Consider the following 265,609-nt stretch of genomic DNA (forward strand, 5'->3'; position numbering starts at 1 on the left):
TGGCAGAGAAGCAGCCCCAAAAAATGATGTTTCCTCCTCCATGTTTCACGGTTGGGATGGTGTTCTTGGGGTGGTACTCATCCTTCTTTTTCCTCCAAACACGACGAGCCGAGTTTAGGTAAAAAAGTTCCATTTTGGTCCCATCCGACCACATGACCTTCTCCCATTGCTCCTCTGGATCATCCAGATGGTCAGTGGCATGTGTCTGGACATGCACTGGCTTCAGCAGCGGGACCTTGCGTGCGCTGTAGGATTTTAATCCATGACGGCGTAATGTGTTTCCGATGGTTTTCTTCGAGACTGTGGTTCCAGCTCTCTTCAGGTAGGTCATTGACCAGGTCCTGCCGTGTAGTTCTGGGCTGATCCCTCACCTTCCTCATGATCAGTGATGCCCCTCGAGGTGAGATCTTGCATGGAGCCCCAGAACGATTGACCGTCAAGTTGAACTTCTTCCATTTTCTAATAATCGCTCCAACAGTTGTTACCTTCTCACCAAACTGCTTGCTTATTTTCCTGTCATCCCAGCCTTGTGCAGGTCTATTATTTTATCTCTGATGTCCTTCCACAGCTCTTTGGTCTTGGCCATTGTAGAGAGGTTGGAGTTTGTTTGTTTGAGCATGGGAACAGGTGTCTTTTATACAGGTAACAAGTTCAAACAGGTGCAGTTACTTCCGGTAATGAGTGGAGAACAGGAGGGGTTCTTAAAAAAGAACTAAGAACCGAAATATTTACTAGTTGGTAATGTATCAAATACTTATTTCATGCAGTTAAATACACATTTATTATTTAAAAATTATATAATGTGATTTTCTGGATTTTTGTATTCGATTCCGTCCCTCACAGTTGAAGAGAACTTATGATACAAATTACAGACCTCTACTTGGCTTGCAAGTGGGCAAACCAGCAAAATCGGCAGTGTATCAAATACTTGTTCTCCCCACTGTATATATAAATACATATATATATATACACAACACAAGATAAAACAATATAAAATGCATCAGAGAGGAGTCAATGACTTGTCATAGTGATACTCTTGTGGTAAGGGTAAAGAGATATTGCGATTAAACTACGATTTCTAATGTCGGGAGCTCTTAACTATCATCGTCTATGACACCGATTGTTGGTTGTGGATGAGTTAAGAAAAGATTAAAATAGTGAACAATTCAGCGATTAATCAATTAACTAATTAGTCGCTGAATTTGATTAATCCGTCGAATCATTTCGCGATAATTGATTCATTTGATGATTAAATTCCAAAATGATTTGCCAGATTAATCAAATTTTGTCGTTCGAATGTCCAAATGGATTTGGACGTCTATCGTTGTCAGTGAGTTAACTCTTTCAGTGATAGACGTCCAATCGTGTGGGGTCCAATCATCCTTTGGGACTGTGAATTTCAGTTAGTTTATCAATAGCAGACATCCTAACCACTTGAAGCAGGGAGGAATGGCAGCGAATGAACTAGTAATATACTAGTGCTTAAACTTCCAATGTCACCAAAGGTTACCCACGAAAAAGTGTCACACCCGAAATTCCCGACGTAAAGAATGCTAGGCGGCGACGCGACGCGACGGGACGCTCCATCGCCAGACAGTCGGCCTCCTGCGCGCCTCAGGAGGACTCGTTTCAAGCGACTTGAAAGGCGGCGGACGGATAATACTTTGGGCAGCTGTCGGACAAGCGCCTTTTTACCTCTGCGGCCCGCTTCAGTTGTTTGTTTGGCCAGGGAAGCCGCGTGACGGAACGGGAGGAAAGAGGAAACATAACAGACTACCTGACAACCGCGTTCCCGAGGCCTGACCTTGCACTGGAACGCCGCCAGCCGGCAATCAGCCTGCAAAACTAGAAAAAAAACAAGTAAGAGGAGGCTCTCTTGTTTGTTCAGCCTGCGCCGAATACGCTACAGATTTGATTGCGATATCGTGACCTCTTAATGAGAACAGCTCAATTTCGGAAGGTCATCGGATTCCACCGGGCATCCCCAGGTTGTTATTTATACATCGCTGACGTACAAATTGATGGCCAGCTGTTAGTGAGAGAGCTTTATTGGAGAGAGTTAGGAACTGAATTGCGGTGTCCCACAAGGCTCAATTTTAGGTCCGCTTTTTCAGTTCAACATGCTCTCAATTGACTACAGGTAGTCCACGAGTTACGAAGTACTCAATTTACGCGATTTTGACTTTATGACACCGTAGTATCGTCCGCCATTATGTCTCTAGGCCTTTTTTTTTTTTTTTTTTTTTTTTTTTTTTGTTAGTCACATACAGTGTATCACAAAAATTAGTACACCCCTCACATTTGTGCAGATATTTAAGTATATCTTTTCACGGGACAACACTGACAAAATGACACTTTGACACAATGAAAAGTAGACTGTGTGCAGCTTATATAATAAATTTATTTTCCCCTCAAAATATAGCCATTAATATCTAAATCCCTGGCAACAAGTTCAAACTCGTTCGTAACCAGGGGACTACCTGTACAAGTTTTTGTTCATTGTTGTATTTTAAAAAGGCTAGACGAGTTAACCCAGAGTTTACTCACATTAATTAACACCGTAAATTATTTTAATTGTTTCAGTGTGAGTTAATATTGAATAATATTTCATTAATATATTTTGTGTTGGAGGTTTTGAACCTTTGGAGGTTTGGTTCTTTCTTTTCTAATGATTTTTATTATTATTAAATAATTACATTGATCATACCTTGCATTTATTTTAGGGCTGTCAAACGATTAAAATTTTTAATCGAGTTCATTACAGCTTAAAAATGAATTAATCGTAATTAATTGCAATTCAAACCTTCTATAAAATATGCCATATTTTTCTGTAAATTATTGTTTGAATGGAAAGATTAGACACAAGATGGATATATACATTCAACATACGGTACATAAGTACTGTATTTGTTTATTATAACAATAAATCGATAAGATGGCATTAACATTGTTAACATTCTGTTAAAGCGATCCATGGATAGAAAGACTTGTAGTTCTTAAAAGATAAATGTTAGTACAAGTTATAGAAATTTCATATTAAAACCCCTCTTAATGTTTTCGTTCTAATAAAATTTGTAAAATTTTCAATCAAAAAATAAACTAATAGCTCGCCATTGTTGATGTCAATAATTATACAATGCTCATGTGGTGCTGAAACCCATAAAATCAGTCGCTGTCAAGCGACAGCAGAGGGCGACAAAACACCGAAAAACACAAGTAACAAGTGGACGTTACACTGTGTTCTCATTTTAATCTGTTTGAGCGGGGCATGTGCGTTAAATGCGTCAAATATTTAAACGTGATTAATTTAAAAAATTAATTATAGCCCGTTAACGCGATAATTTTGACAGCCCTAATTTATTTTAATACTCTTTTTTTTTTTACTTCTGTCAGTAAAATATGATCCTTATTAGGGTTGTTCCGATAATGTTTTTTTGCTCCCGATCCGATCCCGATCGTCTTAGTTTGAGTGTCTGCCAATCCCTTTATTTCCCGATCCGATTGCTTTTTTTTGTTCCCAATTCAATTCCAATCATTCCCGATAATTCATATCATATACATTTTGGCAATGCATTAAGAAAAAAATGAATAAAATATATATACATTCAACATACAGTACATCAGTACTGTATTTGTTTATTCTGACAATAAATCCTCAAGATGGCATTTACATTATTAACATTCTTTCTGTGAGAAGGATCCACGGATAGAAAGACTTGTGACTTTGTATATTGTGACTAAATATTGCCATCTAGTGTATTTGTTGAGCTTTCAGTAAATGATACCGTAGCCATGCCCAAATGCATGATGGGAAGTGGAACCATGACTGTGCGTACTGCTACCAATTGATATATCTTCTCTGCGTTGGGATATAAAATAAGGTGTTAAGAAAAAGATCAATTGCTACCTTGCTTCCGCACATTGCTTCCCATGATATTTCTAATCGGAGAGGGATTGTAAGGCTTTAGCCATTTAAAACAAGGCTCCAAAGACTGCCAAAATACACACTACTCATTTTACGCTGCCTTTTAGCTCGCCACATAGGTAAAACCGCGCCGTTACAGATTGAGCGCAACAATGCGTGAGTGTGTCGTGCAGCGCATTCATTAATTGCGTTAAATATTGTGATGAATGTAAAAAATATTAACTCCCGCCATTAACGTGATAAATTTGATAACCTTACCTTAAGTTTAAACTAAAGACTCTGGAAGAGTGTAACACATTATGCTTGTAACGTTAAATACAATTAGAAAACGATTTAATTAAAAAAAAAAAAAAAATTAAAAAGGCATGTCCAATATTTTTTTGCCGATTCCGATACTTTGAAAATGACGTGACATCTCTAATACTTATGATTTAAGTTTTTCTATATTGTAAAAACAAAAACCTAGCAATGGCTCGTATCTGGGGCAAATCTGCTAATTTAGGCCGCTCGTATCTCAAGACAGAAAGTTATGAATACAAAGTCAAAGCGGAGTCTTTGGAAAGTTAACATTGATGACTTTGAGAGTGACTTGATTGCCATATCCGTCACTAAGTGAGCGTCGCTGGAGTGGAGCGCCGTAAGAAGCCGTTTACAAATTGTACTTGGAGCTAAAGCGGGCCGAAAGGAGGATACGACACACGCGAGGGATTACGGGTGCCATTCTTCATCTCATTGTGGCTCAACAACGGGCGTCTTGGAAGAATGGAGCAGACTCGTCGAGGGACGGATGCCATGTGGCGGCGGATGTGGCCGGGGGGGTGGGGGCGTGCAGATGGGGACCCCTTTGGACAAGTTGGGGGAGCGCACCGGCGGCCAAGGGGCTCCCGGCCGGAGGTACCTGCGCCGTCGACGCCGCACCTGTTCCGAGCAGATACGGCGGGAACGCCTGGCTGCCAGAGAAAGATGGACCGAGCGAAGATTGACCATTTATCCTTCAGCATGACAAAAATTTGCTTGTGGTTTTATGAGGGGTGAAAAAAATGTCTTACTATACATGGTCATTTTTTGAGACGGAAAACAGCTTACTATACATTGCTGTTTTTTTGAGTGGGAAAAAAAGCCTTACTATACATGGTCGTTTTTTGAGGGAAAAAAAGCCTTACAATACATGGTCGTTTTTTGAGGAAAAAAAGCCTACTGTATGTGGTCGTTTTCTGAGACAAAAAAGTCTTACTATACATGGTTGTTTTTTGAGGAAAAAAAAGCCTTACTATATGTGGTCATTTTCTGAGAAAAAAAGCCTTACTATCCATGGTCGTTTTTTGAGAAAAAAATAACCTTACTATACATGGTCATTTTTTGAGGAAAAAAAAAAGCCTTACTATACATGGTCGTTTTTTTTTTAGGAAAAAAATAGCCTTACTATACATGGTCGTTTTTTAAAGGAAAAACACCTGACTCTATTTGGTCTTTTTTTTTTTGGGGGGGGGGGGGGCCTTACTATACATGGTCTTTTTCTGAAAAAAAAAACAAAAAGCCTTACTATACATGGTCATTTTTTTTCAGTGTAAAAAAAGAAACCTTACCATGGTTATTTAAAAAATGTCTTACTGTACATGGTTGTTTTTTTTTACAGAAAAAAAACCTTACTATACATGGTCGTTTTTTAAGAAAAATGCCTTACTATACATGTTTTTTTTTTGTTTTTTTTTGTAAAAAAATACCTTACCGTGGTCAACTTTTTTTATGGAATAAAACGTCTTACTATACATGGTTGTTGTTTTTTTTTAGGGACAAAAATCCTTACTATACATGGTCGTTTTTTTCAGTGAAAGAAAAACACCTCACCATGGTCATTTTTAAAGACAAACACATTGCTGTTCTTGAGAGGCAAAAAGCCTTACTATACATAGTCGTTTTTAGAGAAAAAAAAAGCCTTACTATACATGGTTGTTTTTTGAGGGGAAAAAAAAGTCTTACTACACATAGTCGTTTTTTGAGAATAAAAGGCTTACTATATGTGGTCGTTTTCTGAGGGAAAAAAAAGCCTTACTATACATGGTCGTTTTTTGAGGGGAAAAAAAGCCTTACTACACATAGTCGTTTTTTGAGGAAAAAAAGCCTTACTATATGTGGTCGTTTTCTGAGAAAAAAAAGCCTTACTGTATGTGGTCGTTTTCTGAGAAAAAAAAAAATACTATACATGGTTGTTTTTTGAGGAAAAAAAGCCTTACTATATGTGGTCGTTTTCTGAGAAAAAAAAGCCTTACTATACATGGTCGTTTTTTTGAGGAAAAAAATAGCCTTACTATATATACATGGTCGTTTTCTAAGGAAAAAGAACCTTACTCTATATGGTCGTTTTTTTCAGTGAAATAAAAACGCCTCACCATGGTCATTTTTAAAGAAAAAAAAATTCTTACGCTCCATTGTCATTTTTTGAGGGAAAAAAAATCTTACAACACATTGCTGTTTTTTAGAGGGAAAAAGCCTTACTTTACAGAGTCGTTTTTTGAGAAAAAAAGCCTTACTATATGTGGTTGTTTTCTGAGAAGAAAAAAAGCCTTACTATACATGGTCGTTTTTTGAGGGGAAAAAAAAAAGCCTTACTACACAGTCATTTTTTGAGGAAAAAAAGCCTTACTATACATGGTCGTTTTTTGAGAAAAACGCTTTACTATACATGTTTTTTTGTTTTTTTTTTTTTTGTAAAAAAAAAACACCTTACTATACATTGCCGTTTTTTTCAGTGAAAAAAAAAAAAAACTCCTCACCATGGTAATTTTTTCAATGAAAAAACATCCCACAATTCATGGTTCTTTTAGAGAAAAAAATCCTTATTATACATGGTCTTTTGAGAAAAATCGATTCGATTTTTTTTCTCAATCCACAACCAACTTGACCAAATCACTGACTAAATCCTGCGCGTAAGTGAGCAAGCATCTGCAGCTTTATTTGTACGTCAGCGATGACACACGGCACGTCCGCCGCCTTGATGTGCGCTTCAAACATACTCCTCATCTTTTCCATGGCGTTATAGCGGCAATATGTTGCTCATGAAGGAATCCCTTTTCCTGCCGGCGAAATACGGACGGACGGAAGTGACTCACGATTCCGTCGCTGCCGTTTCTGCCGGCGCGTCCGAAGCTTGAAAACAGGATACGAGCCCGAGTCGTCGTCTGTGTGTTTATTGCAGATGGCCGAGCACTTAAGAGCAGACGGGTCTGACGCCTGTGATAAGCAAAAACAGCAAAGCTGCTCACGTACGCGTGTACATTCAACACATATAGAACGTGTTGGTAAACAATAAGGGGGACTTCCAGCAGACGGAAAAGTGACTTTAGATAAAAAACATGACAATCTTTACCACATATGCCCCAAATTTAAGGCAGGTGGAGGCCCTCAAGGGTCAATCTTAGGTCCACTTGATTTTAATCTTGACACACTGATGCTTGGTGACCTCATTAGGAGGAGGAGACGTGTTATAAATTTCTATTTTACATGACAGAGAAATGTATGACTTTTTACAACGGTTTTGACTTGCATACGTTTACTGCGACAACAAATAGTACTGTATGTGTTTACCTTCACAGTAAACATTTTAACATCACAATAGTATTGAAAAAATTATTTCATTTGTTGTATTACAATGATTTGCTCCACATAATGCTACTTTCTGCTAATATTACAGTCCTGTTTTTGCCCTATATTAAATATTATATAAAATGTATTATATGCAATTTTCTGTGTCCTATACTACAACTACTTTAATGTACAACATTTTATTTTAGCTTTTTTACACCATAGCATTAGTGCACAAGGTTGCATTAAACAAGGTTTCAATGTATCTATCGCCCTCTCCTGGCTGACAGATTTATATTTTTAAGGATTTGATCAACACTCGTATGTCAGGATGGCCGAGCGGTCTAAGGCGCTACGTTCAGGTCGTAGTCTACTCTGTAGGCGTGGGTTCGAATCCCACTTCTGACATCTCTTTTGCTAGCTTGTCGTAATGAAGCAATTAAATTCTGTTACAACTGGAGGTTTCTAATTTTTTCGGACTATACATGATTGGTTTGGGAATAAATAAAAGCCTTATTGTAGTGTTTTTTGAGTAAGAGAATGTCTTGCAAAACAATGTTGTTTTTAGAGAAAATGAATTTACCTGACTTTACTTGGTCTTTTTTTAGTCTTACAAAAATGGTTGTGCTAAGACAATGGACTAACTAGGGCTGGAATAAACATTCATTCATTCACTGCCATCTCTCCTGCCACAAACAAAATTTAAGGTGTTCGTTGGCTGTCACTCAGTAGCATTTGCGATCGCTACACAAAACTAACTAAATTACCTCCAAGAACGGTCAGAGACATAGGACAACCAGAGGATATAATATGTAAGAAAGACAGGGCTTGTGGTAAAGGATAGCTTGTTGAAACAGGAGAATGTCATTGTCAGTCTTTACAGTGGTATCTCTACTTACGAAATTAATTGGTTCTGGAAGTAGTTTCGTAACTTGAAAATTCTGTATGTAGAGACGCATTTTCTATGTGTATGCCCAACTCCGTTCCAAGCACCCCATAATTCAGACATAAATCTTTGATAATGCATAAATTTGCATCAAAAAAATTTGACAAATACATGTTACAATTACATTATTGCACACTTAAAATAAAATGGGCGTTGTGCATAATGTAAAAAAACAAGAATAAAGAATAAAACAATACACTCATGTAAAGCTGTCGGAACACGAGGGGTGAATGAAGAGGACACTGGGATACACACATACACATGCAGTAGAGGTCCCTCAGCCAATTGGATGCCAGGAATGCTAGGCAACAGCCAATGGCAGAGCATCTATAAGTATGTTAGGTTCCGTAAACTCTGGGAGCTGCTTTTCGTATCCTGAAATTTCTTTCGTAACAAGAGGCAATATTTTCCTGTTGAAGCGTGTCTGAACCTGAAAATTCTGTATGTAGAGACGGTTGTAAGTAGAGGTACCACTGTATTCCCCTAGTGGATACGTAATAAACAGTTTAATTTCTTTTATTGCGACAGCTCCAGTTTGCTTAGAAGTTTTTTAGCGCTAACACAAGGATAATAGTCTTTTTTTTTTAATGCAGAATGAACTTGAATACTGGCATGACGGTGAGAAAATGCAACCATCTACCTTGTTGGCGAACATCCATGCACGAGCTTTGGACTGATTTCATTATCTGCTGCCATGCCAATCTCATTACTGTGGGATTAACGCTGCAGGTTCTCGCATATACTGTAAACTGTAGGGGGCCTGGGGGGAAAAAAATATGAGTGGATTTTGGTTGTATACATTGAATTTTTACTACATCAATCAATTTTGTATGCTTTAGTTCCGTTGACAGCGATAAACGTCCAATCCGTTTGAACTAGGAGGGGCTCGCAGCAATCGTTTGATCGCTGCCGTCCCCTTCAAATTCAAACGGATTGGACGTTTATCGCCGTCAATGGCAGACAGGCACAGCAGGAATCAAGGTGCAAAGCTTAACCACTCGGAGACGTTAACTACTTGTGATGTTTGAATTGAGGCCAGCAGGCATGGCGGGATAAGCCGAACCACACACGGATGCTCATGTTTGTCCTGTGTTGTCATAGCCACAAAACAGGTGAAACTGCTGCAATTTTACCCCGGCAACAATAAACTTGGCTGCACTTTTCGAGATTTTTTTTTAAATATTGAAGATATTTAGATTTTTTTTCTTCTCTTTTCGGAAGTGTATTTGCAACAAACATCAACCATGACGAGCTTAAAATGTGTGGAAGTGACAACTTTTTAATGAACATTTGTTCATTCGCTGCCAGACCTAACATTTGTGCTCATGCTAGTACTTAAATTCCACATAAGCTAATGCTAATTTTTACATTTTAACGTTCAATTACATGCCAAACCTCCCACTTCAAACGGATTGGACGTCTATTGCCGTTAAAGGCAGCCAATGTGTTAAAATCATGGAATTTATCATGCTAAAGCAAGAGTATTAGCTTGCGTAAAATGTCAAAATTCGCATTAGCACAAATGTTGAAAATATTTGTGGTAAAACATGGATTTGATTGATTAATCCGTCAACATTTTTTTATTATACTGTATGTAATCTAAGTTTGCGATTAATATATGATTTTTGGCGCCAGCAGCTAACGGCAACTAAAACAGTTTATCGCTAGTAGTTTATGGCTTGTAGACGTCCAATCCATTTGAAATGGGAGGGATGGCAGCGAATGAACGTTGGACGTCTAGTGCCGTCAATTAACAAACATAAACGTTTATTTCTTTAAAATGTAAAAATTAGCATTAGCTTGCGTAAAATGAAAAAAATGAGCATAAATTTGAACAAATGTCTTTTCGGCTTTTTTTAAATTTGGATTTCTATGTAAAGAGGATTTAAGATTGAGCCTTGTGGAACACCACTTGCTTTCTGACAGCAAATGTTTGCAACATACATCCAGAATGACTCAATATAGTTGGCTTCACTTTTCGAGATTTTTTTTTTTTTAAATATTGAAAATGTTTGATTTTTTTTTTTTTTTAATATTGAAGATATTTGTTTGATTTTTTTTTTTTTTCCACTTTTGGAATTGTATTTGCGACAAACGTCAACCGTGATGGGCTTCAAAATGTGTGGAAGTGGCAACTTTTTAATGAAAATTTGTTCATTGGCTGCCAACCCTCCCACTTCAAATGCATTGACCGTCTAGCACCGTTAAAATGTAAACATAAACTGTAAAAACATTGCGTAAAACGGAAAAAATGAGCATAAATCCTGAACAAATGTCTTTTCCGCTACTTATCAATTTGGACTTCTATGTAAAGGGGATTTAAGATTGAGCCTTGTGGAACACCACTTGCTTTCTAACAGCAAATGTTTGCAACATACATTCAGAATGACTCAAATGAAGTCAAAACATATCTAAAGAATGATTTAAAGGGTGCCGCCATGTAACAATGACTCAGGCAAGCCCAACATTGACGTGACAAAATTAGCAGCATTAAACCGTTTGCTAAAAACGTCGCAGTCTTTATCCAAGGCGGGAGGTCCAAGTAAGTCGTGTCCAGCAGATTTCAGTGCCATCTTGCCAGTGATTAGCCTTAAGGCTTTCCAGGCTATCCTTAGTGTCCTCGTGCTGGTGATTAGCGGCGAGGTGCGCTGCAGGACGGACGCAGACGCTCACGACGGACACTCAAACGTCTTGTGGAAGTTTTGGGCTCATATTGCATCGCTCATTTCGGGATTAGCGGCATGGAGCAAGTAAGTTGATACACACTATTGTATGATTTGACAAAATATGGAACATTGACTATGTCAGTCATGCAATATTGTTTAGAATGTTTCATTGTTTTGAGCTTAATTCTATTTACAATATTTGTTATTGGGCAATTTTATTTAAACATATTGTAATGCTATAAAAGAGTAATGTATGTTATTTTTCATCTTATTTTTCAATGACATAGATCATTACAAAGATAAAAATTTTCAAAATAATGCAATATAAAATGATTGCATTTTGAATGCACGCTTATAAAGATAAATGAGCACTGATAACAATTTGCAAATAACATTTTGATGTTTTTAGAATGTGAAAGAAATGATTAAAAAATGAAAATAATTTTTAAAAATACATACAAAAAAAACTAACAGTAATAATTCAATTAATAAAAAAAACATCTAAAAAAAATGATTAAAAACCTGAAAAATCTGAATTGTTTTATTTTTTAATTTAACACAAAAAAGGACCCTGTTTTGAATGTAAAAAAGATAGGGAAAAAAGGAAAAATTGACGAAAGATTTCAACGAGAGATTGTGCTGATGGTGGATAAAGAACTTCAACTGACATCCAAACAAGTTCAAGCTGTCCCACAGTCCAAGGGTAAAACGGTGTCAACCCGTACTATCCGTCGGCGTCTGAATGAAAAGGGACTCTATACCCAGGAAGACCCCACTTCTGACCCAGAGACATACAAAAGCCAGGTTGGAATTTGCCAAAAATTACCAAAGAAAGCCAAATACGTTTTGGTAGAATGTTCTCTGGTCAGATGAGACAATAGTATAGCTTTTTGGGGAAAAGGATCATAATAGGGTTTACAGGAAAAAAAACTAGGCCTTCAAAGAAAGAACATGGTCCCCATAGCATAACATGGTGGAGGTTTCCTGATGTTTTGGGGTTGCTTTGCTGCCTCTGGCACTGGACTGCATGACCTAGTGCATGGCATTATGAAGTCTGAAGACTACTAACAAATTTTGCAGCATAATTTAGGGCCCAGTGTGAGAAAGCTGGGTCTCCCTCAGAGGTCATGGGTCTTCCAGCAGGACAATGACCCAAAACACACTTCAAAAGCACTAGAAAAATGGTTTGAAAGGAAGCACTGGAGATTTCTAAAGTGGCCAGCAATGAGTCCTGACCTGAATCCCATAGAACACCTGTGGAGAGATCTGAAAATGGCACCCTTCAAATCTCAGACCTGGAGCAGTTGGCCAAAGAAGAATGGTCTAAAATTCCAGCAGAGTATTGTAGGAAACTCATTGATGGATACCAGAAGTGGTTTTTCACAGTTACTTTGTCTAAAGGTTATGCTACCAAGTATTAGGATGAGGGTGCCAATACTTTTGTCCGACCCATTTCTGGAGTTTTGTGTAAAATGTAGGGCTGTCAAACGATTAAAATTTTTAATCGAGTTAATTACAGCTCAAAAATGAATTAATCGTAATTAATCGCAATTCAAACCATCTATAAAATATGCCATATTTTTCTGTAAATTATTGTTGGAATGGAAAGATAAGATACAAGATGGATATATACATTCAACATACGGTACATAAGGACTGTATTTGTTTATTATAACAATAAATCAACAAGATGGCATTAACATTATTAACATTCTGTTAAAGCGATCCATGGATAGAAAGACTTGTAATTCTTAAAAGAAAAATGTTAGTACAAGTTATAGAAATTTTATATTAAAACCCCTCTTAATGTTTTCGTTTTAATAAAATTTGTAAAATTTTCAATCAAAAAATAAACTAGTAGCCCACCATTCTTTATGTCAATAATTACTTACACAATGCTCATGGGTGCTGAAGCCTATAAAATCAGTCGCACCCAAGCGCCAGCAGAGGGCGGCAAAACTCCATAAAACACAACAAGTGAGCGTTTTACTGTACTGTCATTTAAATCTGTCTGAGCGGGGCATCTGCGTTAATTGCGTCAAATATTTTAACGTGATTAAGTTAAAAAATTAATTAACGTTAACACGATAGTTTTGACAGCCCTAGTAAAATGATAATGATTTTTTTTTTTTCATTCTCTTTTGTGTTTTTTCATAGCAAGCAAAATAAATGAAGATATTACTACCAAAGCATTAGAAATTGCAATCATTTTCTGGGAGAAATTCAGTATTATCTGACAGAATTGAAGGGCTGCCAATACTTTTGACCAGTAGTGTACACCTAGGAGGGGACAAAAGTTCATTAGTGTTACTTCTGTTGGAAATCTTGTACCATTCAAATGATTTTGTCTGATAGTACTTGACAACATGAATACTCAGGCACCGCATGGTGTTGGCACCAAGGGAATCCTCGCGTTTGCAAGTATTTTAAGCACGGAAAACACGCTAATACAATTCAAGGAACAACAGCCAAAGCCGTTCTTTAAAAGTGTCAGTCAAGCTTGGCCTATTTTGAACGTCTCCAGGATCGGCCGCCATCCATAAAAACCTCCCGCGGTCCGCCATTCTTTCCCATTTCCCGATATTCACGCCTTTTAGCGTTAATCTTCCGCTTTTTGTTTTTTGACCTGTTATTTAAAGGAACGCGAAGGATTTCGTTATCGTTGTCTTCATTTACACCTTCGTCGGCGTGGGACAGTCACGCTCGCCTGTCGGTTATGCTTACGTTGTTTTTTTGTGTTGTCAACAATAATGTAATAATCCTGTAAATAAAGGCCAGAGAGTGGAGAGTAAAACCCTGTGATGAAAATTTACCATGTAAAAAAAACATTTTTTTTTTTTTTTTTTTTTTTTTAGCTCATTGGCTGCCATTGATGGCACTCGACGTCCACTCCATTTGGACCGCCCCCTCCCAGACTAAATTGATTGGACATCGAGGGCCGTCAATGGCACAGAATGATGATCATGAGCAAAGAATTAGTTAAAGATAGAATAATCTAGCGGAAAATATCGCCATTTATTTATGAGTACGATAGTGCTGTACGATCGGGGACGCCGGCGCCCCCTGGGCCATAACGTCTGTTGTACTCATCAAAGCAACGTCATTTTTTGACCAGCATAAAAACGAATAGTAGCTTTTTCATTAAACACCAGATGGCAGCACTTCCACATCATATTTAAAATGAGCTTTCTCGAAGCGACTGGGAAATCCAATCGAAGTTCGTGTTGGTGGCCGCCATCTTGCATCCGCGAGGTTTCATATCACATTTTTGCTTTAATAATCCATTTTTCTCACAATTACATCGACAAAATGGCATCACGACGACAAGGCAGGAGTAGAAGAGGTGTAGAACACCAGTTGAAGAGCATCAGGCGAGTAGAAACAGTGAATTATGTCCAGTTTGAAGATGAGTCCCCAGAAAGACAGCAGGGCCGAGAACCAAAAGTGGTATTTGCCATGTGGCAAAATGGATTTTGCCATGAGGCTTTTTTTTTTTTTTTGCAATGTGGAAAAATTGATTTTACCATGTGGCATTTTTTTTGCCATGGAGCAAAACTGATTTTGCCATGTGGCATTTTTTTTCCCCAAGTGGCAACATTGATTTTGCCGCGTGGCATTTTTATGCTATGTGGCAAAATTGATTTTGGCATTTGGCATTTTTTTGCCATGTGGCAAAATTGATTTTGCCATGTGGCATTTTTTGGTATGCGGCAAAATGGATGTGCTGTCGTGTAAAGTGTAAGGTCTAAAACAGAGGTGGGCAAACCGGTCCTCAAGGGCCGCAGTGGGTCCTGGTCTTTGTTCCAACTGACCCAGCACAGATAGTTTAACCAATGCTGTTTCAGCAGAAATGCGAAGCACCTGACAGCAATCGACTGATTGCACTTGTAAAACAGCAGATTGGTGAAAAGGTGTCCTCTTAATGGGTTGCAACAAAAAACCACACCCACTGCGGCCCTTTGTGGAATAGTTTGCCCACCCCTGGTCTAAAATCACAACTACACGTTTTTCTGCCATTCAAAATGAATAGAAAATTTGGACGTGCACAGCCGTCAATGGCATAGCCTGACTTGGGTGCCATTTGAATGTCAATGCACTGTAATGGTAAGTGTATGGTCAAAAATCACAGCCACACGTTTTTTTTCTGCCATTTAATATGAATGGAAAATTTGGACGTGCATAGCCGTCAATGGCATGGCCGCGCACGGCCTGCAAAATTCCATATACCCTGAAAAATGCCAAATACCAAAAAGAAAATATGCCACAAACCAAAATCCATTTTGCCACATACCAATTAAAAAATGCCACGTCAAAATACATTTTGCCACATCGCAAAAAAAAATGCCGCATGTAAAAAAAAATGCTTCATGGCAAAATCAACTTTGCCACACGGCAAAAAAAAAAAAAAAAAAAAAAGCCACATGGAAAATTCCATTTTGCCACATGGCAAAAAAAAAAAAAGCCAAATGGCAAAATCCATTTTGCCAAATGGTAAAAAAATGCCACATGGCAAAATCAATTTTGCCACATGGCAAAAAAATGCCATATGGCAAAGAAAAAATGCCACATGGCAAATACCACTTTTGGTTCTCGCTGTCTCTCCAGAAAGAGGGGACATGGATTTGGAGGAATAGAGTTTGATCAACAATGACATTGATCCCCTCCAAAAAAGTAGAAAAATGAAAAAATTGCCATTTATCATGAACGCACCCCTCCCAGATGTAAAAGATGAAGTTTCATTTCATTGAAATGAATAGAAAATGTTATTTTTCATGTTTCATGACAAACTTGTCATGGTCCTGAAAGATAATCATTCACGACGAATGAGTAAATGATAGAATAATCTGCCAAAGGTTTTTGTGGCTAATTCATGATTTTTGATAGTTTGTTCTGTTGATTTTTTTTTAGATTATTGCAATTTTGCGATTAATCCATAATTTCTACAACCCCCACAAAAACGAAATAACCAGATTTGTAGAACACCCAGATCATGAAAAATCCAAGTCCAAATGGATTGGACTTCTATTGCTGTCAATGGCACTGACTGACTATGAATGTGTAAACAATAGATTAATACATGAATTTGACGTCGACTGCTGTCAATGACATTATGAATGCGAAAGTGACAGATTAATCTGTCAAAGGTTTTTGAAGTTAATTCATGAATTTGATAATCTTTAGAAGAAAAAAAATGAGATCAATTGCAATTTTGCGATTAATCCATAATTTCTATAACGCCCTCCAAACCAAAAATGAAAAACCCAGATTGTAGAACACCCAGTTAATGAAAATTCCAATTTCAAATGAATTGGACGTCTATTGCTGTCAATGGCACTGACTCACTATGAATGTTTAAATGATAAATTCCTGAATTTGACATCAAGTGCTGTCATTGGCACAATGAATGCGAAAAGAATATATTAATCTGTCAAAGGTTTTTGAAGTAAATAAATGAATTTGATAGATTAATTTGTTGAATTTTTTTAGATTAATGCAATTTTGCAATTAATCCATAATTTCTATGGGTAGGGATAAGGGTTTACCTGACCTAAACCCTAACCAAATCCTAACCTAAACCCTAACCCCCTAAACCCTAACCCCCTAAACCAAAAATGAAATACTCAGATTGTTGAACACCCATATCATGGAAATTGGAAAAAAATTGAAGAAAATTGGACATCTATTGCTGTCAATGGCACTATGAATTCGAAAATGATAGATTAATCTGTCAAAGGTTTTTGAGGTCAACTCATGAATTTGATCATCTGTTTAAATATTTTGTGATTAATGCAATTTTGTAATTAATCCTTAATCCCCCCCCCCCAAAAAAAAATTCTGAAAATTCTTAATCCAAATGGATAGGACGTCAATTGGTGTCAATGGCACTATGAATGCGAAAATGATGACAAAAATTTTGCAATTAAATAATTAATTCGCTACATTAATCTATCTAATTTTTAAGATTAATCTAAATTTGAGATTAACTCATTGGCTGATAGACGTCCAATTCAACATTCGTTCATTGGCCCCTCCCAGTCAAATTAGATTGGACGTATATCGCCGTCAATGGCAGTGAAACATGAGCATTCACCACAAGCCTCCCACTTTGTCTTCCAGTCTAGGATGATTCAAGGGCTGTGCGACCTCTACAGAAGAGCCCGTCGACGCTCGAAGATGTCGGTCAACTGATCCGCGAGGAAGGCCGACGATCAGCCATGTCCTCCCACAAACGCAGCTTTCAATGCTTTAACGCCGTCCCGGCTTCCCGCAAGCACGGCGCCTGCAGGCTCCCTCGCATCCCCCGCCCGGACGCCGGCGACTCGGCGGACCACTACCTGTGCTCCGAGTGTCGACACGCGCGGGTCTTGGAAGCGCTGCGCTCGCAGGTGTCTCCGCCGTGTCCCTACGAGCACCTCCTTCACCACTGCCACCGGCGGCCGAGCAGGCCCGACGAGCCCCCGCCTCGCGCCAAACGGCTGGTCTTGGTCAAGAACAGCGAGCCGTCCTTCAGGAAAAGCGTCGCACTTCAGCGGAAGGGCCTGAGGAGCTTTGGTCTGTTCCTCGAGGAGGTCTCGGAGCTCATGGGCTACCACGTCAGGAAGTTGTATACCCTGGACGGACACAAGGTGAGGTGAAAATTGGGACTTTTCCTGATTTTTTAATTAGATGCTCAACCTTTTTGTGACTGCATTACTTTGAGAGGACGGGAGAAGATTAGGAATGTTGCGAAAATGAGATTAGGGTGGCAGCCATCCTGAACTGAAAATTCCGTAAGGAGGGATGCGTTTTCCATGTAAATGCCCTAATCAGTTCCAAGCCCGTCTAATTCAGACATATATCTTTAATAGAGCACAAAAATGCATCAAAACATGTAACAAATACATGTTACAATTAGATTATTGCACAATACTGGTTTCGTCGTACATGACTGACACTCAAAGGGCTTTACATTGCATTATTCTTTCACTCCGCACTCAATGGCGGTAAGCCACTACTGTAGCCACAGCTGCCCCGGGGCAGTCCGACAGAAGCGAGGCAGCCAATCCGCGCCATTGGCCCATCCGACCACCATCAGACTAACTCGTTCTCACATACGTTTGTAAGTAGAATTACCACTATATTGTGGTAGCTAGTAAAAGAGGGAAATTGATATTGAAAACACCTATTGACGGAAATGGACGTCATATCCATATCAACTATGACGGGCTACATTCGCCCCCCCGGTCAGTGTTGTCACTAATGCGTTAATAATGCGTTATTGAAATCTGATTACTTTCTTTCAGTAACGAGCAATCTAACGTGTTCATTTTTCCAAATCAGTAATCTTGATTTAGTTTCCTTAATGTCTGTGCATTATTATGTCGTTATTGCCTCATATTGTATATAAAATGAAGAATATTGTAGTCATGTACGACGAGCATTTTGAACAGAAAATGTTAGAAACGTCCCCAATACGCGTTCGTTTCCATGGTAACCGCTCATGGTTACTTCCCATTGTGGTCTCGGGTCACATTCGCTAAGTGTTTTGGGACATGTGAGGATCACGGGTCCACATTCGAGCTGGGTGCAGCCACCTGTTGAGATGTGCGAGGTAACGTTGATCTGTGTGCGTCCATGAATGTACGTATTTTTCCTTCATTCTGGAGGGTTCCAGCGATAGGTTGGAGCCGCTACATGCGCGGCCATTTCGTAGCTTTGCCGTTGCAACGGCGGGTAGTCATCGGCGAGCATTGTTTACATGTGTTGCACATTTATGCCGTGAGGTGACAGAATAGAATAGAATAGAATAGAATAGAATAGAATAGAATAGAATAGAATAGAATAGAATAGAATACAATAGCCCTGACATGCCTCTACAAGATCACGTGGACAATGGGTCCGCCTTTTTAAGAAGGGGGACCGAAGGGTGTGTTCCAATTATAGAGGGATCACACTCCTCAGCCTCCCCGGTAAAGTATATTCAGGGGTGCTGGAGAGCAGTGTTCGTGGGGAAGTCGAATCTCGGATTCAGGAGGAGCAGTGTGGTTTTCATCCCGGCTGTGGAACAGTGGACCAGCTCTACACCCTCGGCAGGGTCCTCGAGGGTGCATGGGAGTTCGCCCGACCAGTCTACATGTGTTTTGTGGATCTGGAGAAGGCGTTTGACCGTGTGCCTCGGAGAGTCCTGTGGGGGGTGCTCCGGAGTACAGGGTAGCGAGCCCCTTGGTAAGGGCTGTTTGGTCCCTGTACGACCGGTGCCAGAGTTTGGTCCGCATTGCCGGCAGTAAGTAAAATTTGTTCCCAGTGAGGGTTGGACTCCGCCAAGGCTGCCCTTTGTCACAGATTCTGCACATCATTTTATGGACAGAATTTCTTGGCGCAGCCGAAGCATTGGGGCATCCGGTCTGGAGACCTCAGCATTGCATCTCTGCTTTTTGCAGATGATGTGGTGCTGTTGACTTTATCAAGCCGTGAACTCCAACTCTCACTGGAGCGGTTCGCATTCAAGTGTGAAGCGGTCAGGATGAAGATACGCACCTCCATATCCGAGACCATGGTTCTCAGTCGGAAAAGGGTGAAGTGGCCTCTCCGGGTCGGATGGGGTCCAAGTGAAGGAGTTCAAGTATTGTGGGTTCTTGTTCACGAGTGAGGGTAGGAGAGAGCGGGAGATTGACAGACGGATCGGTGCAGTGTCTGCAGTACTGTGGACTCTACACCGGTCCGTAATGGTGAAGAAGGAGCTGAGCCGAAAGACAAAGCTCTCTATTTACTGGTTGATCTACGTTCCTACCCTCACCTATGGTCACGAGCTGTGGGTCGTGACCGAAAGAACAAGATCCCGGATACAAGCGTCCGAAATTAGTTACCATTGCAGGGCGTCCGGGCTCTCCCTTAGAGGTAGGGAGAGAAGCTCGGTCATCCGGGAGGGACTCCGTGTCGAGCCACTACTTCTCCGCGTTGAGAGAAGCCAGCTGAGGTGGCTCGGGCATCTGGTTCGAATGCCTCCTGGACACCTCCCTGGAGAGGTGTTCCGGGCATGTCCCACCGGCGGGAGGCCCCGGGGACGAACCAGGACACGCTGGAGAGACTATGTCTCTCGGCTGGCCTGGGAACGCCCTCGGGATCCCGCCGGAGGAGCTGGTTGAAGTGGCTGGGGAAAGGGAAGTCTGGGCTTCACTGTTAAAGCTGCTGCCCCAGCGACCCGATCCAGGGGCAAGCAGAATATGATGGATGGATGGATGGATGGATGGATGGATGGATGGATGGATGGATGGATGGATGGATGGATGGATGGATGGATGGATGGATGGATGGATGGATGGATGGATGGATGGAGAATAGCTTTTTTTTGTTATTATACAGTTGTACAATGATATTAAGGAGCATCTCCTTTTACAGTGCAGAACAAGTAAAATTCCCAAAAGTGACTTGCAAGAATAAAAGTATAAAATCTAAATAAATATAAAATGTGTATGAGGTCGTCCTATGTTCAGGCAGTGCAAATAATTGAAGTGAGGTAGCAACAGTTGACAGTGAAGGCATTGAATATTGCACATTAATATTGCACGTAGATAAGTATTGCACATACAATATGTGTGCATAGAAGTTGAGTAGCAGCAGTTGACAGTGAGGCATTGAATATTGCAGATCGTAAGTATAGGCACATAGTATATTGCATGTAAATGAGCATTAGCATCTTTGGGTTGTGTTGTAAGTCCGACTGAGTGTAGTGCTTAGTTGCTGCCACGTCTTGTGGCCAAATTGAACGCGTGTGTGTCCAGCATATTTCCAGGTTGTGCGTGCGCTAAGGTTGCCACCTTTCAGAAATATAAACAAGGGACGCCCCCCTCGCACCCAAAGCTGTACAGGCGAAAAAAACAGGGACATCACCAAAACTCCTAAAATAGATAGAAACATATCTATTTATACTGTACATATTTTGTATTGGTTCAATATGGAATGCACCTTTGTGTTTATTGCATTGTGTAATTCATTCTTGCGTTGTTGATTATTGTGTAGTCAATTTGCGTGGTTTTACATTGGCACTGATATGCTGTTAACGCCTAAACCCTAACCCGAAATTCAGAGTTTTTGACATTAGGCTTAATCTTCCAAGTTAGCTGGGGTCTAATTATTCAGTGGGGTTGATTTCAGCTAATTCCATGCAGTTTGTCAGTCTTTTTTTTTTAGTTTCAGGATCGGAGTGGCTAAGCTAGCGCGAGTCAACGGTGTTGAAATCAACTCCATCGACTAATTAAACCCCCGCTACTTCGAAGATTAAGGTTTATGTGAAAAATTCAGATCTTCCCCTTCAAAATAATTATCGGAAAGTACATGCAATTACATTTTTCTGTTGTCATTCTTATGTTGAGGCAGCAAAGGGAGACAAATTTTACTTTGACAATAAAGTAATCAGTAAAGCAACTAGATTACTTTTTTGAGGCGTACTCAGTAATCAGTAATTAAATTACTTTTCTATGTAACTGTGACAACACTGCTCCCGGGCAAAATGGATTGGACGTCCAGCACTGGCATTAGCACTTAACCATGAGCATTCACAGCTAATCCTCCCAGTTTAAATGAATTTGACATCTATTGTTGTCAATGGCAGGCACTGAATTTTAATTTGTCTTCAGCCTTTTGCCTTGTGCAACACAGACCAATATTCAAACGCTCTCAGTTTATCACAAAAGGGGCAATTAATTATGTTCACTGTGCTTGCGTATCGCGATTAATCTACAGTCACTGCAGCGAGCATTTCAGGTCTAAAAAAAATGCTTTGCCATCAGAACGCAACCATTTTTTAAAACATATATTGTCAGTGGGTTTCCAAACCGTATTTATAAAAAGTAGCTCATTACAGCCAATGCAAGAGCCGACACACTCAGTGAGCTATTTATTGGTGTGGTCTGTTTAATTAGGCCAGACAAAACAAAGTCATTGTGTTCACTTGCGCCATCAAATCAGGTTAATCTGCTGTCAAACAGAGGGATTATATTTGAAATCGCATTGTTGTGACATTGACGTAATGCCTTACCCTTCCATGTATCTTTAATATAATAATTCAAGGATATCGTAAGAATTTATTACATGGTGAGATAATGCAAAACCCCTAAAAATACTTAGATTGTCTCCCTTTCAACACCAAAACAAATGCAAACATCCATCTCTTGTCACGATGGCACCCATAGGACGCGCATGACAAAGCTTGCCGTTGTGCTGACTAAGGTTGGCTCGCTGGACCGCACCGTCATCTGCAAGGGTTCCTCGGATTATCCTGGATTAAGACATTTATCTTTGGCAGGGATGAGAGGGACTCAGCGGCACGAGGAGCCAAAGCATGAACTGTTCTCTTATAGGCAAACATATCTCAAAGTAAGCCTTGTTGGCCAACAACCGGGACTAGCAACACGTTGCAGGACATCGTGTTCTTAAAAATAATGATTTGCGTTGGTGTTGCAGGTGGAAAATGTTCAAAGCGTCATCCACTGCCCCAATGTTCTGGTCTGCGTGGGACGAGAACCTACCCATCCCTCCATTTTGGAGAGATTTCGTAAAACCGACGACGAGAAGCTGCCAAAGCTGAACGCCAAGGCAGGATCGACTGTTGACAACGGTAAGAAAATGACTTAAAACTTTAAGAAAAGTACTTTTTAAAACTTATTGTTTGTTTTCTTTCCAAACCTAGGAAATGGAGTTCAAACAAAACTAACATCCTCCAACAAATCCATGAGGAATTCAGTGTCTTCTGATAAATCACTTCCGGATGGAAACGAATCTCCGGATGATGTCGGTTCTGCACCGCCTACCGCTGAAGGAACGCCTGAGGATGATGTCGAAAAACTAGTCCGCGTCAACAAAGACGGAAGCTTGTCCATGAAGATGAAAGTCCGCTTCCGGCTAGACAACGACGAAACCTTACTTTGGTCCACCGAATTGAGAAAATCTTCCAATAAAGCCATCGAGCACTCCGAGGAGCTAGCTAGCAACCGAAACTGCTCCGAGAACTTTTCCAGCCACCAGCCGGTGGAAGCGTATGTGACGAGGCGCCACCAGAGGAACTCACAGTGCTCTCGCTATGCTCACGCCTACGATATCTGGACGAACACAGGAGGCACGCAGGGAGATAGTTGCGGCGTTCCGACCTCCAGCTCGAGTGCCTCCTCGTACACGGTGGTCTCCAGGAAGACCCTGGTTCAGAGATCGAGCGAAGAACAAGTGGTGGAGCAAGAAACATGTGTTGAAGCCTCTGAAAGCATGGAGTACTGCACCATCCGTGCTAATTCCGAGCAAAAAGAAGACCCTGGAGCTGCTAGTAATAGTGACAACGCATCACCGAGTGTGACAAGACCACATTCACAAAGTGAGAAACCCGATCAGGAGGAACCCACAGAGGGTGCTGGACCAGATTTGTCAAGAAAATCGTCATCAGCATCCGGTGACACAAAGTGTTCTGGCAAGATTAGAAAATCTAAAAAGTCCTACGCCTGTTACTGTGCAACATCCAAGGATGATCGAGAAATGAATCCAGAGGAATCGGAGAAAGTGGAAAGACAACAGAGTGCCACGTCGGAGAACTCAAAAGATGAAGAAGGGAAACGATCCAAAAGTGCCATGTCAGCTCAATCAAATGCCTCAATTAAAAACGAACCAGATGTCTTAGAAGGTGACGAAAGACCATCGACTCAAACGTCAGTCCAGTCTGAGGTACAAAGTGAACAGTGTCAATCAGAAAAGCAAACTGCTGAAGAAAGACCAGCAACGGGTCAATCTTCTAAATCCAAGACATCAGCCACATCACGAAGTTCAGCTCATATGGATGAGGAAGAACATGCCACAGAAATAGATGAAGAACCAAGTGAGAGCGGGATTGGACAAAGAACACAAAGCCAAACGTCTGGATCGAAAACACCCGAACAAGGTGAATCCATGATAACCGAAGAGGTACAAGACAGACCGTCAAGTGTCCGGTCCTCTGTGTCAAACGTTAGTGAAGTTACTCAAGAAAGATCCGCAAGTGCCGTGTCAGCAACATCTGGAAAGTCAAAAACCTCTGAACTTGATGGAGATGTGAACTCGGTTGTATCCTCGACATTAAACGTGAGGTCCAGACAATCGAAAACCCCCGATGCTGATTACGTGTCAGATACCACAGAGGCAGCTGAAGATAGACCGCAAAGTGCAATCCCATCTGTAAAATTGGCAAGTTCTGGCCAATCAAAATCATCTGAACAGCCAGATGGAGGAGTCGACAACGAGGGCGGTATTGACGCAGAAGTCGAGGAGGAAACACCCGGTTCTGATGAAGTCAAGGAACATTCTAGCAACCAGAGTGACTCTGAAGCAAGGCCTCAAAGTGCCGTGTCAGGAAAAACAACAAAATCGGAATCTTCTGCAATATCCATCAAGTCTAAAGCTTCTGAACAACAAAACTGCAGCAATGTCGAAACAGCAGACAGGGCAGAAAGTGTCATTTCTGCTAAATCAGATTTATCTAAAAGATCTTCAAAAGCCGAAGTATCTCAGGAGGAAGATACCTGCGAAGAAGAAAACTTGAGATCGCCAAGCATCCTGTCAATTAAATCTGCTAAATCGAGCGTCTGTTCAAAGTCGAACGAGGACGAGCGGGAACCCAGTGTGAAATCTGAGCGATCAGCTACGTCGGCCAAATCGAAGCGTTCTGCTAAATCAAGTGCATCCAAAGCCAGTGAGGTTCCAGCTGTGGAGTCTCCACTGAACGGTCCTTCAAGAGCGACAAGTGCCATGTCAGCAAAATCCCACATATCAGTAAAGTCAAGCAAATCTGGAGGTTCTACTAAGGTTCCTGCAGAAGACCAATCGCACTGCTCTGAGGACAAAGAACCCGAACAAACAGAAGAAAGACCATTAAGCTGCACATCTGCTCAATCGATACAGTCCCACATTTCAGCTGAGAGATCGGCCAGTGCTTTGTCGGCAAAATCTGCAAGAAAATCTGCTAAATCAAACGCCTCAGAAATTAGCGTTCCCGACGAAAATGTGGGAGAGGAACGTGACCAAAGAGGTCAGAGTGCAATGTCAACCAAAACTGCCAACTCAACCCATTCTCTGGATCCCGATGCAGAAGACAATGAAGAGAGGGCACTAAGCAGCAAGTCAGTTCAGTCAGGAAGATCTGCAAAGTCAGATGTTTCAGCAGCAGCCGCCTGCGTGAATGATAGGATTTCTAATCACGGAGCTGATTCTCCACTTGAGGAACCAAGTGAGCGCATATCAATAAGCTCATTATCCGTTAAATCAAGTAAATCAGATCGATCCGGAAGGTCAAAACACTTATCTGAAGTGCCAAGACCAAAGTCACATGCTTCAGAGACATCCAGTGTGTCAAAGGCTGTAACTGAAGAAGTCCAAAGTGTGATTTCTGACCATCGAGCTGATTCTCCACTTGAGGAACCAAGTGAGAGCATATCAATAAGCTCATTATCCGTTCAATCAAGTAAATCAGCTCGATCCGGAAGGTCAAAACACTTACCTGAAGTGCCAAGACCAAAGTCACATGCTTCAAAGACATCCAATGTGTCAAAGGCTGTAACTGAAGAAGTCCAAAGTGTGATTTCTGATCATGGAGCTGATTCTCCACTTGAGGAACCAAGTGAGAGCATATCAATAAGCTCATTATCCGCTCAATCAAGTAAATCAGCTCGATCCGGAAGGTCAAAACACTTACCTGAAGAGCCAAGACCAAAGTCACATGCTTCAGAGACGTCCAATGTGTCAAAGGCTGTAACTGAAGAAGTCCAAAGTGTGATTTCTGATCATGGAGCTGATTCTCCACTTGAGGAACCAAGTGAGAGCATATCAATAAGCTCATTATCCGTTCAATCGAGTATATCGGCTCGATCTGGAAGGTCAAAACACTTACCTGAAGAGCCAAGACCAAAGTCACATGCTTCAGAGACGTCCAATGTGTCAAAGGCTGTAACTGAAGAAGTCCAAAGTGTGATTTCTGATCATGGAGAAGAATCTCCACTGGAGGACCCAAGCGAGAGCATATCAATAAGCTCACTGTCCGTTCAATCAAGTAAATCGGCTCGATCCAGTAGGTCGAAACGCTCAGCTGAAGTGCCTAGGCCTAAGTCACATGCTTCAGAGATAACTGAAGAAGTCTCCAGCAGAACAGCGAGTAAACTATCTGCCAAATCTGCAAAGTCTATCCATTCCAAAGTCTCAGCGGAAGAAAACACGTCAGATCACAATCAAGCAGAGAGAGCGTCAAGCAATGTATCAATCAGATCGGCAAAATCTGAAGTTGTATCTGAAACATCTAGAGACATTTCTGAGGTCGTGAGTGAACAGAGCGTGGAAATTTCCGAAGTTACGAATGAAGAACGAGTGACTTCAGGGCAATCGGTTGCGTCAGATCGATCAAAAGAGTCCAAACCAGCTGAAGAAATCTCTGAATGCACTGAAAGTGATTTGGTCCAATCACAGGCTTCAGGAGTCACTGAAGAAGTGTCTGACTGTCTTGTGACTTCAGAAAGAGTTGCTAGCTCCTTGTCTGCAAAGTCAGTTACGTCCGAGCACTCTGCAAAGTCAAAGACATCCGCGATTTCTTCATCACCTAAAGCCAATGAAACGGAATCAGAGAATAACGGGGAACCTGAAGAGAGAGCAGCAAGCAAAGCATCTGCAAAGTCAGACAGAACAAATGTATCTGAATTACTGAGTGCATCTGCTTGTGAGATTCCTTCAGAAGAAAATGCTGAGAATGAAGAGGAAATAACACAGAGGCCTCGGAGCGCTGTATCAGCTAAATCGTCCAGATCTGCCAAATCAGCAAAGTCAAAATCCTCACTTACAGAGCATGAAAACGATGACAACATGGAGAGAGCACCAAGCAATACCTCTGGAAAATCAACTAAATCCAGGAAGTCAAATTCTTCAGCCGTATCAAAAAAGTCTAAAACCATTGAAGATGTTTCTAATGTTGATGACTCTGAAGGAAGAGCAAAGTCTGCTGTCTCATTGTTGTCTGGCGCCTCCAAATCATCTTTACAACCTCCAACTGAATGTGAAGGAGAAAGTGAAGAAGTAAGAACACACAGTGCGATGACGGGCAGGTCAAAGACATCAAATGTATCGGACAGGACCCGCGTTGAAGAAAAGCAGGAGACGTCAGGTGCGTTGTCAGTCAAATCAAATCGGTCTTCAAGAAGCAGAAACTCCGGAAAAGCCTCGAGTGAACCTCGTGACGCATCTGATACAAGAACTAAAAGCGTAATGTCAAATGTGTCAGCCAAATCCAAAAAGTCAGATGTTCCTGTCGTGGCAGTTGAGGAATCTGAACACAGAGCATCCACGGCCATGTCATCCAAGTCTAAAACATCAGCAACATCTGAAGTTCTGGAAATGAAAAGCAAAGGATCAGCAAAATCTGTCAAATCCAAGAAAACGGATGCTTTAGAGAATGAAGAGGATGAAAACCAAGCAAAATCTATCCCTGATATTTGCGAGACTCAAGCCAACGGAGATGAGAGCGCTGAGCAAGAACCGAATGGTCCTAAAGACGCTGTAGACAAGCCAACGGAAACTGACGAGGATGCTCTTGTTCCGTCGAGCCTGCCAAACGCTTCCCTAACGGAAGTCGTCAACGAGTGGCTGAATAAAATACCGCCGGATGGAGAGCTGTTTGATATGGAGGAGCTCAATAGCAACGTGGTAGAAGAAATCAACGGCGACTCTACAGCTGAGAATAACATAAACGGACTGAATGACGAGAGTGGCGTTTCTGACAATGAATGTCAGAAAACATCAGCGGAATCAAAAGCTGAAAATCGTGGGGACGTTGACGCAAAGATATTTCACTCTACAGTTCAGGTGATGAAAGTCCTACTCAACCCAAAGCTCGACAGATGCAACAGTCTACCAGAGGTTTCTCCTGCGTACGGACGAAAACTAAGCACTTCGGCCACAGGTCTCTTTGATTGCCTCGCGAAGTTGCAGTTAATAGACAGCGACCCTAAAAACGCAGATGAAAAATGTGAGCGATACAAAGCGCTCATGGACATTCTTCGGTCTCTGTGGCTTTGCGGCACGATAGAAAACGAAGTTGTGTTAGAAGAAAAAGCCGACCGGCACTCTGACAAGGATTTTAATCACGGATCGTCCTCTGGCGTGGATGTTAACAGCGGCTCCACAGGTTCTGGAAAGAGCAGCGATGGTAGAAACCAACCAAAAAACCTTGCAGGTACACAAGACAAAGCACAGGAAGTCCACCAGAATGAAGAAGCAGGTGGAGCAGAAGAAGAACAAACACAAGAAGGCACCCCAAAGGAAGATCCATCAACCAATGAGACTATTAGAAGCAACGACAGTCCACGAGAACTCTGTGACAGCCCATCATCTACTAACAAGTGCTCAGAAACTGGTCAGAGGCTTGAAACAGACGCCGTTTCTGAGAGTCCAGTACTGTCGAATAAACAGCCATCGCAAGACCCCGATCCTGTGTGGGTCCTCAGTTTACTAACCAAAATAGAAAAGCAGTTCATGACTCATTACGTCAATGCGATGAGCGAGTTCAAAGACCAGTGGAACATCGATGATAACGAGCAGTTTGATGTGATGATAAGCGAACTTAGAGATGAAATTCACAGGCGCATTCAAACGAGTATAAACAGAGAACTGGGTAAGATTAAAGGTCGGGCAGGCCTGCCGAGACCACCCAAAGAAGCAAAGTCCAGACCTTCGACCACCCAGACTGATGAGAGGAGACGAAGGCTTAGGATGAAAACCAGACGGTCGGGCAGGAGTGATGATTCGGCGACGAGCAGCATTTTTAGCGACCTGCGTGGTGAAAACGAGGACGAAAACTGCCCATGCGACTCATGCATTAATAAGAAACTGTCACGGGGGACTCGACTTCCGGCAGAAATACTGAATACTGCCCCAGTTCTCATGGACTTTGATTTAAAGAAGATTCTTCAGATGAGAAATGATGATCCTTCTGAGGAATTTCTAGCCAACAGTCAAGCAAAAGCAGCAGCAGCATCACTTGTTGGACAGATCCTCGATCACGCTGTTAAAGAAGCAGTGGAAGATGATGTAAATGAGACGGACGATATGTTTGCAGAACCAGAAAAAGAAACTGAAGTCGAAGATAAAGATGAAGAGGCCATTTCTGAAAATGATCCATCAAAAGATAGTGAGTGCGCAGTCTCGTGTGCAGCTGAAGATGAAGATCAAGCAAAGGAACTGGCTGTTGAAGACATGTTACAAGAACTTGAAGAAGATGGAGATGATAAGGCCAATGAAACTCCTACTTGCAGTGGGGATGAAAGTGATGATGCATCCACCATGAAGGGCTCAAATACTGAGGATGAGGTACAGGCTGAAAATGTGATGACTGAGGAAGCTGGAGATGATGAAGATCCAGCGCAAGAAGATGCAGAGGCCGCTGTATCTATGGAAGATGAAGAAAGAGGAATTGAAGCTGAAAAGGAGGAACCTCCTGGTCCAAGTGCTGATGAGAATGATGACCCAGCTACCACGAATGAATCAAATGAAGACGACGAGCCGGACAAGGATGAAGATGCACCACAAGAGGCCACTATCACAGCTTCAGAGGAAGAAAAGACACAAGAAGATGAAGACGGGGCAGAAGATGTCAAGAACTCAAATGAAGATGCAAATACAGACGATGAGGTTTCTGCGGCTGAAGATGGAGAAGATGAAGTTGTAGAACTAGAGGTCGCCACGGAATCTACAGGTGTAAAACAATCTGAGGCTGACGAAGAAGAGGAAAAAAAGTCTCCTGTTACGAATGGAGATGATAATGATGCTGAGGTTCCACAAACCACCGAAGATGATGATGCAGCAGCCGCATGTGAACAGGAAGAAGCAGGAGAAGAGGACGATGGTCAAGAGGAGACTCTTGCTACAAGTGGAGCTGAAGATGAAGATGCTGTAGCAGATGAAATAACGGATGAAGAGGTTCCCGAAACCGCCGAAGATGAAGATGTAGCACCAGAGACGGCTTCCATTAAAGGTGAATCTGACGAAGGAGAAGTGAGTGGTGAAGAAGAGCCTTCTGCCACAAGCGGTGCAGAAAATGATGATCAGAGTGCGGCAGAAGACGGGGTGATGACTGAAGAGGTATCTGAAACAGCCAAAGATGAAGATGCTGAAGAGGGAGCTACGAGCGAGCCTGAATCTGAGGTGGACAAAGAACCAAGAGCCAGTGGTGAAGAGGAGACTCCTGTCACTAGCGGAGATGAAAATGATGGTGCTACTTCAAAAGAAGATGACACAGCCATGGAGGTTGACGACGTTTCTGCGGAAGCTGAAGATGACAATTCATCCTTAGTGGACACCAAGACAGCCACGAGTGAGGATGAAGCAAAGGAAGTTGAAGAAGGGACAGTCAACGAAGATCAGAATATTTCTTGTACCAGTGGAAATGAAAACGAAGATGCTGACGATGAGAATACTACAGAGAAGGACTTGTCAGCCACGAGCCAAGACGACGCCAAGGACGAGACTGCTGGAGACGAGGCAACTCTACCTGATGGAGAAGAGGAGGATGCCGAAGAAGCAGATGAGACATCCACCTATAATCAAACCTCTGATCAAGCAGAGGATGAGGAGGGAGGGACACTCACTGCAGATGAGGGAGGAGATGACGAGGTTGTCGAAAAGTCCGTGGATGAAGAAGATCCAGATGAAGAGCCAGGTGAAGAGACTGTAGGAGTAGAACATGCCACTGAAAGTCAAGAAGACTGTGAAAAATCAGAAGATAACGATCTGGATGACACCACGGCAAACGCAAGCGAACATGAAGAAGACGAGGTTGCGGACAGAACTGAGGATGATGGTGGTGAAGACGATGCTGAAGAAGATCTGGATGCTAATGAAGGTGCCGATGAAGAGTCGGCATTGTCTGAAAAAGAATCTGAGAACACCTCTAAAGACGAAGATGCAATTACTAATGAATCGGCGTCTGAAGAGCCAGAAGCAGAAGAATCAGGAGGAACTGATGATGAAGAAGCATCAGGTGGTGGTTCCACAGAGGCTGCTGTAGAAGAGGAGGGAGGAAACAACGAAGAACAGGAAGATGAAGTTGGAGGAGAAGAACAAAATGACACGGGAAAGGACGATCAAGATGAGAACAATGACGAAACGAATATCGATACTTTGGAAGCATCTGAAAAGGAGGAGGAAGAGCCCGAAGTCACCAATGTTGAAAGTCAAGAAGATATAAGCGATCTGGGGGCAGAAAATCAAGAACCCAATGAACCAAGTGAAGAGGGAGAAAATGAAGATGACGATGAAAAAGAGGAGGAACCCGAGGTGACCACTGAAGACGTTCAGGATGATGTGACGGATCAGGAAGCTGAAAATGAGGAAAACAATGACGCAAGTGAAGGAGATCAAGATGAAGAAGAAACAAACAAAGACACTTTGGAAGCATCTGAAAATGAGGACGAAAAACAGATCAAGGATGAAAGTAACGAAGATGGAAGTGAACTGGAATCAGAAAACCAAGACGGCAACGAAGCAAGTGAAGGAGACAATGAAGATGGCGATGAAAAAGAGGAGGAACCCGAGGTGACCACTGAAGACGTTCAAGATGATGTGACAGACCAGGAAGCTGAAAATGAGGAAAACAATGACGCAAGTGAAGGAGATCAATCAAATACAAATGACGATCAAGATGAAGAAGACACAAACAAAGACACTTTGGAAGCATCTGAAAATGAGGACGAAGAACAGACCAAGGACGAAAGTAATGAAGATGGAAGTGAACTGGAATCAGAAAATCAAGACAGCAACGAAGCAAGTCAAGAAGGAGACAATGAACTAGACGAAGATCAAGAAGAAGAGGAAGAACCCCAGGTCTCCAACAACAACGATCCAGATGGTGTTACCGATCTGGGAGATGAGAATCCGGAAACCAACGAAGCAAGCGAAGAAGACCCCCCGAATGATGATGACAACCAAAATGAAGAAGAACCAAATGGGGAAACTTTGGAAGCATCTGAAAAAGAGAAAGAAGAACCCGACGTGACCAATGAGGAAGACAATGAAAAAGACGCTGATCAAGAAGATGAAGAACCCGAAGCGAGTCCAGAAAACAACGATGATCCAGATGAGGCAGCTGATCTGGGAACTGAAAACGAGGAAGCCGATGAAGCATGTGAAGAAGACCAACCCAATGATGATGCCCTCCAAGATGAAGAAGCAAATGGAGACACTTTGGAAGCATCTGAAAATGAGATGGAAGAACCTGAAGTGCCCAACGAGGAAGATCCAAATGAGGAAAACGACGAAATAAATGATGATCAAGAAGAGGAAGAAACTGAAGTGAATCCAGATAACGAAGATCTGGATGAGGTAGCTGAACTGGGAACTGAAAACGAGGAAAACGATGAAGCACGTGAAGTAGACCAAACAAATGATGAAGACCACCAAGATGAAGAAGAAGCAAATGAGGAGACTTTGGAAGCGTCTGAAAAAGAGATGGAAGACCCTGAAGTGGCCAATGAGGATGAACCAAATGATGAAAACGAAATAAACGACAAAGCTGAAGAAGACGAAGAACCTGAAGTGAATCTAGATCAGAACGAAGAGCTGGATGAGGTGGTCGAGTTGGGAACTGAAAACGAAGCTGGCAAAGAAGGACTACCGGAAGATCGAGACGGCAAGGAAACAAACGAAGGAACCTTCGACGCCTCTGAAAAAGACGCACAAGAACGCAATTCCGCCGATCAGGGCGATTCGGCGGATGGCGAGGACGAAGCGGAATCCGATGACGGTGAAGACGAAGCGGACGATGAGCGTGACTTCATCCCTGGCAAACCGGCCAATCAGGTGTCTGCTAACACTGGCGTCGAGGAAATGTCAACGTTAAAAGTAAACGCTGCTTTGAAAAAAGCCAAAGCTGAATCCGAGGATGGCGTCTACGCGGACGGCGAAGACTCCGACGCGTGAACTTTAACGGCAAGTGGGACATGGGATGCAGTCTTGGGGTGGTCCTTGGTGGACCCCTTCACTGTGTATACCTCCACTATATTCAAGCAGCACAACCCAAGACCTCCATGATGAGGCAGCTACATATTACATCAGCTCGTTGAGGCAACAGACTCAATCAAAAAACTAAAAAAAAAAAAAAAACATGTTTGAGAACTGTACTCAGAGTTAAGCTGAAACTGTTTAGATTGTTTTAATGAATCCGATTTGATGGCCAATGAGTATATATTTTTTGCACATATGTAATCAGTAACTTCATTTTTCCGTCCTTTTAAAGTTTCGGTTCCAATTTTGAGAATATAATACTGTATATGTTCTAGTTAACTTGATATTTTTAAAAAGTTAACATCAGGCTGATATCGTAGCCAAGTATGTATGAAAACTATGAAAGAGGTAGGTGGTACCTCAAGTTGATGTAAAAAGCACAGTTTGTCTGGAAATAAAAAGCATATGCACTTTAAAATACTTAACTGCAGTCATTATTTTAACAAAAAAGTAAATTGAAGAAGTGTGCATTGAATTCTCGGGAGTCATTTAAAGGAACACTTTATAACTTTTCAGTTTTGGTTGACTTTAGCGATGCCGGCGGACAAAAGCGGTAGTGTTTCACCTTAAAGTGCCTGTGACAGCATAAAAAAAATCTTAAATATATATACTGATACTGTACAATAAACACATTAAGCTGAATAAATACAAAAAAAAATCCTTAAATTCCGGCGAGAGAGAAAAAAAAAAAGACAGAAATGAAGCATTATTTGTCCAAAGAGCATGAGTGCCCTCTTGTGGAGAAAATAGTTCCTAGTTTGAATAGTGAATAGTTATTTTGTATATACTATAATTAAAAGAATCACGTCTCCGGTTTTCCGTGGTCAATCGGAGACAAATAACAACTGGGAGAGAGGTTAAAATCCACGCTTTCGAGTAATGTTGAGGGCAGCGCTCTATATCAAATACTTCATTTTTTACAGTGCTTTAAAGACACCACATGATTGAATAGGTTGGCATGAAGATAGAACGGCAAGCTTGCTTCTGGTTGGGTGTAATGGAGTCATGTGATTATTGTTGCGACGTCTCGGTGAAATCGAGTGAGCTTCTCTTAGCATTGCTGGCTAAAAAAAGAATAAATCTAATATGTACTGTAGAAGCGGAAAAATGTAAGAGTTTTTTTCTTCACAAATCTACTCAAGTAAAAGTAAAAAGTAGGGCTGTCAAACGATTAAAATGTTTAATCAAGTTAATTACAGCTTAAAAATTAATTAATCGTAATTAATCGCAATTCAAACCATCTATAAAATATGCCATATTTTTTTGTTGGAATGGAAAGATAAGACAAGACGGATATATACATTTAACATACGGTACATAAGTACTGTATTTGTTTACAATAAATCAAGATAGCATTAACATTATTAACATTCTCTTAAAGTGATCCATGGATAGAAAGACTTGTCGTTCTTAAAAGATAAATGTTAGTACAAGTTATATAATTTTATATTAAAACCCCTCTTAATGTTTTCCTTTTATTAAAATTTGTAAAATTTTCAATCTAAAAATAAAAAAGTAGCTCACCATTGTTGATGTCAATAATTACACAATGCTCACTCATGGTAGTAACCCATAAAATCAGTTGGACCAAAGCGCCAGCGGAGGACGCCAAACACCAAAAAACAAGTAACAAACGGACATTACACTGTACTGTCATTTTAATCTGTTTGAGCGGGACATGTGCGTTAATTGCGTCAAATATTTTAACGTGATCAATTTAAAAAATTAATTACCGCCCGTTAACGCGATATATTTGACAGCCCTAGTAAAAAGTATAGCTTAGTAAAACTACTTTTAGAAGTACATTTTTATCAAAAAGTTACTCATGTAACGGAGTACATGTAACACATTACTAACCACCTGTGGTGTTGCTTTAAATCGATAGTTAACATTCTTGGACCCACAATGAACTACATGCTGGCTCCAATTAACATTGAACAATAACCTACAAACCCCATTGGGTCCGACTTACATTAAACCTGGACCCACAAAATACTACAGTACTAGTACAGTATATTCTATTCTAATTACATCATATTACTAGAAAAATGTTCACCCCTTTTGACCTAATATTTGACCAAAAACTTCGCATGAAATCCCTTTTACAAATGTATACAAGGTTCTTTTCATATACACATCATTCACATTTAAATGGACTATTTGTGAATTTTAGAGTTAATTTAAAATCATTTTCTACCATTCGATCACTGCCAGCCCCCCAGTCAAATTGGATTGGACGCCTATCGCCGTCAAGGGCAGTGAAACATGATCAGTTCATGAGTTCAAGACTCGCGGTGGTTTCGCGGTGCCCGCCTGCTTCTCAACTCGGGGACTTTGGCCTCGACGCAGGTCGCCGGCTGAGTGCCGGTGGGTTGGGGTTTGCGGAGGTGGTTGGTGGGCCGGGTGGGGGTGGGGGGGGTCGTGGGGGCCAGTGGCACGTCCCCTCCTCCCTTCCCTGAAGGTCAGTTAATGGGGGCACAGACGGTTCATGGGACCACCCTGGGTCCCGGGTGGATTGCGGTGGCCCCCTTGCCAGAGGTGCGGGAGGAAAATGGGCCACGCTGGCTCATCTCCCGATTGGCTAGGACAGGCCGTGGCCCTGGGGCGGACCCTGCGCAGCATTTCCACTTGTCTGCAGGACAACCACACATCTGATGGGCTTCACGCATGACTGAGTGCAATTTGACACACTCAAGTAGAGAAACTGTCAGCGCCAGGATTAGCGATCAGGCAGCATAGAATAGGATATCAACATATCCACACTTACAAGTGATTCATACGGTGATTAACATAATATTTTAACTGACTGCGGCAGCAACGCTGTTTCACCGAGCCTCCGCCTAGTCTCCACTTGGCAAAATTTACTTTTCTAACCCACTTAAGACTTGCAAGTCACTGTTTTAATATTTATGGTCCTGATTGGGATGGGCCAAAAGCTCGTGGTGTTATGTTCGTGAGCTTACAAGCATGCATACCATGCATGAACTGCAGGTGGCAGTCGCGAGTAAAAGAATGCAGCGAAAGACCTTCAATTAATTGCTTTTGCTGTCCTGCTCATCACTTTTCCACTCGGGTTCAAATTAGAAGGGCAGAACCGACAACATGTTTAAGTAGCTGAAGAGTGACACTGTTTTTGTTGTGTTTGTTTGACACTGCGGTAGCCTGGAAGCGCCGCCCAGAGTGCATTGCCTCGTCAACAGCAAAGTTAACTCATTTGCTCCCAAAAACGTATGAATACATTCTATTTTTAATTGTTTCAGTGTCCCAAAGACGTATTTATACGTCTTTTACGTTTTTTTTCCCATAAAAGACATCTCTGGGTCCTGATTCAACTGAGCTCCAAAGCACAAAGCTGAAAATCCATTTTAAAGCAATAAAACTGGTCACTGCAGGGCAGTAGCGCATTTGGAAAGACCCACAACCCGATTCAATGGCGATGAACGGCCGGGCCGCACGGTCGGCGCGCCGGCGGAAGGATGCCAGGCGGCGGACGACCTAGCAGAACAACCGGGACCACCAGTGCAGCGGAAGATACCGTTAGACTCAAAAAAAAAAAAAAATCCATCTTTATGAGACAGGCAGCTATGAGGGAAAAGTTTACCCGGCTGTCGCGGCAACAACAGCGTCATCTCTCAGTTAGTTATGTGTAAATAAATTGTTACTTTGCTATCAAAAGCTGTATTTGTCTTGTTCTTTATGATATTTTGTAAAAGGAAAACATTATTCAGATATCCGGAATGTCACTAAAGCAAAAAATTGCTGTGTTAAAGTCAAAGTTATATTTGAAATGTATGCAATCGCAAAAAGCTCAATTTCTCAGTTTTTTTCATCAGAAATTGGAAAATTGCTCAAACTAAGCCATTTTCTAATGCTGATTTCTAAAGAATGGAAAAAGATATGAACTTACTTTTTTTCCTGCCGAAAGAAGAGAGTCTAATCTTTCTTTTGGTGGATGTTTATATAGCAATAGAACAGAATTTTCTTTGGGCTTTGCAAAATCAGTCAAAATCCAGTAAAATGGCCGGGAGCGAAGGGCCTTGCTCTGGTGAAAATGGCTGGGAGTGAATGAGTTAAGTAAAACTAATTTTAAAAATGTTATTAAAACGAAAACATTAGGGGGGTTTTAATATCAAATTATTATCGCTCATACTCACGTTTATCTTTTAGGAATTACATGTCTCTCTATCCGTGGTACCCTTTAACATATTACAACAAAAATGACTACATTTCTCATTCCCACATCTGACCAAACAGTCTTTTTTTATCAAAAACCTCCCATGAAAGCCTATTTTAAAAAAATCAAAAACAAAGTTCACATCTTTGCCCATTCATATTTTAACATTGCAGTACAAAAATGGACACTTTTTACATTTTTTGACCAAATGGTCACTGTTTTTGACCAAAAAGTCACCATTAGACTGAAAGCATTGCCATGGAATTTCCACAGAAATTGGAGAAATAAGTTTCGTGAGTCCAGCACAGAGCAACTGCAACCGCTGTCGTCGCCGTGGGGCTAATGGCGAAACCTTTCGCGGGGCCCAATTCACCTCTGTGTTTGATGAAAAGCATCTCCTAAATTGAGACTTGCCGGTGCCTGTGCAGCAAATCCCAGAACCCTATTAAGACAGAACTGATGGATGTGCCTTAGTCACACTTTCCCATGGCGCTCTCCTTTGGGCACATGACACCCATAATTGGTGTCACCCTGATTGACTGCGTGAGTCCGCGGTGAGCCGTCACGTGACCTTGGAGCTTCTCCCTAACTGCAGGTAAGACCCAAATGACCTAAACAAGAAGGAGAACTTGAGCGCTAGTAGAAAGAAAAAGAAAAAAAAAGTTGCTGAGGAAGCACCTGCTAGTTGGCACATTAGCGCATTTCACAACAAACGCTGGAAGAGCGAAGCTCGTCATCCGGGAGCACAATCGCGGAATCGCCAAAGACGGACGAGGGGGTTCCCCTCGGAGGTGTTTACTTCAACAGCTGTCAAGCACTTTCTCCAAGGTCTTGGTTCAACTTGGGTACGTTTTGGGGGAATTGCTGGTGAGTGACAAGCGACGTCCCGGAGGGCCGTGAGGGACGCCTGCTGAATACATCATTATGAGGGGAGGGGTACTACTTATTGTTCCTTATTGACAAGCACTTTGTCTTTTTAAGGTTCAGGCATGAGCTTCTCATCACTTCCGTGTGTGACAGAGGCCACAGAAGGTTCCCACACAGACGGGAAGTCCAAGGGGGAAGTCCACGTATACAGTATATTGGTGTGTGACTGTGACATTAAGTTAGAAACAGGGTAAGCAATCGGGCAAAAAAATAAAAGGTAACACTTTATTTGGCAGTGGGATCATAAGACTGTCATAATTATGGCGTGACACTGTCACGAGCATGAATGAATGAATGCTTATGTCATTAAGTGTCATACGTCAAGTTGTCACTCTATAATGGAAATACAGTGAGGTGCAGTTAGCTGCAGTTCTTTGGTCCTCTTTCTTTTCTCCATGCCCAATGTGGTGCACACAAGTACACAGGTTGAGTCAACTTTAATCCATTTTAACTGGCTGCTAGTGTGATTTAGTTATTGCCACCACCTGTTATGTGCCACAGGTAAGTAACAGGTGCTGTTAATTACACAAATTAGAGAAGCATCACGTGATTTTTCAAAGGGTGCCAATACTTTTGTACGGCCCATTTTTGTGGAGTTTTGTGGAAAATGATATTGATTTAATTTTTTTTTTCACATTCTCTTTTGTGTTTTTTCATTGCAAGCAAAATAATAAAGATATTACTATCAAATCATTTGTTATTGCAATCATTTTCTGGGAGAAATTGAGCATTATCTGACAGAACTGCAGGGGTACCAATACTTTTGGCCAGCAATGTACATGTCCAATCCATTTAAACTGGGAACAGCGATCGTATAGTATTTTTTTCCCCTTCATTTCCAACAATTACCCTTTCTTTCCCACCGTTAAGGTTATCCTCCCAGCAGGATGCGGCGTCTGGGGACCCCTGAGCGCCATCTGTCAAGTCTTGGGAAGAAAACAAGACAGCACAGCCTAAAAAGTGAAGAGGAAAATGAGTTAGTATAACACTGTGCACCTGCAGCGTGAGAATGTGTGAAGTAGAGTACAATACTACCCCCTACCCCACCCCAGCTACCACACACAGGTGGTCCAAAGCAAAATCTGTGAAGTGTTGCCCAGTGGAGCAATATCCCCCTACTTTGCGTGTTGGATAAATCCCCCCGCCACTACCACATAGGAAGCAAACATTTCCTCCACTGTTGTAAGATTGATTGTTCCCTCCGCTTTTAACACTGTCATCTTCATTCATAAAGCATAACAGGTTTATGATTGTGATATCATGTATTATAAATACGCTGAACAGAGCAATAAGAGGAAGATTCCGGGTGTAGGAGTTGTAAATCATAGGGTTTTACTCCCTCTAGTGGCCAATTATTCAAAAGGAACAAGTATTGCGTATTACATGATGGATGATAATACAGTAATCTGAAGTTTATGTTGTGTTCATAAATCACTTTAAATAGAGGCAGGTGACATGACCTTGAATATGATTGGTTCATTCTGAAAACTCACAGTCCCACTTATAAGAGGATGTACACACTTGTGCAACCAAATGATCTTGGGTGTTGTTTTAGAGTCAAATTAATGGTGAAAAAGGCTTTTGAAATCGGACATCTTGGTCTTGTTGTCTCATTGGCTGCCATTACAGCGATAGACATCTCACTGGCTCCTCTTAAAACCGTACGTGAGTAATGCATGGAAGACAACTGAAAATAGCAACATGTAACTCAATCAGATAACAAAACGTGTTCCAATTTCAATAGAAATGAATTAATCTCATGATAAACGTAACTATATATATAGCAGAAGGATGAAAACTGACACAATTGGACATCTAGCACCGTCAATGGCAGCCAATAACTTAATATCATTGTTCTTACATCTAATCAGTATATGTTTAAAAGATAAGGTTTATAATCTGTAACTTTGTCATACCAAATGTGTCTTAAAAAAAAAATGTGACTAACAAAATTTAGTGAACTGCCAAAACGAGAAATATTTAAAAGAAAGAGAAATAAATAAAAATATTTCTTCAAAATTATAAATAATAAAATAGTGCTGCAACAATTAATCGATTCCCTCGAGTAACTTGATTACAAAAAAGCTTCAAATCAAATATTGCTGACAAGAATAAAATATAAGTTAAATAATGACCCTTTCAATTTGGAAAAATTTGAAATAACAATAAAAAAAGAAGAAAAAAAATTAATTTACTAGTATTACCTACTATCAAGAACAGACACAGCCACTTGTGTACTTTGAAGAAACCAATTCCAGAACAAAAATACATATATTTACACAAGATGTTATAAAAATCCCCCCCCCCCCCCCAAAAAAAAAAAAAAGCAAAGTCCTACTATAGACTTCATAATATATTGACGGGACTCGGGGGCAATAAATAGGGGGCCTGCATTGTTGGCGAGGCCATCAAAGCTGACCGAGTGGAATCAAAGACAAAGGGGTTGTTTCATTGAAAATTCTTGTGACTAAATGCTTAAATCCCAGAATTTGGACGTAAAACAGTCTCTATTTTTGTTTAAAAGCAAAAACAAAAAAACAAAACAAAACGCAGTTAGCATTTATTTTATGTAAATATGTCGACGTACAATGCTAGTCTGCTAGTGAATGTAGCTAGCGGCCACCTGATGTAAACAGAGCTTTTCCGGTGGAAATTCTTGTGAGTAAATGCTTAAATCCCTCAATTCTTTATAGATATGGACGTAAAACAGTCTCGATTCTTGGTTAAAAGAAGTAAAAACTGTGCAGCTAGCATTTATTTTACGTAAATATGTCGAAGTACAATGCTAGTCTGTTAGTGAATGTAGTTAGCGGCCGCCTGATGTAAACAGAGCTTTTCCGGGGAAAATTCTTGTGAATAAATGCTCAAATCCCCAAATTCTTTATAGATATGGACGTAAAACAGTCTCGATTCTTGGTTAAAAGCAAAAAAAAACAAAAAAAAACGTGTAGTTAACATTTATTTTACTAAATATTACGAACTATGATGCCAATACAGTAGCAGCTAGTTTCTCCCATTGATTTTTTTTTTCACGTTTCAAAATGCATGCATGGTACACATAACACCTACAATGAGATAAACTCACTGAAAAAAATGTAATATCAGTAAGATATTATTGGGAGATAATTTTTAAAACTAGTTATAATCAAAAGTAACCCATTTCAAAGAAATCTTTACTCATTTTTGATGTGCTATTTTTTGCTAGTGCGACGGGTATGAATATAATTCAAATAATACGATGTAGCAGCAGCCCAAGTAACTTGGACTTTCTCAAATTCCGTATATCTGATGAAGATTTTCTAATAGCTCTGGTACTGCGTCGGATGACGTTTCAAGTGTTGGCGAGGCGAGGCTAGCCCAAGCATTGCAAACTTTAATGAGGCCCATCGCCGCCCAAGAGAGATGATAGTCTTCATCATGATAGCGAGAAGAAGACTTTGAGAGGCAAACCGACTGGGACTCTTCACAACAAGGACCATAAAACGCGACCTTGGACAAGCTCAAGTCAAGTATTTATGCTCACATTTCTTTTTTTCCTGTAACTAGTAAGATATAATATGAATAAGAGGATGCTATTTATTCAGGATGGGCTGCACATGCAGTGGCCAAGTGGTCAATGACAACTTATACACGAAAAAACGAAGCTCTCTGGACTCCTTGGCGTCGAATCACTCAGTAAGTACAGTAGTAGACTTTAATTACAGCTGATCCGGGTGTGTAAAGATTTTTTTTTTCTGTTTTCTAGATTTGGCGAGGAAACAACTACTGTGGAAATGGTAATCTCGTAATCAGTATACTATATACTCTGAACTGACTGTTATACTGTTACAGTCATACTATAAAAGTATAAAGTAATATGATGCGTTAATTTAGTGACTGCTTAAGCATGTGTAGCCGCCAGCTGCTGTTTATGTAGACTTGGTCAGCAAGGGAAGGAAACATTTATCTGAAATCTGTCGGGAATTCCTTCGCTGTACTTCCGTTTTAAAAGATTACTCCAGAGAGACGACATCTGCTTGAAGATTAGTCAAAATGTTCTAAAACAACCTGCGATATGAGGGAAAATCAAACAATTTGATCATCTTTGTCCTTTTTAGATGATGTCGTGTTTGTGGCTCAACACGACTTCAAGCCCAACAACAACAGCGAACTTTCCTTCGAAAAGGGTGATCAGTTCAAGGTGCTGCAGGAGTAAGTAGAACGTATTCGCGCTTAAATGGTATTGAAAGAGTTAGGCCTTGTTCAGACTGTCAGCCAAATCGGATTTTTAGCCTATTCAGATTGAAATTGGATGGCTCTTTTATAGTCTGAATGGTCCCAAAGCACGGAAATCAGATTGATGTGAAACTGATCAAAATCACATAAGGAAGTTACACTGCTGGCCAAAAGTGTTGGCACCCGTGCAATTCTGTCACATAATGCTCAATTTCTCCCAGAAAATGATTGCAATTACGTATGCTTTGGTAGTAATATCTTCATTTATATTGCTTGCAATGAAAAAAGACAAAAGAGATTGGAAGAAAAAAATTCATCGTTATCATTTTACACAAAACTTCAAAAATGGGCCAGACAAAACTATTGGCGCCCTTCGAAAAATCATGTGATGCTTCTCTAATTTGTGTAATTAACAGCACCTGTTACTTACCTGTGGCACATAACAGGTGGTGGCAATGACTAAATCACACGTGCAGCCAGTTAAAATGAATTAAAGTTGACTCAACCTCTGTCCTGTGTCCTTGTGTGTACCACATTGAGCATGGAGAAAAGAAAGAAGACCAAAGAACTGCCTGAGGACTTAAGAAGCACAATCTCAAGGCTACAATTCCACCTCCAAAGACCAGAAGGTTCCTGTGTCTACCGTGAACAGTGTCATCAATAGGTGTAAAGCCCACGGCACTGTGGCTAACCTCCCTATATGTGAACGGAAAATAAAAATTGACGTGAGATTTCAACAAAAGATTGTGCGGATGGTGGATAACGAACCTCGACAAACATCCAGACAAGTTCAAGCTGGCCCGCAGTCCGAGGATACAACAGTGTCAACCCGTACTGTCCGTCGGCGTCTGAATAAAAAAGGACTCTATGGTAGGATACTCAGGAAGACCCCACTTCTGACCTAGAGACATAAAAAAGCCAAGCTGGAGTTTGCCAAAACTTACCTGATAAAGCCAAAAATATTTCGGAAGAATGTTCTCTGGTAGGCGGCACGGTGGCTGAGTGGTTAGCACGTCTGCCTCACAGTTCTAAGATCAAGGGTTCAATCCCGGGCTTCGGCCTTCCTGTGTGGAGTTTGCATGTTCTCCCCGTGCCTGCGTGGGTTTCCTCCGGGAACTCCGGTTTCCTCCCACATCCCAAAAACATGCATGGTAGGCTGATTGAACACTCTAAATTGTCCGTAGGTATGAGTGTGTGCGTGAATGGTTGTATGTCTCCTTGTGCCCTGCAATTGGCTGGCAACCAGTTCAGGGTGTCCCCTGCCTACTGCCCCGAGTTAGCTGGGATAGGCTCCAGCACCTCCGCGACCCTCGTGAGGAAAAGCGGCATGGAAAATGAATGAATGAATGAATGAATGTTCTCTGGTCAGATGAGACAAAAGTAGAGCTTTTTGGGAAAAGACATCAACACAAAATTTACAGGAAAAAACAAGGCCTTCAAAGGAAAGAACACGGTCCCCACAGTAAAACATAGCTGAAGTTCTCTCATGTTTTGGGGTTGCTTTGCTATCTCTGGCACTGGACTGCTTGACCGTGTGCATAGCATTATGAAGTCTGAAGGCCACCAACAAATTTTGCAGCATGATGTAGGGCCCAGTGTGAGAAAGCTGGGTCTCCCTCAGAAGTCACGGGTCTTCCAGCAGGACAATGACCCAAAACACACGTCAAAAAGCACTACAAAATGGTTTGAGAGAAAGCACCGGAGACTTCTAAAGTGGCCAGCAATGAGTCCAGACCTGAATCTCATGGAACACCTGTGGAGAGATCTAAAAATGGTAGTTTGGAGAAGGCACCCTTCAAATCTCAGAGACCTGGAGCAGTTGGCCAAAGAAGAATGGTATAAAATTCCAGCAGAGCATTGTAAGAATCTCATTGATGGATACCGGAAGCGGTTGTTCGCAGTTATTTTGTCTAAAGGTTGTGGTACCAAGTATTAAGGTGAGGGTGCCAATATTTTTGTCTGGCCCATTTTTGGAGTTTTGTGTAAAATGATAATGATTTAATTGTTTTTTTCATTCTCTTTTGGGTTTTTTCATTGCAAGCAATATAGATGAAGATATTACTACCAAAGCATTTGAAATTGCAATCATTTTCTGGGAGAAATTGAGCATTATCTGACAGAATTGCAGGGGTGCCAATACTTTTAGCCAGCAGTGTATGTGTAAAACCTGTTGTGTTTTAATGGGTGTTATAGGCATACAGTAACTGCCAAAAGCGGTTTTCTTTGCATTTCTTTGGTTTTAGGAGGTTTGACCCCCCCCCCCCCCCCCCCAAAAAAAAAAAAAAAAAAAAAGTCTCCTTGGTGACCTTTATGTAACTTTCACCCCTGGATATGGACAAGGTGCTTCTCATTCAGAACAGTTCCATGACGTCACTCTGAATGACGTCTTCGTTGCCACAGCAACCCGCCAGATGGGTCAGTCTGAATAGGCTCAGATCCGATTTGGACACTTGCCAAAGATAGTGTGAACAGTCACGCCTAAAAATCAGATTTTGGAATCAGATATCCCTGCAGTCTGAACTTAGCCTTGCTTAGACCTTTCTGTCTTCTTTATCAGAAACGGAGATTGGTGGTTGGTTCGGTCGCTAGTCACGGGTTACGAAGGTTTCATTCCGTCGAACTACGTTGTTCGGGCGGACACTCTTGAGGTGGAGAAGTAAGTTCTGTGCTTCAACCTAAATGGTGACAAACTACTAATACTCTAATGCATTGTTTTTCCAACCTTTTCTGAGTCACGGCATATGTTTACATTGGAAAAAAACCTGTGGCAGATCACAAACTAAAAATGTTCCCAAACGACTTTCTGTACAGTATATTTAAAGTTTGGGAAGGTCAAAAGCCGCCAGAAATCTGCTATGGCTTCCTACTAGCTGGTTGTAGTACACGGCAAAAAAGTCGAGCTGGAGGGCTGTCCACAATTCTTTGCAGACCTCGGACAAAACGCTGGACACAGTGCTCGACGTTACTTTGAAGGACAGCTCGCTGGCTTCCAACCGAAGCTAGAAGTCTATGCGCGGCATCAACAGTCGGACAGACCACCTCCGAAACCATCTTCTGCGCCTCAACATTTGTATGATCAACATTTGTTGTTCAATGTTGATGAGCTGAAGATCCACATTCAAGCGTTCCGTCTCCCTTGGCATTGTTTTTTTTTTCTCCATTAGCATTGTGTAATGCTCATTGACGGCGTACTCGCTTCGAAGCATAATTTAGGCTTAAGGCTACTGCAGAGCTTGCTGATGAGCTGATCATTTGTTTCAAGTGTGTTAAAGGAGGGAGACATGGAAAACAAGCTGGATAGGGGCTCTCGAGGACCAGATTTGGGCACCCCTGCTTTACATAGTTAACTCACACAGGTCATGAATTCCCTACTCTCTAAAGTCAGGATTGTCAGTCGGAAGGTGTACTCACAAGTGTTTGCGTCATACACAGGCGCAATGATTTGTGAGTGAACCTTTTGAGTGGCAACCGTGACTTTACCTAGTTGATTAGGTTAAACTCCCTGTCTTTTCTGTGGAAACTGGGTCAAAACTGCTCTTTGAGTGTTAAAGGTTGCCGACCCATTCTAGATGGTTCTTCAAGGACCTGAGCAGGCGAGAGACGGAACGGTTGCTCCTGGCGCCAGGAAACAAACCCGGAGCTTTTCTCATTAGGGAAAGCGAAACGTTTCAAGGTAACTTTGAACATTGAGACAATAGCGTCCTACTGTCGGGTCAAAAATTGTGCTTCTATCTCTTTGGAATTAGGCTCCTTCTCGCTGTCCGTCAGAGATTTCACCCCGGAAACCGCCGATGTGGTGAAACACTACAAGATCCGGTCTCTTGATAAAGGAGGCTACTACATCTCCCCATCCAGCACTTTCCCATCTTTGCAGGAGCTGGTCAAGTACTATACATGTGAGTGGGTTCAATGCCTCGGCTCTAGGTCCTCCATGAGCACTCTGACGCCCACACCAAAGTTCTCCGCGGCATTCTTTTAGGTACCGCCGACGGTTTGTGCCAGCGTCTGTACGCTCCTTGCAAAAAGAAGCCCCCTCAGCAGCCGTGGGCTCCGGATGAGTGGGAGATTCCACGAGAGACCCTAACACTAGTGAAGAAACTCGGAGCCGGGCAGTTCGGAGAAGTTTGGATGGGTGAGTGAAAAGTTAGATATGGAGTCGCAGAAGTTAAGGTAGATAGGGAATAGTTTGATTTCTGAACTTAGGGTATTATAAGAATACGCTGAAGGTTGCCATCAAGACGCTGAAGGAGGGCACCATGGAACCCCACGCGTTTCTGCAAGAAGCCAACTTGATGAAGCAGTTGCAGCACGAACGGCTAGTGCGACTTCACGCAGTAGTCACACGGGAGCCCATTCTCATCATCACGGAGTTTATGATCAATGGTAGGACATTAGCAATGTTTATATTTTAAAATCAGGTTAACAAAACCCCTAATACAGGTAGTCCCCGGGTTACGACGTATGTGACCATGTGATTCTGACTTTACGACGCGGGAGTCTCATCCGCCATACTGTCTCCAGTCCTTTTTTTAGTACCTAGTTCTTGCCATGTCAGGATCCCCTCCTCCTCCAGCAGCGTCGGCGCCGTCCTGCAGTTCCTGACGGCATCATGTCCCTCTTCCTTGCTCTTATGCTGCTGCTGCTGCTGCTCACCCCTGGCTCCTCTTGCTAGTCCCGATCCATTTTTTTGAGTTTGGATGTCGGGCTTGCGTTAAGAGAGGGGACGCTGAGGACCTGAGCGGCCATGATATCCCCCTCCTGTTGCCTCCCTACTCTTTCCACAGCGCCTTTTTCTCTCAGCAAGGCGACTCACTCGCAAGTAAAGCCTGAATAGTCATTGAAATTAACAGCATTTAACACAATGTATCTACCAGTATCTTATTTTCTACTTTATCTCATTATTATGACGTATAATACATGTTTTTGGACAGTTATTTTGAGGTTCAGAGGGTAACTTAGGGTACTTACAAGGTTTATTCTGACTTACGCAAAAATTCGAGTTGCATCGCCAGCCTGTGAACGGAACTCGTTCGTAACCCGGGGACTCCCTGTAAGCTAATATTCAGTTTAAAAATAAATAAATAAACGATGATTACCTCTGGGTTATCCTATTTCTAAAGCGTACCCTGATAGCAAGATTTAGCAAAACAAAAAAGCTAAAATGACGCCATTGTGATAACGTTGCCATGTGAAAAGAATGTGCTGATGCAACCTTGTACGCTCATGTGGGTAAACAATAATTCTGAATTTCTAAAAACAGAAATAAAAAAAGGAATATTGACCTTAACCCAAATATTGGCGGCATGTGATCATAGCTGATGAGAGGCCTTGTTTACATACAAAAAAATGCTAATCGATAACCAAGTAGCTGAATCGAATAGAAGGATAAAAGATTAATGCTGCCCCAAATGGGCTGGGAGCTGAAAACATGGAGTCATTTTCTTATCGTCATTTTGTTTGTGATTGAAATTGGACTTCTCTGTAGCAATTTAACAAAAATACCCTTACAAATAATACATCGTGACGAAAATACTACTTTTTAAATGCATAATTAATGCTACACTACAATACTTATAACATTTACAAAATACATTATAAAAGCAAGGAATTTTTGTGGCTAATGTTAGCATTTAGCACCTTCATCTTAGCTAGCTGTGTTATTTCACCAAGTTATTTTCTATTTCTGGGTTGCTATTTTTTTTATCAATTGATATTTTTGCTTATATTTAAATATATACAAGTGCTGCAATGATTAATAGATTAACTCGAGTAATTTGATGAGAAAAAAGCTTCGAATCAATTTTGCTGCTTAGAGGATTCGTTAAATTAGAGTGGCGTTGTAATGGTTTCTTTTGAAAGTGTTGCATTTAGTTTAATTCATTTGGGTGGATACACTGGCCTCTAGTGGCAACAGTGAATATGACATAACTCATTTAACATGGGTGATCCAGCTGCCCCCTGTTAAGACCAACATAGGGTATGTTTTTGTTTGCGTTAATATGTTGGTTTATGCATTTGTTATTTAGTTTAGAAGTATATTTAGCAGTTTTTTTTTTTGAGGGGCGTATATGTGTTTGAACGATTTGTTAAGAGCTTTGTTAAAAAAGGAAAAAAAAAAAGTTAGCATTTTATAGCATTTAAGCTAGCGGTCTTTTGCTATGCAAGTTAGCTAATTGTTCTTTTGTTGTACTTAGACCCTCAGTTGTTGTTTTTTTTGGGGTACCGTTTGAGGCTAAGTTCAGGTATTTTAAATTTTATTTTAAGTTTTAAATGTATTTATTGCTGCAGCCTTAATATACATATCTTGCTTCTTTACAGGATGTTTACTGGACTTTTTAAAAACAGATGAAGGAAAAAAACTCAGGCTAAACAAGCTAATCGACATGTCAGCACAGGTGGGAAATGAATCTTCTTTCATATACATGTTTTGATATCCAATGTACAGTAATGTATAGTAACCATGTGGTTTATGCGGTGACGCCTGCCCGTTGAACTTCCGGAGAGGAAATGGAGCTAATTTTCCATCCCCGCGCACTTCCCTCACAAGGAAAATTCCCCTAAGAAAAAAAAGAAAAACATAAGTCTCCGAGGATATAATCATGCACATCCTCGTCGTAATTTAACTGGAGGCCGTGTTGTTTAATTGAAGACAGATAGCCGAGGGCATGGCCTACATCGAGAGCAAGAACTCCATCCATCGTGATTTACGGGCAGCTAACATCCTGGTCAACGAGACACTGCATTGCAAGATAGCGGATTTCGGTCTGGCTAGGCTGGTGGAGTCTGAGTATACGGCGCAAGAAGGTATATCAAGTATTTGGAATGGCTACATTGGCTGCAAGGCTACGTTATGTGTCATCACTTGTAAAACGTGCATTTTAATCAGGCTGTTTTCAAACTTTCTTAAAGAGAACACCTGACTTAAAGATTTGGAGGCTCTAATAATGTTTATCTTTTATGAACTAAAGTCTTTATATCCGTGGATCCCTTTAAGAAAATTAATCTGGTTAAGACGATAAAAATGTGCAGTGTAGTCATCCATTTAAAAGCTTAGAAAAATACCTCAAAATTGTAGAAATATTCAACATTAAGAAATTTATAAATAAATGCTCATAGGATATTATGTTTTTGTTCCGAATTTAAAAAAAAAAAAAAAGTTTTTCTGTATTTTTTTACATTGTATATCTTTAACTTTTTACCTTTAGAATTTTACTCGTTCACTGCCATTGGCGTCAATAGACATCCAATCATCTCATCATACACAATGGGCGTTGACATAAAGGTAGTGATGTGAATTTCAATGAGTTTTTCACTAATAGACGTCCAATCAATTTGAAGTGGGAGGGTGGCAGCAAATGCCCTCCCACTTCAAATGGATTGGACCGTCGAGCACTGCCAATGGCAGCCAATGAGATTACTGTAACGTCCGCGTCTACATTAAGTCACGTACAGAAGTATTCGATTTACTAATAAAACTTGTTTTTTGTTTTACTTATTGAACTAAATTAAGGCTCCACATAACTATAGTGAGGTTTTGAAGAAAGTAACAGAATCTGTAGTTATATACATACTCTCTTTGTGACGAGCAGGTGCCAAATTTCCCATCAAATGGACCGCTCCCGAGGCCATCAATTACGGCACGTTCAGCATCAAGTCCGATGTGTGGTCATTTGGAATTCTCCTGACAGAAATAGTCACCTACGGAAGAATACCATATCCAGGTCAGCAAATTTTATTTTTATTGAAATAAAAAAAAAAAAAAAGGTTTGGAACAAATTTTGCCATAAAAATAATATAAATAACTAGGCCTGCAAGCAGGACTGAACGGGCCCTCGCAGTTTGGCGCAACCTGGACGTCACACAAACTAAGACGGCACACAGGTCAGGGTGGTGACAGATCGCCCCCCTCCAATCATCTCATCAGAACCTAATATGCTCAAAATTCGCCTAGGAACAACTAGGAGAAAAAAACCCTATTGGAGAGAGTACAACAGGGAGTTATTAGTCATTTACTGAATATAGCGTGTTGCCAAAATGGCCGACTTTGGCATCCCGCCCAGGTCAGACACGTGAATGAAAACTCACCCTTTTGGAAACTGAAGATCTCATAGGTCTCATGAACAGTCCTACCAATTTTGAGGAAGATCAGACTTACTCCCAAGGGGCCAGTGTCTCAGATATGCACCCTGTTACTCAATATAAATTTCACATTCAATCCAAAATACCCGATTTCCTGTTGGGTTTGGAATATGGGTGCAAGAGAATTTTTGGAGCATATTTGCACAAGGTATCGACACCCCAAATTTCATCGCTCGATGTTGTAAAAACATAATAGGTGAGGCCTTTTGAAAAATCCTTTCTGTCGCCACTAGTTGACGTTGTAGGGTTGTTGCAAATGACCACTACAGGACCCTTCAAAGTATGACTCTCAACAAGTACGGGAGGTTGGGCGAAGATATGTTGTATATCTGCCAAGTTATAACTGTCCAAAACTTGGGCTGAGACAATGGTCTTTTCACTTTCCCGTTTGGACTCCTCCACTTCAACGAAACCGCAATATTTTTCATCAGGCACCTGAAGACATGTCTTAAGTCTCCCCCGATGCAGCTTTGAGGTCAATTCTTTTTTTTTTTTCCCTTAGAGGAGGAGCCTGTCTCATGGGTGATATTTCAATGCAGTCGTGTTCAGGCCGGGATACCTCTCATACATGCCAGATATGAAAAAGAGTGCACCTTATATCAGGGAGTTATTAGTCATTTACTGAATTTGGCGTGTTTCCAAACAAACTGTTGACTTTAGTACCCCGCCCAAGTCAGGCCCATGAATGAAAACTCCCCGTTTTAATGACTTAATATCTCATATGTCTAATGAACAGTCTCACCAATTTTGAGGAGGATCCAACAAACTCCCTAGGTGCCAAAGCCTCTAATTAATTAGATAATTATTATTATTTTGTTTGTTTGTTAAAAGAGTCCTACCCATAGATATTTCATGAAAATTTGGGATTCAATGTCACAAACTACAAACATTTTCATGCGTGCGTGACCAGGAATGACCAACCCGGAGGTGGTCCGCAACCTGGAGCGTTCCTTCAGGATGTCGTGTCCGGAAGGTTGCCCGGAGGAGCTTTACCACATCATGATGGCTTGCTGGAAGGAGCGGCCCGACGAGAGGCCTACCTTTGAATTTCTGCAAAACATCCTGGAGGATTTCTTCGTCGCGACGGAGGGACAATACGAGATGCAGACGTGATTTTATTCTGGAAAAACACACAAAATGGACATTGGCATAAAGGTAGTTCTGTGAATTTAAATGAGTTTATCGCGAGCAGGCATCCAATCCACTTCAAATGGATCGGATATCTAGCGTGGTAGCCAATGTGTTAATTTAGCATAATATCATGCCCCACTGGATGCTTTAATAATGATAATGTTCTCATTAAAAAAAAAATCCCAAGAATCATAGTTTGGAGACATCTAAAGGCCAATAAGTATAATTGCCATGTTAAGCTGTGACTAGCCCTTGTACAAAGTAAGTCTTCTATATTCACTTGGAAAGCAAAGGGCATATTGGCCCAAAACAGATAATGAGAAACCAATGTCAATATTATCCAATATCGTTTTGAAATGCTTTTATCGGCTAACCTATAATATCGTGCAACTCTAAATATCATCATACTGTACAGCACTACATGAATGATGTGCCTTGAGATGCGGATTTTTTTGTTCTGACCATCCTCATACTTCAAAACACAAAATCAACTTTCCTCATTGAAATGAATAGAAATCACATTCATTTGTTACAGCAGCATTGACTTTATGTCACTTGTACTTTATAAAATTGTATTATAATGAAACAATTAAATGGAATGTTCCGATATATACATTTTATGCATGATGATTGATTCATTTCGGCTCCTTATCTGTAATGATTGCAATTTAGGTTGCTTCTATTTTTAAAAAAGAGTGTGGGAAAAGTAAAATCGAAATTGAAGGGCCAAAGTGCATCAAAAAGATAACGGCGGGGATGGCCCACAGTGCTTTGGGGTGAAGCCTACCATTTCCTGGACGGACAGGAAAGAGGAAATGCTGGTCAGCATTCCACAAATGCCACACAGTGAGCATGCTTGCCCCGCACGCCTTCATAAATATTTGTCTTGTGCTATTTTTACTGCAAACGTAAGCCATAGATACCTCTCTGATGAGCCAATTAAAATTGGGTTTAATGTTATTATAACTGTAATATGTATCAAATTGAAAGAGAAACAAGATATGAAGCCCCACCTGTAATATTCTTGCAATAATGCTACTGTCCAGAAGATAGCAGTGTGATGCTATGAAAATTGTGCAGGTAGGAGGAGCGTGTCGAAGCTATTCTCAAGGAATTGCAGCGGGGCCGAGAATGAAAAGTGGTATTTGATATGTGGCAAAATTGATTTTGCCATGTGGCATTTTTTTAAGGTATGTGGCAAATGGATTTTGGCATGTGGCATTTTTTTTTGCCATGTAGTATTTTTTTGTATGTGACAAAATGGATTTTGCCATGTGGCATTTTTTGGCATGTGGCAAAATGGATTTTGACATTAGGCATTTTTTGCCGTGTGGCATTTTTTTGGCATGTGGCAAAATTGATTTTGCCATGTGACATTTTTTTTAGGTATGTGGCAAATGGATTTTGGTATGTGGCATTTTTTTTTTTTTGCCATGTAGTATTTTTTTGGGCATGTGTAAAATGGATTTTGACAAGTGGCATTTTTGGCATGTGGCAAAATAGATTTTTTTTGTATGTGACAAAATGGATTTTGCCATGTGGCATTTTTTGGCATGTGGCAAAATGGATTTTGACATTAGGCTTTTTTTGCCACGTGGCATTTTTTTGGCATGTGGCAAATTGGATTTTGGCATGTGGCATTTTTTGGGGGGTATGTGACAAAATGGATTTTGCCATGCGTCATTTTTTTTTTTTTTTTTTTTTGCCATGTGGCATTTTGACATTTGATTTTGCCATGTGGCACAATGGATTTTGCCATGTGGTATTTTTTGGTATGTGGAAAAATGGATTTTGACATGTGGCATTTTTTTGGGTGTAAGTGACAAAATGGATTTTGCCATGTGGCTTCTTGTTTTTTTTGCCATGTGACATTTTTGGAGCATGTGACAAAATGGATTTTGACATGTGGCTTTTTTTTGCCATGTGGCGTTTTTGGAGCATGGGGCAAAATGGATTTTGCCATGTGGAATTTCTTTTTTTTCTTTTTGCCATGTGGAATTTCTTTTTTTTCTTTTTGCCATGTGGCATTTTTTTTGTATGTGGCAAAATTGATTTTGCCATGTGGCCTTTTTTTTATATGTGGCAAAATGGATTTTGCCATGTGGCATTTTTTGGCATGATGCAAAATGGATTTTGACATTAGGCATTTTTTTTGGCATGTGGCATTTTTTTTGCCATATGGCATTTTTTGGGGGTATGTGACAAAATGGATTTTGCCATGCGTCTTTTTTTTTTTTTTTGCCATGTGGCATTTTTTGGGGCATGTGACAAAATGGATTTTGCCATGTGGCATTTTTTTTGGCATGTGGCAAAATGGATATTGCCATGTGGCATTTTTTTGGCATGTGGCAAAATTGATTTTGCCATGTGGCATTTTTTTGGCATGTGGCAAAATGGATTTTGACAATAAGCATTTTTTTGCCATGTGGTATTTTTTTGGCATATGGCAAAATGGATTTGGCATGTGGCATTTTTTTGGGTGTATGTGACAAAATGGATTTTGCCATACGGCTTTTTTTTTTTTTTTTGCCATGTGGCATTTTTGGAGCATGTGACAAAATGGATTTTGACATGTGGCTTTTTTTGCCATGTGGCATTTTGGGGGGGGGCATGGGGCAAAATGGATTTTGCCATGTGGCATTTTTTTTTTTTGTTTTTTTGCCATGTGGCATTTTTTTTGTATGTGGCGAAATGGATTTTGACATGTGGCCTTTTTTTATATGTGGCAAAATGGATTTGGGTATGTGGCATTTTTCTTTGATATGTGGAATTTTTTGGATTATATGGCATTTTTGCAGGCTATGCACGTCCATGCTATTGACTGCTATGCAAGTCCAAATTTTCCATTCATTTTAAATGGCAAAAAAACGTGTGACTGTGATTTTTCGACATACACTTGCGATGTAATGGTATCCTCTTCCTTGAGTTGATGAAATAATGCATAAGCTTGTGCTAAATTTAGTTTTCGATTCATTCCGCACGTTTCAAAGTTGCTCGCTCAAACCAATTAGCCGTAGCTCGCACCCTGTCCTTAGGTGGTGCCTCGCTCCGCAATTTATTAAAAATGTTCACATTACGTCCATCCTTCGTGACCTCACAATGGCTCTTGAGATATGTCGTTTTTCGTGGTGCTTTCGGTTTTGAAAAAGGAAAAGAAATGATGGCAATACAGACATAAACACATGGTCCATGCAGTGTTTTAATGTTTATTTATAAGGGCAATAAAATTATAAAACTCAAATGACGTTATCTCCTGTTTTACGTGGTCGATTGACTTCAACTAAAAACAGGCGTGGACCTCAACTTCTGCACTTTCAAATGAGACCAAACAGTGGCACGTGGGTGACGTACTTATAACATGACGAGGCTTCAAAGATGATATGCGTAAATGTGTCACCGCTGACACGTCCGGGGTTAAAGGGTTAACCACACTGGTGTTTGGAGACTTGACTTCTGGCACTCTTGTTGCCTTACCGAGCAGCGGGTGCTGCTGAGCTCAGCCACCTTTAAAAAGTACTCACAAGCGGAGGCTCCCCTCATTGAAAAACCAGCATCCGCCACAGTTGTCAATGGTAATGAGTCAATTTAATAGTTGTAGTTGCCTGTATACATTTAAAACCACTCGACTTGACTTCTCGCAAATAACAGAAAAATAAAAAAAGTTCCTATTTCGTGCAATTATTTGACCTTTGGATTTTTCTTTTTAAGATGTCCTGCTCCATTTGCATTGACGAATGCTTGTGTTATGCTACATAACGGCCAAAAAGTACCAGACAGAACCTCATTTGGTCTCCGAAGGCATCACGCGGGCTGTTATGCTTCCAAGTTGGAGCTATTTAAACGACTCATTATTAAACTCCGCCCTCCCGCAATCTCTTTAACAGTTGCTCTATCGACCCATGAACACTAAGCAATTAACTTTCGGAATCTTCCCGAGCTAAGGTGAACTTTAGAGTTTTTTTTTTTTTTTTTTTGTTAAAAGGATTCCTTGATGGAATGACTCAGTAGAAAAATGAAATAATACTTCTTCGGATACAAAAGTTATGAGGAAAATTGGGTCCGTGATCCCAAAGCGAGCAGACTTTCCGGACAAAAGTCAAATTAAACGGTCATTTTGTCTTTTAGCTGACGCACTATGGACTCCTTGTTCTGAGTCGCAGGAAGTACAATGTTTAAAATCATAAAAATGCCAGCTGGTGTGAAATATTACTGCACCACCGGACTGAAATTAAAAAAACATTCACGAGTGCACCCTCGGAAGCTCATTGACGGAGGTAGACGTGATAGGACGTCTATCGCAGTGAATGGCAGGCAAAGTACGGTGTATCACAAAAGTGAGTCCACCCCTCGCATTTTGCAGATATTTAAGTATATCTTTTCATTGGACAACACTGACAAAATGAGACTTGGACACAATGAAAAGTAGTCTGTGTGCAGCTTATATAATAGAGTTCATTTCTTTTCCCCTCAAAAAAACTCAAAATATAGCCATCAATATCTAAACCCCTGGCAACAAAAAGTGAGTACACCGCATGGGAACTGCTTACATCCCTAAATGTCCAAATTGAGTACTGCTTGCCATTTTCCCTCCAAAATGTCATGTGACTCCTTACAGGAGTGCTGTCTGCATTGTTACAGAGATTGAAGAGGTGGGGGGTCAGCCTGTTAGTGCTCAGACCATAAGCCGCACTCTACATCAAATTGGTGTGCATGGCTGTCACCCCAGGAGGAAGCCTCTTCTGAAGACGGAACACAAGAAAGCCCGCAAACAGTTTGCTGAAGACATGTCAACAAATCACATGGATTACTGGAACCATGTCCTATGGTCTGATGAGACGGGCGGGCTTTCTTGCAATTATAAATATACACGGGCTTGGCCTCAAACGGGATGAAAAAAAATAAGGATCTACATATGTACAACAAAAGAACAATTGGCTAACTTACATAGCAAAAGTCCACTAGCTAAAATGCTATAAAATACTAACTTTTGTTTTACAATACTCTTAACAAATAGATCAGACACATATTCCCACCAAAATTGGCTAAATATACCTTTAAACGTAGCTACATTAGCTCAAACAAAAACCTAGCTTATGTTGGTCTTAACAGGGAGCAGCTGGATTTGGCCATGTTAAATGAGGCAGATTAGAGCGCAGTGTACTCACCCAAATCAATAAAACTAAATGCAAACACTTTCAAAAACAAACCATTAAACGCCACTTTAATTAAACGAATCCTCGAAGCAGCAAAATTTAATTTGAATCTTTTTTTCTAATCGAATACTCGAGTTAATCGATTATTGGTTGCAGGACTAAACGAGTCACATGACATTTTGGAGGGAAAATGACAAGCAGTACTCAATTTAGACATTTAGGGATGTACGTAGTTCCCATGCCGTGTACTCACTTTTGTTGCCAGGGGTTTAGATATTAATGGCTATATTTTGAGTTATTTTGAGGGGAAAATAAATTAACTCTATTATATAAGCTGCACACAGACTATTTTTCATTGTGTCAAAGTGTCATTTTGTCAGTGTTGTCCCATGAAAAGATATAATTAAATATCTGCAGAAATGCGAGGGGTGTACTCACTTTTGTGATACACTGTATCCAGGGCCGGCCCAGGGCATTTGGGGGCCCTAAGCAAAATAATGCCAAGGGGCCCATATTTTTCGTCACAGTGTACTGTGAAACCCATACATGCAATCCAACCCATACGTCCATATTTTGTATATTAATCAGATTTTTGTTTCCCTGCTCCAGAAGGATAAATTCTCTTCGACGTATTCGTGCATCTATTTTCCAAGCAAGTTTGAGCACCAATCATTGCAAAGCACGTTCAACGTCACTCCCCAGGTTGCCAGATTGTTATGACAAGAAAATGGATGTTTGCACCGATAAACGGCAATGCGCGACACATTATTCACGATGCTCTATTAACAACATATGAAATGAGGTTGCCAGATTGGGGCTCTTAGTGGTCAGGGGCCCTAAGCAGCTACATAGTTTGCGTATAGGCTGGGCTGGCCTTGACTGTATCTGTTAAAAGTTCTTGCTCTAGCCGGGTGGTTTTATGACTCAAACTTGATTTGGTTTAACAAGCGTGTTAGCCCCTCGCAGGAGATTTATACTTCATAACCAAATGTACCTTAGAGCCGGTGATGGATGGCTTGCAGGGAGCAGCTAGGTCAATCCAGCCAAGACTTTTCATTGAATTCTCCACGGGGTTTATTGCAATGCAGGACACAGATCTCACCACAATGCGGTGTTTCCTACAGAGAAGGAAGCAGTAAACAAGTCGTAACAAATGATAAAAAATGATATCAACTGTATTAAGGAACGTAATCCGATTTTACAGTTATTTTACAGTTTCATTTCAGTTTGGAAAGTTGCAGACTGGGTTGCGATGGGTAGGAGATACAGAGTGATCATGACCAAGCAGATGTGTTGCTCAAATTATGGTCATTCTAATTAGTTTGGCGTTAATCTCCGGGTTAATTTGGAATAAATGGACAGAAAATATAGTCATGTGAAAAAATTAGGACACATTATGGAAGCCTGTGTCCGTATTTGGTCATATGGATATTTAATATAAATTTTAACAATCTTGAGAGATTCAAGTAATAGAAATAAACAATTCAAACTGAAAAAAAGTTGTTGTTTTTTTTAAAGCTTTTTGTAAAATGTAGTTTTAATTAAATGCAATTTTTGTTGAGGTATAAATTAGGACACCCCCACATTCAATCTAACTTAAAACGGCTAAAATTACACAAAGGTGTATCACATCAGGTGCACATGATTAGAACATTATTACCCAGTGTTCCGAAGGAGGCTTGCCTTATTTAAACCTCACATTTAGTTTGGTGTGCCCCTGACTGTTGAAGTGAGAGAAAACACCATGGTGAGATCAAAGGAGTTGTCTGAGGCCTTCAGAAAGAAGATTGTAGACTCTTATGAGTCTTGTAAGGGATTTCAAAAGAATATAAAATCAGCCATTCCACTGTCCGGAAAATAGTCTACAAGTGGAGGACATTCAAAACAACTGCCAACATGCCCAGGGCTGGCAGTCCAAGCAAGTTCACCCAGAGAGCCGACTGCAAGATGCTAAAAGAAGTCTCCCAAAACCCTAAAATGTCATCACGGGACTTACAGCAGGCTCTTGCTACTGTTAACGTGAAAGTGCATGCCTCTACAATCAGAAAGAAACTTCACAAGTTTAACGTTCATGGGAGGTGTGCAAGGAGGAAACCTTTGCTCTCCAAGAAGAACAAGACCAGACTGAAGTTTGCCAGAGTGAATGTAGACAAAGACCAGGACTTCCAGAAAAATGATCTTTGGACAGATGAATCTAAAAATTGAATTATTTGGACACCAGAACAAAGGACATGTTTGGGGTAAACCCAATACAGAATTCTAGGAAAATAACCTTATACCAACTCTGAAGCATGAAGGTGGAAGTGTCATGGTTTGGGGATGTTTTGCCACAGCAGGACCTGGCCAGCTCACCATCATAGAATCCACCATGAATTCTATCGTGTATCAGAGGGTGCTTGAGGAACATCTGTGAAAAAAATTAAAGCTGACGTGAAACTGGACCCTGCAACATGACAATGACCCAAAACATACCAGTAAATCCACCAAGGATTGGCTGAAAATGGAGAGTCCAGGAATGGTCGAGTATAAAGCCAGATCTTAATCCCATTGAGATGCTGTGGGGTGACTTGAAACGGGCTGTACATGTAAGAAACCCCTCAAACATCTGACAGCTGAAAGCATTCTGCGTTGAGGAGTGGGGCAAACTTTCTTCAGACCGATGTCAAAGACTGGTAAATGGCTACAAAAAGCGTCTCACTGAAGTTATTTCAGCCAAAGGGAGTAACACTAGCTATTAGGTGGTATGGTGTTTAACCTCTCTCACAGTTTTTATTTGGCACCAATCGACCACGAAAAACCGAGCATATGTTCCTTTTATTTTCATAATAAGAAATATGTTTTATGCACTAGAGATCACTCATGCTGTTTGGATGAATGATGTTTCATTTCTGTACATTTTTTTCTCTCGCCAGAATTGAAATATTCTTTTATCTATTTATTTATTTGGCCGAACTTGGTCATATAATAGGTTGTAGTACTGTATAATAACAGTTCAAATATAAAACAAAACTACCATTGTTGGAAAAAAAAAACCAAACATCCTAAGCAGTTACTCAAAATGTTACACATTACTTGATTATTAATTCCACCCAATCCAATATTTTTTTTTTACATATACAGTACTTGAGTACATTTTTTGGATGACTACTTTTACTCGAGTTATACTATTTTGAGGTAATGCTACTTTAACTTAAGTAAAAGTTTTGGCTATTCTACCCACCTTTGCGTCTATTGTCGTCAATGAGAACTATTGATTTAAAAACATGAAACTCTTCGCAATGAAATGTAAGAAATTAGCTAATGTAAAATATCAAAATTAGCATCAGCGCAAATGTTAAACGTCACAACAAAGAATCGCTATTAGACCATCACTAAATTGATTGACACATCTGTTAAAAAAAAGGCAAATCCAGTCAAATTTACAAATTAGCATTAGCACTATGATTCAAGGAACTCACCCAAAAATCAACAAGAAATGAACCGCAAGTTCCCTAAAATTAAATCATTACCATTGCCAACAGTAAATGTCTCATTCATTTAAATTGGAATTGAGCAATAATATTCGACACATGACCCAAGAATGCAAATATCATCAGAAAGTTTTGCAAAATCAACAGGAAGTGACCCGGAAATGCCCCAGAATCAACAGGAAGTGACCACCAATAACAAGGTAGTGACCGGGAAATCCCAAAATATACAGAAAAAGACCTCAGAGTGCCCCAAAATGTACTGGAAGTGACGTGTAAGTACCCTGTAATTAACTCATTACCTGCCATTGACAAAGGTGTATGTCCAATTCATATAAAATGGGAGGGATGGCTTTGCATGCTCATTTACGAGCGCCATTGACCGCGCTATACGTCCAATTTATTTTGACTGGGAGGGGCGAAGTTTTTTCTGCCTGTTCATTCCAAATGAACCTGAAATTCACTGCAATAAAATGTAAGAATTAGCATTAGCTAATGTAAAATGTTAAGATTAGCATTAGCGCAAACGTTAAACATCACAACAAAGAATCTCTATTGAACAATCGATAAATGGGTTGACAAATCTGTTAAAAAAGTCAAATTTATCACTCTTAAATGTAAGAATTAGCATTAACATTTTTGAATCATGTCGCTAGCCTTATAAGGCCAGTGGTCCTTTGGCCCCACCTCTAATTTGAATGGAATATTTTGAGATTAATCAAATGTTGCGACTAATATAGCATTTTTAATCCAGCATTCACGTCTTACCTCTTCACTCCATAAAAGAAATAAATTTTAAAAATAATAACATCATGAAAATCCGGATCATAAAGACGAGTCTAGGAGAGGGCGGGACTACCGGTGGCGCGCAAACTTGTCCATGTGTCAATCAAAATGAGCTCAACTACACCGCCAGTGTGCGCCGCCACCGCCGACTCGTCTTCCTCACCTGAGCTCCGCTAATGGCGGCCAGCATTTGAATCACTTGTGGAATGACAGCACACGTCGCGCTCCCCCAAATATGTTCGCCGTTTTTTGAACCCGTCACGTCGCGTGCTGAGCCTGCTTGAATTGGAACACGGTCGCCGCATCCTCTATTCCCTCCTCGAATCCGAATATGGACCGCAGTGGCAGGACTTGAGACCTGTCTTTCTTTTTTGGGGGGGTCTTCACCTGCGGGGAAGAGGAGAGCCATGGTCCGCCCGCTGGTTCTAATCCACTCGGCGGTCCTGTTGCTCATTGGGAGCGGCGTGTTCCTGGTGGGAGCAAGTAAGTGACTCGACACACGCCGTTTATTCAATAGTAATTAAACTGGACTGAGCACCTGAATGTTCATTTGACTAATTGGACGGTACTAATGTGATGTGCAACCAAGAAATTAGTCTAATATTCTGTTTGTTTGTTTTTTTTAACAAATGATAACTCTCTTTTTTTGCTTGATAGTCGTTCCAGAATACGTGGACAGTGATAGGATTTTATTACATAATAAATAAATAAAATATTCCCCTTTTAACTCATGGCCTGCGATTGATAACGATGGACGTCCAATTCAATAAAACTGAGGACTTGCTGTGAATGCTCATGATTCAGTGCCATTGACGGTGCTAGGACGTCCAAGTGATCATGACCGGGGTATTATAAACATTTGAAAGAAAATCTGCCTTCTGATCAATTATTTTCTGTTACACCCCCGCCCCTTCCCCCAAGAAGACGTAAATGTTTCACGCCCCCCCAACTCTTTGCCGCCACTGTAAATACTTTAATCTGTCTAGAAAATGATAATAATCATAATATACATCTCTGCATCACATTGTCCCTTTTCATATTAAAGAAAAAAGTAATTTACAGTGATCCCTCGTTTTTCGCGGTTAATAGGGACCAGAACCCGCCGTGATAAGTGAAAAATCGCGAAGTAGCGCCCCCCCCCCCCCCAATTTTTTTTTTTTTATTGTGTGTTCAATGTATTTATTCAGATTTAGCATTGGAAAAAGATACATGTAACACAATTTTTTTCCACTTTTTTCCTCAAAGTATTAAAAAAAAACATGTATATGGCAGAAAACACTCAGGTGACTTCAAGTTCTGCTCTGAGACCCCCAATTTGACCAAATTCCAAAATTGTCCTATATGCATGTGTGATACATCATTGGAAAGCTTAAAATCTCAATTTTGGGGGCGGGGGGGATTTTGAACAGGAGGGCATAAAATTTTTTTTAAAAAAATGGAACCTCTAAATCAGGGGTGTCCAAACTTTTTACAAAGGGGGCCAGATTTGGTACGGTAAAAATGTGGGGGGCCGACCTTTGCTGACGTCCTTCACGTAGAACAATATATTTAAGCAAACTGTAGCAAGCCATTCGGTGTGTCACATTTGGTTTATTTATTTTTTAAATTTATTAATAATTTACACATTTTCCATCTCGCAACTAGCCTTTGCGATGTTCTTTTTCGACTCTCGGGCTCTTGTGAAATACTGCTGCTGTAAAATTAAACTAGTTTCAAGTTGCTTGAATTTATCGCTGCGTATCTTCTCTGTAATCTTGTCGTAAATGTCAGCGTGTCTTGTTTGGTAATATTGCCTCACATTGAACTCTTTAAAAACAGCGACTAGCGCAGTCAACTTTCTTTTTTGTGTTGATTGTCGCCATTTTACAACATTGGGAATAAAGGGTCACACGGGGTAATGTTGCTTAGAGTGCTGCTGCCTTTTAGTGGGTAAATGAGGAGCAGCATTTAGTGTGTAAGCTACTTCATATGCTGGTAGCAGTACTGCTGACCAATTTATTAAGTCTGTGTGCGGGCCAGACGTTATTGATTTTATGACAGAGGCTGGGGGCCGGATGAAATTTGACCAAGGGCCGCATTTGGCCCCCGGGCCAGACTTTGGACATGTCTGCTCTAAATCCTAACTCGAGGTGAGAGTATGAGAGAGCATAATTAAAGACACCATGATTTTAACAAGATATTATCGTTTACTGACCTTGTTTTGATCCAAAAACTCCGTGTCGCATGTATCACTGAGTGCCAAGACACAGCTGTGAATGGCCACAGCCTGACTTTTTGGGGATTTTATGGGTGAAACACGGTAATATAACAAGGGTCGCAATGCAGAAATAGCAGACATCAAGGAGTGGTGCAGGTTTTCTTTTTCAAATATTTACTCTTTTAAATGTTATTTTTTTCAATTTTTCTTTGTTTGGATCCATTATTTATCATCTAAAATATTGGGGGGGAAAAATACAATTAAGCGATAGTTATGAGGTAGATATCAGTGACCTATTTACAGACACCATTTTTTTTCATTGTGACGTAATTTGTTTGAAAGTTCAAAATATGCGAGTGAATCATTTTATAAAGTTTTTTTTTTTTTTTACTAAATATTAGACATCATAATCATTTGAAGCTAAAAATAATAAACATTTCGAATAATAACTAATTACTTACCTTCTTTTCATGGGTGGGTTGAAACAAAAGCATTTGCACGGTGTCTATAAACGGGGGTCTACAGGGTAAAACGGTTAAATTAAAAATAGTTTGGGGGCTTAATGCACCATGAAAGTGCTATGGCAGCATATAGACATATTGATCCATCAAAACAACAGTTCTTTTGGCTTAAAATACAGTATTTTAAAGAGGGGTGCAGCGGCAGAAACTGCTTTTTCAGCCTTGTCTGTGTTTTCCGCCATATATATTTTAATGTTTTTCTAAGCACTTCAAATGTACTAATTATGATAAGTTTTAAACATGGTATAATATCCCACCGAATTATTTTTAAAGAAGAATAACGTAGAAAAATGCTTGTCTTTATTAAATCCTTCATTGAGTGAGTCCACTCAAATCCACTCAAGCTGCTCACCTACACACAATGAGTTGCCACAGCAACTGTTGAACAAGCTAAACGATGATTGACGCTTTGATGTTTCAGCTTCCAAGCATCTCTGGCAAGCTCAAACCTTGATGTCAGTCAATCATCGTTAACTTTAATAAGCAACTCCAGTGCACTGCCAGATCAAGAAAAGCAGCAGGAGGGAGAGGGAGACTACGTGATCGGATCGGGACAGCTCATTTGTATTATTATTATTATTTTTTTTTTAATTGAAATAAAAATCTGCGATGGACTGAGGGCGCGAAGTTTGAAGTGTGAAGTAGTGAGAGAAGTATACGACTTTGTTTTGTTGGTAACAGTAAAGACTTAAAGCACATCTATTTGCCTGAATTAAAAAAAAGTCAGCTCCAAACTAAAAATACAGTGTAGGTTTTATTTGAGACTGAAAAATGAAATTTATGAGGACAAACAATTTGACCGAAAAAAATTAATACAGCAAAAATGACAGTGTTATTGGACAGAGGGATGGTTTTTATTTTTGCTGCAGGCAGTATCAGCTCCTTTGTCATGGTGTAGAAGGTTATTTTGCACTGAGCAACTTGGTATTAGACATGTGCCGGTTACCGGTTTCACGGTTTACCGTGGTGTGAAAACGTCGCGGTTTCAAAACCACTAAAATTTTCCGTCATACCTTAGTACGGTATTCGCTATTTTTCATGTGCCAAAATGCAGCCGAAGTGGCTTGGTGCGGCAGCGCTCACCCTTCCCGTTTGTTGCCGTGAGTGTCAGTAACGCTATTCTGCTAAACAGCAAGCAAACCCAAAAACAAACCCTCGAAACACAAGGCGTACCTTTCTTCAATTTATTGAGCTTTCAAATTGTGGTGAAATATACAAATGAATACATTGAAAACGTTATACAATTGTATTTTTCCACATGTGAGTAGGTTCAACAGGATAGCAGTAGCACCATGAAAAAGGTCGCCAAAAACAAAACATACATTTTCCTTTCAAATTCAATATACAAACTAACTAAAACTTACAAAGACGAATGTTAGCCTAGGCTAAGCTGGGAGAGCAGCTTGGTCGACGTTTTATGTCTCACAGCCGCTGAGTGAGAAACAAGCTTGAATGAAGAGGGGAGAAAAAAAAAAAAAAAAGGATCGCGTCAACGATCGCTAATTGCGAAAGGAGGTCTCACTCCTCACTTTTTGTTTTAGATGAAACCTTTCCTCAACAATATTTACATTTTAACTAACTTATAAAACCAACTTATACATTTTTAACTAACTTATTAACTTATGAATTCTTTGTTCTCTTTAACACAAAGGCATGACATCATGTAGAAGAGAGTTGACACAGTGGCTGAAAATGGCGAAACTTCAGCTTCTCCCCCTCAAAAAAAGTCATACAGTATATATTTTTAATTTTATTTAGAAGTATTTTTACTTTTTTATAGCAATTATTTTGTTCTTGCTCTATTATTGAGCAACTTGAGCTGTGGCTGTGGGTATAGTCTAGGTTCTATTTATTTTAATTTTATATAAAATATTTGTTATTTTTTGTTAATTTATTTATTTTCACATTAATTTATTTTCACATTATATTCATGTTCCAATTTGCAAATATGTTTTGAAAAAAAAAAAAAAAAAATTTCAATGGAAAAAAGTTGGGTTTTTAAAAAAAAAAAAACATCTCAAAATTTTGGAGCTATAATTGCAATACCGCGATACCGTGAAACCGCAGTATTTTTGCTCATGGTTATCGTACCGTCAAAATCTCATACCGGCACATGCCTACTTGGTATGCCACCTTATATATGCGAACAGAGCTTGCTGGTTTACTAATGTAACACTGATAAAGCGGACCGATTGTTGGCAATATTCGGCATGTTTTCACTGGGGAAAAAAAATGTCACATATCAATGTGATTGGGGTCTTACGTCTTTGAGTGACGTCTTAATTGATTTGACTTCCTGCTGTCCGCTGCAAACATTTTTAGACACAGTGACACATGTGAAATGAGTTATGTTATATTCACTGATGCAACTAGAGGGCGACCCAAATCAATAAAACTAAATGCAAACACTTTCAAAACAAACCATTACAACGCCACTCTAATTAAACAAATACTCTAAGCGTCAAAATTTGATTCAAAGCTTTTTTATAATCGAATTACTGGAGTTAATCGATTAAAAAAAAAGTCAATCAACATGAATATTATTCATTGACATGTTGATCGATTTGATTGGCTCGCTGATTTATTGATCGACATTTTGATCCAAATTGATCTTTCGTCACAACTCTACTTGCTTAATAAAAGGTCTGCCATGATTAATCAACAACTAATCGGTTATCAAATTAATGAAGGCTTTCTGCCAACCCTTCGCGTCCATTTCAATTGGATGTTTTGCAACATCAATGGCAGCAGATGAGTTAATTGCGTCTATTAAAAACTAAGAACATGACATTTTAGTTTAGTTAACTTTTCTTTAACATAGAATTTTTTTTTTTTTGCTAGCAACTTGTTGGTTCTTTTATTGCTTATGTTCCAGTGCCATTGACAGTCAGTTATGTCGAATTCATTTTATGTAGAAGGCTGGCAGCGAATGACCGAATGTCCCTCCCAGTTCAAATTATTGGACGTCTGTCATCGTCAATGACAACAAATGATGTAAAAACATGAAATTCATCGCTATTAAATGTAAGAATTAGCATTGGCTAACGTGAAATGTCAAAATTTGCATCAGCGCAAATGTTAAATGTCAGAAAAAAGAATCGCTATTGAACCCGTCAATAAAATCTGGTCAAATTTATCACACTTAAATGTAAGAATTAGCATTAGCACTTTTGATTTACATCGCTAGCCTAAAATGCCTTCCTGTCTTCTATCCGATCGCTCGTAGCTCCACAGATCAATTTTTCAAAATTTAATAATTACATGCCTTTTTCATAAATAGCACAGCTGCGCCTTAGCGTTTGAAAATGAATGGAAAGGAAATGAATGCAGAACTTAATGGTGGGTTCGACGGCCTCGCTCAGCATTCAAAGGTCTGACAATGCGCTCCATTAAAATGTAATCATCTTGTCGAGTGCATGGAATTATGAATCAGATGTCTCAAGTAGAGTGAGTGCAAATTTATCATTCAAGGAAAAAAACGGTACTGTCAACTAGGGTTGGAAACCTCTGTGTACCTCATGATACGATTTGCAATACAAGGCTCACGATTTAGTAACGGTGATCATACAACAATTATCGATAAACAACTAATAAACAGAAAAACAAGCTGTTTTCATCCTTCTGCCGTGAGTTTATCACAAGTAGACGTCCAATCTATCGCCGTCAATGTTAGTGAATGAGCTTTTAAAGTCTTATCAAGCATGCGTTCAGTAAAGCTGCTGATGCATCTGTAATATTTGCCGCTGTCATCGTTTTCTTGACCGTCACATGTTCGTGGCATGTTAGAGGACATCACTCATACCGCAGTGTCGCTTTGAGCTTAATCCGTGGAGCGAGTGCGATTAACTTGGATGGACACCAGGTGGTTCCCAGCGTGACAAAAGACATGGTACACTGATAGGACTTAACATAGACACTATTCTAGCGGGAAAAAATGTGTGGCATAAAACTTTGGAAAACATTGTTTCAGTTACATAATTTTTATAGCCCAACATTCATCAGGGCATTAAAACCTTTTGCCTAGAGTGAAATAATTGTAAATCAGGATTTACCTATGAACCGGTTGGTTGACTACTCTCAAAAATATTCGATAGCTAGAAACTGTCATTTCTGGAGAAATTACTCTGGGTCTTTGTTGTGTGGAGATACAGATCTCAGCCCTGCCCAGGGCTATCAATAGAATGGACAAACATGCCTGTCAACGGCATTAAACAAAGTAAATGTAATTGGAAATGAATGGAAAATTTGGACGTCCATGGCTGTCAATGGAAGCACCCTACAAAAGTGTCAATGGAATCGTGGACGTTTGGGGGACACGTCCTATTGATATCTGGTCATTTCCTGTTAATTTGGGGACATTGTGTTTTTTTGCCATTGAAAATGAATGGGAAAATTTTGGACATCCATAGCCGTCAATGCCATCGAATTACATAAATGTCAATGGAGTCCAAGTACATTGGCATCAATAGAATAACTTCGACATACATGGCCGTCAATGGCATTAAACAAAGTAAATGCCATTAGAAATTAATGGAAAATTTGGACGTCCACGGCTGTCAATTGAAGCACCCTCCATAAGCGTCAATGGAATCTAGGACGCTTGGGGGACACGTCGTATTGATATCTGGTCATTTCCTTTTGATTTGGGGACAATGTGTTTTTTTGCCATTGAAAATGAATGGGAAAATTTTGGACGTCCATAGCCGTCAATGGCATCAAATTACATAAATGTCAATGGAGTCCAAGTACATTGGCATCAATAGAATACATTCGACATACATGGCAGTCAATGGCATTAAACACAGTAAATGCCATTAGAAATGAATGGGAAATTTGGACGTCCATGGCCGTCAATGGAAGCACCTTCCATTAGCGTCAATGGAATCGTGGACGCTTGGGGGACACCGCCTATTAATATCTGGTCATTTCCTTTTGATTTGGGGACATTGTTTTTTTTTTTTTTTTTTTTTTTGCCATTAAAAATGAATGGGAAAATTTTGGACGTCCATAGCCGTCAATGGCATCGAATTACATAGACGTCAATGGAGTCCAAGTACATTGGCATCAATAGAATACAGTCGACATACATGGCCGCCAATGGTATCAATGCAATGTAAATTTCATTGGAACTTCCATTAAGGGTAAATGGGAAATTTGAACGTTGCATCCCATTAAAAATGAACGGGAACGTTTTTGGCAAATTTCCTGGGAACTGTACATTTTTTCCAAATTCTGCATACGACTTTTATGCACTCACCGTCCCGGAATTTTTGATGTCAAAGTTATGTAATTTGGTCAAAAATTGTAGGACTAGATACATTTTGGAACTTTTTTTTGTTTTTACAGGCAAACAGAAATTTTTTCGTTGCTGTTTGAAAAATTTGTTGCGTCGCGCAAAAATTCCGGTCGTTTCGATACCGGAACGCTGCCGATCAGCCAAACGGTTCGGTGCTGCGGTGCGCTGTTTTTCCCATGGAAAATGAATAGGAAATTTTGGGGCAAAATTAGTCGAGGATCAAAAATAGGGCTGCAGCTATCGATTATTTTAGTAGTTGATTAATCGATGAACTATTTAGTTAGAGTAATTGAGTAATCGGATAAGGAACATGAAAAATTCAAATACCTGAGCTGAGCTTCACACGGTATATAAAAAAAAAAAAAAGAAGAAGAGGATCTATGTACAACAAAAGAACAATTGGCTAACTTACATAGCAAAAGTCCACTAACTTAAATGCTATAAAATGCTAACGCTTTTTTACAATGCTCTTGACAAATGACTCAGACACATATTCCGACAAAAAAATGGCTAAATATACCTTTGAACTAAAATAGGATTGCATTCAAAAAATCATTAGCTCAAACAAATGCTTCTGTTTGTCTTAACAGGGAGCAGATGGATTCAGCCATGTGAAATGAGGTAGACTAGAGGGCTGTGTCAATAAAAATAAATGCAAACACTTTCAAAACAAACCATTACAACGCCACATTAATTGAACGAATACTCGAAGCAGCAAAATTTAATTCGAAATTTTTTTTTTCTCAGTGAAAACTCGAGTTAATCGATTAATCGTTGCAGCACTAATCAAAAATAATCGCTGGTGGAAGCCTTGTAACATAATTCCGCTTAATGTTTGACCCATGACAAAGTGTCCTATTAGTTTCGAAACAGGCTAAGATTTAGCCTAGTAGCTAGGCTAAATGCTAAAAGCTTTTGTAATTCCCTGCCAAACAAGCAGACAAGAGCCAAAGGCTGCCAATTGTTTGTCAATTGCGTGCCCGACTTCCAAAAATACGATAGAAATAATGAGAACTTGTTGTTCCTCAGCCAGCATTCGTCAAACTGCTTTCCATGACAATCTGACAGGTGAAATTGTCTATTATTTTCCAGCTGTACGGTCGCAATTACGACGAGCTGGCTCGCTCGCTGACAGTTTTATTATTCGGCCGCTCAAAAACAAAACGCGCTAATCAATCTTCCTTGGTACTCTGATGGCTGTGAATCACGTATTAACAGGGCGGCGGGTATTTTTTTAATCACGTTTTCGCCGGGAGACGTTAATGTGCTCGGCGGTGACCCGCAGCTATTATTCATCTCGGCGTAGAAAGAGGGTCTTCCCATTAGTTCTGGCGGAGAGCGGCCCCTGCGACCTGTTGCTCAGGTGTTGCGTAAGACTGTACTGGTAGATGCTGAAAGGAATGATTGGAAAACTGAATTTCAAACCCATAAACATCGACCGATACGGGCCGTTCTAGACTAATTAGTAGCACTAGAGTAAAAACAATGAATAATGCAAACACTACCACAAAAGGATTGCAATTTTCAGGTGACTTCCAGACACAACAAATTGCAAAATGTTCATAAAATCACCGGAAACAAAGCAGTTACAGTCATTCCTGTACATTTTAGGATGACTCATTCTCACTGTTCTTGGGTTGAAGGAAAGTTTGGACTCAAAGTGAGGTTTTAGTCTAGTTTTACATTATACAAGGCACTCTACATTGATGTCATGTACTGCAGATACTAAAACAAAGCATTGCAATTGCAACTGTAATTTTTTTACGCACAAACCCACCGATGAATTTATCACTAGTACACTTGAAATGGATTGGACGTCTAGCGCCGTCAATGGGAGGCAATGTGTTAGCTTAGCATAATATCATTAACTAGAAACTGCAATTTCTGGAGAAATTACGATGGGGCTTTGCTGTGGTACAAATCTAAGAGCCACACAGGTTGATTTGGGTACATTGCAGGGACACCTCCTGTTGATATTAGGTCACTTCCTGTTTATTCGGGGACATGTCCTGTTGCTTGGCTGTCAATGGCATTGACTTACTTGGGCGCCAGTTGAATGTCAATTGGCTGTAATGGTAAGTTTTTATTAAAAAATCACAACCACACAAGTTTTTTTGCCATTGAAAATGGGAAATTTGGACGTATAGTGGGGCAAATACTAAGTATTTAGTCAACCACTAATTGTGCAAGTTCTCCCACTTGAAAATATTAGCGAGGCCTGTAATTGTCAACATGGTTAAATCTCAACCATGAGAGACAGAATGTGAAAAAAAAAACAGAAAATCACATGTTTGATTTTTAAATAACTTTTTTGCAAATCATGGTGGAAAATAAGTATTTGGTCAATACCAAAAGTTCATCTCAATATTTTGTTATGTACCCTTTGTTGGCAATAACGGAGGGCAAACATTTTCTGTAACCCTTCACAAGCTTTTCACACACTGTTGCTGGTATTTTGGCCCATTCCTCCATGCAGATCTCCTCTAGAGCAGTGACGTTTTCGGGCTGTCGTTGGGCAACACGGACTTTCAACTCCCTCTGCAGATTTTCTATGGGGTTGAGACCTGGAGACTGGCTAGGCCACTCCAGGACCTTGAAATGCTTCTTACGAAGCCACTCCTTTGTTGCCCTGGCTGTGTGTTTGGGATCATTGTCATGCTGACAGACCCAGCCACGTCTCATCTTCAATGCCCTTGCTGATGGAAGGAGATTTTCACTCAAAATCTCTCCATACATGGTCCCATTCATTCTTTCCATTACACAGATCAGTCGTCCTGGTCACTTTGCAGAAAAAAAACCCCCAAAGCATGATGTTTCCACCTCCATGCTTCACAGTGGGTATGGTGCAATTCAGTATTCTTTTTCCTCCAAACAAGAGAACCTGTGTTTCTACCAAAAAGTTCTATTTTGGTTTCATCTGACCATAACACATTCTCCCAGTCCCCTTCTGGATCATCCAAATGCTCTTTAGCGAACCGCAGACGGGCCTGGACGTGTACTTTCTTCAGCAGGGGACACGTCTGGCAGTGCAGGATTTGAGTCCCTGGCGGCACATTGTGTTACTGATAGTAGCCATTGTTCCTGTGGTCCCAGCTCTCTGTAGGTCATTCACTAGGTCCTCCCGTGTGATTCTGGGATTTTTGCTCCCCGTACTTGTTATCATTTTGACGCCACGAGGTGAGGAGGGAGTTGAAAGTCTGTTGCCCAACGACAGCCCCAAAACATCACTGCTCTAGAGGAGATCTGCATGGAGGAATGGGCCAAAATACCAGCAACAGTGTGTGAAAAGCTCGTGAAGGGTTACAGAAAACGTTTGGCCTCCGTTATTGCCAACAAAGGGTACATAGCAAAGTATTGAGATGAACTTTTGGTATTGACCAAATACTTATTTTCCACCATGATTTGCAAATAAATTCTTTAAAAATCAACCAATGTGATTTTCTGTCCCCCCCCCATTCTGTCTCTCATGGTTGAAGTTTACCCATGTTGACAATTACAGGCCTCTCTAATATTTTCAAGTGGGAGAACTTGCACAATTAGTGGTTAACTAAATACTTAGTATTTGCCCCACTGTACATTGCCGTCAATGGCATGGACGTGCATGGCTGTCAAAGGCATGGACTTACCTGGGCGACAGTTGTATATCAGCTGTAATTGTAAGTTTTAGTCAAAAATCACAACCACACTGGTTTTTCTGCCACTGAAAATGAATGGGAAATTTGGGACGTATACGGCCGTCAATGTCAGCCGCGTGCATGGCTGTCAATGGCATGGACTTACTATGGCACCAGTTGAATGTCAATGGGCTGTCAAGGTTTTAGTCAAAAATCAACAACCACACAGGAAAATGCAAAAATATCCTCCTTTGCTGTCAAAAGTACTGGAAAATCAAATTTTCTCCATTTCAGCAAATTTCTGGTAACCAATGGTCGTGCAAAAATAAATAAATGACTTAATATCAATACCTTTCCATTCAAATATCGTACCCGGATACAAAATTTCAGTTTCGATACTCTTGACAACCCTACGAAAGATGCAAAAATCCATATATAAACTGCACTGGAATATAAGCCGCAGGGTTCAAAGCAGACGAAAAAAGTAGCAGTTTATACCATATACCGTTGTTGTAACACTTTATTTGACAGTGGTGTCGTTAGACATGTCATAATTATGACATGACATTATCATGGGCATTAATGAATGCTTATGACAGATGCCATTTTGTATCATCCAGCAAATTATCTATCTATTATGAGCTGGACATAAATGGAGTTAGTGACAATATTGACACTTCAAGACATCTGTCATAGGCATTAATTAATGCTCATGGCACTGTCATGTCATAATTATGATGGTCTTATGACGGTCTTATGGCACCACTGTCAAATCAAGTGTTAACAAATACCATAACTAGCAATGAATGAAACAACTAGAACAGTAACTGAAGAAATATTTAGCACAGAAGATGAATTTTGATTTTTACATCTGTAGTTTTGCAATGCATGCTAAGAGGCATTTTGGAAGACAACAGTGTTGACAGCAGGTGGCAACAGAGGTTGACTGTCTCCCCCAAGAGAACAGTGATGGTCAAATGAAGCTTCTTGAAGCAATGAATCACGGTGCTTCATTTGATCTGATGACAGTCTTATGATGCTGCTATTAAATAAAGTGCTACCGGTTAATATCTTTTGGTGTAAATTAGGGCTGCAGCTATCGAATATTTTAGTAGTCGATTAATCGACGGACTAGTTAGTTCGAATAATCGAGTAATCGGATAAGAAAAATGAAAAATTAAAATACCTGAGCCACAAACGGTATTTTTTTAAAATGAGGATCTATGTAAAACAAAAGAACAATTGCCTGACTTACATAGAAAAAAATCAGCTAGCTTAAATGCTATTAAACGCTAATGTTTACCAATGCTCTTAACAAATGGTTCAGACACATATTCCTACAAAAAACAACTAAATATATCTATAAACTAAATCATGAATGCATAAAAAAACATTAGCTCAAACACTTATGTTGGTCCTAACAGGGAACAGTTGGATTCAGCCACGTGAAAAGAGGCAGACCAGAGGGCAGTGTATCCACCCTAATCAATAAAACTAAATGCAAACACTTTCAAAACAAACCATTACAACGCCACTTTAATTAAACGAATACTCGAAGCAACAAAACTTAATTCGAATATATTTTTTCTAATCGAATACTCGAGTTAATCGATTAATCGTTGCAGCCCTAGTGTAAATATCCCATAAGACAGTGAGGACAGCTGCGGCTTACAGTCAGGTGCGCCTTATAGTGCAAAAATTACGGTAGTCTGGAATTTATGGTAAATGAAATTTCAGCCTCGCTGTAAGCTAGCTTTTAAGCTACAAGGAATCACACATGGTATGTTTAGAACAAAATGAATGCTACAGTTAGCAGTACAAACTAGCTAAAACATTAGCCTTACTCGGTCCATTTACACAAAAAAATGCGGAAACTATTGAATGTTAAAATTATGACAGAATAAAAAATTTCTGCAGATATTTCCTCCAATTCTAAATGTTATAAATCATCCGGAACACTGTCATTTGACAATGGAGCTTGACCTTCTCAACCGTGACAACCACATTTCCAACCGCGTCAACCGCAAAATCCCCTCGGATCGTGTCCAAATCCCAACACGCATTGTGTAACCTGACTCGAACCAGTGTGCCCATCTGTCCTCTTTTTGTCTCACTTAGCAATCGTCCTTTTGCTAAACGGTGATAGATGGCCACCAGCTGATACAGTGGGGAAACGTCAAGGGAGGTGAATTCAAAAAAAGAGGCTTTAAATAGCCCAATTTGTCAAGACCAGGCAGGCTGAGAAGGCGGCTTGGCTTTGGACAAAAGACAACCGCCATTGTCGCCAGAGCAGTTTGTCTTACCGACACAACCACGCAAATGAATTGTGTTGTCGGCGGTCGTTATTTTTAACTGTGAGTGATGGAAATTGTGACGACAAAGGACTGATCTAGAATTACGTATTACTGATTCACGAAGGGATCACGTTTCAGTGCTAGCTAAAGATTTTTCTGTTTCTGTTCCACCAAATTCTTCTCCAGATCGACCACCGGCTCCTGTCAATGTGTCCGTCATGCATCTTCGTTCGGACTCGGCGACCGTTTCCTGGGAGGTCCCGGAGGGAGATATCATAATCGGCTTCTCGGTCTTACAGCAAGTAAGTTCAAAATTTGCAGTTGGTACCTCAAGATACGGAGTGGCTTTTACATCATGATTCTATTCATATCATGAATCGCGTTGTACATGCAAATTGCTCGCAAATCGTTTCTCCACTAAAATCACATTAAATCTGCTTTCATATCTTTGCACTTATGTGCAACTATTTTTTGAGGCTCATTCTACAGACGTTATCACATGACTACTGAAGCTCGTAGCAAACACAGAGTGCTAAAGAACAAGCTAACTTCGGCAGCCATTGCTAGCTATTTCATCTTACTGTGTCTTGATACTGTAAATACCGTAATTTTTATGACTATAAGCCGCACTGGACAATAAGCCGGAGCTCTCCTCACTGTATTATCGGATACTTACACCAGAAGATATTAACTGATAACACTTTATTTGACAGCGGCATCATAAGACTCATAAAGACCAAATGAACCACCATGAAGCTTTGAACCAATTGGCTGCATTGCATGCGCTACGAATATAAATAACAATCAAAATTCATGCTCTGTGCCAATTATTTCTTTAGTTACTCTTCCAGCTGTTTCATTAATTGCTAGTTATGGTATTTGGTAACACTTTATTTGACAGCAGCATCATAAGACCAAATGAACCACCATGAAGCTTTGAACCAATTGGGTGCAAAGCTTCATTGCTTCAAGAAACTTCATTTGGCCATCACTGCTCCCTTATGGGAGACAGTCAACCTCTGCTGCCATCTGCTGTCAACATTGTTGTCATCCAACATGCCTCCTAGCATGCATTGCAGCGCTACGAATATAAATAACAATCAAAGTTCCTGCTCTGTGCTAATTTTTTCTTCAGTTACTCTTCCAGTTGTTTCATTAATTGCTAGTTATGGTATTTGGTAACACTTTATTTGACACCGACATCATAAGACTGTCATAAGATCAAATGAACCACCATGAAGCTTTGGACCAATTTGCTGCAAAGCTTCATTGCTTCAAACAGCTTAATTTGGTCATCACTGCTCCCTTGGGGGAGGCAGTCAACCTCTGCTGCCACCTGCTGTCAACATTGTTGTCATCCTACATGCCTCCTAGCATGCATTGCAGTGCTGCGGATGTAAATAAAAATCAAAATTCAATGCTCTGTGACAATTATTTCTTCAGTTACTGTTCTAGCTGTTTCATTAATTGCTAGTTATGGTATTTGGTAACACCTTATTTGACAGTGGCGCCATAATGACTGTCATAGGGCCATCATAATTATGGCATGACACTGCCATGAGCATTAATGAATGGTTATGACAGATGTCATTTTGGGATTCGGCAAATTATCTATCTATCTATTATGAGCTGGAAATAAATGGAGCTACTGACTTTAGGCAGTGCAAAAGTAATTTAATTAAAACCGACAAAAAACAAATGACAAACCAAAACTGAGGTAATCCCAAAAAACAACAAACAACTAGCTGGCTAACAAAAGGCTGGGTATGAAAACCTTACTGAGGGGAGCACGAGGGCTTGGAGAAAACTGACGAGCACAGATCCGGACATGCACATGGACATTGACGCAACAAGGAGTGAAAAGAAACTGGGAGCTTATATATACACACACAGACAAGGGGTAAAGAGACAACAAGGAACAGGTGGGTGACACAGAAGGATGCAGGTTGGAGGATACACTAGGTGCAGGCACAACAGGTGAAATCAATGGGCAATTACTGGAACACACTAGGAGGGAACCAATACAAAACCTAACAGCGTGACCGGCAGAGTGATACAAAACTATTGATTAAACGTTTGAGCATTATTTTCACGACTCGTCTGCTTATTAAAATAACAAGATAGAAAACACAGTACCGCACTGCTGCGAGCAGGAATTGTTTATTACAGTATTATATTTCGTATGGTAGTGTTGTCACAGATTACTTGAAAAAGTAATTTAATTACTGATTATGCCTCAAAAAAGTAATCGAGTTACTTTACTGAGTACAGTGATACCTCAGCTCACGAACATAATTGGTTCCCAGAAAGTGTGTGTAAGGCGAAAAGTTCGTCTTCCGAACATTTATTTCCCATAAGAAACCATTAAAATGAGAATAATCCGTTCCCAGGTCCCCATAAAACATAATTTTCTACTAAATAAGCCTTAAAACTACACAAAAATATACCTTATTTTCTTTAATGTCTTCTTAGGCTTAACACTAGCCTGTGGTGGGGTCTTTTTCAGTCCCATAATAGCAAAAGTACACTCAATATGGTCCAAAATGTCTATCAAACACAAACCACGTCCGCACTCAACGAAAGGGAGGGGACGAACTGGGACGCCGTGAGCGTGCATCAGCTTCTCGTGGCGCTGTTCGACCGCGTGGTTTGGTTCGTCCGCCGAAAACTAGCTCGTCAGCAGAGACTATATGCTCGCGAATTTAATGTTCTTGAGGCGAAAATTCGTGAGCTTAAGCGTTCGTGAGCTGAGGTAACACTGAACTTTATTATCAAAGTAACTGTTACTTTAAAAGTAATTTATTGGTTACCTTTTACCAAATTTTCTCCATTTGCTGCCTCAACATAAGAATGACAACAAAAAAATGTCATTGCATGTAATTGACTTTCCAATATTTGAATTTAAAAGGGAAGATCAGAATTTTTTTTCCCACATAAGGCTTAATCTTTGAGTTAGCGGGAGTTTAATTAGTCGATGGAGTTGATTTCAACCACCATTGACTCGTGCTAGCTTAGCCACTCCGGAGCCGTGAAACTAACTAATAACTGTCATGGAACTGCATGGAATTTGTTAAATGAACACAGACTAATTAAACCCCTGCTAACTCGAAGATTAAGCCTTATGTCAAAAAGTCTGAATTTCAGGTTCGGGTTTAGGGTTAACAGCATATTAGTGCCAATGTAAAGCAATGCAGATTGACTGCACAATAATCAACAACACACAATGAATTGCACAGTGACAACCCGGAACTATGCCGTACACACACCCTGTCACTTGGGCTACAAAAAGTGGCCGCAACTAAACACTTTACACTCAGTCCAACTTACAATACATCCCAAAGATGCTAAAAGAATACATCGCCTCACAGCATAAATGGGCAACATGAATATGATGTAAACAATGCTCGCCGACTACCTACCAATGCAACAGCAAAGCGACGCAACGGCCACGGATGTAGTGGCTCCAACCTATCGCTGGAACCCTACATAATGAAGGAAAAATATGTTCATTCATTGACGCACACAGATCAACATTCCCTCGCACATCTCAACAAATGGCTGCACTCGGCTTGAATGTGCAATCTCGCTCCACACGCCTTTGTCAGTCCCAAAACACTTAGCGCATGTGACTCGAGACCAAAACAGGAAGTAACTATGAGCAGATACCATGGAAACGAACGTGTAGTAGCAACCTTTCTAACATTTTCTATTCAAAATGCTCTTTATACATGACAACAATATTCTTGATCTCTACATATATTATGAGCAGTGTTGTTAATCTTACTTTAAAAAAGTAATTAGTTACAAATGACTTCTCCCAAAAAGTAATTGAGTTGGTAAGTAAGTTACCTGAATGTAAGCGTAATTATTTACTTGGAAAAGTAACTGGTGTTAACTTTCATGTTTTTTTTTCATTCCCAAAAGAAAAAAAAACATAGTAACCTTTGCCTTTGGAAGTCATTTCATGTTGTGAATCAACCGTTTAAGTTGTCAAAATTGCTCCCGTTATTGCATTAGTTCCCTTCTGTCTACTTTTGACATGTGAAAGTTTTAAATCTGTTTTATCATTTAAAGATAGATTCAAGTCAAGATTTTACAGATTTAGGAGTATTTTATATAAAAAGTTACTTAGTTCGCTAGGAAGGTTCTCTACAACAGAGCCTTCCTGAGAAGTCTACTGCTTTAAAATGGTGGCTGTTTACTAACGCCAGCAAGTCTATAATTTCGCATTTAGGTCTATATACATGCTAGCATTTTACCGTAGCATCATGTGGGCATAGTTTATAGGCTATCGGCTAAAGTCAGGTATTATTGGAGCCAGCTAGCATCGCATTTGCAACGGCGTCACAACTTCCTTCCCTCCTCTCCTGCTCTGCTCTCTCGTCTCCGTGAGTCCGTTTCTCTGACTTTTCTTGTGTCATTCAACCAACGTAGTAACGCACGCCTTTACATCATCAGTAACGGTAACGGCGTTGCCAAGATGAGAAAAGTAATTAATTACTGTAATTTTCGGACAATGAGCCGCTACTTTTTTCCTTCATTTTGAATCCTGCGACTTACAGTCAAGTGCGGCCTATTTGTTGATTTATTTTGGTTATTAGTTAACACTTTGACAGCGGCGTCATAAGACGATCATAAGATTGTATAATTATGACATGGCACAATCATGGACATTACTGAATGCTTATGACAGTGTCATGTCATAATTATGATGGTCTAACGGCGTATCTGTCAAATAAACTGTTACCAAATACCATAACTAGCAATTAATGAAAGAACTGGAACAGTAACTGAAGACATAATTAGCACAGAACACGAATTTTGATTGTTATTTACATCTGTAGCACTGCAATGCATGCTAGGAGGCATGTTGGACAACAACAGTGTTGACAGCAGGTGGCATCAGACGTTGACCGTCTCCCCCAAGGGAGCAGTAATGGCCAAACGAAGCTTTTTGAAGCAATGAAGCTTTGCAGCCAAGTGGTTCAAAGCTTCATGGTGGTTCATTTGGTTTTATGACAGCCATATGATGCCGCTGTCAAATAAAGGGTTCTGGTTAATATCTTTTGGTGTAAATATCCCATAATACAGAGAGGAAAGCTGTGGCTAATAGTCCAGTGCGGCTTGTGTATGTACAAATGCCGTTTTTGTGCCAAATTTGGGGGGGGGGCGGCTAATAGTCAGGGGCGCCTTATAGTGCGAAAATTACTGTAGATTGCTTACTACTGAAAAAAATAACACCGTTAGTAACACCGTCATACCGTAACGCCGTTATTAATAACACTGATGAGGCAATAACAAAAAAGTAGCGCACAGACGCTAAGGAAACTAACATTAATCAGATTACTGGTTCGGAAAAATGAACGCGTTAGATTGCACGTTATAATAATCAGATTACAATAACTTGTTACTTAGTAATGCGTTAGTGACACCACTGATGATAAATATTTTTGCGTAATATGAAGCGGGGGAAAAAAGCTTTTCGCAAAACGAATTTTTCCTGTACAGAAGTTTCGTATCCTGAGGTACCACCGTATTCTGATTGTTTTCACAACTTTCACAAACTGGTCTTTCAAGAAGCAGGACGGACACATGCAGCGGTTCATCCGGGAGGTCAACACCACCAGTCGATCTTGCGTTCTTTGGGATCTGGAGGAGGAGACGGACTATGTTATCCAGGTGCAGTCCATCGGGCTCTACGGAGAAAGCCAAGCTAGCAAGAAGGTCCATTTTCGTACTCTAAAGAAGACTGATCGCTTCCCTTCAAACAGTTCTAATCAAGGTCAGTTCGTGGATATGTTTTGGTCATTTACGATTCTGTGTCTTCAATTTGTCAGGGTTTTGCAGTACGTTGGTAACTGCTCAAAAGTGAAACATCAAAAGCGGCATGAGCGTGTAAAGAAGAGCAACCTGAAGCTTCCTTTTCAAATCTTTGATGCTAAATTTGTCGAATGCTTGTTTAAAAGGAGATCTATCACTTTGGACGGTATGTGAAAACATCCACTGGGGTTATACACTTAGTTCCTTTGGCTGGATGTTTAATAATGTGGAAATTATTAGCGCTTTTTATTTGAAGTTAAACTCCTCGCAGATGAAGGCTACTCAGCCGTGAAGGCAAAGTGCTGAGCAGGCAAAAAAATGGTCAGTTGCTTTGATGACTGCCATCTTTCAAGGCTCTTTAGGAGGCTTCAAATTGCAGCGTTAACTCCCATATGAGACCCCACGCTGCCATACTGTACCGATACTAGGCCTGAACGACATTGGAAAAAACTATTGTTGCGATTTTTTGGGGGTTGCCGATATATTGCGATATTGCAATATTTTTAAAAAAATATATTTTTAAAAAAAATAAATTTTCACTAGATGACTTGTATAGCTGTTTGGAAAGACTTTGGATAATTCACCATCACCACAGTGTACAGTGATCCCTCGTTTTTCACGGTTAATGGGGACCAGAATCCGCCGCGATAAGTGAAAAACCGAAAAAGTAGCGCACCCCCCAATTTTTTTTTTGTTTTTGTGTGTGTTTTTTGTGCTCAATGTATTTATTCAGATTTAGCATTGGAAAGAGATACATATATTTCTCACTTTTTCCTCCCAAAGTGATTTAAAATATATATATCAGGGCTGTCAAACGATAAAATTTTTTAATCAAGTTAATTACAGCTTAAAAATTAATTAATCGTAATTAATCGCAATTAATCGCAATTCAAACCATCTATGTAATATGCCATATTTTTCTGTAAATTATTGTTGGAATGGAAAGATAAGACAAGATGGATGTATATATTCAACATGTGGTACATAAGGACTGTATTTGTTTATTATAACAATAAATCAACAACATGGCATTAACATTATTAACATTCTGTTAAAGCCATCCATGGATAAAAAGACTTGTAGTTCTTAAAAGATAAATGTTAGTACAAGTTATAGAAATTTTATATGAAAACCCCTCTCAATTTTTTCGTTTTAATAAAATTTGTAAAATTTTCAATCAAAAAATAAACTAGGAGCCCGCCATTGTTGATGTCAATAATTACACAATGCTCATGGTGCTGAAACCCATAAAACCAGTCGCACCCAAGCGCCAGCAGAGGGCAGCAAAACTCCGCAAAACACAATTAACAAGTGGGCCTTTCACTCTACTGTCATTTAAATCTGTCTGAGCTGGACAAGTGCGTTAATTGCGTCAAATATTTTAACGTGATTAATTTAAAAAATAATAATTAACGCCCGTTAATGCGATAATTTTGACAGCCCCAATATTTAAAAAAAAAAAAAATATATATATATATATATATATATATATATATATAAATAAATGGGTTTTAGGCACTTCAAATGACATGATTATGATCAGTTTAAACATACCTGTCCAACCAAATCATTTTTGAACGAAAATAAAGTACTGTAGTAAAAAAATGCTTGGCTTTATTAAATGCTTCTGTTTATCTACCTTAGCTGTGACTCTTGGAGTGACATGTAGAAATTTTAAACTCCTCATGATCACTTCTGGCATTTATTTTATATGTCTCCAACGTCCACACACACACACACACACACACACACACACACACACACACATTCATTCCAGCGCGGCTTCCTTGCAGAAACTGTTTAACAAGTTAAACGATGATTGACACGTTGCGCCGCTCTGATGTCCGCTTCTTTGGCAAGATCAAAGACAACAAGCATCGTTAACTTTAATAAGCAAGTGCTGCAGTGACTGTGAGGAACAAAAGTGCTGGGAGATGGAGGGCATGAGGCTGTGCGCAGAGCAGAAAGCAAGGCGTATGTGGATTTAAAAAAAAAAACAAAAAAACAAACCATCGCACGTGCTTGTGATGGGACTATCGCGCATGCGCACATCGCGATGTCGATGTTTAAATGATATATCGGTCAGATGGATTTACAAACTGGGTGACGGCGCTTTAGGTGTTTATTCACGGCCGACGTGCAGCCAAGCTTGGCATTGAAGAGACAGGACAAAAGAGTGTACCCTCCTTTGTTTCTTTGAAATAAGTCAATGTTTTGGACACTCTGGTGCGCTTTTTTGGCTTTGTGCCACTTTGCCCGCTTGCATACAGAGCGTCCGACATTCTGAACTTTCCACGCATGTATTTTTTTAACCCTTCATTAACCGTCGACGGGATGTTTTGCTCGTCGACGGATTTACGTCATCGATGACTATGTCGACTAGTCGGGACAGCTCTAGTACTGACCAATACTAATGAGGTCATTTTAGTACCGTATCAGTGCTATGCTTCTTTTGACAAAATCTTATCTTGGATGGAGGAGTTGTTTTTCATTGAACTGAGCTGGTTTTATGGTGTGATCAATCCAGAGACAGTCTTTCCGATCTGGCAACCCTGAAGAAAGACGCTACCAAAACTCACGCGTTTGCGTTTTCAACCGTTTAGACTGCGACGACGAGGCGAACCTCCACCAGGTTTTCCAGTTTCACCCCCCAAAAATGTAGTCTCCGTCTAAACGAAATGGACATCTGGGAAAGTTTTGTGCGTGTTTCACTTGTTACCGTCAAAAAGTCAGCAGCCCCTTACATAATTTTCCCCCCAAAATGAACTCATCTCTGTGCAAAAGCAATAATTGGCCTGGCTGTATCTCTCTGCATGCTAACCCACTTTCACCAGCCATTAACCTACTTGTAAAGAAAATCAGCAGACTTCCAGGATAATGACTTCTAATGAGGTTCCAACATGCATTTCCGCGTAATCTTATTAAAATGAACCAACGTCATTACCACGTTAGAAGACTTTTTCTCGCTGCCGCACTCTATCTTCCGAGATTTACGTTCTTCCGTTAAAGGCAAAATGTAGTCATCTGGGACTTGAATTCAGAGCCCATTTGTCACAGTCAAGTGCCTCCTATTCAAGTCTATTGACTCGGAGGGTTTCAAATTGCAAGAGCCACAAAAGCCATCAATCTATAAGGCTTCTTTGATCACTTTTCACGCAACTCTTTCGGAATTTAAAGGAGATCGGAGTCGAGTTATCAGCATGTGTGGCGTAACGTATTTGAAACATCAACGTAATCTCGTAATTTTTATGGAATTCAAATGAGGGCTGTCAGAATTATCGCGTTAACGGGCGGTAGTTAAATTTTTTTTAATTACCGTGGTTTCCCGAATATAACGCACACTTTTTCCCCCCCAAAATCAACTTGTAAAATCATGGTGCGCATTATAAACGGGTACATGGATGGAGACAGAAATATATATATATATTACATATATATTAGGGGTGTCAAACGATTAAAATTTTTAATCAAGGTGATTACAGCTTAAAAATTAATTATTCGTAATTAATTGCAATTCAAACCATCTATAAAATATGCCATATTTTTCTGTAAATTATTGTTGGAATGGAAAGAAAAGACACAAGATGGATATATACATTCAACATACAGTACATAAGTACTGTATTTCTTTATTATAACAATAAATCAACAAGATGGCATTACCATTATTAACATTCTGTTACAGCGATCCATGGATAGAAAGACTTGTGGTTCTTAAAAGATAAATGTTAGTACAAGGTATAGAAATTTTATATTAAAACCCCTCTTAATGTTTTCGTTTTAATAAAATGTGTAAAATTTTCAATCAAAAATGAAAATAGTAGCCCGCCATTGTTGATGTCAGTAATTACACAATGCTCATGGGTGCTGCAGCCTATAAAATCAGTCACACTCAAGCGACAGCAGAGGGCGATAAAACTCCGAAAAACACAACAAGTACACATTTCACTTTGCTGTCATTTTAATCTGTTTGAGCAGGGCATTTGTGCGTTAATTGCGTCAAATATTTTAACGTGATTAATTTAAAAAATTAATTACCGCCCGTTAACGCAATAATTTTGACAACCCTAATATATAAATAAATTAATTGACATGGCCACGTTATGTTGAAGTAACGTATGCGGCGACCCGTTGCCGACCATTACGGTACGTGATGTCACCATTTTGTTTCGGTAATACTTCACTTTAATCGGCCGAATGATTTCGTCTGTGTTAAATTCGGCTTTTTTTCCACTCTTCATAAAGCACAGAGTTTAGTTTATTAAACTCATTCGAGTCTACGTTTATTGCAGCTCCGCAACTTGGACTATAACAAACGTAACAACACACTTTCTGTCTTTGTCTGTCAACTATATCTGTCCGTCGGGAAACTCAAACCCAAATAACAATAGTTCCTATTGTTACTGTCGTGTTGACAGCGATGAGCTCTCACGGATTTCCGACTTAAACGTTCTCACTTTCATTTTACTGTATCAATCCATGGAAGAAACATTTATTCATCATGATGAAACGAGCAAGTTATACAGCAGCCTTTAAAAGAAAAGTCACATCTGTTTTGTTTTCTCCTAGATTCTGGTAAGTTGGAGAAGTTGTCAAATCATATTATTACCGTAAATATTGTCAGTTTATGGTAATGTTTTGAACTACCAATGTGCTATGCTTGTGCTGTGTTTCACCAGTCGGTGAAATGAAATTTCTGTATCTGTACACGAGCTCTGTTTTCTTGTATTCTTCTGTTTATTGGTGCTAAAATTAGGGTGCACGTTATAAACGGGTACAATCATTTTCCCTAGATTTTACAAGTAAATTTGAGGTGTGCATTATACAGGGGTGCGCCTTATATTCGGGAAATTACGGTAATCACGTTAAAATATTTGCCGCATTTAACGCACATGCCCCTCTCAACCAGATTAAAATGACAGCACAGTGTCATGTACTTTTGTTACTTGTGTTTTTTTGGTGTTTTGTCGCCCTCTGCTGGCGCTTGGGTGTGACTGATTTTATGGGTTTCAGCACCACGAGCATTGGGTAATTATTGACATCAACAATGGCGGGCTACTAGTTTATTTTTTGATTGAACATTTTACAAATTTTATTAAAACGTAAACATTAAGAGGGGTTTTAATATAAAATTTCTATAACTTGTACTAACATTTATATTTTAAGAACTACAAGTCTTTCTATCCATGGATCGCTTTAACAGAATGTTAATAATGTTAATGCCATCTTGTTGATTTATTGTCTTAATAAACAAATACAGTACTTATGTACAGTATGTTGAATGCATATAGCCGTCGTCTTTCCATTCCAACAATAATTTACAGAAAAATATGGCATCTTTTATAGTTGGTTTGAATTACGATTAATTATTTTTAAGCTGTGATTAACTCAATTAAAAATTTTCATCGTTTGACAGCCCTAATTCAAATGCATTTTTTTGCTTAAAATTTGCAAAATTTCCCCTTGACGCCTAAATTTACATTTTACTGGGATGACTAGCATTGAATGCTCATATTTCCCTGCTATCGAAACAAGCGCTAAGCTATCACGAAGCTAAATATTCTAAAAGAATATTCCCAGAGGAAGTAGATGGCTTCTCTAAGCTGTGACGGCAGCTCAATATTTCAGAGTTGCCTTTTGCTGAGTCAGACGGCACGCACAAAGACACACCAAAGACATGCTACAACATACAGTTAGCTAGTTTTCTTTAAAATTATGGCAAGTGGTTAGAGTCTTTTGAAACACTGTTCAAAAATGCACAATGTGGGTTGATTACATGATTGTTTAAACCTCAAATCAGTTACTGACATTATAAAATGACTTAAATCAAGAGTATTTATGTGACATGAGTATATTTAGTTACAAGCTTGTAAATTTAACACATAAATGAAGATGCTAATGTGTGTTTCTTTACGACATGGAAGACAAATACCTTTTAATGTGACTTTTACCCTCTCCGCTATTTCTCACATAGTGTAGAGCCACATTGAGAGTTTTTTAATGGCCGCCACGTGAGCCGAAGTAACATTTCGGTTTTTGGCAGCCACTTTTATAGAGTAATTGGGCTAAGTGAAGTTCTGGAAGAGTTCCATTGGGTTCAAAGTCTGCTGAATGGAAGTAACGCCACAGTCAATCCACTTTGGAGGAGGCGTCGGACCGCAAGATGGATATTGACTAGCGTAATGGTCACAGCATTCACTCTATTAGCATGTGTGCGTGTGCGTTCTCTTGTAGATGACCCAACGGTGGAAGGCCTGGAGAAGTCCCGACATCTGCAGACAGGCGAGGTCATCATAATAGTGGTGGTTTTGCTCATGTGGGCAGGTACGCTATCTTTTTTATAAAGATGTACAGTGGGGCAAATAAGTATTTAGTCAACCACCAATTGTGCAGGTTCTCCTACTTGAAAAGATTAGAGAGTCCTTTAATTGTCAACATGGGTAAACCTCAACCATGAGAAACAGAATGTGAAAAAAAAAACAGAAAATCACATTGTTTGATTTTTAAAGAATTTATTTCCAAATTAGAGTGGAAAATAAGTATTTGGTCACCTACAAACAAGCAAGATTTCCGGCAGTCAAAGAGGTCTAACTTCTTCTAACGAGGCTCCACTCGTTACCTGTATTAATGGCACCTGTTTTAACTCGCTAAACGCTTGGTGTAAAGAAATCAACTGTGGGAGCAATTATTAGAAAATGGAAGACATACAAGACTAGAGGTGGGAATCTTTGGGCACCTAACGATTCGATTACGATTCAGAGGCTACGATTTGATTATAAATCGATTATTGATGACCCCCCCGACCCCCGCTATTAGCTGCTTTTTATGTTTGTACATTAGTTACAAAAACTATTTAAAAAAAAAAAAAAAAAAAAAAAGCCTCGCAGGCTTAAATAAACGACTATTTCAGTATCAAGTTAACAGTTAAAAACAATAAATAATATACTCAAATCCCCATTCTGTATCAGCAGCTTTAAACTACATTCAATTAATTTAATGTTGTGAATCAACCGTTAAAGTTGTTAAAATTGCTCCCGTTATTCCATAATTTCCCTTCTGTCTACATTCGACATGTGAAAGTTTTTAAACTATTTTGAAGATAGATTCAAGTCAATATTTTGCCGATTTAGGAGTATTTTAGATAAAAAGTTAATTAGGTTAGTTTGGAAGGTTCGCTACAACAGCCTTGAAGGGAAGTCTACTGCTTTAAGATGGCGGCCGTTTACTAACGCATCTAGCTTTTTGAACATGTGCTGCTAATGCCACCAAGTCTGTTATTTTGCATCTAGTCCTATATAAATATATCTACCGTACCATTACGTGGACGTAGTTTGTAGCAGCTGTCGGCAGCAGTCAGGTATATTGTTGTTTTTTTTTTTAATCTCGCGGCATGAGTTGAGCCAGAGCCGTGAGTTGAGCATTGTCATTACCCGAGGGGCCGGGTAATGACAAGCATGACGTTTAGCTACTCTGGCTCCGTTCCTCATTGCGTCCCGAAGACCGCGCCGGCGCGCTGAGTGTGTTTTACTTCCGCTCTACTTGACATACAGTACTTCAGTGTCGGAATTTGGATGTTTGTGAATCATTCTCGAATGTTCCACGGCCGAATCGCGAATAATCTAAGAATCGGAAATTTCGCACACCTTTGTACAAGACCACTGATAATCTCCTTCGATCTGGGGCTCCATGCAAAATCTCACCCTGTAGCGTCAAAATGATAACAAGAACGGTTAGCAAAAATCCCAGAACCACACGGGGGGACCTAGTGAATGATATGCAGAGAGCTGGGACCACAGTAACAAAGGCTACTATCAGTAACACAATGCGCCGCCAGGGACTCAAATCCTGCACTGCCAGACGTGTCCCCTGCTGAAGCCAGTACACGTCCAGGGCCGTCTGCGGTTTGCCAGAGAGCATTTGGATGATCCAGAAGAGGACTGGGAGAATGTGTTATGGTCAGATGATTTGGTAGAAACACAGGTTCTCGTGTTTGGAGGAGAAAGAATACTGAATTGCATCCGAAGAACACTATACCCACTGTGAAGCATGGGGGTGGAAACATCATGCTTTGGGGCTGTTTTTCTGCAAAGGGACCAGGACGACAGATCTGTGTAAAGGAAGAATGAATGGGGCCATGTATCGAGAGATTTTGAGTGAAAATCTCCTTCCATCAGCAAGGGCATTGAAGATGAGACGTGACTGGGTCTTTCAGCATGACAATGATCCCAAACACACAGCCAGGGCAACAAAGGAGTGGCTTCGTAAGAAGCCTTTCAAGGTCCTGGAGTGGCCTAGCCAGTCTCCAGTCTAACGGGTAGTTATTTGAGTCACTGTTGCCTTTCTATCAGCTTGAACCAGTCTGGCCATTCTCCTCTGACCTCTGGCATCAACAAGGCATTTCCGCCCACAGAACTGCCGCTCAATGGATATTTTTTCTTTTTAGGACCATTCTCTGTAAACCCTAGAGATGGTTGTGCGTGAAAATCCCAGTAGATCAGCAGTTTCTGAAATACTCAGACCAGCCCTTCTGGCACCAACAACCATGTCACGTTCAAAGTCACTCAAATCACCTTTTTTTCCCCCATACTGATGTTCGGTTTGAACTGCACGAGATTGCCTTAAACCATGTCTACATGCCTAGATGCACTGAGTTGCCGCCATGTGATTGGCTGATTAGAAATTAAGTGTTAACGAGCAGTTGGACAGTTGTACCTAATAAAGTGGCCGGTGAGTGTATATTATTTAAGACAAAGACGAAAATTAAAAGGGCTGCCAAAAACAACGCTGGTCGCCTCCATGGACAATGGATACTAGACCTATTTTTAAAACTAAATTAACTAATATTCACATGGTTAATGCGTTGGCAGTTATATGGCTAAAGCTAGCTAGTAATAATTCCGAAACATTGTGTGCAGTGTTATGTAATATACAGAACTACTGTAATTGCTGGACACTCAATAGAATTTGCAGAAATAAACAATTAGATTAAATTTAAATGATATTAGATTAAATAGAATTATAAAACATTTTTTAAATAAACTTTAATTGTTAATTTGCTGCCACCCTCCGAGTTCAAATGGATTGGACATCTATGAATGATAAACGTATTGAAATTCACAGTGGAAGGATAAAAGAGTCACGTGATTGTACGTCTATCGTATGAAAAACACTAGATTACATTTCCTAACAGCATGGTCTTTTCAAGAGGCTCCTCCAGGACTGATAATGAAGAGAGTTGAGGCACAATGCAAAGTGGCATGTCTGACAGCAAGCGCAATCCCAAACCACGAGGGAGGCGAGTGAGATGTTCAACAATGCTAATGAGACGCAACACGCCGCAACAATGGAATCGCCTGGTGAATTCATTAGGCGCCACTCATTTGGAATAACTGCGGTTCAAGGCGTAATTAGCCAATTATACTTTGATTTATGACGCACAGAAATGTTGTACAAGTCTACACATCTATCCGTTTTTAGCTAGCACCTTTAGCTGCCATTGACGGTGCTAATCGTCCAGTCCATTTGGACAATAGCTATTTTTTGTGTGTGTGTTCTTTTAGCGGTCATCGCCCTGTTCTGCCGCCAATATGACATCATCAAGGACAATGACTCCAGCAACAATAAGGAGAAGGTCAAGCCGTTGTCCGAGAGGAGCACGCCTGAGCATCACAGTGGAGGGCTGCTCAGGAGCAAGGTATCTATATCAGCATTTTAATTGGTGACTACTTTGTAACGCTACCTATAGACAAGTAGCATATTAATTGTATTGCTACTTATATAATCACATGACTAATTTGCGACATAGTCACGTAGCATACATTCTGGACTACATATAGTGATGTATAGTGTAAATTTGTGATGACTCCATATAGCCATGTAGCATAGACATTAGTGACGACTTTAATACTGTATAGTCATGTGGCATATAAATCTGTGATAACCTTGTAACACCACTTAGTCATGTAGCATACAGAGTAGACTGGTGACAACTTTATAACACCCTTTAATATAAACTTATTTGTGACCACTTTGTAAAGCTACTTTTAGTCACGTAACATTTGTGACGCTAACTACAGTCATGTAGCCTATACATTTTTGACGCTACATATAGCCATGTAGCATGCAAGCTTAGTGACGAACTTAACGCTAGCCATGTAGCATATACAGTAAATTGGTGACTACTTTGTAGCACCATTTTTTAATAGCCATACTTGTGACCACTATATAATTCTAAATTACTAATTATAGTTATGAGATTTTTGTGACGCTACTTATAGTCATGTAGCATATACATTTGTGACTACTCTGTAATGATATTCAGTCATGTGGAATATAAATTTGTGACAAATTCGTAAAGCTACGTATCTTACATAGTTGTGACTAGTTTGTAAAGCTAATTATAGCCACGTAGCATATAAATTCGTCACTGATTTGTAATGCTACTTATAGTCATGTAGCATATACATTTGTGACTACTCTAATATTACTTTGCCAAGTAGATTGTAAATGTGACAACTTTGTAATGCTACTTATCACGTTACGTATTTGTGACACTACATATAGTCATGTAAGATAAGACTTTAGTGACGACTTTGTAGATAGACATGTTACATATTCGTGACTACTTTGTAATGCTAATTAAAGCCATGTAGCAAATAAATTTGTTACTACTGTAATGCTAATTATAGCCATGTAGCATATAAATTTGTTACTACTTTGTAATGCTACTTATAATCACTTTACATATTCATGGATACTCTGCAATGCTGATTATAGGCATGTAGCATATAAATTCATCACTGCTTTTTAATGCTACTTATAGTCATGTAGCATGTAAGTTTGTGACGCTAATTATAGCCATGTAGCATATAAATTCATCACAGCTTTGTAATGCTACATGTAAATTTGTGACACTACATATAGCCATGTAGGATAGACATTAGTGACGACCTTGTAATGCTACTTGTAGTCATGTTACATATTCGTGACAAATGTAATGCTACTTATAGTCATGTAGCATATACATTTGTGACTATTCTATTACTTTTAGTCGTGTAGAATGTAAATGTGACAACTTTGTAATGCTACTTATAATCACGTTACGTATTCGTGACTACTTTTCAACGCTAATTATAGCCATGTAGCATATAGTAAATTCGTCACTGCTTTGTAATGCTAAACTTATTGTCATGAAGCATGTAAATTTGTGACGCTAATTATAGCCATGTAGAATATGAATTTATCATTGCTCTGTAATGCTGGTCATGTAACATGTAAATTTGTGACACTACATAAAGCCATGTAGGATAAACATTAGTGACTACTATGTAACATTACTTATAGTCATTTTAAATATTCTTGAGTACTTTGTAATGCTACTTATACTTATGGTTGTATAGAATATACATTTGTAACTATTACCACTTTTAGTTAAGTAGAATTTAAATTTAGTTAAGTAGAATTTAAATGTGACAACTTTGTAATGCTACTTATAGTCATGTTACATATTCGTGACTACTTTGTAATGCCAATTTTAGACATGTAGCATATAAATTCATCACTGCTTTGTAATGCTACTTATAGTCATGTAACGTGTAAATTTGTGACACTACATATAGCCATGTAGCATGTAAATTTGTGAAAACACTAATGCTTCTTTTAGTCATGTAAACTTTAAATTTGTGACTACTTTCATGCTACTTATAATCACGTTACATATTCGTGACTACTTTGCAACGCTAATTCTAGCCATGTAGCATATAAATCCGTCACTGCTTTGTAATGCTACTTATAGTCATGTAGCATGTAAATTTGTGACGCTAATTATAGCTATGTAGCATATAAATTTGTTACTGCTTTGTAATGTTATTAATAGTCATGTAACATGTAAATTTGTGACACTACATTTAGCCATGTAGGATAAACATTAGTGACGACTTTTAACACTACTTAATAGTCTTTTAAATATTCGTGTCAACTTTGTAATGCTATTTAGTCATGCAGCATATAAATTTGTGACTACTATAATTCCACTTTTAGTCATGTAGAATTTAAACGTGACAACTTTGTAATACTACTTATAGTCATGTTACATATTTGTGACTACCACTTTGTCATGCTAATTTTAGCCATTCACGTAAATTCATCAGTGCTTTGTAATGCTAATTAGTCATGTAGCATATAAATTCATCACTGCTATGTAATGCTACTTATAGTCATGTAGCATGTAAATTTGTGACGCTAATTATAGCCATGTAGCATATAAATCCATCACTGCTTTGTAATGCAACTTATAGTCATGTAACGTGTTAATATGGGACACAACATATAGCCATGTAGGATAGACATTAGTGACGACTTTGTAACACTATTTATAGTCATTTTAAATATTCGTGTCTATTTTGTAATGCTACTTATTGTCATGCAGCATATGAATGTGACTAATGCCACTTTATGTAGAATTTAAATGTGACAACTTTGTAATGCTACTTATAGTCATGTAGCATATAGATTCCTCATTGCTTTGTAATGCTAATAGGCAAGTAACATAAATTTGTGACTACTCTAATGCTACCTCGTCATTTAGCATGTAAATTTATGACAACTTTTTAAGGCAACTTATAGTCATTTTTCATATTTGTGACTACTTTGTAATGCTAATTATTAGAGATGTCCCGATCGATCGGGATGCCGATCGATCGGATCCGATCTTGTCATTTTCAAAGTGTCAGAATCAGCAAAAAAATATCGGACATACCTTTTTTTTAATATATATATATATAGATATATATATATTTTTTTTAATTAAATCGTTTTCTAATTGTATTTAACGTTACAGACAAAATGTGTTACACTCTTCCAGAGTCTTTAGTTTAAGCTTAAGGTAGGGTTATCAAATTTATCGCATTAACGGCGAGAATTAATATTTTTTACATTTATCACGTTACGATATTTAACGCAATTAACGCATGCACTGCACGACCCACTCACACATTGTCGCGTTCAATCTATAATGGCGCCGTTTTACCCATACAGTATACAGAGCTAAAAGGCAGCGCAAAATGAGTAAAGTGAATTTTGGCAGCCTTTTTTTAAATGGCTAAAGCCTTACAATCCCTCTCCCAACGATTAGAATAATCGTGGGAAGCAATGTGGGGAAGAAAGGTAGTAGTTGATATTTTTTTTTTAACACCCTATGTTATTTCCCAACGCAGAGAAGATATATCAATTGGTACTACGACGCACAGTCACGGTTGCACTTCCCATCATGCATTTGGGCAGAAGTTAAACGGCTACAGTATCATTTACTGAAAGCTCAACAAATACACTAAATGGCAATATTTAGTCACAATATACAAAGTCACATTTATCCTTTAAGAATTACAAGTCTTTCTATCCGTGGATCCCTCTCACAGAAAGAATTAATAATGTAAATACCATCTTGAGGATTTATTGTCATAATAAACAAATACAGTACTTATGTACTGTATGTTGAATTTATATATTCGTCCGAGTTTTATTCATTTTTTTCTTAATGCATTGCCAAAATGTATATGATCAGGAAAATTTATCGGGAATGATTGGAATTGAATCGGGAGCAAAAAAACAAAACAAAAAATCGGATTGGGAAACAAATTAAAACGATCGGGATCGGATCGGTAGCAAAAAAACATGATCGGAACAACCCTACTAATTATAGCCATGTAGCATTCATTTTTGTCAGCTAGGTAACGCTACGTAAATTATGCGGTATTCAGATCTAAAATCCCGAATAAGACAGATTTTTATTTTTTAAGTAGTAAGTGTGATCGTCCAAATCATGCTAAAAATGTAAATGTAGCACTGTAAAACAGAAAACTCATCCAACTAGAAACATTTTGGCAGCTCTTGTGCCGAACGAACGGAGTGTGAGATGAAGATAAATGTCCGCGGAATGCAATTAAGCTGACGGGAAATGGCAGCGAGTTGGCACTTCCAACATTCAAACTGATAATGCGGCACTCCAACCTGATTACACACTCATCTGAACACCCGAAACAAAGACGTGTTGACAAATGACTTAAGCAGTATAGATTAGGAGAGCCAATTCCACGTATTGACGGCGATAGGAGTCCAATTTATTTGGACCGGGAGGAACCACAATTTCTAAAAATTTCAATGAGATTATCACTTGTAGACGTCCCATCCATTTGAAGTGGGAGGTTGGCAGCGAATGAACGAACGTTCATTCGCTGCCAACCTCCCGTCTAGCACCAACACAAGCCAACATTAACATTTTTTTTCCTTTTCGCAGTTTCACCCGTCCGTGCCGTCCATCAACATCATCGAAGTGTGACGACGACCGCCTCTTCTTTAGGTACACTAGTGGCAAACGACGTCATCAAACCCGTGTTATGTGCATGCAGAGAATAGGTAGGAACACGCAAAGACGCCGCAAGCTAACATGTTGCAATACAACACACAATCTCTGGGAGTGCAGTGACGGCACTGTAAATCGTTTAAAAATAACAAACAACGTCATATTTTCTTCACATTTCACCCATTTGTAAATACAGAACTGTATCCATTTCCTCAAGACTTGCATGCACGCCATCTGCTGGTATAGTTGCGAACTACAACAGGCATCTTAATTCATTCTAACTTGTCAATTTTCTTGCTATTTGTTATTATTATTATTATTAGCTCCAGTCCAGTGCCAAATAAACCTTATCAATCTCTAATTAGCTTCTTTTACTTTCCTGTCTTCAATTTGAAAGTGTATATGACATCCTCCCTGGTGACGGAGTTACCATGGCAACATGTGGCAGGTAGATACGACATGAGAGCTGAATACAGCTGTATGAAAAAGTATCTGAACCTTTTGGAATTTATCACATTTCTGCCTAAAATCACCATCAAATGTGATCTGATCTTTGTCAAAATCACACAGATGTAAAAACAGTGTCTGTTTTAACTAAAACCATCCAAACATCTATAGTTTTTCATATTTTAATGAGGATAGCATGCAAACAATGACAGAAAGGGGGGAAAAAATAAGTGAACCGTCTGCCTAAGGAGACCTAAAGACCAATTGAAACCAATTTTTACCAAATATTTTAAGTCAGGTGTGTACCCAATCACTGATGAGTGGTTTAAAGCTGCCCTGCCCACTATAAAACGCACACCTGGTAAGAATAGTCTTGATGAAACGCATTGTCTGATGTGCATCATGACTTTGGGCAAAAGAGCTGTCTGAAGACCTGCGATTACAGATTGTTGATTTGTATAAAGCTGGGAAGGGGTACAAAACCATCTCTAAAAGTCTGGATGTTCATCAATCGACAGTCAGAGAAGTTGTCTACAAATGGAGAGAGTTTGGCACTGTGGCTTCTCTCCCAAGGAGTGGCTGTCCACCAAAGATGACGCCCAGAATTCAGGGCAGAATACTCAGAGAGGTAAAAAAGAACCCTAGAGTGTCTGTTAAAGACTTACAGAAATCACTGGCACAGTCCAATATCTCTGTGCACACATCAACCGTATTTAAAACTCATGGTATTCATGGGAGGACTCGAAGGAGGAAGCCACTGTCTAAAAAAAACATTGCTGCTCGTTTAATGTTAGCAAAAAAGCACTTGGACACTCCACAGAAGTTTTGGCAAAATATTTTGTGGACTGATAAAACCAAAGTTGAAATGTTCGGGAGTAACACGCAACGTCATGTGTGGAGGAAAAATGGAATAGCTCACCAACATCAACACCTCATCCCCACCGTGAAACGTGGTGGTGCGAGCATCATGATTTGGGGCTGTTTTGCTGCATCAGGGCCTGGACAACTTGCAATCATTAATGGAAGAATACATTCAAAAGTTTATCAGGATGTTTTGCAGGAAAACCTGAGGCCGTCTGTCAGACAGTTGAAGCTAAAAAGAGGATGGATATTGCAGCAAGACAATGATCCAAAACACAGAAGTAAATCAACTTCAGAATGGTTCCCAGAAGAACAAAATACACGTTCTGGAGTGGCCAAGTCAAAGTCCAGACTTGAACCCCTTTGAGATGTGGCATTACGGAATCTGACTGAACTACAGCAGTTTTGTAGGGAAGAATGGGTCAAGATTAGTCCTGATCAATGTGCCAGACTACAGGAACCATCTGGTTGAACTTATTGCTGCCAAATTTGGGGGGGGGGCGGCGGGGGCGAAATATTAAATTTGTGATGGTTCACGTATTTATTTTTCCCCTTCTGTCATTGCTTCAATACTATCCTCATTAAAATATTAAAACCTATAAATGTTTGGGTGGTTTTAGTTAAAGCAGACACTGCTTTTTCATCTGTGTGATTTTGACAAAGATCAGATCACATTTGACGGTGGTTTTATGCAGAAATGTGACAAATTCCAAAAGTTTCAGATACTTTTTTATGCCACTGTAGTTAAGAAATTACACTAGTCATTTGTACAAATCATTTTATTGTGCATAAATATGTAAGAAAGCAAAGTTTGTACAAACTACATGTGAAAACAATATTTAACAAGCGTGTACATTTAAATAGCAAATTTTGAGTTTCTTTTCCCGTTGGATTGGAAGACAAGATGCCAAAAAAGCAGAGTTGTCCTTGTTCGTTTGTGTTCAACCACTCTATGCTTCATTAGCTGCCGTGAACGGCAATATTGGACGTGTCAACGGTAGCCGAGGAGTGATTGTTTTTGTCCTGGATATCTTCAAAGCTGCATTGCCAATGACTGTTCAGGCGTCGGACTGCACCATTCTGGTGGAAATAAGGGAACATTTTTTAGATCAAGTTTGCAGATGATGCTCGTATTGATGATGATGATGAAGTGAAATAAAACTGATCGTCTTTGGGAATGCTGTATCAAAACGATGTTTTAATGAGCCACATAGTGCAAATGATTCTAATATTTAATGCATTAATTAATATTTTTGTTTTTAGCTGATGTTTCAATTTAAGGTGGTGGTGTTCGTGGTGCCTTGACGTACAGTTTATAAGTATAGAAAACCAGTTTTGCCAATTGAAATGATTTTAAATTGAATGGATGTGTTGCAGTACTCTTAAAAAGTATGCTGTATACAGTGCCCTCCATAATTATTGGCACCCCTGAAAAAGATGTGTTTTTTAGCTTCTAATATTTTTTTTATTCAAATAATATGGGACCTTAATGGGAAAAAAAGAGAAAAATCCAACCTTCAATACAAGTGCATTCATTCAGTGGGGAAAAAAATCCCACATAAAGAAAAAAATATTTGACATCAAATAATGTGTGTCACAATTATTAGCACCCCTGGTGTTAATACTTTGTACAACCCCCTTTTGCCAACAAAACAAGGTCTGGGGACTGAAATGGCCATGGGAGGAGCTTGATTTTGTGTCTGGTGAACCATTTCTGTGTGGATTTGGCCATATGTTTAGTAGAGGCGTGTGAAATTTCCGATTCTTTTCCGATTCTATTCGCGATTCGGCCGTGGAAGATTCGAGAACGATTCACAAACATCCAAATTCTGATTATTGAATTATACCAGGTAAAGCGGAAGTAAAACACAGTCAGCGCGGTCTTTGGGACGCAATGAGGAACTGACCGAGCGTAAATATCATCTTCAACTCATGCCGCTAGATAAAAAAATAATCATACCTGACTGCGGCCGACAGCCACTACAAACAATGCCTAAGTTGCTAGTTGCTACAAACATACGGCTACAGTAGATATCATATACATGTAGAACTAGATGCAAAATGACAGACAACGTCGGTGTTAGAACATGTATTATTGAACAAAGATGCGAAATGACAGACTTTCAGGCATAAGTAAACAGCCGCCATCTTAAAGCAGTACACCTCTCTAGAAGGCTCTGTTGTAGCAAACTTAATTTTTTATCTAAAATACTCCCAAATCGGCAGAATCTTGTCTTGAATCTATCTTTAAATGATGAAATAGTGTGAAAACTTTGACAAAAGTAGACAGAAGGGAAATTATGGAGTAACGGGAGCAATTTTAAAAACTAACCGTTCATTCACATTAAATTGAATGTAGTTTAAAGCTGCTGATACAGAATGGGGACTGGAGTTTTTTATTTACTGTTATTTTTGTATATTTGTTTACTGTTATATGTTAACTTGATACTGAAATAGTAGTTTGGTTTAGCCTGAGAGGATTTTTGAACAATTTTGCAACTAATGTATAAAACAAAAAAAAAACAAAAAAAGGGAGGGGGGTGCATCAATAATCGTTTTATAATCGAATCGGAGCCTCTGAATCGTAATTGAATCGTTAGGTGCCCAAAGATTCCCAGCTCTAATGTTTAAGGTCGTTGTCTTGCTGAAAGACCCAGTGACGACCCATCTTCAGCTTTGGGGCAACAGATTTTGATTTCAAATGTCCCGGTATTTCAAAGCATTCATGATGCCATGCACCCTAACAAGGTTCCCAGGGCCTTTGGAAGCGAAACAGCCCCACAGCATCACTGGCCCACCCCCATACTTCACAGTGGGTATAAGGTGCTTTTTAGCATGCGCATCTTTCGTGGCACGCTAGACCCACTTAGAGTGTTTGTTGCCAAAAAGCTCAATCTTGGTCTCTTCTGACCAAAGCACATGGTCCCAGTTGAGGCCTGGGACCGTGTGTATTTTAGTGTGAGACCAAGATTGAGATTTTTAGCAAAGGCCCTGGGAACCTTGTTAGGGTGCATGGCATGATGAATGCTTTGAAATACCAGGACATTTTAAATCAAAATCTGTTGCCCGAAAGCTGAAGATGGGTCGTCACTGGGTCTTTCAGCAAGACAATGACCCTAAACGTATGGCCAAATCTAAACAGAAATGGTTCACCAGACACAAAATCAAGCTCCTCCCATGACCATCTCAGTCCCCAGACCATGTTTTGTTGGCAAAAGGGGGTTGTACAAAGTATTAACACCAGGGGTGCTAATAATTGTGACACACATTATTTGATGTCAAAGAATTTTTTTCTTTATGTGGGATTTTTTCCGCACTGAGTGAATGCACTTGTATTGAAGGTTGGATTTTTCTCTTTTTTTTCCCATTAAGGTCCCATATTATTTGAATTAAAAAAAAATATCAGAAGCTAAAAAACATCTTTTTCAGGGGTGCTAATAATTATGGAGGGCACTGTATATTATAGATTGGATTTACTTTACCACAAATAAAAATAATGATCCAGCAATACATATCATATTAATACAAACCATAAATCTTGACACTCGTAAGTCGAAGCACCACTGTTTTCATCTGAATGAAATTTGCTAAAGGGTTGCTTAACTATTAAAAGAAAATACTGTTGATATTTCCACTTACCGCTGCATGTTTCCTCCACTTCCATACTGCTGCATTTTTAATGGAAACCAAACAAAGTCAGCGTCAACGAGTCAATAACTCGTTTGGTGCGCAAGGGAGCTTTTGTTGTTTTTTGTTTCCATGCAAACGGTTAAAAGAAAATGCAATTCAATTTCCATCTTTTATGAAAAACGTCACGTCTTGCAGAAAGGTTACCTTGATAGATGCTCGTCCAGTCCGTCGTCCACATCCTGTTCACATACAAAAGAAAATTCAATTTATCTGCCTTATTATATCTAAAGCACAAACGCAACGTGATTAACTGTGAGCCAGATTCTTATTTTTAAGAATGACTGACGCCATCTAGTGGGGAACACTTAGAATAGCATCTTCTCAATGGAAACTTCCTTAGGTACAGCCAATGTTGGCTGCCATTGACTGCAATTTGCTGGAAGCTCTCCCAGTTTAAATGATTGGACGTCTATCCCCGTCAATGGCAGTTAATAATCTCTTAATGCCTGAATTGACATTCAACAAATACACATCAAAAAGCACCGGGGGAATACATAAGTGGATAAACATATAATCCAAAATTGAAAAAAATAAATAAATAAACAATTGAAATAAAGAAAGGAAAATATAGAAAATTTAAGTTTTACAATGAAAAAAATTAAGGAAAATAATTTAAATTGGAAAATATGCTAAATAAAATGTATATATTGTCACACTGACGACAATATTTTGAAATGTTATATATGATTATTATATATATTTACATATACGTTAATCTTTTTTCCAATGTATTAATTTTAAAGAATTTTGGAGAATTTTCTAGATGACTTTTATTTCTTATTTTATTTTTTTAAATTTAGGATGACTTATGTACTACCGGTAGTCCCTGGGTTACGAACGAGTTCCATTACTACGCTGGCGATGCAACCCAAATTTCCGCGTATGTCGGAATTAACCCTTTATGTACCCTAAATACCCCCTAAATTTAAAAATAACGATCCAAAAACATGTATCGTAGACTTCAAAATGTATTGACATGACACATTCCCCATTCACTGTGTCACGCCTTTCCGAAGGGGGCCGTCTAGCGCTCCGCTTCATTTATTAGCAGTCAGACGCCGGATTTAGGTTGAAAAAGTAGGAAAGCTGTACTGCTTACAAACAGGAAGGATTGGCTCAGGAGTGGTTTGTTCGAAGATTCAAGGTAATTATTATTTTTTTCGGACCAAGCATGCATTTTGAAATGTTGTGGGAAAAAAAATAAATGGGAGAAATTTGTCGCAATGTTTACCTAAAATAAATGCTACCTGCACGTTTTTGGGGGGCTTTTAACCAACAATCAAGACTCTTTTACGTCCATATCTATAAAGAATTCAGAGATTTAAGCATTTATTCACAAGAATTTGCAACGGAAAAAGCTCTTTGTCTGTGTTTCCACTCGGTCAGCTTTGACAGATATGGGCCCCTTATGAATCGGCCCCGTGTCCCCTCAATACATTATGACTATGCATGTATTAAATGTCATATTAACTCCTTTGCTCCCAAAAACGTATAAATACGTTGTATTTTCAATTGTTTCAGTGTCCCAAAGACTTATTTATACGTCTTTTACGTTTTTTTAACAAGAGACATCTCTAGGTTCTGATTCAACTCAGCTCCAAAGCACAAAGCTGAAAATCCATTTTAAAGCAATAAAACTAGCCACTCGAGGGGCAGTAGCATATTTGGTAAGACCCCCCCAACCCGATTCATCAAAATGAACTGCCGGCAGCACGGCCGGGGCGCCGGTGGAAGACGACCGAATGGACGTCCAGGATGCCAAGCGGCGGACAACCGAGCAGAACAACCGGGAGGACGCGCGGGATGCCAGGCGTTGGACGACCGAGCAGAACGACCGGGACCACCAGTGCAGCGGACGAGGCCGTTGAGTCCGTGCTGGAAAGACTCCAAAAAAATCCATCTTTATGAGACAGGCGGCGATGAGGGAAAAGTTTACCCCGGCCATCGTGGCCACAACAGCGCCATCTCTCAGTTATGTGTAAATAAATTGTTACTTTGCTATCAAAAGCTCTATTTGTCTAGTTGTTTATGTTATTTTGTAAAAGGAAAACATTATTCAGATGTTTGGGATGTAACTAAAGCAAAAAATAGCTGTGTTAAAGTCAAAGTTTTGTGTGAAATGTATGGTTTTACAAAAAGCTCAATTTCTCTTTTTTCATCAGAAATTGGAAAATTGCTCAAACTAAGGTACGTATTTTCTAATGCTGACTTCTAAAGAATGGAAAAAGATATGAACTAACTTTTTTTTTCCTGCTGAAAGAAGAGAGTCTAATCTTTCTTTTGGTGGGTTCCATGTTTATATATTTTTTTAAAATGTATTTTATTAATATAATATAATAATATGTTTAATGTATTTCCCTATCGCCGCCTGTCTCATAAAGGTGAATTTTTTTGAGTCTCTGCGGACCCTGCTCGCGAGCAGCACGGACTCAACGGTACTCAACGGCTGATTTCTAAAGAATGGAAAAAGATATGAACTGACTTTTTTTTCCTACTGAAAAAAGAGAGTCTAATCTTTCTTTTGGTGGGTTCTGTGTTTAAATAGCAATTGAACAGAATTTTCTGTGGGGCTTGCAAAATCAGTCAAAATCCAGTAAAACGGCCAAAAGCTCATGGGGTTGCACCGGTGAAAATGGCTGGGAGTGAATAAGTTAAGTACCCCTAAATACCCCCTAACTCTCAAAATAACTATCCAAAAACATGTAGTATAATATTATTAAAATAAAGCAAAAAAATAAGATTTTGTGAGGTACATTGTGTTAAATGCCGTTACATTCTATACTATTTGGGCTTTACTTGCGAGTGCTTCACCTTGCTGAAAGAAAAGGGCGCTGTAGAAAGAGCTGGGAGGCGAGAAGGGGGATATCATGGCCGATCAAGTCCCTAGCATCTGCTCTCTCAATGCGAGCCCACCTTCTGAATTTAAAAAACCTGATCGGGACTCGCAAGAGGAGTCGGTTCCGGGGGAGAAGCAGCACCAGCAGAAGCATGAGAACAAGGAGGCAGCAGGACAACGGCGACGCTGCTGGGGGAGTAGGGGGATCCTGACATGAATAAAGAACGGCAACGGGAACTAGGTACTGTGTACGCGACATAAAAAAAGAAAAAAGAAAAAAAAAAAATGGCGGACGAGATTCCGGTGTCGTAAAGTCAAAAACCCGGAAGTCGGGTACATCGTAATTCGGGGACTACCTGTATTAGGTACTTACAGTATGTATTCCTCGAGTGCTTTACTAATATTTGATAAATGAAACCTCAGGCATCAAGGGATTGAAAATACAGTTTGGCGTCATACCCAGGAGTCGTGCTTGAATGCTCGCCGGCGAGCGGGGTTGCTGCGAGGTGAGGGCGAGCTAATGGAGGTGGACAGGAACGGCCGACGGGGCTTCTTGTTGGCGTCCACAGACGTGCACGCAGTCGCTTCTAAAATTGAAAAAAACATTTGAATTACATTTTTTTTTAAAAAAAGGAGGTGATTAAAACATACTTTTTGAGTGATCTCACCTGCGGCCACACACGGATTATCAGTCATCTGTGCATGTCCATCACTGCTGGCGGCGCACGAGGAACACGTGCTTAGCGCTTTTTTGCTTTTGTCTACAAATAAGAACACGCACAAATATTTTCTAAATGTGATTATTTTTTAAAATTAACATTTTTATTATTCATAATTTTCAAACGACCTTGTTGAGCAATCTCCCAAAGATCCAAAGCTACTTTGAAGGCTTGAGCAACTGTCAGAGTTACAGCTTGAGCCTGAAAAAAAGTACGTTATAAATATGTATAATAAGTACATTAGAGGCTACCGCAAGGTGGAGCCAAATCTCCATTGATCAATCATGTGAAAGACAGCTATGAGACTTGTCAGTGGAATTTAATGCAACGTTTTCAGTTAAAAACAGTTCATTATTTTCTCAAATTCGGCCCATTTTTAGTCTAAATTGTGAAAATAATTTATATTTGTAGTGTAAAAATACAGATGTGTGTTAGGACTGATATCAATAATGTGATGATGAATTAGAGGGATTTAATGGGTTTTTGGTCCCAAAAAAAAAAGGTCATTTTTTTGGGGTTAAAAAATGTGAAACTATTTGCAAGGTTTCTGAAAATTCTGCTGTCAATTGCAGATTTCTGTGACATTTCTATCCATTCGACAAAAAGGTGGGAGTAGGCAGTCAATACAGGTAGTCCCCGGGTTACAATGTACTTGACTTGCACAATATCGACTTGTCCATTTTGTCTCTAGTCTTTTTTTTTTTAGTCACACATACAGTACCTTCTTGTACCTCACAGTATCAAATTTTGTACTTTATTAATATGACGTGTTCTGTCTTCACTATATGTAATGTTCAGCTTGACAGACGGCAAACAAAGAAATTATGCTTTTTGAAGCTTTTTACTTCCTTCACTTTTGACAATTTGTAAAGCTGTAACACACATATGCTGATGTAAATTAGCATTTTTGCTGCAATCTGGCAGATTTACATTTTTTGGATGTGTCTATTAGACGCTCATCAATGTGCACCCTAATAAATAAGTAAATAAATAAAAAATACCGTATTGGCCCGAATATAAGACTGTGTTTTTTGCATTGAAACAAAAATGAAAGAGTGCAGGTCGTCTTATATTCGGGGTCTAGACATTATACCCATTCACAACGCTAGATGGCGCCAGATATCATAGAAGTGATGATTTTGTCATGACAGATCTCAGCTACTCTCAAGTTTACCCAGTTTGCATTATTTTATTGCAATGTTTTTCCTTATTCAGATTTGTTTCAAGACTACAGTTACAGTTAGACTTCACTTTGATGGTTAATTTTGTTGTTTTATCACAATAGATTGGTTTACATTTCAAAAACCAGAAGCCATTCATTTACGAATGTGATAGCACTTTAATTTACATATTTAAATGTTCAGATATTAAGATATGAATGAGGCAAAATCCCGACCACCATGCTTGACTGGAGGCATGACACACTTATCTTTGTATCCCTCACCTGGTCGCCACCACACATGCTTGAGACCATCGCAACCAAACAAATTAATCTTCGTCTCATCAGACCATGGTTCCAGTAATCCATGTGCTTTGTCGACATGTCTTCAGCAAACTGTTTGCGGGCTTTCTTGTTTACCATCTTCAGAAGAGGCTTCCTCCTGGGGTGACAGCCATGCACACCAATTTGATGTAGAGTACGGCGTATGGTCTGAGCACTATCAGGCTGACCCCCCTGCCTCTTCAATCGCATTGCTGACAGCACTCTTGTAACGAGTCACATGACATTTTGGAGGGAAAATGACAAGCAGTACTCAATCTGGACATTTAGGGATGTATGTAGTTCCCATGCGGAGTACTCACTTTTGTTGCCAGGGGTTTAGATATAATTAATGGCTATATTTTGAGTTATTTTGAGGGGAAAATAAATTAACTCTATTATATGAGCTGCACACAGACTACTTTTCATTGTGTCAAAGTGACATCTGGCAGTGTTGTTCCCAGTGGCGCTCCCAGGGGGTGGCCAGAGGTCCCTATAAATTTGTTGGCCACCCCGCTTGCCAGTATATCATTAGATTGTTGTAGCATCAGTAATGCATTTCATCCCATCACGTGTCCTAAAGTCTTTCTGATAGTTTTCCCCCTGACCTTTTTACGGCAATAATATAATGAAAACCTGAAATTGTGGCTTTTAGTTTTGGTGTGCCACCCCAAGATTTTAAGTGGCCCCATCTGGCCACCCCAATGAAAAATTTCTGGAGGCGCCATTGGTTGTCCCATGAAAAGATATACTTAAATATCTGCAGAAATGTGAGGGGTGTACTCACTTTTGTGATACACTATAAATTTAGTAGATTAAATTAGCCTAATTTGCCTCACAAAAGTGTTACCTTAAATGCTACGAATGCTAACGTATTTACAATTCTCATAGCAAATCGCTCACACGTAACTCCCCAAACATAATTACAAATGCATACATAAACATATATTAGCTGAAACAACTTACAGCCTTATTTGGCCAAACCTGAGCGCAGCTATCCTTTACCCACGGGAGATGTCTGAGTGCTCCTGTATTGAAGCATTATTGAACGACACTCCAGACGGACCCAACGCTGCCAATAGAGGGCAGTGTATCCTCAACCATTAAACAAAACACAATACTTTTGGACTTTTTGGATAGTTATTTTGAGTTTTTGAAGGATTCATTCCAATTTACGTAGGAAATTTAGCTTACGTCGTCAGCGTAACCCAGGGACGACCTGTAATCATGTTTAAGTGCCATTGACGGAGATAAACGTCCAATCCATTTGGACTAAGATTGCTGCCAGTGGTCGAATCCAAATGGACTGGATGTCTATTACGGTCAATGGTAGCAAATTTAAAAAAAGAAAAAATTAAAAACATACAATCTTCTTCTTTTGACAGAGGAAGGCGTGACATTCCAGCGTCTCGTTGAAGGGACTCTGAGCCACGTAGGCAAACACTTTGTCCTGGCTTTTGTCTGCCGTGCAGTATGAGATTCTAAACAAAAAAACAAACAAAAAAATTCAAACCATGTCATTTTTTTTGCCACAACAAAAGACAGGTTTCCAAGAAAACTCTCTCGCATGCCCTTTTTTTTTCTCCCCCTGCGCGTGACGAGTCATGACCTTGGTGCATTTAAGCTATAATTAGATCCATTACGAGTGAATATCTGACTATCTGGAGGCATGCGATCGATGTCATTTGATGACTTTTTTGAATAATGAGAGCGCTGCAGGCGGCGTTCTGCGAGAGGAGCTGTGAATATGACATTGATGAACACGTTCTTGACACTCTCATTTTCATGCGTTTTAAGTAGACAACTTTGCCTACATTTGCAGCATTTCTCTCTGCTCTTTCTCTCGTTATGGTGAAAATATGGCATATCATTTGAATAATCGCCGGATATCGTGGACAGCGCTGGTGTGTGCGCGTAATTTCCGTAACGTAGTGTGTCGATGTCAGACTCATTTGCAGCGTGACTTCAAAGACAACCTCTAGTCTTTATTTTTTCTTTTGCTGGAGCATAAACAAATACTTTGAATTTGCATATTGGGGAGTTATTTGGGTGGGTTGATGATGAGCGACCCACATAGCAAAGCCCAGGACACCCCAACAGTCATGCTACATATGATGCCAAGGCCACGGACTTAATTGCACATCTAAATAACTGCAATAATTTCATTTTAACTCATTCACTGCCAATGATTAGGAATGGGAACCTCTGGGTAGCTCACGATACGATACCATTTGTGATATAAGACTCACGGTAATGATCTCACGAGATGGCGATACAACAATTATCGGTATGTGCGTCAGGAAATCATTCAAGGATGTTCGACAAAAAACTACCGTCATTTTCGGACTAAAAGCCGCTACTTTTCCCCCTCATTTTGAATACTGCAGCTTTTAGTCCCGTGCAGCTTATTTGCTGTTTTATTCGGTTAATAGTAGGGTTGTTCCGATCATGTTTTTTTGCTCCCGATCGTTTTAGTTTGAGTATCTGCCGATCCCGATATTTTCCCGATCCGATTGCTTTTTTTGTGTGCTCCCGATTCAATTCCAATCATTCCCGATAATTTTTCCCGATCATATACATTTTGGCAATGCATTAAGAAAAAAATGAATAAAACTCGGACGAATATATACATTCAAAATACAGTACATAAGTACTGTATTTGTTTATTATGACAATAAATCCTCAAGATGGCATTTACATTATTAACATTCTTTCTGTGAGAGGGATCCACGGATAGAAGGACTTGTAATTCTTAAAGGATAAATGTGACTTTGTATATTGTGACTAAATATTGCCATCTAGTGTATTTGTTGAGCTCTCAGTAAATTATACTGTAGCCATTTAACTGTTCTGCCCAAATGCATGATGGGAAGTGCAACCATGACTGTGCGTAGTGGCACCAATTGATATATCTTCTCTGCGTTGGCAAATAACATAGGGTCTTAAGAAAAAAGATCAACTTCTACCTTGCTTCCCCACATTGCTCTCCACGATATTTCTAATTGTTGAGAGAGGGATTGTAAAGCTTTAGCCAATTAAAAAAATGCTCCAATGACTGCCAAAATTCACTTTACTCATTTTACGCTGCCTTTTAGCTCTGTATATAGGTAAAACGGCGCCATTATAATTTGAACGCGACAATGTGTGAGTACGTCGTGCAGCGCATGCGTTAATTGCTTTAAATATATTAACGTGATTAATTTGGGAAAAAAAGTAATTACCGCCGTTAACGCGATAAATTTGATAGCCCTACTTAAGCCAAAACTAAAGACTCTGGATGAGTGTAAGGCATTTTGTCTGTAACGTTAAATACAAATAGAAGACGATTTAATTAAAAAATACATATATGTTAAAAAAAGGCATGTCCGATTTTTTTTTGCCGATTACGATGCTTTGAAAATGATGTGATCGGACCCGATTGATCAGCGACATCTTTAATTGCAATCATTTTCTGGGAGAAATTGAGCATAATCTGACAGAATTGCAGGGGCACCAATACTTTTGGCCAGCACTGTATACAGTATTTACAGTCTTCCATAATTATCATTTCTGTAAAATATTTTATCTCCCAGTCTTTGTTGGGAACGTTGCATTAGGATTCCACATTTTGTTCAGAGGGGGAAAAAAACAACCTTCAGCTCTAGCTTCAAGCAAAAAGAATCATGATTGACAGCACGCTGAAGAAAGAGCTGTCAGGTTTTACACGCAGGCACACACACCTTCCACGCGAACGTAGAGTGCAACCGTTTGATCCGACGGCTGTGATGAGCGAGGATGAAGAGGAATATCAATTTCATGAAAAGAAAGAAGAAAGCCTACTGAAAAAGGTCCAGATTTTAAGCTAAACTTCACTTTTAACAATCATTAATTAACCTAGTAAATGCTGACCACCGGGTGGCAGTATCATAGAATGGTGAAAACCTATAACACAAATTTTGCCTTTTTTTTTTTTTAAACACAGGATAAAGAATATATGCCTGACAAATTGCTGTACTATAGATCTGTTCATGGAACACAACCCTCTTAACACCTGTGAGACTTTATCAGTAACAGTGCCAGCTTTGAAAGAGCTAGTTAGCTTTTATCGAGGTAGAAAATTGAAGGGGGGGATCAAACAACCAGAAGAGTAGCCTGCCCACCCGGGGGGTCTGTTATGGTAGATAAGGTGGATCAGAGACCACCGCCTCCTCTAATAGAAGCAACCTTTTGATATTAGCGTCCAAAGGATTTATTTTTAATAAGTATTATGCAAAAAAGGCTTAGGCAGTTTCCTCCAAAACACTGTCATTGTAGTTGTTTGTTGTGGCTTCAAGGGGCGGGGCCTAGTGAGAGACTTGGGTGTCAGCGAACAGGAATATGTTTGTGTTTTTGTTGTTTTTTTTTTTTTAATTGTTTGCTGCCATTGACTGCACTGGACATCCAATCCATTTTGACTGGGACAGAATGATCTAGAGCTGCAACGATTAATCGATTAACTTGATTTATTTGATTACAAAAAAGGTTCAAATGAAATTTTGCTGCTTCAAGCAATGGCGTTGTAATGGTTTGTTTTGACAGTGTTCGCATTTAGAGTTATTGATTTGGGTGGCTACACTGCCCTCTAGTGGAAACAGTGAATATGACATAACTCACTAAATATGGCTGAATCCAACTGCTCCCTGTTAAGATCAACATAAGGTAAGTTTTTGTTTGCGCTGTTTTTTATGCATTCAGAATTTAGTTTATAGGCATATTTTATAGCATTTAAGCTAGCGGACTTTTGCTATGCAAGCCAATGGCGTATCGCAAGCAACACGTCACTTTTGCTCATTAACATTAATGACGTTAGCATTTGTTGCTAGGTTGGTCAACCTCCCGTTTGTCCCTAATAGTAAATGAATGGAAATAGTGTATGAATGAGAGGTTTACCGAGCTAAACCTACTAATTCTGTCCAAAAATGATATCCCTGGTGCCAAATTCACTGGTAAAGATGTGAATGAACATACAAATGTTCAGTTAAAGAGATGGTTTGAGTGTCGAGGGCTGAAAAAGAGCCGACCTGATCCAGAGTTAGCTTTTTATCAACACCTTTTTCTTGTGTGCATTGCCTTGCGCCACTGACAGTGACATTCTCCTGTTTCAACAATCCATCCTTTACCACCATATGCCATGTCTCTCTTATATATTATATCCTCTGGTTGTCTTTAGTCTCTGACCATTCTTGGGGGCAATTTACATTGATATTTTTGTGTAGCGATCGCAAATGCTACTCAGTGACAGCCAACGAACGCTTTTAATTTTTTCATTATTAACAGATCTTAATTATTATATTTACACTTTCCCTTTACTAAAGTGTTTTTTTTTCCAACAGAAAAGGTAATCAGATACCATTTCAATCTTTTTTCAGGTCATTTATTGTCAGACAGAAGCAGCACGGCAAAACGCCACGCTAAAAAAAAAGTAAAAATATCAAAATGGCTTACCTCTTCGTCCTCTGTAGGATCATGACTCCAAACAAAATGTTTACTGCATATAAAATGTGAATAGCTTCACCTTGCTGGGATTAAACTGGTCTTTTGAACATCCGCACAAGTTTATCCATTCTTCACTTTTTTCCTCGAGTGTTTGGTTTCGGGAAACTTGTGAAGAAAACATCCTTCATATGTCGTAATGTCTAGAGTTGTTTCTACAAGTTCCATAACAGCAGTGTTTGATCGGCGTGTTCTTTTTTGAAAGATTACCGGGGGCGTGTCTAAAATGTCCCACTTCCGCGTTACGATGGCGACGTCACTGTCTAAAATTAGCATTCATATGGTACGCTTTTGTTTGGTTTTACAGTACGGTATTTAGATCCTCATTTATTATTTTCTTATTACGTTAAGCTCAGGTATTCTAATTTATTTTCAAATGAAAGTACAATTCTGCATAGTTTGAATTTTGCAACACATTAAATCTTCCTAATCTGATTACTCGATTATTCGAACTAACTAGTTAATAGATTAATTGATGACTAAAATCATCGATAGCTGCAGCCCGAGAATGATCGCTGCTATGCCTGCCAGTCAAAATGGATTGGACATCCAGTGCCGTCAATGGTGGGAAATCTTTTTTTAAAAATACAAATAAATAAACAAAAAGTGAAATAACGGTAGTCCTCGGGTTACGACGTACCTAACTTACGTGATTCCGACTTTACGACTTTAAGAAGTCGTGCAGCCAAGTGAGAGAGGGGACAGATTACAGCAGCAAGCCTGCGCGCACATTTGTTGCTTGTGAAGCATCTACATAGGAAACGCCTGTAATATAACCCCTTTTGTACTATCTATTGTGCGTTTTCACTTGTGGTCAAATATGAGTTTATGTGATTGTTTTTTTTTTGATGATTTGCGGACGCTAACTGGTACATGCTAATCGTTTGTGTGGATTGTTATTGCTGTATCAGCAGCTAGATATAAACACAAATTTCAATTGCTGAAATTGAATATGAAACTGATTTAATTTCATTTTTTATTTTAGTTTCATTCTGCAAGTGTTGATGTCATGAGCAGCTGAATAAAGTCAGCAAACCACACGTACGTCTGACGTTGTCATTTTGGAGCTTTGCTAGGACTTAGCGCCAACATCTTGGTGAGGACAGTACAATCACATATAATAGATGTTTTTGGATAGTTATTTTGAGATTTAGAGGGTATTTAGGGGTACTTAAAGGGTTAATCCTGATTTATGCAGAAATTCGGGTTATGTCGCCAGCGTAGGAGCGGAACTCGTTAGTAACCCGTAAACTACCTGTACTGAAAACTAAAGGATGTCGGTTGTCATCAATGGCAGGAAAAGAAAAATTCAAAACACAAGCTCATGAAAACTCACTGTCAGAATGGATTGGACGTATATTGCTGGTAATTACACCCCCCAACAAAAAAAGTTAACTACCCTATCATCAAAACTTACCGTCAAAATGGATTAGACGTCTACTGCCATCAATTGCAGCAAAAAAAAAAAAAAAGTCAAATAGATTGAAAAAAAAAAAAATACTAATCAAAATAGATTTGACTTCTATTACCGTCAGTGGCAAACAAAAAATGCTTAAAAAATTCTAAATACAGCCAAATTCTGGCACTGAACATTTAACGCTGTCAATGGCACAGATCCGTTTTCATTCACTCTTTATTTAAAACCCCGAAAAGCTTCAAAATCTCACCTGTAGATGGAGACATTTTCCACCAGGTCGCCCGTGTCCGTGTCGGTAATGACGATGCCTTTGGGCGAGATGGTAAGCGTCACTTTCCGGAACTTCTTAGCGCCAGCTCTAGCCTGAAAATATGAAAAATTGAATAAAAATCTAACAGTCAAAACCACTTTAAGACGCTTTGATGAAGATTAAAACATTTAAGACCTTTTTAGACCACATGGGAATTATTGCATAATTAAACCACCGACAGAAGGGGGTATCGGTTAATCTAAAATCGGACTCCCCGTATCCTGACCCCGCCCCCGTAGAGCTAACATCCGGATTAAGCCGAAATTGATTTCTAGCAGCCCGCACGCGCTTGTCTCCGTCTGTTCCCTTGGAAACGCATCGACCCGAATGGAAACCGCTGATTTGTTGCTTTTTATTCAGACACTATTGTTTCGGATTGTTTTCATGGTTGAAAATGTGCTTGCTAGCATTTTTTTTCGACAAGATTTTGAACGCTAGCTCTGCGGTTTTCATTCATTTCATATGAATTCAATGTCACCCCTTTAACATCTCGGAAAATCGAAGCTACGTCGACTTTTGGGTGTAGAGAAAAAAAAAACAAAGTGCTGGCGATAGCAGCGAGCTAACAGGTCAACGCGCGCCCTCCCGGAACGCTGGCTCAGCATTCCGAAGAAACGGAGGGCCCAGATGGAGCACCCGAGGGGGGGTTGAGCGTCGCCTGCCAAGCCCTGAGACAAGCACTCGTTCTGGGTTACAAATGACACATTTCCCCCCCTCCTGACTTTGCTCTTGCTTGTCATCGCCGATAAATTCGTATTACACACAGGGCTAAGTTTTCAAGCTTGAACTCTTCGGCTGCAATCGACAGTGATAACCTTCCAATCCATTTGGACTGGGAGAAGCGAATGAACGTATATTAGGGCTGCAGCTATCGATTATTTAAGTAATCGATTAATCTATCCATTCGAACAACCAAGTAATCGGATTACGAACATTTAATGCATTGCTGAATATATTTTAGGCGTACAATAATAATACTGCAATAATAATACTGCAATAATATTTATTTTGGCTAAGAGTGCACGTTCAGAAGAACATTAAAAGTAATTACAAAATAAAATACCTGAGTGCGAAACTATGCAGAATTGCACTTTCATTTCACAAGAATCGTAAATGCATTTAAAAAGAAATTAAAATTCCTGATATTAGCCTCAAGCGGTATCAAAAAATGAGATTTAACAATAGATTGGCTTACTTGCATAGCAAAAGTCTCCGCTAGCTTAAATGCTATATAATGCTAAAAAAATTTCACAATGCTCTTAACAAATCGTTAAAAAGTAAAACACATTCGCACAAAAAAACTGCTAAATATACTTCTAAACTAAATCACGAATGCATAAACAAAGATATAAACTCAAACAAAAACTTAAATTGGTCTTAACAGTGGATTCAGCCTTGTTAGATGAGTTATGTCATATTCACTGTTGCCACTAGAGGGCAGTGTATCCACCGAAATCAATAAAAGTAAAGGCAACACTTTCAAAACAAACCATTACAATGACACTCTAACGAATAATCGAAGCATTAAAATTTAATTCTTAATTCTTTTTCTAATCGAATTACTTGTTTTAATCGATTAATCGGTGCAGCACTAATGTGTGCATATCTATTATATATTAGGGCTGTCAAAATTATCGCATTAACGGGCGGTAAATAATTTTTTAAATTAATCACGTTAAAATATTTGACGCAATTAACACACATGCCTCGCTCAAACAGATTAAAATGACAGCTGAGTGTAATGTCCACTTGTTACTTATTTTTGGGTGTTTGGCACCCTCTGCTGGCGCTTGGGTCCAACTGATTTTATGGCTTTCAGCACCATGAGTGAGCATTGTGTAATTATTGAAATCAACAATGGCGAGCAATTAGTTTATTTTTTGATTGAAAATTTTACAAATTTTAATAGAATGAAAACATTAAGAGGGGTTTTAATATAAAATTTCTATAACTTGTACTAAGATTTATCTTTTAAGAACTACTAAGAAGTCTTTCTATCCATGGATCGCTTTAAGAGAATGTTAATAATGTTAATGCAATCTTGTTGATTTATTGTTATAATAAATTAATACAGTACTTATGTACCGTATGTTGAATGTATATATCCGTCTTGTGTCTATATATATATATATATATATATATATATATATATTTGTGTCTGTGTGTGGGGGGGTGCGCGTGTGCGTGTGTGTGTGTCATATGTATGTTCAAAACTAGCTTAATGCTAACATGCAGTGAGAAACCTAATTGACCTGCTAACAATTAGCATTGAAAGGCACAGTTGAACGTGAACATGTGAAAACATGTAAACTTGTTGCAGAGACACCAAGATAATATAACAATAGTGATGAGCATATTTTCTTTATCATCTGTAAAGAACAACTAATATGACTATGACCTTATATCTATGACATACTTCCCCCAGGTGCCCACAATGTGTACCTCAGAAGGAGAAATAATTTAAGCAAAAAAGGACAAAAACTGATAAATTTCTAATTATATTCTATTTATTTGTGGCCTTTATGTTGCCCATTTTTTATTTATATATAGAGGATTTAATATAGAGCCTTGTGGAACCCCAGTAGTTAATTATGCTGCCAATGAAATGACTAGACGTCCAATCGATTTGGACTGTTCATTCACCCATTTGTTCATTCGGCCCTCTTAGTCAAAATGGATTGTATGTCTATCACCATCAATGCCATTTGTCAGTTTACTCACCATAGTCACTATCCTGCGGATAGCGGCGGCCGCCATGTCCTCCCCTTTGGGCTGGCCCACCAGCGTCATTCCCAAGTACTTGACGTTGAACGCCATGCCTTCCAAAAGCGTCTCTTTGGTGTCTGTCCAGTTTTCCGGAAGCTCTGTTTTGCGAAATAATATGTATTAGTGCTCATTAAAACCATGGAAAACTTCCTATAAACAATTTTCCTGTCTATCATCATGATTGCCATGGTTAGACCTGTTTGTGCAATGCATATTTTAGCCTCAGTTTATGCTAACTTGCTACAGTGATTCATTATGATAAAGTAGTACCACAAATTGGCCTCAAGATGTCCCTTTCTAAGCCAATTGATTCTACTTTAAAACCATAAGTGAGTAATGCATGCAGGACAATTGAAAATAGCAACACATATTTCAATATTCTTCATTTATCATTAATGTTATTATGCTAGCTTAACCCTATTGTGTGCAAATTTTTTTTTTCTTTATCCTTTACATGGCATGAACACACTATTCGCCCCACCCAGTCATAATGGATTTGACGTCTAACGCCGTCAATGGCAATTAAACATTAGCGCTCACAGCCTGTCTTCCTGGATTAAGTGAATCGGACTATGGCAATCAGTAGCATGAGTTAAATACTATAAAAAATAAATCAACTTTAGAGTTTTAATTGGAGTCGTAACCAGTATGTATTTCTCCTTTTATTCATTTTAAATACAGTAATGTAGTTTTTGTTAACATAAAATTATTGAATAAATATATTTTTAATGACTACTAGACACAAGTACTCATAAATAATTAGATACTTTTACATTTGAGTAAAACAAATTTATACTTATATATTTATTTGCTGTGCTGCTTTTGTTTACTGAATAGTTTTAGGTTGCAGCAGTACTTCATGCATTGAACATTTGACAGCTCAGTTTATTATCAATTCAAAAATAACGCTACCATATTTGTTGTATATTTTTGCACCAAATACTTAAAAAATTATTATTGTGTTGTATATCGATGTCATGATATAAAATGCTCGATATCATGATAGATTTTTATCTATAGCGCACAGCACTCATACGTAAATAACATTTTTATTTTTGAAAATCCTTGCGATTAATCGCGATTCATCCTACTTTTGTGGGTTCCATCAATGGGAAAGTTAAAGAATTTTTTTTAATCAACAGGTAGAAAAAGAGAAATCCGAGCACTTGTATTGAGCCTCAAAAAACAACAAAAAGGCCACCACAGAGTCCGTTTTGCTCAATGTTAAGGATTTTTGTTTCAAAGCGGCAACCAAAATCACCTGCAGATGTTTCCAAGTAGGTAAACCTCGCCAATCCTAGTCCAGATTAGGACAAAGACACCCTACATAGTGCCTAATGAGACTCCAATCTCAATTTGGATGAGGTGGCAGTGATCAGTCCGAACAGGCTGGGCCATCTGTCACCCGCACACTTGCCGCCCTCCAATAAGTCTCTGAATTATTAACACCTCTTCAATCGCGCCTCGCCAGCCGCTTGGATGCGTTTGATGTTAGCCGGAGCCACCGCAACCCTGCTTGGCAAATTCAGCACGTCCAAATCAACCACTCTTAGAAATCGCTCACTCGTTGCATAGTCCTTCGTGGATATCGGGTAGTTTGAGGTGCCAAAATTCATTAAAAAAAAAAAAAAAACAAGTGATACATCATTTATAGCGCATTTCCAATTAAAATTGCCCTAATTCTTCGAATGTTAGCCTTTCAACCACTGTTGTTTTCGTCAACGAACAAATTTTTTTCATGACGGTGACGAGACGATAACGAGCTAAAAGAGTGTCTCTGGAGACTAAAACATGGCGGGACGAATGCCTGTTTATGTTTTAAAGAGACGTAAATGTTCACCATGTTTGACATTTTCTTATTGTATGTGTAGCTACTAGCTAGCCCGCATCATAGCTCGAGGTGGCAATCTTGGGGCACCTAACGATTCGATTTCAATGCAGAGGCTACAATTTGATTAAAAATCGATTATTGATGCTGTTAGCTGCTTTTAATATTTTAGAGGTGCACGATAATTATCGGTCCGATAATAGGAATTATGACGTCATCCCAATAAATCCGATACCAAAATATGTTATCGGGCCTATTAATAATATTTTTGGCAAGGTGTCAAATTGGGATGTGTGCGTTTGTTTCCACTCCTGTTTTGCCAGTATGCAAAGTTTTGTTACTATTCTAGAGGCCGTATTTTTCCTTCACCGAGTTATAAACCTTACTATAGCAATTAGCAAATGTTTGCATTTTACAGTGTTATGTTTACAAGTTCTTCAGAGGCCTTACGGTTATTTAAAGGCTTGCTGTTCTATAATTGCCATGTTAAGAAAGTTGTTTCATGGACCAAGATGACAAAAGTCTCCTCTCCTGTTGCACCAAATGTTTTATCTGCTGACAAAGCAAAATACCTGTTGGGTTTATGTTTGTTAGTTTCAGATCAGTGCTAATTGTTCAGGCGAACACATCGTCAATGATATTGACTGATTGAATGTGATTGACTCAAATTATATTTATTTGAACAAATTAATGTGAGCACTTTATCTGAAGTCAAACTGTTCTTGTCTTTCTTTTGTTCGTTATAATAATGTTCATGTCATCATAAAAATTCTGGTTCGGTCAAAGAGAAATCTATGCTGAATAAACCAATAGTATTTTTGACCTACAGGTGTTCAAAAAGTCAGGTGAATATACACTGAAAAATTATCCAGTGCCCTCCATAATTACTGGCACCCCTGAAAAAGATGTGTTTTTTAGCTTCTAATATTTTTTTATTCAAATAATGTGGGACCTTAATGGATAAAAAAAGAGAAAAATCCAACCTTCAATACAAGTGCATTCATTCAGTGGGGGAAAAAAATCCCACATAAAGAAAAAAAGTATTTGACATCAAATAATGTGTGTCACAATTATTAGCACCCCTGGTGTTAATACTTTGTACAACCCCCTTTTTCCAACAAAACAAGGTCTGGGGACTGAGATGGCCATGGGAGGAGCTTGATTTTGTGTCTGGTGAACCATTTCTGTGTAGATTTGGCCATATGTTTAGGATCATTGTCTTGCTGAAAGACCCAGTGAAGACCCATCTTCAGCTTTCGGGCAGAGGGCAACAGATTTTGATTTAAAATGTCCTTGTATTTCAAAGCCTTCATGATGCCATGCACCCTAACAAGGTTCCCAGGGCCTTTGGAAGTGAAACAGCCTCACAGCATCACTGACCCACCCCCATACTTCACAGTGGGTATGAGGTGCTTTTCAGCATGCGCATCTTTCGTGGCACGCCAGACCCACTTAGAATGTTTTCTTGGTCTCACACAAAAATACACACGGTCCCAGGCTTCAACTGGGACCGTGTGCTTTGGTCAGATGAGACCAAGACCTCATCTAACCAAAGCACACGGTCCCAGTTGAGAGACCAAGACCTCATCTGACAGCCAACAGCCAACAATTGCATTTCAGATGTGACTAGAAAAAAAATTCACTGCTTTCACTCAAAAAACCTCTAGATCTTATATATAAAAAAACATATTTATATACTTACCTAAAAATGTAATTACGCTTGATAGGGTTGTTCCGATCATGTTTTTTTGCTCCCGTTGTACTTACAGTTTAGACGAACTTAAAAATAGCTTGACACAAATGGAAATTAAATTGAAACACGTGGGAAAAACACGTAGCTTTCAAGTGATGTGTGTTATCAAGGGTAATTACAATTTTAGGTAAGAAATAGGTTTTTTTAATAAGATGTAGAAGTTTTTTGAGTGAAAGCAATGAATTTTTTTTCTAGTCACATCTGAGATGCAATTGTTGGCTGTTTTCAACAATGTACATCTAAAATAAAGACATTGATTGACTGAAAATGGTTCAATATTGGATTAAATGTCTTTTTTTCTCATATATATTTACAATTGCTCTTTACATAAAAAAAAAAAAGTTTTATCCGATTACTCGATTAATCGATAGAATTTTCAGTTGACTACTGGATTACTAAAATATTCTATAGCTGCAGCCCTAAATCAAATACATCAATTAATTAAAAAAAAAAAAAAAAAGTTTTTTTCTTTGGTACTTGTTCTTTGGAAGCAAAATATTGCCTTTTTTTCCTCATTTGACCTTTGCCCTTAATTTGTAATTGAATCATTCACAACAGAATACAAAATGGTATAGTCCAAAAATATAAACCAGGAAGTAGCACGGAAACGACAACAAACTGTCAAAATACTTCTTTCAAACCGTAAACCCTCGTTACTCGTCTCAACCCACTGTCACATCCCCCACCCTCTACATATATTCTCTTTGCGTTGACATTTTTATTCATCTGAGCCAACTTAGAAATATGGGGCACCACCGCGGCGGGGGAAATAGGCCGCACGTTCGGGGATGGCGGCAGGTCGAGTGTGAACCGTAAAAACAGAGAATAAAAACGAATCAATTAAAACGTCTTTCCAGTATTAACGAGGCCGGGGAGTCGAGCAGCTGCTCCTCAAATATTGACAACAATAACAAGGAAGGGGGTGTCGCGGGATTGCGCGTTGCTAGGTGACGGAATCGCTAACAAGCTGGAGGAAGGCGGAGTTTACAAAGCTAAGCGTTGAATGTTTTGGCACAGAATCACTAAGGCGTACAGGTAACTCTTTGAACGCCTTATCAACAATTGACGGCGATAGGCGTCCAATCCATTTTGACTGGGAGAACTGTCAGTGATCCCCGAGTCAAATGGGATTGGACGTCTATCACCGTCAATGGTGGACTATGAGGTAATGAGATTTTAAAAAATTATTTTGGGTCAAATGGTTCAAATTGATTTTTTTTTACTCTAAATGTATAAAATTGTAGTTATGTATATGGCCCGCCAGGTTTATAAAATACTAGGGGAAACCCTGCTTTACATGTGACTATTTTTTTCAGTAACTTCAGCAATTTCAGTGACTTTTAAATACAATTTAAAAAAAAAAAAAAAAAGAATGATGAATTATTTGTGCTTTTAATGTTATGTAAGGCATTTTGAATGACCTTGTGTTAAATTGTGCTACACAAATAAAAGTGCCTTGCCTAAGAAAATCAAAATATAATTTACACCAATAGATAATAAGGAAGTAGTCAAAATGGATTGGACGTCTATTGCCGCCAATGGCAGTGAATGAGTTGAGAGTTAGAAAGTAAATATGAAACAATGATAACCCATGTAAACATAAAATGTAGTAAATTGTGTTTTTTTTACTAAATGCTCATATTTTAACGTTTGTGGCTGTCAATGGCAGCCACTGAGTCATTAGTGTTTTTTGAACAAATATTAAATTACCCTAATTCTAAATGAAGCGAGATACTCCCAACAAAGTACGTCACTAACCTACACAAATTTGAAAGTAAGGTCATTGTAAAGAAAAGGTACTGGTGGTGTTCCACATGGCTCAATACTAGATCCAATTTACATACGCTGTATAATTATAAATTACACAAGATAGAAAAAATGATGAAGTCACATTGTTTTAGTGCTGCAACGATTAATCGATTAACTTAAGTAATTCGATTCGAAAAAAGCTTCGAATCAAATTTTGCTGCTTCGAGGATTCGTTTAATTAGAGTGGCGTTGTAATGGTTTGTTTTGAAAGTGTTTGCATTTAGTTTTATTGATTTGGGTGGATACTCCGCCCTCTAGCGGCAACAATGAACATGACATTACTCATCTAACATGGCTGGATCCAGCTGCTCCCTGTTAAGACCAACATAAGGTTTTAAGTTTTTGTTTGAGCTCATAGAATGTATGATTGTTTGTGCATTCTTAATTTAGTTTAGAGGTATATTTAGTAGTTTTTAGTGGGAATATGTGTTTGAACGATTTGTTAAGAGTATTGGGAAAACAAGTGAGCATTTTATAGCATTTAAGCTAGCGGACTTTTACTATGCATGTTAGCCAAATGTTCTTACAATCCTCATTTATTACAGTAATTTTCAGACTATAAGGCGCACCTGAATATAAGCCGCCACCCACCAAATTGGACACAAAAAACGCATTTGTTCATAGATAAGCCACACTGGACTATAAGATGCAGCTGTCTTCACTGTATTATGGGATATTTACACCAAAAAATATTAACCGGTAACACTTTATTTGACAGCAGCATCATAAGACCAAATGAACCACCATGAAGCTTTGAACCAATTGGCTACAAAGCGTCATTGCTTCAAGAAGCTTCATTTGGCCATCACAGCTCCCTGGGGAGAGACAGCTGGACATAAATGCAGTTGGTGACATAATTTGCCTGAATGACACTTAATGACATCCGTCAAAAGCATTCATTAATGCCCATGATAGTGTCATTACATAATTATGACGGTCTTATGGGCGTGTTATGATACCGCTGTCAAATAAAGCGTTGACTATTAACCCAAATAAATCAACAAACAAGCTGCACTGGACTATAAGCCGCAGAATTCAAAATGAAGGGGGAAAAAATAGCGGCTTATAGTCCGAATATTACGTTAATTTTTTAAATACCATTTGATGCTAAGCTCAGGTATTTTAATTCATTTTTAAATGCGTTTATTGCTCTTGTGAAATAAAACACATTAAATTTTCCTAATCCAATTACTCAGTTATTCAAACTAACTGATAGATTAATTGATTACTTAAATAATCAATAGCTGCAGTCTAGGGCTGCAGCTATTGATTTTTTTAGTAGTCTATTAATAAATGAACTAGTTTGTCGAATAATCGAGTAATCGGATAAGTAACATGAAAAATTAAAATATCTGAGCTGAACCTCAAACGGTATAAAAAAAAAAAACATTGAATAAGGATCTATGTACAACAAAAGAACAATTGGCTAACTTACATAGCAAAAGTCTGCTAGCTTAAATGCTATAAAAACTTTTCTTTTTTTTAAACAATGCTCTTAACAAATGGTTCAGACACATATTCCCACAAAAAAATGGCTAAATATATCCATAAACTAAATTACGAATGCATTACAAAAAAAAAAATTAACGCAAAGAAAAACTTAGCTTATGTTGGTCTTAACATGGAGCAGCTGGATTCAGCCATGTGAAATGAGGCAGAGTAGAGGGCAGTGTAACCACTCAAATCAACAAAACTGATTGCAAACACTTTTAAAATAAACCATGACAACGCCACAATAATTAAACGAATACTCGAAGCAGCAAAATTTAGTTGGAATCTTTTTTTTTTTTTTTTATCGAATACTTGAGTTAATCGATTAATCGTTGTAGCACTACTGCAGTCCTACCTTGTTTAAAAAAAAAAAAAAAAAAACATTAACACGACATCGCCATTTTCTCTCTTCAAAAGCCTTTTTCTAATTGTATTACATACTGAATGGCACTACTGTAATGACAAATTTAAACAAGAGAGTATCATATAGGCAAATATCTCAAAGGCAGACAATTTAACGCTTCTTAAATTCCATTGAGGAAAGACTCGGATAATCCAATTAAAGCCAAAACAAAAAGTGCCATTTCCCTGCAGCTCTTTATTCATCAAGCATATCATAACCAAAGCGTAGAAGGCTTTTCTATAACACCGACTCATAATATGCTTATATAGCATCCTTTTTTTCCCTTTCAAGTGTATAAATCTAAGCCCCCCCACTTTCTTGTCGCTGATCTCATTCAGGAGATTGTGGTGAAAACGTGGGGGGTTGGGGTTCGCTCCCACGGGAAGCCAGGCTAATGCAGTGCGGCACTTACTAGCAAGTGATGGACACCTTGGAGCCAATCAGTGGAGTGCTTCTACTGTGATGTGCATTTAAGCGTGACACTTTCACTTTACTGGGGTATTGTACTTTGATTTATGTGGGTTTAATCACATCAGTCAAGTAGCAACAACACACCATTTGTTTTCGAACAACAATTACAGGAAGTCATGTTTGAATGGCAATAGTGAGGAATAATTGGATTTTTTTTCGTATTCATATTGCGAAACAAGATGTATAACAATTATAACGTTTAGGACTTGAATGTGCAAAATAAGGTAAAACATCAAAAATGGTTTAAGAATTTGCCTGATATTTTTCAGCTAATTTTGGAGGGGATTAATTATTATTTTGTTATTTTGAAATTTTAAATCCACCATATTACATGACTAGAAGGATAAAAATTATGAATATTGAGGACTTAAATCACCCAAAAAATCAGAAAAACATTATTTTATGAAACCAGCTACATTTTCTCCTGATATTTTTCAGATATTTTTGTCTCTTGTTCACACCCACCCCCATATTTGTTTTGTATTTGTGTATTTTTAATGTCATTTTTTGTGTGCGTATTTTGATTTATATTTTGACATTTTTGCCCTTGCATTGTCATTTTTTTGGGGGGGGGGGGGGGGGGGCAAACATTCAATACCTTTTTTGTGTACCGTATTGGCCCGAATATAAAACGGCCCTGATTATAAGACGACCCCCTCTTTTTCAAGTTTGAAAAAAAGACTTTTTGAACACCAAATTAATTTTTATACAGAAAATAATTACAGTACATCTGGAAAAAAAAATGATTATAACAATATATTTGAGAGAAAAAGCATGTTATTTTGCCTCATTCAAATCTAAATATCTGAACATTTAAATATGTAAACAAAAGTGCAATCACATTGGTAAATGAATGGCTTCTGGTTTTTGAAATGTAAATAAACCCATCTATTGTGATAAAACAACAAAATTGCAATAACTGCAATAACCATCAAAGTGAGGTCTAACCAACTGTAGTCTTGAAACAAATCTGAATAAGGAAAAACATTGCAATAAAATAATGCAAACTGGTTAAACTTGAGAGTAGCTGAGATCTGTCATAACAGAACATTACTTTTCAAGTTCAGCATTCGCTTCAATGATATTTGGCGCCATCTAGCGTCCTGAATGGGTATAATATCTAGACCGCGAATATAAGACGACCCCCACTTTTTCAGTTGTATTTCAATGCAAAAAACACATTAACACTCTTACACTCTTATATTTGGGCCAAAACGGTAATTTTAGTGAATTTTAATATTTTTCCCCATTTAGTTTTTTTTATCTTAAATCTACACCCCATTTCTTTCTGGTAATTGTGTGTGCAGTAGACCAATACTTTGTTCAATATTTTTTTCTCTAATGTTTGTATATTTTTGTAGTTATAGTAGTTACGTTATAGTATAGTATTATGTTATAGTATAGTATGAAGTTATAGTACAGTATTGTATAGTATCATATAGGGCACCAGCAATAGACCACAAACTTCGGGTTGGCTCGCGCAGCTACGCGCTCCTCCGACTTCGGCCGGTTTGTCCGGCGGTCATTCTCCAGCTGCTTTCCCGGCAAACGAGCTCTCCTGCCAGCAGCAGGGGAATGACGAGCTGTCACATGTTTGCCGCCAGGGGGGGTTGCCCCCGTCAACCCCGTCGCCGTGTGAAATGATCCGGGGTAGTTTTGTGTGATTTTTTCGCTTCGAAAGATGAGAATAAGACGTGAAAACGCCGCTCGGTTCCAGTTAGCATGTCAGCTAGCTGTCACGCCTCCTGTTTTTTTTTTTTTATACACTCTCTGAAGCCCGGGCAGGGAAATGACAAAAGCCGGACAAACTCCGGTGGCATAAAATGTTGTTCGGGAGGTGCAAGAAGTCGACAGTTTTGACCATTACGGAGTAATTTTGCCATGTCGTACTGAATAAATGCATTTTTAATATTGCATATTCCATTTAGCACAAGACTGTTATTTGTCATGACCATACCATTTATTCAGCAACTGGGGAAAAAAATACTTCGATAAGAGTAGAGAGATTGAAACAATAACATTTTGCGGCTCTTTTCGTCGCATTTTCCTCGTTCTGAATGATTCCCCCTCAATGGGCAACGTCATCCTCCAGCTGGGGACGCTAGAGCGCTATACTGACAGGCAAGGGGTAAACGGCAGATTGAATGACTAATTTCTCGTCATCTGCGCTTTGCTAAATAGATGTATACAGTCGAATCGTCTCAAAATATGATTCTATTTCCCATAATAATGCTATTTAAGACTTTTTTTATCCTGTCATAGGCACTTTAACTCATTTGCTCTCAAAAACGTATAAATACGTTCTATTTTTAATTGTTTCAGTGTTCCAAAGACTTTGTCTTACTATTTATACGTCTTTTACGCTTTTTTTTTTTTTTTCATAAGAGACATCTCTGGGTTCTGATTCAACTGAGCTCCAAAGCACAAAGCTGAAAATCCATTTTAAAGCAATAAAACTGGCCACTGGTGGGCAGTAGCGCATTTGGTAAGACCCGCAACCCGATTCAGCGGCAACAAACTGCCGGGTCACATGGCCGGGGCGCTGGCAGAAGACGACCGTATGGATGCCAGGCGGTGGACGACCGAGCAGAACAGCTGAGAGGACGCCCGGGATGCCAGGCGCTGGACGACCGAGCAGAACAGCCGAGAGGACGCCCGGGATGCCAGGCGCTGGACGACTGAGCAGAACGACCGGGACCACCAGTGCAGCGGACAATGTCGTTGAGTCCGTGCTGCTCGCCGAGCAGACCCCGAGAGACTCAAAAAAATCCATCTTTATGAGACAGGCGGCGATGAGGGATAAGTTAACCCAGCTAACGCAGCCTCAACAGCGGCATCTCAGTTAGTTATGTGTAAATAAATTGTTACTTTGCTATCAAAAGCTCTATTTGTATTGTTGTTTATGTTATTTTGTAAAAGGAAAACATTATTCAGATGTTTGGGATTTAACTAAAGCAAAAAAATAGCTGTGTTAAAGTCAAAGTTATGTTTGAAATGTTTGCTTTCACCAAAAAGCTCAATTTCTCTGTTTTTTCATCACAAATTGGAAAATTGCTCAAACTAAGCTATTTTCTAATGCTGATTTTTAAAGAATGGAAAAATTGAAATTACTTTTTTTTCCTGCTGAAAGAACAGAGTCTAATCTTTCTTTTGGTGGGTTCCATGTTTATATAGCAATAAGAACAGAACTTTCTGTGGGCCTTGCAAAATCAGTCAAAATTCAGTAAAACGGCCGGGAGCAAAGGGCCTCGTTCCGGTGAAAAAGGCTGGGAGTGAACGAGTTAAGTTACGTTATAGTATAGTATAGGGCTGAAGCTATCGAATATTTTAGTAACTGAGTAATCGACTGAAAATTCTATCAATTAATCGAGTAATCGGATAAAACTTTTCTTTTTTTAGGTAAAGAGCAATTATTCATATAGATGGGAAAACAAGACATTTCATGTAATATTGAACCATTTTCAGTCAGTCAATGTCTTTATTTTCGATGTACGTACATTGTTGAAAACAGCCAACAATTGCATCTCAAATGTGACAAAAAAAAAAAAAAAAAAAGACTAATTCACTGCTTTCACTCAAAAAACTTTTAGATCTCATGAAATATACAGTACATATATATATTTCTTACCACAAAATGTCATTACGCTTGATAACACACATGACTTAAAAGTTAGGTGTTTTTCCTACGTGTTTCAATTGAATTTCCACTTGTGTCAAGCTATAAGTTCTAGTTAAGTTTTAAGTTAGTCTAAACTGTAAGTCCTGATAGGATTTTGAGTTTTTGCAGTGTTCAAAATAAATGCTGTGCTGTATTGGAGCACATTAGGCACCAGTGCTACTTGGTGTTTTATCCAGCAAAGAATACTGAGCTAAAATTGACAGTTACCATTATTATGTTTTTTTTATTTTACACCCTAATCACTCTACAGCGCTGTTTTCACAGATTAAAGCCTGTATGTAAGAGTTAGCCACGCATCGACAGTCGTCATAATGAATAGAAACCTAGCCCTCCACAGGGATAACGTTACGTGAGCGAGTGAAAGTAACGTTAATCTTAATTATGAGCGCCGAGAAGTGTACTGCTTTAAGATGGCGGCTGTTTTATTAACGCCGCCGAGTCGGTCATTTCGCATCTAGTTCTACGTACATGATATATCTATGACACGCATCAGACGCTACCTGCTAGGCTGCTACCACCGTAGCAACATGCGGGCGTAGTTTTTAGCAACATCAGCGCAGTTTGTAACGGCTGTTACAAAATTACTCGGATCAGTTTTTAAACTCGAGCTGCTCGAGTATTCGTTTCAGCTCTAGTATAGTATCATACAGTAGTAGGAATAGTATAGTATAGTATGGAGTTTTACCATGTTTTTTTTCTTTTACCACTATTAGTTGGCAGGTTTGTAAAGATTATCACAAGTTCAGTTAAAATGTCAGGAAATGTAATCATTTTCCTGAAAATGGCAGATGCATATTTGTAACACACTTTCATTCACCTCATCAAAAGAAACACTCCAAATGAGGATATGAACAACATCATCCTCAAATGCATCAGTAGCATACTTCTTCAAACAGCTTACGTCCAATTTGCATAATTCATTATAAGGTGAATCTATTAAAAGCTCTAAAATGCCTTTTTCAGAGCTGCGTTTGCTTTGGTGTTTGTATGCGGCACAAAACAACACCAGCTCATCGTTATTCATTCCCAAGTTATTTTTAGGAGCGTCGGACTCAGGTCGGAAGCAACGTTACCTCGGTTGCCGCCGCACGTACCGGCTTGCGCGCTGCAGCACTCAAGTCTACCAAAGATAGCTTCTCGCCATTTCCTGGTGTTGCATAATTCACTTCACCTCGACCGGGCCCCGCGGGAGAATAACACGCCTCCAAAAGCCAACTTTTCCATCTGTTTCCCATTTCTGCTCGCTGCTTCCGAATCGCGGCGCATTCCCTTGGGGGCGTTTACGAAATTACCAGCTTGGCTAAATGAACGACAACCCAGTGCAAATGGATTGGACGTCTATTGCCGTCAATGGAAGCCAATGTGTTCATTGTAGCCTGAGCTTTAATAACAGAGAAGTGTCTGTCAGGTATTGGGAAGGGCTAAGTATGGCTAACGACGTCACGATAAAATACATACCATGATAAGAATTAGGGCTGCAACTATCGATTATTTTAGCAGTCGATTAATCGATGAACTAGTTAGTTCAATAATCGATCGGATAATGAACATGAAAAATTAAAATACCTGAGCTGAGCCTGAACCGGTATAATTTTTTTTTAAAAATGAGGATCTATGTACAACAAAAGAACAGTTAGCTAACTTACATAGCAAAAGTCTGCTACCTTAAATGCTATAAAATGCTAACTTCTTACTTCATTCATTTATTTTTTTTACAATTCTCTTAACAAATGGTTCAGACACATATTCCCACAAAAAATGGCTAAATATACCTATAAACTAAATTATGAATGCATAAAAAACATTAGCTCGAGCAAAAACTTAGCTTACTGTGGTTTTAACAGGGAGCAGTTAGATTCAGCCATGTGAAATGAGGCAGACCACAGGGCAGTGTATCAACCCTAATCAATAAAACTAAATGCAAACGCTTTCAAAATAAACCATTACAACGTCACTTTAATTAAACAAATACTCGAAGCAATAAAATTCAATTCGAATATTTCTTTCTAATCGAATACTCGAGTTAATCGATTAATCGTTGCAGCACTAATAACAACATTGTGTATTGCGATACATGGACTACAAAGCGATACGAATACTAATACAGCTAAGGAATCAGAAATGTATATTTAACTGGATAGCAAAAAGTCCTGGTACTCTAAGGCCTTAAAGGCACTATACGGAGATTGTCACTTTTTTACCGCGACTGCCCCCTCTGGCCTAAAAGGTAACGGCAGCTCATACATAGCGCACATTCTTGTACAAGCACGAAAGCAACAAGCATTTGGCTCATCGAATCGGCACCAGAAATGTAAAAACAGTAGCAAGTCTTAAGAGGGTTAGAAAAGTGTTTTTGGCAAGCGGAGACTAGAGGCGGCTCAGTGAAACAGCGCTGCTGCCGTTTGGATGTGCTCGGGAATGTTCGACCGGAAGTAGGGTTCGGCATCAAACATCGATGGTATCCGGGACTAACACTCCGGTTCTACCGGAACTGTTTGAATTTTTTTCTGACCACCGACCGGAAAAAATAGCTGCCAAACACCACGAAGAAGAAGCCACATGAAGACTAGCTCAGTTATGCGCAAAACATATGAAGTGGCTAATTTAGCTTAGCATAAAAACGTGTTGCTTCGCTTCACATAAATGACAACACAGTAACAGAATAAACACACAATGATATCAGACCCTCTGTTAAAACGTTCAAACTTACAGATTTGTTTATCATGGGTTCCCAACGATGTGTAGCGTCTGTATACCTCAAGTATTCTTTTCCAACTGAAGAAAAACGTTAATTTTGTCTGCTGCTTCCGGTAAGTCACCACCAGGGGAAGCCAAGCGCACATAGCAAAACCAAAGAAAAACTGTAGAGTCTGGAGTTACAATAGTGACATCTTGTGGACGGATGAAAAATCTATCAGTTTAGAAAGAAATCAAACTTAAAAAGTAGTCAACTTAAGATCAATGCACAGAACACTCCCCGCCCTTAACTTGTAGAAATACCACCTAAAACAAACGATGCAATACAATAAATGCCTGCCGCATAAGACACTCTCAAACATAGGCAAAAGAATGTGTGTAATGTTTTCTCCATTAGTTTTTGCACTCCTGTGCAAAGAAACTTCATCATATTGAAGTTCAAAGACTGATAATTATATACTAGTTAAAAATAGCCCTTTGAAAAATTCATAGCAAATTGAAAGTTAATATAATTTTAAAAAATATATATTCAAGAAGTTAAGAAATTAATGTAAACTATGCATTTTTTTTACCCTGAATCGGAATCGAGAATCGTTTAGAACCTGAAACGAAACGTGGACTCTGAATCAGAACCGTTCAAATTCAAACGATGCCCAACCCTAACCCGAAGTATGGCAAAGGTCCTCGGCAAGGTCTTCAAGGGTGCATGGGAGTTCGCTCAACTGGTCTACATGTGTTTTGTGGATTTGGAGAGATGTTTGACCATGTCCCTCAGGGAGTCCTGTGGGGGGTGCTCCGGCAGTACGGGGTACTGAGCCGCCTGGTGAGGGCTGTTCAGTCCCTGTACGACCAGTGTCAGAGTTTGGTCCGCATTGCCGGAAGTAAGTCGAAATCGTCCCAATGAGGGTTGGACTCCGCCAATAATAGAACAGAATTGTCACTGATTCTGTTCATAACTTTTAGGAACAGAATTTCAAAGCACAACCAAAGCGTTGAGGGTGCCCGGTTTGGTGGCCTCAGCATTGCATCTCTGGTTTTTGCAGATGATGTGGTGCTGTTGGCTTCATCAAACCGTGATCTCCAACTTTCACTGGAGCGCTACGCAGCCGAGTGTGAAGTAGTCGGGATGAATATCAGCGCCTCCAAATCAGAGACCATGGTTAGGGTCAGTCGGAAAAGCGTGGCATGCCCCCTCCTGGTTAGGGATTAGATCCTGTCCCAAGTGAAGGAGTTCGAAGTACCTTGGGGTCTTATTCACGAGTGACGGCAGGAGGGAGTGAGAGATCAACAGGCGGATCGGTGGAGCGTCTGCATTGTGCGTTGTGGTCAATTTACTATTCGATCTATGTTCCTACCCTTATCTATGGTCACGAACTGTTACTGTAGTTGTGACCGACAGAACAAGATCTCAGATACAAGCGCCTAAAATTAGTTTCCTCCGCAGGGTGTCCGGTCTCTCCCTCAGACATGGGGTCAGAAGTGCGGTACTCCGGGAGGGACTCAGGGTCGTGCTGATATTCGTCCGCGTTGAGAGGAACCAGCTGAGGTGGCTCGGGCATCTGATTCGGATGCTTCCTGGACACCTCCCTGAAAAGGTGCGGGGCATCTCCCACCGGCGGGATGCCCCGGGGACGACCCAGGACACGCTAGAGCAGGGGTCCCCATCTGCCAGGGCCGTGGCGCATTTGCTACCGGGCCGCACAGATATAATAATTTAATAACAACCGCATTCTGGCCGAATTAACCCTGTGCCCCTGCTTAACACACCAATATCCCTGTCTACTCTAGATATAATACTACGGGATAGATTAGAATGTCGTCATAGAAATCCATTGATTGGACTGCTAGCAGTACATCTTGTTTGTGTATATAATATATCTATGTGCGCTTGTCCTCGATAATAACATATTACTAGACCGCGGGCACAGCACATTTGTTCCCAGAAATAATTAGCCTCCACATGAGCGAAGATGACTGGAAAACAGACGTCTTGGAGATATTTTTACGGCGAAAAGAGCACCTGACGGGCCTACAACCTCGACGACCCACGAACGCCGAAGGAGTGGATTCATGACCCGTTTGTGAATAAACCGAGTGATTCGAGCATGTCTGTGCAACAGGAGGATCAACTTGTAGAGATCGCAAATGACGGCGACCTTATTAAACGTACATTTGAGACAACAACTCTCCCGAGGTTCTGGATGAAAGTCATTCCGGAATATCCTGACATCGCTACCAGAGCATTGAAAACCTTGCTACAATTTCCAACATCGTATCTTTGTGAAGAGGGCTTCTTAATTAATGCTTAACGACAAGGCGAAGTCGTTAATGGTGAGAGCGGTGTGCAGTTGTGTGCAGCTAACATGGCAGGATGTATCTGTGGAGAACTTTTCTACAAGTCCTTCCATGATCAAACGTAAGTTAATATTCCTTTCTTTCAAGAAAGTTTGTAGTGTTTACTTTGGAATCGCTGCATTTGCGCATCATGCGGCTATGTTTAACGTTACGCGCATGCGCAGAACCGCATCGTTGCAATTTTTGATGGGTTGCAAAATTTGTCAGAACACCTGTCCGCGAAAAAAAGACCCAAATAACACCGGTCCGTGGTGCAAAAAAGGTTGGGGACCCCTGCGCTAGAGAGTCTTTTCGGCTTGCCTATTTTGCCTGGAGTAATAGTACAGTAGAGAACGCGATTTACATAAGAACAATTAGCTACAGTGCAGTGAAGTGAGCTCGTGTCACAAACAGGCCCTCAATTAAACTCAATCTCTCAACGTTATCTTTCCACCACTCGTGTATAGTTTTGCTCGCAGCGTTTTCAGCCTATTACGCCGTCCCCTTCACTATTTCACGCCTTCTCCTCGACTGAGTTGTAATGAGGTGTCGAGAGATAATTGTCCCTCCGGGGGGCGTTTCAACTAGCCGGTCACGATCCCGACCGCTTTAAGAGCAGGAAACGTCGCCCGCTGTCGCGTCGTTTAAAAACTGAATCTTCCAGCAGATGCTCGACCTTGACTCACACGATACATAAAAAGGAAGCCTTCTCCGTGATTCGGCGGGATGTAATTGAAAGGGACGGCTGGCACTGGAAGGCACACGCTGCGCTTTCAACCCTCCCCCTTTGCGTCTGGTTTGACCTCAGCAGATGACGGCGCTGATAAAATGTCACTTGCTCGGCGGGCGGGCGGGCAGCGCAGTTGGAGAGCGCCGCTAGGTGTGGATGCTAAAGTTGCAAAGAAGAGAGGAAAGGCAAAGAGCATAACACTGTAGCATGAACAGTGTAACAAAATGAGTTTGTGGAGGATAAAAGAGCAAGACACAATGGTTCAGGATTTTTTAGAAGGCTAAGACCTTGAATACACTGTTAGATTGAAGACCACAAGTCACAAATAAGAAGTATCTGAAGGCAAATGCATATAAAGGTCTCACAAAACATCTTCAAAGATGAAAACTTGGACTCTGAAGATGCGTTTCTATGATTTAAGACCGACTTGAAGGTAACACAACCCACAAACAAGCAGGAACTGAAGTCAACAGCATGTGAATGCTTCACAAAATATCTTCATTCATGAAAACCTGGACTCTGAAGATGTGTTTCTCTTAGTGAGGACAGTATTGAAGGCAAAACAAGCCACAAACACGCAGAAACTGAAGGCAACAGATTGTAAAAGCCTCACAAAGCATCTTCAGAAATGAAAACTTGAAATAGGAAGATGGCTTTTTCTTATTGAAGACAACACAAGCCACAAACAAGAGGCATCTGAAGGCAAAGGCACGTAAAGGCCTCACAAAACATCTTCATGGATGAAAACCTGGACTATCAAGATGCATTTCTCTTCGTACGAACAAAATTGAAGGCAACACAACCCACAAAAAAGCAGGAACTGAAGTCAAGAGGATGTGAAGACCTCAGAAAGTACTAAAACTTGGACACTGAGGGTGCGTTTCTCTTAGACAGGACAAATTTGAAGGCAACACAAGCAGAAACAAGCAGGAACTGAATTCAAGTGCATGTTAAGGCGTCACAAATATCGTCAAAGATGAAACCAACCTCTGAAGATGTATTTCTCTCAGTGAGGACAAAATTGAAAGAAACACAGGCTCGAACTGACGGAAACGACATTTGAAGGCCTCATAAAATATCTTTAATCATGAAAACTTGGACTTTGAGTATGCATTTTTCTCAGTGAGGACCAAATTGAACGCGACACAAACCACAAACCAGCAGGAACCGAAGTCAACAGCATGTGAGGGCCTTACAAAGTAGATTTCAATGATAAAAACTTGTACACTGAAGAATTGTTTCTCTTAGTGAGGACAAAATTGAAGGCAACACAAACCACAAACAAGCAGGAACTGATGTCAACTGTACGTAAATGTCTCAGAAAACATCTTCAAGGATGAAAATTTAGACTCTGAATATGTGTTTCTCTCAGTGAGGACCAAATTGAAGGCAGCACAAGCTCGAACTGAAGGAAACTGCTTTTGAAGGTCTCACTAAATATCTTCAATCGTGAAAATTTGGACTCCGAAGATTCGTGTCTCTTAGTGAGGATAAAAGTGAAGGCGAAACAAACAGAAACTGAAGGAAACCGCATGATGTGACGTCCTCACAAAGCATCATCAGAAATGAAAACTTGGGACTCTGAAGATGCATTTCTCTTAGTGAGGACAAAATTGAATGCAACACAAACCACAAATAAGCAGGAACTGGGGTCAACTGCATGTGAAGTCCTCACAAAACATCTTCAAGAATGAAAACCTGGACTATGAAGATGCGTTTCTCTCAATTAGAACAAAATGTAAGGCCAAACAAACAACAAACAAGCAGCAACCGAAGGCAACAGACTGTTAAAGCTTCACAAAGCATCTTCAGTAATGAAAATTAAGAATCTGAAAATGAGTTTCCCTCAGTGAGAACAAAATTGAAGGCATATGTAAAAAGTCATTTTTATCCCGGGACGGACGCTGCTGCGCAAGTCCAATTTCCTATGCAGACGCATTTTGCTCGATGCCCCTCCAGAGTCCCTTTTAATGGCCTCTAATACATGTGCGACACTGCCTTCGCCTCATTTGCATTTGCACGCGTCGCCACATGCTGGCAAGCCGCCGTCGCTTCCCTCTCTCTTAATTGGCCTGCGTGGACAGCGGCGCTCGTCCTAATAATTCAGCGCTCAGACACAAATCTCGCCGGCCGTTCCGCGAAAACAAAGAGACTGATTTTTTGGCAGATAACGGCCTCGTCGCCTTGGTAACGCCGAAAATAAATCAGAGACTGCTAACTTGTAGGGAGCGAATTCTCGAGAGTATGTCCGTTTAAAAATATAAGCCGCCATTGACGACAATCCATTTAGATGGTCAAAATTGATTGGACGTCTCACGCCGTCAATGGCTGTGAATGACCGTGATTCACTGCTAAGAGAGTTTTTGGTGTATGAACTAGCACTGCAGCTATCGATTATTTAAGCAATCCATTAATTACTTCGAATAACTGAGTAATCAGATTACAAACATTTCATGCCCTGCAGAATGAATTTTAGGAGACGAAAACGAAAGAAACAGGTGTATATTCTTGCAAAATTTATTTTGGCTTGCTAAGATGGCACTTTCAAAAGAGCATTAAATGCGAATAGTGCTGCAACGATTAATCGATTAACTCGAGCAATTCGATTAGAAAAAAGCTTCAAATCAAGTTTTGCTGCTGCAAGGAGTCGTTTTTCCTTTAGTGGCGTTGTAATGGTTTGTTTTGAAAGTGTTTGCATTTAGTTCCATATATTTGGGTGGATACACTACCCTCTAGTGGCAACAGTAAATATGACATAACTCATTTAACATGGCTGAATCCAGCTGCCCGCTGTTAAGAACAATATAAGTTAAGTTTTTGTTTGCGCTAATATGTTTTTTTATGCATTCGTAATTTAGATTAAAGGTATATTCAACATTTATTGTGTGGTATTATGTGTTTGAAAGATTTTTTTAAGGGCAATGGGGGAAAAAAATTCATTTTATAGCAATTAAGCTTAAGTTATGCAAATTAGCAACGTGTTCTCTTGTTGTACTTAGATCTTTATTTATTTATTTTTTCATACCGTTTGAGGCTAAGCTCAGGTAGTCCGCTCGCTTAAATGCTATAAAATGCTAACGCTTTTAACAAATCGTTCAGACACATTTTGCCACAAAAAAAAAAAAATTAAATATACTTGTAAACTAAATTACGAATGCATAAACAAACATATTAGCTCAAAAATTTTATTTACAAACTTATGTTGGCCTTAATAGTGTAGCAGTTGGATTCAGCCATGAGACGTTATGTCATATTGACCAATGCCACTTGAGGGCAGTGTATCCACCCAAATCAATGAAATTTAAGTGCAAAGACTTTTGAAACAAACCATTATTATGTCACTCTAATGAACCGACTCCTTGAAGCAGCAAAATTTGATTCAAAATTTTTTTTCTAATCGAATTGCTCGAGTTAATCGATTATTTGTTGCAGCACTAGCATGAACGCTTTTTAAAGCACTTTAAACGTTAATGTAACTATAAAGTAACCATATTTTCACCCTTTGAATGTCGTTGTTTATCATATGGACATTTGTTTTATGGACACCAGTTAACTGTCATGATTTTGGTCAAGTATTGCGGTCTTAAAAATCACTTAAGAAGGTGAACATCAAAAGGTTTTCAATCATGTGGATAATTAGGAATGTGAAATTTACCCAAAACTTTAAAAATGACATATATTTTCAAATTATATAGGCATAAACCTTCCAAAAATATTTTACTATTAAGCCCAAACCACAAAATAATTGAAAACAAATGACAATTTGTTAAATTTGGAGCCTTTAATGGCCTGTCGGAACAAACAAAAAACATTCAAATATAATTATTCTTTTTATTTTATTTTTGTGTGTGTCTCAAATACAATGCTTATAACACATAGCGTTGACAGTATTACATTGAAAACATCTTAAATGATTTAATTTTACAACAGACACATTTAAACGATTAAAAATGGCGAACCTAATTAGTCGTCCATTGTTGTCAAACACAAAGTAACTTAACGATGTTTTCAACTAAAAACTTGCTAATTTAGCAAGAACATGAAGTGAATAACACATTTGCGAGAAAGAAACCAAGTTAATTCGTTACTTTTTATGTAAAATTCAAGAAAGAAGATGTCGAAAGTTACATTTGAGGACACCTGCTATTTGGGCGGGAAGCCAAAGACTATGACTAAAAGCGTCAATTTTCGCCATTTAAATGCAGTCGTCACACTTACTTTCGTGCTTAGAAGTTCCCCAGGTGTGCCGCGGGACGCCGGGGCTCTTGATAATCGCCCTCCCGGCGTTTTTTAACGCGTCCATGGCCGAAGTAGCAGGTGGAGAACCTTCCGACGCTCGACAGGCAGGCGGCCAGAAGGACGGAGAGAGCCCTCCTCTTCGCCTCGTCGTCCGGCTTACCACTCTTCACTGTCCCGCTCCCTGCCGGTGGTGCTACCGGTGGCGCCCGCTGGTGAGCAAGTGAAGCCGAGCATGGCTACACACAGCCCGGTGTTGAGGGCGTGTCTCTCTAGGCTCGATTGGTGGGTGCTTCCGTCCCCCAAACTTATCCATATTTACGTCTTTTTTCCACTTCTTTGAAAAAAGATTTTATCTTAAATCATATGTTAATAATAATATAATAGTTTTATGTTTGTTGAGTTTTTTTTTATAGATAAGTACATAGAAAAAAATCATTAAAAATGTATTTATTCATCTGAAATATCATAAAGTTGAAAAAAATAAAAAGGGACAAATTTATAAAATCTTCATTTTTAAAATATTAAAAAATATATTTATTTATTTATTATCTTTATTTTTTAATTTAGTATTTTCCCTTTTTTAGTTAGCATTTTTCAACCAAATTATGAAGTTAAAAAAGAATAAAAGGACGGATTTATCAAATTTTCCCTCTTAAATATTTTAAAAATTATTATTTTTTATTTAATTTTTTTAACTTAGCATTTTCCCATTTTTACTATTTTTCAATCAAATAATAAAGGCAAAAAATAAAGGACATATGATCAAATTCTTCCTCATTTTTTAAATATTTTGAAAATTATTATTTTTAATTTTATTTTTATTTTTTAATTCAATATTTTCCGATTTTTTGTTAGTGTTTTTCAATCAAATCATGAAGTTAAAAAATAAAAAAGGACGACTTTATCAAATTCTTCCCGTTTTTTAATCTTTTAAAAATTATTATTTAATTTTATTTGTAAGCTTTATTTTTTTAATTTAGTCTTCTCCCGTTTTTAGTTAGTATTTTTCAATGAAATTATAAAGTTAAAAAATAAAAAAGGACGAATTTATCAAAATTTTCCTCATTTGTTAAATATTGTAAAAATGATTTTAAATTTTATTGATTTTTTAAAGTAGCATTTTCCCATTTTTAGTATTTTTCAATCAAATTCTAAAGTAAAAAAATAAAGTACGAATTTATCCAATTTTTCCTAATTTTTCAAAATATTTAAAAAATTATGAATGATTGTTTATTTCATTTATCTTTTTTATTCTCTAATTTAGTATTTTTCCATTTTTAGTTAGTCTTCTTCCAAGGCTTTATGTATATTTGTTAAATTTAAACTCAGGCATCATCACTTTTTCTTTAAATTGATTTTCAACATGGCAGTGATGGTTTTATACACATATTTTTTAATTAAATAATTACACACTATAACCTTTTAAAATCCAATATAAACTTAGTACTGGATGTTTATCAAAACAAAATGACAAAATAAATAAATAAATAAATAAATGAATAAAACATTTTTTGCATGTTGGCGCTCTCTAGCGATTTAAGCGCCACATTGCAGCCAAATGGACCAATATTTGTGTACTTCACAAGCATTTGATTTAAATTTTAGAACACTAAATACGTATGTGTGCAAGTATATAACGTGAATATATTAGTTTCCATATTTTACATGTTATATCTTTATATTAATTGTTATGTATGCTTTAATAAATGCACAAACATGCGCTGTAAAGCTGCCGGACATAGTGTGATATTTATTAACCCATCATTTTTGTCACACTCATGAAGCAAAGCAGTGCCTGAACAGTCACCTTATTATGATTAATTATTATAATTCTGCTCGTTATTAATGGGAGTGTTGGCCTGAGGTGGTGGCGTCATCATGCTGCTGCTACTTCTGCTGCTACAGTAACCGTGGGTGCTCATAAATACACATCATGTACGTGTATTTTGTGTGTAGAAGGTGGAAGACGAACAGACACACGTCTTGGACAAAAGTTTTGGGACACACCACTTGCTTGGAACTCATTGGCTGCTGTTGGTGGTGATAGATGAACCAGAGTTGCTTTAAAAAATGCTGTTTTTTTGCAGAACTTTGGTATATCAAGACATACAATAATCAAATATTCATACTATTAAAACGGTTTTAATGTTTTTTCATAGATTGACATTGGCTGCCATTGACGGCAAATCCATTTTGACAGTCTAAATGGATTGGACGTCAATCGCCATCAATGGCGGTGAATGAGTTCACTGAATAAATAGAAGTCAAAAGTATAAATGGACACAAAGTGTGTTTTCACATAAGTGACCAAGTTTGAAGTCAAGAATTGTTTGGCTGCCATTATTAATGAACCATTTTGATAGTCGATTAATATTTTTGGAAAATTTTTATGATCTAAAATTAAACCAAAACCCATTTTTGAGCCTCTTTATAGTAAATATTATATTTTACAATTTTTGTTTTATTGTTCCAATTTAAAAAAAAATTTCGTTTAATAAAAAGGTAAAAAGTAGTAAATATTATTTTTTAAATTAATTTTTGTATGCATAAAAATACATTTTAAGTAACAAATTTGGGGAAAAAAATGAACGTATATAATCTTCTCTTTTTTTTTTTTTTTTTTTTTTTAAATAATTTTAATTTTTATTTTCTACAGGACAAGTATTTATTTATTTAATTTTTGCACTCCTGGTCCTCCATATGGAACAAGAGTGCAATCATGAAATAAATAAAAAATTGGAATAAATAAATATATGTTGAAATAAATACTTAATTGAAAATAGAAATAAAAATTGGGGAAAAAATTATATTTATTATATAATATTTTGGAATAAATAATGAGAAAATAAAACAGAAATAAAACTAAAATAAAAATGGAAATAATTCAATAAAAATTGAAATTCCTTCCTTCAGAAATTAAAAATTCCTTCATTGTCATCGACATATTATCACAAAGTTGATGAAAATATTTTATAAAAGTTGAAAAGTTACCTAGTGTTGCTTTCATTGTGTATTTATTTAATTTTTGCACTCAAATGATTATTTTTGGGAAGTAAACAAAAACATTTTTTTAAATTAAAAAAAACTACACTTGTTATAAGATTTAAAAAATAATGTTGTATTTTTATCTATTATTTTATAAATTACAAAAAATAATAAAATACAAATTAATTAAAACTCCCTACAAATAAGCAAAAAAATAATAACACCATAAAAGAAATAACATCCGAAATTTAATTTTTTAAAAAAAAATCATGTATTTAAATGTGTGCCCGATAAATGGTTACATTTTAAAAAAACAACCAATCAAGAACACTGAACAAATGTATTTGATGTCTATTGCAGTCAATAGCAGTGAGGGAATTAATCCAACAAATCTTAGATGTAATACTATGCTTTGAATGGATTGTCACGATTAGGCTAATTAATTCCATGTGTCCCAATACTTTTGTCCACAGGGCGTATACCTGGCAGCATTCTTAAAACCTGCATTACCTAGGCAAAGTCACCCCAGCCTGCATTTTTCAGGCTCGAGCGGCTTGCCCGTGCCGACTCAGCATATATATAACATAGGTTGTATATTGGGGGAGGGGTTTTCAATCCTTCCGAGTCCGATACGCATGCTCGCGAGGGTCCGCTTTTATTGTTAAAGGGGTGTTAAATGAGACAACCGGTCCAACATGCGGAAATGTTACGCGGGAAAATCATTTGACGCGCAAATTGTCCTCACACTTAAAGGCATCTGGTGGGAGGGAAGCAGAAGTCGCTCCGTGGGCGCCCCCCGCCGTCTGGGAGGGGAGTCACACGTCGTCCGATTCGAAGACGGGAAACGCGTTCCCGTCCGCCCGTCGTCCCAGCGACTCGGCCGACAGACTGCGGCTGCTGAGGCTGGACTGGCGAGCGCTTCGCCGTTGCGTTTCAATTTCCACGCGCACTTCGATGTTGGTGCCGTCCCTGCGGACGGGAAACGTCGAGTTAGGAGACGAATTACGATCCGAGCGATCGGGATTACCTCGTAGAAGCGCCGTCGCAGTCCGGTTGTCGTTCGGGTGACTCCTCGACCGCGTGGTAGACTTGCGCGGCGCTTGTGCCGGGGAGCTGTATGGGGACTGGGGTGGTCGTTTCTTGCGCGCTAACTTCTTGTAAGCTAGTGTCGGCTAACGCGGGGCTGTTCTGGGCCCGCCAGTGGTCGGCCACCACGTGGGAGAAGAGAAGATCTAGCAAAAAAACAACACAAGTGCAGTTTAGTTCTCTTCTAGTTTTGATTAGCGGATTTTCCGGACTATAAGTCACACTTTTTTAAAAATAGTTTGGGCCTCCCAGTTTAAATGATTTGGACGGCAATCACTGTAAATAGCATTGAAACGAGATTATTTGTCATAATTGCTAGTGAAGGAATAGTATCTTTTCTCGTATTTACCGTTTGACTGTTTTTATTCCTCTAACACACCCAGTATAAAATAGATAGCATTGATATCATAGTTTCAGAAAAAACAAACAGAATATATTTGATATTATGAACAGTTCTACCGGAAAGTCCAGAGCAAATGGCGGGACATCTTGTCTTGACACAATGAACATCTGATAAGGAGGAACCCGCGACCGAGAAGTGAACACTCAGCACTCACGTGGCGCTGACGTGGCAAAATCTACAACCCTTGTTCCCCTGACAACAGTAACTCCTGAATCCTCCTGTCCAATCAACAGACAAAAATCCTAAAGAACGCGGAAACAGACCCTTCTTTCTACCCACAGCCCACCCAGCAAGAGGCTTCATAAAGGCTGAATGTTTAACTAATCGTTGTCATTTTTCTCGGGAACATTTTGTTGACATGTCATATGGTGACCCTGAAACCAGTCGGCCTCCTCGCCTGGGTCTGTTGCTGTTTTGCCTTGCCGTCTGATGCCGTGTGTGCCGTCTGAATAAATTGTCAACTTCTGTTTCGAAGCTATTTTCTAGCTTTCAAAATGGAGTCAGTACAAGGGGGTTAGGACAAAGGTGAACGGGTGGAGTTTGGCCTTTTGGCCGGGTTGTCATTAGAGCTGTGCCAGCGCAGCTCCGGCGGTTTGGCTGGCGTGATTCCGGCTATCTGGCTAAAAGGTCAGATTCCTTCACTAGCATTATTTCTTTTTAGATTTATTCATTTATTTTTTAGAGTGATGAAAATACAATTGTTTATTAGAATTGTAGAAAGTTAATTTAATGATCATTTTCTTTTCCTAATTTTCCATTTTTTGTGTTTGTCCCTTGAATTTTTCAAAATTTAATTTTAAAAAATTTATTTCTTTTTTGACAGTTTTCTCTTATGTTTTGATCTAAATTTTTACAAGATTTATTTTTTATTTAATTCCTCTATTTTTTTTATTTACAATTTATTGTATTTTTTTTATTTTGTTGTTTTTTTTTTTTTTTTAGATGTAATATTTTTTAACATATTTTTTTAATTGATTAAAAAAAATGTCAAAATTAAAATGTAAAAAATGTTTTTTATTATTTTCTCTTGTTTTTTTCCCCTAAGTTTTATTCATATTTGTTACTTGCTCCATTTAATATTTTGTGTTTGTTGCTTGCTTTTCATTAGATTTTCAATTTTGTTTTTATCAGTTTACTCTGATTTTTCTTTTTTAATGTTCACAAAATCTTTATAAAATTTTTGTTAATTGTATTGCTTTCGTTTGCTTTTTTTCATATTTTTTTCCAATCTATTGTTTTAAATTGATTAAAAAAACAACTAAAAATCAAATCAAATTTTAAAAAGATTATATAAAAATATATACAGTATATATTACATAGATTACAATTCTCTTTTGTTTTTTTTCTACATTTTTCATCATTTTTATTTGTTACTTGCTCTATTTAATTTTTTGTGTCTGTTGCTCACCTCTCATTAGATTTGTTGTATTTTTTAAAATTTGTTTACAATTTATTTTTATTTTCACTTTTTTTTCTAAAAAAAAAAAAAAAAAAAACAAGCGTGGGTATTTTCCGGGTACTTCGCGACCCACCCACCCCCATCCCATAAACATGCATGGTAGGCTGATCGAACACTCTAAATTGTTCTTCGGTACGAGTGTGAGCGCGAATGGTTGTTCGTCTCCTTGTGCTCTGCGATTGGCTGGCAATCAATTCAGGGTGTACCCCGCCTACTGCCCAAAGTTAGCTGGGACTGGCTCCGGCACCCCCGTGACCCTCGTGAGGATAAGCAGCTTGGAGAATGAATGAATGAATGAAAGGATTTTTTTAATTGCTCTGTTGTCGCCTGCTTTTTTCAAATGTAATTTTCAAATCTGTTTTTAATTCATTAAAATCTTTTTTTTTAAACTTTTTTTTCATTGTGTTTATTTGTAAATTTCCACAATATTTGTTTGTGTGTGTTACTTGCTCCAGCCAATGTTTTACACATACTCAGTGAATACCATACATATACCTAAGTTGGCAGTAAATGAGTTAAGCAGTTCTACTAAATCCGGCATCCCAGCAGAACTGTTTCCTGAAAACTCACAGCTAGCCAAGTCCTCCAGCGTGTCGGGGGCGTCGGCGGGCGGTCGACACCAACCGTTCCTGCACAGCGACATGGGCACCACCCCGTAGACGTACGTCAACATGAGCGGTACGCCCACACCTGCGCACAAGTCCCTTTATTTTTTTTGCACAACAAGACAGAACAAAAATGTTTTTAAAAAATACAATTGTCATTCTCACCGACGGTGACGGCCGCTATAACGGGCGACACAAACACCGACATCATGACGCCGCTCGCCACCGTTAAGTAGTGCTTACTTCCTGAGATATTGTTTTTCTTACAACGACCGTGTACCTGCACAAGAGCGGACATTGTTTCTATTAAAAAGATCTGGAGTTGTTGGATGATTAGTAAGCAGTGTATACCTTCCGGCCCATGTAGATGGGAATGCCCACGATGATGACTGGGATGGCGAGGCCGGCGATGAGCGATATGACCACGGGGGCGCCCAGCAACATGCCCACCTGCCAGAGAACTTTGCGTGTCTGCGACCATGGCTTCTTGCCCCAGAAGGTACATCCTGAGGGACTGAAGTGCAAAAATAAATAGGCAGTGCTGCTATTGATGACGCTGGATTTCCAATTTTTAAAGATACAATTCCCCAGCAAACTGTCAGATTTATGGATACTTTGAAGCAAAATGGTGCACTTCCTGTGTCTTTTCAGGCATGGGTTCATGGGACTTTTTTGTGGGTCTACCTATGATGCAGTGTCTTGCAAAAGTATTCGGCCCCCTTGAATCTTGCAACCTTTCGCCACATTTCAGGCTTCAAACATAAAGATATTAAATTTAATTTTTTTGTCAAGAATCAACAAGTGGGACACAATCGTGAAGTGGAACAACATTTATTGGATAATTTAAACTTTTTTAACAAATAAAAAACTGAAAAGTGGGGCGTGCAATATTATTCGGCCCCTTTACTTTCAGTGCAGCAAACTCACTCCAGAAGTTCAGTGAGGATCTCTGAATGATCCAATGTTGTCCTAAATGACCGATGATGATAAATAGAATCCACCTGTGTGTAATCAAGTCTCCGTATAAATGCACCTGCTCTGTGATAGTCTCAGGGTTCTGTTTAAAGTGCAGAGAGCATTATGAAAACCAAGGAACACACCAGGCAGGTCCGAGATACTGTTGTGGAGAAGTTTAAAGCCGGATTTGGATACAAAAAGATTTCCCAAGCTTTAAACATCTCAAGGAGCACTGTGCAAGCCATCATATTGAAATGGAAAGAGCATCAGACCACTGCAAATCTACCAAGACCCGGCCGTCCTTCCAAACTTTCTTCTCAAACAAGGAGAAAACTGATCAGAGATGCAGCCAAGAGGCCCATGATCACTCTGGATGAACTGCAGAGATCTACAGCTGAGGTGGGAGAGTCTGTCCATAGGACAACAATCAGTCATACACTGCACAAATCTGGCTTTTATGGAAGAGTGGCAAGAAGAAAGCCATTTCTCAAAGATATCCATAAAAAGTCTGGTTTAAAGTTTGCCACAAGCCACCTGGGAGACACACCAAACATGTGGAAGAAGGTGCTCTGGTCAGATGAAACCAAAATTGAACTTTTTGGCCACAATGCAAAACGATATGCTTGGCGTAAAAGCAACACAGCTCATCACCCTGAAAACACCATCCCCACTGTCAAACATGGTGGTGGCAGCATCATGGTTTGGGCCTGCTTTTCTTCGGCAGGGACAGGGAAGGTGGTTAAAATTGACGGGAAGGTGGATGCAGCCAAATACAGGAACATTCTGGAAGAAAACCTGTTGGTATCTGCACGAGACCTGAGACTGGGACGGAGATTTATCTTCCAACAGGACAATGATGCAAAACATAAAGCCAAATCTACAATGGAATGGTTAAAAAATAAACGTATCCAGGTGTTAGAATGGCCAAGTCAAAGTCCAGACCTGAATCCAATCGAGAATCTGTGGAAAGAGCTGAAGACTGCTGTTCACAAACACTCTCCATCCAACCTCACTGAGCTCGAGCTGTTTTGCAAGGAAGAATGGGCAAGAATGTCAGTCTCTCGATGTGCAAAACTGATAGAAACATACCCCAAGCGACTTGCAGCTGTAATTGGAGCAAAAGGTGGCGCTACAAAGTATTAACGCAAGGGGGCCGAATAATATTGCACGCCCCACTTTTCAGTTTTTTATTTGTTAAAAAAGTTTAAATTATCCAATAAATTTTGTTCCACTTCACGATTGTGTCCCACTTGTTGTTGATTCTTGACAAAAAATTAAAATTCTATGTCTTTATGTTTGAAGCCTGAAATGTGGCGAAAGGTTGCAAGATTCAAGGGGGCCGAATACTAATGTAAGGCACTGCAGATATGCCTACTAAATTTCATGTTGCTAAGTGAAACAGGATTCGGGGGGTGAATTTTCTAAGACGCCCCAGCAAATTGTAACGGTCACTTCTGGTATCCTCTTTGTTCTGTCGGACATCCACCACACGGTGGCGCCTCTAAATGTTGTATGTTCACTTTCTTCTTCAGTTGCTAACTACTTTTTGGGAAGTCAAGTGTGATCACGTGTGCATGGTCTGTTGCACTCCCGAGTAACGAGTGGTTGAGCTGGATTTATTTTAGGGCTGTCAAACGATTAAAATTTTTAATCAAGTTAATTCCAGCTTAAAAATTAATTCATCGCAATACAAACCATCTATAAAATATGCCATATTTTTCTGTAACGTATTGTTGGAATGGAAAGACAAGACACAAGACAGATATATACATTCAACATACGGTACATAAGTACTGTATTTGTTTATCATAACAATAAATCAACAAGATTACTCCTCCTAAAGCGATCCATGGATCGAAAGGCGTGTATTTCTTAAAAGATAAATGTTACTACAAGTTATAGAAATTTTATATTAAAACCCCTCTTAATGTTTTCGTTTTATTAAAATTTGTAAAATTTTCAATCAAAAAATAAACTAGTAGCTCGCCATTGTTGATGTCAATAATGACACCATGCTTCACTCATTGTGCTGAAATCCATAAAATTATTTGGGCCCAAGCACCAGCACAGGGCGCCAAACACCAAAAAACAAGTAACAAGCGGACATTACACTGCTGTCATTTTAATGTTTGAGCAGGGCATGTGCGTTAATTGCGTCAAATATTTTAATGTGATTAATTTAAAAAATTAATTACCGCCCGTTAACGCGATAATTTTGACAGCCCTAATTTATCTATTTTTTATGTATTAAAAGTGCACAAGTGGACGTCTGCTCCCTTCTTTTTACCTTTTATGCACTAATCCTGCCCTGCCACACGTTACAAAATGACCAATATAATCCTGTAATGGAAAACCTAAAACAAAATGGCAGACATTCTTTGTCTTTTCAAGCACGGGATTTGGCTATACTGTGGTGTCTTGAGATATGAGTTGGTAATTCGGTGATCATTCTCATAACTCGAAAAAACTTTCAAATCGCCTTCCTTCAGTTTCTGTTCAAATATCTCGTCACGTTTTACACTACCATTATTTGTTAGCCTGTTAATGACATTTCTCATTATACGTTAGCATTAAGCTAGCATGAATAGATGCAAGATTACGTTTGTTTTAAATCCAAAACATGAGCAAAGTTTACCCGAATCTATCTCAAATTTTCGCTAGTAAGTTAGAATATACAAAAACATACCAAAAAAAATGTCCGAACCTTTGCTACACGTGGCAGGCAATGCGCGCCTTTACCTGAGGTAGTGCACGTCGGTGATCTCCTGCATGCAGAGCCAGCAGAACTGGCAAGCGCACACGGTACAGTTCATTCGGTTACAGCTGCCGTCGTTGGTCTTCATGATGTACGCGCCGCACCGAGGGCACGGCTTGATTTCTTCCGCATCTGCGCTAGCCAAAAAAAAAAAGGCCGTTATTTAACTAATTCGCGAAGAAAGGGTGACGTGAGCGAAAAAGTGTCCGCACCTGCCCCGGGTTCTTCGTTGAAGACATAGAGCGCAGCCGCGGCGTCGTTAGCGCCTAGCGCGTTTCGCGCGCGCTGCCTCCGCGCCTGGTCGCACGTCTGGTTAGGGTGCCACAGCTGCCGGCAGTGGTAGCAGAAGTGCGTGTCGCAGCCCGCGCGCCCGCAGCTCAGCTTGGGGCACTCGGCGCAACCGTACGCGATCACCGCGTAGCTACAATCGGGCGCGGGGCACCATCGCGCGTCGGGGTCGGCGGCTAGGAACCGCCGTAGGTGGTACTCCTCGAACCTCTCTAGGAGAGCCGGGTCGTCCAGGATGGCGCGCACGTCTAGCGGCGCCAGGGCCTCGGGGCACTGCGGGCAGGCGATGCCGACGCGGCTCTCGGAGATTTCGATGCGGAGGTACTGACGAAGGCAGTCGGCGCAGGTGCGGTGAGGGCAGGTGAGGAGCGCGGGGAAGCGGCGGCGAGGCTGGCTAAGCAGGCAAAGCGGGCACTCCTCGAGGTGCTCGTCGAGGTGGTCCTGGGTGGAGCCCGATAGAGAAAATGTGTCGGTGGAGCCACCGGCGTTAGCGCCTGTTGACGCCTCCGCCGTGGCGCCGTCCAACATGGGCGCGCGGTCGCCTCCGTCGACAATTTCTGCTCCGGAAAGTCTCCGTTCTTCAGAGTCTTCTGTTGTCTGATCCTAGGCAGAAAATGTACAATATCCGAAGTACCGTATAAGACGCTGTTTTTTGCATCGAAATAAGACTGAAAAAGAGGGAGTCGTCTTATATTTGCAGTCTAGACATTATACCCATTCACGACGCTAGATGGCGCCAGATATCATTGAAGCGATGTTTTGTCATGACAGATCTCAGCTACACTCCCCATTCACTACCGCTAGCTACATTCACCAACAGACTAGCATTGTACTTCGAAATATTTAAGTCAAGTAAATGCCAATTGCACGTTTTTTTTCCTTTTAACCAAGAATCGAGTCTGTTTTACGTCAATATCTATAACAAATTTGGGGATTTAAGCATTTATTCACAAGAATTTTCCGCGGAAAAGCTCTGTTTACACAAGGCGGCTGCTGGCTACATTTACTAACAGACTAGCATTGTACTTCGACATATTTACATAAAATAAATGCTAACTGCACACTTTTTTTTGCTTCTAACCAAGAATCGAGCCTGGTTTACATCCATATCTATAAAGAATTCGGGGATTAAAGCATTTATTCTCAAGAATTTTCTCTGGAAAGGCACTGTTTATATAAGGCAGCCGCTAGCTCCATTTACTAACAGACTAGCATTGTACCTCAACATATTTACGTAAAATAACTGCTAACTGCACATTTTTTGCTTTTAACCATGAATTGAGACTGTTTTACGTTTATCTTAGGGCTGTCAAACGATTAAAATTTTTAATCGAGTTAATCACAGCTTAAAAATTAATTAATCGTAATTAATCGCAATTCAAACCATCTATAAAATATGCCATAGGACAAGATAAGACTCAAGACGGATATATACATTCAACATACTGTACATAAATATTTCTTTATTATAACAATAAATCAACAAGATGGCATTAACATTATTAACATTCTGTTAAAACGATCCATGGATAGAAAGACTTGTAGTTCTTAAAAGATAAATGTTAGAACAAGTTATAGAAATTTTATATCAAAACCCCTCACAATGTTTTCGTTTTAATAAAATTTGTAGGGCTGTCAAACGATTAAAATTTTTAATCGAGTTAATTACAGCTTAAAAATTAATTAATCATAATTAACCGCAATTCAAACCATCTATAAAACATGCCATATTTTTCTGTAAATTATTGTTGGAATGGAAAGATAAGACACAAGACAGATATATACATTCAACATACGGTACATAAGTACTGTATTTGTTTATTAAGACAATAAATCAAGAAGATGGCATTAACATTATTAACATTCTCTTAAAGCGATCCATGGATAGAAAGACTTGTAGTTCTTAAAAGACAAATGTTAGTACAAATTATAGAAATTATATATTAAAACCCCTCTTAATGTTTTCGTTTTATCAAAATTTGTAAAATTTTCAATCAAAAAATAAACTAGTAGCTCGCCATTGTTGATGTCAATAACTACACCATGCTCACTCGTTGTGCTGAAGCCTATAAAATCATTTGGACCGAACCGCCAGCAGAGGGCGCCAAACACCAAAAAACAAGTAACAAGCGGACATTACACTGCTGTCATTTTAATCTGTTTGAGCGGGGCATGTGCGTTAATTGCGTCAAATATTTTAACGTGATTAATTTTAAAAAATGATTACCGCCCGTTAACGCGATAATTTTGACAGCTCTAAAAATGTGTAAAATTTTCAATCAAAAAATAAAGTAGTAGCTTACCATTGTTGATGTCAATAATTACACAATGCTCATGGTGCTGAAACCCATAAAATCAGTCACCCCCAAGCGCCAGCAGAGGGCGACAAAACACCAAAAAACACAAGTAACAAATGAACATGACACTGTGCTGTCATTTTAATCTGTTTGAGCGGGGCATGTGCGTTAAATGCGTCAAATATTTTAACGTGATTAATTTTAAAAATTAATTACCGCCCGTTAACGCGATAATTTTGACAGCCCTAATTCAGGGATTTAAGCATTTATTCACAAACATTTTCAACGAAAAAAAGCTCTGTGATTCCACTTGGTCAGCTTTGATGGCTTCGCAACAATGCAGGCCCCCTATTTATCAGAACCGCGCCCTGTGTCCTGTCAATACATTATGATGGGTTTTTGCAATCGACAGTGACCGACATGACTTTTAAAATATAAGCAGGTGGATGCCAGTTGTGCTGCCCCTGGTTGCTATGCAACCTCATTTAGGCAAATTAGCATTTCATTAAGTCAACACTCTAATGGAACAGCAGCTGAGACATCCAAAGTTAATCATCGATAGCCTCGCTCTCTTCGTGCTTCACGTCGGGACGTTCCCGACATTTAGCTTTCGTGAGAAATTGCCTCATTTGTCATATTTTCAAATGGACTTGTGGGAAAAATTAGCATTCCTTGCGGGCTCCTTAATTTTAGCACCTTAGGATGCCTCGTTGTAGGCTAAGAGTGTGCCGGCGTCGCATTATTATTAGAGCTGTCAAACGATTAAAATTTTTAATCGAGTTAATTACAGCTTAAAAATTAATTAATCGTAATTAATCGTAATTAATCGCAATTCAAACCATCTATAAAATATGCCATATTTTTCTGTAAATTATTGTTGGAATGGAAAGATAAGACACAAGATGGATATATACATTCAACATACGGTACATAAGTACTGTATTTGTTTATTATAACAATAAATCAACAAGATGAAGATAAATGATAGTACAAGTTATAGAAATGTTATATTAAAACCCCTCTTAATGTTTTCGTTTTAATAAAATTTGTAAAATTTTCAATCAAAAATAAACTAGTAGCCCGCCATTGTTGATGTCAATAATTACACAATGCTCATGGGTTCTTAAGCCCATAAAATCAGTCGCACCCAAGCGCCAGCAGAGGGCGACGAAACTCCAAAAAACACAAGTAAGAAATTGGCATTGCACTGTGCTGTCATTTTAATCTGTTTGAGCGGAGCATGTGCGTTAATTGCGTCAAATATTTTAACGTGATTGATTTAAAAAATTAATTACCCCCCGTTAACGCGATAATTTTGACAGCCCTAATTATTATAACTGTTATTATTAACTATTATAACTATTTTATTAACCATTTAATCGTTAAGGACCTTCTTCACATTAAACTTGTTTAAATTCTTGAAATTATAACATATATATAAAACTTCTCAGTTGTAAATATCAGATTTCTTCATATATTTTTGTTCTCAGTTGTAAATATTATCAGATTTCTTTAATATATTTTTGTTAAGTAGCACATGAAAAAAAATCAGCTCTTACTTTGGAAAACAGCATTTCACAATTTTCAGACATCTTACAATCTAAACTAGCTTCTTAATGAGGCTGCAACACTAAATCGATTAATAAATTAGTTGCCAACAAATTTGATAATCTGATTTTTCCCAGCAGCTATGCAGCAGTTTAGGTCCTCGTTTGTGTGTAATGTGAGGCTTTGCACGTGCGTGCCAGTGATTCGAGCAAGAGAGAGAGTTCACTGCTACACTCAGGTTGGGATGCTGAATTGTCAAGCGTTAGATTGTCTTTTGTGTTGTTAAATCCTGAAGCTAATTGTTTGTATTCTTTGTTAATGAGACATTGCTACTTATCACTGAGCGCTAAGCTAGTTAGCGATTATGCTCATCAGTGTCCTTAGCATCCGTTTGTATTGTGTTTTGGAGAAGCATATTGGCGCTTGAGTTATTGTTAGCTAGCAAAGTTGAAAGTAAATTTCTTTTTAAAAAGATAGCACACACATAAACCCATTTATGTAAATTGTCATACAAGAGAGTGTGCTTTGAATTTTGTCTTCATTGTTACTTACAACATGCCTCAAGTTAAACTGTGAAGGTAATTGAAAAAAAGTGGCATTCTTCCGATTAATTGATTAATGGTTTAATTAATTGGCCGATTAATCGATTACAAAAATAATCGTTAGTTGCAGCCCTAATTTCAAGCTGTGTCTGTTATCAATCACACCAAAATATCATCATTGGGGGCATCTCCGATTAGATCACGTGATTGGAAATCGGGCCCGATTTAATCAATTACCATTTGAGGCTCAGCTCAGATATTCAAATTTTTTATGTTCTTTATCTGATTACTCGAATATTCGAACTAACTAGTTAATTGATTAACCGACTACTAAAAAAATCGATAGCCGTAGCCTTAAAAAGTATTTATTTTGCATGCAAAATGATATTGACAAAAGAAACCCCTAAAAAATCATCATTTTTACCACGTAACATCGAAAAAGAAGAATAAGGAAACACCACGTTATGCTAGCTGTGATGGGAAGCTGACGAAAAGATCGCATTACACAAGAGTGATATCTGTAGAATGGAAATATTTTAACTTTGGATGTGCTTGTATTGGCGGATGGTAAAAATCAGGCGACTCAGATTCGAACGCGGAAAAATGTCATCGAGATTCAACTCTAATCGCCCCATCACTGGCAGCGGTGGCGAGCTAGGTGGTTGCCTAGGGCGCCATCTAATGGAGGGGACGTCAAATTACTTTCGGGGGAAAAGTGTACGCTAAATTTGCCGAACGGTTTCAAACATATCAAGCATCCCAATATGCAACATATAAAAATTATACATGTGGGATTGTTGTTGTCAAAATACAATATTTTAAACAATATATTGTCATTTTTCCGGGTGCTCCTAGCTACACATTCACCACTCAGCCAATAAGAATTGCAGTGAAACGTGGTGACTTACTAAATGTCATCAATCTTGGCTGCCATCGTCGGCACTAGATGTCCAATCCATTTGGACGACTACTGGAGATAAACTCATTTAAAGAGCCATCTTACCCGCGTAGGTTGCCGGCTGAGGGTGAGCGTGATGGCCACCTCGTCTTTAGGCGTCTTGGCCTCAGCGGGCTTTTCCGATTTGGGCTTTCGGCTGAAGAAGTTGAGGAAGCTGAGAGGCCCCCCCGCCTGCTGCTTGGGCCTCTTCATGGTGGGTGGACAGAGCGGCGACTGAACAGCGGGCCGAGGGAGCGATGGAGATGAATGAGAGGAGGCGACCCCTGACAGCGGGGGGACGGCGCTATTACAACTTCATTCTTTGGATGGTGCTCGAGTACTTATTCGGTCGACTCGTCACGTTTGTTGCCTGCAACCTGCGTGTAAAAATAAAAATTAGCATTTGTAAGTATGTTTAGTATTACGTATTTATAACATGATGGTATAGTATAGTATAGTATAGTATAGTAAAAAAATTGGGAAAACATTGATACAAAAGGCAAAAATATAGTATGGCTGGTACTCGCAGCTACCAGAGTTTACTGAACAAAACATACTTATAGCCTCTCTGCCATTGGCTATTGCCTAGCATTACTGGCACCCACTTGGCTAAGAGAGACCTCTACTGTATGTGTGTATATATGTATCCCAGCATCCTCTTCATTCGCCGCTCGTGTTCCGACAGCTTTACATGAGCGTATTAACTTTTATTCTTTAATCTATTCTTGGTTTTGTACCTGATATGCAACCCTGATTTTATATTTATTTGCAATACTCTAATTGTAACATGTATTTGTGACATGTTTTGATGCATTTTTATGCATTATTGAATATTTATGTCTGAATTTTGGGGGGAAATGGAACGCCATTAGGGCATTTACATGGAAAACGCGTCTTCAGTTACAGAATTTTCAAGTTACAAAACTACTTCCAGAACCAATCAATTTCGTAAGTAGAGGTACCACTGTTTAGTATAGTATAGTATAGTATAGTATAGTATAGTATAGTATAGTATAGTATAGTATAGTAAAGCATCATATAGTATAGTACAGTACAGTATATTACAGTACAGTACAGTACAGTATAGTATAGTATGTTATAGTACAGTACAGTATATTACAGTACAGTATAGTACAGTATAGTATAGTATGTTATAGTAAAGCATTGTAGCACAGCATAGCATAGTATAGTTTAGTTTTGGTATAGTATAGCATAGTATGGAATAGTAAAGCATAGTAGCATAGCATAGTATAGTCTAGTTTTGGTATAGTATAGTATTGCATAGCACAGCATAGTATAGTAAAGCATAGTATAGTATTAGTATAGTATAGTTAAGCATAGCATATAGTATAGTAATAGTATCGTATAGTTGTATCGTATGGAATAGTAAAGCATAGTAGCATAGCATACCATAGTATAGTTTAGTTTTGGTATAGTATAGTATAGTATAGCACAGCATAGTATAGTAAAGCATAGTATAGTATTAGTATAGTATAGTTAAGCATAGCATATAGTATAGTCAAGCTTCGTATAGTATAGTGTAGTGTAGTGTAGCGTAGCGTAGCGTAGCGCAGCATAGTATAGTATAGTATAGTATAGTATAGTATAGTATAGTATAGTATAGTATAGTATAGTATAGTATAGTATAGTATAGTATTGTATAGTAATAGTGTAGTATAGTATAGTACAGCATAGTATGGTATGGTAAAGCATAGTAGCACAGCATAGCATAGTATAGTTTAGTTTTGGTATAGTATAGCATAGTATGGAATAGTATAGTAAAGCATAGTAGCATAGCATAGTATAGTTTAGTTTTGGTATAGTATAGTATAGTATAGTATAGTATAGTATAGTATAGTAAAGCATAGTATAGTACAGTACAGTACAGTATAGTATAGTACAGTACAGTACAGCATAGTATGGTATAGGAAACCAAAGTAGCACAGCATAGTTTAGTTTAGTTTTGGTATAGTATAGTATAGTATAGTATAGTATAGTATAGTATAGTATAGTATAGTACAGTACAGCATAGTATGGTATATTAAAGCATAGTAGCACAGCACAGCATAGCATAGTATAGTAAAGCATAGTATAGTATTAGTATAGTATAGTTAAGCATAGCATATAGCATAGTAAAGCATCGTATAGTAATAGTATCATATAGTATAGTATTGCAGTGCAGTACAGTACAGTATAGTATGGTATAGGAAAGCAAAGTAGCACAGCATAGCATGGTATAGTTTAGTTTTGGTGTAGCATAGCATAGTATGGTATAGTAAAGCATAGTAGCATAGCATAGTATAGGTTAGTTTTGGTTTACTATAGTATAGTATTGTACAGTATTGTATAGTGCAGTACAGTATAGTATAGTACAGTATAGTAGGGTACAGTACAGTACAGCATAGTATGTCATAGCAAAGCATAGTAAAACAGCAATAGCATAGTATAGTACAATACAACAGCACAGCATAGTATTAAGTATTTGAAATCCAGTGAATTCATATGAAAAACGTGGTAAAGTTATACTTTAATAAGTAAATAAAATTGTAATAATAATAAACAAATATTTATATGAAAATCACAATAACAACAACTACAAATTGGAAAGTATCGAAAATGATTTCAAAATTTAAAGAAAATTGAAAATATAAAATAAAATAGGGAAATTTATTAACAAATTCCTCCTTGATTTTTTGAGCAATTTTTATTCAAGAAATTGTTAGCTTTTTTAAAACATGTTTTTTTTAAAAATTGCGTTCTATTGATATTATTATCTATTTATATCTTATTATAGGATGGTTGCCAGCCCTCCCAATCAAAACGGATTAGACGTCTATCGCCGTCAATAAGTTATATAAACATGAAAATAACAAAAACAAAACACGATCAAAAAAATGAAAATGATGTGGGGGTAAAAAATGAATAATGTTAATGAGGATCGTATAAAAGTACTTTCAGTAAATACATGCATATGTAAAATACATAAATACACAGTCTTGATTTCCACAACAAGCCTCTCTCTCTCTCTCGAGTATTTTTCCTTGTCACGGGGCTTGTTAATGAAGTAAACGACAAGGCCAGATGGCAACGCGGCACACTTGCAACCTTCCGGGAAAAAAAAGGAAAGGACGTCCTCCCCCTCCCCCTCAAGTGCATGCGAGGTGTTTTCTCCTCAGACAGCTGTTGCCGCGCAATATGCTAAAGACAGAATACATAAACACCCACGCTGTTTTTTTTTTGTTTTTTTTTCGATTTATTTCTGCCAACCTCTTTTCGTAAAAGCAGCAGGGAAACCTGAGGATGCTGCGGCGCCCTCCCTGCATGTGCAACCCTCGCTGGACTCCATCCCACAGCAGCAATGCGGCTTTTCACGAGGGTGACCTCAGCCTGCCCGCCCGCGCGCGCACACGCACGCAGCAGCATCCTCTCACAACACAAGGGTGGAGAAGTGATTTTTATTGTTCTTATATCTATTGGGGATGCATCAATTCCCCAGTTTTTGGACCAAATCGTGTTCAGAAACAAACAAAAATGTCAATAATTACTTATTTTTTGGTAGTAAAATGAACAGTTTCACTCATTTCACTTAAATATTCCGGTAACATAAGGTACTTCAGTGGCGTAGTGTCTTAGTACAAACACGAGGGGGCAGTATGACAAGTACTGGATGGTTGAAAGTTATAAAAGTACAGCGTTAAGACGTCAAAAATAACCAAACAAAGCAGTAATAGCAATATTTTGTAGCAATATTAGCTCATTCACATTCATTCAGCATAGGTATATGGGTAGTATTTATGGAGTATGTGCTGTGGTAGTTAGAAGAAAGAAATATTACTGTAATTTTTGGACTAAAAGACACTACTTTTTTCCCTCATTTCGAAACCTGCGACTTATAGTTCAGTGCGGCTTATTTGATTATTTATTTGGGTTAATAAGTAGCGCTTTATTTGAAAGTGCCATGTTACCAAATACCATAACTAGCAATTAATGAAACAACTGGAACAGTAACTGAAGAAATAATTAGCACAGAACATGAATTTTGATTGTTAATTATATCTGTAGCGCTGCAATGCATGCTAGGGGGCATGTTTGACGACAACAGTGTTGACAGCAAAGGTTGACTGTCTCCTCCAAGGGAGCAATGATGGCCAAATGAAGCTTCTTGAAGCAATGAAGCTTTGCAGCCAATTGGTTCAAAGCTTCATGGTGGTTCATTTGGTCTTTTGACAGTCTTATGATGCCTCTGTCAAATAAAGTGTTACCAGTTAATATATTTCGGTGTAAATATCCCATAATACAGTGAGGACAGCTATGTCTTAGAGTCCAGTGCTGCTTATCTATGAAATGTCATTTTTGTGTCAAATTTCATGGGGGGCGGCTTATAGCCAGGTGCGCATTATAGTCTGAAAATTACACTAACGCATATTTTTTTAAATGAACTTTTGTTTTGAAAAATTAGTATTATTATTATTATGTTATGTTATTATTTTGCTAATTTAAAATAGTTTTGCAAATGTATTTTTTTAATGTAGTATGATAAAAGAGAAAAAAAAAATCATTTCCTTAGTGACCAAGATAAGAAAAATAATAATCTCTAAAAAAAATTATACTTATTATTATTTCTTAAATTGTATTTATTTGAAAATATATATTTCAAATTAAAAAGAGATTCTTTGGATTTTTTTCATGAGGAAAATCATGTTTTTGTTTTGTTTTTTGTTTTGTTTTGTTTTTTTAAACACTTTATTATTATAAAACTGAAAAAACCCTTTTTTTAAATTAAAAACGGCTTAAGTATTATTTTTTTCTGAACCTGTATTTATTTTACGAAAAATATTTCCAATTAAAAAAGAAATTCTGTATTTTTTCATGACGAAAATCATGGAAAAATACAAACGATTATTCGCTTTTATTATTATAAAACTGGAAAGAAAAAAAAAAAGCATTTACATTTTTAACATTTTCAAATATTTTTTATATATCTGAAAAATTGAACAAAATTCACTTTTCTATATTAAAAAATGTTTCAATAAAAAGAGTGCCATTTATCTTTATCTATACAGTACCATATATTATATTTGAATGTATTTATATATATATATAAATAATAATAATTTGTGTACTTATTTATTTGAATGTATTTATATATATAAATAATAATAATTTGTGTACTTATTTATTAACTATACCTCAAAAAATGAGAAGATTCTCTATCAAGAGGCTCAAAAAAAGGGAGATTTGGACAGTTTTTAGGTCAACAAGTTCTCTATTCGATTAATTGATCATCACAATATTCATTTGATAAACTATTAGTTATCTATTTGTCAATCAACTTGACGGCCATTGACGTCCAATCCATTTTGACTATAGGCCATGGCAGTGAATGACTCAAAACATACACAAACACAGAAATAGGAATATGTATAGAAATAATAGATTATGTGCTGTGGTAGTTAGTAAAAGAATATTTATATCAAATGAAATAAATTATTGTCGGTGATAGACGTCCAATATATGGACTGGGAGGGGTTGGCAGCGATCGCTCCCAGCCCCTCCCAGTAAAAGAGAATCCTCCCAGTCCAAATGGATTGGACGTCTATCACCGTCATTGGCACTGAAACACGAACGGATGAGTTTTTTTTTTTTTAATCAAAAGTCAATCAAAACAATAACTGTTGCGGCATATTATTCAGCAAAACGCTACACTGAAATAATGCATTTCGTCAGCAGAATCCTACATTTTGAGCATATTACAGTTAAAAACAACGAGGGAGTACCATTTTAAACACGCGGAAATCGTTAAAAGCAACAAGAGGTGATGATAAAAAAATGTACACAAAGATGCATTACGTAAACGGCTTCCTACCTCGTTGTGCGCGGCGCATTACACAAATGGCTCCTCCCCTAAAACAACCAGGGAAAATCCTCGCACACACCGGCTCCTCGAGTTTCGCGTAGCCGGCTGGAAGCGCCGTGGAAGCGGGGAGAGGCAGGCGGGCGGGCGGCCGGCCGGCCGGGCGGTGGCGATTCTCGAAGCGGCGAGAGGAGAGCCTTGGCCCGGCGTGCACTTGCTGACGACGGGCCCGGAGGGGTGGCACACTGCGGTGACATGGACCAATGAGATGACGCAGGAAGAGAAGGATTCTCCTATTCATAAAAAATAAACACAATATCAAATAAAAAGTGGAGATCACCAAATTACACAGTGTTTTTATCTAATTACATTTTAAATGCAAATAAATTTACACAAATTTTTGAGTAACTTTATAGTACCCTTTCTCATAGTTGTCGTTTAACTGCATTATTCTAACCCGCTTAATACAATCAATCAGGGAATATTACCTTTTCTCGTATTTACTGTTTGACTGTTTGTATTACTCTAACACACCCAATATAAGATAAATAGAACTTATACCATAGTTTAAGGAAAACAAGCAGAATATAGGGCATAAGAGATACATGACGCCTTCGTATCACGGAAGCCCAACGTATGCGTCATGCAACTGACTGAGCAAGATTGACGCTGACAAGCCCACGTAAGCACCACCAACTTTCGCAATCAGTTCTCCCGGACAGGCCAGAACAAATGGCGGGACGCTCTGTCCCAACACAAGAAACACCAGAGAACCAGTGGCGCCTCCAGAAATTTTTCATAGGGGTCGCCACTTAAAATCTTGAGGTGGCACACCAAAACTAAAAGCCATAATTTCAGGTTTTCATTATATTATAACAGTAAAAAGGTCAGGGGAAAACTATCAGAAAGACTTAAGGACACAGCTATTGATATACTTTGGTGTATTGTGTAATATTTGAAGTTACTAATGATTTAATGTGCATAGTCCATAACTGTCCAGTCAAAATTTTGAGTTCCAAAACAATTGTGTTTTATTGTGTTATGTATATATTAGGCATAAGGTGTACATTTAACAAAACAAAGAATAATTACTGGGGAAAAGCAGGTGCAGGCAGATTTGCATTTGGGATGAAATACATAACTGATGCTACAACAATCTAATTATATACTGGCAAGCGGGGTGGCCAGTGGGGTGGCCGACAAATTTATAGGGGAGGCCGTGGCCACCCCTGGCCACCCCCTGGTGGCGCCTCTGCAGAGAACGCCTGATATCCAACTGATAACACGACTGACAAGACTCCAAGCGCCCCTTTGACACTGTGGTGGCAAAATCCACAACTGTCGTTGACCGGACAACAGTAACTCCCGAATCCGCCTGTCCAATCCACAGACAGACAATAATCGTAAACACACCCTTCTTCCTGCTCACAGCCTGCACCACGAGAGCCTTTGAAAGACTGTTTAACTAATCGTGGTCATTTTTTCTCGGGAACCTTTTGTTGACATGTGATGGTATGACCTTGCCTCACCCCCTGAGTCTGTTTTTGTTTCGCCTTGCCGTTTGATTGCTGTCGATCTGAATAAATTGTCAACTTGTGCTTCGAAGTCTTTTTCTAGCTTTCAAAATGGGAGTCAGTACAAGGGGTTAAGACTAACACACACACTAATACAACGCGCAGAGTTTGGTCTTTTGGCCGGGATGTTGGATTACCGCCGGGCCCAAGTCGTTGGAGCTGTGCCAGCGCAGGTTTGGCGGTTCGGCTGGCGCGATTCCGGCAGTCTGGCTAAAAGGTCAGATTCCTTCAATGACTATAACAAAAATATTTAATAGACGAACAATTTTCTCATGATGATGACGAGACAATAACTGGCTAAAAACGTCTCTTGGGGGACTACAACATAACGACAGGAATGCTAGTTTTCGTCTGACGAGACGAAAATGCACCATAGTTTCTGTCACATTCACAATGTGTGTGACATTTTATGTGTAGTTAGCCTGCATCATAGCAGTGTCTGTTTGTGTCACTCATGTGACATGCTTTATCCCCCTCCCCAAATAACCCGTTGGTGTCCTCTCCAGTCTCCCCATTGCTTATTTTGAGACACAATAAGATTTGTTTTCTTATCTTGGCAAGAGAGCATAGCATTCAAGTTCACAATATAATCAGGCTATTGCTAACTACGAACGTCCTCTGAAACTCTCAGACAATTTTTTTTTACATATAGTTCATGGCGTCCAGATGGGTGTGATTAATTCTTTTTAATTTTACAGACGATTTTTATTTTTTGAAACAATTTTAGTAGGGCTGCAGCTATCGATTATTTTAGTAGTCAATTAATCGATGAACTACTTAGTTCGAATAATGAGCTGAGCCTCAAACGATATACAAAAATAAATGAGGCTCTAAGTACAACAAAAGAACATTTGGCTAACTTGCATAGCAAAGGTCCGCTAGCCTAAATGCTATAAAATCCCAACTTTAAATTTTTTTTTTTTTTTTTTTTTTTTACAATGCTCTTAGTAAATGGTTCAAACACATATTCCCACAAAAAACATCTTAATATACAAATAAACTAAATTATGAATGCATTAAAAAACATTAACTCAAACAAAAACTTAGCTTATGTTGGTCTTAAACAGGGAGCAGCTGCATTCAGCCATGTGAAATGAGTTATGTCATATTCACTGTTGCCACTAGAGGGCAGTGTATCCACCCAAATAAATAAAACTAAATGCAAACACTTTTAAAACAAACCATTACAATGCCCCTTTAATTCAACGAATACTCGAAGCAGCAAAAATTTAATTCGAATGTTTTTTCGACTCGAATTACTCAAGTTAATAGAATAATCGTTGCTGCCCTAAATTTTAGTAAACATCGACTAAAACTAGACGAAATTAGTTTTCGTCAGCAAAAACTAGACTAAGACACATTTTGAGATGATTAAAATATGACTAACACTAATAAGTATTATTGTCTTAAAGACTAAGACGAGAATTAAAAAACAAAGCTGGGTTGGACGTCTATTGCCGTCAATGGCAGCCAATGTTAATTTATGAAATGACGTTAATTCGTTAAAGATGATCCAACAATAGGAAAGTGGTTGATCTGTTTTCTCTGTTTCATTGTTGTATGTGGTAATTTGACAGTTACTGTGTGGTTTGTAGAAAACGGTTCGACTATCACCGTCAATGTCAGTGAAGCTAGCTTATGTCAATTTGTTATTTTTTCCGTTCTTTAAATACCGTCAATGTCAGTGAAGCTAGCTTATATCAATTTGTTATTTTCCGTTCTTTAAATAATATCCCCCTATTTAAATTTCCTGATAAAAATACGTCTTGTATTGCGTTAATTGCTCACAAAACAAGACATATTTTAAGCTAGTTTCATGATTGGACGCTTAGCTAGTTAAATGGAGGCAGACTCCTCCTCCTCACCGTCAACAGACAGCTTGACAGTTACGTAATATCCGGTAGTGACTTCCATGTATTTCACAGTAAAAGCCTGTCCTTTAAAAAGGCAGTTCAATCAAAATGAATCGTAAACTTTACCGCTTCAATAACTCCGAAATACGTCTAACGATTACAAGAAAACGTGGACACGTATAAATGACATCATAAATGCGCGCCAATGAAAAGATAACAATCGTGTTCTTTGCAGTATCGTTAATAACTGCCCGGTTTTTCCTTAATGTTACATGAAAAACAAAAACAAAAATCCATTTGTTTCGCAATAAACACGTCACACAAAGACGTAAAATTTCAATTTACCGCGTTTACTTTGTCGAAACAAACGTTTGGATGCCGTTAAAAGGGGCTCACAGGCTACCGCAACAGCGATGCGGGCTTTAAATGTGAAGCTCCGCCATCCCCCTCCGCCGGAAGTCGCCTTGTTGTTCCTCGCTAGGAGATCACACAGGCGAATCAGAAAATCAATTAAGTTATGAAAAATACCATTAATTGCCTTTCTTTGTCGCCGCGGCTCGCGAAGAAATGGCGGACGTGCGGAGGTGGCGAGATCGCGGGCCCTCACGACTCATTTAGCGGGGTGCGCTGCGGCGGCGTGGAGGGGGACTACTTTCTCCGGTTAGGTAAGTTAGCATGACAAGTTGACGTTAGCTACCTTCATACGTGCTGGTTGTGTTTTTTGGGGGGAGCATCGACGTCGACTGCTAGTTATGTTTAAGGGCGATCCTATTGTGCGTGCCTTGGGAGATTATCGATGATTTAGGCAGTGACTAAAATATGAAATTAAATGGCGTTTTCAGCCTTCTTTTCAAGATGCTAGCCGCATGCTCTTCTGTGGACGGCTTGTAATGAAGTCGGGTTCTTTGGATGCATTTTTTTGGGTAAAAGGTTAGGTTGGAAAGCATTAATTTAGTAAAAAATGACATACAAGTGGGTTAAATTGTTCACCTATGTTTATAAATTGATGGTCAATTAAATGTAAAATAGCTTTCGGCCACTGCAAGTGAATTTGTCATTTTGTCGCATGATTACAACGTCAGCTAGTATGTCACGTTTCAGAGATAAACTGGTTTTCATGAAACTTGCATTGTTAAACGCATCTTTTAACCCTGGAGAACCCACGGGGTCAAATTTCCAGTTGTTTTTAAAGTTGAGGTGAAAATGCAGCATTTTTTTTTTTTTTTTTGTAAATGTCTTATTAGGCTCGAGCGTTTACGTCACAGCAGCACGGGATCGTGCGAGATTTGCGACAACGCAGCCATTTCGGAAGCACGTCTGCATCACGGGACATTTAAACTTAACGGCAAATACAATTCAACTACGAGTGCCAAAGATGGAAAAATGTAGGGAAAACTTGCCAGTTCGATACAGAGACAAACTTGTTACCACAGCGAAGGACAGATATGTGAGCAATTTTAAGGATGTGAACAATGTTGACCCTCACGAGCAAGCCGAACTCAAATGGAATAAAGATGTCGACAAGCTTCCACCACTACGCAAAATGGATATCATGCTGTATTTAGTGTTTGGTGTATGTTACTACACTCATCAGCAATTCCGAAACCACAAATCGCTACAAAGCTACGAACAGTTTTGCTGCGGATGGGTGCGGGATCTGCACATTATGGCCATAGCAAACGGCAACACTATCTTTCTAGCAAAGGTAGGCAATGTGTGTTTACATTAGTCTGTGACCACGGATGTACAATTTTTTTGTTGCAGAAAATGTAGCCTGTGTACAAATTCTTTGCCACTCTCTCACGTCAGAATATTACATCTTTTTCCATTAGGAACGACAGGAATTATGTCTTATGAAGACAATGCACATGTATGCATGCTAGTTGTTTAGCTGTAGCTATAGCTAACAACAGGCCGACTTAGGGCATAAAGTTACTGAAATGTGCGTAAACAAACGAAATTAACTTACCGGAGTGCATAGAGCAAACTCTGTGTGTAAAGAATCAAACGTTATGCCCTTCCTTCTGATCGAGGCCACCCATGCCATTCTTCGACGTTTGGTAAGTTCAGATATGAGCTTTCCCTCGCCTTTTCTCCATGTAGGGATCCGGAAGAAACTCAATGGTGTTCCGTCGAGCTGTACATTCTCCTTTCTATTCGATCGGTTGTTGCAATTCTTTACCGCACAATAATTTCCAACCATTTTTAAAGAGCGACCTGTGTTGAAATGCCTCACTGTTTATGTTTTTCGCTTCCACAGTGGCGATAGAGGCGGAAACCTCGCGAGTGCCACGTCATACGCTCGAGCCTAATTGTCAAGACTTTTTGATGACACAAATCACGCACCAGCTGTTTTTTTACGTTGACCACACACACTAACTTTGACATTACAATTTACAACTCTGAAACAACTACCACAAAAAAACACTTCTTACTCTTCTAACGGCTCGAACGTTTTTTATAAATTAACTCCCTGTCAGCCACTGAAGTCGCTCGATCGCTGCCTACCCTCTTAGACCAAATAAATTGGACGTCTATCGTCGTCAATGGCACTGAAACACGACCAATTCAATGCCTGCCATCACAGTTCAAGTGGATTTGATGTCTGGTGCTGTCAATGCCAATGAATGCATTAAATTTGATATCATTTGGCCAAAAAATGAGAAATTATTGATTTTAAAATGTAAAGCTGCAACGATTAATTGATCAACTCAAGTAATTCGATTAGGGAAAAAAAAGATTCGAATTAAATTTTGCTGCTTGGAGTACTCGTTTAATTAAAGGGGCATTTGTAATGGTTTGTTTTGAAAGTGTTTACATTTAGTTTTATTGATTTGGGTGGATCGACTGCCCTCTAGTGGTGACAGTGACTATGACATAGCTCATTTTACATGGCTGAATCCAGTTGCTCCCTGTTAAGACCAACATAAGCTAAGTTTTTTAATGCATTCGTAATTTAGTTAATTGGTTTATTAAGATGTTTATTGTGGGAATATGTGTTTGAATCATTTGTTAAGAGCATTGTAAAAAAAAACAACAAAAAACATGAGCATTTTATAGCATTTAAGCTAGCGGGCTTTTTCTATGCAAATTAGCCAATTGTTCTTTTGTTGTACTTAGATCCTCATTTATTTTTTTATACCGTTTGAGGCTCAGTTCAGGTATTTTAATTTTCTATGTTCCTTATCCGATTACTCGTTTACTCGAACTAACTAGTTCATCGATTAGTAGACTACCAAAATAATCGAAAGCTGCAGCCCTATTAAAATGTAAACTTGACCCTCAAACACGCATAAAAAATAACCAATGAACATTTCTGAGTCGTAAAACTAAAATAATGTGTGTAACTTGGCCAACAGGGCGTACCATAACGCAAACGTAATCGACACACGTCCGGCACAACTGCTCAGTAAGGTTAATATTTGCAGAGGATAAAGAATATACTGTAATTTTCACACTATAAAGCGCACCTGACTATAAGCCGCCACCCACTAAATTTGACACAAAAACGGCATTTGTTCATAGGTAAGCCGCACTGGACTATAAGCCGCAGCTGTCCTCACTATATATGGGATATTTACGCCAAAAGATATCAACCGGTAACGCTTTATTTTACAGCGGCATCATAAGACTGTCATAAGACCAAATGAACCACCATAAAGCCTTGAACCAATTGGCTGCAGAGCTTCGTTACCTCAAGAAGCTTCATTTGGCCATCACTGTTCTCTTGAGGGAGACATTCAAAGTCTGCTGCCACCTGCTGTCAACGCTGTTGTCATCCAGCATGCCTCCTAGCATGCATTGCAGCGCTACAGATGTAAATAACAAATCAAAATTCATGTTTTGTGCGAATTATTTCTTCAGTTACTGTTCTAGTTGTTTCATGTATTGCTAGTTATGGAATTTGGTAACACTTTATTTGACAGTAGTGCCATTAGACTGTCATAAGACATCATAATTGTGACATCACACTGCCATGAGCATTAATGAATGCTTACGATAGATGTCATTTTGTGTCATCCGGCAAATTCTCTCCCTTTTGAATGGATGTAAAAGAGCCAAGCTGGACATAAATGGAGTTAGTGACATAATTAGCCGGATGTCACTTAATGACATCTGTCAGAAGCATTCATTAATTCCCATGATAATGTCATGTCATTATTATGGCGATCTTATGACGCCGCTGTCAAATAAAGGTCAAATATTAACCCAAATAAATCAACAAATAAGCTGCACTGGACTATAAGCCGCAGGATTCAAAATGAGAGGACAAAAGTAGCGGCTTATAGTTCGGAAACTACGGTGTGCCTGAAATTGTAGACTTGTCGCTTTACAAAGAATATTCCAGATGTGAGCTAATTGTTTTTGTGTTCCATTTTCAGAATTCTCACAAAATCACATGCAGATGTACAACGAGCCAATGGTTGCGAAAGTATGCGCGAAAACATTGCCAACAAATGAGAGGCTGACTGGAAGATGCCAAGGAAAAAACAGCAGCATCCACAGCCAGTCAAGTGTAAGTACTTAGAGTAATGGAGAACATTTTTTGATAACTTTTTTTTTTTTTGACAATGAGTTCATAAGATTGTCATAAGAGTGCCATAATTACCTCCGTGAAGTTGGCCCCCACATCAGACGCAAATTTAGTTTAAAATGTCAATCGTTTGTGCTACATTTGTGCTGTAAAATGTTTTGTTTGCGCTGCTATCGTTGAGATATTGAGATATGAATTGCGTGTGATGACGTCACACAGGCCCCATTTATTGCAAAATGGACCTGAAATGGTGAAATTCGTTTATGCTACGTTTATGCTATTATCGCTATTATATTATTTTCCGTATCCAACTCCCGCAGGTGACGGAGCATACCATTTCTCTCAATAACTGAGGGTATACAGTTGGGCAAATAAGTATTTAATCAACCACTAATTGTGCAAGTCCTCCCACTTGAAAATATTAGAGAGGCCTCTAATTGTCAACATGGGTAAAACTCAACCATGAGAGACAGAATGTGGATAAAAAAACAGAAAATCACATTGTTTGATTTTTAAAGAATTTATTTTCAAATCATGGTGGAAAATAACTATTTGGTCAATACCAAAAGTTCATCTCAATACTTTGTTATGTACCCTTTGTTGGCAATAACGGAGGCCAAGCGTTGTCAGTAACTCTTATCAAGCTTTTCACACACTGTTGCTGGTATATTGGCCCATTCCTCCATGCAGATCTCCTCTAGAGCAGTGATGTTTTGGGGCTATCATTGGGCAACACAGACTTTCAACTCCAGAATTAGTGGTTGACTAAATACTTATTTGCCCCACTGTGTGTATATATAATATATACTGTATGACTGTCTTATGACCCCACTGCCAAATAAAGTGATACCCGTTTTTTTAAATGGAAAAAGTAGGGAGGGGGGGGAATTATTAAAGAGAATGTTTTTTTAAAATTTAAAATAAAAATGTTTAGAAATAATGAAACAGGTTTACTGTATTTAAATCTTTTTCTTGATGAAAAATCTTTGACAGCCCTAAAATAGTAAGATTTTTAATCGAGTTAATCACAGCTTAAAAATTAATTAATCGCAATTCAAACCATCTATAAAATATGCCATATTTTTCTGTAAATTATTGTTGGAATGGAAAAATAAGACATAAGACTGATATGTACATTCAACATACTGTACATAAGTACTGTATTTGTTTATTATAACAATAAATCAACAAGATGGCATTAACATAAACATTCTGTTAAAGCAATCCATGGATAGAAAGACTTAGTTCTTAAAAGATAAATGTTAGTAAAAGTTATAGAAATTTTATATTAAAGCCCCTCTTAATGTTTTCGTTTTAATAAAATTTGTAAAATTTTCAATCAAACTAGTAGCTCACCATTGTTAATGTCAATAATTACACAATTCTCATGGTGCTTAAACCCATAAAATCAGTCGCACCAAAGCGCCAGCAGAGGGAGACAAAAAACACATGTAACAAGTGGCTATGACACTGCTGTCATTTTAATCTGAGCGGGGCATGTGCGTTAATTGCCTCAAATATTTTAACGTGATTAATTTAAAAAAATAATTACCGCCCGTTAACGCGATAATTTTGACTGCCCTAAAATATTTACTATGGCTGCAGCTATCGATTAGTTTTGTAGTCGATTAATCGAGTAATTAGATCAGGAAGATTAAAAAATTAAAATAAAATCATGAGGATCAAAGTACAACAAAAGAACAATTAGCTACTTAGATAGAAAAAGTCCGCTAGCTTATTTGCTATAAAATGCTAACCCTAACACTTATTCCCACAAAAAAACGGATAAATATACCTATAAACTAAATTACAAATGCATAACAAAACACATTAGCTCAAACGAAAACTTAGCTTATACTGGTCTTAACAAGGAGCAGCTGGATTCAGCCATGTGAACTGAGCTATGTCATATTCATTGTTGCCACGAGAGGGCAGTGTATCCACCCAAATCAATAAAACTAAATGCAAACACTTTGAAAACCATTACAACGCCACTTTACTTAAAACCAATACTGAAAGCAACAAAATGTAATCTTTTTTTTAGGGCTGTCAAACGATTAAAATTTTTAATCGACTTAATTACAGCTTAAAAATTAATTAATCGTACTTAATCGCAATTCAAACCATCTATAAAATATGCTTTTTTAGGGCTGTCAAACGATTGAAATTTTTAATCGACTTAATTACAGCTTAAAAATTGATCAATCGTAATTAATCGCAATTCAAACCATCTATAAAATATGCCATATTTTTCTGCAAATTATTGTTGGAATGGAAAGATAAAACACAACACGGATATATACATTCAACATACGGTACATCAGTACTGTATTTGTTTATTATAACAACAAATCAACAAGATGGCATTAACATTATTAACATTCTGTTAAAGCGATCAGTGGATAGAAAGACTTGTAGTTCTTAAAAGATAAATGTTAGTACAAGTTATAGAAATTTTATATTAAAACCCCTCTTAATGTTTTCGTTTTATTAAAATTTGTAAAAGTTTCAATAAAAAAAAATAAACTAGTAGCTCGCCATTGTTGATGTCATTACACCATGCTCACTCCCCAAACCCATAAAATCATTTGGACCCAAGCGCCAGCAGAGGGCGCCAAAAAACAAGTAACAAGTGGTTATGACACTGCTGTCATTTTAATCTGAGCGGGGCATGTGCGTTAATTGCGTCAAATATTTTAATGTGATTAATTTAAAAAATTAATTACCGCCCGTTAACGCGATAATTTTGACAGCCCTACTTTTTTTTTTTAATCGATTAATCCTTGCAGCACTAAGTCTCCAATTCAGACTGACTGTGAAAATATTTCTTGATTAATATTGGCAGCCCTAATGTGCAATTCTTATTTTTGGCGACAGTGGATTCAAAAACTGTTGTAGCCGCCCAAAACGCAGGAAACCTCACCTTCCACACGGACTTCCTTCTGGAACACGACCTTCAATTTACCGATCCTTATCACGACGGCAACATTCTTGGCCTGGAAAAATTCTCAGGTTAGTCGTTTTCACGTCCTTAGCGCAAACTGATTGGACGTCTATCGCCGTCAGTGGCACTGAAACATGATCATTCACAATATGCCGCCAATGTGATGTATGAAAAGAAGCAAAAAAACCTATGACCATTATCATCAAGGACACCATTATGAGAGGGCAGCACATTCATCATCATCATCATCATGTGCTGTTGCCTCTGCAGCTGCCATTATCATTACCCCATCATCATCATCATTACCATCAGCAGCGGCCCTCACAACCATCATCATCATCATCATGAGGCTCTGTAATCATCTATAAGAGAGGGAGGGTGGGGTCGGGGGTGCTATGACCCCCCCCAAAAAAAGGGGGGGGGGGGGGCGACAAACTGCTTCTTTGCTAACATTCTCACTCGACGTCTTGAGAGGGAAGGACGCGTTTTCGTGGCGGGCTCCGAGACGAGTGAGTATGGAAGCTAGTTTTGGTTTCGCCGCGATGTTTCACTCACATGTTGATTTAATGACCTTTTTTAACTGGCAGTTTGTGAGATCATGTTTCAATGCCAATGACTGTGATAGATAGGGGTGAAAATGTTTGTCAAATTTTTGGTAAGAGACCTAGATGGAATTGACACTGGAATTCCCACCATGGCTCTGCGGTGTTTGTCGGTCAAAAGTTGGTGATAAATGTTTGTGTTGGTCCTCCTAATGTAGTACAAGTTGCTATGTCTTTGCCCACGTCATATTGAAAAAAATATATGAACTTTGGGTTTATAGACCCTACTCACATGACGTCACAACCACGCCCCCGCGCCATATTGTCCGTCAACTCGTCACTGTTGATGCATTACCGCTACGTAAATTCCTCCTATTATGGCGTGTTTTTCTGCTCGTTAACATTAATAATCAAAATGGTGAAGGCGTGTGTGGCGGTCGGTTGCAATAACAGAGAAGATAGACGGAGAGACTTGAAGTTCTACCGGATTCCGAGAGACCCGGAGAGGAGAGCGAGATGTGTTGCTGCAATTTGACTAGAAAACTGGGCTCCAAACGATTACCACAGATTATGTAGTAGTCATTTTATATCTGGTAAGATGCATTTAATATATATTTAGAGGGTTTTGGAATGACAACCACAATTAAGATCATTGCTAGGCTAATCGCCGACAACATACTCAGACGTTGTGAATGAACTACCTTAAAAGATATAATTATAAGGGGATAAGAAGTCAGTTGTCATACAATTAATATACAATTTCACTATTGAGGTCAAAAGCCAAAAAATAAATTCAACTAGGGACAATCTGGAGTAGTGCTATCGCACTTCATATTTATTACATATTATACATGTTTGTAGTGAGAGTGCTATCGCTGAACCATATAAACTTTAAAAGCCCTAGCTGAATTGACAAATGACATGAAATACATTAGACTTGACAGTGGATGTTAGCAAGAACAAAAGATATTGAATTGAAAATTTCGTAACTCACCTTCCCGAGCACAAGATAGATTCCTGCCGAATTTTCGTGGCCGAGGACCTGTTTCACCCAACCAGCAACAAAGTATTTATAAGCCTCCAAGCTCTTGAAGTTTTTCAAACTTTCGTGAGAATAGGCTGATTTTGTGTGGACAAGATAGTTGTAAAAATCAGGGTAGCAGATTTCAGGCAGAGACGGCGAAGACAGCGGGTGGAAAAACATCGATTTAGGCATCAAATATGAATCTGGCGAATGGATAAACTGAAGCTTTTCCACATAACGCTTTTTATGCAACGCATCCAATGAGTTTACAGCGTCAGATAACACCGGGGATTCCATGAATTGCTCTATAAATTGCACGACTAATTGAAACCATTGAGAATAGGGCTAAAAAATGTCGGACAATATGGCGGTCGGATACAGCGACACGTTATTTTGTGACGTAGGGGAGTAGGGTCTATAGATGGACCATGAGTTTGTGTCGTGTGGTGTCTTATGTGGAAAAAGTTGACGTTTAAAGTAGGGCTGTCAAACGATTAAAATTTTTAATCGAGTTAATCACAATTCAAACCATCTATAAAATATGACATATTTTTCTGTAAATTATTGTTGGAATGGAAAGCTAAGACTGAAGACTGATATATACATTCAACATACTGTACATAAGTACTGTATTTGTTTATTATAACAAATCATTAAGATGGCATTAACATTATTAATTCTGTTAAAGCGATCCATAAAGACGTGTAGTTCTTAAATGATAAATGTTAGTACAAGTTATAGAAATGTTATATTTAAACCCCTCTTAATGTTTTCGTTTTAATAAAGTTTGTAAAATTTTCAACCAAAAAATAAACTAGTAGCTCGCCATTGTTGATGTCAATAATTACACAATGCTCGTGGTGCTGAAACCCATAAAATCAGTCGCACCCAAGCGCCAGCAGACAAAACAAAAAACACAAGTAACAAGTGGAAATGACACTTTGCTGTCATTTTAATCTGTTTGAGCGGGGCATGTGCGTTAAATGCATCAAATATTTTAACGTGATTAATTTAAAAAATTAATTAACGCGATAATTTTGACAGTCCTATTAAAAATATGTAAAATATCAATCATTGGAGTGGATGTTGATGCTACGTAGATAGTTGCGGCTAACGGGACGCTAACTGCTTATGGTATTTGCTGACATGAACGGCAAATGCAAACCGCTTCCGCTAATCGTCATCTGCACAAGCTGGTAAAACAAAACGCAAATGTGAAGTACGGTGAAATTAAAAATAAAAGAATTGTATAAATGTCAGTGATACGTGTACATGACAAAACTAATTCAAATGAAGGGGCGGTCTTATGTCTAAGCGTTGGCCTATTGGTTATGTAGATACTAATGTTATGCTAAGTACTTATTGTATTCGCTGACATCAACTGCAAATGCGTTTATGCGAATCGTCATCTGCACTTGCTGGTAAAACAAAATGAAAATATAAATGTGCCTGTTGGTTAGGTAGATAGCAACAGGTAGCGCTATGCTAACTGGTTCTGGTATTTGCTAATGTGAACTGCAAATGCACACCGCTTAGGCTAATCTTCATTTAAAAGGACGGTGCACATTAACATTACAACTCATTGTAAAATATGCCAGAATTAGCCAAAAGGCTACTTTTCGTCCGTAGTCCTAGGCCAGATGTACGTAGGCCTCCTAACAATGGTAAAACATTTTTATTATTCATATTCACATGATAAAAAAACGCAATATAGACCATTGCAAAATATTTGGTTAACAAAAAGACTACTCATTGGATTTGGTGATGACTAGCTTAACCGTTCTGTACTAACTTGGTCGTGTAAAGGCAGGCATTGGCTAGTCGATCGACCAATAGGTGTATAGTTCTACACATAAGACCGCCCCATTAACGTGATAATTTTGACAGCCCTAGTTTAAAGCGGAGGTTCAGAATGTTTGAGTTAGCGCGGGTTTAAAGTGCCTGTTATACGAAAAAACATGTTTATTTCATAATACACCCGGTATTTTATGCTCCTGAATGAAGTGGACCACTTGGATGTGTGAAGAAGCGATCGATGTATTTATTGAATTTTTTGAATCCCGCTCAATGAAAATGAGTGACTTCCGGCTTCGGTCTTGCATTGAGGAAGAGGGCGCTGTGACGTGTACGGGAGAAGGAGTCCTCTTCACTATATAGCCGTACTGTTGTATGAGAAGGACTAAGGATTCAGCTGATTTTGCGGATTAATTCGTTTATTTTTCGCATGACGCCAGCCAAACGGCTGCAGAAAAATCTTGCTGTACGATGGAGGGCGTGTGAGCCTTTTTGGGGTTTCAAAAGGTTCCCATTCACCAGTGGATATTGGCCAAAACAAGCCCTACTACTATGGGACCATGGGACTTACGAGGAACTGAGTAAATATTGTGTTTTGTATTATGTCAAATACTGGGATCATTTTAATATGTAGGTGGCTTGCGTTTTGTGGCTGACATGCTCCTTGTCGCACATCCCCCCGCCGGGAGAGCACTATACTCGGCTTATTGCCCTCTTCATGTGCCCGGTGTTCTGTCCGATCAGAAATTGCAACTTTGTGTTAAAGCGAATGCAGCGATTACAAAGTAAACACTACAAACTTTCTTTAAATAAAGGACTACTTACGTTTGATCGTGGATGGGCACGTAAAAAGCTCTCCTCATACACATTAGCTGCACATGTTAGCTGCATAACAACTGCAGCCGCCCTCCTATGAGTCTCTCGCTGTTTACGACTTTGCCATATTCGTGTTGACCATTTGGCAGCTACACGCTCCTCCGACGTCGGCCGGTTTGTCCGGTGGTCATTGTCCAGCCGCTTCCTCGCAAACGAGCCCTTTGCCCTCAGCAGGGGAACGACGAGCTCGAACTTGGTCGCTGCCAGGCAGGTTGCCGATCGGCTAAGACAATCGATAACCCAGTCGTCATGTGAAGTAATCCGGGCTAGTTATGTGTGATTTTCCGCTTCGAGGACTTTGAAACATCACTCGGTTCGGGTTAGCGTGTCGGCTAGCTGTCACGCCTCTTTGATTGTTTTCATTCTCCGAAGCCGGGAAGGGGAAATGACATAAGCCCGATTTATGTGGCATAAAATATCGTTCGGGAGGCGTGACAGTAAAGGTGAAGTCGACAGTTTTGACCATTATGAAGTAATTTTGCCATGTCGTCCTGAATAAATGCATTTTTATTATTTCATATTCCACTTAGCACAAGACTGTTATTTGTCATGACCATTCCATTTATCTAGCTATTGGGGAAAAATACTTGGATGAAAAGAATATCCTGTAAAAATATTGCACCATATGTTTATGTTGTGTGGTGCCTTATACAAAAAAAACGTTCTTGATATTTAACTTTGTTTTTGTTGGTGAGTAATTCTAAATGTAGTAGTAGTTTCTGTGTGTTCACCCACTTGATACTTTATAGATTTTAAGTTTTATTTATGAGTTTTTGTTGTGTGGTGCCAACAAAAAAGTTATTAATATTCAAGTTTTTGCGAGTGGCTAATTCTTTCCCAATATGGAAATTGTGGGTATGTGTGATCATGTACTTTCATAATTTTAATGAACTTTCATTTTTGCACCATAGGTTTGTCATGAGGTGCCTTATACACTATTTTTTTTTTCCAGAGACATCTAGTGGCGGTTTCTTACTATTGCTAATTGAAGTAACAGTTCCTCAAGGAAATTTAGTTGTTGTTGGGATAAATATTGTTCGCTAGCTCGATTTACTGCATCAAGCTAACATTTTTTCCATTTTTGTCAGAGGTAGCTGCTGAGATCGGTTTCTCCGTGTACCCTCTGTGTGATGAGGACAGCTCCGACGGCAGCGGCAGCATGGCTAGCGAAACGGAAACCTCCCACGGCAGCACCCCTGACCACGGGCGCGAGGACGAAGGCAGGGCGGGCCGCTCCGAGCCGCCCTTCCCGCCCTACCTGCAGTGCCGGGGCTGCGGCCAGCTGCGCGACGACCCGCTGGGCGCGGCGCTAGAGCCGGCCGGAGCCTATTGCTCACGCTGCCGCAAGGCGTCGCGGGACGCCGGCCCCGGCGCGGACTTGGCCTTCGGGAGCCCGGCCGGGGCGGACGAGGACAAGAACAAACTGCATTCGTGCCACCTGTGCGGCTTTTCGTCGCGCTACGCCAACCACGTCAAGCGGCACATGAAGACGCACAACGGCGAGAAGCCCTTCAACTGCCCCGTGTGCTCGTACGCCTCGGCGCAGCTGGTCAACCTGCAGCGCCACCTGCGCATACACACTGGCGAGAAGCCATATAAGTGCGAGAGCTGCGCCTTCGCCTGCAGCTCCTTGGGGAACCTCAAGAGGCACCAGCGCATGCACGCGCCCGCCGGCGTCGAGGCCCACTCTGGACCCGCGCAAGGACACCTCGGCCTCAGGCCCCCCGCCGGCAGCAGCCTCAAGAGGCACGATGCCGGTGCCCACACAGCTAGTGAAGAAGAAGACGAAGCTGCCAAAGGTATGAGCCACTTTTCCAGAGGCTTAAAGTGTCTTCAATTAAAATACTTTTCACTTGGAAATGAACAATCTAACAAAATATGCTTTGAGAAAAGTTGGATATTATGCTATTACGGTCATTTCCCCCCCATTTAATATAATAGAAATTTGAATATTTACTTTTATTGACTGAAAAAGATAAAAATTCAAGAGTTTTTATCTTTTATAAATAAATGAAAAATGTAAAAAAAAAAAAGAAAAAGATTTGGTTTCTAATTTTTTTTTTAATTTAAAAAATGAGAATTTCTTTTACTGGGTTTTGCTTTAAAATATAATCAATGCACAAAAGTTTCCTTTTTTAAAATAAAAAGTTGTATAAAGAGTGAAAATAGTCATATTTTTCATTTAAAAATAAAATAAATGGAATATACAAACTGTCAAATGGCGGCAAGCCGCCTAGGATCTGTTTAAAGACACTGCTGATGAGCTGGAATTGGATGCAGGCACGACGCTGGGAACTCATCCCACAAACAATCTGACCAGTAGCAGGATGAGACAAAATCATCCCAGTTGTCATACTAGCTTCGCTTGCTAGCTTGCTACAGCTATTCTCCCAGTCCAGGCCAACCGTGTCATCACAACGCATGTGCATGGCGCCCTCTGTGGGTCAAAACATGTACTAAATATTTTTTTTAAATCAATGTCAATAATATATGTTTCTAATAACATATTTTAGGAAAAGAACAATTATGGCTTATTAGGGCCTACAAGCCTAAGTCCGAGAATCCCTTTTAAGACAAGGCTTTGGAAATGTTTAGGTCAAATTTTTAGGGTTGTAAATACCGTATTGGCCCGAATATAAGACGACCCCCTCTTTTTCAAGACTCAAGTTTGAAAAAAGACTTTTTGAACACCAAATTAATTTTTATACATAAAATAATTACAGTACATCTGAAACAAATGATTATAACATTATATTTGAGAGAAAAAGCACGTTATTTTGCCTCATTCAAATCTTAATATCTGAATATTTAAATATGTAAACTAAAGTGCAATCACATTTGCAAATGAATGGCTTCTGGTTTTTGAAATGTAAATAAACCAATCTATTGTGATGAAACAACAAAATTGCAGTAACTGCATTACCCATCAAAGGGAAGTCTAACTAACTGTAGTCTTGAAACAAATCTGAATAAGGAAAAACATTGCAATAAAATAATGCAAACTGGTGAAACTTGAGAGTAGCTGAGATCTGTCATGACAGAACATTGCTTCAATGATATCCGGCACCATCTAGTGTTGTGAATGCGGAGAGTAGCTGAGATTTTTCATGACAGAACATCGCTTCAATGATATCTGGCGCCATCTAGCGTCGTGAATGGGTTTAACATCTAGACCGCCAATATAAGACGACCCTCTCTTTTTCAGTCTTATTTCAATGCAAAAAAAAAACCCTCTTATATTCGGGCCAATACGGTAATCGTGGTAGCCCCCGACAATCCATCAACATATAAAATGACTCGGCAACAAAATAACCCGCACTTCTGCCTACCCAACCCAACGTCCATTGCGGTCAATGGCATCCAAAGTGTTAGCGACTGATTTTTTTTTTTTTTTGTCATTTCAGAGGTGGCGGCAGCTTCCGCCCACCTGACCCTGGCCGCGCAAAACGCCGACTACCTCTCCGCCTTCGAGAGTCTGAAATCGGCCTCGCCTCCGTCGGCGCCCCCCGTGGCCCGCCGCCCTTCGCTATTCCCCTTCACCTGCCGCTTGTGCGGCGCGCCGCTGGAAGACGAAGACGGCTCGTCGGCGCAAATCTGCGCCAAGTGCACGCTGGAAATGCTGACCAAGGACTCGTCGTCCTCGCCGAGCAGCCCCGGCGGCGTCGGCGACAAAGTGTACACTTGCGCCGCCTGCCCCTTCCTCACGCACTACCCCAACCACTTGGCGCGCCACATGAAAACGCACAGCGGCGAGAAGCCCTACAAGTGCCCGCAGTGCGACTACGCCTCGGCGCACTTCGACAACCTGAAACGGCACCACCGCGTGCACACGGGCGAGAAGCCTTACAAGTGCCACCTGTGCGAGTACGCCTGCGGTAACCTGGCCAACCTCAAGCGGCACCAGCGCGTGCACTCGGGCGCCAAGCCCTTCGTCTGCGCCGTCTGCAACTACAGCTGCAATCAGAGCATGAACCTCAAGCGCCACATGTTGAGGCACACCGGAGAGAAGCCCTACAAGTGCCAAGAGTGCGGCTACACCACCGGACACTGGGATAACTACAAGCGGCACCAGAAGAAACACGGACACGCCACCGACGGCTGGGTCAAGGCGCCCGCCGGCCCCCGGGACGATAAAGGCGGGGCCAGGAAAGAAGCGGCGGCCGTCGCCGAAATGGCTTACATGGCCAGAGAGGGCGCTCAGACTTTACAGCACCCTAACTGGAAACTGGAAATGGTCTAAAATAAAGGCAACCATTTTGTACGGGGGACCAAAGCTGCCAAAATAAAAGTAAAAATAAAAATGACTATAAATACAAAAATAAGAATTAAGATTAAAAAAATATTTAAATTTAAATATCAATTTTTTTATTGTCAATAAACATGAAACATTCAAATGAGGGGGCGGTGTTACGTGTAAGCGCTAAAGATTCTAACGGCTAGCAGTACGCTAACTGCAAATGCTTCACCGCTTACACTAATTGTCTGCACCTGGTGATAGAACAAAAAATTAATTAAATTACACATGAACAAATACAAATGTGAAGTAAAGTTAAAATGATATTTTTGTATTTTTAATTTAACTAAAAGCCAAAGAATGTGCACATTACAAAACAAAATTGCCTGTTGGTTATGTAGATGCTAACGGCTAACGCTACACTAATTTAATCGTATTTGCCGACATGAACTGCAAATACACACCACTTATGCTAATCGTCATGTGCAAACAAACATGAAAATACAAATGCGAAGTAAGGTTAAAATAAAAATATATAAACTTGGGCTGGCAAATGATTAAAATTTTTAATCGAGTTAATTACAGCTTAAAAATTAATTGCAATTCAAACCATCTATAAAATATGCCATATTTTTCTCTAAATTTATATATATTCTGTGAAATAAATTGTTGGAATGGAAGGACACAAGATGGATATATACAACATACGGTACACAAGGACTGTATTTGTGTATTATAACAATAAATAAATCAACAAGATGGCATTAACATTATTAACATTCTGTTAAAGTGATCCATGGATAGAAAGACTACTAACATTTATCTTTTAAGAACTACAAGTTATATTAAAAACCCCTCTTAATGTTTTAGTTTGAATAAAATTTGTAAAATTTTCAATCAAAAAATAAACTAGTAGCCCGCCATTGTTGATCTCAATAATTACTTACACAATGCTCATGGGTGCTGAAACCTATAAAATCAGTCACACCCAAGCGCCAGCAGAGGGCGGCAAAACTCCATAAAACAATTAACAGGTGGGCATTTCACTCTACTGTCATTTAAATCTGTATGAGCGGGACATGTGCGTTAATTTCGTCAAATATTTTAACGTGATTTAAAAAATTAATTACCGCCCGTTAACGCGACAATTTTGACAGCCCTAATATAAACATCAATAAATGTCAGTGAATGTGCACATGACAAAACTAATTCAAATGAGGGGGCGGTCTTATGTGTGTTTGCCTATTGGTTATGTAGACGCTAATGGCTAACATTACTTTTGGTATTCAATGAAATGAACTGTAAACGTACACTGCTTACGCTAATCGTCATCAGCTGGTAAAACAAAAAATATATTAGGACATATGTGAAGTAAGGTTTAAATTAAAAAAATATATATAAATAACAATAAATGTCAATGAATGTGCACATGACAAAATTCAAATGAGGGGGCGGTCTTGTTTGTAAGTGTTGGCCTATTGGCTACATAGATGGTAACGACTAGCGCTATGCTAATTGCTTATGTTATTCGCTGACACTTAGGCTAATCGTCATCTGCACCAGGTGGTAAAACAAAATGAAAATACAAATTTGAAGTAAGGTTATTAAAACTTAGGGCAGTCAAACGATTAAAATTTTTAATCAAGTTAATCACAGCTTATATTAATTAATCGCAATTCAAACCATCTCTAAAATATGCCATATTTTTCTGTAAATTATTGTTGGAATGGAAAGATAAGACACAAGACGGATATATATATATTCAACATACTGTACATAAGTACTGTATATGTTATAACAAATCAAGATGGTATTAACATTATTAACAGTCTGTTAAAGCGATCTATGGATAGAAAGACTTGTAGTTCTTAAAAGACAAATGTTAGTACATGTCATAGAAATTTTATATTAAAACCCCTCTTAATGTTTTCGTTTTATTCAAATTTTTTAAAATTTTCAATTAAAAAATAAACTAGTAGCTCTCCATTGTTGATGTCAATACTAATTATGGTGCTGAAACCCATAAAATCAGTCGCACCCAAGCGCCAGCAGAGGGCGGCAAAACAAGTGGAAATGACACTTTGCTGTCATTTTAATCTGTTTGAGCGGGGCATGTGCGTTAAATTCGTCAAATATTTTAACGTGATTAAAAAGATGAACGCCCGTTAACGCGATAATTTTGACAGCCCTATTAAAAATATGTAAAATATCAATAAATGTCATTGGAGTGGATGTTAATGCTACGTAGATCGTTACGGCTAACGCGACGCTAACTGCTTATGGTATTCGCTGACAAGAACAGCAAATGCAAACCGCTTCCGCTAATCGTCATCTGCACAAGCTGGTAAAACAAAACGCAAATGTGAAGTACGGTAAAATAAAAGAATTGTATAAATGTCAGTGAATGTGCATGTGACAAAACTAATTCAAATGAAGGGGTGGTCTTATGTGTAAGTGTTGGCCTATTGGTTATGTAGATACTAATGTTACGCTAACTACTAATTGTATTCGCTGACATCAACTGCAAATGCGTTTATGCTAATCGTCATCTGCACTTGCTGGTAAAACAATGAAAATATAAATGTGCCTGTTGGTTAGGTAGATAGCAACTGGTAGCGCTATGCTAACTGGTTCTGGTATTTGCTAATATGAACTGCAAATGCACACCGCTTATGCTAATCTTCATTTAAAAGGACTGTGCACATTTACATTACAACTCATTGTAAAATATGCCAGAATTAGCCAAAAGGCTACTTTTCGTCCGTAGTCCTAGGCCAGATGTACGTAGGCCTCCTAACAATGGTAAAACATTTTTACGATTTTTATTCACGTGATTAAAAAATGCAATATAGACCATTACAAAATATTTGGTTAACAAAATAAAAGCCTACTCATTGGATTTGGTGATGACTAGCTTAACCGTTCTGCACTAACTTGGTCGTGTAAAGGCAGGCATTGGTTAGTCGATCGACCAATAGGTGTATAGTTCTACACATAAGACCGCCCCCACATTTGAATTGGTTGGAATTGGAAAAAATAAGAGCAAAGCACTTTTATTTACTGATATTTTTTGTTTTAACCTTAGTTTGGTATTTTTAATTCTCTTATTTCTTCATTTTAGCAGCTTTGGTCCTCCATAATTTTGTGGACATTTCATGGTCTCGTGCTTCTGTGTGCTGTCCTCCCGCCCTACGAGTAAGACGTTAAAGAAACTGCAGTTAAAGACCAGTAAGGTGAAGCTAAAAAATCACTTCTAAATTTCATTTTTGTTGCAGTTGAGTTCAATCTTACGCTACAAAAACAAGTTACTCTGTAACCCAATCAAAATGGACGCCGCATGCTCCCAATAAGGAAGGAAATAAAGCAGATTCATTAGATATATGGTATGGAATAAAAGGTCATTGCACATATTTGTTAACATTGTTTTCTGAGCAATTTGCATGAGGCACGTGCCTTTAAACGACGGACTCCGAGCCAAGTGCTTCTTACTCGCTCTGAAATTTTTATTTTTGGTCCTCGCTGTGTAGATCTTAAATTGTATTTGTGCGTGTCGTCCGTTTTCTCACTGTGAAATTAGCCTGTGGTTTACTTGAAAACAAAAAGATGGCATTATTAGAACGTCAGCATGTCATGAGTTTTATTTTTCTAATGCTATTACTCGACTACTAGAGGTATGTAAGTTAATATATATGATATATACAGGATAGGATGGTTTGTTTAGTTTGCCCCCGAGGGACTGCCATTGACGGCGATAGTCGTGCAATGTGTCGCCGTCAATGACGCTTTTGTATGAGTTATTGTGATCTTGTCTGTTTCATCAATGCCTTAAAAAGCAAGACTTTACACACAAATAAAGTTATTTCATGAAAATATGACTTACTCCCTTATTTTTTTTTTTTTGTCCTCCTCACTAGCAAAAATACCCTTTAAGACAGGAGTCTCCAAATTATTGCACGTCTGGCCGCAGGATATCTTTCCAAAAAAACAGGACGATACCTTTGCTCTAATCTGGTGTTTCCTGTAGTCAAGTGCTGCTTGTTTAAGCAGAAACATTGGTTCAATGGTCTGTGTGCGGTTGGTAGGAACAAAAACCAGGACCCAGACCGTCCCTTAGGACGCCCCTGCTTTAGAACTTTTTTAAAATATCCAATAAAAATACAAAATTTTCATTTAGACCCCTTAAATCTCGAACCCTTCAAATCTCATTATACTCTGTAAAATGGCAAAGACTATGCGCACCTAAAAGCCTTCAATTTTCTCAAAAGCAGAAAGTGCACCTTTTATATGGATCAATATTGGTTAATCATGGCATGACATTCCCCTTAGCGCAGTACCATCTGGTGACAAAAAACGCAACCCAAACAACTACTACTACTGCGCCTTATAATTTGGTGCGCCCTATAGACGAGTTCAGTTTTGAAGTAGGCCAATCATAGGCACGCCTTATAATGCGGAAAATTTGGACTTTGGGGGGGGGGGGGGGGGGGGGGGGTGTTAATTACAAAGAGAATTTTATTTTTCCCACTGGAAGAAAGCATTCAAGCGGCAATCTTTACCAAAGAAAAAAAAACTATATATCTTTTCCTATTGACAGAAACAAGTTTCAGTATTACTAATTTATACACTCACCTGCCACTTTATTAGGTACACCTGTCCAACTGCTCGTTAACACTTAATTTCTAATCAGCCAATCACATGGCGGCAACTCAGTGCATTTATGCATGTAGACATGGTTTAAGACAATCTCTTGAAGTTCAAACAGCATCAGTATGGGGAAGGTGATTTCAGTGACTTTGAATGCGGCATTGTTGTTGGTGCCAGAAGGGCTGGTCTGAGTATTTCAGAAACTGCTAATCTACTGGGATTTTCACGCACAACCATCTCTAGGGTTTACAGAGAATGGTCCGAAAAAGAAAAAATATCCAGTGAGCGGCAGTTCTGTGGGCTGAAATGCCTTGTTGATGCCAGAGGAGAATGGCCAGACTGGTTTGAGCTGATAGAAAGGCAACAGTGCTCAAATAACCACCCGTTACAACCAAGGTAGGCATGTCTGAACGTACAGTACGTCGAACTTTGAGGCAGATGGCCTACAGCAGCAGAAGACCACGCCGGGTGCCACTCCTTTCAGCTAAGAACAGGAAACTGAGGCTACAATTTGCACAAGCTCATCGAAATTGGACAATAGAAGATTGGGAAAAACGTTGCCTGGTCTGATGAGTCTCAATTTCTGCTGCGACATTCGGATGGTAGGGGTCAGAATTTGGCGTCAACAACATGAAACCATGGATCCATCCTGCCTTGTATTAACGGTTCAGGCTTGTGGTGTAATGGTGTGGGGAATATTTTCTTGGCACTCCCTTGGTACCAATTGAGCATCGTTGGAACGCCACAGCCTACCTGAGTATTGTTGCTGACCATGTCCATCCCTTTATGACCACAATGTACCCAACTTCTGATGGCTTCTTTCAGCAGGATAATGCGCCATGTCATAAAGCTGGAATCATCTCAGACTGGTTTCTTGAACATGACAATGAGTTCACTGTACTCAAATGGCCTCCACAGTCACCAGATCTCAATCCAATAAAGCGTCTTACGGATGTGGTGGAACGGGAGATTCGCATCATGGATGTGCAGCCGACAAATCTGCACCAACTGTGTGATGCCATCATGTCAACATGGACCAAACTCTCTGAGGAATGCTTCCGGCACCTTGTTGAATCTATGCCACGAAGAACTGAGGCAGTTCTGAAGGCAAAAGGGGGTCCGACCCGTTACTAGCATGGTGTACCTAATAAAGTGGCTGGTGAGTGTATACAGTAGGCTATATATATTTTAACCATTAGTCTTAAAATATTAATTTTTTTGACACCCACTTGGGGATTCTTGAAAAAAAATAACTGGCACAACAGCCTTTTAGGACTTTTTATGTTTTAGGCACTTCTTACAATTTTTATATATATGTATGGCGGAAAATACTCAGGTGACTTGAAGTTCCGCTCTGAGACCCCCATATTGGCCAAATTTCAAAATTGTCCCATATGCATGTGTGAAACATCATTGGAAAGCTTAAAATCTCAATTTTCTTGAAGAAAAATTTTGAACAGGAGGGTATTTAAAAAAAAAAAAAAAAAAAATCAACAGCAAAACCTTATCTGGAGGTGAGTGCACGCGAGAGCAGAATTACAGACGCAATGACTAACGAGATATTATCGCATACTGACCTTGTTTCGATCCAAAAACTCCATGTAGCATGTATCACTGAGTGTCAAGACACAGCTGTGAATGGCCACAGCTCGATTTTTGGGGGATTTTATCAGTAAAACATGGTCATAAAACAAGGGTTGCGATGCAGAAATCGTAGACATCAAGGAGTGGAATCATCAAGGATAGAACAAAATATTTTAGATGATAAATAATCAATCCACACAAAGAAAAATAAAAAACGTTTAAAACGGTAAATATATGAAAAAGAAAATCTCGACCACTCCTTGATGTCTACAATTTCTGCATCGCGACCCTTGTTATATTACCATGATTCACCCATAAAATCCCCCAAAAACCCGTCTGTGGCCATTCACAGCTGTGTCTTGACACTCGGTGATATGGCGTCTTTAATTATGCTCTCACCTCCAGTTAGGGTTTTGCGGTTTAAAATTTTTTTTTTTTTAAATGCCCTCCTGTTTAAAATTTTTCTTCCCCCAGAAAGCTTACTTTCCAATGATGTATCACACATGCATATGGGACAATTCTGAAATTTGGCCAAATTGGGGGTCTCAGAGCGGAACTTCAAGTCACCTTAGTGTTTTCTGGCAAATACATATATAAATATATATATATATATAAATATATTTTATTTACACCCCTTTACACGTGATTTATTTTTTATTTTTCAAATTGCAATTATGGGAATTGTTTTCAAACTGGAAGAAACACTTCAGTTGACAAAAAAGAAACCATTGAAATTTATATTTCTTTTTCATTGACAGAATCAGGATTCTGTACAATATTCCCATTTTTTTTTTTTTTTTACGATTATTTCTTATGAAAAATTACCCCCACTTGGGGGTACAGTTATTATTATTTTTTTTTAACTTTTTTTTTCTTAAATAGGCATTTAGGAAGTACATGATTCATATATTGTTTATTATATATATATTTTTCATTTACACCCATTTTTGGCTGATTTAAAAAAAAACAATTCATGAGAATTCTTTTCACAGGAAGAAACAGACTTTGATCTTTACTAAACCCCCACTGTTTAGTATTACTAATATATATATATATATATATATATATATATATATATACACACACAATTACATATTTTTTACTCCCACTTGGGGATAACAGGCTTTCTTTTTTAAAAATATTTTCTCATTGGCACAACCAGCCTTTAGGACTTTTAATTTTTAAAAATGTTCTTACTTGACAGCTCAATTCCACCTACAAAAAAGTTTAACTTTACTCCAAATATTTTTTGAATTGCCTATTTTAACCATTTTTTTAAATTGTTACTATAAAATTGTCTTTTTCTGATATAAGGAAAAAAAGACATTCAAACCAAAAGACCTAAACAGATGAATAACACCATTTATTGTTCGTCCAAGCATGACTATTGCTTACAGTTGAGATGTTTTATTTGCAGTTAGCTTCCCGAGGTTTGATTCTCTGTTCAAAATCATACGGATGAAGGCATAAAACCCCCCAAATTAAAAAAAAAAAAAGCACTTACTAAGACAACTTCCTAAGCGGAAGAACGCTTCACTGTTCATTTCGTTGCCAGCAATGCATGAACGTTGTTATTTTGCACCTCTGAGATGATCGTGACAATCACATGAAAATCTGTCAAAAAAATAATGTAAACACTGATAGGTCACGTTAGTCGATTTCTGCCGGAGGTTACACGAGCAACTCTATGAGGAAAAAGATAGCGTTAGTAAATGTGAATACTTTGCACGTACATATATATATTCATTTAAAAAAAAATAAGTGACGTCATCACGTTTATTCTTGTGCAAAACGCTTTAGTAAACTAGAATTTGGCATTTATGAAAAACCTTTTTTCAAAAACAAAAATCTGCCGTCGCCCCCGACTTTTTACAGTGTGCAAAATACAAGCGGCTGGATGATTGCTGTAAGAAATGTTATGCTGGTTGATCCAAAAAAATCAAAAATAAGATAAGGCATCGAGAATGAAAGACACTGGACACCTCCTTGGGTACACTGGCATTTTTGACGCCATTGACAGCGATAGACGTCCAATCCATGGGTCTTTAAGTATGAAAATTTCATTTTTCTTTTACTAACTTTGACACCACGTACTTTAATATTATGCATAACGCATGTTTTTTGAGACGCATTAAAGTGCATATAACACAAGAAAGCATGTTTATTTCACATGACCCAGTATTTCATTCTCCTGAATGAAATGGACCGCTTGGATGTGTGTGGAAGCGATCGATATATTCATTCAACTTTTTGAATCCCGCACCATGAAAATGACTGACTTCCGGCCAGAGTCTAGGGTTGACATAGTAGGCGGATGTGACGTCAGAGAATAAGATCATCTTCACCACATAGCCATACTTTTGTATGGAAAAGTACTGCGGATTCAGCTGATTTTGCGGATTAATTGGTTTATTTTTCACGTCACGCCAACCCAGTGTGTTGCAGGCATTTGTTGCTACACCAGGTTGAGTGGTGTGAGCCTTTTTGGATTTCAAAAAGATCCTGTTCACCGCGAAGAATGGGCAAAACAAGCGTGGGACCATTGGACGGACAAGGAAGTGAGTAAGCTACAGTGTAGTGCTGCAACGATTAATCGATTAACTCGAGTATTCGATTAGAAAAAAGATTCGAATTAAATTTTGCTGCTTGGAATATTCGTTTAATTAAAGTGGCGTTGTAATGGTTTGTTTTTTAAAGTGTTTGCATTTAGTTTAATTGATTTTGGTGGATACACTGCCCTCTAGTCTGCCTCATTTTACATGGCCAAATCCAGCTGCTCCCTGTTAAGACCAACATAAGCTAGGTTTTTGTTTGAGCTAATGTTTTTTAATGCATTCGTAATTTAGTTTAAAGGTATATTTAGCCAATTTTTGTGGGAATATTTATCTGAACCATTCGTTAAGAGCATTGTAAAAAAAAAAAAAAAAGGTTAGTTTTTCATTGCATTTAAGCTAGTGGACTTTTGCTATGTAAGTTAGCCAATTCTTCTAATGTTGTACATATGTAGATCCTTTTCATTATTATTTTTTTATACCGTTTGAGGCCCAGCTCAGGAATTTAAATTTTTTCATGTTTATCCGATTACTCCATTATTCGAACGAACTAGTTCATCGATTAATCGACTACTAAAATAATCGATAGCTGCAGCCCTAGTGTGTTATCAATCGTAATGAATTTTTTTAGGTAAGAACATTTTTTTTTCTTTCTATAAGATCGAGAAGTTTTTGAGTGAAAACAGTAAAAAAGTTTTTTTTTCCAGTCACTTCTGAGATGCAATTGTTGGCTGTTTTCAACAATGTACATCGAAAATAAAGACATTGATTGACTGAAAACGGTTCAATATTAGATGAAATGTCGTTTTCTCATGTATATTTATCATCGCTCCTTACCTTAAAAAAAAAAAAAAAAAAGTTTTATCCGATTACTTGATCAATCGATAGAATTTTCAGTCAAATACTAGATTACTAAAAAATTCGATAGCTGCAGCCCTACTACAGTGTATCACAAAAGTGAGAACACCCATTGCATTTCTGCAGATATTTAAGTACATCTTTTCATGCGACAACACTGACAAAATTACACTTTGACACAATGAAAAGTAGTCTGTGTGCATCTTATATTATAGCGTTAATTCATTTTCCCCTCAAAATATAGACCCCTAAACCCCTGGCAACAAAAGTGAGTAGACCTCTTTGAAAAAACGTACAACCCTAAATGTCCAAATTGAGTACTGCTTGTCATTTTCCCTCCAAAATGTCATGCGACTCGTTACAGGAGTGCTGTCAGCATTGCTGCAGAGATTGAAGAGGTGGGGGGTCAGCCTGTTACTGCTCAGACCATACTTCAAATTGGTGATCATGGCTGTCACCCCAGGAGGAAGCCTCTTCTGAAAACGGTACACAAGAAAGCCCGCCCGTCTCATCAGACCATATGACATGGTTCCAGTAATCCATGTGCTTTGTTAACATGTCTTCTTCAAACTGTTTATGGGCTTTCTTGCTAAAATTCATCTTAAATTTGACATCTTACATGATAGCATGAAGGTGATTAAAAATCAAGTCTGACTCGTGTCTTAAAATACGTAATTTTACTGGACTTAACTCATATCTCAAGGCGCCTCTTAAAAAGCTAAATTGTATTTTATATACCTGGTGGGCCTCCAGGTTTTATCGACGCATTCACTCCCAGCTCAGGAATATGTATAGTACTCACAGAGAATGCGCTGTGGTGGTTATTCAAAGAAAAATTACATTATTTCATTCAAAATGTTATTTGGACTGGAATCGAGCCTCTCCTAGTCCTTATGGATTGGACGTCTATCGCGGCCCATGGCACTGAAACCTGCTGCGTACCTAACGTTGTGTCCAGTTAGCGTACATACATAGCTGCAAGTCACTAACAGTTGATTTGGCACGTACGTACATATCTGTACATTCATTTTTAATTTTTTTCTCCGTGAATACTCTTACGCTCTCACTAGTGACTGGTCGCTCGAACGCTCGCGTGAACTGACTGACTTGCAGCATTGCAACATGATAAGAAAATAAAAATAAACTTGTTGGGGCTGGTTGCTACAAACCCTGCAGCGGTAAGACAGGACTATGTGTTGTGATGGTTGAGGGGGCGGGAAAGGGAGGGGCTACAGGTCGTCGTCGCCGATGCCCTCGAAAGCGTAGTTGCCGTGGAAATCGCCGCCGCTGATGTCGTTGGAGGAGTTGGAGGCGCTGATCCCTCGTAGGGACACGGAACTCAGCTTGGTCTGCGACGGGAAACGGCGTTACGTCGTCGGGTGTCATTGACGGAGATAGACGTCAATTGGTTCGGCTGGGGCGGACTTACCGAGAGTTTGATGATTTGCTCGCGGTTCTGGTCAGGAGAGTCCTGCATGGAAGCAGAAGAGATCAATAAAGGTTGGAGGGGCTCGTGGTGGGCCGGTTTATTTTGTACCAGCAGAGGGGGGGATTTCACAGATTGCTGACAGTCGGGCCGCTGCGTGGAGCCATTGTGTCGTTTTTTTGACATCTGAGCGGGATAGAAAACACGAAAGTATATTTAGATATGCTAGTAAAAAACTTTAAAAATGGCATTGCAAGTTTTTGGATTACATATAATATTCTTTTACTTTATTGTTTAGTAGAATCTTATTCATATGTGATTGTGATTTACTAAAATATGTTTATTCCATGTTAAAAGTGGAAGAGACATCCAATCAAAAAATACATATACGGTATATATATATTGACGCATATTAATTTACTCCAGTTTTTTAAAAAAAATGTTTTAATTTAGCATTAGAAAGCTAACAATGTTAAAACTTTATTTTCTAGATGAATGTTCACTTTTTTGAAAATTAAAAAACTAAAAAAATACCAATTGTTTAAAAAGGAATTGCAGCTTCCAATTGACATATTTATGAACAGACTCATTCAATATTCTGAAAATATTTTAAAATATACATTTGCTATGTATAACACACACACACACACACACACACACACACACACACACACACACACACACACACACAAATTATTCCTTCGCAGTGTTAAATTGATGAATTCATCCATTCAATATTTTAAAAAGTATTAAAAATAATGCTTTTGCATAGATGTTTATGAACTCACTTATTTACCATTTTAATTTCATTTAAAATATTAAATAAGGCCTTTGAAGTCTTAAATTGCAATTTATAAACGCACCCAAACAATAAAAAAAATTTTTTTTAAATTTTGAATTAAATAATGTCTTTGCCGTTTTAAACTGACATTGGTAAATACACCTATTTTTTATAAAAAATATTTTCTTTAAAAACGGAAGTAGTAAATGTGACCTGATATTTAAAAAATACTCGCAATTTTTTTTTTTTTAATGAAACAGCTTAGCAGTGTTAAAGCAACACTTGGTAACTTTTCAGTTTAGGTCGATTTTGGACAAAAGCAGTAGTGTTTTGCCTTAAGGAAGACTGCTTTTCCCATGAGGATCAGCGCACACCCGCACAGTGTTGTAAAATCATCAGTCAATCAAAAATCAATCGCTAAAAAAAGTTAAGAGGACATTCTACTGCCTTTTCCACCGTTCTCTCTCTCTCTCTCTCTCTCTCTCTCTCTCTCTCTCTCTCTCTCTCTATTATTTGTATGATCCAAAATAAAAATATTTAAAAATAATTATTTTGCCTTTGTTTGATTAAAAAAAAAATGTTTGAGAAATATATACAACTTAAAAAAATAAATATGAGAATATTTTCTTTTAAGAGGTTAAAAAAAGATTTGGATTGGAATTTGGAATTTTTAGGACAATCATTTACAGACGACATTTACAGAAATCTGAAAGTTTTTTTCCCAATTGTATTATTAAATTATTTTTTATTTTTTAAATTTTTATTTAACTGAACAAAATATTTACTATGTATTCATTTATATTTAGAATTTTTACAGTCCACCCCTTTTTGGGTTCATTGCTTTAAATTCCCTGCAATTTTTTTTTTCTTTCATAGAAAAGTTTTTTCCCCCTTTTTTATGTTCTTAATTTTTTTAAATTTATTTTTCTTTACACAAAATATTTAATATTCATTTATAATTTCAGAATATTTGCAGTTTTTTTCCTTTTTATATTCAAATATTTTTTGTCCTGAAACAGAATATTTATAATGCTTTTTATTTTTTTAGAATATTTAGTTCCCCACCCCTTCCCTTTTGATTTAAAGCAACACTTGGTAACTTTAAAGTTTCGGTCGATTTTATCGACGCCGGTGGACAAAAGCAGTTTTGCCTTAAGGAAGACTGCATTTCTCATGAGGACCAGTGCACACCCGCACAGTGTCGTAAAATGATCAATCAATCAAAAATCAATCCCGGTCGCCTGCAGATGGATTAAACAACATTTCTGTTTCCAGCGACTGTGTGTAGGACGAATAATCATAAGGTAATGAATCCAGTTATGGCTAAACAATAGCATGATGGTTAGCAACCGTGTGGCTTAGTGTGGCAAAGGGTTCCTGCCACCCTCCTCAAAAAAGCGATACAGACCCCCTCAAGAAATTAATGAGGTGTCATTCAACTAGTTATCAGTCGACATATCATCACAAATGTTATGGAAATATTTTACAAAGGTTGAAAAGTTACCTAGTCTTTCTTTAAATTGTCATTTCCAAATTCACCCATTGAATATTTCAAAATTCAACTGAACCTTCTTAATGCTGCCTCCCGACTTCTTCACCATCAACTCGTCCACCATCGACTGAAGACAAATACTCATCATGATAGCCTGAAAGCATGCACACATTACAGTAATCACTATTAGCGGCTCATCGGCTGCCGTTGACGGCGACAGACGTCCAATCAGTTTGGACCGGGAGGATCGTCTGTCGCTCTGTTGATAAACACAGGGTGCTTAGACTCATGCACGTGCTCACCTGCTGGCTAGTGATGGTGACCCACCGCAGACGGTCCTTGCTCATCAGGTACTCGAAGGCCAGCTCCAGTTTGACGTCGCATTTGTTGGACCCGCACGGGTTGCTGGTGCCGTTGGCTATCGGGACTTGCTGCGGAACGATCAATCGAAAAACAAACCGTCGATTGGGATCATTCAGGTGGAGACCGGATATACAGAATGAGCAGAACGGTGCAAAGAGGAAGGAAAAAAAAAAAAAAAGACTAACGACGGTGGACAATGAGCTCAGGAATTCATCACCCCGTGAGAAAGAGGGGTCTGTAGAGATGAGCTGTCATGCTTGACAAATCAAGTCGGTCAGTGGTGATGTCCGGGCTTTTTGATTAGGGATGATGCCAAAAAAATGTTGTAAAATGGTGAAAATAAATGCAGAAAGTGCATGTCTATGTTGATCAAAATGGATGTCGAATGCCTCGTCAAAGAGGAAATGATGCAAATGAAAAAATTGGTGAAATAAAATTAAATAAAGCACATTTGCAATTATATACTATGTGTTTATATATGGCGGAAAAAACAGACAAAACTGAAAAAGCATTTTCTGCTCTTGCACCCCTCTTTAAAATAAACTACTGTATTTTAAGCCAAAAGAACTGTTGTGTTTGATAGAACAATATGTCTATATGCTGCCATTCATGGCGCACTAAGCCTCAAAACTATTTTTAATCTGTCCGTTTTACCCTGAAAGCCCCCATTTACAGACGTCGCGCAACCGCTTTTGTTTCAACCTAGCCATAAAAAGAAGGTAAGCAATTACATTTATTATTTAAAATGCCTGTCATTTTTAGCTTAGAATCAATAATTGATGTCTAAATTTGAGGAAAAAAAAAAAAAAAAAAAAAAAGACTTTAAAAAATCATTCACTCGCATATTTTAAACTTTTAAACGAATTACGTCACAATGAAAAATTTGGCGTCTGTAAAAAAGTCACGGATATCTACCTCATAACTATCGCTTAATTGTATTTTTTTTGTTACTGTCGCATTTTCCCCGATATGTTAGATGATAATCGATCCGAACAAAAAAAAAAATTGAAAAAAAAAAAAACGTTTAAAAGGGTAATTATATGAAAAAGAAAATCTCAACCACTCCTTGTTGTCTGCAATTTCTGCATTGCGACCCTTGTTATATCACCATGTTTCACCCATGATATCCGACAAAAATCCGGATGTGGCCATTCACAGCTGTGTCTTGACACTCGGTGATACATGCAACATGGAGTTCTTGGATCGAAACAAGGTCAGTACACGATAATATCTCATTAAAATAGTGGCGTCTTTAATTCTGCTCTCGCGTGCTCTCCCCTCCAATTAGGGTTTTGCTGTTTAAATTAAAAAATTTTTTTTTAAATGCCTTCCTGTTCAAAATATTTGTTCCCTCAGAAAATTGAGATTTTAAGCTGTCCAATGATGTATCACACATGCATTTCGGACAATTTTGTAAATTGGCCAAATTAAGGGTCTCAGAGCAGGACTTCAAGTCACCTGAGTGTTTTCCACCATACATATAATGTTTATGTTTAACCCCGCCTGGCATTATAGCGCACTAGCGTCCCCTGGAGGATGACGTCTGCAGGGTCGCGATTTCATCTGATTTAGAATTCAGGCCATTAAGGGGGAATTATTCAGAACGAGGAAAATGTCGTTTCAATCTCTCTACTCCAGTATTTTTAAAGGATATTCTTTTTATCTCAGTATTTTTCTCCAATTGCTAAATAAATGGTATGGTCGTGGCAAATGACAGTCTTGTGCTAAATGGAATATGAAATATTCAAAATGCATTGATTCAGTACGACATGGCAAAGTTATTCCATAATGGTCAAAACGATTGACTTCTTGCACCTACCGAATGATATTTTATGCCACCGGAGTTATTCCGGCTTTTGTCATTTCCCTGCCCCGGCTTTGGAGGGCGTAAACAAACCAGGAGGCGTGACTGTTAGCCGACATGCTAACCTGAACCAAGCGGCTAACAAAGTCTTATTCTCGCTTTCAAAGCGAAAAATCACACAAAACTAGCTTGGATCATGTCACACAGTAGCGGGGTTGTCGACTGTCTTCACTTATCGGCAACTCCGGTGGCAAGCAAGTTACTGCTCGTCGTTCCCTTGCTGCGGGCAGGAGAGCTTGTTTGCCGGGGAATCGGCTGGAGAATGACCGCCGGACAAACTGGCTGACGTCGAAGGAGTGTGTAGCTGCCTGAGCCCAACCCGAGGATAGTGGTCTATTGCCGGGAACACGAAGAGGGCAGAGGGGGCTGGAAGTCTGGACGACATGAAGAACTGCACGAGCATGAGTCGAGTATAGCGCTCTCCCGGGGTGCACGCGAAGACGACCGATGGGGGTGTGCGACAAGCTGTCGGCCGTATGGCATTCTCGGTGGACAAGGAGCAAGCCACAAAATGCAAGCCACCTCCTTATCAAAATGATCCCAGTATTTGACACAATACAAAACACGATGTTTACAAACTTCCTCTTAAGTCCAATGGTCCCACAGTTGCCGGACTTGTTTTGGCCAATCTCGGGGTGGGGGTTTTTGAAACCTAAAAAGGCTCACACGCCTCTCACTGGTCCGGCAACAAAACCCTGCAGCACATTTGGCTTGCGTGATGCAAAAAAATTAATTAATCCGCAAAATCAGCTGAATCCGCAGCCCATCTGCATGCTATAAAGTAATCCTGTATTGTGACATACTGACGCAGGTGACGTCACATTCGCATTCCTCCTCAAAACAGGAAGTTATTCATTTTCATGGCCCGGGATTCCAAAAAATTTAATATATAAATCGATCACTTCCACACACATGCAAGCGGTCCATTCCATTCAGGATCATAAAATATGAAATGCACATGCTTTTTGCTGTCACAGGCACTTTAATGAAATAACGGTAAATGGAAATCATCAGGGTAAATAGGCATCTTTTAACATAACTAGGGCTGTCAAACGATTACATTTTTTAATCGAGTTAATTACAGCTTAAAAGTTAATTCATCGTAATTAATCGCCATTGAAACCATCTATAAAATATGCCATATTTTTCAGTAAATTATTGTTGGAATGGAAAGACACAAGACGGATATACAGTGGGGAGAACAAGTATTTGATACACTGCCAATGGGTTTTCCCATTGACAGTGTATCAAATACTTGTTCTCCCCACTGTATACATTCAACTTACAGTACAAAAGTACTGTATTTGTTTATTATAACAATAAATCAACAAGATGACATTAACATTATTAACATTCTCTTAAAGCGATCCATGGATAGAAAGACAAGTAGTTCTTAAAAGATAAATGCTAGTACAAGTTATAGAAATTTTATATTAAAGCCCCTCTTAATGTTTTCGTTTTATTAAAATTTGTAAAACTTTCAATCAAAAAATAAACTAGTAGCCCGCAATTGTTGATGTCAATAATTACACCATGCTCACTCATGGTACTAACCCATAAAACCAGTTGAACCCAAGAGCCAGCAGACGACGCCAAACACCAAAAAAACAAGTAACAAGTGGACATTACACTGTACTGTCATTTTAATGTTTGAGCGAGGCATGTGCGTTAATTGCGTCAAATATTTAATGTGATTAATTTAAAAAATTAATTACTGCCCGTTAACGCGATATTTTTGACAGCCCTAAACATAACATTTTAATTTTTTCGGATAACAGCTGCGACATCGGTAAGTTGTGTTGTTTAGGCTAGCGTCGGGATGCTCCTGAGTATAAGTCGCAGGCCCAGCCAAACAATGGAAAAAAGGTGCGACTTACAGTCCAGAAAATCGGTCATTCCTATAAACTGGTCATATTTCCAATCAGAGTCTCTTTAAAATATATTGCAGAGGGGGGCTACAAATGAAGGTCGTCGCTCTCTAATTATGCTAATGAAGGAAGCTCGCCAAAAACAACTTACCGAGGACGTGACTCTCCAGCAGCGCATGCGCGTGACCTTGAAGCTGCCCTCCTTCATCTGCTCATTGGGCAGCTTGACGTGAAAGTTGAGCTCGTTGTTGCCGGCGCCGACGATCACCTGGCAGCCCTTCTCGGGGAAGTCGGTGGCGCACGGGTCGAACTTTATGTAGCCGTAATACTTCAGCGTCTGGCCCAAGTGGATGAACTAAACGCAAAATTATGTCATTCAAAATGGTACTAATTCATTTGGACGTCTATTGCCGTCAATGGCAGCGAAACAATCATTTACTGCGTACTTCTTTCTTAGAGCCTTTCTCCTGCAAGGACTTGAGCTGCCGGTGTTGGTCTTTGTTGACGAGCATCCAACCTCGCTCGATGTCGGACACCGTCTTGTTGGACAAAAAGCACCAAAAAATGGACTCTTCTGAAGAGTTCGACACCAATTTGTGGATTTTTCCACGCTAACTAGCGTCATGCTAACTTGCTTCATTTATTATAGTTAGTGTAATGGTGTCATTGCTACTTTGGGTGGGTTTAGAGTCTAGCGACAAGCAAAAGTTATCCATCAACACTTAGCATTTCAAGTTAGCAGTGCACGAGTACAACGCACCTTTAGCTTTGTTGCAACCTTTGCTACGTAAAGATTCTTGGTTAAGGCTAAATATAGGTGTTTGACATTTTTTTAATAAAAAAAAAAAAATTAAGTTTGCTACGACAAAGCTGGTATGATAGCATGCCGCTAGCAAAGTTTGTTAGGCACTATGTTTTTTTTTTTTTTTTTTTTTTTTTATAAGGAAAGAATTCTCCGTCCAAAGGTTGGTGTCATTACAGAAGAACAATTTAAGACAAGACTTCAAAGGAACGGATACCCGCAGTTTGCTATGACAAAGGTCTCTTGCTAGCAAATTGCTAGCTAAATTTGTGAGTTATTATGGGGATTATGTAAATGAATAAATCTCCATCTGACTCTTGGTGTCATTAAAGAAGAACAAAACAGATTTTATTAAAAAAAAAACACCCACAATTTTTATGATAAGGCTGCTATGCTAGCACGTTGCTAGCCAGGTTTGTGAGGCACTATAGGGATTATACAGTGGTATGAAAAAGTATGAACCTTTTGGAACTTCTTAAATTTCTGCATAAAATCACCATAAAATGTGTTTCGATCTTTGTCAAAATCACACAGATGAAAATACGAAAAATATGTCTGCTTGAACTAAAATCACCCAAACATTTATAAATTTTCATATTTTAATGAGGATAGCATTCAAACCATGACTGAAGTGGGAAAAATAAGTAAGTGAACCCTCTGCCTAAGGACACTTAAAGAACAATTGAAACCAATTTTTACCAAACATTTTAAGTCAGGTGTGTGCCCAATCACTGATGAGTGGTTTAAAGCTGCGCTGCCCACAATAAAACACACACCTGGTAAGAAATGTCTTGATGAGAAGCACTGTCTGATGTGCAACATCGTTCGGTCAAAAGAGCTGTCTGAAAACCTGCGATCAAGGATTGATGATTTGTATAAAGCTGGGCAAGAATACAAAACCATCTCTAAAAGTCTGGAAGTTCATCAATCAACAGTCAGAGAAGTTGTCTACAACTGGAGAGAGTTTGGCACAGTTGCTTCTTTCCCAAGGAGTGGCCATCCACCAAAGATGATGCCAAATGTTCAACGCAGAATACTCAGAGAGGTAAAAAATAACCCTAGAATGCCTGCTAAAGACTTACAGAAATCACTGGCACAGTCCAATATCTTTGTGCACACATCAACTATATGTAAAACTATGGCCAAGAATGGTGTTCATGGGAGGACTCCACTGCTGTCCAAAAAAAAAACATTGTTGCTCGTTTAATGTTTGCAAAAAGGTACTCGGACACTCCACAGAGGTTTTGGCAAAATATTTTGTGGACTGATAAAACCAAAGTTGAATTGTTTGGGAGTAACACACAACGTCATGTGTGGAGGAAAAATGAAACGGCTCACAAACATCAACATCTCATCCCCACTGTGAAGCATAGTGGAGGGAGCATTATGATCTGGGGCTGTTTTGCTACCTCGGGGCCTGGACAACTTGTAATCATGAATGGAAGAAAGAATTCAAAAGTTTTGCAGGAAAACCTGAGGCCGTCTGTCAGACAGATGAAGAGGATTGATACTGCAAGAAGACAATGATCCAAAACACAGAAGTAAATCAACTTCAGAATGGTTTCACAAGAACAAAATACACATTCTGGAGTGGCCAGGTCATGCTGTGGCAATGACCGAAAGACGGCGATTCATGCCAAAAACCCAGGAATCTGAGAACTACAGCAGTTTTGTCAAGATGAATGGGCCAAGATTAGTCCTGATCAATGTGCCAGACTGATCTGCAGCTCCAGAAAGTGTCTGGTTGAAGTTATTGCTGCCAAAGGGAGGGCCACAAAATATTAAATGTGATGGTTCACTGACTTATTTTTCCCTGTTCTGTCATTGTTTGCATTCTATACTCATTAAAATATGAACCTATTTAGTAAAAGCACTGTTTTTCTTCATCTGTGTGATTTTGAAAAAGATCAGCTCACATTGGATGGTGATTTTATGCAGAAATGTGAGAATTTCCAGAAGGTTCAGATACTTTTTCATACCACTGTATAGTACCTAAGAAGGCTCCATATGATGTTTGGTGTCAGTGCAGAAGAACATTAAGACATACTTCAGAAGACGTTTGCTACGACTTAGTTTCTATGCTAGGGCTAGCGCGGACAGCCGTTAGCTCAGTTATTTTGGGGATTTAATGACAACTGTCTGCTGCAAGCAAACAAGTCACATCAAATTGGGATATTTTGTTTTCTTTTGGGTAATTGGAGTGATCTTTTCTTTAATCTTATTAAATTTGGGAGGTGCTTCTTATAGTAAAGTGTCGTATTTACGGTACTTACCTGGGCGTAAAGCAAATTCAGTCCAACTCGGTTGTCCATCACGTCACCATCATACACCATGTCCCAGTAGCTACACAAACACAAACACCAAAATGAGCCCTACTCAGACAATCTCATCTTTTTAAAATCCCGCTCGCATAAACTTTTCTCTAACACCGCCGCTAATTTTATACTGGGATGCACTCCTCCTTTCGGGGGGTCGGTTAGTGGTGGGCCTTCCGACTTTTTTTTTTGCATTCCATCTTCCCCCGCTGTCCCACATGCAGAGCAAAAGTAGGTCAGGAGGACTTGGAAGAGTTCCCTTGAGGCACAAAGCGAGTCAACATCCAGAGTTGGAGCGCGGGCGACGACCATTTGCGAGCGTGAATGATGGCGAAAGCTAGCAAAGCGCACAATTCCCCTCTCATGCAGAATAACTCATAAATCAAAAAAGTGGTGTATTATTAAGAAACGTGGACTTTACCTTTTCCGTAAGAGGATGTGATATTCTGAGCTGTGTAGGCTGGTGATGGACACGTAAGGCAGCTCAAACTCTTGAAGTTTCCGGACAACTAAGAGGAAAAACAGCTGGAGCTCAGCAGGAAGTATAACAATACAATAATTCAGTAACTTTTGCAGTTAAAAAAAAAAAAATTTTTAAATGGACTGTTGCAGACCAATTGCATCACTCGAATGTTTGCCTTCAGCCTCAAACTTGGAAGTTATCCTCATGTTGGCTCAGTTTCCAGACTTATTGAGAAAGACCAGAACCTTCATTCATGACTCCTGGCACAGGTTTGCTTGATGTTTTGGTCCGTATTGGGGGGGGTAAAAAGGGCTCTTACAACTAGGCATGTGCCGGTTACCAGTTTCAAGGTACAGTATATCACAAAAGTGAGTACACCTCTCGCATTTCTGCAGATATTTAAGTATATCTTTTCATGGGAAAACACTGACAAAATGACACTTTGACACAATGAAAAGTAGTCTGTGCGCAGCTTATATGATAAAGAGTTAATTTATTTTCCCCTCAAAATAATTCAAAATACAGCCATTAATATCTAAACCCTGGCAACAAAACTGAGTTAAATTAGTAAAAGAGGAATTTTAACGTACATGTAAGACCTCCCTCTTCTCCTTCACGGACGAGAAAGAGACTAAAGTAGGCCACGAGGTCTTCGGGGAGATCCAGTTTGGTTGCGACGACCTTCAAACAAAAGAACATTTAATCAATTCTGTGTACAAACTGAAGATAAAAAAAGATGGCTTACATCCAGAACGTCTTCTGTCTGATCGGAGCTGAGAATGTTGACCGTCACCTTCTGACCGTTGGATAGGCAGATATCTAAAGCAACTTCCGCCGTGGGAATCTGTTGAGTTTCCTGGAAATGGCATAAAAGATTAGCAGCAAAAATCCGAATAGATATTGTTTTTTTAAATATAACATGAATGTTCACATAAATAAAAACTTTAATATATTAAAGTGTAAATAATCTCGGAATAAATAAATGTTCAACCAAATAAATACTGAAATAATAGCATCTTGACACATACTTTTTAAATAAATGAATGAATGTTAAACCCCCACACTCAATTTTACACAATATACAATAGTGCTGCAACGATGAATCGAGTAGCTCGAGTAATTCGATTAGAAAAAAGCTCGAATCAAATTTTGCTGCTTCTGGTTTTCGTTTAATTATAATGGCGTTGTAATGGTTTGTTTTGAAAGTGTTTGCATTTAATTGTATTGATTTGGGTGTATACACTGTCTTTTATAGGCAACAGTGCAATAGTGAATACGACATAACTCACTGAACATGGCTGAATCCAACTGCTCCCTGTCAAGACCAACATAAGGTTACTTTTTTTTTAGCTAATAGGTTATTTTATGCATTTGTGATTTACTTTATCAGTATATTTAGCCGTTTTTTGTGGGAATATGTGTTTTAACGATTTGTTAAGAGCATTGTTTAAAAAATGTTAGCATTTTAGAACATTTAAGCTAGCGGACTTTTGCTATACTAGTTAGCCAATTGATTCTTAGATCTTCATTTATTTATTTTTTTAGGCCTTTTCAAGCTAATGTCAGGTATTTCAATTTATTTGTAAATGAAGGTGCATTTCTGTCTAGTTTGAAGAAACACTCGGGGAATTTTATTTTGTATTCACATGTTCTTCAGACAGGCATGAAAATAGGTTAGGGCCCAGGGGTTGAAAAGGTGAGAATTGTGTGGAGGAACTATGTTCCAGTACACTGTACAACTAACGACTGTACCAAACGACTAATTTTTTGCTAAATAGTCAGCCGACTATTTTTAGAATTAGTCGAATAATTTTTCCCTTTTTTTTTTTTTTTTTTAAACTGATTTAGCAATGAAATTTTTGATGACAATTATTACGGTAATTCACAAAAACATTTTGTAACACTTATTCTTTATTAAAGTACAAATAAACACGTAAATAACAACAATAAATCACAAATAAACAATGAGGTCAAATGCTGATAACATTAACTAGTGCAAAAGAATGGAATGTAAACCGATTCATAACACTGACTTTGCCTTTCCAACAAGATTCAAAACAATTCTTAAAAAATAATCTAGCATTAATATTTTACTGTAGTATACTACGATATATAATAGTAATAATGATTGCCAATCAGATTTTTCATGAAGGATGTCATTTTATACCTATTCTCAGTGTAGAATCTCAATTCTGAAGTATGTGGGATTAACTCCCGAAATCGTAATTTATATGACGAACATGACGTGCTTTTATTTTGAAATGTTTACCGGAAGTATGTTCGCTAAACCGCTAACCGTAAGCTTTACACTATGCAAAAAAACTTTTTCTTTTTTTCATTGTCTGTGGTGTCAGTAATCATTTTTTCCCATTTTATTTTTTTGCATTTTTTTGCAAATGCTGTTAACCAGTGATTTCTCATGTTTGAAGTGTCACCTTTTAACCGCAAGTTTGCGTTTTGGAGAAGACTGCCAATGTTTTATAGCAGGCTAAAGTAGGTTGTCTTTTTCTCCATTAGCCTCAATGTAGCAATGCTAACATTTATAGTGTTTACAATAGATGTGTTTCCTTATTTTGTATGTCTTAACTTTAAATCTACGGCGTGTTGATGACCAATAAACATTTGTGACAGGAAGTGGAGTCTCATATGCCATCAACACGCACGAGTATACGCATGCACAAATGTATGCACGCACGCACACGACGAAAAAACGCAGCCGTGAAAATTACCGCCCTCATTTTTACTTACCGTGCGATAAATGGATACATTGCATACCGCAACAGGCTTAGCTACTTCAATAAAACATGTCGTTAGTTAGTTAAATGGACTTACAATCTGCCATCTGTCTGTTGTCGTCTTCCAAAATTACAACTGGGTAACGACGCAGCCACGACTGGCATTCAAGAGACAGGACACAACAGTGTACCCTCCTATGTTTCGTTGAAATAAATCAAAGTTGGCCACTCTGGTGCGCTTTTTGGCTTTGTGCCGCTTTCCCTGCTTGCATACCAAGCGTCTGACATTAAAAAAAATCACCCGACAGCGACATATATTTCCATAATTCTCAGTCGCCTACAACAGTTGGTTAAATATTCATATAGAATTTTGCACAAAGAAAAGGAAATAAATGAGTCTGAGTAGCTGATGACGCACGTGAAGCACCGACCTGCTGTGCTTTTCTTAGGAAGCTGTTGAACACCTCGCTAGCTCCGAGCAGCGGGTCCTGGCGCACTGTGGAAAACAAATACACGTCAACCAACTATAAATGTGTATATCACTAAAAAACAACAACAACTATCAACTACCTATAAAAACTAAGCCTTTGTCGTAAGCTCAACAGCTTGTACACTGTGTTCATTTTTCCAGGCCGATTCCGTGACGTAACACATCCGCCGCGCGCAGACCGACCGTGAGCAAACACCCGCTCCAACAACGCCCCCTTGTTCCACGGCGGCACTGAGAGGATTAAAACAGACCCGCTTGGGCGTCCAGCGCCAGCTCGGCAAACTTGTTTGTGTACGCGCAAGGTTCAGATTAAGGGTAATATGCTTAAAAAGCCAGGGATGAAAGTCCGCTTTCGTTGCAGGAGGGGTGTTTTCTTCAACGCAATCAGAATTAAAGCGCAGCCGATTAGCAACAAAATATGAGTTGTTCACAGCCACGGACGGCGATAGATGTCCAATCTGTTTTCACTGTAGCGCAAACGACTGACACCATGTTTAGCCATTTTTTTGTTAAAAGCGGGCTGGGAAAATCACTGAAAACTCTCCCAAGTCCAAATGGATTGGACTCGGGGTGTGACAAAATATCGAAATGGTGATATCTCATGATACTTTGTGTCCCAAAAGGTTATCGATATGCTCCTGCCAAGAATCAAGATATCGTTTTAAAAAGGTGTCAATGTTGGGGAAAAAAAAAGGTTGCTACCAAAATCTTCCACCATCATAGGCTACGTTCATACTACAGGTCTTAATGCACGAATCCGATTTTTTGTCATATCCGTTTTTTTGGCGTGCCCGTTCAGACTGCTTTTATCCATTGAGACCGTTCAAGTATTACGCATGCGCACTAATTCGCAGTCCGACACGCGCTAAGCAAGAAGACCCGCATGCGCAGAAGCATCAAAACAAATGACACACGTCATCCGTCATTCCAGGGATTTCATGTTTTGCTTTTCAAAAGGAGGACACAAATAACAGACATAAATAATCCCCGTTTAGGCTTATATTCAAAGTTTATATGGATGGATAGCATGCACGCACTGTCCGTGCACGTCACACACATATGGGCAGTTTGCCCCGACTCTCTCTCGGCTGTGTAAGCAATGTTGAAATATTGCTCACTTGTAACAGAGAAAACTGAGCATTCTCAGGCTTATCCTCAACCCATTTTTATTTTTTATGACTGTTGTGAAGCCCAGCCCTTCCCCGAAAGCCGTGTTCACTGCAAGCTAGGCGCTAATAACGCACAGGTGCATCGCTACGGTAACGACTCTCTCGCTATTTGATGGCGTAATTGCTACATGAAATCCGATTTGCGGGACTGGACAGTACAGACCGCCGCAACAGTCTGGAAAAATGTGGCCCAGATCGGATTTAGACCACATACGAAAGTGACCCAGATCGGATTTGAAATGGTCCCGTTCTATGCGACTTGTCACGTTCAGACCGTCAAGTTAATGCCTCACTCGAGTCGGAAAAACACGAAAAAATCGGATTCGTGCATTAAGACCTGTAGTATGAACGTAGCCATAGTGTCTCAGTTAACTCTTAGGTTGCCATTGACGGTGCTCGACACCCGATCCCTATAGACTGGGAACCTTCGTTCATTCGAAACCAGAGCATTCACAGTCATTCTGTCCGGTTTTCCACGTCACTTACTGTTCATTTTACAGGGTCCCCCCAGGATTGATAAATCTAAATTCAAGACTTTTAAGACCTTTTTTAATGCCATTTCAACTGAAAATTAATACTTTTCTCGCACCCATTATTTAGATCATATTGAATCATATTAAAAAAGTAAAGCACTGAACATCAAATTTAACCTCAATTACTAAGTGTGTTTGACAAAAGAATGCACATTTACTAAAGATAAATTTAAAACACATTTAAATATAAAGTCTTTCAGATTTTTTTTCCCAGGATAAAATGGATTTTACACTATTTTTGTAAAGTAACTTCAGAAATTTGCAAGACAACAGGTTTCCCTTTTAAGAGGACCAAGTCAAGGTGGTACGTTGGTGATTGTCAAGTTGGTCAGCTTAACTGTAAAGTGCTTGGGAAAATCTTGCGATTGGCAGTGAGAGTTTAAAAAAAAACAGCCACTAAATGGCAGTAGTTTACCATTAATTACCACAAAATAAAAAAGCTACACATGACCATTTCCCTTGGTAATTGCTTTTTTCTAATCTCATTACAAGAAGTATACAAAACACATGTTAATCCTTTGTTAGCTATTGAAGACATTTCTTTTAATCAGATAGAGAAAATCCATACTCTTATTCAATCAAGAAAAACATTTAAATATACCAGGAGGTGTTTTACTATCACCTACATTATAATTTGCCTATCACCATGCCATGTTATTCAGATCAACGTTACCCCGCACTCGTTCCAATATCCAATAGACAGTGTCAACCGTGTTGTGTATCTGAGAGTGATGGTGAATCTACGACTCCGGTTTATCCATGCTAAGGCTAGTGCACCTGCCAATACCCCATTGAACATGGCTAACTCTTGAGTTAAAACTGCAAAATTCACATTCATTCGAAAGGCAAACCGTGCGTAATACATTATTGCATCTAACACATTTTAATTGGACAAATTGGCAACTTACTTTGAAATATTAAGCAGGTCCACTGCCTTCGCATGACCCATAAACTGTGACCATAAGTATCTGGATGCGACTTGGTCGCCGATCCAATACCTGACATGCTGGTCCAACTGTTTGGACTTGGTTGTCTTGAGGCTTTCGTCGAATATAACAACTAAGGCATCTGAGCAGTTCCTTACGTTAGCACACAGTACTGTTCGATTGCCTGCTGTTGTGATGTTTATGCTAATGATGCTAACAGCGCGCACGCACGAGGCGCATTATGATTTCTCGTGCAGTGCATCGTAAAAATTCTACGCGTCATCTTCGTTATGGATTAAAAAAAAAAAAAACTTCATCACGGATATAATTTAGGTTGCACTGAGATGTTCTTCAAAATTAAAACCACGGTGAAAAAATTCCAGACTTACGGCAGCTAATTTAATACTTTTAATACCTTTAATAATGGAAAACTAAATTCAATGCTTTTTTAAATACTTTTAATAACCCGCGGGTACCCTGTTTTATTGCATTTACAGGTCATTTCCTGTTGAGTCACTGCCTATGCATTTGGGTGATTCCCAGGTCACTTACTGTTCTGTAACTCAACATAAACAGGAAGTGATCCATAAAATACCCCAAAAGCAACAGGAAGTAACTGAAAATCAACAGGTAAATGACCTTAAATGGTCCAAAATGAATTTTGATGTCTTCTTCAGACAATCATCTTTGTAAATCTCCCTGGAACGGGACCAAACTAAAGTTCCAGCATCATCACCTTGTCAAAAGTTAAGAATCTGCATTGGACAAGGTGTCAAGAGTCAAGAATCTGCATTGGACAAAGTGATGATGCTGGAACTTTTGTTTGGTGCTGTTCCAGTGAGACCTTAAATGGCCCAAAATGACCTAATTGCCTGGCATTGGCTGCCGCTGACGGCCACAGACGTTCAATCCGTTTAAAGTGAGAGGGATGGCAGAGAGCACCGTCCCACTTCAAATGGATTGGACGTCTACTAGTGAAACTCATTCCAATTCACAGCAGAAGCTTGTTTTTCTGTTTATTAGTTGTTTGTAGAATATCCTAGAATGATTTCCTGACCAATGTAGCGAAAATCGTTGTATCGCCATATCGTCAAATCATGGTTATCGTGAGCTTTGTATCGCAAATCGTATCGTATCGTGAGGTACCAAGAGGTTCCCACTCCTTGATTGGACACTTATCTCTGTCAATAGCAGGGAATGAGCTAACCTTCTCTACAAACTTGAGGAGTTGGTTCAAGTAAAGCAATAAGGTCACATATTTTGACAGCTAAATCAGCCACCCAAGTTTGCAAAATTCCGCTTTCAGTTCCTTAAAAAGAAACAAAAACCCACCCGCTTGCATGTACTTCTCCAGCAACTCCCGCCTTTGCTCCACCTCAGCCAAGGTCAGCGTGAAGATCTTCTTCGGGGGGAAGGAGGGCACCACGTTGCTGCCGTATTCCTTTTTTATCTGCGAGCACAAAAGGCAATCAGGGGCGCCGCACGTACGTCTGTTGCCGGGCAACTGTCAAAGGAGATGACACGGACACCGGGACAGCCGTTTGCTTATTTATCACGCCTTCGTGTCAGGCTTTTTTTTTTTTTTTTTGGTCTCCCAAGCTGGAAAATCTGAAATCATTTGACAATGAGTAGTGGAAGGTTCTGCTTTTGTGTTTTGCCCCGTCCGTCTGTGGCCATTTGTAATAACAAAAATAACGGCTGCCCGCATGAAAACACAGCTGCCAAAGCAACACATGGCGCTTCAACGGTCGCGCTAGCCAATCGGAAGGATGGAGGAAGTCCTAACTCCTCACTTTAGAGAAATCTCTGTATATTTTTTTCCTAAATATACAGTGCATCTTATTTTTAATGCTTTTGTTTTTTGTCCCCCGCTACCATTTTTTATTTTTATGTTTTTTGCAATGATTTCAATTTTCTTTTTATATTTTTATATAATTTAAATTGTGTGACTTTTCTATTTTGTTTATTTGCATCATTTTCATGTTTTTTTTAAATGATTCATTTCTAGTTTTTTAATTATCTCTTTTTATTTTCATATTTTTCCCTGTAACTGTTATTTTCTTTTTCTTATTTTCAGTTTTCCATCTTTTCTGGGGTTATTTTTATACATATATTTTTTTTCAATTATTCTTTCAGATTTTTTATATATTTATATAATTTGTTTGACTCTTCCATTTTCTATTTATTTGCATCTTTTTCCTTTTTTAACTAACTTAAACAATTATTTAAATTGTCTATTTTTTAATTCCCAATTTTCTGCTTTCATTTTTATATTTCTTTCCCGTTACTGTATTTTCTTTTTTGTATTTTCTGTTTATTTTACATCTTTTTCCAGATATTTTTTTGTTGGAGTGTTTTCATATTCTTATAATTTTATATAAGTCAAATTGTTTGAATTTTCCATTTTTTGTTTATTTGCATCTTTTTAATTTTTTGTTTTGATAAAATTTTATTTTCATGTTCTGAAGCTATCCATTTTTTCTTTTTTTTTCTCCTGTTTCTGTATTTTCTTTCTTATTTTGTTGATTTTCCATCTTTTTCATCTTTTCAGTTATTTTCTTAATTTTAAAATGTTTTTTATTTGTTTTCTTTTTTCTGCTTTTTAAAAAAAAAATCTTTTTCTGTATGTTCTAACTTTCTGTTTATTTTATATCTTTTTTCAGATTTTTTGTTTAGTTTTTTGAAGTTTTTTTTCATATTGTTCTGATAATTTTATATTTAAATTGTTTGAATTTTCAATTTTGTCCATTTCTTTTTCCAGTTTTTTTTTTTATATATATATTTTTTAATTTAGTCCCGCTTTTTATTTCCTTTTTCTGCTTTCATTTTTATTTATTTTCTTCTTTATTTTTCATCTTTTTTTTTTTTTTTTTTTTTTAAAGTTTTTTTCTTTCATTTTTTTCCCTTTTTCTGCTTTCATTTTTTATCTTTTCTTGTATTTTCTCATTTTCTTCAGATTAAAAAAATGTTTTTCTTCATATTTTTCTTATTTTATATTATTGAAAATGTTTGACTTTTCTGTTTTTTTTTTTTTTGCATTTTTCTATTCTTTAATTTTTTTTGTTTCTATTTTTCATCTTTTCCTGTATTTTTTTTTCTATTTTCCCACCTTTTTTCATATTTTGTTTTTCCCTTATTTTTTTAAAATGTTTTTTACTTTCTTTTTTCAATGACAATTTTTTTTCCTGCATTTTTGTTTTTCTTATTTTCTTTTTCATATTTTTCCAAGGTTTTTTTGTTTTCATTTATTTACTTTTTATATAATTTTTCCTGTTATTTAAAAAAAAAAACACGCAGACTGTTATATTCCATCAATACGCTCATTATGTCAAAACATCGCAAATCAATCACTTTCCATTGACACCAATGGAAATGCACATCAAAAATTAGCTGATCTTCTCAGAGGATAAAGAATATCACTTGTACCTCAAGACACTGCTGTATATTGTTTGAATTTCTATATTAGAGTACTGTATTTCACTGTAATGTACTCTATATTACTGTATTTGACTACTATGTTTTTGATACGTTGCATCATGGGATAGCCTTACCTGCTCGTGAAGCCCGAGGAGTTGACTGTAGCGAACCCGACAGTGCAGAACGCCATTGACGTGGATGTTGTAAGCCTGTGTGAGAATAAAAAAACAAATAAACCTTCACTCGTACTTCAAATAAATTGGACGTCTATCACCGTCAAACACTGAAACACGTTTTCATCAAGAGAAACCACAAAATTGGCGAGAAGAAAAAGGAAATGGGTCACAGGAAGTGCAATCTACATGCTTGCAGTTAGCATACGTGCACTTTACTTCTCGCTCGCTTGTGTCGAGTGAATATTTACAGTCAACAACGCCGTGAGTCATCTGTCCAAACAAGCGAGGACGACGACACGGCTAATTTTGCAACGGGAGGAAACGTGTCTGGCCTTTTCCGAGAGAGAGAGAGAAGGTGAAAGAGTGCGGAAGAGTCAATGCACGCAGACAGGAAGGAACAGTGACTTAGCACAAAAGCAGCTGCTTTCATCCAAGAGTTATAGGACAAAAAAAATCTGAATGTTCAGGGGTTTTTCTCCTTTTTAGTTTTAATTTAAAAAAATTAAAAGGAGGCCAGTCTACTGCCATTTTCCCTGTTTTTAAATCAATTTTTTATTTGTATGATTCGAAATAAATTTTTTTAAAAAGAATATTTTTTTTTCCTTTTTTCGTTCGATATAAAACATGTTTGAAAAAGAGTTAAAAAATAATAAATGTGAGAATATTTTCTCTTAGGAGGTTTAAAAAAAAAAAAAAAAGAATATTTAGACTGGAATTCGGAATTTTTTTGGGACAATAATTTATCCGAACATTTCCTTTGTATATTTGATTTTTTATTTTTTTTATTTTTTTTTTACTGAACACAATATTTACTATATATTTATTTAAATTGAACATTTTTGCTGGTTTTTTTATTTTTCCATTTTCAAAAGGTTTTCAAAATATTTTTTTCCTTTTGTATATTTATTTTTTTGTTTTTTTTTACTGAACAGAATATCTACTATATTTTTGTTCATTTATTATTATACATTTAAATTTAAAAATTTTTGCCGTTTTTTAAATTCATTTTAGTTTTGCTGAGAATTTTTTTTACAGTTAGTTTTTTCCCCCTTTTTTACATCCACTTAATTTTTTTTACTTTATTTTTCCATTAAACAGAATAATTAGTATACATTTATAATTTTACAATATTTTTTACCTTTTATATATATTTTTTTCCAAAACAGTTTATTATACTTTTTTTTTTTTTTTAATTTATTCATTTTTTAAATGTTTAGTTCTACACGCCCCTCCTTTTTGATTTAAAGCAACACTTGCTAATTTTACAGTTTTGGTCGATTTTAGCGACGCTGGTGGACAAAAGCGGCAGTGTTTTGCTTAAGAAAGACTGCTTTTCCCCATGAGGACCAGCGCACACCCGCACAGTGTTGTAAAATCATCAATCAATCAAAAACCAATCTCCCGGTCGCCTACAGATGGATTAAAGAACATTTTTGTTTCCAGCGGCTGTGTGAAGGATGAGTAGTAATAAGCTAATGAATCCAGTTGTGGCTAAAAAATAGCATATGACGGTTAGCAACCGTGTGGCTTTGTGTGGTTATACCCCCAACCCCACCCGAACACGTCAGCACTGACAAGTTCGGTCATTGTTTATTCTGTATATCCTGTTAGCCTCCTTTTTTCCCCTCCTCAGACAAAACTTTTTGTCTCTTTTGTTGCTCTGCCATCTTCTGTCTTTATAACAAATGGGGAAAAGGAGGACGTTACGTATGCCGTAAAGCAGTCAGCACATTTGTATTTTTTTTGTTGGGTGTGTGGCAGGGTTCCTGCCACCTTCCTCAAAGTTAATTAGTGTCGGTGAAAGCAATACAGAGCTTCTCAAGATATATAAGAGGTGTCATTCAACTAGTTGTCAGTCCACATATTATCACAAAGGTAATGAAGATTTTTTTATAAAGGTTGAAATGTTTGGAAAATATATACGAGTTAAAATAATAATAAATATGAGAATTTCCTTTTAAGAGGTTAAAAAATTCGACTGGAATTTGAAATTTTTAATTTATCCTAACATTTCTTAACAATTTATCCTAACATTACAGAAATCAGAATATTATTTTTTTTGTATATATTTCAATTATTTTTCATTAAATTTACCATATAGTTTTTTTATATTTATATATATATATATTTTTTTTTTACTGTTTTTTTCCCCTTTTTGTGTGTGAATTTTTCATTAAATTTACCATATAGTTTTTTTATATTTAGAATTTTTTTTAACTGTTTTTTTCCCCCTTTTTGTGTGTGACTGTTTTAATTTTGCTGGGAAAAAAATATTTTTTTACGTTCACTTAATTTTCATTTACAAAAATCTAATATACATTTAAAATTTTAGAATATTTGCAATATTTTTTCCTTTTCATATTTAATTTTTTTTTCGAAACAGAATATTTATTATACGTTCAATTTTGTAAATATTTAGTCCCTCCTCCCTTTTGATTTAAAAAATGTTTTAAAATATGTATATTTAAATAAAATTTCTCATTTATCATAAGCGGGCTCCATAAAAAAAGTAGATTTGGACTCGTCTTGGCAAAAATTTCTCTTAAAGACTCATCAATAATAAAAAAAAGTAATTTAAGTCGATCGGTTGTTTTGGCAGCGCTAATTTTAATAATTCTGTGTGGTTACGAGCCAAAATAAGGCAGCAACTATGTAAGAAGTTCCATGCTACTCCCAATAATGCTAGCATAGCTTGATAATACCTCCTCATATTGGTATATTTTCACACACAAGTGCATTGTGGGAGTTTTAAAAGCCTTCGTAGGTCTTGATGACACAATTCTGAATCATTGACATGTTCATAACACCTCAGTCATAAGTATTACAACTATGATTTTTTGTTTTTCTCAAGATTTGTCAAACTGCTTAAGCTGGATTTGAAATAAATTCTTAACTAGCGTTCCAACGTGAACCTGTTGTGAAACACAGGCAACAAATTAGTTAAGCCACTAGTTCCAAAGTCCAAAGAGCTCATCGCCTTCCTGAAGCTGGGTCAATGTCAATGGCAAAATTCCTATTCAAGAATTGTGCAAAATCAAATATACACCAACAAGAAATTTCTGTTAACCTGCAGTAGTTCAAACACAAATAACTATAACACTTTTGCAATCAAATATAGTATCCGGACACATTTCAGGATCGATACTTTTGACATTGCTAACTCAAAGACTGTTTCATCTGAAGCTGAATGTAGCAACATTTATTACGGTGATGCTCTTCATCACAACAGGAGGAAAGCCAGGCAGTTCCCTAGCAACAAAACTTCACATATTTAAGAAACACCATCACGTATTTGCTTGGAGATTGAAGCTAAAATTCACAGTATTAGAAGATATGTTTTGTTTACTGCATCTCCAATAGATGTTTCTTCCATGAACACAACCTCAAGAATAAGAATTTAACATTTAAAATAACGGTTACATTCAGAAGTATATCTTCAGTATGTCCCTGAACGCCTCGCGCGATGTGCTACAGCTGTTTTCCATTTTATTAGGAAACCCTGCAATGACCTCATGCTGCTTTTCGCCCAGGTTTCAATATAATAAACTATGAAAAATACAGATAATTTTTCATGCTCACCACATAGGTAGATCCATTTTCCCCCGAACGAACCTCAGTTTCGGGTATGGAAAAATGCATGTTGAGCAGTACCTGAACGCCACCTCGGCTAACGAGGCTCAAGGCGCCACAGTTGTGAAGAAGTAAAAAGACTAAAATTTAAAAGTCCGCCGCAGAGAAGGTCGCTGGTGACAAAAGATGTACGGGAGGCATCCACACGGTTCCTCCACGGCTCGCTCGGTCCAGTAGCGCCGTGTCAGGCTGCAGGAGAGGCGAGTTAGCATCCACCTCCGGGCAAGCTAGCTTCCACATAAAAAAATAGAAAACTTCTCCCACGTCGGTGATAAACTTTTCAAAAAGCGACGGCAGCCATGTCGCGACTGTGGAGTAATCCCACTAAAACCAGGAGTGACGTTCAATTGTCTTTCGTTACTAAATTTCGAGTGGTTGTGGAGTTAAAACGAGTTTAAAATGCTCAATTGCAACACAGCGCACTTTCGCCAAACAGATGTCGCTAACTGGATGGAAGATGCAGCTGGTTTCTGCAGATTCGATGGAAAGAACCATTAGCTATGTAAGGGGGGGGGGAGTGTTTTTATTTTTATAGTTCGAGTGGCTCCGTCAGCCACTATAGTTGACAAATTAACATTTCAAATGTACTTTAAAGCTAATGTAAAGCCTTTGGTGGAAAAAATGTATTAAAAAGGTACTCATTTAAACATTCAAACATTGTTTGTCGTACGCACGTAATGACACATTGGAACCGCTGCGGCACACACCATTTTCTATCCTACGGGGGAGGTTTAATCAATACTGGGTGAAATAACTGCGTGTTTTATTGTTGTTTGACCACTTATGTGAAATAAAAGTTTTCTAAATAAAATATTAAAGATATTTACCTAGGTTGATAAGACGCAACTTCTTGGCATGTATTTAATCGCCCCCCTTTGATTTGGTGCGACCCAAAGTGACAGCGGGAGAAGGCGGCACACATACGTGTACAGGTACTGTTTTAACCCCATGCAATATGTACTTTAGTATTATTGTTTGTTGTCATGCACAGTGTCTTGTAAATATATACTTTTGTACAAACATTAAATTGATAAAAAATAATAATGTAAAATAAAAGAAACGTTTGGGAAGAACTTCCGGTCACATGTCCGTTACATTAAGGTCATGTGACTTCAGTTGGAAAAATGAAAACAGGGCATGTCCCGCTGACGCATCTACTTCTTGTTTTCATCCTTTTTTTGCTTATTTACCGAAGCAGCCAACAAAACGAACCGCAGGTACCACTTAGAAAGGCTCTATTGTTTATTCGTTATAATTATTTGACGTAATAGTAAGCATAAAGCATTAATAGCGTATTCGTTACTCATGAATTTTCCATTGTATTAATCATGCAGCAGACACAAACCGTAAGAAAATAGTGTATTAATTACGATTTGCGTTCACAGATATGTAAACAGTGCAGCGGGACGTTGCAAAATGATTCCTTTGTGGGTCAGTTTTGCTTTTCATACGCTGGTCGTATTGAAGGACGCTGCTGCCTTGGAAATGAAACGAGGGGCCGTCAACGCATTACCGGGTATGTTATGTTTATGCGAGTTAATGATTGAGCAACCTAGATTTTTTTTTTTTTTTTTTTAAAGCCTTGTGAGTGTAATATGATGCAATAATAACATGTATTTTTTTAGGGTGGATTTGTCTAATTGCAACTTAACTCACGTGGACAATCTTCAGGATGCATCTGCTGCTTTAATAATGTATTAATAATTCACATTTTTATTCCTATTTGACATTGAGTCAGATTTTTTTTAATTGGAAATAATTTTTCAAAACACTTTTGCGCAGCGATCTGTCGTCGAACGCCAACGTCAACGTGAGCGACTCGGCGTTTGAAGGATTTCGCAATCTGAGTTACTTGTAAGTACTGCGTCGTAATTTGAATTTTGAAAAATAGTCTGAGTTTTTATTTTTTACTTTGTTTTAGGATTTTGCCTGCAGATATAGCATGTCCTGGTGGGAATTCTTCCTGGGATAGGGTGGAGATAAGAGAGGGAAAGCACTTTTGTGAAGGCCAGAGGAACATGTGTAATCAGCCTGGGAAGATGTGTAAGTTTACACAATCCAAATATGTTGTTTTTGAACCATCTACTGTGGTATGAAAAAATATTTGAACCTTTTGAAATTTCTCACATTTCTGCATAAAATCATCAGATGTGATCTTTGTCAAAATCACACGGAGGAAAATACAGGGTCTGCTTTAACTAAAACCACCCAAACATTTATAGGTTTTTATATTTTAATGAGGATAGCATGCAAACAATGACAGAAGGGGGACAAATAAGTAAGTGAACCATCACATTTAATATTTTGTGCCCCCCCCGTAGCTGCAGATCAGTCTGGCACATCGATCAGGACTAATCTTGGCCCATTCTTCTCTACAAAGCTGTAGTTCAGTCAGATTCCTGGGATATCTGGCATGAATCGCTGTCTTTAGGTCATGCCACAGCATCTGAATGGGGTTCAAGTCTGGACTTTGTCTTGGCCACTCCAGAACATGAAACCATTCTGAAGTTGATTTGTGTTTTGGATCATTGTCTTGTTGCAGCATCCAACCTCTTTTTAACTTCCAATTGTCTGACAGACGGCATCAGGTTTTCCTTCAAAACATCTTGATAAAGTTTTGAATTCATTCTTCCATTAATGATTGCAAGTTGTCCAGGCCTTGAAGGAGCAAACAGCCCCAAATCATAATGCTCCCTCCAGCATCCTTCACAGTGGGGATGAGGCGTTAATGTTGGTGAGCTGTTCCATTTTTCCTCCACACAAGATGTTGTGTGTTACTCCCAAACAATTCAACTCTGGTTTCATCAGTCCACAAAATATTTTGCCAAAACCTCTGTGGAGTGTCCAAGTACCTTTTTGCAAACATTAAATGAGCAACAATGGGGTTTTTGTTAGACAGCAGCGGCTTCCTCCTCCCCTGAACATCATTCTTGGCCATAGTTTTACATTTGGTTAATGTGTGCACACAGTTATTGGACTATGCCAGTGATTTCTGTAAGTCTTTAGCAGACACTCCAGGGTTCATTTTTTACCTCTCTGAGTATTCTGCGCTAAACTCTTGGCGTCATCTTTGGTGGACGGCCACTCCTTGGGAGAGAAGCAACAGTGCCAAACTCTCTCCGTTTGCAGACAACTTCGCTGACTCTCGATTGATGAACATCCAGACTTTTAAAAATGGTTTTGTATCCTTTCCCAGCTTTATACAACTAAAGAATCCTTGATTGCAGGTCTTTAGACAGCTCTTTTGACCGAGCCATAATGCACATCAGACAATACTTCTCAAGACAATTCTTACCAGGTGTGTGTTTTATAGTGGGCAGGGCAGCTTTAAACCATTCATCAGTGATTGGGCACACACCTGACTTAAATTGTTTGGTAAAAATGGGTTTCAATTGCGCTTTCAGTCTCCTTAGGCAGAGGGTTCACTTACTTATTTTTCCCCACTTCTGTCATTGTTTGCATGCTATCCTCATTAAAATATGAAAACCTATAAATTTTTGGGTGGTTTTAGTTAAAGCACACTCTTTTTACATCTGTGTGATTTTGACAAAGATTAGATCACATTTGATGGTGATTTTATGTAGAAATGTGAGAAATTCCAAAAGGTTCAGATACCTTTTCATATCACTGTAAGTAAAATGCCGCGCCATGCACGCCCATGCTGTTGACAGCCATGTATGTCAATTTTAATGATGCACATGTACTTTGATGCCACTGACTGCCATCTACGTCAAAATATCAACAGGACGCTACCCTGAAATGACCCAAAATCCACAGGAAGTGACCCTAAAATGTTTTTTACGTTGTAGCGATAATGTCACCAACACAAACACTCCTCTGCGATTAAAAAAAAAATGTAATCACTAGTGTCCAGGTCAACTTTGCAATAAATGGGGGGCTGCGTGACATCATCACTCGGAATTAATATTTCAAAAATGATAGCAGCACAAACGTTTTTTTTTTTCCAGCACAAACGAATGACATTTTTCTATAAATTTGCGTCTGATGGTAGGGGCAACTTAACGTAGGTATTCAACACTGATTTCATTTCAGCTGCTGACTGCCCCGAGTACTCCCGGTGCGATCCGTACGGGCCTGGCTTCTTCGAATGCAACTGCGCTGACAACTATCATGGATACAAGTGTTTGCGTGAGGTGTGTTTTGTTCTTATTCTTTCATATTTTGTGTATTATTTTTAAAATATTTGTCCAATTTTGTCTCCAACAGGGGAAGTTTCCAGTCTTTCAGGTGTTCGGATCTCTGGGTGCCTCCACATTTGTGCTTTCCTTGTTGTTATGGTTCACCCAGAGGCGAAAGGCAAAGTCTCTGTAGGATCTAATTTTGTTTTTTTAATATGTGCGTTTATCTACTGTTAGCTAAAAGGGAAGAAAATGTTTTTTTTTGTTTTTTTTTAAAAGTATTTTACTTGTGAATTGTATTTATTCTTTCAGTATTGATGCTGAAACTTTAATAATTCATTCACCGTCACTGACATAAACAGACAAATCCATTTGAACTGGGAGGGTGGCAGCGAATAAACAAACGCCAACCCTCCCACTTTTAATGGATTGGACATCTATCGCCGTCAATGGCTGCCAATGAGTTGGAATTGGAGGCAAAAAAACCACTGTATTATGATGCTGTTTTGGCTTGTATATGAACACTACGTTGCTGTTGTGATGATGCATGCGACATTAAAATGTTTTTATAAAAAAAAAAAAAATTGCTCTGTAGTACTATGATACCACTAGATGGCGCCATCATACTACTTTTCTGTTGAGATACAGTATTTTGTAGCATTTCAAGGTACCTTTGATTTTTGGAGGAGAAATGTTTAAAAAAAACATGTTTAAAAGAAACGTTGATGCTATGCTAGCTAGCTAGCTAGCTAGCTAAATTAGAGGCTTCTGGTTGTAACTAAATCACGAAAAGTGGGGGATGTTTTTTTGATTGTTTATGAGTTAGAGAACTGTTGACTTAAAATTAAACTTTAATGAATATTCGCTCATGTAATTTTTGTTAGGTTTAAGGTAAATGTACTCCACTTTTTTATTTACAAGAACATATTCAAATAAATTTGAATTACGAGAGCGTATGCTTATATGCAAATATTTGGGTGGTAAAAAAAAAAAAAAACATTCAAAAGATAATAGCACAACCACGAAAAATCCGTTAGGTTTAAAATAAATGTTGCTGCTATGCTATGCTAGCTAGCTAGCTAAAACGGAGGCTTCTGATTGGAACTAAATCACGAAAAGTGGGGGATGTTTTTTTGATTGTTTATGAGATAGAGAACTGTTGACCTTAAATTAAACTTAAGTGAATATTCCCGCAAGTAATTTTTGTTAGGTTTAAGGTAAATGTACTTTAAATTTTTACTGACAAGAACATATTCAAATAAATTTGAGTTATGAGAGTATGCTTATATGCTAATATTTGGGGGTTAAAAAAAAAACAAAAACATGCCAAAGATGCTAGCACAACCACGAAAAAGCCGCTAGGTTTAAAATAAACTTTGATGCTATGCTAGCTAGCTGGCTAGCTAAGATCCCCGCTTCAGATTGTAACTAAATTGTATAGGGGGACGTTTTAGTGGATGTAGAGCTTCCACGATGAATTGACAAGCAATTAACGTTTTAGTGGATGTAGCGCTTCCACGATGAATCGCCAAGTAATTAATTGCAAATATTTTGATAGTTTATTAGTTAGCGAACTTTGTTAACCTAAAATTAATCTTAATAGTGATTATTCGCTCGTGTGATTTTTCTATTAACATTTTGTTAGATTTAAGTTAAATGTACTTAACTTTTAAACTTTTAAAGCCTAAAACGTTTTACTACCGTAATTAAGTTTTTTTAATACCCAACCTTTATTTAAAAAATGTATTTTGAAATATTTCTACTAACTTTTAAATTGTATTAAATAAAAAAAAAATATTTATATATATATATATATATTCCGATTTCTGTTGTCCTCGAAAGCAGATGTTTTTGACTGTAATTATTGTAAATAACCAAACTCTTTTAGTTTTTGGTTAGTTTTCAGCTAAAGCAGAGTAATATAAAACTAAATAACATGCAATTTCAATAAAAATACAATCGCTGACAAATTGACCACCAACATAATTAGTTGTGGCAACTCTAATGTAAAGACCCCTTCCATTCCTAGACCAAAACAACACGCAAACTCAGTTTAAAAGTGGCATTCTCTTTGAATATGTGTATATACTGTACATACTCCATATATTTCTTTATTGCATGCTCACAGCACTCGATCCGGGTTACTGGTCGACGCTTTTAACGCGTAGCACCACGGGCACCGACGTGCACGGGATCATCCCCAGCTCGGTAATGACGGCGTCCACGAAGTCGGGCGGCGTCACGTCGTACACCAGGTTGAGCAGGCCCAGTGAGGGCACTTCCTGCCACGACGCTAGCTGCGTCTTGCCCTTCCGCGTCACGATCAGGTCGTCGGGATCGTCTGGAAAGCCGTTGCACGCCAGTTCGACAAAAGGACTTTTTCCTGAACGGATGGACGCCGCCGTTTTTCCTTACCGAGCTCATTGGACACGAAGGAGTCGGTCTGCACCCTGTCGCAGAACTTGTAGGTCTCGCAGCACACCAGCACAGGCACGTTGAAGGCTTTAGCCACCAGAGCCACTTGAGATGTGCCCACACGGGACATCATGTAGCCGTTGGCGAGCAACGCGTGGGCGCCCAAGAGCACCTTTGACACCTACGCGCACGAAAAGAGCATTTTTAGTCTAGGGCCGGGTGATTATACGATTGTGATGTTTATTCCTAAAAAGTTAAACTAAGCTCTAGCTTCTATAGCTTATAGTCCAAACCATTTAAAGCTTTCATTAAATTTACGACAACAACAATTTTTACTCCCAATTATTCTGATTATAATGAATTGCTCTTGCTTTTAAGTCTTCAATACATATTCTTTGTTAAAACTATCAATAAAAATGAGGGCTGGCAACAATTACAAGTTGTTTTTTTTTTTTCAATTGAATTGCAATTTACCGCACGTAAACCGTGCGCTTATTGCGCCATAATAGTAAATGTACATAATGTATGACAATACTGCAGCAATTAAAATTAGGACAGGGAATACATTAAAGTTTTTAAACGGGATTAATTACACAAGAGATTTGTGATTAATCTTGCCGTTTTGGTTGGAAAATACAGAGCCCCCAAGGTTGCATCGACAGAAATATACAAATTTAAGCAATCTGGTAAACATTAGCATGATATCATTTAAGCTGGTGGACTTTTGCTATGCAAGTTATCCAATTGTTGTATTGTTGCAACTGGCTAACTTGGCAATAGCAAAAGTCTGCTAGCTTAAATGCTATATTATGCTAATGTGTATAACAATTGGCTAACTTGCTAACTAGCAAAAGTCCAGTAGCTTAAATTCCATATAATGCTAAATTTTACAATTGGCTAACTTGCAGAGCAAAAGTCTGCTAGCTTAAATTCTATATAATGCTAATGTGTACAACAATTGGCTAACTTGTACAGCAAAAGTCTGCTATCTTAAATGCTATATAATGCTAATGTTTACAACAATTGGCTAACTTGCATAGCAAAGGTCCGCAAGCCTAAATGCTATATAATGTTAATGTTAACAACAAAAGCCTAACTTTCATAGCAAAGGTCCGCTAGCCTAAACGCAATATAATGCTAATGTTTACAACAATTGGCTAACTTGTATCGCAAAGTCCGCTAGCTTAAATGCAATATAATGCTAATGTGTACAACAATTAGCTAACTTGCATAGCAAAAGTCCGCTAGCCTAAATGCAATATAATGCTAATGTTTACAACAATTGGCTAACTTGCATACCAAAGGTCTGCTGGCCTAAATGCTATATAATGCTAATGTTTACAACAATTGGCTAACTTGCATGGCAAAAGTTGCTAACTTAAGTTCGATATAAGGCTAATGTTTACAAAAATTGGCTAACTTGCAAAGCAAAGATCCACTAGCCTAAATGCTTTATAATGCTAATGTGAACAACAATTGGCTAACTTGCATAGCAAAAGTCTTCTATCTAGCCTAAATGCTAATTAAGGCTAATGTTTACAACAATTGGCTAACTTGCATGGCAAAAGTCCACAAGCCTAAATGCTATATAATGATAATGTTTACCAGACTTTTCTGGTAAAATGTATAATTATTGCTTGAATTTATTTTATTTCTGTTGATGTCCCTTTAGCGGGTCCGTAGGAAAACGGGAATAAAAAGTTTCATTACACTAGCTCCTAAAAGGGACTATATTGAGTTTGTCACAGTTTTACACATGACTGCCACCTCTGGTCTAAAGCGTAACTGCAGCCCGTGCATGACTCGCATGCTTGTGCTAGCGCTAACATAAAGCTACGAGCGTTTGGCCCATCAAATCAGCACCGGAAACGTAAAAAATGTTAGTTGCAAGTCTTAAGTGGGTTAGAAATGTGCCACGCACAGGCTCTGTTTACTCATCACGGCATGCATGGAGAAGAAAAGGATTTTGAATTAACTCTAAAAATGCATCTAAGTGAAGTTGGTGACGTCACACAGGCCCCGATCTACTGTGGAACGGAACTGCAATGGTGCCATTGGTTTGTGCCGTAAAAATTGTAGGGGTGCACGATTTCCATTTTTTGAAACCGATACCGATATCGATAACTTCCTGCTCCTCAAGGCCGATACCGATACGATAACCGATAATATATATATCATTTTTCAATGTATATTCACCTGAGTTTTTGAACACCTGTAGGTCAAAAATACTAGTGGTTGATTCAGCTTAGATTTGCCTTTGACCGAACCAGAATTTTCATGATGACATGAACATTATTATAATGAACAAAACAAAGACAGTAACAAAACTTTGCATACTGAAAAAACAGGAGTGGAAACAAACACACAAATCCCAATCCGACACCGTGCCAAAAATATTATTAATAGGGCCGATAATATATTATGTTATCGGATTTATTGGGATGATGTCATAATTCCTATTATCGGACCGATAATTATCTTGCACCTCTAAAAAATTGTTCTGCTATTGTTTCATAGATATTCAGATCTTAATTTGGAGTGGTGATGTCACCCGCAACTCTTCCGTATCCTAAGTCCCGCGGCTGACGGAGCGTACCACTCTCTCAGTGACAGAGGGGTCTCCCAACAACTAGCACAAACATTGCACAAACGAATGACACCACTTCAGGTCTACAGTATTTTGCAGTAAATGTGCAAAATGTATGATCTAGTCAAATGGTAGAATTGAATTAACTCACTTCTGGAAGAATGTAAGAGACGACGGTGATGAGGACGTAAGTGCAGCTGATGCCCCGCCGGACGAGACGTCTGAGGGTCTCGCGACCCTCCAGCCTCGGCCTGCTGTCCACCACGATCACGCGGAACTTCCTCCCCTTGGCGAAGGCTTCGTAAAGGATGTGGTTGACTAGCGACGAGCTACAATGGTGAATACAAATTTAACGACGAGGCCTAGTGGCGCGTCCCAATCGGTTCGATCTTACCATCCGTAGACGAGAATGACGTCGCCGTCGCTGATCTTGTCGATAGCGATTTCCGCCACGGCTTTCGCCGCCAGGACGATTTTTTCGTCGATGTAGCAGTCGATGCATCGTAGTAGTTTGCTTTTGGCCTAAGGGGAATATCGGAATTTTTAAGGGATGGTTTTCAAGTTTGTAGTAAGTTTCAATTGAGAAATCACCTCGTCTTCCTTGCAATGACTTGGAATGTTAGAGATCTCCTTTTTGATGTATTTGATGGCGTTACCCATACTGGCCGACAGAGGGCGACATTGGTTCAAAAAACTGTAGAATACGTACAGACACAGATGACATTATGAATGAAAATGGAGCCATTTTGTTTGGATTTGGTGGATTAAATTTGTGGATTCTGATGGATTTAACAATAAAAAGATAAATTAAAATTATTTCTGAGTTATACCTTCCAAATAAAATAATCAAAACAATACCAGTGTATATATGTATAATTTGAAAAAATGGTTTAAAAAACATTCAAAATTTATAAATATACATATACATAAACATATCTGCCTAAACCTAAAATATATTTAAAAAAATATTAATAAAAAAGTAAAAAATTGTTTAAATGTAGTAGTAGTAAAAAATAAGTACATATGTGTATATAAAATTACAAATTATAAACAAAAAAGGAATGTTGATTTTTTTTTAAACTTGGTTTTATTAAAAATATATTTTGAAAAACACTTACTCTACATATTTGAATAATTCTGTAAAATATAATAATTTAAAAATATATTTTACATTAAAAAAGGATTCCAATATTTTAAAAAAATAGTATTTATTTTAGGGCTGTCAAAATTATCGCGTTAACGGGCGGTAATTAATTTTTGAAATTAATCGCGTTAAAATATTTGACGCAATTAACGCACATGCCCCGCTCAAACAGATTAAAAGGACAGCAGTGTAATGTCCGCTTGTTACTTGTTTTTTGGTGTTTGGCGCCCTCTGCTGGCGCTTTGGCCCAAATGATTTCATAGGTGTCAGCACAATGAGTGAGCATGGTGTAATTATTGACATCAACAATGGCTAGCTTCTAGTTTATTTTTTGATTGAAAATTTTAGAAAATTTGAATAAAACGAAAACATTAAGAGGGGTTTTAATATAAAATTTCTATAACTTGTACTAACATTTATCTTTTAAGAACTACAAGTCTTTCTATCCATGGATCACTTTAAGAGAATGTTAATAATGTTAATGCCATCTAGTTGATTTATTGTTATAATAAACAAATACAGTACTTACGTACTGTATGTTGAGTGTATACATCCGTCTTGTGTCTTATCTTTCCATTCCAACAATAAGTTCCAGAAAAATATGGCATATTTTATAGATGGTTTGAATTGCGATTAATTACGATTAATTAACTTTTAAGCTGCAATTAACTTCATTAAAAACTTTAATCGTTTGACAGCCCTTACTTATTTTTAATATAACAAAATAAGGAAATTATTTCTATTAAAAAAAACGCTATACAGATTTTTTTTAATATGTAGAGATAATAGAGATGTCATTAATTAATCAATACAAAAAACTAATGAGAGGTGTAAAACTTAAAAAAATGTTTAAAAATACTTATTTTTTTAATAGTAAAATTTAAGATTTTTAAAAAGTATATAACAACACAGATGTCATCATGAAAAAAACCACATTTTGTTTGGATTTGTTATTTCTAATCTGTGGTTTTGGATGGATTTTACGTGAAAATAAAACATTTAACACTAAAAAATAGGCCATTTAAAGTTTTTTTGGTCTAATTTTTAATTTCCCACCTAATTTGACTTCACTAGGCTAATTAATCGGTCAGGCCTTGGAAAAAATTATCAGTAGCCTTTTTTTTCCTTTTAAAATGACAATAATTCAATAAAACAACTAGAGATGTCGGGTCCGATCACGTCATTTTCAAATTCAAAGTATCGGAATAGGCAAAAAAATATCAGACATGCCTTTTTTTAATGTATATATATTTTTTAATTAAATCGTTTTCTAATTGTATTTAACGATACAGACAAAATGTCTTACACTCATCCAGAGTCTTTAGTTTTGACTTAAACTCAAATTTATCGCGTTAACGGCGGTAATAACTTTTAAATATTTAACGCAATTAATGCATGCGCTGCACTACCCACTCACGCATTCAATCTATAATGTTACCGTTTTCCGCATACATAGAGTTAATCAGCAAAATTAAATGAGTAGAGAGAATTTAGGCAGCCTTTATTTAATTGGCTAATGCCTTACAATCCCTCTCTCAACAATTAGAAATATCGTAGGAAGCAATGTGGGTAGACATGTGCCGGTTACCGGTTTCACGGTTTACCGTGGTGTGAAAACGTCGCGGTTTCAAAACCACTAAAATTTTCCGTCAGACCGTAGTACGGTATTCGCCATTTTTCATGTGTCAAAAATGCAGCCAGAAGTGGCGCTCACCCCCTCCCGTTTGTTGCTGTGTGTGAAAGTGACTATCGGCTAAACAGCCAGCGAACCCTAAACAAATACTCCAAACATAATTTCTTCAATTTATTGAGCTCTCAAATCGTGGTAAGTGGAATATACAAAATGAATACATTTAAAACGTTGTACAATTGTATTTTTCCATGTGTGAGTAGCTAAACAGATTAGCACTATGAAAAAATTCGCCAATAACAAAACACATATTTTCCTTTGAAATTCGATATACAAACTAACTAAAAGCTTATATAAGACGAATGTTAGCCTAGGCTTAGCTGGAAGAGCAACTTCGTCGAGTGTTACAGCCGCAGAGTGAGAAAACAAGCTTGATTCGCTTGAATGAAGGGGAAAAAAAGGCATAGCATCAAAGATCGTTAATTTAGGAAAGATGATCTTGCCCTAAGCACAAATCCACCTTCGCTGGATCAAGGGGAGGTCTCACTCCCAATGATTTTTTTTTTTTTTTTTTAAATGAAACCTTTCCACAACAATATTTACATTTTAACTAACTTATTCATTTTTAACTAACTTATTAACTTTTGAATTCTTTGTTCTTTCTAGAGCTGAAACGAATACTCGAGCAACTCGAGTAACTCGAGTTTAAAAACTGATCCGAGTAATTTTATTCACCTCGAGTAATCGTTTATATTGACAGCTCTAAGCATCACGTTTCGCTCGGACTACTTTTAATGCGGGACAACGCGCCGACGTCACGTGCGTAGAGGAAGAAGCAATAAAAAAATATAAAAAACATTTCCGCAGCCGACAGCCGCTCCAAACTACGCCGATGTTGCTAAAAACTAGCCCGCGTGATGTTAAGTTGGTAGCAGGTAGCATCTGAGGAGTCTCATAGAGATCACATGTATGTTGAACTAGATGCAATATGATAGACTCGGCCGCGTCTGGGCAGAGGTAATAAACAGCGGCCATCTTAAAGCAGTAGAGCGCTAAGCGCTAATAAAGAGCGCTAAGCGCTAGTAAAGAGCGCTAAGCGCTAATAAAGAGCGCTAAGCGCTAAAAAATAAGATTAACGTTACTGTCTGAGTCACTAGCTCACGCAACGTTAGCCCTGCGGAGGGCTAGGTTTCTATTAATTATGACCACTTTCGATGCGTGGCTAATGTGTCTTACATACAGGCTTTAACATAACATAGCTTTGTGGAGTGATAAGGGTGTAAAATAAAAACTCAATAATGCTAACTATCAATTTTAGCTTAGTAGTCATTGCTGGATAAAACACCAAGTAGCACTGGTCCCTAATGTGCTCCAATACAGCCTGTATCATACATTTATCTTGAACACTGCAAAAACACAAAATCCTATCAGGACTTACAGTTTAGACTAACTTAAAACTTAACTAGAACTTAAAAATGGCTTGACACAAATAGAAATTCAATTGAAACACGTGGGAAAAAATCCTAACTTTTAAGTGATGTGTGTTATCAAGCGTAATGGCATTTTTAAGTATAAATATATATATATATATTTTTTTAATAAGATCTAAAGGTTTTTTGAATGAAAGCAGTGAATTTGTCTTTTTTTTTATTCTAGTTACATCTGAGATGCAATTGTTGGCTGTTTTCAACAATATACATCGAAAATAAAGACATTGATTGACTGAAAATGGTTCAAGATTAGATGAAATGTCTTGTTTTCTCATGTATATTTATAATTGCTCTTCACCTAAAAATATATTTGTTTTATCCGATTACTCGATTAATCGATAGAATTTTCAGTCGATTACTCGATTACTAAAATATTCGATAGCTGCAGCCCTAGTTCTTTCTAACACAAAGGCATGACATCAGCAGACTAGAGTTGATACAGTGGCTGAAAATGGCTTCACTTGAGCTTTTCAATCCTCAAAAAAAAAATAATAATAATGCAGTATAAATTTTTTTAAAATTTATTCAGAAGAGTTTTTACTTTTTTTATAGAAATTATTTTGTTCTTGTTCTAAACTTGAGCAACTTGAGCTGTGGCTGTGGGTATAGTCTACGTTATATTTTAATTTTATTTAAAAAATATATATATTTTTTTATTGATAATTTATTTATTTTAACAATACATTCATATTCCAATTTGCAACTACGTTCTGAAAAAAAAATCCTGTTCAATGGAAAAAAGTTTTTTTTTTTTTTTAACCCATACATCTCAAAATAACTCATTTTAGAGCTATAATTGCAATACCGTGATACCGTGGAACCGCGGTATTTTTGCTCACGGTTATTGTACCGTCAAAATCTCATACCGACACATGCCTAAATGTGGGGAAGAAAGGTAGTAATTGATCTTTTTCTTAACACCCTATTTTATTTCACAACGCAGAGAAGATATATCAATTGGTACCACTACGCACAGTCATGGTTGCACTTCCCATCATGCATTTGGGCAGAAGTTAAATGGATACAGTATCATTTACTGAAAGGTCAACAAATACACTACAGTAGATGGCAATATTTAGTCACAATATACAAGGTCACATTTATCCTTTAAGAATTACAAGTCTTTCTATCCGTGGATCCCTCTTACAGAAAGAATATTAATAATGTAAATGCCATTTTGAGGATTTATTGTCATAATAAACAAATACAGTACTTATGTACTGTATGCTGAATGTATACTGGACTGTCTCAGAAAATTAGAATACACAATATTCTAATTTTCTGAGACAGTCCTGTACATTAATCCACCATTTAAAGCAGGGGTGTCCAAACTTTTTGCAAAGGGGACCAGATTTGGCGTGGTAAAAATGTGGGGGGCCGACCTTGGCTGACGTCCTTTACATAGAACAATATACAGGACTGTCTCAGAAAATTAGAATATTGTGTATTCTAATTTTCTGAGACAGTCCAGTATATTCGTCCGAGTTTTATTCATTTTTTTCTTAATGCATTGCCAAAATGTATATGATCGGGAAAAATTATCGGGAATGATTGGAATTGAATCGGGAGCAAAAAAAAAAAAAAAAGCAGTCGGATCGGGAAATATCGGGATCGGCAGATACTCAAACTAAAACGATCGGGAGGAAAAAAACATGATCGGAACAACCCTAAAAACAACCAATCCGTAACAGTTCTTACCTGATGTAAGGTTTCAATTTGTTAACCAAGTCTCTAGGCAGCTCTTCATTAGGCGGTGTGTTGTAGTCCCTTATAACCTGATGGCACAGAACACGCACTTTCAGTTGTTGCTATCGGATGTCTAACACAGTCAACGGCAGCTAAACCTGTTTGAAGGCGTGCAGCAGCGCCACGGAGCGGGCGTTGGATCCCGCCACGATGCCTTGAGAATACTGGAGGCCGAGCCGAACGATAGCCGGGTGGATGACTGACGATGGGATGCTTAAAAAAAAAAAAAAAAAAATCATTAGCAAGCACATTTTAATGAGAATTCGCTCATTCTAAATTTGAAAATCTTACCTGACATGCTGCGTCAGAGGGGCTTTGCGACTATACTGGTGCAAGTGTGAAAAGAGACTAACTTTGTAGCCGTAATCTGACCGAAGTGGGATCTGAAAGCACATCGTAGCGTGTTCTTTAACTTGGTATCATCTCGCACTAAGGTTCAAATTTTTTTTAAAAAGAAACACAGCAAAAAACTGCAAATTTTCCAATAAACTGACACGCAGAAAATTTACTCCCAAAGCAACACGACAAACGGCTTTGAGTTATAAGCATTTTTTGGTACCTTTTCAGATGAATTGTGCCGTTTTGTCTGAAACAAAAGCTACAAATCACATGCTAGACCAAGGTTAAGGTAAAGAACGAACTAAATGACGAAAATTAGAAACAAAAAAAAAAAAAAAAAGGATTTTAGTTAAAGCAAGACTAGGTAACTTTTCAATTTTGGTCGATTTTAGCGATGCTGGTAGACAAAAGTGGTAGTGTTTTGCCTTAAAGTGCGTATGACACCAAAAAGCATGTTTATTTCATATTTCACTCGGTGTTTTATGCTCCTAAATAAAATGGACCGCTTGGATGTGTGTGGAAGCGATCGTTTTATATATTCAATTTTTGAATCCCGCGCCATGAAAATGCCCGATTTCCGGCTCCAGTCTCGGGTTTAGGACGAATGCGAATGTGACGTCACCCGGGTCAGCATCTGACAATACGGCATTGCTTTATAGCATGCAGATGGACTGCGGAATCAGCTGATTTTGCGGATTAATTCCTTTATTTTTCGCATCACGCCAGCCAAATGGCTGCAGGCTTTTGTAGCTGCAGCAGGGAGAGGCGTGTGAGCCTTTTTGAGTTTCAGAAAGTTCCCGTTCACCACGAGATTGTCCAAAAGAAATGTGCGACAACTGTGGAACCATTGAACTTACGAGGAAGTGAGTAAACATCCTGTTATGTGCCACAGGTAAGTAACAGGTGCTGTTAATTACACAAATTGGAGAAGCATCACATGATTTTTCAAATGGTGCCAATACTTTTGTCTGGCCCATTTTTGGAGTTTTGTATAAAATGTAAAGATGTCCCGATCGATCAGGATGCCGATCGATCGGGTCCGATCACGTCATTTTCAAAGTATCGGAATCGGCAAAAAAATATCGGACATGCCTTTTTTTAATATATCTATATTTTTTCATTAAATCATTTTCTAATTGTATTTAACGTTACAGACAAAATGTCTTACACTCATCCAGAGTCTTTAGTTTTGGCTTAAAGTAGGGCTATCAAATTTATCGCGTTAACGGCGGTATTTTTTAAAATGAATCACGTTAAAATATTTAACGCAATTAACGCATGCGCGCACGACCCACTCACGCATTGGCGCATTCAATCTATAATGGCACCGTTTTACTTATATATAGAGCTAAAAGGAAGCGTAAAATGAGTAGAATGAATTTGGCAGTCTTTGGAGCCTTTTTTTAATTGGCCAAAGCCTTACAATCCCTCTTTCAACAATTAGAAATATCGTGGGAAGCAATGTGGGGAAGAAAGGTAGTAGTGGATCTTTTTCTTAACACCCTATGTTTTTTCCCAACGCAGAGAAGATATATCAATTGGTGCCACTACGCACAGTCATGGTTGCACTTCCCATCATGCATTTGGGCAGAACAGTTAAATGGCTACAGTATCATTTACTGAAAGCTCAACAAATACACTAGATGGCAATATTTAGTCACAATATACAAAGTCACATTTATCCTTTAAGAATTACAAGAATTTCTATCCGTGGATCCCTCTCACAGAAAGAATGTTAATAATGTAAATGCCATCTTAAGGATTTATTGTCATAATAAACAAATACGGTACTTATGTACTGTATGTTGAATGTGTACCGTGACCCGACCCCGGAATAAGCGGAAGATAATGGATGGATGGATGTTGAATGTATATATTCGTCCGAGTTTTATTCATTTTTTTCTTAATGCATTGCCAAAATGTATATGATCGGGAAAAATTATCGGGAATGATTAGAATTGAATCGGGAGCAAAAAAAGAAAAGCAATCGGATCGGGAAATATCGGGATCGGCAGATACTCAAACTAAAACGATCGGGAGCAAAAAAACATGATCGGAACAATCCTAATAAAATGATCATGATTATTTTTTTTTATCCATTCTCTTTGGTGTTTTTTCACTGCAAGCAAAATAAATGAAGATATTACTACCAACGCATTTGTAATTGCAATCATTTTCTGGGAGAAATTGAGCATTATCTGACAGAATTGCAGGGATGATAATACTTTTGGCCAGCTATGTATTATATTTTTATATTTCACAGAGATTAATCAGTTGTTGTGGTTTGTTTCCTCTATAGACCCTACCCACGTGACGTCACAACTCCTTCCTCCTGACTGGTGCCGCCCAATTGTCCGTCAACACATCATGTTTCCCTGTTACGGCTACGTACATTCCTCCTATTTACGACGTGTTTTTCTGCTCGTTAACATTAATAATCAAAATGGTGAAGGCGTGTGTGGCGGTCGGTTGCAATAACAGAGAAGATAGACGGAGAAGACGGAGAGACTTGAAGTTCTACCGGATTCCGAGAGACCCGGAGAGAAGAGAGCGAGATGGGCTGCTGCAATTCGACGAGAAAACTGGGCTCCAAACGATTACCACAGATTATGTAGTAGTCATTTTATATCTGGTAAGATGCATTTAATATATATTTAGAGGGTTTTGGGCTGACAACCACAATTAAGATCATTGCTAGGCTAATCGCCGACAACATACACGTATGTATGTAGTGAGAGTGCTATCGCTAAACCATATAAATATAAGCCCTAACTCCATTGACAAACGACATGAAATACATTAGACTTGACAGTGGATGTTAGCAATAACAAAAGCACAAGATAGATTCCTGCCGAATTTTCGTGGACGAGGACCTGTTTCACCCAACCAGCAACGAAGTATTTATAAGCCTCCAAGCTCTTGAAGTTTTTCAAACTTTCGTGAGAATTGGCTGATTTTGTGTGGACAAGATAGTTGTACAGTTCAGGGTAGCTAGCAGATGTCAGGCAAATACGGCGGAGACAGCGGGTCGAAAAACATCGATTTAGGCATCAAATATGGATCTGGCGAATGGATAAACTGAAGCTTTTCCACATAACGCCTTTTATGCACTGCATCAAGTGAGTTTACGGCATCCGAAAGCACCGGGTCTTCCATGAAATGCATTATAAATTGCTCGATCAATTGAGACCATTGATAATACAGACACAAAATGACAGACAAGTGGGCGGAACCATACAGCGAGCACGTGATTTTGTGACGTCGGTGGGTAGGGTCTATACTAGTATGTGTAGGCACACAATTTGCAGTAGATTTATATTTTACAGCAATGTTGCACAGAAAAGGTGTCATTGTTTAATAAATGACTTAAACAGTATTTTTTTCTCTTTTGAATTTTTTTTTCATTTCGACAGTTGCATCATAAAATATTATGTATCAAATTTCTGACCAATCTATTGATAACCGCTGTATCGTGAGATAGTCGTTATCGTGAGCCTTGTATCGCGAATCGTATCGTATCGTGAGGTGCTCTGAGGTTCCCACTCCTAATTTTTATGATATGTTAAAAAACGTTCGGGAAGCAAATAATGTTATTTCAGGTATTTTTGTACACCCCAGCCACTAGATGGCACCCGAGGCAATCGGCGAGTTCGCCTATGCTAAGGACCCGCCCTGCCCCGTGGGCTGCAACTGGCCCCTAGGCCGCACATTTAAGACACCCTTCCGATATGAATGTTTTAAAAAAAAAAACATTTGAGGGGGGGAAAAATATTCATACTCGAAAGAATTAACAGACATTATAGAAGAACTGCTCATTTGTTTTAGCTGCTAAGTTAGCACGCTGCTAACCATAAGATACCTGTTGTCTTTCCAGCTTCTTGGCTAGCTTCTTGATTACATCTGGGTCGTCCACCTGGACATGTTCGGGAAGACGCTTGACCACTGTGAACAAAACACACCAGTGAATATCTAAAATACACGACGGCTTATGTTTTCTCGACGACGCCTTACCAGGTTGGAGCTCGCTAGGTGGCACTTTAGGTTTGGCGGTGGCGGCGACCTGTTGCTGGTTCCCTTCGCGTTTCTTGCTCTGCTTGGACCTCTCCGAATCGTGTCGTGGTCTCCTCTCCACTTTCACCTCCACCTTGTTTTTCGCCGCCTTGTCTGACGCTACGCTAGCGTCGCCACCGGTGCAAGGCACTGAGGAAGGAGCTGAAATGTTGACGCAAAAATGTTAGCAAAAATCAGACGCAAATGAAGAAAAGACATGTACCTTTTTGCGTAGGCGCCACGGCAGATGTATCAATCTTCGGGGCATCATCTTTTTTGTCTTTGTTTTTCTTCTGCTGCTTCTTTTCTTTCCTAAGTCGCTGTTTCTCCTCTTTTGTCAGCTCTCTGCCTTCGCTCTGTCAGTTAAAAATACACGACATAACTGACTATGTTCATTTCACACGCTAAAAAAATGACATTGACTGAAAGTTAATTACCTTTGAGCGCTCAATTTCCGCTCTCTTGTCGTTTTCTTCTGCAATTGCATCATATTTAGGTTAAAAAAAAGCCTAACTTTTCTCACTTTAATATATGTTGATATTTGACGAATGTTCATCTTTAATTGCCATTGACGGCGCTAGACGTCTAGTACATATGGACTGGGACGTTCATTCGCCCTCTCCTAGTCCAAAAAGATTGGACGTCTCGCGCCGTCAGTGGCATTTTATGAGTTAAATAACGACATGACGTCAACTACCTAACATCGACAAAACTCGTATTTTGCGGAAGAAAAAGAACAGCCCAATCAGACTGATGCAATATTGTTGTCAAACCATGGTACTCCCATCATTAGCATTAGCTTCCCCGTTAGCTTCGTACAAATAACATCCTTACGAGTCAAATACTGAAAATTTTAAACATCATTTATGAAATTGCGTGAAGTTTTCACCCCGTCCCTCGTTTTTAAGCAACAAACCCACACGAAAAACGTTAAAGAACGAATAGTTTACACTCTTCCCATACATACCTGTCGTTACGCTGTCAGCCATCTTTCCGGATGCGACGTCACTTTGTCTGAAGCGCAAAATGACGCAAAATGTATGGCGCCCTCTAGAGGAGAAAAGTGTTCATTTTGACTTTAATAGTAGCGAGGAATTCACAAATGGTAAAAATGACACGTTTTATTTTGAATTAATCGTGCAGTTGAGTTCTTATATAATCAGAAGACCTGAACATTGATGGAATTTATGCCAATAAAATTAAAATTTTCATTAATTAAAACAACAACAAAAAAAACAGAAATTCATACAGCTTGACATAATCTTCATATAAAATCCCCCAAAAATATGCGTGTGCTTGGAATTCCTGCCAATAAAATGACAATTTTATGATTTAATTTTAAAAACAAATTCATACAGCCTGACATAATCTTTATATGAAATGTGAAAAATATTTGTGCTTGACTGTGTCGCATGTACAGTGGGGCAAATAAGTATTTAGTCAACCACTAATTGTGCAAGTTCTCCCACTTGTAAATATTAGCGAGGCCTGTAATTGTCAACATGGGTAAACCTCAACCATGAGAGATAGAATGTGGGGAAAAAACGGAAAATCACATTGTTTGATTTTTAAAGAATTTATTTGCAAATCATGGTGGAAAATAAGTATTTGGTCAATACCAAAAGTTCATCTCAATACTTTGTTATGTACCCTTTGTTGGCAATAACGGAGGCCAAACGTTTTCTGTAACTCTTCACAAGCTTTTCACACACTGTTGCTGCTATTTTGACCAATTCCTCCATGCAGATCTCCTCGAGAGCAGTAATGTTTTGGGGCTGTAGTTGGGTAACATGGACTTTCAACTAATAGATTTTTTTTTTTTTTCGTTAGCAAATGCTGTTAACCTGCTGTTGAGTTTTATTGTATGACTGATTGGAACTGTACTGCATTGTTTCACCACAGGGTGTGCTGTCGTGTATTTTATGTTCGGTGTGAAGAAGAAGAAAGTTAAAAGAGGCATTAGCGGCCTGTTCTCAACCTCTCACTTTGGTTCTCATGGAGCGCCGGTTCGCTCATGTGTTCGAAATAAACGATAGCCGACGTGCAAAGTAGCAAGTGAGCTGTAAAAATAGCGAGCTTAGTGGCGTGAAAAACGCGGGAGAGCTAAGTAAAGTTAGCGAACAGCTAAGCAGAGTTAAGCAATGTTAAAGGGAGCTAAGCGAAGCTAAACGGCGCTAAATGAAGCTAAGCGACTGATACTCAGTCCGTCGTTGTGGAACAGTCCATAGTAGTGCGCGTGTGTGGGGGAGAGATAATATAAATGCAGCATTCAAATGGCTTTCTTTTTTGTTTTGTTATTTGTTTGTTTGGTATGCTGACATAATTATACATGACGAATAGTTGGGGGTGCTGCTGGTGGCCCAAGCTAACCCTAACCCTAACCCAGCTGGTTGGGTGCCCGCTACTGGTTAGGGGCCTAAGGCGATTGCCTACTTCGCCTGAATAGTAGATCCGTCTATGATCGTGAATGTAAACGTTCAGTGTTAGCGGCTGTTGTTCACTCACTGACATCCCCATCCACAGCCAACACTAGCCCTAATTCTTTGTCTTCTTGTCTCCATTTTAAAAACTTCATTTTTTCTCTTTCACTATGATCTTCATCTCTTTTTCTTTTCTGCACACCCGATTTATGACAACTCGCCATGTATAGCGTTTATAACAATGACAGATTTTAATGTACCGCTTCACGGCACATACGTAGTGTAGCCTCAAGTGCGCCAGAGAGGGGTCAAACAATTCTCTGCTAAGACAGAGCGGGTGGGGCGTCTGAGGCATTGTGCGAAAAAGCAAAAAATATATATTTGAAATATTGAATATGGTAAAAATTTTTAAGTGTATCGAGTGGAACATAATATTTAATCAGACAATGATTTAGATAAAAAAAATGTATATATATGTGAATGTAAAGTAAAATATATTAAGGGTCATTCAGGGGCCCCTATGGTCCTGAGGCCCGGGACAACACACCGGTTAGGCCTCGTTAGGCCTAACGAATAGGCTTAACGATGCCAATTGGTTACATTTTGGTTGGTTTAACAGGCTTAATTGAATAAAACAAATTATTCAAAGATAATTATATAAATGTACTGTATACTAATATGAATACTTTTAAGGAAAAAAATATTTACAGATGTGTTTATAGTAATAAAATACATAAAATAATCATTTAAGAAAAAATAAACAGAAAATAAAAATACAATTGTGAGATATTGATTAAAATAATCATCATTACCTATCATAATAAATAACAATAAAAATATATATATGTCGGAAAACACTCAGGTGACTTGAAGTTCTGCTTTGAGACCCTCAATTTGGCCAACTTTCAAAATTGTCCGAAACGCATGTGTGATACATCATTGGAAAGCTTGAAATTTTAATTTTCTGGGGAAACAAAAATTTTGAACAGGAAGGCATTTAAAAAAAAAACGCCACAATTTTAACGAGATATTATCGCGTACTTACCTTGTTTCGATCCAAAAACTCCATGTAGCATGTATCACCGAGTGTCATGACACAGCTGTGAATGGCCACAGCCGGACTTTTATTTTATTTTATGTGTGAAACATGGTGATATAACAAGGGTCGAGATGCAGAAATCGCAGACAACAAGGAGTGGTTGAGATTTTCTTTTTCATATAGTTACCCTTTTAAACGTTATTTTTCAATTTTTTTTGTTTGGATCGATTATCATCGAACATATCGGGGAAAATACGACAGTAACAAAACAATGAAGCGATAGTTATGAGGTAGATATCCGTGAATTTTTCATTGTGACATAATTCGTTTCAAAGTTTAAAATATGCGAGTGAATAATTTTTTAAAGTTTTTTTTTTTAACTAAAATTTAGACATCAATTAATGATTCTAAGCTAAAAATGACATTTAGAATAATAAATATAATTACTTACCTTCTTTTTATGGCTAAGTTGAAACAAAAGCGATTGCGCGACATCTGTAAACGGGGGTTTTCAGGGTAAAACGGACAAATTAAAAATAGTTCGGAGGCTTAGTGCGCCATGAATCTGCTATGGCAGCATATAGACATATTGTTCTATCAAGCACAACAGTTCTTTTGGCTTAAAATACAGCAGTTTATTTTAAAGAGGGGTGCAAGAGCAGAAACTACTTTTTCAGATTTGTCTGTGTTTTCCGCCATATATATGTATGCAATTGGGGCTCTATTGGGAATTTGTATGAAAATAAATAGACATACAGTATATAAACACCAATACCTCATATAAGAATATTAAAATAATACCCAATGGAAATGTGATATTTGTCATGATGTATTGAAAAAAATTCAAATCACCTTTCATGGGAAAAATCTGTTTTTTTTTTTGCAAAAAAAAATCCACCAACACTTGTGTTCCTTTATTCGTTTATTGACTTCCCTTTATTAACATGCACATCCACACATATTTAAAAAAAAAAAATCTCTCATCGTACTACTCCGACTGCCCGGTCCGCTGACTGAATTCACGACGCAGTAGCTGGTTGAAGGGGACCAAACCTCACAGAAACACCTGACTTGGTTCCGTTTGACCAGCCACAGCAAGGTGTTGCTTCAGCTGAGCCAAGAGAGAAGAAGAAAAACCTAAAGAGACACACACACAAATTGAAAATTACCTCTCAAATACACTGAAAATGAAGTATTGCTATTTTTAGAGCTCTCCTTAGTCCAAAAGTAGCCAGCATTGACATCTCCTCTTTGTGAACACCCATAGCATCTATAAAGGGGGCGACAGCTGTGCCCTGTCAATCCTTGAGAGTTTTCTAAATGCAGCAGCCTTCCCTTCACCTGTTGTCCTGACACACGCTGGCACATAAAACAACCCCCAACTCAACGCAACCCCCATTTTTTTCTCCTTCTGTAGCTGGAGTCCCCTTGGAACCACACACTTCCTTACATTCCATAAGTGGCTGTATGAATATGGGGATATAAGGAAGCATGTTCTCCCAAGAGGCAACGACAACTGGATCCTGCAGGGAATAGAAAACATTTTTTCGTAACCAAAAGGCAAGAAATAAAGAACAAAAAGTGGGTTGTGGGAATCTCTGGCGGCCATTTTGAAGTTGTTTTGTCAAAGATATCACCATAAACATGGACTTGTTCGCTGCTAGCTCAGGTTTTTGTGTTGTGTTTGTAAGGCATGTGCTGTTGTTGTCAGGGAAATTTATATAAAAAACAGTTGTGGGGATAGGCGCTGAGTTTAAATGTTTTCTTTTTTTTTTTTGAATAGGGTTTTCTTTTTTTTGAATAGGTTTTTAATGAAGAAATAAAAATATATATAATGCAGAATATATATTTTTAAAAGTATTTTTAATTGAAATTACTTTTTTAATCCAGAAAAACAAAAAAGAAGGATTTCTATTTATCCTTAAAACCCTCAAGAAATGTTATGGGTTTTTTTTAAAAATATGGTATATACATATTATCTATTTATTTTTTTCAAAGTATACAAAACATAACCAAAAATGTTAACATTTTTTGGAAAAATAAAAAAAACAAGAAAGGAAAGTAATTTTTAAAACTAAAAAAATGTATAAAAAAATATATTTTAAAAAACAATCTATTTTTTTAAATATGATTTTTAAAAAACATTTCTTTAAAAAATATATACTGTATATATATATTTTTTGTTTATTAAAAAAACACAAAATATATAAATATATAAAAAAGTAAATTCAAAAATTCATTGCATTCAAATGATCTTTTTTAAAAATTAAATTTAAGAAAATGTGAAATATATAGATTTGTTTTTTTTAAATATATTATTTTTCAAAGTTTTAAAGAATAAAAAAATACATACTGTATGCATATTGAGTGATTTAATTTTTTTTCCCGTTTTTGTTACATTTTAAAAAATATATATTCTTTTTTTAAACAAAGCTATATATTTTACAATTTTTTAAAATATAATTTTTAAAATTGATGTATAAAAAAAAGATATATATCTATATTTACATTATAGATTAGATATATATTATATACATTTTTTATATTTACACTAAATATAAACACACATATATATATATATTTTTTTTTTTAATATAAAAATGAAAAAAAGATTTAAATGGCTAAATATACATACAGTATTTTACTTTTTTTTTTAACTTTAAAAATATATTTTAAAAAAAGACAAAATCTATACATTTTACAATTTTTTAAATGTAATTTTTAAAAATGATATTCTTAATGCAATTAATTTTTAAATGTATTTTTTATATATTTTATTTATTAAAAAAACCCATATATTTTTATTTATTTTTTTAATATTAAAAAAAATATTTAAAACACTATGGTAAATATACATACAGTATTTTACTATATTAAAATAAAAAAAAAAAAGAAAGTATTATTTATTTAATAAATTATATTTTTTTGTTAGGATTTCTATTTATTTTTGTTAGTTAAAATACGTTAAGTATATAAAAAAATATTCCTTGACTTCTTTCAAATAAACAACTCACATCATAAACAACTTAATATATCACAGTCAATGGCAGCCAATGTGAACTTTTGAAATAACATTAAAGCCGTTTAAAGAGCAGGAAGGCTTGACGTGTTTCCTTAACTTGAGAGTTCTTCGTCTTAAAATTCCAGTGTTACTGTATATTCAATGTAAGAACAGTTCATTTTTAAAGCATCTCCATCACCGTCAATGGCGGCCAATGAATTTAAGCTAACAAAAGCTAGCATAAAAGGGCTTACTAACCTTTCCTTTTGCTTTTGGATGAGAGCGAAGCTGGCAAATGGTCACTTTGTACTCAAATTAACAGTAGCTGAGAGTAACAACATAACAAACGGTCATCATTTCCTGGACGCCTGTGAATGGTCAAAAAAAAAAAAAACTGAAGAAAAACAGCTAAATAAAATGTAGCGTGGCGCCTGCTGCAGTCGATCCCGGTCGGGGTGCGCGCTGTGAGAGCGGCAGGCCTCGCCGCTCGGCCTTTTCTACGCGTCCGAGGCGAGTCGAGCCGCCCCCCGAAGTACGGATCGGCCCCCCACCTGTCGGTGTCCTTTAGGCCTCTCCTTTGCGCCCGCTGTCCGGCCCAATCAGGGGCCTTGACAGTGGGGAGCCGGCCTGTGAAATCACACCTCTCAGCTGTTGGCACTGGACTCGAGACACCCTACACCCGGAGTCGACCCCCACCTGCTTGAAAACACGCTACCCGGCCTCCGTTTTACAGCCAATGTCAATGGATTCTCTTTTTTGGGGGGAGAAAAGGGCAGAACAATGCTTTGACTGTAGGGTGGGCATGTGTCGTGGCATTTAGCGGCGCTAGCAGCTGACAGATGAACTCATTGGAAGTGAATGAGTTAATAAAATGGCACGCGTGTTGTATCTTATTAGGCCAAAAGTTAATGATTCGCCCCCAAAACTCAACCTTTTTGACAAAAAAAAAAAAAAAAATCCATCCAATTCCAATGGGCCTATTCGCCAGTCCAGTCCCAGATAAATAGGAAGTGACCCAATATGAACAGGAAGTGAACCCAAAATGCCCCAAAATTAACAGGAAGTGACCCTGAAATTCCACCATATCTATAAAAAGTGACCCAATATGAACAGGAAGTTTACCCTGTAATGGCCCAAAATCAACAGGAAATGACCAATTATCAACCGGAAGGGACCCTGAAATGCTTGAAAATCAACAGGAAGTGACCTGTACAAACAGGAAGTGACCCCATAATGCCCCATATCTGTAGGAAGTGGCCCGATACAAACAGGAAGTGACGCCAAAATGCCCCATATCTATTGGAAGTTACCCATTATCAACCGGAAGTGACACTGAAATGTCTGCAAATCAACAGGAAGTGACTCGATACAAACAGGAAGTATCCACAATATGCTCCAAATTAACAAGAAGTGACCCCAAAATGCCCAGAGATCATTAGGAAGTGACCCATTATCAACCGGGCGTGACCTGAAAATGCCCCCAGATAAATAGGAAGTAACTCAATATGAACAGGAAGTGACCCAAAAATGCCTTCAAATTAAAAGGAAGTGACCCATTATCAACCAGAAATAAATCCCTGAAATGCCTCCAAATCAAGAGAAAGTGAACTGTTAAAAAAAGGAAGTTACCCCAAAATGGCCCAAATCTATAGGAAGTGACTCAGTATGAACAGGAAGTGACCCCAAAATGCCCCAAAATCAACAGGAAGTGACCCCAAAATACCCCGTATCAATAGGAAGTGACCTAATATGAATAGGAAGTGACCCAAAAATACCCCTAAATCAATAGGAAGTGACTCATTATGAACAGGAAGTGATCCCAAAATGCCCCCATATCAATAGGAAGTGACCCAATATGATCAGGAAGTGACCCCAAAATGCCCCCAGACCAATAGGACTTGACCCAAAAATGACCCCCCTAGCAATAGGAAGTGACCTCGAAATGCCCCAAGGTCAATGGGAAGTGACCCAATATAAACAGGAAGTGACCCATTATCAACCGGAAGTGACTCCAACATATCCTATATGAATAGGAAGTGACCAAATATAAACAGGAAGTGACCACGAGATGCCCCAAAATCAACAGGAAGTGACCTTGAAATGCCCCAAGGTCAATGGGAAGTGACCCCGATATAAACAGGAAGTTACCCATTAATGTCCCATATCATTAGAAAGTTTTCAAATACGAACAGGTAGTGACCCCGAAATGCCCCCAAATCAACACAAAGTGACCCGATATAAACAGGAAGTAACCCCACAATGCCCCAAAATCAACAGGAAGTGACCCCAGAATACCTCAAAATCAACAGGAAGTGACCCGATATACCAACCATCACAGTAAAGCAACCATCGCAATTTCTCTGGAAATTACATTTTCTAGTTTCTCTTGAATCTGTATGTTCTACGTAGTTATCTATGGGCTTTTTCTTCAACTCAAAGCTATAATTTAGGCGGGAAAAACACTAACCCACTAACAATATATAACTGCTTCCTGTCACTATGTATCACTGTCATAGATAAACAAAAAAACAACACATTAGTAGTCAATAAATAATTTTTCACTCAGAGCAGTTTAGTTCTATTGCATCATTTTTGGCACGACCCAGTTGGGAACCGCTTAGCTAGCGCACGAGAGTACGTCAGGGGCCCCTCGACAAGTGACGGCGATCAGCTGCCCCGTGGAGAGGAACAGCGAGATTCCAATTTGTGGGCCATTGTGTCCGACGTGAGCGTCCGCGCATTCCCCCGGCGGCAGAAGTCACCCGATACTCCACGGCTAGCCCGATATAACGCCGCCGCATAGCTGACATGGGTGGAAATGTTGCATTTGAGGCCCGCGGGAAATATCCGACAACTGTCCGATTTAGACGACATCCTGGAAGAGGGCGAACAAAAAATAATAATAAAAAAATAACCGCGTTACTATTTGCGGTCGGCGAAGGCCTCGGAAATAGCGAGCGGGTCGGGTTTCAATATAAGCCGCGGCTTTCTGTGAAGCAAAGCCCGGGTTCCTATCGCACCGCGACCCCGGACGCTGATTTTAGAACACAGGTGTTGACCTTAGCGCGCCGGCTTGTGCTTGCGGCAGAGGAAAATGAACCAGAGGCCATATGTTCCGCGCGGATGCCTTCCAGCGGTCAAATATGGGCCGGCGGTGACAACAGCCAAGCGTTCTGGGGAGTGACTGTGAATGAGTGTGGAAAAATATTTATAAAAATTTACGCGTCGCAGGCTTTTTTTTCTCACCCAAAAGGTCACGTTTTCCCACAAAACTCAAACGAAAAAACCTTGACATATGTCATGTCAGTGATTAGCACCCATTAAAAAAAATCTCCATTCACTCCTGTTGACTTTGAAGGGAAATGTTTTGCTAACATGCTAATCGATATAATCGTAAACATGCCTGCTTCTAATATTTTGTACTAGAACAATAATAGAAGGCACGTCTACGATTATCAATTAGCATGTTAGCAACCCTGCATGACTCCATGCCTGTATTTTTGATAACATGCTAATCGATATAATCTTAGTGCTTCTGTTATATTCTACTAAAACAATAGAAACAGGCCTGCCTGTGATTATCGGTTAGCATGTTAGCATGAATATCATTGGTAAAAAAAAAAAAGCCATAATAAACATTAGTTTTTTGTGGGTCCGAATTGAAATTGAAGGAAAGGTATTTTTTCTAACATGCTAATCGATATAGGCTAACCATAGACATGCCTGATTGTATTATTTTGTTCTACAACAATAGAAGCACGCATGTCTACGATTATCGATTAGCATGTTAGCAAAAATACCATTGATAAAAACTATATTGAACATTAGATTTTTTGTGGATCAGAATTGAAAGTTCAATGGAAATTGTACTTTTGCTAACATGCTACTCAATATAATCAAAGATGCCTGCTTCTAATATTTTGTACTAAAATATATATTCATAGCCATGCTTGCTTCTGTTATTTTATACTAAAACAATAGAAGCAAGCATGTGTACGATTATCGATTAGCATATTAGGAAAAATACTACTGGTAAAAACAATAATGAGCATCACAGTATTTTTGTGGGTCCAAATTGAAAGTTGATGGGATATGGTATTTATGCTAACATTCTAAATAATATAATCGTAGACATGCTTGCTTCTATTATTTTGTACTAAAACATATTATCGTAGACGATAATACGATTATCGATTAGCATGTTAGGAAAAATACAACTGGTAAAAACAATAATGAACATTACAGTTTTTTTGTGGGTCCGAATTGAAAGGAGAAGGGAAATGGTATTTATGCTAACATGCTAATTAATATAATCGCAGACATGCCTGCTTCTATTATTTTGTGCTAAAAAATATTATCGTTGACATGCCATCTATGACCTACGATTATCGACTAGCATTTAAGCAAAAATACCACCGGTAAAAACAATAATGAACATTAGTGGTTTTTTGTGGGTTCGAATTGAAAGTTGATGGAAATGGTATCTTTGCTAACATGCTAATCGATATAATCATAGACACGTCTGCTTCTATTATTTTGTACGAAAACATATAATCGGAGACATGCCTGTTTCTTTTATTTTGTACTAAAACAATAGAAGCAGGCATGTCTACGATTATCGATTAGCATGTTAGCAAAAATACCATTGGTAAAAACAATAATGAACATTAGTTTTTTAAGGGTCCGAATTGAAAGTTGATGGAAAATGACATTTTTGCTAACATGCTAATCGATATAATTGTTTTAGTACAAAACAATAGTAGCAGGCATGTCTACGATTAGCATGTTAGCAAAAATACTATTGATAAAAACAATATTGAACATTAGTTTTTTTGTGGGTCAGAATTTAAAGTTGAAGGGAAATGATATTCATGCCAACATATTAATATAATCATAGCCATGCCTGCTTCCTATTATTTTGTACTAAAACATTATCGTAAATGATAATACAATTACCATGTTAGCAAAAATACTATTGATAAAAACAATATTGAACATTAGTTTTTCTGTGGGTCCAAATTAAAAGTTGAGGGGAATTTTTTTTGTGTGCTAATATGCTAATCAATATAATCGTAGACATGCCTGCTTCTGTTATTCTGTCCTAAAACATATAATTGTAGACATGCCCATTTCTTTTATCTTGTAACAAAACAATAGAAGCAGGCATGTCTATGATTATCGATTAGTATTTTAGCAAGAATACCATTGATAAAAACAATATTGAACATTACAGTTTTTTTGGGGGTCAGAATTGAAAGTTGAAGGGAAATATCATTTTTGCTAACATGCTAATCGATAATCGTAGACAATCCTGCCATAATTGTGTTAGTAGAAAATAATAGAAACAGGCATGTCTATGATTATCGATTAGTATTTTAGCAAGAATACCATTGATAAAAACAATATTGAACATTACAGTTTTTTTGGGGGTCAGAATTGAAAGTTGAAGGGAAATATCATTTTTGCTAACATGCTAATCGATAATCGTAGACAATCCTGCCATAATTGTGTTAGTAGAAAATAATAGAAACAGGCATGTCTATGATTATATTGAATTTTAAACTCATTGTTTTAGTACAATGTCCAGTCCATTTTCAATCACACTGGTGACTCATTAGCCGCTGCTACGAGATTAATACTGCCCTCTGTCCTTCACCAGTTGCCCGACGCCAAGTTGACGCAGCTGTCGTGAGGACAGAGTTCAAAGGTCAGTGGCATTTAGAGCGAAAGAGGGAACAGGTGAGGATTTTGCGCAGATCCTACGACATCGTTAGAGTTGACGGTAAAGCCAGTTGACTTGAAACGGGGCTCCGAATGTGTTTGTTGGATGCTGGTGGTCGCAAACGCATCCGTTCGGTGCTAGCGGGGAGGCCTTTGTATGGCGTCCTAATGAGGCGTCGACATGACGCTGCTGGCCCTGTAGGTGTCATCACAGGAAAGACAAATTGGATCTCTCACTGTTACTTAACTCTTTGTAGGAGACTCATTTAAAGCAACACTTTGTAGCTTTTCAGTTTTAATTTTAACGACGCCGGTGGACAAACACAGTAGTGTTTTGGCTTAAGACCGCATTTCCCTTGAGGACCAGCGCACACCCCCATAGTGTCGTAAAATCATAATGGTCACCTGCAGGTGGATTAAACAACATTTGTTTCCAGCAGCTGTGTGAAGAAAAAAAGTAATAAGGTAATGAATCCAGTTGTGGCTAAAAAATAGCATATGACTGTTAGCGACCGTGTGGCTTAATGTGGCTATACACCCCACCTGCCCTGACAAGTTCGGTTAGGGGTGGTGTTAAGCCAGCAAGTGAAAGCCGGGCCAATATTTATTCTGTATATCCTGGTAGCAAGCGGCCCTTTCATTGGTTCAACCTCTGTGCTGGATCGGCAGGTACAAAAACCATGAGCCACCGCAGACCTTTGAGGACTGGTTTGGAGACCACTGATCGAAATGACTTGTATAACTGAACTCATATAATGCACATAAAGGTTGCTTAAAAGTTTGTGGGGACAATTTGCATAGGGATGGTAGGGACATAACTCTACCAACTTTTAAGGATGCTCAAATTTGTTATGCTGTTATATCATCCCTACCAAATTAGACCAACCCTACACCCTTGATTACAGCCCGTTGACATTCAGCTGGCGCCCAAGCAAGTCGATGCCATTGACAACCATGCACTGTATAATGGTTATGCTTGGTCACTGATAAAATAACTTCCACAAAATCTGACTTTTACTCTAGCGCGACTTATAGTCAGTTTCCAAAAGCAGGGAAAACAAAAGGTGGCAGAGTGGTGGTGAACTAAAAAAGGGTTTAATATCAGTGAAAACCCAAAGTGTACAAACAAGAGGCAGCCGATTGGTGGAGACAAAAGGCATGACAGACCCCACCCCGGTCAGGGGACGGATCCCAGACATCCCAAACCAAAGCAAAATCGCCAGCAAGGCGACCAAACGGGTCGATCAGGCGGGCATCCGGGATGTGGTCGTGGCAGCCAGGAGACTGGGACGAGGTGTAGAGCGGGAACGTGAGCTACAGCGACATGGTCGACAGGAAAGGTGAGGTGAGGTTGTGGTGATGGCATTCGGCGTGCCCGCCGATCAATTTTTCCCGCTGGGTCCGTGGTTTGTTGCGCCATTCTGTCACGACGTGGAGGTGCGGTGGACCCAATAGTGGGAGACGAGTTCATAGCAGGAGACGGGGGTCGTGGTTTGTTGTGTCATTCTGTCCCGACATGGAAGCGTGGGGGACCCAATAGTGTGAGACTAGGACGTGAGCTAGAGACTGCGACGTGAGCTGGAGACGGGGACACGGCTTGTTGCATCATTCTGTCACGATGTGGAAGCGTGGTGGACCCAGTAGCAGGAGACTGGGGTCGTGGCAGGAGACTGGGGTCGTGGCAGGAGACCGGGGTCGTGGCGGAAGACCGGGGTCGTGGCGGGAGACCGGGGTCTTGGCGGGAGACCGGGGTCTTGTTTTGTGGAGTCATTAGTTTTGTGGAGTCATTACATCACGACGTGGAATCGTGGTGGACCCAATAGCGGGAGACTGGGGTCGTGGCAGGAGACTGGGGTCGTGATTTGTGGAGTCATTCTTTCACGACATAGAAGCATGGTGGACCCAATAGCGGGAGACAGGGACGCGAGCTGGAGACGGGGACGTGGCTTGTTGCATCATTCTGTCACGACGTGAAAGCGTGGTGGACCCAATAGCTGGAGACTGGGTCGTGAGCTGGGTCCGTGGTTTGTTGTGCCATTTTGTCACAATGTGGAAGCGTGTTGGACCCAGTGGCGGGAGACTGGGGTCGTGAGCTGGATATTGGGTTTGTTGTGTCATTCCGTCACTCAGGGAAGCATGGTGGACCCAATAGCGGCAGGCCGGGGTCGTGAGCTGGAGGCCGGGGTCGTGGTTTTTTGCGTCATTCTGTCATGATGTGGAAGCGTGGTGGACCCAATAGCAGGTAAAACAAAAGGTGGCAAGGCAGGGTGGTGAAAAATGTTTTAATTTCAGTGTCAAAACCCAAAGTACAAACCATAGAACCAAACTCAAGAAGTGAATAAAAAGACTGGGTCAAAACTGACTTTACTTGGAGATTTGAACACGAAGGCTTGGATGTACAACAACACAGCAACTCGACAATGAAACAACAAGGAGTGAACAGAAACTGGGAGCTTAAATGCACAGACAAGGGGTAGCGAGACAATCAGACACAGGTGGTCGATACAAGAGGCAGTGGATTGGTCAAGACAAAAACAGCAGGCAACAACAGGTGAAATCAGTTGGCAATAACATGGACACCAGAAAATCCTAACAAAACTCAGCACAAGACATGACAATAACAGTAAGCGAACCCTTTGGAATTCGGATAACTTGGCTATATGAATACTTTTTATGTTTTCAAAACAAGACTTTCAGTGCCGCGTTTGAGTTACGACCCGGTCTTGTGGCCCCTGATGAGCGTATCATTGCCGAGCGCCTGTGGGGGTCGTGGCTCAGCTGCCTGAGCAAAAGCGAGCGGCAACAACTGCGCGCGCGGCGTCATGACAGTCAGATAAAGTTTTAAAGCGCGAATGAAAAGATTAACTGCTTTTACAACACTGAAGCTTTTCCCTCTTTGAATTTCAGAATGACAGGACTCGGCTACATTTGTCTCTGGCTAGCTAATCTTTTCCATCGTTGAACACCGACTCCCTGACAACTGTGGCGTCGCTACCGCAAAGTCACATGACCAGGACAGGTGGAGAGACCGGTGGTACTTTCACCCATTCCTCCATCTTGTTTTCAGCCCACCCAACATCATTAGGCAGGGTGTGGCCCCTTTGGCACAGTTGGCACGCACTTGACATATTTTAGCTCAGGCCAAGCTAGCATGAGCTTGAGGGATAATTATCTGGGTCTTTGCAAAGAGACCCAGATAGTGTTATTCTGTTTTTTTTTAAATTTACATTGAACTGATGCCATGTATGTCGAATCTATTGATGCCAATGTGCTTGGATTCCTTTGACACATATGTAAGTTGATGCCATGGACGTCCAAATTTCCCATTCTTTTTCAATGGCAAAAAAACAAATGCCTTCAAATCAACCAAATCAATCAAAATGACCAGGCCACGCCTCCCAAATGTCCCCAAACGACCTGATATGACCAGGCCACGCCCTCCAAATATCCCCAAATGACCTGATATGACCTGGCCATGACCCCAAATGTCCCCAAATGACCTGATACGACCAGGCCACGCCCCCCAAATGTCCCACAATGACCTAAAATGACCAGGCAACGCCCCCAGATGTCCCTAAATGACCTGATATGACCAGGCCACGCCCCCCAAATGTCCCCAAATGAACTGATATGACCAGACCACGCCTCCGAATGACCTAATATGACTAGGCCACGCCCCTCAAATTACCTGATATGACCAGGCCACGCCCCCAAATGTCCCCAAATGACCTGATATGACTAGGACACACCCCCAAATGTCCTCAAATGACCTGATATGACCAGGACACTCCCCCAAATGTCCCCAAATGACCTGATATGACTAGGACACGCCCCCCAAATGTCCCCAAATAACCTGATATGACTAGGACACGCCCCCCAAATGTCCCCAAATGACCTTATATGACTAGGACACACCCCCAGATGTCCCCAAATGACCTGATATGACTAGGACACGCCCCCAAATGTCCCCAAATGACTTGATATGACCAGGACACTCCCCCAAATGTCCCCAAGTGACCTGATATGACCAGGACTTGTCCCCCAGATGTCCCCAAATCAACAGGAAGTGACCTGATATTGTCCCTGAAATTTCCGCAAACCAACCTGGACTAAATACCATAACAACAATTACTTGTTATGGTATTTAGTAACATTTATTTGACAGCGGCGTCATAAGACTGTAATAAGACCGTCATAATGATGACATGACACGATCATGGGCATTACTGAATGCTTATGACTCATTACGTGTCATCAAGCAAATTGTTATGAACTCCATTTATGTCCAGCTCAGATCTTTTAAATCCATTCAAAAGTGAGAAATTTGCCGGATGACACCTGTTATAAGCATTCATTAATACTCATGACAGGGTTATGCCATAATTATGATTGTTTAATGACAGTCTTGAGGTACTTCTGTCAAATAAAGTGTTAACAAATTCCATAACTAGCAATTAATGAAACAACTGGAACAGTAACTGAAGAAATAATTAGCACATAATGTGAATTTGATTGTTATCTACATCTGTAGGGCTGCAATGCATTCTAGGAAGCATGTTGGATAACAGCAGTGTTGACAGCAGGTGGCAGAAGAGGTTGAGTGTCTCCCCCAAGGGAGCAGTTATGGCCAAATGAAGCTTCTTGAAGCAATGAAGCTTTGAAGCCAATTGGTTCAAAGCTTCATGGTGGTTCAGTTGGTCTTATGACAGTCGTATGATTCTGCTGTCAAATAAAGTGTTACCGGTTAATATCTTTTGGTGTAAACATCCCATAATACAGTGAGGACTGCAATGGCCTATTGTCCAGTGCAGCTTATCTATGAACAAATGCCGTTTTCATATCACATTTGGTGGGTGGCGGCTTAGAGTCAGGTGCTCCTTATAGTGTGAAAATTACGGTAAGTTTGGATTTAAAAAAAAAAAGTTAATTGACTCATTCAGAAATATTTAACAAGTATATCAATTTTGTTTGACTTTGTTTCAATACTGTCAGGTCATGTTGTAACTTCCGATTGATTTAATTTACTTATAATTTATGTCATCTAAACTGTAGTTTTTGTATTGTTCAATAATAAAAAAAAAAAAACATAAGCGTTAACCGACCAAAAAGTTCTTTGCGTTCGTTTTCACCACTTGGTTTGCTATATTTTCGCAAGTTGCTTTAATAACTGGATACATTTTATATTAGCGTTTAAGCTAACTGCTGTACTTTTAAATACAGTAGTCCATATTTCGAGGAGGAACAAAAATACACATGGACTACTTCCGGGGACACATTTAAGTGACGGACTAAATGTTTGTTCGTGTCGTAGATTATGAACTATACATGTATTAATCGAGTTTTGGTTGCTAAATATGAATAGAAACAAAAAATATTGCAAAATGTAAATCTTTCAAACATGCCGTTCGCATTTTTGGGTGTTGTTTTAAAGTTTGCTCGCACGTAGCTCTTAAAAGGTGACTTCCGGTAAGTTTAGAACGGTTATATGACTGTTTTAGTTCAAAAAGCTAATAGTTAGCTTATTTTAAAATTAGTTTGAAGCTGTGAGCTGTTTATGTGTCGTTTATAATTCATATTTTGCTCGTTTTTCTTCTCAAAGGAAATGTTGCTGACTGCATGTCGGTTGTCCAAAGCGCTGCAGCTCACCCTGGCGGTCGTTAAACCAGACGCAGTGGCTAATCCTGTCATTCTGGAAGTACTGAATTTACAATTAAGTTTTTCAAAAAATGAATAAAGTTCAATTATTTCATGTTCAAGTTCATTTTGTAAGCGTTTTCTTCCCAAAATGAAACGACTGACTGCTAATAATTCCAACAAAATACATTGTGTACACAGTATCCTTAAATATTTAATTACGAATAAACCACAAAAATATATTTTTTCCTTGAAATGTGTGTTGCAGGCTCTTCACCAGAGTATCCTAGACAACAACTTTGCTATTGTTCGACTTAAAGATCTGGCGTGGAGACGGCAAGACTCTGAGAGGTTTTATGCAGAGCATTCAGGTGTGGGATTCAATCGTTTTTTTTTTATATTAACAAAGTGAGCGTGTGAGTCAACGTTGACTTGTTTAGTAAGTCCAAAAATAACTAGGGCTGTCAAAATTATCACGTTAACGGGAGTTAATTAATTTTTTCAATTAATCACGTTAAAATATTTGACGCAATTAACGCACATGCCCCACTCAAACAGATTAAAATGACAGCGGTGTAATGTCCGCTTGTTACTTGTTTTCTGGTGTTTGGCGCCCTCTGCTGGCGCTTGGGTCCAAATGAATTTATGGGTTTAAGCACAATGAGTGACCATGGTGTAATTATTGACATCAACAATGGCGAGCTACTAGTTTATTTTTTGATTGAAAATTTTACAAATTTTAATAAAACGAAAACATTAAGAGGGGTTTTGATATAAAATTTCTATAACTTGTACTAACATTTATCTTTTAACATTTATCTTTTAAGAACTACAAGTCTTTCTATGCATGGATCGCTTTAAGAGAATGTTAATAATGTTAATGCCATCTTGTTGATTTATTGTTATGATAAACAAATACAGTACTCATGTACCGTATGTTGAATGTATATATCCGTCTTGTGTTTTATCTTTCCATTTCAACAATAATTTACAGAAAAATAGGGCATATTTTATAGATGGTTTGAATTGCGATTAATTACGATTAATTAATTTTTAAGCTGTACTTAACTTGATTAAAAATTTTAATCGTTTGACAGCCCTAAAAATAACCTATTTATTTTGATTGTTATAGCCACTTAGCTTGTAGCCCTTCTTTCTTTTTTTTTTTTTTTTTTTGTGTGGGTCCTTAATACTTCGTCGTAGATTTATATTGGACTATTCTGCTCCTTTTTTCCAGGGCGATTCTTCTACCAAAGACTTGTTGAATTCATGTCAAGGTAAATCATGCTTAATACCACAGAAACAATACTGGTCCTTCTCAAAAAATTAGCATATTGTGATAAAGATCATTATTTTCTGCAATGTACTGATAAACATTAGACTTTCATATATTTTAGATTTATTACACACAACTGAAGTAGTTGAAGCCTTTTATTTAGGGTTGTTCCGATCATGTTTTTTTGCTCCCGATCGTTGTAGTTTTAGTATCTGCCGAGCCCGATATTTCCCGATTCAATTCCAATCATTCCCGCTAATTTTTCCCGATCATATACATTTTGTTAATGCATTAAGAAAAAAATGAATCAAACTCGGATGAATATGTACATTCAACATATAGTACATAAGTACTGTGTTTGTTAATTATGACAATAAATCCTCAAGATGGCATTTACATTATTAACATTCTTTTAGTGAGAGGGATCCACGAATAGAAAGACTTGTAATTCTTAAAGGATAAATGTGACTTTGTATATCGTGACTAAATATTGACATCTAGTGTATTTGTTGAGCTTTCAGTAAATGATACTGTAGCCATTTAACTTCTGCCCAAATGCATGATGGGAAGTGCAACCATTACTGTGCGTAGTGGTAGCAATTGATATATCTTCTCTGCGTTGGGAGATAAAATAGGGGATTAAGAAAAAGATCAACTACTACCTTTGCTTCCCACGATATTTCTAATTTTCTAATTGTTCAATCCAATTAAATTGTTTCAATTAAAAAAAAAAGCTTTAAAGGCTGCCAAAAGTCTCTCTACTCATTTAACATTGCCTTTTAACTCTATGTATACGTAAAACGACGGCATTATAGATTGAACGCGGCAGTGCGTGAGTGGGTAGTGCAGCGCATGCATTAATTGCGTTAAATATTTAAAAGTTATTACCGCCGTTAACGTGATAAATTTGATAGCCCTAGTTTAAGCCAAAACTAGACTCTGGATGAGTGTAAGACATTTTGTCTGTAACGTTGAATACAATTAGAAACCGATTTAATTAAAAAATATAGATATATTAAAAAAAAAAGCATGTCCGATATTTTTTTGCCGATTCCGATACTTTGAAAATGACGTGATCGGACCCGATCGATCGGGACATCTCTAGTAATTTGTTGTTTTTTTTCCCGCTCAGTGGCCCGATGCGAGCGTACATTTTAGCCCGAGAGGACGCCATTCGCCACTGGAGGGAACTGATGGGACCGACCAAAGTGTTCCGAGCCCGATACACCTCCCCCGCCTCGTTACGGGCTCGTTTCGGGCTCACGGATACGCGCAACACCACTCACGGCTCAGGTGCAGTAAGCCTTCTCCAAGTTTGACTTTTTTTGTTGGACCGTTCGGCTCAAATTTCGCTTGTTTTTATCGCAGATTCCGTCCAGTCGGCACAGAGAGAAATGGCGTTTTTCTTCCCGGATTTCCAAGTAGAGGAGTGGATGCAGAGGGAGGAGCCGGCATTCCGGTTGGGACGGATATGTTACGATTCTGGAAAACACGTCCATGTACTTGCGAAGCAGAGATAATGATGGAGGAACAGGAGAGTCAAAATATGTCAATAAGTTGATTTGGAAATGAAATAAAAATGTTGAAATTGTAATAGATTTAGAAAATTTAAATTAATACATAAACGCTAAAATTATTAAATGACAAATATATACTGAAATAAAAATATGGAAATAAAAATAAATGCTGAATTAAACATTGAAATATTTTAGTAAATGTTGAAATAAGTATAAAAATTGAAATTAATACATGAAAACAAACTAATAAATGACAGATAGGAATTGAAATAAAAATATGTAAATACATTGAAATAAAAAATAAATGCGGAAATAAAAATGTTGCAATTATAATAAATACAGAAAATTGAAATTAAAAACTCAAATTTTTAAATGACAAATATATATTGAAAGAAAAATATAGAAATACAAATAAATTCTGCATTAAAAATTTAAATACTTAAATAAATGTTGAAATAAATATAGAAATTTGAAACTAATACATGAAAACAAACTAATAAATGACTAATATGAATTGAAATATTGATTTAAATAAATTGAAATAAAAGATAAATGGTGAAATAAAAATTGAAATACATTAATTAATTAATAAATTACGAAATAAAAATTTTGAAATTGTAATAAATTTAGAAAATATAAATTAATACTTAAAAATAAAATTATTAAATGACAAATATATATTGAAAGAAAAAAATTATGGAAATGAAATTGAAATGAAAAATAAATGCTAAATTAAAAATTGAAATACATACATAAAATGTTGAAATAAATATAGAAAGTTCCAATTAATACACGAAATTAACTCATAAATGACCAATATGAATTGAAATAAATATTTATGTAAATGAATTGAAATAAAAGATACATGCTGAAATAAAAATTGAAGTACATGCATGAATATTGAAATAATTGTAGGAAATTGAAATTAATGCATGAAAACTAATTAAATAAAAAAATATATGTAAATTGAAATAAATGCTGAAATAAAAATTGAGATAAATACACGAATACTGAAATAAAAAAATGAAAACGGACAAAATTGAAATAAATACAAATTGATGTCTAATAAATGATGAAAAAGAAATGGAAAAAAATGAATGTTTAAAATAATTACAAAATTTAATACATGAAAACTGGAATGAAAAAATAAATTGAAATTAAAGAATAAATGCTGAAATAACTGAAATTATAAAGATACATGTTGAGATGGATAAAATGATTAATGTTGAAATAAAAATGAATATGGAACAACTACATGGAAATTGAATACATGAAAACTGAAATAAATACAAATTAAAAAGAAAATTTTAAAAATATAATTAAAACACATGAATATTGATATAAATACTGTTACACATTTAAAGACATTTAAATAATTATCTAGTTAGTGCATGTATTTTTATGAATGTATTTATATTTGGTACGTCCAGTACTCCATCACTGACCGTAAAATTTTCTGTTACAAAAATGAGTTCCTCCTTAAACTGGTATTACTCAGACTGCTTTTATTGTCATTAGAAAACACACAAATCCAGTCAAAAAGCAGAAGTAGTACGAACAATAACACGTAAGACAATCGTACTCCAGTCTAGATGACTCTTTAAAACGTACAGTCTTCAATTTCAGCTTCCTGAGCCACAGTACAAACATCATATTTGCCTTTTATAAAATATGTTTTCTGTATTTAGACCCTTTCTTGCCCAAGAAAAAAAACAATGTTTGATTGTGTCTTTTCAATAAACTAAAATATAATATAGAGGGACTAAATGGTTTGGCTATGTTAGCCCTTTAGAGAGCGAGGAAGTTTGATTTGAGTTGAAATGCACCTCACTTTCAAGGCCAAGCAATCAAAGAAGATGAAATATGGAAAAGTACTACTCTTAGCATCGCTGGCTAAAAAAATAATATGTACGACTCTTGTGTAGCCCAAATAGGGAATGGGACGTACTACGTCACTGTTTGGACGCGCCTCCATGCTGGCAATATGATTTACTTCCGGTTCGGCAGAGTCAATGCGGATTGTAACGTGTGGTAGTGCTAAGCTAACTCTTTCGGTGTTTTAGAAAGAAAATATGGGTGCTTATTGTTGCGTTACCGGGTGCAACAGCATCTCCTACGACAAAAAAAGGGGTTAAGAAAAATGGACTCACTTTTCACCGTTTTCCTGCATGGAGGACCAAATATCAGATCATGAAGGTACGACGGATGGCTGGATTGCAGCGGTTCGTCGGAAAAGCATTTCTTATGATCATATTTCTGCTGGAATGAGAGTGTGTTCCTGTCATCTCTACTCTTGTAAGTTGAACGATTTATCCACTTTTGGTTTCAATACGTTTTTCTTTTTTTACACCGTTGTGTAAATCTGCCTCGGTAGCAATGCTCGCCTACTACGACTCACCTACCTGTTGTGTTCCTAGGTAAACCTGCTGACAACACATCCCGATTTGTCACCATCTCTCTTCTTGGATCATTTGACAAAGAAAATTTGTTCAATGGAGTGGTTCCATTTGTCCTGTGTCGGACTCAAACAAGCCCCTGCTGCAGACGCCATCTGGGTCTGCCCTTCTCGTCGATGAACTGCGGGCTTTTAACTTGTGAAAATGCAAGAACTGTAATGCACATATTTATTCTGCCTGGCTATTTAACTATGGCCAGTGACGTATTATTATTATTTTTTAAACCACTTTGACAAAGACACGTTTCATTGTATTGTTGAATTTATATATTCTATTATTATTTTTAAATTATAATATTCTTATTTGCACTTATGGAGACTTTAGACTGTCAATTCAAATAGTGTTGGAAAAGTTGCAATACCTAAAATAGAAATGCAAGAACTGTAAAGTACATATTTTTACACCTTTATTTACCTAAGGCCACTGGATGTTTTTTAACTGCTTTGAAAAAATACAGGTTTTGTTGTGATCTTGTATTTATATAGTATATAGCTTTTTATAATGTATTATGTATTATAATATTTGCTGTCCCCTGCCAGAGTGTGGGCCATTTTGTACTAAAAGGATTTTAAACTGTCAGTTCAAATACTGTGTTGGAGACTAGTACTTGCAATACTTAAAATGGAAATGCAAGAACTTTAAAGCACATATTTATCCTGTCTGGCAATTTACCCAAGGCCAGTAAATAGTGTTTTAAACTGCTTTGACAAAGACACGTTTATTGTGATCTTGTATTTGTGTATTACTTATAATTATATAATATTTGCTGCCACCGTCAGAGGGTGGGCCTTGTTTGCACTAATTTAAAGATTTTAAACTGTCAATTCAAATATCGTATTGGAGAAATTGCATTACTTGAAATAAATCTGTTGCAACTTATCAGTCCCAGTTCTTGTCTACAACACTGTCCAAAAATTGTCAATGCATATTCCAAATAGAATAACAAAATTAAGTCACCTGACTTTGTAATTATTACACCTGTTTATTATGAAGACCTGAAGTAAACAACAAGCAGTTACAGTTTGTCAAGAAGTTGTTCAAGTCATGTTTTGGTATTCATATTTTATTGACTTTTCACAACAACACTTGGGATCGTGTTTGTAAGAGCAGAGCAAACTGAAGTTTCAGCGTGCACTCTTCGCCTTTCCAACCTCTCATAACGCTCCGATGTGGTGCGCTTGACCTCAGAATAACCCAAGAAGAGATATGGTGACCAATCGGGATGTGTTGTCAGCATTTCATATGCAGGTTTTCCTAGTAACACAACAGGTAGGTGAGGAGGAGGAGTAGGTTAGCATTGCTACCGAGGCAGATTTACACAACAGTAAAAAAAACAAACAAAAAACCGTATTGAAACCAAAACTGGTAAATCGTTCAACTTACAAGAGTAGAGATGAGGGGAATACTCTCATTCCAGCAGAAATATGATCATAAGAAATGCTTTTCCGACGAACCGCTGCAATCCAGCCATCAGTCGTGCCTTCGTGATCTGATATTTGGTCCTCCATGCAGGAAAACGGTGAAAAGTGAGTCCAGTTTTCCTCGCCCTTTTTTTAGTCGTAGGAGAAGCTGTTGCACCCGGTAACACAACAATACACACCCATAATTTCTTTCTAAAACACCGAAAGAGTTAGCTTAGCACGACCACACGTTACAATCCGCATTGAGTCTGCCGACCCGGAAGTGAATCATATTGCCAGCATGGAGGCGCGTCCAAACAATGACGTAGAGTAGGAGTAGCGTTTTTTTTTAAACAAATCTACTCAAGTAACAGACAAAAGTATAGCTTAGTAAAACTACTCTTAGAAGTACCGGTACATTTTTCTCTAAAAGTTGCTCAAGGGAATGGATCGGAGTACATGTACCGCGTTACTACCTCTGAAGTGGCTGTAATGTAAAAGTTAAAGTATAATCTACCGATGTTAATTACGTATTTTGCAAAAAAAAAAAAAAAAAAAGTGAAAAATTGGCATATATTCATTAATTTTTGGGGGAAAGTTGGTATTCGTCAGACTTTGAAGTAAGGGTGTTACAATATACAAGTAGTCCCCGGGTTACAAGGTACACGATTTAGGGGATTTCACCTTTACGACGCTGGAGTCTCGTCCGCCATTTTGTCTGCAGTCGTCTCCTTTCTTTTTTTTTTTTTTAGTCACACAAACTACCTATTTGTACCTCACAGTATCTTATTTTTTACTTCACTTTATTAACATGACTTGTTTTGTCCTAACTAAACGTGAAGCTGTTCAGTTTGACAGACAGCAAACAGAGCACTTGTGCTTTTTGACGCTTTTGACTTCCTTCACTCTTGACGATTTGTAAAGCTGTAACGCACATATGTACACGTCTGTTCAAAACGACACACATTTTAACAGTAAAACACTCGACACAAAACGATTGGTTTTCAAACGTCCATCTTGTTTTATCAATATGTAAACTGAGTCGATTAAATTAGCCTCACAAAAGTACGCTAGCTCAAATGCTACAAATGCTAAAGTATTACAATGCCGTACTGCAAGCAACACGTCACTTTTGCTCATTGATATTCATGACATTAGCAATTGTTGCTAGGCGGGACAACCTCCTGTTTGTCCCGAATAGTAAGTGAATGGAAATAGTGTACGAACGAGATGTTTACTGAGCTAATCCTATTAATTCTGTCCGAAAATGATATCCCTGGTCCCAAATTCACTGGTAAAGATGTTCAGTTAAAGAGATGGCTTGAGTGTCGAGAGCTGAAAAAGACGGGAAAAAGAGCCTAGCCGACCTAAGCATAGCCTTAGCTTTTTTTAACGACATCTTTTTCTTACGCCACTGACAATGACATTCTCCTGTTTCAACAATCTATCCTTTGCCACCATATGCCCTGTCTTTCTTATATATTATATCCTCTGATTGTCTTACGTCTCTGACTGTTATTGGGGGCAATTTACATTGCTATTTTTTTGTAACGATCGCAAATGCTACTCGGTGACAGCCAACGAACACATTTAATTTTGTCATCAATAACAAATCTTAATTCTATAATTTATTTACACTTCCCACTTACTAAAGTTGTTTTTTTTTTTACAACAGAAAAGGTAACAGTGGCAGTAGGATACCATTTAAACATTTTTTAGGTCATTAATGCCAGACAGAAGCAGCACGGTAAAACGGCACGCTCAAAAATAAGTAAAAATATCAAAATGGCTTACATCTTCGTCCTCTGTAGGACTATGGCTCCCAACAAATTGTTTACTGCATATGAAATATGAATGGCTTCACCTTTAAACTGATCTTTTGGACGTTCACACAAGTTGATCCATTGTTCACATTTTTTCCTCACAGTTTTTGGTTTCGGGAAACGTATGAAGAAAACATCCATTATATGTTGTAATGTCTAGAGTCGTTTCTACAAGTTCCATAGCAGCAGTGTTGACTCGGCATGTTCTTTTTTGAAAGCTTACCGGAGAAAACAAGCATAAACAACATGGATTGTATGCGAGGGCGTGTCTATAACGACCCACCGAAAGTCCAGCCAGACCCGACGCTGCCACCAGAGGGCATTGTATCCACCATTAAACAAAATACAATACTTTTGGACGTTTTTGATAGTTATTTTGAATTTTTAAAGGGTTAATTCCGACTTACGCGGAAATTTGGGTTAAGTCGCCAGCGTAGGAATGGAACTCGTTCGTAACCCAGGGACTACCTGTATTGAAAAGATAATTGGTTGATTAAATAAATTGATTTCATTTTTAAAAATTTCTCTCTCCATTTTTTTTTTAAACATGCAGGATGATTCTTAGTACTCACCGATACGATGACGTCATTTTAGTGCCATATCGGTCAATACTGTATTGGTGCAACACTAAAGCCAAATTTTGTCTTGTTGTTGTTCATGTTTTGGATTTTCCACCCAAAAAATTCAATTTTTCACGACTTGATTCCTAATTTTCCTCGTATTCTTGACCATAATAATGTGCAAAAGACAGCAAAACACAATGAAAAAATACGACATATTTAAAGCGATGTGCACATTTAGCATCTACCCGTGCGCCGCGCCTTGTTTGACGGCCTCTGCGGGTTTCATCACCTCGTAGGTGGTCAGCGACTTCTTCACTTTGCCATTCTTGTCCATCTGGTGGATGCTCTGCGTCACTGTGATGGTCACCTGTTTGGTGGACATGCGGTTGTCCTGCCATTTTGTCTAACGGGGACAAAAAACTGCCGTTAACAAATATTTTGTCTTGCGAAACGGTCGGCGTTACTTACGATCTCTTCAGTATGAAGGACACTCGTGCGTTGGACGGTGGTGGCCGAAGACAACGGCGCCCCCTCCTGCGTCGGAGGGGACGGCGCGTCAAGCTGGCCGATAGCACTGTCGGGTTTGACGTCAGAGAGGCTGGCTTCCGAGCAGGCTTTGAGGTACGCTTGAGCGGGAGTCGGTAGGCCATCTTCGAAGAAATCGGGGACTGCGACACAATGTCATGTTAGCTAAATGGCTGGTTTTCGTGTTGTAAGATTTGTGAAGGAGGAAAGTCCTTTAAAGATGTATTTTCATTCTGTTTTAGTCATTTTCTGGGGGACAAAAGTAGATTTTTTTTCTTGAAGTGTTCTTAAAAATATATGTTTGAGAACAATGGTAGGTAAATTTAAGAACGAATTAAGTTTTTTTTTTTTTAAATAAAGTACCATGTTTTTTGAGGGAAAAGAATTCTCAAGATGTTGCATGTTTGTTGGTTGAGAAAATGTTTTTTAAAAAAACAATGGTACATATTTCTGAGATTTTTAAAAAATTTATATGTAGCTAAAGACGCGAGAAAAGTCCTGTTTTTGACAGAAACTTGCATGTTTGTTTTTTTTTAAATCCTCCATACGTGTTGTTTTATTAAAAACAATTCTAACATTGGTAGGTAAATTTAAGAAAAGAATTCAGGGTTTTTTTAAATCAAAAAGTAGCATGTTTTTTTTGTCAGTTTTTTTGAGAGAAGATGGAATGCCTACATATTTTTAGGATTTTGTTTTTGTTTATAAGTAGCGAAAAGATAGCATGTTTATGTTTTTGTAAAAAGTCCTGTTTTTGACAGAAAATTGCATGTTTTTTAATATGTTCTGTTTCATGAAGTTACATTTCTGAGAATGGTAGGTAATTTTAAGAAAATAATTTAGATGTTTCTTGATCAAAAAATAGCATGTTTTTTGTCAGTTTTTTAAGAGAAAAATTTTAGTCAATATGTTGCATGCTTTTTGTTGAAAAGATGTTAAAAAAAAAAAACGATGCATATTTTTGGGATTTTGTTTTTGTTTATAAGGAGCGGAAGCATGTTTTTGATTTTGGTAAAAAGTCCTGTTTTTGACAGAAAATTGCATGTTTTTTTGTTGTTTTTCCTCCATATATGTTCTGTTTCATAAAAAAAAGATACATTTCTGACAATGGTAGGTACATTTAAGAAAATAATTTATTTATTTTTATTTTATTTTTTTAAAATAAAAAAGTAGCATGTTTTGGGGGCTTGAATCATTTTTGGGAGAGAAAAAAATATTAGTCAATGGCTTTTTGGTTGAAAAGATGTTCTTCGAAAACAATGGTTCATATTTTCGAGATTTGTTCTTGTTTAAAGATAGCTTAAGCTAGCATTTTTTTAGGAAAGGTGTAATATTTTGGTAAAAAGGTTGAAGTTTTTTGGGGTTTTTTTTGGCAAAAAAGTGGTTTTTGAGGAACTTGTTTTGAAAGATTTTTTTTTTTAAAGATTGCATGTTTTTGAAAAAGAAAAGGAAAGATTTTGAGAAAATGAGAAATTTTTGTAACAAAAAAGTCTTTTTTTTTTTTTTTAATTTGATGAAAATGATCTTTGATTTTTTTTTCTTCTTAAAAGCTTGCATGATTTTGAGAATAAAAAAAACAACAATACATTTTCCAGGGAAAAGCCGCCGATTTTTGATGACATGCACATAAAACTAATTTGGAAGTTGCATCGTGCGTATCGCCGTCACATTACCGGGACTGCAGTTTTTCTCGGAGACGAAGCAGGCCTCGGAGCTGTCGGACGGGATGCTGTTGATGGACGAGAGCGGGATGTCGGTGTCTGTGCCGGTCAGCCACGTGGACTCGGTTTCCTTGGTCCAGCTCTCCAGGTAGCGTGGCTCCAGGGCGTCCGTCCTGCTACCGCCGCAGCCCATGGCTTGCTGTAGTGCTTCTTCACCACCTTAACCTTTGACCTCCAACGCACTCTCCCATCACACCCCTCATCTGTGACGACGACAACCTAAGGTGACCAGAGTAAGGCAATTAATGCTGATAGACGTCCAATCTATTTGAACTGGGAGGGTTGGCGGTGATTAAATGGCCTTTGGAGGAAGATGATTTGAGAGGAATGTTTTGAGTTATGAGCGTGATCACGGAAGGAATTCAGCTCCGATCTCGGCAGTTTATTCTTTAATTTAGGAAAATACAATTTAACAAATATATGTCTATTTTTTCAGAGTTCTCCGATACTATCAAGCATAAGCGGATTTTAAGAGGGGGCCAGGCCCCCCGGTGGCCGAGAAAGTCATTGCATATAATTGACTTTGCAACAAATATACAAGTTGTAAAGCAATAAAACTGCAACAAAAATGAAAGAAATGAACAAGAACATTTTTATAATCGGTCAAAATTAGACTTCGATCGGATCATGTGACTAGCAACTTAGATGGTCATTTGCTTTGCATATAATTAAAAATATATATATATATATGGGAGGGCAATTTTATTTTTCAAATGACTTTTTTCTTTGATTGAAAATATTTAGATATTTTTTGATTGAAGCATCTTTTTTTTTTTTTTTTTTTAGATTAAATGATTTGGACACAAATATCCTACCCATAATATGGCCCAAACACAAAAAGGGTTGCTTCAAACAAAGAAAACTTTTTTGATACAAAATTAAGTGTTCAATGCAAATTTTTCAATCTCAAATATTTTTTCGCATTCAAAAACTTTTTCCTTGATTGAATTTTTTCTTTTTTTTTGATTGAAGTGATTTTTCTTTTTGAAAATATATTTTTTCAAGTAACTTATTTTTTGATTGAATAATAAAGACAAAAATGTCCTTGCCAAAATGTGGCCCAAAAAAGTTGCTTCAATTAAAAAAAAAAAAAAAAATGCTTTCACATGCATTTTTTTAAGTTTCAAATGTATTTTTGCATTCAGACACATTTTTTTTTTTTTTATTAAAGCCACTTTTTTTGTTGAAAATTGAAGCAATTTTTCTTTTTATTGAAGCAACTTTTTTTGGGATTGAATAATAGAGACACGAATCTACCTCCATATGGCTCCGCCGAGGGGATACAATTTTTGACTGGGGTAACTACATTGGCACGACACCGGCAGGCCTACCATATTCAACGGATGACGATCTTGGCGAAAAGTATTGCCTAAGCAGCCTGATTTAGAATTCCCCTCAAGAATGATGGGAAACAAAAAACCGCTCATGGTCAACTTATTATTATAAATATTCTTGTAAGTTAATTTTATTACTGACACGTTTCGGGCTCATCAACATGTGCCCCCGCTGCCCCAAAAGTCAAACTCAGCCTATGTTCTCAGGTAAAATGATTTCTTCATGATTAGGTTCCCTGGGCTCAAGCTACATCAAGTTTAATTAATACATACACAACATTACATTATTATCCACACGTTACATGACTGGCTACACAAGCATGTCAAAATAGTATGACCACCTTTCACGCAATAGTACACTACAACCACAACGATCAACACGTTAGCGCGTACTACATACACACTATTATACATTATTAATATTCATAAATGCTACTAAATTGTATACACAACCCACGCAGTACAAATACACGTACGCATATATCTTTTGACGTGTGCAGGCCAGCTGATATACAGTACACCTAAAAAAGAAGCACCGTAAAAGCTTGGACGGAACACCGACGGAAGCTGCTGACTTTGCCCGACGAGAGCGCTTCGTTTTCGGCCTGGAGGATGGGGAAGATGGAGGTGAGCTGGTTGATGGAAGACGACGTCTCGAAGGAGATTTTAGCTTGTCTCGATGCTTCCTCGTCTTCATCTGGTGTCACTGCTCGCTGGAGGTCTGGCGCCCCCCCCGCCCTCACCCGCACACACACACACGTGCTGTCATGTTTTGACACCTCCATTCACATTCAGTTGCTGCCATTGACGGCGATGGACGTCTATTTCATTTGGACGAATGGTCGCTGCCAAAACTCTCAGTTCATATAGAATGGACGTATAGTGCGGAGTTCAATTTTCTTGGCACAATAAAACTCGTTTACAAATTTTAATTATTAGTTGTTGCCAGGTAAGTTTGATCAGTGAGATTTTTAGATTAGATTTTTGCAGGATATATATTTTTAAATTAAATTTTAAATTAATTTATTGAAAAGTAATTTTTTTAGTCATTGTAACATAATTTTTAGTTAAATAATCATTTTAAATCGGTTAATTCTAAGCTTAAAACAAAAAAGAAAGCTTTTTAATCATAAAATCTGTATCAAATTTATTGATAAGTAACATTTTTAGTCATAACATAATTTTTAGTTTGAAAAGTAATTAATAAAATTATTATTGAATCTATTCTAAGCTTAAAACAAAAACAAAAAAACGCTTTTTAAATCATTAAATCTGTTTGAAAAGATTTATTTTTTTTTTTTTGTACAAATTTTAATTTTCAGCTGCTGCCGGGTAAGTTTGATTTGTTAGATTTTTAAGATGAGATTTTTGGAGGATATATATTTTCTAAATTATATTCAAAATTAATTTATTGATAACAAGTAAATTTTTTAGTCATTGTAACATAATTGTTAGTTTAAGAAATTAATTAAAAAATATTTAATTGTATAAATCGTTTTATTCTAAACTTAAAACAAGAAAGCTTTTAAATCATTAAATCTGTTTGAAAAAATGGATTTTTATAGTTTTAAACACTATTTTTAATAATTTTTTTCCCAATAATTCCTCAGCAAAAAAGAATACAAATAGATAATAATTTATTTTTATGTACAAATATAATAATCTGCGGTACTTTGTTCTATTTTTACACACTTATTTCAAAAAGTAAGGTTACAATAATGATGAGGATTTTTCTTTTCTTTTTTCGGTAAACATTTTTAATGATCAGCTTTTGATTAGTTCGATTTTAGATGGAGAATATTGTTTTTTAAATTGAATTTAAAATTAATTCACATATAAAAAGTTAAATTTTTAGTCATTGTAACAATTTTAAGTTAAAAGATTAATTCATAAAATTATTTTTTAAAAATCGTTTTACTTTAATCTTTTAATCATCATCAAAGTGAACTCAATACAATAACAATAATGGTCGAAGCGGGGTGTACATCACATTCTGTCCACAAGAGGGCAGTATTGTCCTAATTTTGAAGAAAATGAAAGTCCTGTGGTTGAAGTTCTTCAATAATTCTGTATTAGTACACACACAAAAAAATCAATGTATATTTTTGGACTTATTAGAAAAAATCGATGATAAAATTCCACTAAAATAATAAGTGATTACAGTGCCCAAAACTTCCAACGCTTGAGCGCAACATAGTACAGGTGTTCCCTCTAGTGCTAAAAGAAAAAATCCCTAAGTTAGTAGAGATCTTTTTTTTTTTAACTTTTAAATTCCATATGAAACGTTAGAGAACTACTGTTCTGCAGGGAACCGACACAAAATAGCTGTCGTGGTTATTTATTTATTTTGCGGAGGTGTGGCAGCATGCTCGTGAATCTTGCGTCCAGTAGACAGCGTGGTCAATATGAGGCTGGCCAGTTTTTGATTTGTACACTTCGAGTAGACAAGTGGTCAATAGGGCCTGTCTTGTCCATTCCCTCAGCTCCAATATATAAATGTGCTGTGTGTCCTATACTGATTTTGAGTCAGTGGCGAGCTGTCAGAGGCCACATGGATGGGAGAAATACTTGGGCCGTAGGGATTTGAATTTTTCTGTAATTTGACTAGTATGTATGATTTATGTCAGGATAGCTGAGCGCTCCAAGGTGCTACGTTCAGGTCGTAGTCTAATCTGTAGGCGTAGGTTGAAATCCCACTTCTGATATGAGGGTTTTCACAACCAGTTATAAGTGAGCATTGATTGGAGGAAGAATACCTGATGCGCCATGTTGTTTGTCATTTGAAATTTGATCGTCTATCATTATTCAACTCCAGGTGTACGCATTGAAGAAGCTAATAAGCCTATCCTAGCTAACAATGGGCAGGAGGCAGAGTACACCCTGAACTGATTGCTAATGATAAACTACGAAATGCAATTGCTGAAGATATTGCGATGGGAGCTTTGCTGTGATGATTTATACTAGTATATCAGCTCACTTCCTGTTCATATTGGGTCACTTTCTGTTGATTTGGGGCATTTCAGGGTTACTTACTGTTGATTTTGGGTCATTTTTGGGTCACTTCCTAGTCATATTGGGTCACTTCCTGTTGATTTGAGCACATTTTGGGGTCATTTCCTGTTCATATGGGGTCACTTCCTTTTGTTTTTGGGGCATTTCAGAGTCACTTCCTGTTCCTATTGGGTCAATTCCTGTTGATCAGGGGGCATTTCAGGGTCCCTCCTGTTTATATTGGGTCACTTCCTGTTGATTTGGGGGCATTTCAGTGTCCCTTCCTGTTGATTTTGGGGCATTTTAAGGTCACTTCCTGTTGATATTGGGTCACTTCCTGTTGATTTTGGGGCATTTCAGGGTCACTTCCTGTTGATATTGGGTCACTTCCTGTTGGCTTTGGGGCATTTCAGGGTCACTTCCTGTTGATATTGGGTCACTTCCTGTTGATTTTGGGGCATTTTAAGGTCACTTCCTATTGATATTGGGTCACTTCCTGTTGATTTTGGGGCATTTCAGGGTCACTTCCTGTTCATATTGGGTCACTTCCTGTCGATTTGGGGGCCTTTCAGGGTCACTTCCTGTTGATTTTGGTGTATTTCAGGTTCACTTTCTGTTAATATTGGGTCACTTCCTGTTGATTTTGGGGCATTTCAGGGTCACTTCCTGTTCATATTGGGTCACTTCCTGTTGATTTGGGGGCATTTCAGGGTCATGTACTGTTGATTTTGGGTCATTTCATGGTCACTTCCTGTTCATA

The 265,609-nt window shown here is 38.4% G+C and overlaps 11 protein-coding genes and 1 non-coding gene across 17 annotated transcripts; 7 read left to right on the forward strand and 5 right to left on the reverse strand.

Moving 5' to 3' along the window:
- Positions 1-7,832: 7,832 nt before the first annotated feature.
- Positions 7,833-7,915, forward strand: trnal-cag (transfer RNA leucine (anticodon CAG)). The gene has a single exon. It is a non-coding gene; the product is annotated as a tRNA-Leu (tRNA).
- Positions 7,916-11,115: 3,200 nt separating this feature from the next.
- Positions 11,116-35,430, forward strand: rp1l1b (rp1 like 1b). Its single transcript, XM_057822923.1, has 4 exons — positions 11,116-11,203; positions 17,237-17,745; positions 22,562-22,715; positions 22,788-35,430. The coding sequence occupies exons 2-4, from the start codon at positions 17,335-17,337 to the stop codon at positions 33,062-33,064; spliced, it is 10,842 nt and encodes a 3,613-aa protein (XP_057678906.1). The 5' UTR covers positions 11,116-11,203; positions 17,237-17,334; the 3' UTR covers positions 33,065-35,430.
- Positions 35,431-41,646: 6,216 nt separating this feature from the next.
- On the forward strand, positions 41,647-52,474 carry blk (BLK proto-oncogene, Src family tyrosine kinase). The gene is made up of 13 exons (XM_057822924.1): positions 41,647-41,758; positions 41,834-41,924; positions 41,995-42,025; positions 42,347-42,440; positions 45,022-45,120; positions 46,034-46,137; positions 46,211-46,360; positions 46,444-46,596; positions 46,668-46,847; positions 48,783-48,859; positions 49,118-49,268; positions 50,054-50,185; positions 51,514-52,474. The coding sequence occupies exons 2-13, from the start codon at positions 41,835-41,837 to the stop codon at positions 51,714-51,716; spliced, it is 1,464 nt and encodes a 487-aa protein (XP_057678907.1). The 5' UTR covers positions 41,647-41,758; position 41,834; the 3' UTR covers positions 51,717-52,474.
- Positions 52,475-61,281: 8,807 nt separating this feature from the next.
- On the forward strand, positions 61,282-95,749 carry fndc4a (fibronectin type III domain containing 4a). Its single transcript, XM_057823280.1, has 6 exons — positions 61,282-61,623; positions 75,249-75,364; positions 80,640-80,844; positions 87,117-87,206; positions 90,443-90,576; positions 95,176-95,749. Exons 1-6 carry the CDS (start codon positions 61,548-61,550, stop codon positions 95,215-95,217), a joined length of 663 nt encoding a protein of 220 aa, XP_057679263.1. The 5' UTR covers positions 61,282-61,547; the 3' UTR covers positions 95,218-95,749.
- Positions 95,750-97,250: 1,501 nt separating this feature from the next.
- Positions 97,251-136,984, reverse strand: si:dkey-71h2.2 (low density lipoprotein receptor adapter protein 1). 3 transcript variants are annotated; one of them, XR_009061533.1, is made up of 10 exons: positions 136,692-136,984; positions 115,234-115,376; positions 112,453-112,565; positions 106,641-106,755; positions 103,923-103,995; positions 103,744-103,836; positions 103,535-103,662; positions 100,384-100,418; positions 100,189-100,287; positions 97,253-97,629 (listed from the first exon to the last, which is right to left on the reverse strand). XR_009061533.1 is itself a non-coding variant. In XM_057823278.1 (10 exons), exons 1-10 carry the CDS (start codon positions 136,774-136,776, stop codon positions 97,583-97,585), a joined length of 861 nt encoding a protein of 286 aa, XP_057679261.1. In that variant the 5' UTR covers positions 136,777-136,984; the 3' UTR covers positions 97,298-97,582. The 3 variants fall into 3 exon arrangements, 2 of the variants coding, with proteins under 2 accessions (XP_057679262.1, XP_057679261.1); XM_057823278.1 differs by having other exon boundaries at positions 97,298-97,629; positions 100,189-100,217; XM_057823279.1 differs by lacking the exon at positions 100,189-100,287 and having other exon boundaries at positions 97,251-97,629.
- A 2,343-nt stretch (positions 136,985-139,327) lies between these two features.
- Positions 139,328-158,681, reverse strand: si:ch211-278j3.3 (E3 ubiquitin-protein ligase RNF19A). The gene is made up of 9 exons (XM_057822131.1): positions 158,441-158,681; positions 152,641-152,951; positions 147,175-147,853; positions 146,947-147,094; positions 143,602-143,764; positions 143,416-143,530; positions 143,216-143,335; positions 140,725-140,929; positions 139,328-140,666 (listed from the first exon to the last, which is right to left on the reverse strand). The coding sequence occupies exons 2-9, from the start codon at positions 152,785-152,787 to the stop codon at positions 140,513-140,515; spliced, it is 1,731 nt and encodes a 576-aa protein (XP_057678114.1). The 5' UTR covers positions 152,788-152,951; positions 158,441-158,681; the 3' UTR covers positions 139,328-140,512.
- A 3,604-nt stretch (positions 158,682-162,285) lies between these two features.
- On the forward strand, positions 162,286-177,953 carry znf513a (zinc finger protein 513a). The gene is made up of 5 exons (XM_057823438.1): positions 162,286-162,520; positions 166,238-166,371; positions 169,267-169,401; positions 174,658-175,368; positions 176,974-177,953. Exons 2-5 carry the CDS (start codon positions 166,332-166,334, stop codon positions 177,807-177,809), a joined length of 1,722 nt encoding a protein of 573 aa, XP_057679421.1. The 5' UTR covers positions 162,286-162,520; positions 166,238-166,331; the 3' UTR covers positions 177,810-177,953.
- Positions 177,954-185,373: 7,420 nt separating this feature from the next.
- snx17 (sorting nexin 17) lies at positions 185,374-212,710 on the reverse strand. 3 transcript variants are annotated; one of them, XM_057822753.1, is made up of 15 exons: positions 211,841-212,705; positions 208,220-208,294; positions 206,001-206,118; positions 201,982-202,046; positions 199,561-199,671; positions 199,406-199,496; positions 198,774-198,861; positions 198,311-198,380; positions 195,682-195,774; positions 195,387-195,590; positions 191,443-191,571; positions 191,217-191,294; positions 188,979-189,053; positions 188,871-188,912; positions 185,374-188,790 (listed from the first exon to the last, which is right to left on the reverse strand). In XM_057822753.1, exons 1-15 carry the CDS (start codon positions 211,898-211,900, stop codon positions 188,671-188,673), a joined length of 1,419 nt encoding a protein of 472 aa, XP_057678736.1. In that variant the 5' UTR covers positions 211,901-212,705; the 3' UTR covers positions 185,374-188,670. The 3 variants fall into 3 exon arrangements, with proteins under 3 accessions (XP_057678736.1, XP_057678737.1, XP_057678738.1); XM_057822754.1 differs by lacking the exon at positions 188,979-189,053 and having other exon boundaries at positions 211,841-212,710; XM_057822755.1 differs by lacking the exons at positions 185,374-188,790; positions 188,871-188,912 and having other exon boundaries at positions 189,020-189,053; positions 191,153-191,294; positions 211,841-212,710.
- A 284-nt stretch (positions 212,711-212,994) lies between these two features.
- Positions 212,995-216,846, forward strand: atraid (all-trans retinoic acid-induced differentiation factor). Its single transcript, XM_057822756.1, has 7 exons — positions 212,995-213,108; positions 213,277-213,407; positions 213,517-213,585; positions 213,674-213,745; positions 213,813-213,934; positions 215,945-216,045; positions 216,119-216,846. Exons 1-7 carry the CDS (start codon positions 213,016-213,018, stop codon positions 216,221-216,223), a joined length of 693 nt encoding a protein of 230 aa, XP_057678739.1. The 5' UTR covers positions 212,995-213,015; the 3' UTR covers positions 216,224-216,846.
- A 994-nt stretch (positions 216,847-217,840) lies between these two features.
- eif2b4 (eukaryotic translation initiation factor 2B, subunit 4 delta) lies at positions 217,841-232,469 on the reverse strand. Its single transcript, XM_057822752.1, has 13 exons — positions 232,399-232,469; positions 231,869-231,906; positions 231,655-231,787; positions 231,393-231,593; positions 231,241-231,323; positions 227,334-227,425; positions 227,141-227,255; positions 226,995-227,071; positions 221,624-221,726; positions 221,427-221,554; positions 221,184-221,361; positions 218,446-218,626; positions 217,841-218,371 (listed from the first exon to the last, which is right to left on the reverse strand). Exons 1-13 carry the CDS (start codon positions 232,418-232,420, stop codon positions 218,172-218,174), a joined length of 1,551 nt encoding a protein of 516 aa, XP_057678735.1. The 5' UTR covers positions 232,421-232,469; the 3' UTR covers positions 217,841-218,171.
- Positions 232,470-248,874: 16,405 nt separating this feature from the next.
- nme6 (NME/NM23 nucleoside diphosphate kinase 6) lies at positions 248,875-252,120 on the forward strand. The gene is made up of 6 exons (XM_057823636.1): positions 248,875-249,078; positions 249,212-249,307; positions 249,515-249,617; positions 250,484-250,523; positions 251,655-251,815; positions 251,891-252,120. The coding sequence occupies exons 2-6, from the start codon at positions 249,215-249,217 to the stop codon at positions 252,040-252,042; spliced, it is 549 nt and encodes a 182-aa protein (XP_057679619.1). The 5' UTR covers positions 248,875-249,078; positions 249,212-249,214; the 3' UTR covers positions 252,043-252,120.
- A 2,191-nt stretch (positions 252,121-254,311) lies between these two features.
- baalcb (BAALC binder of MAP3K1 and KLF4 b) lies at positions 254,312-262,578 on the reverse strand. Of its 2 annotated transcripts, none has more exons than XM_057823638.1 (5): positions 262,335-262,578; positions 260,477-260,743; positions 258,750-258,949; positions 255,879-258,684; positions 254,312-255,749 (listed from the first exon to the last, which is right to left on the reverse strand). In XM_057823638.1, the coding sequence occupies exons 2-4, from the start codon at positions 260,655-260,657 to the stop codon at positions 258,523-258,525; spliced, it is 543 nt and encodes a 180-aa protein (XP_057679621.1). In that variant the 5' UTR covers positions 260,658-260,743; positions 262,335-262,578; the 3' UTR covers positions 254,312-255,749; positions 255,879-258,522. The 2 variants fall into 2 exon arrangements, with proteins under 2 accessions (XP_057679621.1, XP_057679620.1); XM_057823637.1 differs by having other exon boundaries at positions 254,313-255,749; positions 262,395-262,578.
- Positions 262,579-265,609: the final 3,031 nt, after the last annotated feature.

This window comes from Corythoichthys intestinalis, chromosome 19 (assembly GCF_030265065.1).
Source record: "Corythoichthys intestinalis isolate RoL2023-P3 chromosome 19, ASM3026506v1, whole genome shotgun sequence".
Lineage (NCBI taxonomy): Eukaryota > Metazoa > Chordata > Actinopteri > Syngnathiformes > Syngnathidae > Corythoichthys > Corythoichthys intestinalis.

Coding starts and splice junctions, on each gene's coding strand:
- snx17 (XM_057822753.1), bottom strand. CDS start 211,900: ATGCATTTTTCCATACCCGAAACTGAGGTTCGTTCGGGGGAAAATGGA. Junction 191,295..191,442: donor TCACCATCACTAGCCAGCAG/GTGAGCACGTGC, acceptor GCATGCTTTCAG/GCTATCATGATGAGTATTTG. Junction 189,054..191,216: donor CGGGAGGCAGCATTAAGAAG/GTTCAGTTGAAT, acceptor TATCCCGCTCAG/ATGTCAAAAAAACGACACAA.
- si:dkey-71h2.2 (XM_057823278.1), bottom strand. CDS start 136,776: ATGGACGCGTTAAAAAACGCCGGGAGGGCGATTATCAAGAGCCCCGGC. Junction 103,663..103,743: donor TAATCCGTGTGTGGCCGCAG/GTGAGATCACTC, acceptor TTTCAATTTTAG/AAGCGACTGCGTGCACGTCT. Junction 100,218..100,383: donor CTGGACGAGCATCTATCAAG/GTAACCTTTCTG, acceptor TTAAAAATGCAG/CAGTATGGAAGTGGAGGAAA.
- si:ch211-278j3.3 (XM_057822131.1), bottom strand. CDS start 152,787: ATGAAGAGGCCCAAGCAGCAGGCGGGGGGGCCTCTCAGCTTCCTCAAC. Junction 143,765..146,946: donor ACCGACGTGCACTACCTCAG/GTAAAGGCGCGC, acceptor TTTGCACTTCAG/TCCCTCAGGATGTACCTTCT. Junction 140,667..140,724: donor TGCGACGGCGCTTCTACGAG/GTAATCCCGATC, acceptor TCCCGTCCGCAG/GGACGGCACCAACATCGAAG.
- blk (XM_057822924.1), top strand. CDS start 41,835: ATGGGCTGCACATGCAGTGGCCAAGTGGTCAATGACAACTTATACACG. Junction 46,848..48,782: donor CACGGAGTTTATGATCAATG/GTAGGACATTAG, acceptor GCTTCTTTACAG/GATGTTTACTGGACTTTTTA. Junction 49,269..50,053: donor TGAGTATACGGCGCAAGAAG/GTATATCAAGTA, acceptor TGTGACGAGCAG/GTGCCAAATTTCCCATCAAA.
- fndc4a (XM_057823280.1), top strand. CDS start 61,548: ATGGTCCGCCCGCTGGTTCTAATCCACTCGGCGGTCCTGTTGCTCATT. Junction 75,365..80,639: donor GCTTCTCGGTCTTACAGCAA/GTAAGTTCAAAA, acceptor TGGTCTTTCAAG/AAGCAGGACGGACACATGCA. Junction 87,207..90,442: donor GGTTTTGCTCATGTGGGCAG/GTACGCTATCTT, acceptor GTGTTCTTTTAG/CGGTCATCGCCCTGTTCTGC.
- nme6 (XM_057823636.1), top strand. CDS start 249,215: ATGTTGCTGACTGCATGTCGGTTGTCCAAAGCGCTGCAGCTCACCCTG. Junction 249,618..250,483: donor GTTTTATGCAGAGCATTCAG/GTGTGGGATTCA, acceptor CCTTTTTTCCAG/GGCGATTCTTCTACCAAAGA. Junction 250,524..251,654: donor CTTGTTGAATTCATGTCAAG/GTAAATCATGCT, acceptor TTTCCCGCTCAG/TGGCCCGATGCGAGCGTACA.
- baalcb (XM_057823638.1), bottom strand. CDS start 260,657: ATGGGCTGCGGCGGTAGCAGGACGGACGCCCTGGAGCCACGCTACCTG. Junction 258,950..260,476: donor CGAGAAAAACTGCAGTCCCG/GTAATGTGACGG, acceptor ATTGTGTCGCAG/TCCCCGATTTCTTCGAAGAT. Junction 258,685..258,749: donor TCCTTCATACTGAAGAGATC/GTAAGTAACGCC, acceptor TGTCCCCGTTAG/ACAAAATGGCAGGACAACCG.
- znf513a (XM_057823438.1), top strand. CDS start 166,332: ATGCCAAGGAAAAAACAGCAGCATCCACAGCCAGTCAAGT. Junction 169,402..174,657: donor TGGCCTGGAAAAATTCTCAG/GTTAGTCGTTTT, acceptor CATTTTTGTCAG/AGGTAGCTGCTGAGATCGGT. Junction 175,369..176,973: donor AGAAGACGAAGCTGCCAAAG/GTATGAGCCACT, acceptor TTGTCATTTCAG/AGGTGGCGGCAGCTTCCGCC.
- atraid (XM_057822756.1), top strand. CDS start 213,016: ATGAAAACAGGGCATGTCCCGCTGACGCATCTACTTCTTGTTTTCATC. Junction 213,109..213,276: donor GCCAACAAAACGAACCGCAG/GTACCACTTAGA, acceptor TTGCGTTCACAG/ATATGTAAACAGTGCAGCGG. Junction 213,935..215,944: donor TAATCAGCCTGGGAAGATGT/GTAAGTTTACAC, acceptor ATTTCATTTCAG/CTGCTGACTGCCCCGAGTAC.
- eif2b4 (XM_057822752.1), bottom strand. CDS start 232,420: ATGGCTGACAGCGTAACGACAG. Junction 221,362..221,426: donor GTCATTCTCGTCTACGGATG/GTAAGATCGAAC, acceptor TCACCATTGTAG/CTCGTCGCTAGTCAACCACA. Junction 218,372..218,445: donor CTTCGTGTCCAATGAGCTCG/GTAAGGAAAAAC, acceptor ACGGCTTTCCAG/ACGATCCCGACGACCTGATC.
- rp1l1b (XM_057822923.1), top strand. CDS start 17,335: ATGTCCTCCCACAAACGCAGCTTTCAATGCTTTAACGCCGTCCCGGCT. Junction 17,746..22,561: donor ATACCCTGGACGGACACAAG/GTGAGGTGAAAA, acceptor TTGGTGTTGCAG/GTGGAAAATGTTCAAAGCGT. Junction 22,716..22,787: donor AGGATCGACTGTTGACAACG/GTAAGAAAATGA, acceptor TTCCAAACCTAG/GAAATGGAGTTCAAACAAAA.